Source organism: Bufo gargarizans, chromosome 4, assembly GCF_014858855.1.
Source record: "Bufo gargarizans isolate SCDJY-AF-19 chromosome 4, ASM1485885v1, whole genome shotgun sequence".
NCBI lineage: Eukaryota > Metazoa > Chordata > Amphibia > Anura > Bufonidae > Bufo > Bufo gargarizans.
In genome coordinates this window covers 27,074,592-27,362,949 of record NC_058083.1, presented here as the reverse complement: position 1 = coordinate 27,362,949, position 288,358 = coordinate 27,074,592, and the positions used below count along the sequence as shown (strand labels likewise).

At 44.5% G+C, this 288,358-nt stretch overlaps 1 protein-coding gene across 5 annotated transcripts; it reads left to right on the top strand.

Moving 5' to 3' along the window:
• The first annotated feature begins 80,763 nt into the window (after nucleotides 1-80,763).
• Nucleotides 80,764-271,473, top strand: LPIN1 (lipin 1). Of its 5 annotated transcripts, none has more exons than XM_044289257.1 (21): nucleotides 80,764-80,878; nucleotides 81,485-81,673; nucleotides 193,448-193,648; nucleotides 196,562-196,657; nucleotides 201,789-202,114; nucleotides 208,982-209,089; nucleotides 212,435-212,552; nucleotides 213,559-213,859; nucleotides 218,005-218,098; nucleotides 222,289-222,479; nucleotides 230,268-230,361; nucleotides 235,054-235,123; nucleotides 245,263-245,355; nucleotides 247,115-247,194; nucleotides 252,972-253,113; nucleotides 256,371-256,519; nucleotides 257,580-257,666; nucleotides 259,175-259,327; nucleotides 261,006-261,120; nucleotides 265,704-265,807; nucleotides 270,429-271,473. In XM_044289257.1, exons 2-21 carry the CDS (start codon nucleotides 81,533-81,535, stop codon nucleotides 270,586-270,588), a joined length of 2,823 nt encoding a protein of 940 aa, XP_044145192.1. In that variant the 5' UTR covers nucleotides 80,764-80,878; nucleotides 81,485-81,532; the 3' UTR covers nucleotides 270,589-271,473. The 5 variants fall into 5 exon arrangements, with proteins under 5 accessions (XP_044145192.1, XP_044145190.1, XP_044145191.1 ...); XM_044289255.1 differs by lacking the exon at nucleotides 80,764-80,878 and adding an exon at nucleotides 80,904-81,409; XM_044289256.1 differs by lacking the exon at nucleotides 80,764-80,878 and adding an exon at nucleotides 80,904-81,409 and having other exon boundaries at nucleotides 81,480-81,673.
• Nucleotides 271,474-288,358: the final 16,885 nt, after the last annotated feature.

Below are 288,358 nucleotides of genomic sequence, written 5' to 3'. Positions count from 1 at the left end.
TGCTGGGCGGCAGGTGCCAACGTTCCTCCAGAGGCGGAGGAAGAGGCCGAGGCGGCAGCAGCAGAATAGGCCGAGGCGGCAGCAGCAGAAGAGGTAGCAGGGGGAGCCTGAGTGACTTCCTTGGTTTTAAGGTGTTTACTCCACTGCAGTTCATGCTTTGCATGCAGGTGCCTGGTCATGCAGGTTGTGCTCAGGTTCAGAACGTTAATGCCTCGCTTCAGGCTCTGATGGCACAGCGTGCAAACCACTCGGGTCTTGTCGTCAGCACATTGTTTGAAGAAGTGCCATGCCGGGGAACTCCTTGAAGCTGCCTTTGGGGTGCTCGGTCCCAGATGGCGGCGGTCAGTAGCAGGCGGAGTCTCTTGGCGGCGGGTGTTCTGCTTTTGCCCACTGCTCCCTCTTTTGCTACGCTGTTGGCTCGGTCTCACCACTGCCTCTTCCTCCGAACTGTGAAAGTCAGTGGCACGACCTTCATTCCATGTGGGGTCTAGGACCTCATCGTCCCCTGCATCGTCTTCCACCCAGTCTTGATCCCTGACCTCCTGTTCAGTCTGCACACTGCAGAAAGACGCAGCAGTTGGCACCTGTGTTTCGTCATCATCAGAGACATGCTGAGGTGGTATTCCCATGTCCTCATCATCAGGAAACATAAGTGGTTGTGCGTCAGTGCATTCTATGTCTTTCACCGCTGGGGAAGGGCTAGGTGGATGCCCTTGGGAAACCCTGCCAGCGGAGTCTTCAAACAGCATAAGAGACTGCTGCATAACTTGAGGCTGAGGCAGTTTCCCTGGTATGCATGGGGGTGATGTGACAGACTGATAGGGTTGGTTTTCAGGCGCCATCTGTGCGCTTTCTGCAGAAGACTGGGTGGGAGATAATGTGAACGTGCTGGATCCACTGTCGGCCACCCAATTGACTAATGCCTGTACCTGCTCAGGCCTTACCATCCTTAGAACGGCATTGGGCCCCACCATATATCGCTGTAAATTCTGGCGGCTACTGGGACCTGAGGTAGTTGGTACACTAGGACGTGTGGATGTGGCAGAACGGCCACGTCCTCTCCCAGCACCAGAGGGTCCACTAACACCACCACGACCATGTCCACGTCCGCGTCCCTTACTAGATGTTTTTCTCATTGTTATGGTTCACCACAACAACAAATATATTATTTGGCCCAATGTATTGTATTCAAATTCAGCGGGATATAAATTTGAGGCCTAGTATTTAGGCGCTGGGTGACCGGTATGGATTTAGTGACAGAATTAGACTTGGAAATGCACAGAAGCGTGTGTGTGTGAAGTTATTCTGAATGACCCAATGTGCACCTTGAATATTATATACCCTTTTAGGGATAGATTTCAAATAGCTCTGATATAGCAGAAACCACTAAATTATGAAATTGCTAAATTGGGAATTGTATTTCAACCCAGAACAAGAAATGTGCTTGAACGGACACTAAATAACTCGCCCAGCTACAGCACTAACGAGAGATTTAGCAGGATATAAATTTGAGGCCTAGTATTTAGGCGCTGGGTGACAGGTATGGGTTTAGTGACAGAATTAGACTTGGAAATACACAGTAGCGGGTGTGTGTGAAGTTATTCTGAATGACCCAATGTGCACCTTGAATATTATATACCCTTTTAGGGATAGATTTCAAATAGCTCTGATATAGCAGAAACCACTAAATTATGAAATTGCTAAATTGGGAATTGTATTTCAACCCAGAACAAGAAATGTGCTTGAACGGACACTAAATAACTCGCCCAGCTACAGCACTAACGAGAGATTTAGCAGGATATAAATTTGAGGCCTAGTATTTAGGCGCTGGGTGACAGGTATGGGTTTAGTGACAGAATTAGACTTGGAAATACACAGTAGCGGGTGTGTGTGAAGTTATTCTGAATGACCCAATGTGCACCTTGAATATTATATACCCTTTTAGGGATAGATTTCAAATAGCTCTGATATAGCAGAAACCACTAAATTATGAAATTGCTAAATTGGGAATTGTATTTCAACCCAGAACAAGAAATGTGCTTGAACGGACACTAAATAACTCGCCCAGCTACAGCACTAACGAGAGATTTAGCAGGATATAAATTTGAGGCCTAGTATTTAGGCGCTGGGTGACAGGTATGGGTTTAGTGACAGAATTAGACTTGGAAATACACAGTAGCGGGTGTGTGTGAAGTTATTCTGAATGACCCAATGTGCACCTTGAATATTATATACCCTTTTAGGGATAGATTTCAAATAGCTCTGATATAGCAGAAACCACTAAATTATGAAATTGCTAAATTGGGAATTGTATTTCAACCCAGAACAAGAAATGTGCTTGAACGGACACTAAATAACTCGCCCAGCTACAGCACTAACGAGAGATTTAGCAGGATATAAATTTGAGGCCTAGTATTTAGGCGCTGGGTGACAGGTATGGGTTTAGTGACAGAATTAGACTTGGAAATACACAGTAGCGGGTGTGTGTGAAGTTATTCTGAATGACCCAATGTGCACCTTGAATATTATATACCCTTTTAGGGATAGATTTCAAATAGCTCTGATATAGCAGAAACCACTAAATTATGAAATTGCTAAATTGGGAATTGTATTTCAACCCAGAACAAGAAATGTGCTTGAACGGACACTAAATAACTCGCCCAGCTACAGCACTAACGAGAGATTTAGCAGGATATAAATTTGAGGCCTAGTATTTAGGCGCTGGGTGACAGGTATGGGTTTAGTGACAGAATTAGACTTGGAAATACACAGTAGCGGGTGTGTGTGAAGTTATTCTGAATGACCCAATGTGCACCTTGAATATTATATACCCTTTTAGGGATAGATTTCAAATAGCTCTGATATAGCAGAAACCACTAAATTATGAAATTGCTAAATTGGGAATTGTATTTCAACCCAGAACAAGAAATGTGCTTGAACGGACACTAAATAACTCGCCCAGCTACAGCACTAAGGACAGATTTAGCTGGATATAAATTTGAGGCCTAGTATTTAGGCGCTGGGTGACAGGTATGGGTTTAGTGACAGAATTAGACTTGGAAATGCACAGTAGCGGGTGTGTGAAGTTATTCTGAATGACCCTATGTGCACCTTGAATATTATATACCCTTTTAGGGATAGATTTCAAATAGCTCTGATACAGCAGAAACCACTAAATTTTTAAATTGCTAAATTGGGAATTGTATTTCAACCCAGAACAAAAAATGTGCTTTGACGGACACTAAATAACTTTCCCAGCCACAACAGGACAGCGGTAACGAGAGATTTAGCGGGATATAAATTTGAGGCCTAGTATTTAGGCGCTGGGTGACCGGTATGGATTTAGTGACAGAATTAGACTGGGATATGGCCAAAAAATAACCACACTATTGCTGGTTAAATGCACTTGGTGATGGGCGCAGCTTGCCCCTGATGTAGTATATGGCCAAAAAATGAACAGACTATTGCTGGTTAAATGCACTTGGTGTCACAGCTTGACCAACCACACTACTGAGGGTTAAATGCACTTGGTGACGGGCGCAGCTTGCCCCTGATTTAGTATATGGCCAAAAAATGAACAGACTATTGCTGGTTAAATGCACTTGGTGTGATAGCTTGACCAACCACACTACTGAGGGTTAAATGCACTTGGTGTGACAGCTTCACCCTGATGTAGGCTTTAGCCAAAAAACAACCACACCATTGAGGGTTAAATGCACTTGGTCGCAGCTTGTGCTGGCGCACCACAAGACACAAAATGGCCGCCGATCACCCCAGAAAAATGTGACTGACAAACGGTCTGGGCAGCCTAAAAACAGTGAGCAATTGAGGATCAGCAGCTCAATGATCCACAGCTGCAGATCGATCAGTTAATCAAGTCCTTTGGAGGAGTTAATCTGCCTAATCTCGCCCTACTGTCGCAGCCGCAACCTCTCCCTACGCTAATCAGAGCAGAGTGACGGGCGGCGCTATGTGACTCCAGCTTAAATAGAGGCTGGGTCACATGGTGCTCTGGCCAATCACAGCCATGCCAATAGTAGGCATGGCTGTGATGGCCTCTTGGGGCAAGTAGTATGACGCTTGTTGATTGGCTGCTTAGCAGCCTTTCAAAAAGCGCCAAGAAAGCGTCACAAAAGCGCGAAGAAAGCGACGAACACCGAACCCGAACCCGGACTTTTACGAAAATGTCCGGGTTCGGGTCCGTGTCACGGACACCCCAAAATTCGGTACGAACCCGAACTATACAGTTCGAGTTCGCTCATCCCTACTTATGAGGGCTTTTTCGGGACAAGTTGTACTTTCTAATGGCACTGTTTAATATTGCGTATGATGTAGTGGGCAGGTTTCAAAAAATTTCAAATGGGGTGGAATTGGAAGAAAAGCAGTTCTCCTACAGTTTTATAGATTTTCTTATGGGGCTGCCTATGTGGTAAAATTGACCTGTTACCTTCATTCTTCAGGTCAGTAACATTACAACGATACCACACTATAGTGTTTCTTGCATTTTAATACTGAAAAAAATTAAAATTAAAATAAAACCTAAAAAATATTTTTTTTCTTTTCATCGCCATATTCTGACCCTGATAACTTTTTTGCAGTTATGTGTACAGAGCTGTATAAGGGCTAATTTTTTGGGGGCCAATCTGTACTTTTCAGTGCTACCATTTTGAAGTGTGTTTGACTTTTTGATAGCTTTTTATTACATTTTTGGGGGAGGTGAAGTGCCAAAAAGGGTGAATTGACCATTTAGAATTTTTTTTCCATTACACCATTCACCGTATGGGATAAATATTGTTATATTTTAATAGTACGGGCGTTTTTAGATGCTGCGATGCCTATAATGTTTTTTTTTATTTTTTTATTTGGATTTTGGGGAAAGGGGGGCGATTTGAACTTTTATATATTTTTTATATTTTTAAAAACTTTTTACTTTTTAAATTCATCCTAGGTGCCAGTTGTGTTCTGTGATGGGTATATATTCATCTCAGAACACACCATTTACTATTCACCGATACAGTGCTGCCCCCTGCTGGTCTGTATTGGTACTTTCCCTGCCTGAGTTGTGGGAATTGTAGTGCTATACACGAAAGTGTGCCGGTCGTGCCTGTATTGCATTGTACTGTATCACAGATGCGGTCCCATTCCCTTGTGGTCCCCAATGCACGTAACGGCTGACCAACAGCTGTGTACATGAGCCCTTAGGAAGGAACAGAGAAGAGAAAGTAAGGTGGATACAGTGGAAGTGAAAAAACGAGGCGGAACTACTGTTGCCTGACATTTTTATGATCGGGGCCATCAGGTGTCAGATCTTAGCTTGCAGGTTCTGGAGGTAGTGAAAAGTGGAGACAATGAGGAGGATAACAGTAGGAGATTGCAACAAAGGGAGACCTTTTGGATAGTAAAACTGCAGTCTTTAATACCTAAAGGGTTAAATGAAATTTGTAGCTTTAGTGCATTTATATGATTGATCACTTTCATGTTTTAGGGTTATTTATGGCTATATATTTTGTATAAAGGATATGGTTTGTATATATGTATCAGCTGTTGGTGCGATAAATACCCCACCTCCCCCTCTATCTGCACGCAGGAGTAAGGGGGCGTGTTCTCCCGAAAAGTCGCGTGGAGGGGAGGAGGTGTGAACGATATCTGTCTCACGGTCCCTCATGATGTAATGTTTTATACTGGAATGAATTAGAGAAATAAAAATAAACAAAAGGTTTTGTACCAGCATCTTGTGAGTATGACTTCTATCGCTCACTCACATACAACATGGGCGCAATGAGGTAAAAAGAACACACAAGTCTGCAAGTTTGAAAGACTGTCAGTGCTGGGTTAAGACTCATGCGCAGGAACATATTTTCTTTCCGTGTCGTTTCCTTTTTTTTGCAGACCGTATGTGGAACCATTAATTTTAATGGGTCCATTAAAAAAATAAAAATTGTGGAAGTTACTCTGTGTGAATTCCGTTTCTATATGTTCACATGTCCGTTACGCAAAAAATAGAACATGTCCTATTATTATCTGTATAACGGACAAGGATAGGACTGTTCTATTAGGGGCCAGATGTTCCATGCCAAGTGGTTAAACATCATAAAACAATTCTACCTATTTGGAATCAACTTTTAGAGACATTAATGGAAAAGGTTTAAACTCACAAGTGATGTCCTCTCTAATTAGATTTTTTTTAAAATAGATTATTTTTATTTTTTTATTGATTTATCAATTTAATTAAAAGTTTGCAGCAATACATTAGGCTAGATTTTAAACATTTCAGTCTTGGGGTACTTTAACACTAGCGTTATTCTTTTCCGGCATAGAGTTCTGTCCTAGAACTGATCAGTTTTATCTCAATACGTGCTGAATGGAAAGTAATCCGTTCAGGATGCATCAGGATGTCTTCAGTTCAGTCTTTTTGACTGATCAGGCAAAAGATAAAACCGCAGCATGCTACGGTTTTATCTCCGGCCAAAAAACTGAAGACTTGCCTGAATGTATTAGTGCCGGATCAGGCATTCAAAATACCGGAATGCCGGATATGTCCTTCTGGTCTGCGCATGGGCAGACCGGTAAAAATGTGGGGAAAAAAAATGCATTTGTAAGACAGATCAGGATTCTGATCAGTCTTAAAATGCAATCAGTTGGCATATGTTTTGCCGGATCGGAACCGACGGAACTGCCTACCGAATTCCTCTGCCGCAAGTGTGAAACTAGCCTTACAATATTACAAAATCTGACAATAGAAAATATCTAACCAAGATTAAAGATAAGAAAAAAGAGATGTTAGTCAGGAATAAGTCACAAATTGTTTTGACACTTTATTAGGACAAAAAGAACACAAACTTTCGCTCTCAATCATCTATAAATCCCTGAGGGAAAGAGAAAACGATAAAACTCAGGCTCATCTATTCTCGGGGTGGAAATCACTACTGTAAACAACGGAGTGGAAGGATAAGTTGATGAATGGGTGGATGAGAGTTAGGAAGGCCGTCACATGTGAGGGATGGAGAGAGACGCAGTGTAGGCTCACACATAGAGCAATATTTGCATTTAATCTACCTGCCTCGGATGTGGCTCCCAAAAGGATAACAGCACGTCCAAAATGTAACCAAACAAGGGCAGATTTGGATCATTGTATATGGTCCTGCCCAATGGTACAAACCTACTGGAGTTGGATACTATCTTGGATCAAACGGACTTGGTAGATAGAACTCGTGGTTTTGTTTCATAGTTTTCCTGGAGGGAAAAAGATACCGAGACTGATAGATAGGGTTTTATTGGTAGCTTTGAGATGCCTTCTAAACAAATAGCTAACGCCACATACACCATCTGACAGGGAGTTCCAGGGACAAATGCGATACTTTTTATTAATGGACCATTTGGAAGCAGAAAGAAAACACATATTTCAACTATCTTCTTAAACAAATGGCAGACCTTTATTGGGAAACATCTGACGAATGTAGAAATACAAAATCTCATGCGTAATTTTCAACACGCAGAATGTGTGTTTAATAAAAAAATGTTTACAAAAAAAATATATATATAAGAAAAAAATTTGGTTTTGACGAACACCTGGAGTAAACAGCCGGCACGAAAAACAGCTGGCAAACTAATACACAATCAAAACCAGGAGTGGAGGCTGCACAGAGATAAGGTATAATGGGAAGATCTGCACCTGTTCTGTGTTTTTCACCTGCACCTGGTTTTGGCTCACAATAACTGATGGAAATCACTGATCAAATAACTGACGTGTGAACTAGGCCTAACATCCATACTTCATTCATATCGCAACACACTAGTTTAAAAGCAGACTCATCTGAGCTTGTATCCAAGAATCCCAAATCTGTAGAACATGGTCAGGGGTTCCCCTAGCAGGTGTCATTTTATACAGTGATAAGTCAGTATTAATCAACTGTATCCATTGGGATACTGTGGAACATTTAGGGGGTTTCCAATTAAAGGTGTTGGCCCATGTCATACTACAATGTGTGATAGGTCAGAGTCCCACCTCTGGGACCTGCACCTATCTTTAGAACAGAGCCTACAAAGTGAAGGAGGATGCACCGTGCATGTGCAGTCGCCCTCCATTAATTTCTATGGAAGTTCTGAAAATAGCTGAGCAGCGCTCCTTTACTAGATGCAGGTTCCAGAGGTGGGACCCACACCTATCAGACATTGGGGGCATATCGTAGCGATATGCCACCAATGTACTGTATGAGATGGGCTATAAGAAGAGCCTTTCTAGTAAGGTCTATGTAGCTTTCTACCATATTCCGCCAAACAATCTGATTGGAGTTGTTAACTCTCCAGCTCAGACCACCATGATGACTTCTTCCAGCCACGACTTGGCAATTTCTCTGAAAACAGTCATGCCAGCTAGTGACCCAAATAGTAGATAGTAGAAGTGGCCAAGACTGTAACTTGTAATCCGCCAGTAAAGAACAGAAAAATAAACAAAAAAAAGGATCCTTTATTTTAACCCCTTAACCCATAACTCCGTATATATATGGCATTATGGGCCTGCGGGTGTATGGAGCGGGCCTCTGCAGTGACCCTGCTCCATACGCGCCATGTGCCCGGCCGCACTGACAGGGAGCGGCGATCGCGCCAACCCCATCATTTAATCCCTCAGGTGTCGCGATCAACACTGATTGCGGCACCTGTGAGTGAAGGAAGAGGGATGCGGGTCCCTCTGCCTATCGATCGGAGCCCCCCGCAGTGAAATTGCGGGGCTCCGATCGGTTGCCATGGCAGCCTGGACGCTTCTGAAGGCATCCAGGCTTGCCAATGCATTGTCCATGTTGAGCTATGCACAAGGCATAGCTCAGAATGGAGGGAGTAAAAATCTTATTCACCCTAATAGATCTCTATTAGGGTAAATAAGAGAGGGGATCAAAAGATGCCATGTCCAAGGCCCCTATGGAGGCTAATAGTTATAATAAAAAAGTGAAAAAAAAATGTTAAAAAACACCAATATATTAAAAGTTTGAATCATCCCCTTTCCTAATTTTACATATAAAAATACATAAACAATAAAAAAGGTTTTTGTACGGCGCTGTAGCGATGTGTAAACATGGCGCCCGCTCGCACGTGCAGCGGGCGTCATGGCCGACAGATCTCTGCTGTTTCATACAGCAGAGACCTGCGACTACCGACCGTGACCGGCAATAATGCCGATCGCGGTAATTAAAGGCTTTAGATGCTGTGATCAAGCGAGATCTAAATGTGCAAAAACCCGGAAGCTCACACTTCCAGGCCTCATACCGAGGCCCCGTGTGGCCAATTCAGGCATCAGTAGTTCGGCTGAACACTGTCAACCTCGCTGATGAGGCTGAAAGTGTTCATGCTGCAATTCTTATTTTGGTCAAATGAGGGTTTAAATGTCAATTTAAAAATCTCTGATAAAACAAAATAAAAAACATTATTTATAGGCTCATATATGAGCTTCAAACTGATCACAAAAAAAAGTAAAAAAATATATAAAAAATATATAAAAAAATATATAAAAGTTTAAATCACCCCCCCTTTCCGTATAATTATAAAAAAAAAAACTAAATAACAATAAATATAAACATCATGGGTATCATCGCAACCAGAAATGCCCGTACTATTAAAATATTTAAAAAAAATTCCAATACAGCAAATGGCATAACGTAAAAAAGGGTAAAAATTGCCAATTTGCTAATTTTTTCATTGCTTCACTTACCCCCCCAAAATTTAATAACATGTGATCAAAAATTCATGCACACTCAAAAATGGTATTAATAAAAACTACTGATTATTCCGCAAAAAATTAGCCTCTAAACAGCTCAGTAAACATAAGTATAAAAAAAAGTTATGGGGGTCAGAATATGGTGATGTAAAAATAAATATTTTTTTATCAAAGTTTAAATTATTTTTTACACTATTTAGACATAAAAAACCTACACATATGGGGTATTGTTGTAATCGTACTGACCCAGAGAATGAAAAGCATGGGTCATTTTTGCCGTAAACCGGACCGGATTTTAACCTCCTCACGACCGCCGTACGCAGGATTGCGTCTTCGCGGCGGTCGTGCTGTTCTGGGTGGACGCGCCGGTGCGTCCTCTCGCGAGACGCAAGATTTCCGGGTATGCCGGCCCGCGCATGCGCATCGCGGGCCGGCAAAATTCAAAGAAGAACTTCGTCATCAACCTGCCGGCCACGATCATTGGCTGGCAGGTTGATGATTTTCAAAAAAACGAATCAGCAGCCAGATAACCCATCATATTAGTAAATATGATGGGGTTATATGGCTGCTGTGCTCCTCTGCTCCTTCTTTTGGTCGGTTGGTTCCAGGAGAGGAGCAGAGGAGCACATCATTACTGTGAGTACCCACTACACTACACTTAGCCCCCAGATCACCTCCCAGCACCCAATTAACCCTTTGATCACCCTGTCAATCACTAGTGAAAAGGAAAAAAAGTGATCAGTGCAAACTGTCACTTTTTTTTTTTTCACTGTTATTGACCGTTAGGTTTTAGGTATAGTTTAGGTCCCTTGGTTAGGTAGTTAGCGATCAGTTAGCGCCCAGCCCACCGCACCGCAGTCCGTTATTCGCTGATTAGCGTATCGCTAATCAGCATTTGTACTTTTATAGTATCTGAAAGTGATCAAAACTGATCACGGTCAGATCTATAATAGTACTAGTCTCACTTTAGTTCGCCCTCCACCCAAAACGCAGTGTTTGCCCGATCAGGCCTGATCGGTCGCCCACACGTGCGTTCACCCACGCCCGCCCCACCGCAGTGACAAAAAAATTTATTTTTTTTGATCACTGCACATTCACTTTACACGCACTGCGGCGATAAAAAAATCAGTTTTGATATTTTTTATCAACCGCAGCGGCCTCCGGTACTTCGCTAGGCTCCCCTTTGTAAGACAGGCTTGCTTTTTTTTTCTTGGGTAGTCTCAGGGAATACCCCGAAATTTAGTTGCCCACATGTCTAACAGGGGGTATTCTTCTGAAGAGGCCTACAGGCTTCTGACCCAGTCGGATGAGGAGTGGGAACCCTCATCTGATGAATCCAGCGGGTCAGAATACGAACCTGTAGAAAGCAGTGGCTCTCTGACCCAAAGTTCGGACGAGGAGGCTGAGGTCCCTGATAGCAGCAGGCGTACCCGGCCCCGTGTCGCTAGACCGCAGGTTGCGCAGGATCCGCTTCAAGAGCAGCAGAGTGGGGCTGGTGCTGTCGGATTACGTGGTGAGGCATACACCAGCAGCCCAGCCCTTCCTGGACCTAGTACCAGCACTGCCGTACAACCTGGTGAAGTAGCGAGCACCAGAAGGGCAGTTGAAGCTGGTACGGTGGCACGTGCAGTAGTGACCCCGTCGCAGCCACCGCAAAGACGTGCCCGTAGAGCCCATAGAATCCCAGAGGTGCTGGCAAACCCTGATTGGCAGTCCCCAACTTCCGCCGCACCCGTAGTTTTCCCTTTCACTGCCCAGTCTGGAGTTCGGGTTGAGACGGCTCAGATCGGTTCGGCCCTGGGATTTTTTGAGCTGTTCTTGACTGCGGAGCTTTTAGACTTCGTTGTGGCCGAAACAAACAGATATGCCACACAATTTATAACCGCTAACCCGGGAAGCTCTTATGCCCAGTCTTTCCGGTGGAAACCAGTCCAAGTTTCCGAAATTAAAACTTTTCTGGGCCTCCTCCTCAACATGGGCCTGACAAAAAAACATGAATTGCGGTCATATTGGTCCACGAACCCAATTCATCACATGCCCATGTTCTCTGCTGCTATGTCCAGGACACGATTTGAGACCATCCTGCGTTTCCTGCACTTTAGCGATAACAGCACCTCCCGTCCCAGGGGCCACCCTGCTTTTGACCGGCTCCACAAAATTCGGCCCTTCATAGACCATTTCAACCTGAAATTTGCAGATATTTATACCCCAGAGCAAAACATCTGCATAGACGAGTCCCTAATACATTTTACCGGGCGCCTTGGCTTCAAACAATACATCCCAAGCAAGCGCGCCCGGTATGGGGTCAAATTGTATAAGCTCTGTGAAAGGGCCACAGGCTATACCCACAAATTTCGGGTCTATGAGGGAAAAGATCAGACCCTGGAGCCGGTCGGTTGCCCTGACTACCTGGGGAGCAGTGGGAAGACAGTTTGGGACTTGGTGTCACCCTTATTCGGCAAGGGGTACCATCTTTATGTGGACAATTTTTACACAAGTGTGGCCCTCTTTAGGCATTTGTTTCTAGAACGGATTGGCGCCTGTGGTACCGCGCGAACTAGTCGCGCGGGCTTCCCCCAACGGCTCGTTACCACCCGTCTTGCAAGGGGGCAGAGGGCCGCACTGTGTAACGAAGAACTGCTCGCGGTGAAATGGAGAGACAAGCGTGACGTTTACATGCTCTCCTCCATTCACGCAGACACGACAATCCAAATTGAGCGAGCAACCCGTGTCATTGAAAAGCCCCTCTCAGTCCACGACTATAACCTCCACATGGGAGGGGTCGACTTCAATGACCAGATGTTGGCTCCGTATTTAGTTTCCCGACGCACCAGACGCTGGTATAAGAAGGTGTCTGTATATTTAATTCAATTGGCTCTGTACAATAGTTTTGTTCTCTACAGTAAGGCTGGGAGAACTGGATCCTTCCTCAAATTTCAGGAAGAGATCATCGCGAACCTCCTGTATCCAGGAGGTTCCGTGGCCCCATCCACCAGTGTAGTTAGCCGTCTACACGAGCGACACTTCCCCAGTGTCGTTGCTGGTACCTCAAACCGACCGCCACCCCGAAAAAAATGTTGTGTCTGTAGCAGGAGTGGAATAAGGCGTGACACCCGCTATTTCTGTCCTGACTGTCCCGACCACCCTGCCCTATGCTTTGGAGAGTGTTTCCGGAAGTACCACTCACAGGTACACTATTAGCATAGGGATCATCTCACCAGGATAGGCACACAGGGCTATTAGGGCCCATTCACTCACAGCTGCTGCAAACGTCTCCTTTCACATGGGACAAAGTGCATAACGCACTTCGCCACATCTTTGGGCGATTTGCGCTTTGCACATTGACCCATGGGGAAGGAGAGGTTTGTTCTATAAAGGTAAAAAAAAAAAAAAAAAAACAGGTAAGCAAACAGGTTAATGTTTAGTTCCAAAAGTTAAAGTTACATGTTCTGTTCCAAAGTTAATAAAATTATTGCGTTGTGGCCTGGTTTTTTCTTTCTTTTTTTTTTTTTTGTCTTTTTACCTTCCAGGTGGACCAACCGATCTACTAGCTGCAGCACCGATGTGCATTCTGACAGAAGCATTGCGCTGCTGTCAGATTACACGCAAGTCGGTGTATGCGGCGCTGCAAGACGGGATTTTCTCCTCTGCAGTGACAGATACGTTTGCCGAGGCATACGAGCTGAGGAGGAGGCGGCGTTCCTATGCTTTGGCAAGCACTTTGTATGTATATATATATATATATATATAAAAAAAAAAATCCCGGCAATGATTTATTCATCCACATCGATTGATGTGAATGGAGAAATCTGGTTTGCCAGGGCATACGAGCTAAGTGGGTATGGATGTAGGGCGGAGCTCCTATGTCCTGGCAGACGCCTTTCCCCTCCATTTTTTTTTTTGGGCAGAGATTTTTTCATCCACATTGATCGATGCGAATGAAGAAATCTGTGCCGTTCATTTTTTTCTTTCAGCCCAGAGGCTGAACGGAAAAAAAAATCTCATTACCTGTATGCTCAATATAAGGAGAATAGCAGAAACTCCTAATGCTGGCCATACATGTAATGATTGCGGAGACCCTCAAATGCCAGGGCAGTACAAACACCCCACAACTGACCCCATTTTGGAAAGAAGACACCCCAAGGTATTTGCTGAGGGGCATATTGAGTCCATGAAAGATTGAAATTTTTGTCCTAAGTTAGCGGAAAGTGAGACTTTGTGAGAAAAAACAAAAAAAAAATCAATTTCCGCTAACTTATGCGAAAAAAAAAATAATTTCTATCAACTTGCCAGGCCCCTCATTGGATACCTTGGGGTGTCTTCTTTCCAAAGTGGGGTCACATGTGGGGTATTTATACTGCCCTGGCTTTTTAGGGGCCCTAAAGCGTGAGAAGAAGTCTGGGATCCAAATGTCTAAAAATGCCCTCCTAAAAGGAATTTGGGCACCTTTGCGCATCTAGGCTGCAAAAAAGTGTGACACATCTGGTATCGCCGTACTCAGAAGAAGTTGGGGAATGTGTTTTGGGGTGTCATTTTACATATACCCATACTGGGTGAGATAAATATCTTGGTCAAATGCCAACTTTGTATAAAAAAATGGGAAAAGTTGTCTTTTGCCAACATATTTCTCTCACCCAGCATGGGTATATGTAAAATGGCACCCCAAAACACATTCCCCAACTTCTCCTGAGTACGGCGATACCAGATGTGTGACACTTTTTTGATGCCAAGGTGGGCAAAGGGGCACATATTCCAAAGTGCACCTTTCGGATTTTGCAGGCCATTTTTTACACATTTTGATTGCAAAGTACTTCTCACACATATGGGCCCCTAAATTGCCAGGGCAGTATAACTACGCCACAAGTGACCCCATTTTGGAAAGAAGACACCCCAAGGTATTCCGTGAGGGGCACTGCGAGTTCCTAGAATTTTTTTTTTTTGTCACAAGTTAGCGGAAAATGATGATGTTTTTTTTTTTTTTTTTTTTTTCTTACAAAGTCTCATATTCCACTAACTTGCGACAAAAAATAAAAAATTCTAGGAACTCACCATGCCCCTCACAGAATACCTTGGGGTGTCTTCTTTCCAAAATGGGGTCACTTGTGGGGTAGTTATACTGCCCTGGCAATTTAGGGGCCCATATGTGTGAGAAGAACTTTGCAATCAAAATGTGTAAAAAATGGCCTGCAAAATCCGAAAGGTGCACTTTGGAATATGTGCCCCTTTGCCCACCTTGGCAGCAAAAAAGTGTGACACATCTGGTATCGCCGTACTCAGGAGAAGTTGGGGAATGTGTTTTGGGGTGTCATTTTACATATACCCATGCTGGGTGAGAAAAATATCTTGGTCAAATGCCAACTTTGTATAAAAAAATGGGAAAAGTTGTCGTTTGCCAAGATATTTCTCTCACCCAGCATGGGTATATGTAAAATGACACCCCAAAACACATTCCCCAACTTCTCCTGAGTACGGCGATACCAGATGTGTGACACTTTTTTGATGCCAAGGTGGGCAAAGGGGCACATATTCCAAAGTGCACCTTTCGGATTTCACCGGTCATTTTTTACAGATTTTGATTGCAAAGTACTTCTCACACATATGGGCCCCTAAATTGCCAGGGCAGTATAACTACGCCACAAGTGACCCCATTTTGGAAAGAAGACACCCCAAGGTATTCCGTGAGGGGCATGGCGAGTTCCTAGAATTTTTTATTTTTTGTCGCAAGTTAGTGGAATATGAGACTTTGTAAGGAAAAAAGAGAAAAAAAAAATCATCATTTTCCGCTAACTTGTGACAAAAAATAAAAAATTCTAGGAACTCGCCATGCCCCTCACGGAATACCTTAGGGTGTCTTCTTTCCAAAATGGGGTCACTTGTGGCGTAGTTATACTGCCCTGGCAATTTAGGGGCCCAAATGTGTGAGAAGTACCTTGCAATCAAAATGTGTAAAAAATGCCCTGCAAAATCCGAAAGGTGCACTTTGGAATATGTGCCCCTTTGCCCACCTTGGCAGCAAAAAAGTGTGACACATCTGGTATCGCCGTACTCAGGAGAAGTTGGGGAATGTGTTTTGGGGTGTCATTTTACATATACCCATGCTGGGTGAGAAAAATATCTTGGTCAAATGCCAACTTTGTATAAAAAAATGGGAAAAGTTGTCTTTTGCCAAGATATTTCTCTCACCCAGCATGGGTATATGTAAAATGACACCCCAAAACACATTCCCCAACTTCTCCTGAGTACGGCGATACCACATGTGTGACACTTTTTTGCTGCCAAGGTGGGCAAAGGGGCGCATATTCCAAAGTGCACCTTTCGGATTTCACCGGTCATTTCTTACACATTTTGATTGCAAAGTTCTTCTCACACATTTGGGCCCCTAAATTGCCAGGGCAGTATAACTACCCCACAAGTGACCCCATTTTGGAAAGAAGACACCCCAAGGTATTCTGTGAGGGGCATGGTGAGTTCCTAGAATTTTTTATTTTTTGTCGCAAGTTAGTGGAATATGAGACTTTGTAAGAAAAAAATAAAAATAAAAATCATCATCATTTTCCGCTAACTTGTGACAAAAAATAAAAAGTTCTATGAACTCACTATGCCCATCAGCGAATACCTTAGGGTGTCTACTTTCCGAAATGGGGTCATTTGTGGGGTTTTTCTACTGTTTGGGCATTGTAGAACCTCAGGAAACATGACAGGTGCTCAGAAAATCAGAGCCGTTTCAAAAAGCGGAAATTCACATTTTTGTACCATAGTTTGTAAACGCTATAACTTTTACCCAAACCATTTTTTTTTTGCCCAAACATTTTTTTTTTATCAAAGACATGTAGAACTATAAATTTAGCGAAAAATTTATATATGGATGTCGTTTTTTTTGCAAAATTTCACAGCTGAAAGTGAAAAATGTCATTTTTTTGCAAAAAAATCGTTACATTTTGATTAATAACAAAAAAAGTAAAAATGTCAGCAGCAATAAAATACCACCAAATGAAAGCTCTATTAGTGAGAAGAAAAGGAGGTAAAATTCATTTGGGTGGTAAGTTGCATGACCGAGCGATAAACGGTGAAAGGAGTGTAGTGCCGAAGTGTAAAAAGTGGCCTGGTCATGAAGGGGGTTTCACCTAGCGGGGCTGAAGTGGTTAAAACCGGTACGGGTTTTGGCAGCACCTGGCTGTCCTTAAATAGGCAATTGGGCTCAGAAGCCAAGTCTGTGTGTTGGGATCTGGGAGCCTTGTGTCTGGATGAAGGCTTGCTACCTGTTTGGCGTGAAAACAGGTTGGTGCTGCTATCAGCAAGGACTCTTTGAGGCAGAATTGCCGCATGGTGTGAATTACCATCAACACCACAAGGTGACTTTTTGTTTGAATATGACTGCTTGTTTTGTCACTTGCCTAAAGTGTGAATAAAACACTGAACTGTTTGATGCAAAGAACTTGTTGTTGCCTCTATACTGCGTCAGCTAATCCTGTCTACCAGAGCGAGTCCCCACAATTGGTGGAGGATGCGGGCAAGAGCAGTGAGACTGGCCTGAACGCCGATATTTTTGGTTTCTGCATTTTTCAGGCATGGTTGTATGTCGTACATTAAACCAGTTGTATTACAACCAGTGCCCCACGACAAAATGGAGGCTGTTGTTAATGCCCTCATGAAGTCTAATCTGCAGCAGCGAGAGACAAACCTGCAGCAACATGAGGCTAATAAGCAGCAGCAGGAGACTAATCAGTTGCTGCTACAACACGTGATGGTTTTGCAGACCGTGCCGCGATTCCTAAAATGACCCCCGCAGACGACATCGAAACCTACCTGGCGATGTACAAGAAAGTGGCCATCAGGGAAAAGCTACCCCGTGACCAGTGGGCTGAGGTCGTCGCTCCATTCCTGTCATCCGATTCCCAGTGGGTGTATTTCGACTTGCCGGACGATCAAGCTGCTGACTACCAAAAAGTAAAGGGTGAGATTTTGGCAAGACTGGGAGTAAATGTGTTGGTCCTCAGGATCGTATTCTACAGCGGTTTTACTGGCACAGCATATTCAAAGAAGTGGAAGAGTTTTGTAAGTCTTGCACGACCTGCCAGAAAACTAGCCCTTGCCACTTCTCCGTAGTCCCCTAATACCTCTGCCGATTATAGAAGTACCGTTTGACCGAATAGCTATGGACCTCATAGGCCCAGTACCGAAGTCTTCCAGAGGGCATCAACACATCTTAGTCATTCTAGACTACGCCACTCGGTACCCGGAGGCGGTGCCACTGCGACATACCTCGGCCAAACTCATAGCTAAGGAGTGAATGGAGATGTTTTCCCGAGTAGGACTACCTAAAGAGGTTCTGACCGACCAAGGGACCCCTTTTATGTCCAAGGTAATGAGGGAACTCTGTAGGTTTTTGCACATAAAACAACTACGGTCGTCCATTTACCATCTACAAACGGACGGTCTGGTAGAACGGTTTAACCAAACATAAAAAAATATGTTGAAAAAGGTAGTGTCTAAAGATGGGAAGGACTGGGACCTACTTCTGCCCTATCTCATGTTCTCAGTGCGAGAGGTACCCTAGGCCTCTACTGGGTTCTTGCCCTTCAAACTGCTATATGGAAGACACCCTCGCGGTCTCTTGGACGTGGCCAAAGAGGTAGGGGAACAACAACCCACTCCACATAAAAGTGTCATTGAGTACGTTACCCAGATGCAAGATCGGATAGAGACAGTGTTGACTCTTGTTAGGGAGCATATGGAGACAGCTCAGCAAGCCCAGAGTCGGGTCTATAATCAGCCGGCTCGGGTCCGGATCTTTAACCCGGGTGATCAGGTTTTGGTTCTGGTGCCGATCGTGGACAGTAAGTTCCTGGCTAGGTGGCAGGGTCCTACGAGGTACTCTAGAAAATTGGAGATATAAACTACAAGGTACACCAGCCAGGGCGGTGAAAGCCAATGCAGGTTTACCATGTGAATTTACTCAAACCATGAAAAGATAGGGAAACCTGTACAGAAGACAGCCCACGGCCGGGTTTCCAAGGAGAAGAGGTACTGGCCCCTCTGTCTGATGCAAGAGAGGTGGCTGCCACAGTAAAAATTGCTGACAGCCTCTCCTGTAAACAGACTCAGGAGGCCAGGGAGTTAGTTAGTTGGAACATATCCATATTATGTCACCTTGCCACTCTGTGGTATCCTCCCGCTGCTGCTGCTGCTGCCATATCCACAATATGTCACCTTGCCACTCTGTGGTATCCTCCTGATGCTGATGCCGCCACCTCCACAATCTGTCATTGGGCCACTCTGTGGTCTCCTTATGCTGCTTCCAGCTTACGACTATGTCATAGGTCCACTCTCTCTGTGGACTTCTCATGTTGTTCCCAGCTTCCCCACTTCATGACTGGTCCACCCTTTTGGCTTTCGACCTGGCTGACATCATCATTTATTTGACCTTTCTTCTGATCTGTCAGAAGAAAGGAAAAATGAGACGCACAACGGATCCTGTCTGTGTAGCAGCTGTAAGGCCTGTATGGTCCCATCAGAATTGGCTTGGTAACCAAAAGCAGGAGTGGGTACAAAACACAGAAAACATGCAAATATTCCATCCACGTGTCATCTCTGTTTTAGATCCACTCCTGTTTTTTTGGGGCATTAGTAATACTGATGGATTATTGAGCAAATGCTGACTGAGTGAAGGCGTATGCTCCACAGACAGGATCCGTTTTTTGTGAGTTATTGTTCTGACGGATCAGAGGAAGGGCAAAATAATCAGTGACGTCGACACAAACTTACTGCTGACGCCCTCTCCGCTCTGTCGGGGGGCTCTACTTGTATACGCGTTTAATAGAACAGGTTCTGTAGACATCTATGTGGAATCAGCTGGTGACGGTGTAAAAGTAGTGCACTTCTTCTTGACGCTAACATCGACCTGTAAGGCTGAGTTGATACTTCAGTTATTTGGTCATTTTTGGCCCTGTAACTGCCCAAATAAGTGAAGTATGCAGTGATTCTAAGAGCGACGCCTGTCATCTGCATGTCATACTGACTCACAGTATTGTTTCACTACCAAAGCAGAATCCCTATGCCTGTTACTGCAAGGAACAGTGTTCTACACCACTAGAAAGGCTCTTTGCAGCCAGCAAATATCAGGTTTTTTTTTACATATTTTGCCGCAAATTTATTTGGATTAAAGCAAATTTTTCCCCAAAACTTCAGCGAACCGACAAATCGAATTTTTTAAAAATTCGCTCATCTCTAATACTGACCTAAAGAATGAAAGTTACTGGTCAGTTTTACTTTATAGGGAAAACTGTAAAAACAAAACCTACAAAACTGTTGCGGAATTATTTCTTTTTTCTCAATTTCACCACTTTTGGAATTTTTTTCCAGCTTCCCACTACATTGTAAGCAATATTAAATGGTGAAATTAGAAAGCACAACTTGCCCCTCAAAAAACAAGCCCTCATAAGGCTTTGTGAACGGAAAAATAAAAAATCCGTTATGGCTCTGTAGAGGCAAGGAGTGGAAAATGAAAATACAGAAATGAAAAAAAAAAAAAAAAAAAAAAAAAAACCCTGGGAGTGAAAGTGGCATTTATCATGTAGACAAAGTTAATACAAGGCACTTACTAATGTACTGTGATTGACCATATTGCCTGCTTAGCTGGCTGCATTCATTTTTCCATCACATTATACACGACCACTATACAATCCAGCAGCGATGGAAAAGAGCAGCGTGTAATGTGATGGAATATCCTGAGGATAGATCATCAATATTAAAAGCCTGGAAAGCCTCTAGAAGACACCCGTCACACTTGACCACGTCCTGGCCTGACGTGCCTCCAAAGACCTGTATCCCTCAGTGGACACTACAGCCATAATTGCTAGATTCTATTGCGAGAGACTTTACCAAGCTAGAGGGGGAGGAGGGCCATAACTTTCATCCTTGCTTACGCCCATACACTGCTATCTGGGAGAAAATAACACTGTGTACTGGAACTGTATTTTTCTATGGTTGGATGTACTACTACTCCTATTTTGCTCTACAGTAAAGAGACATTCATTCTTCTAACCCTAGCCTGGTTTTCTGACTCCTACACCACATGCTGGTTATTGAACTCTGCACACCTCGCCTTGCACCCATCCAGACACCTAACGTCAAGGGCACCCTATCTACCACCAGGCAGGAGCCCCAGAATCAGGGTGTACCCTGGAGGAAGAAAGGGGGCCCCTCTTCTTTCACTGCATGGCCCTAGCTGTGAGGATAGCTGTCATGATTGACTGGGACAGCCAGAGCCACTACCACTCCCATCCTCCACTCCGGCTCCTCATGGGCCACTGCACATAGTAATTTGTGAAATTGAACTGTGCACAGTGAAGATTAGAACGAGCTCGGTCCTGTGAAGGGATCCTTATGCTTGGTCAACATTGTGCCTGTGGTTGTACGGCTGCTGCTAGGGGACTTATGTTTGCATCTTGTCAGGGGTAAAAGGGAGCACCTTTGTTCTTTTTTTTTTTTCTCTTTACAAAATTTTATTGAAAGACTTTTCCAAACGTACAGAACAAAACTGACCAAAATAGTCCAATGCAAAAGAAAAGACAAAAGCGCGCAATGTCCAGATAAAGCATACCTGAACACAGAGCCAAATATTACAAAAATGTTAAATATAGGACAGTACTGTACATTGAGGACACCACACGTGGATCAAACAATCTCCTTTCAGACCTAAAAGCCAAACAGGTGAAAAATAGACAAAAAAGCAAAAAAACAAAGACAAATGGCAAAATATGGAGGAATGGAAGGAAAAGAAGAAAAACTGGGAGAAGCTGTGGAGATCACCAGGCGAAGTAAAGGTAAGACTCACGGTTCATCCTTATAGGACATAAACTGTAGCAGAACAAGAAAACACTCAACAAATTCTGCAGGACACCACATGAATTTTGATGCAGAATTGCTGAAAAGACTGGAGTTCAGAGAGAGAAGAGGCAAAGTCCATGTGCTCCCTACATTAAAGGGTTTCTACCACTTAGGTGTCACATATTTAGCTGTCAGACACTAGCGATCCGCTAGTGTCTGCTCTGCCCAACCATCCTAATATAATAGCTTTTGGGGCAGCCGTTTTGCTAAAAAAAGAACTTTTATTAATATGCTAATGAGCCTCTAGGTGCTATGGGGGCGTCATTAGCACCTAGAGGCTCCGTCTACCTTCAGAAACTGCCGCCGCCCAGCGCGTCCCTCCAGCCCGCCCATCTCCTCCTGAATGCGATCCTCCTTGTGAGCGCCTGTATTCGCCGCATGCGCAGTGAATGTCTGACAGCTTCCCTGCTCAGACATCTCCACTGCGCCTGTTCCTCGGAGCACTATGGCGTCATCGCGCAGGCGCAGTGGAGATGTCTGAGCAAGGAAGCGGTCAGACATTCACTGCGCACGCGCAGAATACATACGCTCACAAGGAGGATCGCATTCAGGAGGAGATGGGCGGGCTGGAGGGACGTGCTGGGCGGCGGCAGTTTCTGAAGGTAGACGGAGCCTCTAGGTGCTAATGACGCCCCCATAGCACCTAGAGGCTCATTAGCATATTAATAAAAGTTCTTTTTTTAGCAAAACGGCTGCCCCAAAAGCTATTATATTAGGATGGTTGGGCAGAGCAGACACTAGCGGATCGCTAGTGTCTGACAGCTAAATATGTGACACCGAAGTGGTAGAAACCCTTTAAGGTCTTAAGATTATGATCTACGGAAGGAGAAAGTCAAAGGAGAGAATTGGAGAGCAAATCAGTTTTGTCCCCCCCACTTACAATCAGACACTGATGAGCTATCGTGAGGATAGATCATCAATAACCGGAGCCCAGACAACCCCTTTGACCAATTCTATAAGGATGGTAGATGTGCAGATCAATCAAGCAATTTTGATCTTAGCTGCCAAAAAGATATATGATATGCGTCTTATAACGTTAGGTATACGAGTCCTTTATGCTCCAGCACATTACATTCCAGAAGCTGACATCAGGAAAAGAATGTGTTCTGGGATGCAATGCATGCAATCGCTGTGTTACATAACAGAAATACCTTCAGAGGAGCTGTGAAAGTAGGGTCGCTCTGCTATCACTTCATAAATTGTTCGCAGCTGTCACTGTGGTTATTACCAGCTCAAATTTACCAAATGTTTGTTGCATAAGTGACAATAGGATGTGGGTGACATGGATGACAAGGCTCAGCAGAGCAAACTGAACAAAATGGACTGCTCAGATACAAGATCTGACTATTTATCATGTTGTCACCAATGAATATAATTAGAGATGAGTGAAGTTTTGGAAAATTTGATTCGGCTGCTTTGTAAGTAGTGGGTGCAATGACAGCGATAGAGCCGATACCCTTCAGATGCCACATTCATACATGATCGCAGCATCAGAGAGTAATAAAACAGTTTAAAATACATATACATACTTAAACAAAAGATAGTCAACATCAGAGAAAGCTTCAGTGCACAGTCCCCACAGACCCTCTACACAACTGCTCGGTTCTCTTCTCCCAAAACCCATTTCTCCACTATTACAGAAGAAAAACGTTTCACTCTACTCTCCAGATCACATCTCACCACCTGTACACTTGACCCAATCCCATCCTACCTCATCCCTAACCTCACCACAGTGTTTATCCCAGCCCTAACTCATCTCTTCAACCTATCATTAACCTCTGGTTTAAACCACTTCAGCCCCGCTAGCTGAAACACCTTTAATGACCAGGCCACTTTTTACACTTCTGCACTACACTACTTTCACCGTTTATTGCTCGGTCATGCAACTTACCACCCAAATGAATTTTACCTCCTTTTCTTCTCACTATTAGAGCTTTCTTTTGGTGGTATTTCATTGCTGCTGACATTTTTTGTTATTAATCCAAATTTAATGATTTTTTTGCAAACAAATGACATTTTTCACTTTCAGTTGTAAAATTTTGCAAAAAAAAGACATCCACATATAAATTTTTCGCTAAATTTATTGTTCTACATGTCTTTGATTTAAAAAAAATGTTTGGGCAAAAAAAATAATAAAATGGTTTGGGTAAGAGTTATAGCGTTTACAAACTATGGTACGAAAATGTGAATTTTTGCTTTTTGAAGCAGCTCTGACTTTCTGAGCACCTGTCATGTTTCCTGAGGTTCTACAATGCCCAGACAGTAGAAAACCCCCACAAATGACCCCATTTTGGAAAGTAGACACCCTAAGGTATTCACTGATGGGCATAGTGAGTTCATAGAACTTTTTATTTTTTGTCACAAGTTAGAGGAAAATGATGATTTTTTATTTTTTTTCCTTACAAAGTCTCATATTCCACTAACTTGTGACAAAAAATAAAAACTTCCATGAACTCACTATGCCCATCATGAAATACCTTGGGGTGTCTTCTTTCCAAAATGGGGTCACTTGTGGGGTAGTTATACTGCCCTAGCATTTTAGGGGCCCATATGCGTGAGAAGTAGTTTGAAATCAAAATCTGTAAAAAATGGCCTGTGAAATCCAAAAGGTGCTCTTTGGAATGTGTGCCCCTTTGCCCACCTAGGCTGCAAAAAAGTGTCACACATGTGGTATCTCCGTACTCAGGAGAAGTTGGGGAATGTGTTTTGGCATGTCATTTTACATATACCCATGCTGGGTGAGAGAAATATCTCGGCAAAAGACAACTTTTCCCATTTGTTTATACAAAGTTGGCATTTGACCAAGATATTTATCTCACCCAGCATGGGTATATGTAAAATGACACCCCAAAACACATTGCCCAACTTCTCCTGACTACGTCGATACCACATGTGTGACACTTTTTTGCAGCCTCGATGCGCAAAGGTGCCCAAATTCCTTTTAGGGGGGCATTTTTAGACATTTGGATCCCAGACTTCTTCTCACGCTTTAGGGCCCCTAAAAAGCCAGGGCAGTATAAATACCCCATATGTGACCCCATTTTGGAAAGAAGACACCCCAAGGTATTCAAAAAGGGGCCTGGCGAGTTCATAGAAATATAGGATTACACTTACCGGTAATCATTTTTCCTTGAGCCTATGACAGCACCCATGGATAGCATCCGCCCCCTTCCTCAGGACAGGAAACAGGAAGCACAGCCTCTTCAAAAGGGAGGTACAACCCCCATCATGCCAGTCCTATTCCAAGAACTAAAGAGACAAAAACACTACACCACAAAACCACAACAGAACAAAAATGCTCCTCTCTGCGTGCAGACACACGCATATATCTCTCTATATATTCTAAAAATCTCTTTTTTTTTTTTTTTTATATTATTATATATATATATATTTTTTTTATTTTTTTTTGTAGGGGAGGGAATTAGGCGGGTGCTGTCATAGGCTCAAGGAAAAATGATTACCGGTAAGTGTAATCCTATATTTTCCCCCTCGCCTATGACAGCACCCATGGATATCTAGGCGAGATCAACCTAGGGTGGGACAACTGCTTGGAGAACTTTACGCCCAAATCCCAAACCCTCCTGTGAAGGAAGTTGCAGCCTATAGTGCTTAAAGAAGGTATGGGCAGAACTCCAAGTAGCTGCTCTGCAAATCTGGTCGATAGAAGCGGAAGCTCTTTCTGCCCAGGATGTAGACACTGCTCTTGTTGAGTGTGCTCCAAACCCGGCAGGAGCAGGAACCCCCTTAGAGGAATATGCCAGATAGATGGCTTGTTTTATATACCTGGCTATGGACTGAGAGGAAGCAGGGGAGCCCTTCTTCTGTCCCTGAAAGGAAACTACCAGCTTAGAGGACAACCTCCAGCCCTGAGTGGCCAAAAGGTACTGGATTAGACACCTTCTAACATCGAGGCAATGAAATTCCCTTTCCTTCTGATTCTTGGGTGAGGAACAGAAGGAAGGTAAAACTATATCCTGAGACCGATGAAAGGATGATGAGACCTTTGGAAGGAAGGCAGGGTCAGGAGATAAAATAACCCTATCTTCTAAGATATTGAGATATGGTTTTTCGATAGAGAGGGCCGAGATCTCACTCACTCTTCTAGCAGAAGTAATGGCTAGCAAGAAAACTAATTTAAAGGTTAAGATTTTAATAGAGATGTCCTCAATAGGCTCAAAGGGATCTCTGGTTAAAGCAGACAGGACTAGGTTCAAATCCCAGGGGGGAACTCTGGATTTCTGGACGGGAGCGAGTCTAGAAATTGCAACTACAAATCTCTTAATCCAGGGGTGGTCTGCTAACCTATATTCAAAGAGAGCACTTAAGGCAGAGATATGGACCTTTAAAGTACTGGGCCTCAGCTTTTTATTCCAGCCTTCCTGGAGGAAGCTCAGGACTAGAGGTAACTCCGGGGGATCCAAGACATTAACGGGCCTGTTTGCAAATCGAAGGAAGGCCCTCCAAACCTTCAAATAAATCTTTGAGGTAACAGGTTTTCTGCTGTCTAAAAGGGTGTCTATCACCTCCCCGGAAAGACCCTTCATCTCTAGGATCTGCCTCTCAACAGCCAGGCTGTCAAGTGCAGGCTCTCCAACTGTGGATGAAGTAATGGTCCCTGAACTAGTAGTCCCGGGAAGACAGGAAGTACCCAGGGGTCTGCTACCGACATCCTCCTTAGCCAGGAAAACCAGACCCTCCTGGGCCAAAAGGGGGCTATAGTAATTACTAGGGCCTTCTCCTCCCGAATCTTCTTCAGGACTCTCGGGAGTAGCTTTATAGGAGGGAAGGCGTACAGGAGGCCCACTCTCCATGACTGCGCCAAAGCATCCACCGCCGTGGGCCGTTCTAGTGGGGATAGAGAGTAGAACCTCTTCACTCTTCTGTTTCCCCTTGTGGCAAAGAGATCCACCACCGGGAGACCCCAGAGAGCCACGATGTCGTTGAAGACTTGTTGATCTAGGGACCATTCCCCCTGCCGAACACAATGCCTGCTCAGAAAGTCTGCCTTCACATTCTCCTTTCCTTTTAAGTGTACCGCCCTGATCGATGGAAGGAAATCCTCTGCTATCTCGAAAATCTCCCTGGTGAGGGACATTAGATCTAGCGATCTCGTCCCCCCCTGACGATTGATATAGGCTACTGCCGTCATGTTGTCGGAGTAGATTAAGACGTTTCTGCCTTTTAAAAGGTGGAGGCACTTCTTCAAGGCCATGAGGATCGCCAGGAGTTCCTTGAAGTTGTGAGATTTGGGAACTATCTCCTGATCCCACTGTCCCTGCAGAAGTAGAGATTCTGTGTGAGCTCCCCACCCCCAAGGACTTGCGTCTGTAGTCAGAGAGAGGGGATCCTGCCTTGACCAAGGGACTCCTCTCTGAAGGTTGGAAGGTTCTGTCCACCACTCTAAATCTTTTATTGTACGAGTTGACAGGTAGAAGAGGGAATCCAAGGATAGGGGATCTTTGTCCCAAGCTCCCAGGATCTGCAGCTGAAGAGACCTCGAGTGAAAGTGGGCCCATTCCACCCCCGGGATTGCGGCCGTCATTAGGCCCAGAACTGACATGGCGTCTCTTAGAGAGATAGAACGGCGAGCCACAATGTCCTGAACTCTGGAGACTAACAGAGAAACCTTCTGTGTCGGGAGAAAACACCTCTGCTTCTGGGAGTCCAGGAGCAGCCCCAGAACGGTGCATATCTGACTTGGTACGAGATTGGATTTCTGGAGATTCAACTCCCAACCCAACTTTCCCAGCACCTCCCTGACCCAGGCAATCCCCTCGGATAATTGTCCCGGTGTCTGAGAGAGAAGGAGGAAATCGTCTAGATAGGGGATGACAATCAGATCCTTCTCCCTCAGATGAGCCATCATCTCTGCTACAATCTTCGTAAAAAGCCTGGGTGCCTGAGACAACCCAAACGGCAGGGCCCGAAACTGAACGTGCAGGAGTCTGTCCGGGAACTGAACTGCTACTCTCAGGTACTTCTGGTGACTGGGATGGATTGGGACGTGGTAATAAGCGTCCCTGAGGTCCAGGGTCACCATGTAGCAGCCTAGGAATAAATTTGGAATTATGGAACTGATAGTCTCCATACGAAACCTCTCGTACACCAGGTATTTGTTGAGCAGCTTCAGATTTATTATGGTTCGGAAGGTGCCATTCGGCTTCTTTACCAGAAAAAGTGTCGAATAATAGCCCCTCTCCCTCTCTTGAGCTGGAACCTCCTGCAGGACCCTTTTCTCTAGTAAATCTGCCACTTCCAGACGCAATGCTTCTAGCTTCTCTGGGCTGGAGCGATAGTCCGTCAAAACGAACCTTTCTGGAGGAGTTCTCAGGAAGTTCAGGCAATAGCCCTGTGAAATGATTGAGAGGATCCAGGGGCTGTCTGAGATCTTCCGCCATTGATCCGCGAAGAGGGAGAGACGACCTCCAACCGGGCATCTGGCGTCATTGCGGAGGTTTCTTAGAGGCCTCTCCACCTGAAAAAAGAAACCCCTTGCTCCTTCTAGGCGCATTACCAGACTGCCTGGGAGTTTCTCTTCTCTTAAAGTTAAATCTGGCCGACTGAGAACGAAAGGGCTTCTTAGGAGGCTGCTGATGAATAGAAGGGAAACCTTTCTTTCTGTCAGAGGCCTTCTCCAGCAGATCATCCAACGTGGGTCCGAAGAGAAATTCACCCTGACAGGGGATAGCACACAATTTTGCCTTCGACCCCGCATCTCCCTTCCAGTCTTTTAGCCAAATCGCCCGACGGGCGGAATTTGAAAGAGCTGCGGCTCTTGCTGACAGCTTCAGGGAGTCCACTGAGGCATCCGCCAGGAAGTCAATTGCACTGTACAGAGTTGGAAATGACGAGAGGAGCTGTTCCGTGGGCGCCCCTTTCTTCATCTGCTCCTCCATCTCCTTCATCCAGACCTTTAAGGACCTGGCCACAGAAGTGGCGGCTATAGCGGGTCTAAAAGAACCAGCCGTCGCCTCCCAGTTCTTTTTTAAATAGACCTCTGCTCTTCTGTCCATAGCATCTTTAAGAGTTCCGGCATCTTCAAACGGGAGGGCTGCCCTCTTAGAGATCTTTGCTACCGGAGCATCCAACTTTGGGGCTCTATCCCAATCAGCAGAGGCTTTGTCCTCAAAGGGATACTTCCTCTTTAAGGCAGAAGGCACGAAAAATTTTCTGTCCGGCCTGCTCCATTCATTCTTAATAACCGAAGTTATATTCTCGTGCACATCAAAACATTTCAATCTTCTAGGACCTAGGCCTTCGAACATGGAATCCCTCATAGACTGGGGTTCTGCTTGATCATCAAGCCCCATAGTTGCCCTGACAATCCCGACTAGAGCATTAATGTTCTCTGGGAGGAACAAGGGTTTCCCCGCCAGCTGCTCGTCCTGTGAATGATCCGAGGATGGAAGTTCTCCCTCCTCCTCTAACCCGGATAACAGCTCCTGATCGCTTGAAGCGGGAATAGAGACCGCGGCGGAAGTACTAGGGCGATCTTCAAGCAGATTACTCAAGGATTCTTTAACTGTTTCTCTGACTTCATCCTTGATAATCCTCTTTAGGCTTGATAAGAGAGAGGGGGCCTCATCCTCCAATAATTTGCCAACGCAGGCCTGACATGCAGGTTTGCCCCAACCGGACGGTAGCTTCCTCTTGCAAATAGCACAGCCCCGCTCCTTGGATCTTGACCCCCTTCTCTCTTTAGAAGTCTAAACACATAAAGCAAAGACAACCATCAGGTACTGAGATAAATGGAAAATGCAGGGCATTCGCCCCTCTTACCCCCACCGGTACCGAGGATTCGTTGGTGGTTTCAGTGGGTTCTGCGCGCTGTGTGCAACAGACTGATAGGTCCTACAGGGGGTGGCCACGCTATTACAATATATAACCAAATTTTTCAAGGGTCGTACGACCTAAGCGTGGCTTGAACCACCCACTGACTAATTTTTTATTTATTTTAAGTGCATAAAACTTATATCTTTATTCTTTCTATTTAAAAGTTGAACTCTAAATGTGATTAAAAGTCCTCAGAATGAGCGGTGAGACTATTGTATATGTTTATATACCCCTCTTGGTATATGTCACTGGATGGGATAGCTCCTGATACAATTCTCAGGGCTTGCCCAAATCCCTATCTCTTTATAGCAACTTTATATTTAGTTGCACTATGTCTCTGCTATGAGGGCTCACTCCGCTCAGTCTGATTCTAAAATGTGTGCGCCCGCTTCCCTACATGTTTCGCCGAGCCTTCGGCGTCCTCAGGGGATATGCAGGTTTCATTATAGTTGCTATAAAGAGATAGGGATTTGGGCAAGCCCTGAGAATTGTATCAGGAGCTATCCCATCCAGTGACATATACCAAGAGGGGTATATAAACATATACAATAGTCTCACCGCTCATTCTGAGGACTTTTAATCACATTTAGAGTTCAACTTTTAAATAGAAAGAATAAAGATATAAGTTTTATGCACTTAAAATAATTAAAAAATTAGTCAGTGGGTGGTTCAAGCCACGCTTAGGTCGTACGACCCTTGAAAAATCTGCGCGCTGTGTGGGCTCCATTTTCTGCCACTGGCTCTCATCTATGGAGTTCACTGCAGGCCAAAACACCAGCCTGCAGTGAGAGCTGGCTGGTTTTTGAACTTGCCGGGCGCGCGCCAGCACCCTCCCCTTCCGGTCCAAGGCCCGCCTCCTCCCACTGCCAAAAGCCGGAAGCCCAGATCCGGCGCCCATCGATGACGTCAGCGCCGGCCCGACCTACCCGGAAATAATCGCGTCGCGCGCGCGAACGCCAGCGGCAGCCGAACATACGGCACGGCCGCAGAGGTTCGCCAGGCCGGGGACACCGAAGCAGCCCCGACGGGGGAGTGACCGGACGAGAGGGAGTCCAAAGAGGCCAGACTTCAGCAGCGGCTTCCGAGGAAGACTTACGCCGCTCGGGTAGGCCCTCCTCCTACGGGTATCAACCAAGGGGCTCCCGCAGCTCTGCTCTTTACAGCTGTGCATCCACCCTGTCCCTTAGGACAGGAAACAGAACTGGCATGATGGGGGTTGTACCTCCCTTTTGAAGAGGCTGTGCTTCCTGTTTCCTGTCCTGAGGAAGGGGGCGGATGCTATCCATGGGTGCTGTCATAGGCGAGGGGGGAAATTTTTTTTTTGGCATAAGTTAGCGGAAATTGATTTTTTTTTTGTTTTTTCTCACAAAGTCTCAATTTCCGCTAACTTGGGACAAAAATTTAAATCTTTCATGGACTCGATATGCCCCTCAGCGAATACCTTGGGGTGTCTTCTTTCCAAAATGGGGTAATTTGTGGGGTGTTTGTACTGCCCTGGCATTTGAGGGTCTCCTCAATCATTACATGTATGGCCAGCATTAGGAGTTTCTGCTATTCTCTTTATATTGAGCATACGGGTAATGAGATTTTTTTTTCCGTTTAGCCTCTGGGCTGAAAAAAAAAAATGAACGGCACAAATTTCTTCATTTGCATCGATCAATGTGGATGAAAAAATCTTTGCCCAAAAAAAGGAGGGGGAAAGGCGTCTGCCAGGACATAGGAGCTCCGCCCAACATCCATACCCTTAGCTCATATGCCCTGGCAAACTCGATTTCTTTATTCACATCAATCGATGTGGATGAATAAATCACTGCCGGGATTTTTTATTTTTTTTATATACAAAGTGTTTGCCAAAGCATAGGAACACCGCCCCCTCAGCTCATATGCCTCGGCAAACGTATCTTTTACTGCAGAGGAGAAATCTCGTCTTGCAGCGCCGCATACACTGACTTGTGTGTAATCTGACAGCAGCGCAATCAGTGCTGCAGCTAGTTGATTGGTTGGTCCACCTGGAAGGTAAAAAAAAATAAAAATGAAAAAAACAGGCCGCAACGCAATAAATTTTATTAACTTTATAATAACTTTAGAACAGAACATATAAACTTTATTTAACTTTTGAAACTGAACTTTAACTTTTTTGCTTACTGGTGTTTTTTTTTTTTTTTTTTTTACCTTTATAGGACAAACTTCTCCTTCCCCATGGGACAATGTGCAAAGCGCAAATCGCCCAAAGATGTGGCGAAGTGCGTTATGCACTTTGTCCCAGGTGAAAGGAGACGTTTGCAGCAGCAGTGAGTGAATGGGCCCTAATAGCCCTGTGTGCCTGTCCTGGTGAGATGATCCCTATGCTAATAGTGTACCTGTGTGTTGTACTTCCAGAAACACTCTCTAAAGCATAGGGCAGGGTGGTCAGGGCAGTCAGGACAGAAATAGCGGATGTCACGCCTTATTCCACTCCTGCTACAGACACGACATCTTTTTCGGGGTGACGGTTGGGTTGAGGTACCAGGAACGACACTGGGGAAATGTCGCTCGTGTAGACGGCTAACTACACTGGTGGATGGGGCCACGGAACCTCCTGGGTACAGGAGGTTCTCGATGATCTCTTCCTGAAATTTGAGGAAGGATCCTGTTCTCCCAGCCTTACTGTAGAGAACAAAACTATTATACAGAGCCAATTGAATTAAATATACAGACACCTTCTTATACCAGCGTCTGGTGCGTCGGGAAACTAAATACGGAGACAACATCTGGTCATTGAAGTCCACCCCTCCCATGTGAAGGTTATAGTCGTGGACTGAGAGGGGCTTTTCAATGACACGGGTTGCTCGCTCAATTTGTATTATTGTGTCTGCGTGAATGGAGGAGAGCATGTAAACGTCACGCTTGTCTCTCCATTTCACCGCGAGCAGTTCTTCGTTACACAAGGCAGCCCTCTCCCCCCTTGCAAGACGGGTGGTAACGAGCCATTGGGGGAAGCCCGCGCGACTAGTTCACGCGGTGCCACAGCAGCCAATCTGTTCTAGAAACAAATGCCTGAAGAGGGCCACACTTGTGTAGAAATTGTCCACATAAAGATGGTACCCCTTGCCAAATAAGGGTGACACCAAGTCCCAGACTGTCTTCCCACTGCTCCCCAGGTAGTCAGGGCAACCGACCGGCTCCAGGGTATGATCTTTTCCCTCATAGATCCGAAATTTGTGGGTATAGCCTGTGGCCCTTTCACAGAGCTTATACAATTTGACCCCATACCGGGCGCGCTTGCTTGGGTTGTATTGTTTGAAGCCAAGGCGCCCGGTAAAATGTATTAGGAACTCGTCTACGCAGATGTTTACGCTCAGAGGTATACAAATCTGCAAATTTCTGGTTGAAGTGGTCTATGAGGGGCCGAATTTTGTGGAGCCGGTCAAAAGCTGGGTGGCCTCTGGGACAGGAGGTGGTGTTGTCGCTAAAGTGCAGGAAACGCAGGATGGCCTCAAATCGTGCCCTGGACATAGCAGCAGAGAACATGGGCATGTGATGAATTGGGTTTGTGGACCAATATGACCGCAATTCATGCTTTTTGGTTAGACCCATGTTGAGGAGAAGGCCCAGAAAAATTTTAATTTCGGAAACTTGGACTAATTTCCACCGGAAAGGCTGGGCATAATAGCTTCCCGGGTTGGCGGATATAAATTGTGTGGCATACCGGTTTGTTTCTGCCACAACTAAGTCCAAGAGCTCCGCAGTCAAGAACAGCTCAAAAAATCCCAGGGCCGAACCGATCTGAGCTGTCTCAACCCGAACTCCAGACTGGGCGGTGAAAGGGGGAACTACTGGTGCGGCTGAAGTTGGGGACTGCCAATCAGGATTTGCCAGCGCCTCAGGGATTCTAGGGGGTCTACGGGCCCGTCTGTGCGGTGGCTGCGACGGGGTAACTAATGCACGTGCCACCTTACCAGCTTCAACTGCCCTTCTGGTGCACACCACTTCACCATGTTGTACAGCAGTGCTGGTACTAGGTCCAGGATGGGCTGCGCTGCTGGTGAATGCCTCACCACGTAATCCGACAGCGCCAGCCCCACTCTGCTGCCCTTGAAGCGGATTCTGCGCAACCTGTGGTCTAGCGACACGGGGCCGGGTACGCCTGGTGGTATCAGGGACCTCAACCTCCTTGTCCGAACTTTGGGTCAGACTGCCACTGCTTTCTACAGGTTCATATTCTGACCCGCTAGATTCATCAGATGAGGGTTCCCATTCCTCATCCGACTGGGTCAGAAGCCTGTAGGCCTCTTCAGAAGAATACCCCCTGTTTGACATTTGGGCATCTAAATTTAGGGGTATTCCCTGAGACTACCCAAGAAAAAAAGAAAGCCTGTCTTACAAATGGGAGGCTAGTGAAGTACCGGAGGCCGCTGCGGTTGATTAAAAATATCAAAACTGATTTTTTTTATCGCCGCAGCGCGTGTAAAGTGATTGTGCAGTGATAAAAATAAATAAATAAATTTTGTCACTGCGGTGGGGCGGGCGTGGGTGAACGCACGTGTGGGCGACCGATCAGGCCTGATCGGGCAAACACTGCGTTTTGGGTGGAGGGCGAGCTAAGGTGACACTAATACAATTATAGATCTGACTGTGATCAGTTTTAATCACTTCCAGATACTATAAAAGTACAAATGCTGATTAGCGATACGCTAATCAGCGAATCAGTGACTGTGGTGCGGTGGGCTGGGCGCTAAACGATCGCTAACTACCTAACCAAGGGGCCTAAACTATCCCTAAAACCTAACAGTCAATACCAGTGAAAAAAAAAAGTGACAGTTTACACTGATCACTTTTTTCACTTTCACTAGTGATTGACAGGGGCAAGAAGGGGTGATCAAGGGGTTAATTGGGGTGCAGGGGGGTGATCTGGGGCTATGTGTAGTGTTTGGTGCTACTCACTGTGAAGCCTGCTCCTCTGCTGGAACCAACCGATGAAAAGGACCAGCAGAGGAGCAGGGAAGCCATTTAACACATCATATTTACTAATATGATGTGTTAGATGGCTTGTGATTCATTTTTTTTTTTTAATTGCCAGCCTGCCAGCAACGATCATTGGCTGGCAGGCTGGGGACATGACCCCCCTCTAACTTTTGCCGGCCCCCGATGCGCATGCGCGGGCCGGCTAAGCGCGTCATCTCGCGTCTCGCGAGATGACGTGTATATGAGTGACTCTGCGCAGCGCTGCCGCCTCCGGACCGCGATCCTGCGTTAGGCGGTCCGGAGGCGGAGGCGGTTAAACATGATACCATTACACCCATCCTCTTAAAGTCTTCACTTGACCCATCTTCTTTGTCCAGTTATCACCCCATGATATCACTTCTTCGATATGCCTCAAAGCTACTTGTGCAACATGTTTATTCTGATTTGTTCTCATCTCTCCTCCTGCTCCCTCTTTGACTGACTACAATCTGACTTCTGACCCTACCACTCAACTGAGACTGCCCTCACCAAAATCACCAATGGCCTACTAACAGCCAAAACCAATAAACATTATTCTGTCCTCCTTCTCTTTGACCGGTCCTCTGCCTTTGACACTGTCGACCACTCCCTTCTATTACAAACTCTCTCATTTCTCGGCATCACTGACCTGACCCTCTCCTGGATCACACCATACCTCACAGGGCGGACATTTAGTGTCTCCCACTCTCACACCACCTCCTCATCTCATTCCTTCTCTGTTGGTGTCCCGCAAGGCTCTTTACTAGGACCCCTGCTCTTCTCTATCTACACTTTTGGCCTGGGACAGCTCATAGAGTCCCATGGCTTTCAGTATCACTTTTATGCTGATGACACACAAATCTGGTCCAGACATCACCACCTTACTATCCAGAATCCCACAATGCCTATCTTCCATATCCTCCTTCTTCTCCCCACGCTTTCTAAAACTTAACATGGATAAAACAGAATTCATCATCTTTCACCCATCTTGCTCAACCCCCCACCCAACAGACCTATCACGATCAATGGCTGCACACTCTCCCCGGTCAAACCAAGTCAGCTGCCTTGGAGTGACCTTGGATTCTGCCCTCTCCTTCCAACCGCAGATCCAAGCCCTTTCCACCACCTGCCGCCACCTGCCGCCTCCAACTCAAAAACATCTCCAGCATCTGCGCTTTCCTCAACTTTGAGTCTGCAAAAAGGTTTGTACATGCCCTCATCATCTCCCGCCTAGACTACTGCAACATCCTCCTCTGTGGCCTTCCATCTAGCACTCTTGCACCCCTCCAATCTATCTTCAACTCTGCTGCCCAACTAATCCACCTCTCACCCTGTTACTCCTCTGCCTTTCCCCTCTGTCAATCCCTACACTGGCTCCCCATTGTCCAGCGAATTCAGTTCAAAATACTTACCAGTACATACAAGGCTGTCCACAACCTGTCCCCTCCCTACATCTCTGAGCTACTTTCCTGATACATCCCCACACGCAATGTCACGGTGGGGAGTGGGGGAAACCCCCACCGTATAATGAAGGGTATAAATGGAGTAACCAGGCCTGTAAGCAAGTATAGGGAAGATGAAAACCTCCAATACAACGTAACTACTGGCATGTACAATAGTGGGTCCACCAGACCCCTTGTACATGAAACAACATCAGAAGGTAAACTACTCTTATTGTCATGTTCTATAGTGGGTCCACCTGACCCCTAGAACAATACCACAACAGTAAGAGAGACAAAACAGTGAGCCCTAAGCAGTTAAAAACACAGAGACCTGAATCCCACCTGGATAACAGGTCAGGGAAACAAGACACTTACCTGGCGCTGCAACAGGATGATGGTAGCTCACTGACTTGACTATTGGTTCACCCTTCCGGGAGAACGTCATAGTGAAACATCTAGCATACGTGCTTGGACAAACAACACTAACAGACCAGACATGTAACTACATACAACACACCCTTACACGCAAACCCACGCAAGTGAGGTAGGGTACAAGGAGGATACAAAAGGAAGACAATTTACGGTATGTCCAACAAGGTGGCCCTTTAAGGACGGGGCAGGTTCACCTAGGAAAGGAGCAGAGCTCCATCACCAAACAAGGCTGAAGTACAACTGACTCCAGCCTGTAAACCACAGGTAATATAAACCTCGTGGCCACACCCAGGACACACCTAAATCCCCACCAGCTAGATAATTAACCCCTCCAGCACCAGACAGGGAAGCCCCAGGGAGAAAGGAAGAGGCACCTACATGCTGTAACCACTGGCAAAAGCATGCGCGGCAACCATGTCACAGCCAGTGGGGTAACTACCAGGGAAGCAGCTGCTTCAGGCTCAGACGCCCCGGCAGCGTATGTGACAGTTTATTTTCAAGTTAGTTAAATATCAATTCTTGTCTTAATGTTCAGGGCCCCTTCACAGCAGCAGCGGCAGCAGACCAGGCCCGCTCGCTAATGTGATCTAATCTTACTGTCTCCTAATGTGTCTGGGATTTGAACCCACAACTTCTAATGTATCAGAGGCAAAGCATTTACCCACCAGCCATGAAGGCTGCATTGCAACTGATTGAAAAAGTATGAGACTTCTGCTGTTATAGCTGGCTAAGTGTACATCTATACACATGACAGCTGCCCCAACACACCCAGCACTGCTATATCTCTATATGACAGCTGTCCCAGCACACTCAGCTCTACTATATCTCTATATATGAGCAGCTGTCATTTGTATAGATGTACACTTAGCCAGCTATAACAGTAGAAGTCTCATATTTTTTCAGTCAGCAGCAAGGCAGCTCTTATGGCCTTGTGGTTAAGTGCTTTGCCTCTGATACAGAAGGTCATGGGTTCAAATCCCAGCAGAAACTTTTCTGAAATACAAGCACTGACTCCATATATGGACATACAGGGTGGGTGTCACAACCAGACAGCTGAGAAGCTCTGACAGAAGCCTTTCAGAACCTCCTCCTTGAGTTTTCCTTGTTGTGGTGTTCAGTTCCTCATCTCGTTAGCCTCTCTCAGCTGTCATGTAGTTGGACTGATTGCATCCCTTTAAATTCCGCCCCATAATGCATTACTGGGCGGCTTATACTACTTCCTGGAGTGTGTGTGCATGCTGATCCTGTTTCCCAGTCTGCTACAAAGTTAAGTGCTGTACATTTATCTTTTATTTTCTGTTTGCTGGATCCCAGGTGACCCTGACTCCCTCCGTGTCTGGTGTAGGGAGCCGGTGGTCGTGTCCCCTCACTATTGTAGGGTGTTCAGGGGTTATATAGTCGAGGTATGTGGATATGCAACCTTCCACCTTTGGGATCTTTGCATAGGCTGAGCAGCCAGGGAAAGTGCCAGGCTTTATGCAGGGGTCTCCCTTTTGGTTCCTTAGCTTTGGATCCAGTGAGTCATATATGCATGTTGCATTGTCTTGTTTCCTGTACACCGTCCGTGACAGTGGGACACAGGAAGAGGCTGCATCGCATCGCTGACATGGAGGTAAGTATAATTGTTTTTTTTGTTTTTTTAATACCCGACTGTTACTGCCATGGGGGGAGCGGCTCCACCGAGCCCCCCGGCCAAGTGTTTAAGTGGTGTCCGAGATTTCCAAGGGCCAAGTAACTGTAAGTTTTCATATGAAATATGTTTATGTTATACACATATAGCCTACACTGTGCCACACAATATATAGTATACCGCTACACTGTGCCTAAGGAGTGGGGTTTACACAGGAGGAGGGACGTACGAAGCGCAATGGAGGGGGCCTTTCAAATATTTGCTGTGGGGCCCAGTCACTTCTAGTTACACCCCTGGTCACAGCGCACACCAAAGGCCGTGACACGTAATCTCCTCTCCTCACAAGACCTCCTTCTCTCCTCTTCTCCTATCACCTCTTCCCACAATCGCCTCCAATATTTCACGGGCAGGACCCTCTCTCCTTCTGTACCAGTTTGTAACTCGTCTTGTCAATGCTTAGTGCAATTGTCTGTATTATGTATGTATACCCCATTTAATATGTACAGCGCTATGGAGTGAATAGCGCTTTAATAATAAATAATAATAACAGAAAAAAATGAAATCATACTTACCGCCTCCATTTGCTCGCAACGGACCGGCCGCCACCATCTTGTTTGAAGATCTTGTGCGAAATCTCATGCGGCCCTAGATGACGTCGTCAAGCCGGCTAATCAGCGTGGTGACATCATTTGTCACCATGCACAGGATTTCAGCCAAGATCTTCAATCAATATAGCGGCGGCTGGCCCATCGCGAGCAAATGGAGGCGATAAGTATGATTTTTTTGTAGCTTTTTTCACTATTTCAGGTTAAATCGATTCGCTACCAAGAAGAGCAAGGAAATTCGGCTCTGCAGTGAATCTAATCTATCCCGAAATTTGGATCGAATTCCACTTAGTTGGATTCGATTCGCTCATCTTTAACTATGATCATACAGGAAGAACCTCTATATGAAAGGAAGGATATTCAGATGCAGTAGGGGAAGTGGAACTGAGGCTAATCTGGTAAAAATATATCCGAAGTAGATGAAATACTATAAGTTCACATCTGTTTCATGTTGAATGGATACATGGAGTAGGGATTGGGGGAGGAATAGATAGAATTGACACAGATTTTACTGAACTGATAAACTGAGAACCTAAAAAATTTAGAATCCCTGAGCAGGGGGTATCTGCAAATGGTTTGCCATGCAATGTATTGTATTGCTGTATATTACTATGTAATGCATTGCACCCAGTATAGCTATGTATGGATGACACAGCCAGGGTTAAAAATCCTCGCTCAGTGTCACGGCCTTTGGAGTGCGCCGTTACACGGTTGCCATGCATGCTGTTGCCAGAAGCAACGTGTTGTGGTTGCAGCATGTAGGTGCCTCCTCCTTTCTCCTTGGGCCTTCCCTGCCTGGTGCCGGAGGGGTTAATTATCTAGCTGGTGAGGATTTAGGTGTGCCCTGGTTGTGGCCACGAGGTTTATTTTGCCTGTGGCCTGTTGGCTGGTTGCGGTGTTCCTCCAGCCTTGCTGTGTGCTGGACCTCTACCATCTGCCCAGTGCTTGAGGGCCACCTTGTGGAACATCAAGGTCTTTTCTATGTTTTCCCAGTGTCACCTTCCCTTTTCTACCCCTCTTATATATGTGGTGTTGTCCATATGGTGGGTGTTGTCTTGTCTAGTGTTATTACATGTCTGGTCTATTGCTGTCTGTAGTCCAGCATGTTGCTAGACATTTTCCCTGAGTGTTGTGCCTCCAGAAGGGGGTCTTAGGGTTCCCCGTAGGTGCAACCACTAGTCAGTGTGCAGCTCTGCTGGGGGGATGCCATGCATCCTGTCTGCATTGCGTTTCGGTCATCGTTTGTCGCGGCAAGTAAGTGTGAGTTGTTTCTGGGCTCTTACCTGCCGATGCAGTAGCTGTGCACTGTCTGTCCCTTCCATTGCTGCTAGGCCTGTGAAACTCCTGTTCATCCGGGTCATTGAAGAACAGGTCGTCTCTCCCCTGCTCCTATTCCAGGGATTATCAGGGCGACTTAGGGTCTGAGGTTCCTGGGTATGAGCGGTCCTACCATCTGGGTCCGCTCATACAGTTAGGAGTCAGGGCGAGGATTAGGGAGGTGCACGAAACAGGGATTGCCTCTTGGGTGGTCAGTTCCTGTGTTATGCTCCTCCCCCTAAGTACTAGGCAGTACAGTGAAAAGATTTTTTGTTTGATAACGGAAAAAAGCAAGCTGAATTATATTATCATGACCCTGCTTCCCTGTACACTCTCCATCTTGTTTTTCTTAAAAGAGTCCAATCATGCGTTGATATATGGCTGTCCTGCTGCAGCAATCGGCAGTAATATGTGAAGGAACCTTTGTTAACAAATGTTAAGTATCCCTGCACCGCCTCCGCAGGGGATATGAAGCATTATGCAAGTCTTACTGAAATCCATGGCCTGTTCCTTTTCGTGCAAGGATGTGCCGGTTCCTCCAGAGAGACAATCTATGTTGACGCTCTCCTCTCTAACAGATGATGGTCTAAAATGCTCTCCTATTGACTGTGAAGACCCTAATAATGTATTTAAAGGCTATGTACACCCTTGGGGGCAAATTTTTTTAATATTGCATTGTACTTATTTTGAGCTAAAAAAGTTTTTTTTTAATTGGTCTTTATTAAAAATATAGAATCCTTTTCTTTTTATAGAGCTGAGATTCTCTAGTAGCAGATTTTCTGTCTTTTCCATCAGACCAGGTGTTCTGTCCCCAGATGCAGATCCAGTTGTTTCTGTGTGTTTATCAGTTGACATTGCATTTAACTGTGTTGTAATTCATTTGCATTACATTGTATGGTAACAGCACCATCTATTGATGAGTTTATGTATTTCATCCAGCCTGTTTTTCCTTATGCATTATGGGAGTCCCAGGGCTTTGTGGGTAGTTCCTGGTCTTGTGCTGGTACAGAAAGCAGCCACCATCTTATGTCTCAGGAGCCACACACTCTCACTGGTTTTCACATAATCTGTTATTCATCCTGCTCATTACTATTGTATTACCTCATGTACTGCGTGTATAGCAGATTATTCTGTGTCTTATGCCATGTACCCTGGATATTTATATTCTAAAATACTACTGTTTTATTCTGTAGTTTCACCTTTCCTGTCAATCTACTAGCAATAAAGAGAACGTTAAAGCTGAACAGTCTCTTTTTCTCAGAAGACAGAAGGTTTAGCTACATGTCAGATTACATACCGTGCTAACCTGTATGAGGACAGTATACCAGGAGTTGACAGACTCTCTCAGCTCCTAAACACTTATTATAGCTCAGTTCTTATCTTACTGATAAGGAATGTGGCTTAAATAAGTGTTTATGACCTCTCAGTAGTTTAGAGATGACGTTTATTAGATGACTGACCCGAAAAACAACTAACCCTTTGTGACAGAAAGGCTCATTAAGGCCAATTGAAAAAAAATATTTTTAGCCCAAAAATTTAAAAAAATTGCCTCAGAAAGTGTACATAGCCTGCATCCTTTTCTTCGCCCCTAGTAAACAGACCACAAGTGTCTCTATTTTGGTCTATTCACACATCGCAGTTATATTTTTTCAAAATTGCAGCAAAACCACATTGCACCAATATTGTAAAAAAAAATTGCAGCCAAAAACCTGATCTGACCGCAGTGTGTAAATAGAGACGTAGATCTATAAGCCTGTCCGATAGATACGTATAAAGGATATATTGCCACCTCAATACCTGCTGGTACCATGAAGATGTCCACTGGTGATTTTATTTCAATAGACCCTGCTCTTTGAGGGTCTCGGCACTTAGAGGGAGCATGAAACAAATACAGGATGAGTGCAATTACTGCACAGTCTGGTACGTAAAAAATAAATAATTAGCCGTATGTTAATGCTATGCTTAAAGCTTTTAACTGTGCCGATAATAATTCTGGAGACGGCATATGTATTAGCGTTGGGTGACATTGTCGGAGGTTACAGATGTCAGTGGACAATGCTGCAAATAAGAGAGGTTAATGAGTGACAGAAGACGGTCGCGAATAAATGAACTATGAGCTTTTCCAATTCATCTTTACACAGTAATTTCACTCCATTATTGAATCATTTATGTCCATTAAATACTAAGTCAGTTTCAGACGGGCGAATTTGCAATTTACTCTGTCTTTTGTCCTGCTTAGCCTTTATCTGTCTTGCCAGTACAGCATACTGTCACAGGAAGTCATCAACAATGGGGCAGGACAATAAAGAGGTCAGATACCATCTATCAGCATATAAGGCGCAGTGCTACCTCTCCATTCGATATAGTCTTTCAAAGAAAAGTAATATACCCAGAAGAATATGGGGATGGTCAGTTTAGCTGTGGACATACACAATCCCTTAGTTCTACCCTTACAAAATAAATTGCGCCCAAAAAAAAAGGCATTCATAGAAAAGCATTATACATGGTCAAGTCACACGTTACTTCCAAAAGACAATAATCATCTCTTTGATAAATCGCTCCTTTGCCTATGACAGCAATGAGAAATATGTGTGCAGACATGTGTGCACTTTCTGCTTTCAATGTCTGCAGAGCGTAGTTTATGAAGGAAGTCACGTGTGATGAGCTGGCTTGGAGGCAGTGGCGTAGGGATCGCCATAGCAACCATAGCGGTGGCTATGGGGCCCTACGCCACTGGGGGCCCGCCCGGGCCTGTTGAGAAATTTCTTTTTTACATCCACTTGCCGGCCCGTTCGTGGGCGGCCCGGCTGGGGACGGGGAGAAGGAGTCAGGAGCAAGGCAGTGATTGCACGACGGGGCCGGGCAGCAGATGAGAGAGGCCGCGGTGGAGGGGGTCGGGCCGGGGTCAGGGGGGTGTGTACTATACCTGGTCCTGGAGTCTAGGAGGGAGTGGCCTTGATTCCCGCTGAAGCAGTGTCTGAGACTGACTGAGAGTGTCAGTCTCACTGCTGCCAGCCTGTGCCTCAGCTCAGCCTGCCTGCGCTGTGGTGGGACCAGTGACCGGTCCGAGTCTGACCCTTCTCCAGTCTGCTCCCTCCTCCTCAACTGGTCAGTGGTCTCCACTCCACTCCAGCGTCCACTTCACTGTCTCCAGTCCTGCCTCTGTGCCTGTGCGGCTGCCAAGTGCCTGCTGTAACAGCTGCCCTGCTTCTGTTCTGACTGTGCCAGTGTGCCTCAGTCTAAGTAAGTGATTAAGTGAAAATAATTGTGAGAACTTCAGAAGATTATGATGATCAGTACAGTATCGTGATGATGTTGAACTTGATAATGATCTGAATTCTGAAGTTAAAAAGAGATGCCTGCAGACCTGAAGTGAAGGAGAGTGTGGGGGCCCCTGCCCCATTCCTTCTCTTGGGGCCCGCAAGAGAAGCAGGGGGCTGGGGCCCCCGCGCCCTCCTTATCATTGCAGGTATGCAGGTAGCTCTTTTTAACTTCAGAATTCAGATCATCAGACTCTCACTAATTCCAAATTTACAGCACACACACCCCTCTAGTGTCCACCATCAGACGGGAGGGAAGAAACCCCAGAACTAGACTGTGCCCCCCAACTGGGGTTTCTTCCCTCCCCTGTCTGATGGTGGACACTACAGGAGTGTGTGCTGTAATTAGTAAGTGACAGTCTGATGATCTGAAGTTAAAAAGAGATGCCAGCTAGTTCTGGGGTTTCTCCCCCCCCCCCTTCTTATATGACAGAATAAGGGTAGTTTTACACTTGCGGCAGGACGGATCCGGCAGGCTGTTCAGCCTGTCGGATCCGTCCTGCCGCTATTTCGCTGGACCGCTTCTCCGTCCCCATTGATCATAATGGGGATGGGGGCGGAGCTCCGGCGCAGCTCATGGCGGTGGGAGATCTAGGATAGGTGTTTGGGTGGGAACTCTGGAAGGGGTGGTGGGAGGCCCGATAGATATGTAGGGGTGGGAGATGGGGGGGGGGCCCATGAAAATTTTTGCTATGGGGCCCATGCATTTCTAGCTACGCCCCTGCTCGGAGGGTATATAAGGTGGGTGATAGGCTGTCTGCACACATATTTCTCATTGCTGTCATAGGCAAAGGAGCGATTTATCAAAGAGATGATTATTGTCTTTTGGGTCAAGGGCGGCAGTATTTCTGTACCAGCCAAGTGTGATGTGGAAAGTGTGGAGCACCATGTGCCATTGATGTAAGAAGTGAACGTCAGCTAGGAAGGTGCATGAGGGTGGACTGAGATGCTACAGTGGAGCAGCTCACCCCCAAAATGACCCAAGGAGCTACCAGATGTGTGTCTAAAAAAACAGTTCAGTGAAGCCATCGGCAAATCAATTTTCGCGGCAGTATCGGACCTCCATTGATTGGCAAACAGTTACCTTCTCCAATAAGTCACATTTTCTGCTTCATCGAACAGATGGACTTTGGCGTGTCAGGCGAGAAACATCAGAGAACAAACTGCCTAAAGCCACTAATAGAAGAACACAAGCTGGTGGTGGCAGTGTTAGGCCTCTTTCACACGGGCGTCATATTTTTGGCCCGGATAAGAGGCGGGTGCGTTGCGGGAACACGTGCGATTTTTCCGCGCGAGTGCAAAACATTGTAATGCATTTTGCGCGCGCGTGAGAAAAATCAAGCATGTTTGGTATACAAACCTGAACTTCTTCTGAGAAGTTCGGGCTTGGGATTGATGTTCTGAAGATTGTATTATTTTCCCTTATAACATGGTTATAAGGGAAAATAATAGCATTCTGAATACAGAATGCTTAGTAGGTGATCAATTGAGGGTTAAAAGAAATAAAAAAAATTAACTCACCCTCTCCTCTTGATTGCGTAGTTCCCGGTCTCTTCTTTACTTCTTTAATGATGAACTACCGGCTAGGACCTTTGGTGACGTCAGATCACATGCTCCAATCACATGGTCCATCACCGTGGTCCTTTAGCCCACAGCTCATCATTAAAGAAGTAAAGAAGAGACCGGGAACTACGAGAAGAGCTACTATCACCTGTTGTTTGATAAAGGCACATATCTGTGCCGAAACGCGCGTCCATATGGGTGACGAATAAAGAAGTCTTCTTTTCTGCAAAGAAATTACGGAGTGCCGGTCTATTTATTATATACACTAATATTGTAATGCCATGACGTAAAAATATAATTATTTATAACCCGAAATATTCATCATCATAGGTTTTCTATATCATACTTATAGGCAATACATAAAGCTCTGCATGGAGTCAGCTTCATTGCGGGTACCAATAGCGTCTCAAAGAGGACTCAGCACATTCATGCTCTGCAGGGGAACTCTATAATGCTTCATTTCATTGGAGTAGAGATCAGCATGCTCCGGCACTCCAGCTGCTGTGAAACTACAACTCCCAGCATGCACACTTACTCGGCTGCTCTTGTAATTCCAATAGAAGTGAAAGGATGATTCTGGGAGTTGTAGTTTCAGAACAGCTGGAGTTCTGGTTGCTGATCCCTGCCCTAGGGTGATGCTGGCATTTTAATGGGCTTGTATGGCTAATTCTTATTTTTGTTTTAAGACTTTTGTTACAGATCAAGTGTATGGTCAATGGTTGTGGAACCACTGTGCCAAGTAAGCTTTTTGACATTGGGCCAAACCCTAAGGGAATTATTTCTGGCATCTCCATGGTATTCACCCTTTAACCGCTCTACAGTGGCTTTGCTGTGGGTTAGCGACCAGACTGAAAACCCCCTGGGATGGTTACGGTATGCTTGGCAGCTGACCCTGATGCAAGGAACTAGGAGCACAGGCATGGCATGATACAGAAACAGAACACAGGCAAATCCAAGGCAAACACCAGACAAGACATGGAGCACTGGTAGATGAACAGATCAGAGATCCAGACACACAGGGGCACATTTACTACCAAACTTGCGACTATTTTAGGCGTAAAATAGCCGTAAGTCCCCTTTTAAACCAGCCATGCGACAGTATTTAGTCGCACAGCTGGTTTTATGCCATGTCTGTCAGTTGGATGGGCCGGGGTGGTGTCGGGGGCTGTGGCGGGGCCGGAACTCCAGCCCTGGCAAATTTACTAACGCTTACACCTGGAAACAGGCGTAAATGTTAGCAGAAAACTACGCCAGCCAGGGCAAGACATGACTGCCAAAGATGTACCTAATTTATGACAAGGTGCACGCTTCATCGTAAATTAGACGATCTAACTAAGAACAATGTAAAAAGCCAGTCTTAGGTACCCCCCCCCCCAAAAAAAAAAATATGGTTACCTCCCCTCTGTACCCTTACTGCAGACTGCTAGCAATTCATTCATAACTTCTAGCACAAATAAAAAAGGAATAGCACATCATAGAGCCATAAGAATAGATGCTCCAGAATTGTGATTACATGGGGAATGCATAAAGCTATTAAAACAGGCCTGTCAGGAGAGGTGACAGGTCCTCTTTAATGGTTTGCAGCCAAAAATGGAGGTGAGGAGGAGGAAATTATGGCTTATGGCTTTCTACAGGATGATTGTTTTCTACATCCAATGATGAGAACAAGACATTCAGCTTGTGGGGGATTTGTCTGATAAACATGACCTTGTCACCACCAGCCATTGGCTTAGTGAAGTTACTCCGCTGGATACGTCTATCGACAGGCCCTGGAGAACAAAGCCGTTGCTGATGAGAAAGTGAAGATCTGTGTGCACACAGCATCCATAATCTGAGACGTACGTGCTTATTCTGAAAAATGAAAACCTGTAGACATCTAGAAGGGAAAAGGGAATGTGTTGTGGTTGATCATGTTTTACATTCCGGGCTCATGGACAACGATATATTCGGCTTCCTTTCTACATGGCAACTTTCCTCTGCTTCCGTATTCTTCTAATTTCATACTGCACCTTTCGATCTAAATCTGACAGAAACCCAAATTTTGGCATACCCCACAGGCGTGGGATAACAGATACCCCAGGACAGTCTCTCTACTAAAAGCTCCATGCATCCACAGGTTGAATTTATAGGCCTAGAATTTCTGTCTCAGCCTTCGACCTCTTTATTAATCTTATACTGGAAGTAATGATTATCTTCCTGCTAGAGAATTAGAAGAGTAAACAGAAAGGCAAGAAAACTATTATTCTCTATCCTATGCATAAATATCATTATAGCGTACGGCGGCTTATAATATCTTAAAAACCAGACAACTGTCACACTGCTCTAGGAAATCAAACCTTTCTTGACTGCCTTTATGGTCCCCATGGATGCTGCACAGCCGATGAAAATACTACAGGACAGCTATTAGCTATCAAGGGTTAGACCCATATTACACATGGGGATATAATTCTGAGATGTCTGACAGTCCTGAAAGCTGTGGTAGAGAGGGAGGGGAACTCTTACTAGGCGGCTGTCTCTTCTTTAGAAACACTATAATTGTGAAGATCATAACTTCCTGCAGTTTTTCTCTTGGGGAGACAGGGTAGTACAGCTCTGGCAGTCAGGCATGCAGATGTAGCAAACCTTAACGTTGCATATTGAATGAGCAGTTGCAGAAAACTTTAACTTAACTTTTTAAATGGCTTTTGTTGTATCAATTTTAAACTTGCTGCAACAGTGCATTTACCACAAACGTCAAGCTATCATTTGCTACATCTGTAACTACAAGGTGTGCAAAGGATCCTGGAGCCTACGGGCGCTCAAAAGGTCACTCTGCCCCATACAAGGAAACCATAACTATAAACAATCTCTAATGCTTTTTGGGGGGGCCTCAGATCTAGTTGACTGAATCAAAGTCCACCAAGTGGACTTCGATCCGAATTTGAGGACAAATTCGATTCACCGCAAAGCTGAATTTCCTCATGCTTCATGGTAGCGAATCGATTTAACCTGAAATAGTGCAAAAAAATATAACAAATTGACGCTCACTGTCATTGCTCCCACTACTTACAAAGAAATGCGCTTCATGATGAAGTAATTCATCACAAAGCAATTTTTTTATTCGGGGAATCAGACAAATCGAATTTTCAAATACTTCGCTCATCTCTACCCAGATCCAATAAGTTACAACTCTGCAGGCAGTAGTCTCAAGAATGGGAGTCAATGACTTCAGTACTGACAGATAAGAGTTTGTTGGGTTGTACTTCTAGCACATTTAATGATACCATATCAGTAATTTGGCCCAGAAACTACAGATTTGATTGTCAGTTTTGTATTCCGTATCGCTTCCTGTTTGCTTCTGCATTTGTTCCATATTCCGTAATTTGTACCGTTACATATCTGTTTGTCAACCATCTTTCAAGTGCTCAAAAGGAAGGTCACATACATAGTTGCTCTGGTGCCATTTTCTATTGCTTTCTCAGAATATAGAGCTCTGCTAGATTTGTCTGCTTGGCTAGCTTTATTATCTGGTGACTTTTAGCTTTTGAAGTTGTCCAACAAACTGTCACGCCCTGCCCTGTGGGTGTTTTGAGACGATCTGTTGCTGCACGTGATTCGGTCTGACAGTTTGTTTTGTTTTGGGTTTAAACAGAATCCCACCTCCTATCAGGTGTGGTTCGTTTGGTCATTGGGGAGGCTATTTATTCCTCCCTCTCCCTATAGCCTTTGCGGGTTATAGTTCTTCCTTGTTTGAGCGCTGGAAGTTTTGGTGGATCGTCTGCTCCAACTCATCTATAGATAAGTCCTTTTCCCTTTTTCCTTCTGTGTCTGTTTTTACTAGGCCCCTAGAGTGACGCTAGCTTCTTCGGTGGTTGAAGGAGCTGGTAGTCTCTTTCCCCTTTCCCTACTGTTGAGGGTTTGGTCCAGTGTGTTACAGCTTTAGGTATGTGGGCATGTGCATATCTACTATCGAGATATGCACATGGGCATAGCAGCATAGGGAAAGTCTTTTAGGGATTGCTAGGAGGTGACTCCTTTGTTCCCTAGCTTTTGGGGCCTAGTCAGTTGTTTTGTTTGCTTTGCCGTTTCCTGTTTCCTTCCCTTATCTTACCTACCGTGACACAAACCTTTTGATGTTGCCCTCCTGCACTGCCTCTCTCTCAGAAATTTCAACAGCATTTGCAGGTGCTGGAAGAAGAATTGAGGAAGAGGCATTGGGTTTACACTATTGTCTCACAACAGTCCAGGAAAGGTCACTCTCACACCCTCCACCATGAGCTATGGCAGCACCATGAAAAATTTCACAACTTCTGCCGATCCCGACCTTTGACTGCCTGCTGGAGGACCTGCATCCTGGCCTCACCTACGAGGACACGAGCATGTGATGCTGCATTTCTCCTGAAGAATGGCTGATCATCATTCTTAGGCAAGGACACATACTGCCTACTGTGATGCCATGTCAACTTGATAGAGCTCTCAGAAATTGAACTAACATAACATGTACCACAGTAGGGGTCATTTATTGGGCAATTTGCCCCTGTGACCGCATATATGTGGGTTTAACATCCAGAGAGCTTAGGCGGAGAGTCAGGGAGCATGTTCTTTCCATCGAGGCTGCCAAGGAGGAACAGGATACATTGCAACTCAAGACATTGGCTAGGCACTTCAAGGAATGTCATGACTGTGACGGCACCCTTCTCAGAGTTAGGGGGATTGACAGAGTCATCGTGTCCCCCAGGGGTGGCGATTGGAAGAAGGTATTAGGTCAAAAAGAAACCAGGTGGATCTACACCCTGAATACCAACGTCCCACTGGGTCTCAATGAGGGCAATAGTTTTGTCCCCTTTCTGTGAGGCACCCTGGGACTATCTGGTCTCTGCTTTGACTGTCTTGTTTTTGACTATTCTTCCTTGGCAATATCCCTCTCTCTTCCTCTCTCTCTCTCCCCAGCCTTGATACTTAGATGTGACAATTCCCTCATCAACTTTTTTGTAGCGTCTTCCTCTGACCCGGTATCCCTCGGTACCGACTGTTTTTAGCAGTTACTAATTTTTAACTCGATTATCATTAATTGTTGTTTTCATGTCTTTTTAACTGCTTTGTGTACTATCTGTGCTTGGTTCTCCTGGTTTCTTCTCATGTATGTGAGCCTTTGTCTCTTCAGATTTGCGTGGATCAGTTGACGTCTATTGGCCATGCTGGTAAAGCTCTGCATCGTTGGAATTGGACACATTGTCAGCTGAAAACTCGCCCACTTTGGACCTTAACTCCTCCTCTCACTACCTTCGGTCCAACTTGACCTTGTTGGACTCTTGACATATCCTCAATCCATTAGGCTGCTAGTGCTGATGGGGATTTTCTAACTGGAGGGTTACATATAGGGTTGTATGGTTTGCAGCCCACCCTCAATCTTTTAGAAAATATAGTGTTGTGTGCACTCTCTAGAAATGTTATCTCTGGGTCACATGTTGCGGACCTGGGCCATTATTGTCCATTCACATGTTATGCACATATACAATATTTATGTTATCTTATTCTCTTTCACTTCTTACCTGCATGCCACCCCTCTCACGCCTCACTCCCTCACCTGCACCCATTCCCTGCACTGTGCACGTTAATTTGTTTTAGCTTATTTAGCCTTATGTGATGCTATCAATTTTTATTCTTAACTTTCACAGTACTGTGTCGACTGTTGTGGTGCTATTGGATTTTTTATCCACTGCACCTCACACTTTCTAGGCAAAAAAAATAAAAAATTTTACAAATGGAGTATACGATGATTTTCATCTCGTATTAGGAACCCCTTTTTAGCTACATTATTTTGTGGATGGTTTCTATTGGCTCAATTGGATGTGTACACACAGAATCATTCAAACAATTATCATGGCATTATGATTGATGTATCATGACATCGTTGTTTCCATTGGACATATCACATGACTTGTGACTGACTATTACCTCGACCCACCTTGTAGGCTGTGATCTTCTGAGTCATGTGATCACTGTCACACGTGAGATCCACTATGGACCTTTTTGCTCTTTGCAGCGCATGCGCTAGGTTTGGGGATAGATAGCGCACTACGAGGGAAGTCCGACTCTGCGCTTGTATTCCCGCGAGATCTCCGAGACTTGGGGTGTGACGTCTTGTGGTCGCGTCCCTGCTCGGATGAATGCGCGCACGCGCAGAGGTTCTTTCCCCGGCAGCGGCGTTCTGCGCATGCTCCTCTCGCTATGTGTGGATCGCGAGACACTTCCGGGTTCGGCGTTCATTGTGAACACCTGCAAGATTGCCTGGGAGGTCTCCCGGTCTGCACTAGTCTCCATTGGCTATCTCGGTGGGAGGTTCCCGGATGGGAGTGGGACTGCTTAGACTCACACAGGTATTTATACCAGCTTATCACCAGGAGAAACCATACGCCCCCTGAAGAAGCAAGGCGAAACGCGCGTCGGGTAAGGAGCCATCACACTATCCTCTCTGGTCAGTATAGGTTACCACGGTCGGTTCCATTGAACTGTTGTCTGCAGGCGGATTAGCATTGGTTTATTGGTGTTCATTTTTTACTGCTCACCGCTCTGCACACTATAAGTGTGGACTTATTGTCTTTCCGCTTATACACCAGTGACCCTTGGTAGTGTAATAAGGACGTTGTGCTTTTTTGCAAGTACCATTGGGACTCATACCATTTATTGCATTTGCTCTTAATCGTCCTATTACCCCTTGTACCATCTTACCTATCAGATATATCAGTTTTTTGGATTGGTTGGGTGGCTCCATGCACTTGTCACTTTATACTCCTGCACTTTTTACCATTAATTGAAACCGCCATATATGTAACTATTATTGTGTTTTTCTACTAATAAAGCATTATCAAATATATATATGTGTGTGACTTTTTAGGTTCTCCATAGTAAGTAGACACTAGACTCAACATGCAATGCCTCAGACTAAGATCCAACCAATCAACGCCACTTCTTTGGTAAAATAGTTGTATTAGTTGCTAGTTAGCAACTGTTCCTGGCTGTTATATGTAAGGGCTTGTTTTATCAGACTTAGTTATCTGCTTATTTTTCTTAATACAATTTTCTTTTATCTTGGATGACATTTTGGGGGTTGTGGAATCAATTTCTTAAGTTGCAATGATTTCAACATACAGTGGTCATCCTAGAACCAATTAATATTGTAACTTGATAGACCACTGTACTTATTTTTTCCTTTCAGATTCCTGGCATATGGGATCTCATTTGCATCGCTCCATTTTGCGTTTCTGCTGGGGACCTCCACAATTTTAGGGATGATCCAAGTGACATGGAAAGTGATTTTGTAGCAACTCAAGAAGCAGAGTTTTTTCAACTCTGTGCAGTTTCCCAACTGCATCAAAGTGATGGATGGCAAGCACATCCCTGTTAAGTAGCTATCTTACTCAGGGTCCTGATGCTTCAATAACAAGCAGCATTCCTTGGTAGTGATATTGGTCTTGGCTGACAATTGTTACCGCTTTGTAACTTCGGATATTGGGACCTATAGGAGCTGATGTGTCACCACCAGACATCTGAGAAGCTCTGACAGATGTTCTTCAGAACCTCCTGCTTGAGGTTCCTTTTGTTTTGCTTTCGTTTTCTCATCTCGTTAGCCTCTCTCAGCTGTCATGTAGTTGCACTGATTGCATCCCTTTAAATCCCTTCCCATACTGCATCACTTTGCGGTTTATACAACTTCCTGGAGTGTGCTGATGCTAGAAGCTGTTACTACTGCATCCACAAGATAAGTCTGTTTTCTTTATTTCTGTTTGCCTGTGGGCTTGATCCTAGGTGACCCTGACTCCCTCCTTATTAAGTGTAGGGAGCCGGTGGTCGTGTCCCCTCACTATTATAGGGTGTTCAGGTGCATACAGTCGAGGAACGAGGATATGCAATTTTCTACCATTGAGATTTTTGCATAGGCTGAGCAGTAAGGGAGAGAGCTAGGGCTCTTACAGGGCTTACCCTCCTGTTCCTTAGTTTTGGATCAAGTCAGTCAGATCTTCATTTGTGTCTTCTAGTTTTCTGTACACCTTTTGTGACATTATAAACCGCCAAAACCGTCTCAAGCATGGATCCGGTTTCACTTTTGACTGAACACATGCAGGGTCTTTCATTGGAGGTAGCAGAACTCCGTAAAACTGTTTCTCAGCTTGCGTTCATGGAGTTTGTTCTGAGCCTAAGATCTCACTCCCGGATACGTTCTCCGGGGGTAGTGAAAATTTTGTTCGTTTTAGAGAGGCTTGCAAACTCCATTTCCGCCTACTTCCCCATTCCTCTGGTGATGAGGAGCAGAGGGTGGGGATCATCATCTCGCTGCTCAGGGATAACGCTCAGTCCTGGGCCTTTTCGCTGCCGGTTGGGGCACGGCCTCTCTGTTCAGTGGATGAATTTTTTTTAGCCCTGTGTCAGATATATGATGATCCGGATCGTATTGCTCTGGCTGAGTTTAGACTACGTCTTTTATGCCAGGGTCCGCAGAGATATACTGTTCAGAATTTCGGAGATGGGCAGCTGATACTGGTTGGAATGATGCTGCACTCCGAAGTCAATTTTGCCATGGTCTTTCAGAGGGATTGAAAGATGCATTTGCCTTTCATGAGAGACCTACCTCCTTGGACTCTGCCATAGCTCGGGCCGTTCGTATTGACAGGCGTCTTAGAGAGAGAGGAGAGATCACTCCTTCCTGTCATACTCAGTCCAAGGACAGTGCGGCGGTCTCATTCAGTGCACAGGGGTCTCAGTCGCTCTCAATCCCTTCTGAGCAGGATCCCATACAGCTGGGTTTGCTTGCCTCTGACAATAGAGGATTCAGCTCTCATAGGAAGGTTTGTTACTGTTGTGGAGGTATAAATCATTTGGCAAATGTTTGTCCCTCTAGGAGATTCAGGCAGTTTTTTGAGAGTAATAAAGAAACAAAAAGAAAAAAATCCTCTAAAAACATTCCATCTGTTACTATTGGCAAGTTTAATGCGTAAATTGAAGCTTTTCCTTTGCTTGTAGTTCCCGTTTTGTCCTACCTGCCAGGGTGGCGCTAGAGAGCAAGAACATTTTTTGTGAGATTTTTGTAGATAGTGGAGCAGCTGTCAATCTCATTGATAATCAATTTGCTATAACTCATGGTTTCCAGGTATGCACTTTGAGAAAGGATATACCTGTTTTTGCTATTGATTCCGTTCCACTTTCTCAGAAATCGTTAAAGGGCATAGTTCACAATATCCGTTTGATTGTGAGTGATACTCATGTTGAGGATGTGTCATGTTTCGTCCTAAGCGGGTTGCCTACTCCTCTAGTGTTGGGGCTACCCTGGCTCACTAAACATAACCCCACCATTGATTGGCAAGCGAGGCAAATAAATGGTTGGAGTGACTTTTGCAGAGAGAATTGCCTCACGACATCTGTTTCTGAGGTTTCTACTAAGACTGTACCATCTTTTCTCTCTGAATTTTCGGATGTGTCTTCTGAGAGTGGTGTTCAGGACTTGTCCCCTCACAGGGAGTATGATTGCCCTATTAATCTCACCCCAGGCGCCAAGCTGCCTAAATCTCGTTTATACAATCTCTCCCAACCTGAAAGGGTCGCTATGCGTGCTTATATCTCTGAGAGTCTGAGAAAGGGACACATACGACCCTCAAAGTCACCTGTCGCCGCTGGTTTTTTCTTTGTTAAGAAAAAAGATGGTTCTTTAAGACCATGTCTGGATTTCAGGGAGCTGAACAGTATCACAATTCGTGACCCTTATCCGCTTCCTCTGATCCCGGACCTGTTTAACCAGATTGTTGGGGCTAAAGTTTTTTCCAAGTTGGATCTAAGAGGGGCATACAACCTGGTCAGGGTCAGAGAAGGAGACGAATGTAAGACGGCCTTCAATACCCCTGAGGGCCATTTTGAGAATTTGGTTATGCCTTTTGGTTTGATGAATGCTCCAGCCGTCTTTCAGCATTTTGTGAACAGCATTTTTTATCATTTAATGGGGAAATTTGTATTAGTGTATCTAGATGACATTTTGATTTTTTTCTCCTGATTTCAAAACTCATAAGGACCACCTACGTCAGGTCTTGCTCATCCTGCGGGAAAATAAATTGTACGCTAAACTGGAAAAATGTGTGTTTGCGGTTCCAGAAATTCAATTTCTGGGGTTTCTTCTCTCCGCTTCTAGTTTTCGCATGGACCCCGAGAAGGTCCGCACTGTGCTTGAGTGGGAGCTTCCTGAGAATCAGAAGGCGCTGATGCGTTTTTTGGGTTTTGCCAATTATTACGGGAAGTTTATTTTGAATTATTCCCCTGTTGTTAAACCACTCACTGATATGACTAGAAAGGGGGTAGATTTTTCTTCCTGGTCGGTAGAGGCGCGTAAGGCCTTTTCTAGTATCAAGGAGAGTTTTGCTTCCGCTCCCATCTTGGTACAACCTGATATCTCTCTGCCCTTCATAGTTGAGGTGGACGCTTCTGAGGTGGGTGTGGGTGCGGTTTTGTCTCAGGGTCCCTTTCCTGCCAAATGGCGACCGTGTGCCTTTTTCTCGAAGAAACTCTCCTCCGCAGAGAGAAATTACGATGTGGGAGATAGGGAGTTGTTTGCCATCAAGTTAGCTTTTGAGGAATGGCGCCATTGGCTAGAGGGAGCCAGACACCCTATTACCGTGTTTACTGACCATAAGAATCTGGCCTACTTGGAGTCAGCCAAGTGTCTGAACCCGAGACAGGCCAGATGGTCTTTGTTCTTTTCAAGGTTTAATTTTGTTGTCACGTTCCGCCCTGGGGTTAAGAATGTGAAGGCGGATGCCCTGTCACGTTGTTTTCCGGGAGGTGGGAATTTTGAAGACCCGGGTCCCATTTTGGCTGAAGATGTGGTGGTCTCTGCTCTTTATCCTGAATTGGAGCAGAGGTTCAGGTAGCCCAGTCAGAGGCTCCTGATCTTTGTCCTCCTGGGAGGTTGTTTGTGCCTCTCGCTTTAAGACACAAGATTTTTAAGGAGCACCACGATACTGTCCTTGCTGGGCACCCGGGGACAAAAGCCACAGTGGATCTCATCGCTCGGAGATTCTGGTGGCCGGCGCTTCGTAAGTCGGTTGAGGGTTTTGTGGCAGCCTGCGAGACCTGCGCTCGTGCCAAAGTCCCTCATTCACTGCCATCAGGTCCTCTTCTTCCGTTACCCATTCCTTCCCGTCCTTGGACACATCTGTCCATGGACTTCATAACGGACCTGCCTCGTTCCTCGGGAGAGACTGTGATTCTGGTGGTGGTGGACCGTTTTAGCAAAATGGTGCATTTCATTTATATTTCCTGGCTTGCCCAATGCTAAGACGCTGGCGCAGGCATTTATTGATCACATTGTCAAATTGCATGGTATTCCTTCAGACATAGTTTCTGATAGGGGCACGCAGTTTGTTTCCAGATTCTGGAAGGCTTTCTGTTCTCAATTGGGGGTTCGGTTGTCATTCTCTTCTGCTTTCCACCCGCAGTCGAATGGCCAGACAGAGCGCGTCAATCAGAATCTGGAGACATATCTGCGCTGTTTTGTGGCGGAGAATCAGGAGGATTGGTGTTCTTTTTTGTCCCTTGCTGAGTTTGCTTTAAATAACCGTCGTCAGGAGTCCTCTGATAAGTCACCATTTTTTGGTGCATATGGGTTTCATCCGCAGTTTGGGACATTCTTTGGAGAGGGGTCTTCTGGTTTACCTGATGAGGACAGAGTCTCCTCGTCTTTGTCATCTATTTGGCAAAAGATTCACGATAATCTAAAGAGCATGAGTGAGAGATATAAGCGTGTGGCGGATAAGAGACGTGTGCCTGATCCGGACCTGAATGTTGGTGATCTGGTGTGGTTGTCTACTAAGAATATCAAATTGAAGGTTCCCTCCTGGAAGTTGGGTCCTAAGTTTATTGGGCCTTACAAAATCTTGTCTGTCATCAATCCTGTTGCCTACCGTCTTGATCTTCCTCAGACTTGGAAGATCCATAATGTTTTTCATAAGTCCTTATTAAAACCTTATGTCCAACCCATTGTACCCTCGTCTTTGCCTCCTCCTCCGATTGTGGTTGATGGTAATCTTGAATTTCAGGTCTCTAGGATTGTGGATTCTCGTGTTGTCCGCGGTTCTCTCCAGTACCTCGTTCATTGGGAGGGTTATGGTCCTGAGGAGAGGATGTGGGTCCCAGTGACGGACATTAAGGCCACTCGTCTCATCAGGGCTTTCCATAGGTCCCATCCTGAGAAGGTGGGCTCCGAGTGTCCGGAGTCCACTCGTAGAAGGAGGGGTACTGTCACCACCAGACATCTGAGAAGCTCTGACAGACGTTCTTCAGAACCTCCTGCTTGAGGTTCCTTTTGTTTTGCTTTCGTTTTCTCATCTCGTTAGCCTCTCTCAGCTGTCATGTAGTTGCACTGATTGCATCCCTTTAAATCCCTTCCCATACTGCATCACTTTGCGGTTTATACAACTTCCTGGAGTGTGCTGATGCTAGAAGCTGTTACTACTGCATCCACAAGATAAGTCTGTTTTCTTTATTTCTGTTTGCCTGTGGGCTTGATCCTAGGTGACCCTGACTCCCTCCTTATTAAGTGTAGGGAGACGGTGGTCGTGTCCCCTCACTATTATAGGGTGTTCAGGTGCATACAGTCGAGGAACGAGGATATGCAATTTTCTACCATTAAAATTTTTGCATAGGCTGAGCAGTAAGGGAGAGAGCTAGGGCTCTTACAGGGCTTACCCTCCTGTTCCTTAGTTTTTGATCAAGTCAGTCGGATCTTCATTTGTGTCTTCTAGTTTTCTGTACACCTTCCGTGACATGATGCTTGCATCTTCATTCCAAAATAGGTGAACGGCTTTAAGCCAACTAGCTTGTCCTTCCAGAGTAGACTACTGCCCGGATCTTCTGGACCACCAGTCTTGTTTTTGATCACAGCTGACAAAGGATTTGCCTTCTCACCACATGTGAAGCAGCCTTTCCCATGATGCAGTTTGGATGACAAGAAGCCTTACCTTTTTCTTAACTGTTCTAGAACACCAGTACAGAAAAATGGTCAACAATTGCAGGCAGATATAATAAAAAAAAAAAACAAGAGTGTGTGGTGGCTTACCTGTCGTGGCAAATGGATAAGGTGCTCTGTTGAAAAGGTTTCCCTGAAAAGCCTCACAGAATAAATATAATAATTATATATAACAGGCACTCTATCATTCAAAACTGCATCGAGTGTCTGTGTACACAATGATATATATTTTTCTGTGTGACCACCCTTCTAAGATCTGAATATCACAGATATAAGTGCAATATAATAAAGGGTGTCTGCCAGACCAATTAGTTGCATGCAATATTATATAAATTAAGGTATATGACTACAATTATTAAAAACGCATTTTATTAAGACGGTAGAATTGTTAATATATAGAAATATAAAAAAGGGATTATATTCAAGAAAGAAAAAAAGTTTAAAAAATGTAAATGTAAAAATTGTACTTATAAATATATAAAAAATTTATAAATTGATAAATATTGAGCACAGTTATGTATGTGGTCCAGAGCAGTCCATTAATATCCTTTTATGGTTCAGTTTAGTTCAATGTCTCCATATTTGATGAATCAAGTTGATCCAAAGAGGTAAAATTGTTCAGTGTCCAGTGACTGTGATGAAAAAAATAGTGAAATAGTGTATAAACTCACCTAAAGAATTATTAGGAACACCTGTTCTATTTCTCATTAATGTGATTATCTAGAAAACCAATCACATGGCAGTTGCTTCAATGCATGTAGGGTTGTGGTCCTGGTCAAGATAATCTCCTGAACTCCAAACTGAATGTCAGAATGGGAAAGAAAGGTGGGCTACAACAGCAGAAGACCCCACCGGGTACCACTCATCTCCACTACAAATAGGAAAAAGAGGCTACAATTTGCACGAGCTCACCAAAACTGGACTGTTGAAGACTGGAAAAATGTTGCCTGGTCTGATGAGTCTCGATTTCTGTTGAGACATTCAATCGAATTTGGCGTAAACAGAATGAGAACATGTATCCATCATGCCTTGTTACCACTGTGCAGGCTGGCGGTGGTGGTGTTATGGTGTGGGGATGTTTTCTGGGCACACTTTAGGCCCCTTAGTGCCAATTGGCCATCATTTAAATGCTACGGGCTACCTGAGCATTGTTTCTGACCATGTCCATCCCTTCATGACCACCATGTACCCATCCTCTGATGGCTACTTCCAGCAGGATAATGCACCATGTCACAAAGCTCGAATCATTTCAAATTGGTTTCTTGAACATGACAATGAGTTCACTGTACTAAAATGGCCGCCAAAGTCACCAGATCTCAACCAAATAGAGCATCTTTGGGATGTGGTGGAACGGGAGCTTTGTGCCCTGGATGTGCATTCCTCAAATCTCCATCAACTGCAAGATGCTATCCTATCAATATGGGCCAACATTTCTAAAGAATGCTATCTGCACCTTGTTGAATCAATGCCACGTAGAATTAAGGCAGTTCTGAAGGCAAAAGGGTGTCCAACACCACATTAGTATGGTGTTCCTAATAATTCTTTAGGTGAGTGTATATATATCAAAGAATGCAATGAAAAAATATAAAGAAAAAATAGAGAAAAAATAAAAATTGTAAAATATAAAAATAAAGTGTTGTATGGAAATGAGTATAAATAAATATGAGTATACAATAAATATAATAATATAGATAAATAATAGGGACAGACTGGTGATGTTGCCGTATTATCAATAATTTGTATATCCCTCTGGTTGTTACTTGAAACTTGATTAAGGTATGGAATTGACTCCTTCGTATTAGGATATATGTGGTACCAAGCTCAATGTTTCTATAAAATTGTATCAATAGCGCGCTATTTGCTACTATGTAGCTCAGTTACCGTATTGGCTTCTGTGCTGTACTCTCACCGACCGAGTCCTTTCATTTGTTCGGCGGCGTGTTGATACTGCTCCTGGCATAGCACGTGCCGTCCCACGTGTTGGCACGCTTTTCCCTCAAGGCTGTTTGAATTGCCGGGCTGTCTTAAATCCTCTTTGCGGTTGGGGATTGTAGGAATCTCACTCCGATTTAGTTCCTACCACACTGTGTTACCACGGCTTGCGATAGTATTATTTTCTTTTTAGTGGATTATCTTTGCTGCGTGTATGTCATGGTCTTACCTTCTCACTGTTTGTGTCCAGGTTCTGGCGCGCCTTTTGCTCCCAGTTGGGGATTCATCTCTCTTTCTCCTCGGCCTACCACCCTCAGTCCAATGGGGCCGCAGAACGATCCAATCAGGCCTTGGAGCAATTCCTTCGTTGCTATGTCTCCGATCACCAAGACAATTGGGTTGACCTCCTGCCTTGGGCTGAGTTTGCCAGGAACACGGCGGTGAACTCTTCCTCTGGGACGTCTCCCTTCATGGCCAATTATGGGTTCCAACCTGCCGTGTTACCGGAGGTATTCTCTCCCCAGGATACTCCGGCTGTGGAGGATCACCTTTCCGTCCTACGTACTTCTTGGGTACAGATCCAGAGGTCCCTTGAGGTCTCTGCGCAACGCCAGAGACTCCAGGCTAATCGCAGACGAGCGCCCGCTCCTTCCTACCAGGTCGGAGACCGTGTATGGTTGTCCACCCGCAACCTCAACCTTCGAGTGCCCACTCCCAAGCTGGCGCCTCGCTTTGTTGGTCCCTTCCGAGTGCTTCGCAGGGTAAATCCGGTAGCCTATGCCCTTGCGCTTCCTCCTGGCATGCGGATCTCCAACGTGTTTCATGTCTCCCTGTTGAAGCCATTGGTGTGTAATCGTTTCACTTCCTCGGTTCCTCGGCCCCGTCCGGTCCAAGTGGGCAATCGTGAGGAATATGAGGTGAGCAATATCCTGGACTCACGCCTGGTCCGCGGTCGGTTGCAGTTTTTGGTCCATTGGCGTGGTTATGGTCCAGAGGAGCGTTCCTGGGTTCCCTCCACAGATGTCCATGCTCCTGCGTTGCTCCGAGCCTTCCACGCACGCTTCCCTCTGAAACCGTTCCTTACTCCGCGGAGGAGGGGCCCTTGAGGGGGAGGTACTGTCATGGTCTTACCTTCTCACTGTTCTCCTTCGTTTGACATGTGCTGGCGGCCATCTTGGTTTCTGGGTTTCTTGTAGCCTCCCACCCTGCGGCTCCTCCTTCCCACTGGGAGGAGCTGGATGCCTAGCTCATATATATAGAAGGTCTGTGGCTTCAGTTCCTTGCTTGGTCCTCCTGTGTGCACATGCTTCAAAGACTGCTGCTGCTTCCGGTTCCTGATCCTGGCCTCGTCTGACTACCCCTTTGGTTCCCGATCCTGGCTTCGTCTGACTACCCCGTTGGTTCCTGATCCTGGCTACGTCTGACTACCCTCCTGGTTCCTGACCTCCGTCTACGCAAGACCCTGCTTCAGTTTAGCCATCCGTTTGGACTTTAGCTACGGCTTGATTTTCAATAAAGCCTTCTTATTCCACCTATCTCTGTTGTACGTCTGGTTCATGGTTCCATGACATTAGGACCAAGCCATGAATTCTGACGGTACAGGGCCATCCTCGCTACCTACGCTGGTTGCCAGACTTGATCAGCAGGATCACCTGTTGGGTCGGTTCGCTGTGGCGTTACAAACCCTGCTTGAACGCACGGCTCATTTAGCTTCCGTTGCCGATGGGTCGGTTGTCGCTCCTGGGCCCGCTCCTACTGCCGCTCCGGTTGTTGCGCCAGAGTCTACCCCGACACCTGTTGCTGCACCTGCGGTGTTTCGGGGTATGACCGGTTCTGCCCCCCTTCCACAGCGCTTTGGGGGAGAGCCAACTCAGTGCCGAGGTTTCCTTAACCAGGTGGCCATTTATTTCGAGTTGCTGCCACATGCCTTTCCTACTGAGAGATCAAAGGTGGGCTTCTTGATCTCGCTGCTCTCGGACAAGGCCTTGGCCTGGGCCAGCCCTTTATGGGAGAACAACAATCCGGTGGTTGCCGAGTTTTCCGGTTTTGTTGCTTCTCTTCGGAAGGTATTCGATGTGCCGACTCGTGCTGCCTCTGCTGCGAAGCTCCTTATGTCCATCAGACAGGGTTCACGATCCGTAGCTGAATACGCCATTGAGTTTCGTACCCTGGCAGCAGAGGTGGGCTGGAATAATGAGGCTCTGGTCGCTGCTTTCTCTCATGGTCTCTCGGATGCCTTGAAGGATGAGATTGCAGCCAAGGACCTACCAGTGGAGCTCGAGTCCCTTATTTCTTTCCTGATTTTGATTGACACCAGACTCAGGGAGAGACCTTCCTTTAAGGAGAGCCTGCGGAGGCCTTCTAACAGATTGGCGCCTACGTTTGCTGTCCCACCCGTGCCTCCCTCTCCTCCCACGCCTCCTGGGGATGACTGGTCTGGGGGTCAACCCATGCAGCTGGGGTTTGCTCGCCTGTCCGAGGGGGAGAGGGTACTCCGGAGACGCGAGGGCCGATGCATGTACTGTGGTCTCGGTGGGCATTTTCGGTTGGCATGCCCGAACCGTCCGGGAAACGCTCGCACCTGAGATCCTGTCGGGGGCAGATCTTGGGTGGAGTCTCCTCGTCCCCGGTTTCCCGTGTTGACAAACCACTGATTACTGTTGTCCTCTCCTGGGTCGGGGGCTCGGTGACGACCCAGGCGTTGGTGGACTCTGGTGCTGGTGGCTTGTTCATTGATAGTGTGTTCGCCGCCGCCAATTCCATTCCTCTGCAGCCTCGAGGTTCCCCACTGGCTCTTGAGGCGATAGACGGCAGACCCCTTCTGCCGCCACACGTGACTCAGGAGACCCTTCCAGTGGGGATGGCCATTGGTGCCGTTCACAGAGAGTCGGTCTGTCTCCAGGTTATTTCGTCTCCACACTACTCGGTGGTCTTGGGGTACCCCTGGCTCCAGAAGCATAATCCGACTTTCGATTGGAGATCGGCCGAGATCCTCTCGTGGTCACCGCAGTGTGGGGCTAGTTGCATCCATGGGCCTGTCAAGTTGCTGTGTACTTCCTCGGACTCTCTGTTGCCTCCTGAATACGAGGAGTACCGGGATGTATTCGATAAGGTGCGTGCGGTTGCCCTACCTCCGCACCGCCCATACGATTGTGCCATAGAGTTACAATCTGGTGCCGTTCCTCCTCGTGGCAAAGTCTATCCACTGTCGGTAGCGGAGAATGTGGCCATGGAGGAGTACGTGAGGGAGGCGCTTTCACGCGGACACATTCGCAAATCCTCGTCCCCGGCAGGGGCTGGATTTTTCTTTGTGAAAAAGAAGGGCGGTGAGTTGAGGCCTTGCATCGACTACAGGGGTCTCAATCGCATCACGATCAAGAACGCTTACCCGATACCCTTGATTTCCGAGCTGTTCGATCGCCTCAAAGGGGCCACGGTCTTTACCAAACTCGACCTGAGGGCGGCATATAACCTGGTAAGGATCAAGGCGGGCGATGAGTGGAAGACCGCGTTTAACACCAGGACCGGTCATTATGAATCCTTGGTTATGCCCTTTGGGTTGTGCAATGCGCCCGCAGTCTTCCAGGAATTCATCAACGATGTTTTCCGTGACCTGTTGCAGCAGTGTGTGGTGGTCTATTTGGATGACATCTTGGTATATTCTGCATCCATGGAGGCCCACATTCTGGATGTCAGACGAGTGTTGCAACGCTTACGAGAGAACAAGCTGTTCGGTAAGCTTGAGAAATGCGAATTTCACCGATCCCAGGTAACCTTCTTAGGTTACATCATTTCCGCTGAGGGGTTCTCCATGGATCCTGAGAAGGTTTCGGCTGTCTTACAGTGGCCCCAGCCCAGTGGGCTTCGTGCCCTGCAGCGCTTTTTGGGCTTCGCCAATTATTATCGGAAGTTCATCAGGGACTTTTCCATGCTAGCCAAGCCTCTCACGGATCTGACCAGGAAGGGCAGTAATCCTCAGGTCTGGCCGCTCGAGGCCATCCGAGCTTTTGAGGCTCTAAAGTCCGCCTTTGTGTCGGCTCCGATTCTGTCGCATCCCAACCCTGGGTTGCCTTTTGTCCTCGAGGTGGACGCGTCTGAGACGGGAGTAGGCGCCCTCCTGTCTCAGCGTAGAACACCAGAGGGTCCTCTGCTTCCTTGTGGGTTTTACTCCCGGAAACTGTCTTCCGCGGAGTGCAACTATCAGATTGGTGACAGGGAGTTATTGGCCATCGTGCAGGCCCTTAAAGAATGGAGGCACTTGCTCGAGGGCTCGGTGGTTCCGGTTCTCATCCTGACGGACCACAAGAATCTGACCTACCTCTCTGAGGCCAAGAGATTGACACCACGTCAGGCCAGATGGGCTCTGTTCTTGTCACGTTTTAATTACGTGGTCTCCTACCTACCCGGCTCCAAGAACTTCAGAGCGGATGCCTTATCACGGCAGTACTCCGAGCTGTCCGGGGAGGAGTCGATTCCGACTACGGTCATACCCCCGAATCAGATCCTGGCTGCTATTCGCACCAGCCTGACCTCTCCTCTGGGTGAGCAGATTTTGGCGGCTCAATCTGGTGCTCCCTCTGGGAGACCCAACGGCAGATGTTTTGTGCCTGAGGAGTTGCGCACTCGGTTGTTGCGAACCTACCATAACTCCAAGGCCGCGGGGCACCCTGGAAAGAATCAGCTGTCCTGGGCGGTTTCACGTCTGTTCTGGTGGCCTTCTCTACGTTCCGACATCGCCGCATATGTAGCGGCATGCTCCGTTTGTGCCCAGAGTAAGTCCCCTCGGCACCTTCCGTTGGGCCTTTTGCAACCCATAGCCACCGGGGAGCGTCCATGGTCACACCTGGGGATGGATTTCATTGTGGACCTTCCTGCATCCCGAGGCCATACGGTCATTCTCATGATTGTGGATCGGTTTTCCAAAATGTGCCACTGTGTTCCTCTCAAGAAGTTACCCTCTGCACAAGAGTTGGCCTCGATTTTTGCCAGGGAGGTCTTCCGGTTGCACGGTTTGCCCAAGGAGATTGTGTCGGATCGGGGGAGTCAGTTTGTGTCCAGGTTCTGGCGCGCCTTTTGCTCCCAGTTGGGGATTCATCTCTCTTTCTCCTCGGCCTACCACCCTCAGTCCAATGGGGCCGCAGAACGATCCAATCAGGCCTTGGAGCAATTCCTTCGTTGCTATGTCTCCGATCACCAAGACAATTGGGTTGACCTCCTGCCTTGGGCTGAGTTTGCCAGGAACACGGCGGTGAACTCTTCCTCTGGGACGTCTCCCTTCATGGCCAATTATGGGTTCCAACCTGCCGTGTTACCGGAGGTATTCTCTCCCCAGGATACTCCGGCTGTGGAGGATCACCTTTCCGTCCTACGTACTTCTTGGGTACAGATCCAGAGGTCCCTTGAGGTCTCTGCGCAACGCCAGAGACTCCAGGCTAATCGCAGACGAGCGCCCGCTCCTTCCTACCAGGTCGGAGACCGTGTATGGTTGTCCACCCGCAACCTCAACCTTCGAGTGCCCACTCCCAAGCTGGCGCCTCGCTTTGTTGGTCCCTTCCGAGTGCTTCGCAGGGTAAATCCGGTAGCCTATGCCCTTGCGCTTCCTCCTGGCATGCGGATCTCCAACGTGTTTCATGTCTCCCTGTTGAAGCCATTGGTGTGTAATCGTTTCACTTCCTCGGTTCCTCGGCCCCGTCCGGTCCAAGTGGGCAATCGTGAGGAATATGAGGTGAGCAATATCCTGGACTCACGCCTGGTCCGCGGTCGGTTGCAGTTTTTGGTCCATTGGCGTGGTTATGGTCCAGAGGAGCGTTCCTGGGTTCCCTCCACAGATGTCCATGCTCCTGCGTTGCTCCGAGCCTTCCACGCACGCTTCCCTCTGAAACCGTTCCTTACTCCGCGGAGGAGGGGCCCTTGAGGGGGAGGTACTGTCATGGTCTTACCTTCTCACTGTTCTCCTTCGTTTGACATGTGCTGGCGGCCATCTTGGTTTCTGGGTTTCTTGTAGCCTCCCACCCTGCGGCTCCTCCTTCCCACTGGGAGGAGCTGGATGCCTAGCTCATATATATAGAAGGTCTGTGGCTTCAGTTCCTTGCTTGGTCCTCCTGTGTGCACATGCTTCAAAGACTGCTGCTGCTTCCGGTTCCTGATCCTGGCCTCGTCTGACTACCCCGTTGGTTCCCGATCCTGGCTTCGTCTGACTACCCCGTTGGTTCCTGATCCTGGCTACGTCTGACTACCCTCCTGGTTCCTGACCTCCGTCTACGCAAGACCCTGCTTCAGTTTAGCCATCCGTTTGGACTTTAGCTACGGCTTGATTTTCAATAAAGCCTTCTTATTCCACCTATCTCTGTTGTACGTCTGGTTCATGGTTCCATGACAGTGTAGTGTGGATTTTATGTATATAAGACCCATATGGGGAATACATGAATGTAATTTCAAAGAAGCTTCTTATATACGTAAAGTCCACACTATCCTGGGGGTAGAGCACTGCAGATGTCAACCCTACAAGCGTCATATCCTTCCAGACATGTTGTAAAGTTTGGGATCTACCTGCACCAAGACATTCAGCCAATCGACTCTGAAGTCTGATTAGGCCTCTGATCCAGGATGCTTTGAGGGGAATCCCAGCTATAGTTTAACAATGTCCTTTTTCAGTCGCCATACAGTAGACTTGTATGGGCGAAACTGATCTGCGAGTACAGATAAGAATAGGACCTGCACCGAGATATCTACATCAGGCACACAATTCACTGCAAAAAATGCACCAAAATGATACGCAACTGACAATACTAGCTAATTCCTCAGGCTGATGTTGAAAGCTGAGAACTTTGCCAATATCTTCCAGTCAGGAACATATTGGAGCCCCTCATGCACACAGATGCTAGCCATCAAAAAAGTGGATAGCACACTGATAGCACAATGATACCTGTCTTGCAAAAATCGGTTGTGCCCAGGGGCGTACACAGTAATAATTGGGCCCCATAGCAAGAACCTGAATTGGGCCCCCCCAACTCCACCCACTACCCAACCCTGGACCATTCCACATCTAAACTCCTTGCTGCTGATGCTTAGGGCTCATTCACACGACCGTATGAATAGGTCCATATCCGTTCTTCAATTTTGCAGAATGGGTGCGAACTCATTTAATTCAATGGGGCCGCAAAAGATGGGGCCATGAGCTGTCCCCATCCATTCTTCTGTTCTGAGGTCCTGCAAAAAATATAGAGCATGTCCTATTTTTGTCCACAATTGTGGACAAGAATAGGCATTTTCTATATAGTGCCGGCCCTGTGCGTTCCACAAAATGCAGAACGAACATGGCCTGTATCCGTGTTTTGCGGATCTGCAATTTGCGGACTGTTAAACACGGCACGGTCGTGTGAATGCACCCTTAGTGTGCAAAAGCCCCCCCCACTTCATGGTGCCTAAGTTGGGATGGGCACACTCTATATGACCGATTCAACAGCAAGTAGAGTTCATGGAGGGGGGGCTGGAGCATACTGTGCTGAGTCCTCTATATAATAATGACCCCCCCTCCCCACACTGCCACGGGCCCCATAGCAGCTGCGTGGTCTGCCTATATTGGTGTCTATAAAACGAAAAACAAGACAGAACAATCTCCTGGGAAACCAGCAACGAAACATTGAAGGTAATTAATCTTTCTAATATTACTCTCACACAACCCCAACTGTCTGTTTTGCAGAGAGGTCTGACTTTCTCACCCACTGGGAGGTTTGATTACTTCCTGTTGGTGAGAGACTTGGAGCTCTTCGCAAGAAAACTGTGTTTCAAAAAATGTTTTAATAGGGGAGGTTATCATGAAGACTTCTCTCCGTTGGAACTTCAGACTATTAGGGACCTTCATAGACAAAAAATAATAATAATCACAGAAAAAACTAAGATAAAAACATCCTGCACGATATGATATACAAATGTGCGGATGTCACTGGCCATATTATTGAAGAAAATCATAGAAATAAGATAATAATGCACTTAGTAAAGTAGATGCAAGCATTATATATGGACAAAGTCCTCACTCTGATGTAATAAAATCTAAGACACTTAGCCAATATATTTTGATCAAAACACATCTGTGCCTGCCTACCAAGCGCTAAGGTGGTCTCAGGTCAGGCGGGTCCTACGCTAAACCTACCTAATCCGTTGGGCTTCTATGTTCAGGAGCGCAGACACCGCACATATGGTGTGCTGCTCCTAGTCGCCTCCATGTGCATCAAGCAACCAATGGGAGGAGGAGCAGGCACACCTATATGTACCACCTAATCAAGGTGGTCTATTGGATAGGAAGGGCAAAAGTGCAGAGGAATGCTACTCCCAAGATAAAATAGGAGCACATTCACACTTGAAGGTTCCAGGTGACTTTGTCCATATATAATGCTTGCATCTACTTTACTAAGTGCATTATTATTTTATTTCTGTGATTTTCTTCAATAATATGGCCAGTGACATCCGCAGATTTGTATATCATGCTGTGCAGGATGTTTTGTCCTTGTTTTTTCAGTGATTTTTTTATTTATTTTTTGACTATGTAGTATTTGCTTGAGGGAGTGGCACCTTCAAGTCTGAATGCACACCTATTTTATTTTGGGAGTAGCATTCCTTCGCACTTTTGCCCTTCCTATCCAATAGACCACCTTGATTAGGTGGTACATATAGGTGTGCTTGCTCATCCTCCCATCAGTTGCTTGATGCACATGGAGGTGACTAGGAGCAGCACACCATATGTGCGGCATCTGCGCTCCTGAACATAGAAGCCCAATGGCTTAGGTAGGTTTAGCGTAGGACCCGCCTGACCTGAGACCACCTTGGCGGGGGTAGGTGGGCACAGATGTGCTTTGATCAAAATATATTGGCTAAGTGTCTGAGATTTTATCACATTAGAGTGAGGACTTTGTCCATATATTATGCTTGCATCTACTTTACTAAGTGCATTATTATCTTATTTCTGTGTATTAGGGACCTTCAGTCATTATTAGATGAACAAGAACTGGAAGATACATCTAAGTTTCCCATACATCTGCACCGCCGATCGCAGCATTGGCCCCTGTTAAGGGAAATATGTCTTTCAGCCAGAACCTCATCCTGATGACCACACAAATATGCCTAATAATTGGACCCAGTGGTATTCACCCTTTCAGAATGGCCAGTAGCATTGAGTGCTTTGTTAGCTGGGTCTTCTCTTCCTGAACACCCGTGGATGAACAGTATTTCAGGAGTAAGCTAAGTTATATGTGTGCTTATGTGGGTATGTATACAAGTATAATATCCCAGTAGACTTTATATGTGAGTGTACATATAGATATTTGCAGTCTGCAATTGTATTACCAGTTAGTTATATACTGTATGCTGTTTATGCAGCAGTCTCTATATGTACATATACTAATGGTCAGGTACTGGATGTGAGTTGGTTAGAAGAGTAGATCCAGTAGACTGTATATGGTGGACTCTGGATATACTGTATATACATACACATTATTAGCCACATTTGTTTAGCATCTAGGGTGGACAGGAACTGAGGTGGCTGTGTGTGGTGGTGTCCTCTATGTATTGTGTTATCTGTATCTTTATGTATAATGTCCATTGCTTTGTCATCTCTATGTTATCAGTAAACTATTTTTATATATAAGTATCTGCGAGGGTTGTATGTTGCTCCTGGGGAATATGAAGGACTGGAAGAGGTGTAATTATACACAGAATAATCGGGTTGTATGGGGAACAAGGGCAACATGCTAAGAATAGAATAGAAGGGATGGAAAACATATACATAAATCTCCTATTTCCAAGAAGCAAAAATCCCCTCTTCAGCCCCCTACGACATCCTGTCCAGCGGTTGATATCTTTGTTAAGCTGGTTAAAACGGGATTTTGAAGAGATTTGTAACATTAGATTTCATGACAATTTAAGTAGGGAACAGAGGATTGCTCTGAAAGAATTGAAGAACATGAATAGTGTTGTGATCAAACCTGCCGATAAGTGGGGAAATGCTGTGATCTGGCCGGTGCAGATGTATGAAAAGGAGGCTTTTTGCCGACTAGGAGACAAGTCCTGCTATCGCAAACTTGATCAGAACCCCATAGTACAGTATAAGTTAGAACTGGACAGGATACTAAAAAGAACATATGAAACCGGCATCATTAGCGCTAAGATGTGGGAGGGTTTGGTGACGGATTTCCCAGTCCTTCCCACATTTTATCTACTTCCCAAAGTACACAAAGATCCGAGGTCACCACCGGGAAGACCTATAGTATCCGGAGTTGGGGGTTTGTGTGAGACCATCTGCGGCTTTGTAGATTTTTATCTACAGAGATGTATAGAAACTTTTCCTTCATTTGTTCGTGACAGTACAGATGTCCTCAGGAGACTGAATGGGGTGCATCTGGATAGGGATATGCTCCTGGTCACGTGCAACGTTGAGTCCCTGTATACGACCATCTACCATGGCCACGGGCTGCGAGCGTCAAGATTCTTTCTGGAAATGACCAGTCTTGATGGGGACCCTATTGATCTCATCATGTTGTTATTGGAGTTTGCACTGACACACAATGCATGCACATTTAAGGACTGTTTTTTCCTACAGCTCCAGGGGACGGCAAAGGGGGGCGACTTGTGCGCCCTCATATGCTAACCTCTTCCTGGGGCTGTGGGAAAGGGAGATTGTTATGAATGCAGGGAGTCATGACGCCGTGGTTTCGTGGTTGAGGTATATTGATGACGATTTGTTTATATGGCAGGGCTCGGCGTCGCACTTGGAGGAGTTCTTGCAGGACCTTAATAACAACGATCTGAACATTAAGCTTACTTGGCAGTATAGTGCGGATCGGGTTGAGTTTCTTGATCTTGTGATTATAGTTGAAGATGGAGGTTTCCTGGGTACAGATGTGTACTGGAAGCCTACTTCCACCATGTCCCTGCTGCATTCCTCCTCTTCTCACCATCCACAGGTCTCTAGAGCAATACCAGTTGGCCAGTTTTGTAGAGCCAGGAGGATCTGTTCGAGTGACACTCGGTTTGAACGACAGGCGGCTGACCTGTCATGGCGCTTCTTGGAGAGGGGATACAATAAAAAAGTAGTACAAAGGGGTTACACTAAAGTAAAAAATCTCTCCAGGGATAGCCTTTTGGGCTATGCCAGGCAAAAAAGAACAGGTACTGATTATCCCACATTTGTTACCAATTTTAATGCCCTTTGGAGACAACTACAAGCTATCCTACAGAAACATTGGCAGGTGCTCCTGACAGATAAAGATCTGAAGGGAGTTATCTCTGAGAGACCATTAATAACATGGAAGAGAGCCAAAAACCTAAGGGACATGGTGACAAGAAGCCACTATGTTGCCCCGGTGAGAGGAGGTCTGTTTGGTGATAAGGGCCCACAATGGGGATCCTTCCCGTGTGGTAACTGTACTGCTTGCCAGTATATGATTAGAACAGATAAGTTTGTTGATTCTGGTGGGGGTAGAGAATACAAAATTGTCCATCACATTTCCTGCAAAACAGAGGCGGTCATTTACTATGCGGAGTGCCCATGTGGTCTCATCTATAAAGGGATGACCACTATGGCATTCAAAATCTGAGTACTCAAACACATTCGAGACATTAGGGCAGCAGGTGAGATCACTGAACAAGAGAAACTCAAGAAACTGAAACCGATTGCAAAACATTTTCGGGAGAATCCTAACAGAAACCCTAGAGGGATATCTTTCAGGGGGATAGATCGGGTAAGACTGGAGAGGAGGAGACATTAAACGATGCCTCCTTCAGAAAGAAAGAAAATTGATGGTTCTGCTTAATACGGTGACCCCTCATGGACTCAATGAGGCCCTGAGTTTCAAATCCTTTCTATAATGTTTGTATGATACGGTATTTTATACCTATATTTTCTTTTCTGTCTTTTTTTGTAGCCTCATTTGCCCTTTGAACATTGGAACCATAATATCTCTTTTGTGACCATTAGGATGGGTTGAACGGAATGGGAAGTGGGAGAAGACCCCATCATTCGTTTTTCGGAGATACCACTGTATGAACTATCAAGACATATCAGCAAAGTGATATGATATTGTGATATATTTTATCTTTTTTTTTTTACATGAATTTTGGCACTTGTTATTTTATTGTATTTATTATATTTATTGTATATTTGCACTTTGCCACTTTTTATTATGGAATATTTTATGTGTAGACATTATTATTAATATTATCAATTTTTCCTATAGAATATGGTCCTACTATTATTTTCACAGTTATTATTATATATGCACTGGGACTATGTATCATGTGTATGTCACTAGTAGGGAGGTTTTTGCACTCACTTTATTGATTTTAGTATTCATTAATATGTCATTTTTTTAATATCATATAAAACTGGCGCAGTATTTATGTAAGCGCATGAGTATGTCCCTTATTACTATGATATAGCTGAATAGAGCTAATAATGGATCGGATCAGATTCCACTTTGTTATAGTGGTTCTGACCATTTCCTTTTAAGTCCTATTTCTTTTCGTACATATTCCTTATAGATACATTTTCTTTCATAATTATTGTTTTGCTTTTGGTGTTGGGATATGGACGCCTAGTATATAGTTTACAGGGTTGTTTGGTTACCCTGTCAGCTGTTGTAGCGCATCGCCGTGGTGCGCTGTGCGCCGGGTCACATGGGGCGCCGCTAAGTCCCCTTGGGAGGCGGGCTGGAACGCATGGCGTGCGTTCCACCCCTCCTCCTGATGGGAATGGCGTCTCCATGTTTTGACCGCAGTGCGCATCATCAGGTGGGGATGCATCCGATAGGACACAGCAGCTGAATTATGTGAGTTCATTATGTATACTCGGCGCCATTTTTGGATATAAATTTGGGCTGAGGGCTATATTTTATTACTTCCTGACGAAGCTGAGGTGAAACGTGCGTCGAGGTTTTTCTGGCTGACCAGTGTTGTTGTAGTGTCCCACTACGTAGGGGTGGGCACTACACAAGGGTCAATTGGGTCACGTGTTACTCCTACTCCTAAGGGACAGTGATATTATATTTATCCATGCATTTTAATGTATTTCTCTATGTGCTTTTACATATGTTGTTTTCCCCTGTGACATGCATAGCAGGCCTATTGGGGTGTAGTTAGACATCCTAGACACTAGAGGGAGATAGGGAGCCCTTAGTATAAATGTTCAGGCCCAGACAGGGAGGAGTTAGTCTGTAGTCAGGAGTCTGTGAAGACAGAAGTGAGAATGCACCAGCCAGAGATATGCTGAGGGCCTCCTCCTGACATGCAGCTAGATAGTCCAGGCTTCTAGTTGCCACCAGGAGGCTAGTCAAGAATTACATCCTGCCTGGTAAGTAACCCCAGTAGTAGGGATGGTCCTCCTGGGAGAAACCTGCAGCCACCTTCAAGCCAAGCAGTGCCAGGACAACCAGCTCAGATAAGTAAGCTGATGGGCAGAGGTACTATAAAGTAGAGCAAGGGTCAATACAGGAGGAAGATTAAATACCAAGGATTAAAGACAGCATTTAGGCATCCGGGCCTTGGGATCCAGCCAGCCAGAATAGCTGTGGGGATAGTGCAGCCTGGTCTGCGAAGCATTAATTGTTTTTACCCTCCAAGTATCTTGCAAGATTATACCTGCCATATTAAGAAATAAGCCTGCTTGTGGCATATATTATAAAAGGGACTGCATTACAATCTGTATGTACAAAGTTGGACTGTTGAAAGTAAAGCTACATTTGGTTCACCATACCATCTGTGCATCTCCATTATTGCTACTGGAAACCGGTGTGCCCCCGTTACAGGCACTGGCGTCACGATCCTTAAAGGGACCTTGCCCCAGGCACTCAAAACACCTGCAACATCCAGGGCACCTCATCCACCATCAGGCCTGGTCCCTATATACAGAGTGTGCCCCAGAGAAACTTTGTGTCAGCCTCTCCTTCACTGTCACATGCCTGCCCAGGGTTCTCCTCCAAACAGTGAGTAACCCTCGATTGCCCATAACTGTGACCTCACTTCGCAATACCCTGCAGGTCTGGCGTGCTGCATTGTTCCCTCTACCCCCAATCATGTCTTGCGGTATGTACTGCCTACTTGTGTTAGGCTCTCTGTGATATATTGCATTATATTATTTGTGGCCTCCTTGATTTGCCCTTGCTGTACCAATGCTTCAGGTTAGTAGTATCTATCAGTGTTGTTATACACTTCCTAGGTATGTAATCTGCATGGGAATATACCTATATTGTGGTATGTACCCAGGGGGCATACTGTATAAGGTCGGTCACTATGTTCTACAAGTGCACATATTTATATTTGCGACTACGCGAGGCATGTGTAACATCTATTTGAGGGTAACAGTAGCAGAGGTTAGGGTATTCTGGCATCTTTGTATGTCTGTTGTTTCCTCTTCATTTCTATTTCCATATTGTGATATGCTTTGTATATGGACTTTTTATGCAATAAAGTGGATCTATATTTTTTTTTACTATTTTGGGCATGTGTCGTTGTTTTTGAGTGAACAACATTGTAGGTATATTATGGTTACTGCATTTAAGGCCTGATCTAATGTTGGTGCGGACTGTAAAACACGGTACGGTCGTGTGAATGCACCCTTAGGCCTCTTTTACACGGGCATCATGTTTTTGGCCCGGATAAGATGCGGATGCATCGGGGGGAAATGCACGATTTTTCCGCGCGTGTGCAAAACATTGTAATGCGTTTTGCATGCGCGTGAGAAAAATCAGCATGTTTGGTACCCAGACCCGAACCCGAGCTTCGGAGTTCGGGTTTGGGATCGGTGTTGTGTAGATTGTATTATTTTCCCTTATAACATGGTTATAAGGGAAAATAATAGCATTCTTAGTACAGTACAGTACTTAGTACAATAGCGCTGTGCTGTGCACAGGAAAAGGACCTTTGATGACGTCACTGTGCTCATCACATGGTCCATCACATGTTCCATCACCATGGTAAAAAAGATCATGTGATGAGCGCAGTGACGTCGCCACAGGTCCTTTTTCTGTGCACAGCAAAGATGAAGACAGAAGAGAAGTCGGGCTGCACGAGCAAGTGGATTAAGGTGAGTTAAATTATTATTATTATTTTTTTAACCCCTCCAGCGCTATTGTACTATGCATTTTGTATTAAGAATGCAATTATTTTCCCTTATAACCATGTTATAAGGGAAAATAATAATGATCGGGTCCCAATCCCGATCATCTCCTAGCAACCGTGCGTGAAAATCGCACCGCATCCGCACTTGCTTGCGGATGCTTGCGATTTTCATGCAGTTCCATTCACTTCTATGGGGCCTGCGTCGTATGAAAATCGCACAATATAGAGCTTGCTGCGATTTTCACTCAACGCACAAGTAATGCAAGAAAATCACCGCTCATGTGCACAGCCCCATAGAAATGAATGGATCAGGATTCAGTGCGGGTGCAATGCGTTCACCTCACACATTGCACCTGGGCGGAAAACTTGCCTGTGTGAAAGGGGCCTTAGCGTGCAACAGGCCCCCCCCCCCCACACACACACTTTATGGTTTCTAAGTTGGGATGGGCACACTCTATATGACCAATAGTGATGAGGGGCAGGTGCCATATTCGATTTTGACGAAATTCGCAAATATTCGATAGAATATTCGTTTCATATTTGTCGAAATCGAATATTCGTCATTATTCTAGTTATTGCGATTCATATGCGATTTAAATAATCGCGTATTTTGATTTTAACTTAAGGCTACTTTCCTATTGGTTTGATATCTAGAATTAGCGAAGATGACGAATATGACGAATGTATTCGTCATATTCCTCAAAACGAAGATAACAAAGTATTCTCCGTCTTCGTTTTTAGCTAACTATTCATCAACTTCGCTAATTCTAGAAATCAAATAGGAAAGTTGACTATAGAGACAGCTAAGTTTAATTCGCTATGCGATTATATTACTTTCCTTTTTTTTAAAAAAAATTGAATAGTTAAATACTTGATTATTATAATGATTCTATTTTTAAAAAAAAAAAGCAAAGTAATATAATCGCATAACGAATTAAACACAGCTGTCTCTATAGTCAACCTTCCTATTTGATTTCTAGAATTAGCGAAGTTGACGAATAGGTAGCTAAAACGAAGATGGAGAATACTTCGTTATCATCGTTTTGAGGAATAATATTTGCTAATTCTACCAAGCCAACCATAGTAAACCAGCTCCAAGTTGAAATCGCAATTCGATTAATTCAAGTTATAATAATCGAATTGCGATTTCAACTTGGAGCTGGTTTACTATGGTTGGCTTGGTAGAATTAGCAAATATTATTCCTCAAAATGATGATAACGAAGTATTCTCCATCTTCGTTTTAGCTACCTATTCATCAACTTCGCTAATTCTAGCAATCATTTCAAATAGGAAAGTTGACTATAGAGACAGGTAAGTTTAATTCGATATGCGATTATATTACTTTGCTTTTTTTAATAAATAGAATAATTATAATACTTGATCATTATTATAATTATTCTATTTATTAAAAAAAAGAAAAAAGAATATAATCGCATAGCGAATTAAAAACAGTTGTCTCTATAGTCAACATTCCTATTTGATTGCTAGAATTAGCAAAGTTGACGAATATGGAGCTAAAACGAAGATGGAGAATACTTTGTTATCTTCATTTTGAGGAATATGACGAATATATTCGCCATATTCGCTAATTCTACCAAGCCAACCATAGTAAACCGGGTCCAAGTTGAAATCGCAATTCAATTATTATAACTTGAATTCATCGAATTGCGATTTCAACGTAATTTTCAAATCCGACAGTACATTCTAGTATGGAGACGTTCCCATGGTGATGGGGACGCTCCATGAGCACGGAAGTCGGCAGAAGCGGCAACGGGCACTGACTGGAGCAGCCAGGAAGCCAGGAATCCTAAGGACAGGTAAGAACAACTTTAGGGAAGTGGGAAAGAAATAAGTATAACAAAAAAAAACTAAAAAAAACGAATATTCGAAATATCGAATTTATAGCACTATATTCGAAATATTCGCGAATTAGCGAAGTGCCGATATTCCCTAAAAAAAAATTATATTCGAATATTCGCGCTCAACACTAATGACCAATTCAGCAGCAAGTAGAGTTCATGGAGGGCTGGAGCATACTGTCCTGAGTCCTCTATATAATAATGACCCTACAGAACAGTGTCCTCCCAACCACACAAGAACTCTGCTTGCTGCTGCTCTCTGTCTTCCCCCCCAAATGAACTTTTTTTATAAAGAGTTACTGGCACTCACTACTGTGCTGACTGTGGTCAGGTGGCATGGGCACACCACAGGGGCAAGTGTTTCTGCCTGCTGAGCCGGCGGCGGTGATGCTGGGGCAGGGCTGTTGGAGTCCATTCTCTTCTCCTGTCCGGTGCGGGGCTTAACGAGGCAGGCAGAGAGCGTGAGCGCGGTATACAACTGCCGCCTGCGCCCACCTGCACAGTTCTGTCAGCTGAGCCAGCAGTGCACTAGCCAATCAGTAGCAGGAGCTTTGCACTGCTAAATGCTGATTGGCCAGTGCAGTGCCCAGCAGACAGAAGAGCGAGCGCTGTGCTGAATGTCACTGGCTGGGTCACACAGGGAGGAACATCGGTGTGAGTTGTGTACATAATGGGGAGGGGGCCCTGAGCAGAGGGGAAGCAGGGCCCGGGAGTCTGCAGACTTAGGGGGCGGGGCCTTCCAAGCACTTCGGCCCCCCCCCCCACTGCAACGGGCGCCATAGCAGCTGCGTGGTCTGTCTATATTGGCGGTACGCCACTGGTTGTGGCATTCCTGAGGAAAGAAAGACTTAGGGCTCATTCACACGGAAGTAATTTTGGTCCGCATCCGATCCGCAAAAAGTTCATCTCAAATCGGGCCGCAAAAGATGTGGTTCTGTGGCCCCATAAAAAAATAGAACAATAGAACATAACCTATTCTTGTCTTTTGTGCCTGGTGACAGAACCTGGTATGGTTGATCCTGCTGATTACAATGATACTTGTCTTGTGAAAATCGGTCCTGAGAGAAAAAAGACTTATAGTGATTATGCAATTGAGGGTTTAAAGGCCGTGTACACCTTTTGGAGGCATTTTTTTTTGTTATTGCATTTTACTCAATTTGGGCTAAAAATCATTTTTTCAATGTCTTTTTTTCTGTCACAAAGGGTTAACTGTTTATCTAGCTGTGTGAATCCGACTTTTTACTTTCACTTTGTGCCGGTCATCTAATTACCCTTATCTCTAATTTACTAAGAGGTCATAAACACTTCACATCAGTAAGATAAGAACTGAGCTATAGTGAGTGTTTATAATGTCAGAGAGCAGAGATAAGGAGCCCGTCAGCTCCCTGCCTGACAGAAGAGAGAAAATTCGGATTCCACTGTACAGAAAAAAGAGCTCCATATTTTTAATAAAGACCAATTAAAAAAAGATTTTTAGCTCACAATGGGTACAATGCAATAATAAAAAATAAAAAAATTGCCCCCAAAGGTGAACATAGTCTTTAAGTGCACAGGGGGGCGTGGACAGCATTAGAAAGCTGAGGAGATGAGGTGCACTGCCAAACTAGGCTCTGCCCCTCTTTGCACTGAAGCCCTCATTTTCATTTTTCTCAGGAATGCCACAACTGATTTTCACAAGACAGGTACGATTTTATTCTGTAGGATTAACCGTACTAGGCAGTATGCCTGGTTTAATGGAATTTATCCTGATGACAGTCTTTAAAGGTATCACATTTCAGAGGGTGAGCAGTATACCAATGTTGTCGGTACTTGTAATAAGCACCACCAATGACAAGTACATCTGGCACTGTTTTGATCAGGCGGTGGAGGTCAGCACTATAATATCTGATTATACTGTGTACCCAGCCATGTGCCGGCAGAGTGACACCAGCAGATACAGTCATCTCTGATAGACTAGAAAACTCAAAGATCCCAAAACAAAAAGTCTGCATTGCACCCGGGGTCCACAGCCCTGTATGGTGGTATGTGACCATGCCTCGTGTGCACATTTCCTTTACTGCCTTGGTATTTATAATCCGAGCTGTGTTGACAAGGAACTGAGAGGACAAAACACATGGATGCCAAGTGTTCGGCTGGCGTGGTGCCTTGCTTCAGAATTTCAGCTGCTATGACTGCTTATCCAACACTGAAGCTATCATTAAAATCATAGGGCCCCAAAGTAAAACTTGTATGTTAACGATTGCCTATATAAATACAGCTCATACTAAAAAAACATAATTGTCGATGTATTTACAGCTGAACAATGGCCTAGATACATTGATAAATCTTCTCCATACATCTATATATCACTGCTTCACTTTAGCCACCACTAGGTGGTGCTCAGTGGATAGGAATTTATACAGTTACTATTGAACTCAGCGGAAGCAGTACAATATCAATGCACTGAGCTCCTCCTAGTGGTGGCTGCAGTAAAATGTGATGCATTCATGTAAAAACGCTGAAGAAGAAGTTTACCACCAGGCTTTCCCTCACCACAGGCCTCATAGCGTGGTGTGGTCTGCCTCTAAATATATGAAGACAGTGCACAGGGCATATTATAGTAGACACAACTCGATGTTAGACATTTTATTCCCACGCCATTTGACAATTTAAAAAACTGAAGTCAACAGAGGGTGTAAGAGAATCTTCTTTATTGAAAATGAATCAGCATAAAAAAAACAAGTGTTTCATGGATACTCAAATCCCCTTCATCAGATTACAGTAGCACTAGCAGCAACCGTAGCCTGATAAAGGGGACTTGAGTATCCCCGAAATGCATAGTTTTTTTTTTATGCTGATTTATTTGCAATAAAGAACATTCTCTTACACCATCCGTCTGTGCCAGTTTTTTTGCGCCAAGCAGCAAATACTGCAAAACTACATTGGTTCCTTTTGAGAGATTGGGCAACTCCAACAAAGGCATTTCATCTGGCATACCTGGCACCTCGGATTTCAGCCCACACAAGCCTACCATAGAATTGTGCCTGTCCTTAGCACAACTCAACAAGGTGAGCCTCCACATTGGAGATCTCCGTCTTCGGCCAACCACCCAGGACGTACTTACCCTCCTTCTGTTTTTTTTACACAATGATTCCGTGTCTTCTATTTGAAGACAATTCTTTCAATAGTCAAAATTTTACCCTGATAGGAAAAAACTGCGTCAGATATGAAGGTCTTTCACCAATTATTTTGACACAAACAGTAACTTAATTCGTTTTTTGTAGGGTTCAGTAGTATGTGCTATGCTCCACTTTGGGGATAGGATAGGGGATAACTAACTGGTCGCTGGGGGTCCAACTGCTGGGAACCCCATAAATCCAGAGAAAGAGAGTCCTATTCCCCCTTGAGGAGTGGCAGGTCAGAAATATGCTCTGCCTATCAATTAATTCTCCATGGGACCACCGAATATAGCTAAGCGCTGTACTTAGCTATCTCAGGCAGTCCCATAAAAATGAATAGAATGGCAGGGCGCATGCCCGAACTTCTGCTCCATCAGGATGGGGGGAACATGACCTCTGTTAGTGGAATCAGTGGGGGTCCCAGCAGTGTTCCTTCGGTCATCTTCTATATGTGGTGAGTGGCCTTAGAGCCATCGACACAAGGTAGCTCCCACCATGGCAGGGACAGAAATGTTACAGGTCCAAGTCCTGTAAAACCAAGGTGTCATCTAGGGATAGATGACATTTAGTAAATCTGTTCAGGGCTGTCAGGAGCATGCACAGAGGAAGGGGTGGGATTACATCATACTAGCACAGCTTGCATGTACTATCAGTCATACCCCCAACAGAGCCATATGTGACCTTAGCAAACAGCTGCAGTATTGAAAGGAGGAGGTGAAACCACACTTTTAAACTACAAAATTCTACTTTCCTGTAGTCACCACTAGAGGGAGCTTTCTGCATGCAGTCTATACACTGAACCCAATAATAAAGTGTACGCAGTAAACTCCTAACCTGTAGCAGAGTAGAGAACTCCAGATTACACACCACTGTAAGGAATCTTGGTCTGTCCTCAACTGGCAAAACTATTTTTACACTGTAACAAGTGACAGTATTTAGCATTATGTACCAACCCCAGGAACACAGTGTTCAAACCTGCTGAGAGGTATAGATGTCAACCCTCCAAAATACTGGCAAATTTGGCTTGTCCTGTTGTCCTGGCTGAAAAAATGGGTGGATATTATAAACTCTGCCCAGAAGTAGGAAAGAGGCAAGGCTTAAATGCCCCAAAAGTATGTGAGAGGACGTAGGTGAGTACAGTAGAGACAACTGGACACGACCACTTCAGAACGTGTAGCTTCATATTCTCAATTGGTGGTCACCCAGACAGGAAGTCAGGTGGTTGCTAAGAAACTGAAGCAGAGGGATAGCTAAGCTTTCTGTCACCTGAGGCCTGTATCTAGTACCCTGACTTTCCAGAATGGCTTGTTGGGGAACTCTTCTGGTATCCAACATAGGGGCATATGACCAGCCAGCCCACCATAGCTTAGCATGGAAAGTTTAAACAGTCTACCAGGTCAGCTTGGACTTAGTATGTGGGTCATATATACACGGCAGGGTGGCAGCTGTCTCAAACTATGATATATGTGGAGATACAGTACCTCCCTGAAAAAGCTAGATGAAAGAAGTCGCTGTGTTGTGAGCTCCTCAGCCCATGCTTTGTGTATGAACTCGAGCAGGTCAGTGAAGTGGAATACTTTGAGAGTCAGTTGTAAGGGAAGAGTGTTCTAGCTGTCTGTCTCAGATTTCTGGGTTAGCTGCCATTCCAAGAACTTGTGCAGGTAAAATTAGCAAGCAAACACGATCAGCGTAAGTACGTTTACCCTGAGTCTTCATTGTCAATTCCTTCAGTGCAGGATGCTGGATCACAGCAAAAATACTGGGGAGATTGCAGCCCACCCAGCATGAAGGTACACTCTGAAGAAGACTTGTCCAGAGAGCATCCAGAGAAGGGAAGCCAGGACAGTCTCCCAGAAGACCACTTAGAGGACAAAAGACTGACAGTAGCTGGCATACCGCTGGGCTTGGAGTACCACTGGTCCTGGGTAACGTAATCTTATTATCTGCTGTGCAGTCCCTGCTAGACATGTGGAAATGTAAGGTGGGCAAAGACCGGGGGATTACTTACCATGCACAACGAAAATAGCAATCCATAGAAAAACACAGGGACAACCCACTTGTAGTGGTATTGAAATGTAATGTAATCTATCTAATATCTATCTATCTATCTAATATCTATCTATCTATCTATCTATCTATCTATCTCATATCTATCTATCTAATATCTATCTATCTATCTATCTAATATCTATCTCTTTCGCATCTCTTTTATATGTAACATCAGTATATATTTGTGAACATTTAACAACAGGCCTGATTTATTTTTATTTGAGAAAACATTAAAATGTTTTTCATACTTGAACTGGAGTTCATGCAGCTCAGGAATGCCAATCACTAGAAAGTTATAATTAGGAGCTGTAAATAATAAGGACATCATGTACCGGAGACAACTCAATTTGCTTTTAATGGCAATTTCCATTTTTCCATTTAATTACAATGGTCATCATTTTTTTAAACATTTTTTATCATTTATAAACAGACTTTCCTGCATGACCCATTATCTGATGCGTTATATCTTTTAATTAATTAATGGAGTAAATAGGAACACTTCATCTTGAGTAACCCAGAGACCTCAATATTCTCAGGTTAGATATTCAATATTCTAGACATGCACTCTCTGTTTGGAATTACTTAAATAACATTATTCATATCTCAAATACATATATGTTTATTAAAAATATAAAATAGTATACACCATATCCAGACTAATCAGAGGGTGAGCCGCTATTTTATATATACTACAGTCTACATATCTTTTAATTAGATAGATAGTAGTGTTGATCGAGCATGTTTGGCCAAACACCAGTTCGGCCGAATACCACATGTGCTCGAGCGCAATGCTCGAGTCTCCTCCCCGCACGTTTGTTGGCTGCTACGTAGGTAAGTACTGCCCTTCACTGTAATGCCGTAGCCATGTTGGTTACTGGCATTACAGTGATTGGCTGGCCGGAACGTGTCATCGGGTGCTATAGAGCACCCAATGACACGTGTTCGGCTCAGTGTTAGTCAGAGAGAGCTGTGCTAAAGAAGGGAAAGATAGTGTAGGGAGTGAAATTTTTGTTTTTTGTAAGTTTAAAAACTTGTCAGAGACCCAAAAGTCCTTTTAAGTGTGGTCCTTGTTGTGTGTGGCAGCAGCAATATAATTTTTTTGCGCAACCTGGACTAAATTGCTAAATCTTTACAGACCCAAAAGTCTTTTTAAGGACGTGCATTCAACGTGCAATAGTTAGGCCGCTGCAGACAGCGACATTATCTGTGCTACATCTCTTGTGTAACGTGTGCGCATCCCAAAAATATCTGTGACATCCAGTGTACTTTTTCCGTAGACGGTGTCCGCTGAGGACAGTGACATTACCTGGGATAGATCTCTTGTGTAACGTTTCCACATCCCAAATACCTGTGACATTTCCTGTAATTTTTTTATTAGCCGCTGGTGACATCAGCGACATTATCTGCGGTATTTCTCCTGTGTAACGTTTCCACATCCCAAATACTTGTGACATTCCCTGGAATTTTATATTAGCCGCTGCTGACATCAGCGACATTATCTGCGATATTTCTCCTGTGTAACGTTTCCACATCCAAAATACCTGTAGCATTCCCTAAATACTTTTTTTAATTTTCTTGCGCATGCACTTACAAATCCTATGCTACTATACATGTGACATACTTTCAAGCATAAATAACATTTAATATGAAAAAGGCGAGCAGTAAGGGTCAGTGAAGTGGCCGTGATGCTGATGGTGCACACAGAGGCCGCATTGAAACTGTGCCTGCTGCGGGAGCACAAGAAAAACAATCATCCACGATACCTAGCTTCATGTCCACGTTTGCAGGGCGGCACAGGACAACGCTCTCGAAGTCAGACCAGTGCGACCAGGTAGTCGGTTGGATTTCAGCAGATAATGCTTTCAGTCGGTTAAGGCACCACCCTGTCTTCCACCAAGTCCAGTCTCGGTAGCCAAGAGTCTGGTCAACACAATCGCCACCCTGATCCTCCTTCCTCCCACCATGGAGAGTCTTGCCAAACAAGTGATCCCACCCTCGGATATTCCGAGGAGCTCTTTTTAGCGCCATTCCTTCATTTGGGCCTCTCGACAAGCCCACTTTAAGAGGGACATGAGATCTTGTGCCTTGATTACGAAACTCTTAAGCATCCACAGTCACAAGAAGATGACGGTGGGGAACAGCAATGAGTGTTTCACGAGTGTTTCTGATAATGAGACACCGTTGCCAATAAGTCAACGGCAATTAGTCTCTCAAGAGGTTGATGATGAGGATGAGACACAGTTGTCAACAAGTGAGGTTGTTGTTAGGTCAACAAGTAAGGAGGATGAGCAGAGTGAGGAAGTGGAAGAGGATGTGGTGGACGATGAAGTCACTGACCCAATCTGAGAAGGTGGCAAGCCAAGCAAGGACAGCAGTACAGAGGGGGAGGGATTCGCAGCACCGCAACAGGCTGGAAGAGGAAGTGGGGTGGCAAAAGGGAGAAGCCGGACCACACCAAACAGGCCCGCAACTGTTCCCCAGAGCACACCCTTGCGTAAATCTCCCTTGCCAAGGGGTAGGTGTTCAGCAGTCTGGAACTTTTTTGAGGACAGTGCGGACGACAAAAAAATTGTAATTTGCAACCTGTGCCATACAAAAATGAGCAGGGGTGTGAACACTAGCAACCTCACCACCACCAGCATGATCCGCCACATGGCAGCAAAGCACCGTAATAGGTAGGCCGAATGCCTGGGTCTACAATCTGTGTCTGGGGGTCACACCACTGCCTCCTCTTTCCCTTTGTTATGTGCTGGCCAATCCCCTGTCGAAGGCGCAGGCCCGGATGCATCCCGCCCTGCACCTGGACCTTTGCAAGAACCATCAGCAACCACATCCACTTTCGTGTCCCAGCGCAGCGTACAAATGTCCTTATCCCAGGCATTTGAACGCAAGCGCAAATACCCAGCCACCCACTCACAGGCCACTAAATGTGCAACTTTCCAAATTACTGGCCCTGGAAATGTTACCATTTAGGCTTGTGGACACTGAGGCCTTCCGCATCCTGATGTCAGTGGCCGTCCCTTGTTACGCAGTCCCCAGCTGCCACTATTTTTCACGGTGTGCCGTGCCCGCCTTACACCAACATGTGTCCCGTAACATCACCCTGTACCAACGCAGTTACTGGGAAGGTCCACTTAACCACTGACACATGGACAAGTGCTTTCGGCCAAGGACACTACATTTCCCTGACAGCACACTGGGTGAACGTTGTGGAGGACGGGAGCGAGTCTTACCCTGGAATAGCACAGGTGCTACCGACACCAAGGATTGTGGGCCCTAATTCCATCAGGGTTTACACCACCACCTACGTTAGTGGCTCCAACCTGCCACTTCTCCTCCTCTGCCTCCTCTCCACCACTTCCACCTCAGAATTATCCTCTTGCAGTACCAGTCAGCCATCAGTCAGTAGCTAAAAGCAGTGTAGCACTGCAGTGAGGAAGCGGCAACAGGCCTGCTTAAGCTGATCTGTTTAGGTGACAAACAGCACACTGCTGCAGAGCTGTGGCAGGGGATAAGGGACCAGACTGAGCTGTGGCTCTCGCCACTCAACCTAGAACCAGGCATGGTTGTGTCTGATAATGGACATAATTTGCTGGCAGCTTTGGAGCTCGGCAAGCTCACACACATCCCATGCCTAGCCCACGTCTTCAACTTAGTGATTCAGCGGTTTCTCAAAACCTACCCCAATTTGCCTGAGCTACTGGTGAAGGTGCGCCGCGTGTGTCCATTTCCACAAGTCATCGACAGCTTCCGCCAGTCTGTCAATGCTGCAGCAGAACTTGCAATTGCCAGCTCACCGACTGTTGTGTGACAAGAGCACGTGCTGGAACTCGACGTTCCACATGTTGGCCAGGCTTTGTAAGCAGCAGAGGGCAGTAGTGGAATACCAGCTGCAACATGGCCGTCGCCTTTCCAGTCAGCTTCTGCTCTTCACAAGCGAGGAGTGAGCATGGATTTCTGACGTCTGTGAGGTTTTAAGAAACTCTGAGGAATCAACACAGATGGTGAGTGGCGATAACGCTATTATCAGGATAACCATCCCACTTCTGTGTCTACTCACTGCTCACAATTAAGGCAGACGATTTGCATGTGGAAGAGGTGGGAATGGGTGAAGACATTACACAGGGTGATAGCCAGACCACCCTCAGTTCGTCTTCTCAGTGCAAATTGGATGATGATGAGGAGGAGGAGGAGCAGGAGGCGGTTGCTTCTGCTACAGAAGGTAGTACATGGATTGCAGGATAAAACTTACCAGGAAAGATTAAAGGACCTTAACATGTATAGCTTGGAAGAAATGGAAGAAAGACGAGACAGAGGGGATATGATAGAAACTTTTAAATACATAAAGGGAATCAACAGGGTAAAAGAGGAGAGAATATTTAAAAGAAGAAAAACTGCTTCAAGAGGACATAGTTTTAAATTAGAGGGGCAAAGGTTTAAAAGTAATATCAGGAAGTATTACTTTACTGAGAGAGTAGTGGATGCATGGAATAGTCTTCCTGCAGAAGTGGTAGCTGCAAATACAGTGAAGGAGTTTAAGCATGCATGGGATAGGCATAAGGCCATCCTTCATATAAGATAGGGCCAAGGGCTATTCATAGTATTCAGTATATTGGGCAGACTAGATGGGCCAAATGGTTCTTATCTGCCGACACATTCTATGTTTCTATGTTTCTACCCATGGAAGTTTAATTCCATCTGTTCAGCGTGGATGGGCAGAAGAGGAGGAAGAGGATGAGGAGATTGAGAGTCATCCTCCTGATGACGACAGCAAAGTTTTGCCTGTTGCTACTCTGGCACACATGGCTGACTTTATGTTAGGCTACCTTTCCCGTGACCCACACGTTTTACGCATTTTGGACAACACCGATTACTGGTTGTTCACCCTTCTCGATCCCCGCTACAAAGAGAACTTCTCATCTCTCATTCCTGTGGTGGACAGGACGATCAAAATGGTGCAATAACAGAAGGTCCTTGTGGAAAAATTGCTCCAAAAATTTCCAGCTGCCAACGCTGGCTACGAGTACGTAGTTCCTTGGGCAACCGAGGAGGGGAGATGAGGGGAACATACAGCAGTTCCAACAGAGGCAGGGCAACACTCTCCAAAGCCTGGGACAGTTTCATGACACCCTGACAGCACCCTCACCCTGATGCGCGGCCTAGTGTCACAAGGAGGGCACTCTACACCTTGGAGGTGCTGGCCTGTCCTGCCGCCAGTGTTTTGTCAGAGCGGGTATTTAGTGCTGCTGGGGGCATAATAACTGATAAGCGCATCCGTCTGTCAACTGAAAATACTGACCGGTTGACTCTTATCAAAATGAACAAGGCCTGGATTGCCCCTGACTTCTCTACTCCACCAGAGGAAAGCAGCTGAACATAAAGGCACTTTAAATGTGTTTATTATAATGTACTGAATACACTGTATTCCCATGCACCCCTTCCACCACAAAAAAGGGTATATGGTTCAATCTTCCTTTTCTCGTCCTCCTCCTCCTCCATCATATCAACATGCTTATTAGTCTGCCCTCGCTCCTAATGTTGCAGGCCCTCACGTATAATGTTTTAGAGGGTCAGCTCACCAGCAGGCCCTCACCTACAATCTTTTAGAGGGACAGCTCCCCAGCAGACCTTTGCATATAATGTTTTAGAGGGTCAGCTCACCAGCAGGCCCTCAACCTTAATGTTTTACAGGGTCAGCTTACCAGTAGGCCCTCACCTACAATCTTTTAGAGGGTCAGCTCACCAGCAGGCCCTCAACCATAATGTTTTACAGGGTCAGCTCACCAGCAGGTTCTCGCCCATAATTTTTTCAATGGTTAGCTAAGCATCAGGCACTCGCCCATAATTTTTTCCATGGTCCGCTCAGCAGCAGGCACTCACCCATAATTTTTTTCGATGCTCAGATCAGCAGCAGGCACTTGCCCCTAATGTTTTGGAGAGTCAGCTCTGCAGCAGACCCTCACCCATAATTGAAAAAAGAGGCTCCAGCACCAAGCGTGGACGTAGAAAATTCCCAATCTTTATTCAGCAATATTCCATATATACAGCAATCAGTGGCACAGGCTCCCCCTTATTTCCAGGCAATCAACGCGTTTCGGACAGAAGTGTCCTTAGACACTTCTGTCCGAAACGCGTTGATTGCCTGGGATTAAGCGGGAGCCTGTGCCACTGATTGCTGTATATATGGAATATTGCTGAATAAAGATTGGGAATTTTCTACGTCCACGCTTGGTGCTGGAGCCTCTTTTTTCAATTGAATCTACTACACGGACTGACTTGGGTCCGCCCCGTGCACAGCTACATTGGACATGTGAGGTGAGCTGGCTTTCTTTCCTTTGCCTCACCCATAATGTTTTAGATGGTCAGCTCAGCAGCAGGCCCTCGCCCGTGATGTTTTAGAGGGTCACCAGCAGGCCCTTGCTCCTAATGTTTTTGAGGGTCGCCAGCAGGCCATCAATCATAATTTTTCAAATGTGTATGATGCCCTTCTTTATGTGTAATAAAGGGTGTATTGGAGTGCCAGTTCCTTGTAATTTTTGGAAGCCCTTTGCACTTAGTGCATAGGCTTTATGAGTGTAGGAGTCCCACTACATGAACAATTGTACCACAATGTCAATGAGGCCCTCCTTTATGTGATATACAGGTTGTATCAGAGTGCCTCTTCACTGTAATTTTTGGCAGCACTTGCACTTTATATACAAGTAAATATACAGGAAAGAATGTTTCCTAACCATTTTTCCTCTAAAATTTATTTTATCTTCGGTTTTGTGCGTATTATTGTCAGTCTGTAAAAGTTGTGTACTACTCGGACAACATCGCTCCCAGCAGCAATCTGGGAGTCCAAGATGCATCCAGACATCCTCCCCATGCTGTTCCCAAACCATTTTGGTGGTGTTTCCATAAATTTCTGACCTTTTCCTATGAACCAGACACCCTCCCCTCTTCAGAGCAGGGGGTGCCTGGTTTAATGCTCGGGTTCTCCCATTGACTTTCATTGTGCTCGGGTGCTCGCTATGAGATAGCTAAATAATAGATATAGAACTAATAGATAAATAATATGGTCTAATATGTGTTGGTAATTATTGTGAACTTGGAGTAATATAGATAATAATTACCATCATTTTACCATTTCTAGTAAATGCTACTTATGCCTTCCTATCAGTATTCTGTGCTGTAGACTGAGATCACTTATACATAGGTTAATCATGAAGATTATGTGTTCATATAAAAATTGTTGACTGTCCCTGATATTTGGAAAAGTTGTCCAGAAATAATGAGGTTTGAAACCCCGGTCATCTGGCCTTGAGATATGAAATAGGTGAAATAGATCATCTACCATCAGTTCACCTAGTTCTTCTGAATGTCTACTAAACATTGTTGTCCTTGTTGTTTAGCACTGGTCACGACTGTCAGTCGGTAGCATAGCTAGATTTCTAGGCTCCTGTGGTGTCTACTATACTACTCTACTATACTACTGAGGAGCTGGTGGAACAAATAGTTGTGGAGAACTGGCAAGCAGGCACCATGTTGACAGATCTATCAACTGGCATTGTGATATGAAATACAGCACCTTGCACAGGAGCATTTATTTTGGAAAGGTTTAGGGCTCCAAGTATTGGACCATTCCCTACTGGTAATTGGACATGGGCAGATATTAGGGAATTACATCATAAGCAATTCTATAATATACATGCAGTGGTGGCCGAGTTTGAGGTGGCCCCCAATGCGATGCTGGGTCTCTCGGACACCTACCAAGTGTCACCACATGTGCTGCTCTCTGGAAGGGATGGTAAGATGTGGTGCACCCGAATGGGAAATAAGTCCTGAGAGTTAGGGTCTGCAGTAAACCAGTGTGCTTCTTTATTGGAGCAACTCAAGTGCATAATAATACAGACAAGGCTGTTAGCTCAGTCGTTCAGCTGGAGCCCTGGTCAATGGGATGGTAACCTGGGGTATTTAGCTCAGCATTCCTATCTCTGTGTCTTCTGGTCACTCATGCAGTCTGTTAGAGTCTGTCCTACTAAGCAGTGATCCTTATCTGCCGACAACTAGGGGCTCTGGGTGCTCTACTTGTATACGGTTTGTAGTTGAACTAGAACCTTTGAGTGGGAGGGGTGAAGTGGAGAAGCACAGCTTAAGCAGAAACATTGTAACAATTTAGAAATTTGCATAGAGCTTCAGTGCAAGTCTATGGGAATGAATAAGCAGTTTTTCCAGGCATTAACAAGTCTTTAGACATAAACATCAGAGCTAAACCAGACAATTAAAAGGTCAGTATGTCTGTTTTTTTCCCTCCAAATTTTTGCATAGTTAGAAAGTAATAAAGTTTCTGAGTATTATCCGGCTGTGCAACTAACCCTTTCCACAGTGCAGTTCAGCTATAGTGTAATAACAGTGTAAATGGACAGGATATATTACAATAAACATATAAATGCAGTTCAACAATATGAAACGGTACAAGTGCGTAGTAGCTGTAAGGACAAATGTCCACAAATGTCCACTACATATGGTACGTCTATTAATGGCACCTTGCCGTATAAAGCACCTGTTTTCATCAACTCCATACTAAAGGTTGCAACAGGTTGCAAGGATTCTTCTCCAGGAAGTTCTGAACTATGGCCACCTTATCACTACAGACAACTGGGCTGATCTGAGCAGAGTGTCCTGTGCATTTTGCCAAGAATTCCTAATCTTACACTTAAAAACAGAGTTTTTTTTATCTTGTCCTACAACATGGGGACAACTGAATGTCTTCTTGGAATTGGTCATGAAGACTATTTCATGTAGAATATTCAGTGAGGTTTCTATAAAATGTTCAGTAAACTAATTGAAAAGTTTGCCTTAAATATGACTGAAGACTAAATAGCGAGGAAAGGGGAGCAGGGGGATGATTCTGCAGTCTCTGCCAAGACTAACGGGAAACAGTAGAGGAGGAAGGGGATATTGCTGCAGTCTCTACCAAGACAAGGAGGAGGCAGAGGAGGAGGAGGGGGATGATACTGCAGTCTCTGCCTAGACTAAGAGAAGATGGAGGGAGAGAAATGGCATAATACTGGAGTCTCTGCCAAGACTAATAGGAGACAGTGGGTGAGGAGGGGGATGATTCTGCAGTCTCTACTAAGACTAATAGTAAATACGAAGGGGAGGGAGATGATTCTGCAGTCTCTACTAAGACTGATAGGAGAAACAAGGGGGGAGGGGAATGCTGCAGTCTCTGCCAACACTAAAAAAATACAGAAGGGAGGAGAGGGATTATGCAGCCTTCTCTGCCAAAACTAAGGAGGCAGAGGAGGAGAAGGGGGTGCTGCTAATAGGAGACAGAGGGTTTGGAGGACGGGAGGATGCTGCATTCTCTGCCAAGACTAAGAGGAGACAGAGAAGAGGGAGGATGCTGCAGTCTATGCTAAGACTAAGAGGAGACTGAGAGGGAGAAGGGGTGATGCTGCATTCTCTGCCAAGACTAAGAGGAGACAGACGGGAGAAGGGGGATGATGCTGCATTCTCTGACAAGACTAAGAGGAGTCAGAGGTGGAGGAGGGGGATGATGCTGGAGTCTCTGCCTCAATCTGTGTATAGGACTCAGGGTAGACATCTGATTGGTCAGAACACACAGCACAGCTCTCCAGCTCCACACACCAGGAAGGTCCAATCAGCACAGTTACGTTTGCATGGATCTAAAATGTAATGGCAGATTTTAATAGCTCAGTGGCGTACTAAGGGGGGAAGGGGGTTGTGGGGGTGGTCCGCCCCAGATGCTGGCTCTCAGGGGGGTGCCAGAAGCAATGAGGGCTTCCATCAATACAGATGGAAGAGCTCATTGCTGGAGCGCAGGGAACTGGGTCCTGTCACTCACTGCTCAGATCCCAGCGCTCCCCCCCCATCAGGCCGCCGGTACACAGGATGGTGAAGCAGGAATATTTCCCTCACTCCACCATTCTGCCTACAGACACAGATCACACTGCCAGCCTGTGTGGGTGGAACCTGCAGCCCAGGAGTCTGCATAAGCTCCTCCCACACAGTGCTGCAGAGCGATCTGGGCTTGCAGGGAAGAGAGGACTGTGAGCTTCAGGAACGGGACAAGGTGAGTAGTTACTGTGTTTGTTTGTTTTTTAATACAGAGAGGGCATCAAGGGCTTTATTACTATGGAGGGGGCACAGAAGACTTGATTACTATAGAGGGGGAACAGAGGGCATTACTAATGTGAAGGGGCACAATGGGCATTTCTACTATGGAGGGAGCATAGAGCCAGAGGGCATTACTACAATGAAGGGGGCACAATAGGGATTTCTACTATGGAGGGGGAATGAGGGCATTACTAGCACAGTGGGCACTACTATTAAGGGGGCACAATGGGCATTATTACTGTGAAGGGGCACAATGGGCATTATTACTATGAAGGGGCACAATGTGGATTTTTTATGTGAAGTCGGCACTATGGAGGGGGAATGAGGGCATTACTAGCACAGTGGGCACTACTATTAAGGGGGCACAATGGGCCTTATTACTGTGAAGGGGGAACAATGGGCATTATTACTGTGAAGGGGGCACAAAGAGGGCGTTACAACTGTGAAAGGAGCGCATAGAGGGCATAACAACTGGGAGAGGGAATAATGTGTAAATAACTACTGTGAGGGGGCACACACCTGTACAAAACTACTGTGAAGGTTGTACAATGAGGGCAATACTACTGTGAGGAGGTAAAAAAAATATATTTTTTTGGGGGTGCCAGAGAAAGGACCCGCCCAAGGTGCCAAACACCTTAGGCATGGCACTGCCATAACTACATTTTATTCAGCTCATCTGCCAGCCTAAGTTTTGTCCCAGTTATTGTTTAGCACTGGTCACCACTGTCAATGGGCGGCATGGCTAGATCTCTAGACTCTTGTGGAGTCTACTGTATCACTGAAGGCCTGGAAGAAACAACAGGTGTGGGGAATGGTGCAGGGGCCATGCTGACTTCCTGACAGATTATTTACTCTTGAAGGATTGTATGGCACATGCACTGCTCTACACGCCAGTGGCGGATTATAATAGGGACGTTCGGGTCGGCAGCCCCGGGCCCAGCGCCGCTGGGGGGCCCAGCGCTGACCCGAACGCCCACATACTGCGGCGGGGCACGGGAGCGCATAGCTCCCTGTCCCGTCGCCGGTCACCGCCATAGGCTTCAGGCCTTGTAGGCCTGAGTCCTATGCGGTAGTGAAATCCCGGCGCAGGCGTGCGTGATGACGTCATCGCGCGCCTGTGCCGGGACGCAGCACTGTGACGCGCCTGACTCATCCCGCCTTCCTCTGCGAGCAAGCGCCTGGCCCTGGACATAGGTGAGTATTTATCTTTTCATTTTTTGTTCATTTTTTTATTTCATGTGCCTACTCTGGGGGGGGGGGGGGGCAGTGGTGGGGGCAAATTATTATGAGAGGGACTACACTATGTGGGGGCAAATTGCTGTATGGGGGCAAATTATTATGAGAGGGACTACACTATGTGGGGGCAAATTGCTGTATTGGGCAAATTATTATGAGAGGGACTACACTATGTGGGGGCAAATTATTATGAGAGGGACTACACTATGTGGGGGCAAATTGCTGTATGGGGGCAAATTATTATGAGAGGGACTACACTATGTGGGGGCAAATTGCTGTATGGGGGCAAATTATTATGAGAGGGACTACACTATGTGGGGGCAAATTGCTGTATGGGGCAAATTATTAAGAGAGGGACTACACTATGTGGGGGCAAATTATTATGAGAGGGACTACACTATGTGGGGGCAAATTACTAGATGGGGCAGTGTGGGGGCAAATTGCTGTGTGGGGGCAAATTATTATGAGAGGGACTACACTATGTGGGGGCACATTGCTATGTGGGGGCAAATTATTATGTGAGGGACTACACTATGTGGGGGCAAATTGCTATGTGGGGGCAAATTATTATGAGGGACTACACTATTTGGGGGCAAATTGCTATGTGGGGGCAAATTATTATGAGAGGGACTACTATGTGGGGGCAAATTACTAGATGGGGCAGTGTGGGGGCAAATTGCTATGTGGGGGCAAATTATTATGAGAGGGACTACTATGTGGGGGCAAATTGCTATGTGGGGGCAGTGTGGGGGCAAATTATTATGGGAGGGACTACTATGTGGGGGCAAATTTCTATATGGGGCAGTGTGGGGGAAACTATTGTGTGGGGGTAATTTCTATGTGAGGACAGTGGGGAAATTGCTATGTGGAGGCAAACTACTATGTGGGGGCAGTGTGGGAGAAACTATTGTGTGGGGGAAATTGCCATGTGGGGACAGTGTGGGGTAATTTCTGTGTGGGGAAATTACTATGTGGGGGCAGCGTGGGGAAATTACTATGTGGGGACAGTGTGGGGAAAACTATTGTGTGAGGGAACAGTGTGGGGAAATTACTATGTGGGGGGAAATTACTATGTGGGGGCAGTGTGGGGCAAATTACTGTGTGGGGGCAAACTACTATATGGGTGCAGTTTGTGTGAAATTACTGTGTGGGGGCAAATTACTATGGGGGGGCAGTGTGGGGAAAACTATTGTGTGTAGGAACAGTGTGGGGAAATTGCTATGTGGGGGCAGTGTGGTGGAAATTACTATGTGGGGGCAGTGTGGGGCAAATTACTGTGTGGGGGCAAGCTACTATATGGGGGCAGTTTGGGGGAAATTACTGTGTGGGGGCAAATTACTATGGGGGGATTACTATGTGGGGGCAGTGTGGTGGAAATTACTATATGGGGGTGTTGCTATTGGGAAGGCACTGTAGGGGCAATTCTATTATTTCTGGAGACACTATACAGGGATTATTACCTGGCGCACAATAGAGGGTGGTATTATTACTGGGGGTCTCTAGGGGACATTATAGCTGCTGTGGACACTATAGGAACATTTGGGGTAATTTATCAAACTGGTGTAATGCAGAACTGGCTTAGTTGCCCATAGCAGCCAATCAGATTCCACCTTTCATATTTGACAGCTCTTTTGGAAATCCAGTTCTACTTTACACCAGTTTGATAAATTACCCCAATTATATCTATCAGGGTCACTATTTTTTCAGCAGTATAGTTCCTGGGGCATTGAGGAGCACAACGGGCACAGTATTGGGGGTGGCAGGATGACACTGTGGGGACACCAGGATGAGGAGGTTGATGGAAAAATTTAGAAATCTAACATGTCTGTGTTACAAACTGTAGAGACGAGATGCGGCTGAAAGAATTTGCCATAGTGGTCTGGGTCAAATGGAGGAGAAGAGGAAAGAGAAGGTCTACATGACAGGAGATGTCACTGGATGTAACAGGTATGTGGTGCTGTATTCTTCTCTATGTCTTTTTTATTACAATTATATGTATTTTAAATTTGGCGACCAAATTTTTCAGTTTAGGACCCAATTTGGGGTATTCTTTTTTAGTCTGAAGATGTCATATGGCCTAAGAAGAGACTGTGGCGCCCATGAAGCACCGCAGCCTCTTCATACAAAAAAAAACTAAACTAAAATGGAGGGGGGGGGGGCCCTAAGTTGGGTAGACAGCCCCGGGCCTATCATGCACTTAATCCGCCCCTGCTACACGCTTATATAATCTGTCCTGAAATTCCCAAGGACATAGGATAGCTCCATAGAAATCTAAGAACATATCTCCGTCGTATGGACAAGCCTACATACACAACCCTCCTAAAAAGATATTTGCTATATAACAGGTCATTAGCGCTGCATAGAGTAATCAATACAGCGGCCACAGAGAAGAAATCTTCCGATAGTTTGTAGTCACTTCTCCGCCAAGCAATGCTCCTCAGCAAAACAGCCCTCATTACAGGAGAAGAAACCTGTGCTGAAAGCTGGGAGATATAATATCTGCACAAAGACGCTCATCTGGAACACCCACGTATCTAAACACCCACGTATTTCTGTAGTATTGCTCCTGACGAGTGTCTCATTAGACTTTGCTGGGACATATGCATATATATATATATATTAATATATACAGGTCCTTCTCGAAAAATTAGCATATTGTGATAAAGTTCATTATTTTCTGTAATGTACTGATAAACATTAGACTTTCATATATTTTAGATTCATTACACACCAACTGAAGTAGTTCAAGCCTTTTATTGTTTTAATATTGATGATTTTGGCATACAGCTCATGAAAACCCACATTTCCTATCTCAAAAAATTAGCATATTTCATCCGACCAAAAAAATAAAAGTGTTTTTAATACAAAAAAAGTCAACCTTCAAATAATTATGTTCAGTTATGCACTCAATACTTGGTCGGGAATCCTTTTGCAGAAATGGCTGCTTCAATGCGGCGTGGCATGGAGGCAATCAGCCTGTGGCACTGCTGAGGCCCAGGATGCTTCGATAGCGGCCTTAAGCTCATCCAGAGTGTTGGGTCTTGCGTCTCTCAACTTTCTCTTCCCAATAGCCCACAGATTCTCTATGGGGTTCAGGTCAGGAGAGTTGGCAGGCCAATTGAGCACAGTAATACCATGGTCAGTAAACCATTTACCAGTGGTTTTGGCACTGTGAGCCGGTGCCAGGTTGTGCTGAAAAATGAAATCTTCATCTCCATAAAGCTTTTCAGCAGATGGAAGCATGAAGTGCTCCAAAATCTCCTGATAGCTAGCTGCATTGACCCTGCCCTTGATAAAACACAGTGGACCAACACCAGCAGCTGACATGGCACCCCAGACCATCACTGACTGTGGGTACTTGACACTGGACTTCAGGCATTTTGGCATTTCCCTCTCCTTAGTCTTCCTCCACACTCTGGCACCTTGATTTCCGAATGACATGCAACAGTCCAGTGCTGCTTCTCTGTAGCCCAGGTCAGGCGCTTCTGCCGCTATTTCTGGTTCAAAAGTGGCTTGACCTGGGGAATGCGGCACCTGTAGCCCATTTCCTGCACACGCCTGTACACGGTGGCTCTGGATGTTTCTACTCCAGACTCAGTCCACTGCTTCTGCAGGTCCCCCAAGGTCTGGAATCGGTCCTTCTCCACAATCTTCCTCAGAGTCCGGTCACCTCTTCTCGTTGTGCAGCGTTTTCTGCCACACTTTTTCCTTCCCACAGACTTCCCACTGAGGTGCCTTGATACAGCACTCTGGGAACAGCCTATTCGTTCAGAAATTTCTTTCTGTGTCTTACCCTCTTGCTTGAGGGTGTCAATGATGGCCTTCTGGACAACAGTCAGGTCGGCAGTCTTACCCATGATAGCGGTTTGGAGTAATGAACCAGGCTGGGAGTTTTTAAAAGCCTCAGGAATCTTTTGAAGGTGTTTAGAGTTAATTAGTTGATTCAGATGATTAGGTTAATAGCTCATTTAGAGAACCTTTTCATGATATGCTAATTTTTTGAGATAGGAATTTTGGGTTTTCATGAGCTGTATGCCAAAATCATCAATATTAAAACAATAAAAGGCTTGAACTACTTCAGTTGGTGTGTAATGAATCTAAAATATATGAAAGTCTAATGTTTATCAGTACATTACAGAAAATAATGAACTTTATCACAATATGCTAATTTTTTGAGAAGGACCTGTATATATATATATCAGTGGCGTAACTAGAACTTATAAGGTCCCACAGCTAATTTTTGAATGCCCCCCCCCCCAGCAACTTCATCCAACTCATTCTCCTTGCAACCCTTACTCTTGCAGATAGTCAAGATCGCTGTCTCAGACCAGTCACTCCGTCTGTTTCCTACACGTACATACTGTATGTCATGTCACTGTATATACTGTCACTGTATATAATGCCATTGTATAATACTGTTGCAGGGCCCCTGACAATAAAATTCTCTAACCTCCCTGCCCCTTAGCATCCACTTCCCCTGCTTCCATGATAGCTACGCCCCTGGTGTGTGTGATTAACAATTCTGGGGTATCTATTCTTATGACTCTATGCTGTGCTGTTCCTTTATTTTTCCCACTAGAAGTTATGAATGAATTGGTAGCAGTACCGGGTTTGGGGTGGCCCTAACTCTAAGTTGGGGCCCCCGGACACCGTCGAGGTGTCACCATTTGTTGCTGCTCTCCGGAAGGTATGGTAAGACGTGGTGCACCCCAATGGGAAATAATTTCAGAGAGTCAGGGTCTGTAGTAAACCAGTCTGCTTCTTTACTGGGGAAAAAACAATACAGGCGAGACATAGGGCTGGCTTCTCCAGTCTCCTTCCTGGCAGAAAAAGGGGTCATGCTGAGGAAAGGCCTGAGCTAGCTGTCCCTCTCTCTCTTAGAAGCCTGGTATCCTGACCAAAGGCTGGTGGCCCAGTCATCTGGCTGGCTCCTTGGTCATAGGGCTGATTATCCAGGATCTGTGGCAGAGTATCACCACCTCAGCCTCTTCTTCTGGTCACTCAATAGTCTGGCAGAGTCTTTCCTCCTAAGCACTGGTCCTTATAAACATACAATAAGAGGATTTTCTCCTTATATACAGTTTCTAACTGAACTAGAACCTTCTAGTGAGAGGGGTGGAGTGGATAAGCACAGCCTAAACAGAAACTGTTACAATTTCTGTCGATCATAGACTTGGATGGAGCTTCAATGCAAGTCTATGGGGATGAATAAGGAGGTTTTCAAGACATAAACAAGTCTTCAAACATAAACAACAGAGCTAAATCAGACAGTCAAAAAATCGTTGTGTCTGGTTTTTCCCTCCAAAACCTTGCATAGGTAGAAAGTGATAAAGTATCTCAGTGCAATAGCGGTGCAAATGAACAGAATATATTATAATAAAAATGCCGTTCAAATATGAAACAGCATATATAAGTTAACCCTTCAAAGTGCAATACAGTAGTTATTTGAAGGCTTTGCACAATAGCGCTATGAACAAATGTCTACAAACATCCATAGTTCAAAGTACTTAGAAATTGAAATGCTGATGTAGATAATGCAGTAGATAAGCAAAGATTTGTGACATCATGATGAGTTGGGTTTATATTCTCAGCTCTGCTACATATGACAAACTTAGATCTGTTGCTTCTGGCAGGCTGTCCTAAATCAGCTATTGTCTTCTATCATTTTAAGAAATGCATCCAAAGCTGTTAGGTGAGTTTTACATTTGGGTCCAGATTATCGCCACGACTCCTAGACCCTGACCCCTTGGATACTATTGAGGTGCACTTAGCACTCCATAGCACTGATTAGTTCTGCAAGCATTAGTTGCTTTATCAACTGTTTGTCCCCGATACAAAACATCACAAACCCCTCGACCCCGCTCATACCAGGAGGAGGGTGAACCTGCCCATGTGCATATGGCACAGATGACCTGGAGACCGGCCCTGGCCCTGCTTACCAAGCATGGCTTCAGATCTCCAACCTATTTTTACTTCAACATAATACAAAAGAGCATTCAAGACCCGCACAGCAGAGACTCAGAGACTGTCCGAGGCCAGTACTGGCTGAATTCTCACACTTTAACATATATACCTTATAAACAGTACAAAGTATTACCTTATACACAGTACAACCTACTACCTTATACACAGTACAACCTATTGTACTGCACGCTCACTCTGTACAGTATTCAAACGAAGTTTTATGCAAATCGACTTAGGATGTTTCATATGAGGGTCATTGAAATGGTGTATCTCACCCAGAGGAGCCTGGTGAGAAGAGGAAAGGCTGGGAAAATAGGTTTTTCCCACTGTCTGCAGCAGCTAAGATGGTAATTTAGATAATTAGCAGCCATCTGAGGAGTTCAGGTAAAGGTGGGCTGAGCTCCTTAATAGGGGCTGCCAGTCTGGGGAAAGAGCAGGCTGCCTCGAGGCCTGTGGGAGTTGGCACCCTGTGTGGGGTGAGCACCGTGCTGTGTTTTGGGAAGTTGGGTGGTAGACCCAGATCCCGATAGGGAGAAATACTGTGTAGTCAGTGGCCAGACGGCCTAGGATTTATGTTTAGGATTTATGTCTGATCTGCTGTAAAAGACACAATAAAGCTGGTCGTGGCCAGTTGGCACCCAAATCTGCAGTGTTGGAAGCTGGCTTTTTGAGGTGTGCCAACCGTCTAAGTGGAGAAGACGGGGATCCTGGGGAGCTAAGTGACCCCTAGTTGTCACAACACATTACAACTTACTACCTCATACACAGTACAACGTATTACCTTATACACAGTACAACTTATGACCTTATACATAGTCAATAAACAGATTACATTCCAGCTCACCATACGACCCCACTGCGCGGAACAGACCGGACAAGTCCTTGGTGCAAACACAGAAAAGAAGGTCCAGCATCCAGGGTTGTATATGTTGCCGTTATCTTTATTTGTCTCCAGTTAAAATACAGACATCAACTCCCTCCACCGCCCGGTTAACATTTATCAAACTTAGTAGTACTTAAGTAAGTACTGCTAAGTTCGATACATGTTAACCGGGCGGTGGAGGGAGTTGATGTTTGTATTTTAACTGGAGACAAATAAAGATAACGACAACATATACAACCCTGGATGCTGGACCTTATACATAGTACAATTTATTACCTTATGCACAGTACAACGTATTACCTTATACACAGTACAACTTACTATTTTATACACAGTACAACTTATGACCTTATACACAGTACAACTTATGACCTTATACACAGTACAACTTATGACCTTATACATAGTACAACCTCTGACCTTATACATAGTACAACTTACTACCATATGCACAGTACAATGTATTACCTTATACACAGAACAACTTTCTACCTTATGCTCAGTAGCTATCATGTTATGTAATGCTCTATATATAACAGATATATATTATGGATGGTTATATGATACTATATTTTAAGAAAAATAAATACACCCTGTTATACCCAGTACAAGGGCTGTGGGCGGAGCATGACACAAGGATTCAAAGAGGACCAAATAGACAATGTCATTAACAGCTTTATTTATTTATTTACTAGCAGAAGGACCCGGCTTCGCACAGATATATGTTATCTATTAAATTTAATGTTTATGTGTGTCGTTAAAAGATATCGACAGTATCCACAAAACAGTGACATCTACAGTACCCTGCCCCTTCAACAGTGACCTCCACAGCGGCCGCCCAGTTTATTAGTGACCTCCACAGTACCCCATTTCCTTAAAAGTGGTTTCCACAACATGCCATTCCCTTAACAGTGGCCTCTACAGCAATCTGCCCCTTAACAGTGACCTTCATAGCGGACCGTCTCCTTAACTGTGACCTCCACAGCAGCCTTCCCCTAGGATGGCCAGAGGTCTGGTTTTAGGCAGGACAGCCCAGCTTTTAGACTCCCTTTCCCCTGTCAGGCGCAGGGCCTGGATAGACACAGGGATGTTCTTTTGAACAGCTCACTCTCAGACAGCAGCACTGTGCTGTGTGAGCGTGAACTGCAGGGAGAAAGTAACCCTACCCACCCCTGCCGCTGAAAGAAGTTAATTTTTACCTTAATTTTTTCAATCTCCGTTTGCTGCGGAGTGGGAGGGGGCGTGGCTTAGTGGGGCCTGGGGGTGGGGTTTTTAGTCCATATTTTGAGGGTGGCCTCAATGGCCACCTTACCTGCCCCTGAACTGAGACCTCCACAGCACTCCACTCCCTTAACAGTGTCATCCACAGCACCCTGCCCCTTTAAAGCTGACCTGCAGTAGTGAGGAAAAATGTCTGGGTTGTTATGGAAACCTGGTGTAAAACTGTGTGTATGTGGAGACTAAGGGCCTGCGAGCTTCTACTGGCTAATAAGGGTCTTGTAACCAGGCTTCTACTGGCAATTTTTTGGGAATATCTAACGCAGGGATGTCCTTTTGAACAGCTCACTCTCAGACAGCAGCACTGTGCTGTCTGAGCGTGAGCTGCAGGGAGAAAGTCACCTTCCCTCCCACCACTGACAGAAGTTGATTTTTACCTTTATTTTTTCTACCCCTGTCGGCTGCGGAGTGGGGTGAGTATTCTAACCGGATCAGGGGTGTGGCTTATTTTGGACCTGGGGCAGAGTTTTTAAGTCCGTCTTTTAAGGGTGGCCTGAATGGCCACTCTATCTGCCCCTGAACTGTGACCTCCACAGCACTCCACTCCCTTAACAGTGTCATCCTTAGCGCCCTACCCCTTTAAAGCTGACCTGCAGCAGTGAAGAGAAATGGCTGGGTTGTTATGGAAACCTTGGGTAAAACTGTGTGTATGTGGAGATTAAGGACCTGCGAGCTTCTATTGGCTGAATCGAGACAGTGTGTATGGCATACCATGTGTATCTTCAAAAGATTTGAAGAGAAAGACTTGCAGGCTTGTATTGGCTAATGCAGGTCATTTTTTGGAAATATCTCAGGAACTCTTAGAGAGCTGAGACCCCCACAATATTTCTTTCCAGGTAGCAAGGGATGTGTATACCAAGTTTCGTTGAAATCGATGGTTGCGTTTTTGAGTGATCGCGGAACATACATACATACACACATACATACATACATACGTCCTTCTTTATATATAGAGATTTATTTTGTTACTTTTATTTTCATGTTTTGATTTCCATTCTGAACATATCCTGTAAAAGTGACATCTCCAGATCCCAGCTATGTATTGTCAGTAACAGTCAATGTACGGTATAAGTAACAATTTACCATATAGCATCAAAATGGGTAGTATTAATAGTAGTTATAAATAATGGTTGATTAAATTTACTTATTGTACTTACTTATACAAGGCTGACATTTTTCACAGCACCTGGCAGATATTATCATTACCTAATAGTAATAATACCTTATTAACCTTATTATAGAATTATGAGCAGTATTCAGTCCGTGCTGGCCATAAACCTACAGTATAGTCTATCAGCAATGAGACTTGTTATATAGATACATAGTTAAAGTGGATGTCCATCAAGTTCAATCAAGGGATGGGGAGGTGAATTTTAGAAAAAGGGGAGTGAGACCCAGATTTCACTTATAGTGGCTCTGCCAGGTCTTCTATCATCTGATGGCAGCATTGGGGAGGGAAGAACATGCTGAGCTCATGGATATACAGTGGTCCCTCAAGTTACAATATGAATTGGTTCCAGGACGACCATTGTATGTTGAAACCATTGTAAGTTGAGTAATCGGTTCCAAAGCCTCAAAATGTCATCCAACATAAGAGAAAATGAAGATTTAAGAAAAATAAGCAGATAACTAAGACAGATAAAACAAATCCTTACATATAACAGTCAGGAATAGCTGCTAACTAGCAACTAATCCAGCTATTTTACCAGTGAAGTGGCCTTGATTGGTTGGATCTGAGTCTGAGGCATTGCATGTTGAGTCTAGGTTTCAACTTATGATGGGTCAGAAAAGACCATTGTATGTTGAAAATATTGTATCTTGTGGCCATTGTATCTTGAGGGATCACTGTATTGTAATGTTCTTTATGATTTTTTTCATTGTTTTCAGCCTGGGATTCATAGAGCAAGCCTTGGAGTCCTGCTTCCCCACCCACATTCTCCGATTCAGATTCATACAGGAAAAGCTTGCCAATCACTGTGTATGGGCGGAGGAAGCAGGACTCTATGGTCCTGGCAGAATTCATACAGCTTTTCACATCATAATTCTGAATTATATAATAAAAACCATATTTCCCCCAAGCTCTGTGTCTCCTCCTCTATCCTATGCTGCCATTAGGCCTGTTTGACATTGTCAGCAGGCTGTTCTGGATCTGGCGGAAATCCGGCTGCTACCCGTCGTGCAGCAGTATTTGTCTGGCTGAATCCCAGTATATTTGCTGGGCAGTGGCCAGACCTCTGTCAGACCCCATTATAGGTAATGGGCCTGGGGCATTCCAGTAACCTCTAGCAATGCCTTATCCAGAGGGCTCTGGCAGACCGTTTTTTGCCAGAACAGCCTGCCGAAACTACTGTCGGCAGTGTGAAACAGCCCTTAAACAGGAGACCTGACAAATTCACTTTCAATTCATGTCTCAATCACCGGTCTTAGCCACTGCCATCTCCATACTTGGTCACAAGCTGCTTTGTATTTATAAATTTGGAGTCCTTTTTTTTAGCAGTTAAAGGGCTATTCTCATCTGGACTTAGGTGGGACCCTCATGATAGGTCTTGCATACCGTCGCCATATAGGACTGAGAATTTTATTTACGGTTTCCTGTGTTTACAGCATCAGTTTTACAGGCCTCGTGTGGCGGAGAATTTACTCATATCATTTCAGAACAAGCCTCTGATTTGGCGCAGATTGCTGCAGTCCATAGCAATTTGAGAGAAGTTTGTTTTATTGCAGTGGATTTCTAAGGAGATCACATTTTGCACCTCTCAGTATAAAATTATATATGATGCACTTGAGGTGCTCTTGAAATTCTTTGAGAATGTACTCCCACGCATCTGATCTGTTTACACATATGTGCAACCCATTACAGAACATGCAGATCCTGCTGCTGGAACCTCGGGGGAGGCCCTTGAAAGTGTTTAATGTTCCTGCAGCACCACCATAGGGGAAATGGAACATTATATGGTGCCTATTGAAATCAATGGGCCATGCAACCAATGTCCTGGACAAGAGAGATTTTGTAAGATATTTAAAGAGGACCTTTCACTAGAATAAAACTTCTAAACTAAGTATACAGACATGTAGAGCGGCGCCCAGGGATCCCCCTGCACTTACTGTTATACCTTAGCGCCGCTCTGTTCTCCCGGTATAGCCTCCGGTATCTTCACAGTTAGGCTCCACCCAGGGGAACCTGCCGGCGTCTCATTCTCCCATGCTGTAGCGCTGGCCAATCGCAGCACTCAGCTCATAGCCTGAGAGAGAAAAAAGCCTCTCAGGCTATGAGCTGAGCGCTGCGATTGGCCAGCGCTACAGCATGGGAGAATGAGACGCCGGCAGGTTCCCCAGGGTGGAGCCTAACTATGAAGATACCGGAGGCTATAACGGGAGAACGGAGCGGCGCGCAGGTATAACGGTAAGTGCAGGGAGATCCCTGGGCGCCGCTCTCCATGTCTGTATAGTTAGTTTAGAAGTTTTATTCTAGGGAAAGGTCCTCTTTAAATAAAGAAATAACTGTATTATTGTGTACTGGATTAGATATGGCTGGATTATACCGTCAAAAAAGGGGCAACTGCTCAGGGACCTCCTTTATGTAGAGGCCCCTAACATCCTGTATGTTGTCTAGTTGAAATCTAGACTTGGGAACATGGGTTGCTATTACGGTATATAGCACTATTACGGTACATTCTTTACTACTGCGTTTCCAATCTATTCCCTATTTCCTTTCATGAAAGCCTGCCTTCCGCAATATGTTACGTATCTTGATTTGACCCTGACCCTGTAATAAAAACTTGCTGGATATCACCATTAAGATCTGAAACTTACCGAGAAGGACTTGCATAACTATGAGGACAATCTGTCTTAATATTTGGTAACTCAGACTGTAATATAAAGGCACAGGAATGAATCCAAATAATGTGAAAAGAAATAACCAAAGTATAAAATTCCATTACGTAACATAATACATTGGCTTATACCTCATGTTCAGATTATACAACCATAGTGCAGTGCAGATATTAAGTGTACTAATCCTGTGCTATGCATAGCAATTCTGTACGGCACAAACCTCCATATCAAAGATGTATGTATATAGCAATTACACACTAATTACAGATTAAGTGAAAGAGAGACAATGTCAACATAAGACGCTTACACAACTTTGTGGTGTCCACTATTCACTTGGCCTGTGGATACAGTAGCTTTCATTCCATCTCTCCTAGCAGGAAGTCGCAGCAGCAATCAGCAGATTAAGTGCTCATTAAACGGGTTCTCCAGGACTTAAGAAAATGAAAATACTTAATTACTTTATTATAAGAATAAAATGGCCGCCGTCCTACTAGTGCACACAAAACCTGTCCTAATCACACAAGAGGACAAGTTATTTCACTGGACTGAGCGAAAGAGCTGCCTCATCCTCCTCTCCTCCTTGTCAGAGATTATGATCCTGAATACAGGCGATAAGATCTTCAGCTGGATCTCTGTAGGAATGGAGGTGACATGAAGTACAGAGGATGGACAGGACAGACTGTGCTAATGCGGGGCTGTGGTAATGGAGTCTGCATACAAGTGCTTCTGCTCATTATCCACATCCCCACCTCCTCTCTGTACTGCATGTCTCCTCATGAACTCCATTCCCACAGAAATTCAGCTGAAGATCTTATCTGTATCCAGAACCATAATCCCTGACAAGTAGAGCAAAGAGGAGAATGAGGCGGCTTTAACTCAGTGTTGTGAGTTAAAAATGTGATCTGATCTTCATCTAAGTCACAACAATAGACAATAACAGTCTGCTTAAACTAATAACACACAAAGAATTTAATGTTACCATGTTTTTATTGAACACACCATGTAAATATTCACAGTGCAGGTGGAAAAAGTATGTGAACCCCTAGACTAATGACATCTCCAAGAGCTAATTGGAGTGAGGTGTCAGCCAACTGGAGTCCAATCAATGAGATGAGATTGGAGGTGTTGGTTACAGCTGCCCTGCCCTATAAAAAACACACACTAGTTCTGGGTTTGCTTTTCACAAGAAGCATTGCCTGATATGAATGATGCCTCGCACAAAAGAGCTCTCAGAAGACCTACGATTAAGAATTGTTGAGTTGCATAAAGCTGGAAAGGGTTATAAAAGTATCTCCAAAAGCCTTGCTGTTCATCAGTCCACGGTAAGACAAATTGTCTATAAAGAGAAAGTTCAGCACTGCTGCTACTCTCCCTAGGAGTGGCCGTCCTGTAAAGATGACTGCAAGAGCACAGCGCAGACTGCTCAATGAGATGAAGAAGAATCCTAGAGTGTCAGCTAAAGACTTACAAAAGTATCTGGCATATGCTAACATCCCTGTTAGCAAATCTAAGATACGTAAAACACTAAACAAGAATACATTTCATGGGAGGATACCACAGAGGAAGCCACTGCTGTCCAAAAAAAACATTGCTGCGGGTTTACAGTTTGCACAAGAGCATCTGGATGTTCCACAGCAGTACTGGAAAAATATTCTGTGGACAGATGAAACCAAAGTTGAGTTGTTTGGAAGAAACACACAACACTATGTGTGGAGAAAAAAAGGCACAGCACACCAACATCAAAACCTCATCCCAACTGTGAAGTATGGTGGTGGGGGCATCATGGTTTGGGGCTACTTTGCTGCATCAGGGCCTGGACGGATTGCTATCATTGAAGGAAAAATTATTTAACAAGTTTATCAAGACATCTTGCAGGAGAACTTAAGGCCATCTGTCCACCAGCTGAAGCTCAACAGAAGATGGGTGTTGCAACAGGACAGCGACCCAAAGCATAGAAGTAAATCAACAACAGAATGGCTTAAACAGAAGAAAATACGCCTTCTGGAGTGGCCCAGTCAGAGTCCTGACCTCAACCCGATTGAGATGCTGTGGCATGACCTCAAGAAACCGATTCACACCAGACATCCCAAGAATATTGCTGAACTGAAACAGTTCTACAAAGAGGAATAGTCAAGAATTACTCCTGACCGTTGTGCACGTCTGATCTGCAACTACAGGAAACGTTTGGCTGAAGTTATTGCTGCCAAAGGAGGTTCAACCAGTTATTAAATCCAAGGGTTCACATACTTTTTCCACCTGCACTGTGAATGTTTACATAGTGTGTTCAATAAAAACATGGTCACATTTAATTCTTTGTGTGTTATTAATTTAAGCAGACTGTGATTGTCTATTGCTGTGACTTAGATGAAGATCAGATCACATTTTATGACCAATTTGTGCAGAAATCCATATCATTCCAAAGGGTTCACATACTTTTTCTTGCAACTGTATTTATAATAAAGTAACATAATATTTAAGTATTTTAAGTAATTGTATATTCTAAATTCCCGGAGAACCCGTTTAAATTGCATTTAACTAGATTTACTAGATTGTTTTTAGCTTTTTTTTAAAAAAGCTAATAAATCGACCTGAATTCAAGTCGTCACCTCCCACACTTTTATTTTTATATAACATGCAACTAGAGTAGGGGATGGGAGATAGTGAAGGAAGGGTGTTATTATTTGCACTCGTATGTCCAAAAAAGATTGTATTACACTGGGCATTGTCTATTAGTGCAGCTCTGCTTATGTCACTTGTTTTGTTTCATATTTGAAGTCAGGGACGATGAGGGGGTATGAGTGTCTTGGCTTTGTAGCATTATAAAGGGCTGGGGGGCCAGGAGTGAAATCCTCCCAATTTGTGGAGATGGAAAGGTGCAGCTAATGTTTTCCGTTCCCACAGCATCTTCATAACAAAGCTAGCCACATTGGCGCATTAGCCCCTAGAACAGAGAACGCTACAGTGCCCCCATAACAAACATAACCAGAGTAAGGGTCAGACTGAAGTCCCTTGGGCCCACCAGAGTAAATTGAGGGCTTACCCTCTGTTTATACAGGACCTTAAGGGCCTTGTCGTATTAGGATTCTCTAGTACTCTGGTGGGCCTGTCCGACCCTGACCAGAGTGTTCTTTTAATGGTGACACTTGCCAGCCACAGAGCCCATACGACAGGGATAGCCACAGTGTAGCCACAAGTATGTCATCCTCAGTGCTTCTATACCAGTGACAGCCATAGTGCCCCATAGCAGAGGCATGTACAGTGTCCCCATAACAGGGCCAGATACAGTCTCCCTATAATACAGTACAATATAGTACAGACACAATGAACTCATAAAGCCGGTCATATATGAAAACACATGGTGCACACCCAAACATTGCCTAAAGGGCATTGTCATTACATTGTCAACCTTTTCAAAAAGTGACAGTTCACATGTGTCTTTGTGTTACAGTAATCAAATGAACGTCATTTGTAGAGATGGCCTTGCAGTTCGCCCGGCGGTCGTTTCGCGGCAAATTTTGCTCGTTCGCTGTTTGACGAACAAGTGAACATATGGCGATGTCTGCCGGTGCCATATTCTTTGCATTGTGCAGAACTTTGACCCATGACACATCCATCAAGTAGTGCAGGACAGCCATTTGAGACATTTCAGCACATGCACATACCTATTACCTTATAAATAAACCCGATCTGGCCGCCATTTTACATTCAGTGTTTTGCCAGTGTAGGGAGAGGTTGCTGTGTGGAGCGGGGACAGACTGTTAGGGACACCAAACGCTAGCTAATAGGGCCACAAAAGTCCTTTTAAGGACTGGTATAGGTGGGAAATCGATAGGTGTGACATACTGAGGGGTGTAATATACTTATAATATACTTTCTAACATAAAAAGTATATTATAGTGCATTTGTATTGCACAGCAGTTGTGTGTGGTTCTGCTGAGATACCGCAGCTATACAGAGGAACAAACGCTATTGGAACAACTAATTGCAACTGTTGTGATATACCATTTGCCCCCAAAAAATCTGATTGAGGCAGGGATGTGGTAAACCTATTATATAATTTCTATATAGTGCATTTGTATTGTGCAGCAGTTGTGTGAGGTTCTGCTGCGATACCGCAGCTATACAGAGCAACAAACGCTATTGGAACAAATAATTGCAACTGGTGTGATATACCAGTTGCCCCCCCCCCCCCCCAAAAAAAAACTGATTGAGGCAGGGATGTGGAAAACCTATAATATAATTTCTATATAGTGCATTTGTATTGTGCAGCAGTTGTGTGAGATTCTGCTGCGATACCGCAGCTATACAGAGCAACAAACGCTATTGGAACAAATAATTGCAACTGGTGTGATATACCAGTTGCCCCCCCAAAAAAAATGATTGAGGCTGGGGTGTGATATACCTATAATATTATTTCTATATAGTGCATTTGTATTGTGCAGCATTTGTGTGCGGTCCTGCTGAGATACTACAGCTATACAGAGGGACAAACGCTATTGGAACAACTAATTGCAACTGGTGTGATATACGAGTTGCCCCCCCCCCAAAAAAAAACTGATTGAGGCTGGGGTGTGATATACCTATAATATAAGTTCTATGTAGTGCATTTGTATTGTACAGAATTTGTGTGCGTTTCTGCTAAGATACTGGCCTGAAGTAAAATTGTTATCTAATGACTGTCTAATATACCTCCAGCCACATAATCACTTGATGTTTTCTGTCTGGTGAATGCCTAATGTTTGGGGCCTGTACTCCACTGGCCTGCAGTAAAATTGATATCCAATGACTGTCTACTATACCTCCAGCCACATAATCACTTGATCTTTTCTGTACAGTGAATGCATAATTTTTGGGCCCTGTAATCTAACTGGCCAACAGTAAAATTCTTATACTGTGACCCCCTAATGTACCTCCAGCCACATTATCAATTGTTCTTTTCTGTACGGTGAATGAATAATTTGTGGAGCCTGTAGTCCACTGGCCTGCAGTAAAATTGATATCCATTGACCGTCTAATATACCTCCAGCCACATAATTACTTTTTCTTTTCTGTCCGTTGAACGCCTAATGTTTGGGGCCTGTACTCCAGTGGCCTACATTAAAATTTTTATCCATTGACCGCATAATGTACCTCGAGCAACATAATCACAATTTCTTTTATGTCAGGTAAATGCCTAATTTTTAAGGACAATACTCCTGTGGCCTAAAATAAAAAATTTCTAGGCTCCAGCAGGGCACATTTCTGAGAATTTCCTTTTAAGATGCATAAAAATGGCCCCTGATTAAAATACATATTTTTGGGGGGAATTTTTGTCATTGATCCCCCTCTGGTATGTCACTGTCCATTTGTCCATCTGACGATTTGTGCACTTCATGTAAGTATTTGGTGGCTGCAAATATGACCTGAAAGATTTTCAGGTTCGCCTGCCATTAAAGTGAATAGGGCTCGCCGCGGACTTGCGGTTCGTGAACATTTAATCGCGTTAGCGAATCTTCCCGGCCGATGGTCATCCATCACTAGTCATTTGTATGTTTTTTCTATTTTTTGAAATCTCAGACAGGACTATTTAGGGTGAGGTCGCTAAAATAAATGGGTTTATGGTGTTCTTCTAGCGTAGTGATTTAAGTAGATTATTGCTCCTAGTGAAATGACACCGTTATAACGAAGAGCCAGCCTCATAACAGTGCCAGCCAACCACATAACAGTGCTCTGAAGAGCAGCCAGCCTCATAACAGTGCTCCATAGAAAAGCCTGTCTCATTACAGTGCCAGCCAACCATAAACAGTGCTCTGTAGAAGAGCCAGCCTCATAACATTGCCAGTCGACCAAATAACAGTGTCCCCTAGAAAAGCCAACCACATAACAATGCTCCCTAGAAAAGCCAGCCTAATAAAAGTGCCAGACACCACATACCAGTGCCTCCTAGAAGAGCCAACCTAATAACAGTGCCAGCCAACCACATAACAGTGCTCCCTAGAACAGCCAGCCTCATAACACTGCCTGTCAACCACATACCAGTGCCCCCTAGAAGAGCCAACCACATAATAGTGCCCCCTAGAACAGCCAGCTCATAACAGTGCCAGTCAACCAGATAACAGTGCCCCCTAACAGAGCTATCCACAGTTCACAAAACAGAGATAGGCATTCTGCTACATAAATAGTGACAAACATAGTGGTGAAATAAGAGAGGCAGCCACAGTGCTACATAATAGTGCCAGTGTCCACTTAAAAGTGCAACTTAAAGGGATTCTGTCACCAGGATTTACCCTACAGAGATATTCATATGTGCCCATCAGTCTCCTTGTTTTGTATTAAATGATCCCACTCTTACTGCTCTGTGTGTGTCTTTTATTCGTCACAAAAAGCGATTTTATTGCTATATTAATTACCTTGATAAGGAGCCCAAGGGGTTGTCCCACGATTCGTTGGAGCCCGGCCGCGCCCATCGTTCCAGAGCCCAGCACCGCCTACCAGTTAATTTATTCACTGCACTTGCCCTGACATCATTCCCTCCAAGCGGCGTAATCTTGCGTGCGCAGGGAACCAGCACATGCGCAGTTGGATCGACGAAGCCTGTGCCAGTAGTCTGCACGGGCGCAGACTACTGTGTACACTGTGCCTGCGCGAGATTACGCCGCTTGGAAGGAATGACATCAGGGCAAGTGCAGTGAATAAATTAACTGGTAGGCAGTGCTGGGCTCTGGAACGATGGGCGCGGCTGGGCTCCAACGGATCGTGGGACAACCCCCTTGGGCCCCCTATCAAGGTACTTTACATAGCAATAAAATTGCTTTTTTGACGAATAAAAGACACACAGATCAGTAAGAGTGGGATCATTTAATACAAAACAAGGAGACTGATGGGCACATATAAATATCTCTGCAGGGTAAATCCTGGTGACAGAATCCCTTTAACAGCTCCATGTGAGCTTGTATATTTTTGTTACACCTCAGCAGACCTCATGAGACTGAGACTGTGGTAGTATTTAGTAGCATTTTACATAGGAAGGACACTAACAGCAGAGATGCTAGCTATAGACCATCTTCAGAATTCCTCACCAGCATGCCAGCCCACCAATAAATAAAAGACATGGATGGGAATGAATGTAACCCCTTCCAGTGTCAGGCTGGGGTACCTAGGGCCCAGCAGTAAAATTTATTTTGGGGGCCCACTGTACAGATACATTCAAATATAATAAATAATCTAACAAGTTTTTCGTATATGAACATAGGCTGGTTGAGGTGCTGTACATTAAATAGATGTATGTAGTGCAGTAAATCTAATGTGTTATATGTCACTTGTGCAGGGGGTGGGAGACTATGGGCCCACCTTCCTCAGGGGCCCACTGGGGGATTCCCCGGTGGGCCAGTCCAAGCCTGACACCTTCAGTGTAATCTAATAGACAATAGGAAGCACATTTCAGGTGGGGGGGGGGGGGGGGGGTCCCTTGACTGCAGGGCTATTGTGCAGTTTCACAGGTTGCAAATGTGGTTGGTCTTTCCCAGATGTTCCAAGCTTCATGTAGCAAAGAATCCACTATAAAAACAAATCATAAAAAGCAACCAAAATGGTGCATGCAAACAAACTATATATATGGTACAAGCTGCAAAATATTATCATAAATTAATTTTAAAAAATCTAAAAATTCCCTCTTCTTTTTGTGCTATCCAAGAATAAGGATTTGTGCACAATATTCTACGAGGCTCCTGTTGTAAGCCCCAGACTACACCCTGTTTGTGTTATAATTGGTGGCGTGGCTTGATTGTGTGTTCATGTATTTCCATTTCCAAAACTCATTGGACCACCCACCTCCAACTGCTGTGCTGCTGATTAACCTACCACCTACGACAGGTTACTGCTGTTGATTCGACTGGATATTTGCAAAAAAAAGATGGAAAAAATCTGCTTGTTTTCATTCAATTCACGATTACTGGACAGATAGATAGAGAGATGTAAATATATTCACATGGCATTGAGATTTAGAGGGTATGTTTTCCAAGAGCTGTAACAGGTTGCAAAATCTATCTTCCGCATATTAGACCTCACAGGCCATGTTTAATTATTTCCTATCCAAAAGATATATACGGCTAAATAATTATTTTTCTTGAATCTCCCAAACTCCATTGCATCGATAGTCTATTTGTGACCCCTGCTGGTCATTACAAGCCATAGTCACTATTAACATCTATTGATTTTATGACCTAGTATGATGATGGAGTGATAATCTCTAGGGAGAAGATAACGAGTGCTGGATATTGCAGGCAGGAGCTATTCGGATGAACATACGCAGAAAGAGATTTCATGACATGATGGACAACCTATAGACAATGAATAGGATTCTTACATTTTTCTCGTTGTACTCGAGTTATGTGTCACTAATGACATCTGTGGGATCTCACCAGGTGTCCATAGGGATCATTCATGAGCTTCACACCTTTTAATTTTTTTCTGGAGCTGGCTATAGATATTTCCGTCTGATCTGAGGATTGCAGAAGGAAATGGCAGAAGCTTATGGCTTCATATTTACACGTGCAGAGGATGGGAATGGTAGTGGCCTGTTGAAGCGTTGTTGTCACGGTGTCCTACATCAGGGTGTCTCTCCCTGGGGTTCGGTGCAATGAAAAAAAAGTGATAATGAAAGGAATCAGGAAGAGATTGTTGAACGAAGAACGAATCCAGTTTGTACAAAGGGGTATTGTGGTTGGCAATGTGGCAGAAGATGACAAAGTCTCTCTCTGGATTCCCTTGCTTATGGCCTTACTCTGGCACCCGTGGCTGCAGTTGCCCAGTGTATGTGCCATGTTCAAGGGGTCCAGGAAACCCTTAGACATATCGCAAGCACATACAGAACAGACAACAAGATCCAGAGAAAGCCAAAACCAATGTTTTATTAAACCAAAGTACCAGACCAGGAAGGAACCACAACTAAGAAGGACAGCAGTTTTAATAGCTGAGCAAGCTATATGGATTAGGTGGATCGGTTGCAGAAGTGTAACCACGGTGCCAAGTGACCAGTTTGACTTTAGGCCAAACCTTAAGGGAGTTATTCCGGTGCTCCCCTGGTTTTTATACAGGGATCTGGTCTTTGCCACACGGGGGTGACGAGAGCGCTACCTCCTGAGAAGGTCTGGGTACACTTGGCAGTCGACCTGCAAGGAAACAGACACTGGTGCAAGGCACCAGCAATCTAGGCATACAATATAGAGAACAGTTCAGACACAAGACCAGGATCACAGACAGAGCCACATAGCCAGGAACCCATGCAAATCAGGTTACACAGAACATAGTGAACACAGACAAATCAGAACATAATCAGACAAATACAAGCATGTCTGGTACCCATGCATAACGGGGATCATGGTGTTTCCAGACAGACATAATAACATACCTGGAACCCATGCAGAACCCGAAGCATGGCATTCACAACCAGGACATGAAGACATTACAACATAGAAACATGGTTACATAGCCTGGAGCCCATGCGGATTAGGGTACAGGGAGCATGGCATTTACAGACAGACATGCAAACATGCCTGGAACCCATGCGGAAGCAGAAGCATGGCATTCTTAGACAGACATACAAACATGCCTTGAACTCATGTGGAACAGGGAGCATGGTATTCACAGACAGACATACAAACATGCCAGAAACCCCATGCGGAACAGGAATACATGGAGCATGCAAGCCAAAAAGACATTAATCAAACACCAGGAGCACCACACAAGTCAGAGTAGAGTAACAAAGACTCTGGTCAGGAGAACAAGAACATTGCACTCAGCATTGCTGAAGACAGAGTGAACTACCAGGCATATCGCATGAAGGTCTAAATAGCACGGTGATTAAGGCACCTGACCATCTGATATTCAAACAAGCTCAGGGAAGCATTAACCCTAAATAGACAGAGGGAACACAAAATTCACAGAGCACAGTACAAACACCATAGAAGACCGCAGCCAGCACACACCACACAAGTAACCAGCACACATCACACAAGTAACCAGCACACATCACACAAGTAACCAGCACACACGGGAACATCAATTGCCGCCAGTATGCAAGAGCGCATGCAGCCAGCCTACACGCCAATGAGTGTCACAGTGAACCTCACTGTTATGATGCAGGCTTCTACGTAGGTCTGTCCTAAATTGCGGTGAAAGTGTCTTAACATGTTTAACAACACCTTGCAGTGGAGCCTTCATAGCTTGATTGTTTAATTACTCTGACTCAAATACAGATCCATGGCCTAGGGTCCTGCAGTCTCTCTGGGACAATGCTATCCTCCTAGATGAGACACCTCTGTGATCCATATGGCCTGGAGGATCAGGATATGGATCGCATGCTCCCTCACTTTCTTCTTTAAACTTCAACTGACTCTAAGTTGCTCAGCCCCTCCCTAGGCAGGAAGTCAGACCAGCCCACTACTACCAAGAGGGGAGGAATGGAAAGTTCCATGCAGGACTTTTTGTCCTTTCAAAAATAATGATCTCTGATGGAACTGACACAAATGGATACAAAATTAGCACAATGGATGCTCAATATAAAGGATCCATTTTATTTTTCTGTTCTTCTGATCGATTAAAAAAATGGAAAACAAAACGGTGATGTGAACGAAGCCTTAGGGTACTTTCACACTAGCGTTTTTCTTTTCCGGTATTGAGTTTCGTCCTAGGGGCTCTATACCGGAAAAAACTGATCAGTTTTATCCTAATGCATTCTGAATGGAGAGCAATCCATTCAGTATGCATCGGGATGTCTTCAGTTCAGTCACTGTATAGTTTTGGGATGGAGAAAATACTGCAGCATGTATTTTCTCCGTCCAATATTCTGAAACACTTGCCGGAATGTCGGATCCGGCATTATTTTACATTGAAATGCATTAATGTCCAATCCGGCCCTAAGTGTTCCGGAAAAACTGATCTGATCTTGCGGTCTGCGCATGCGCAGACCTTTAAAAATGTGAAATAGATAAATACTGGATCCGTTTTTCCGAATGACAACCGGAGAGACGCATCCGGTCTTGCAATACATTTGTGAGACGGATCTGCATCCGGATCCGTCTACAAATGGTATCAATTTGCATACAGATGGCCAGATCCGGCAGGCAGTTCCGGCGACCTGCCGAAATCCAGCGACGCTAGTGTGAAAGTACCCTAAGATAAATTTTGCTGTATCTGTGATGAGTTAGACCAGCTAGAAAACGGGAGAGATTTATCGGCTCCTGGCTGGTGTATATTTCAGTTTCTGGAGCAAGGACATCACAGACAGGAAAGATGGCCTTCATAGACAGACATACAAACATGCCTGGAACCCATGCGGAAAAAGGAGCATGGCATTTATAGATAAGTTTCTTAGTTTTTGGCAAATCACTACAGCTCATGTGGAGAACAGGGGAACTCACTATCACTTTTTACATGAACTCTCCAGTCTAATAAAGAGAAAAAAGGATAGAGGGCACAGATCACGTGTACCCATCCGGCTCCCCAACCCGCAGAGCACACACAGTATCGAAGGACCATCATATTAAATGGAACTGAGCAGACAAAGTAAGAGAGAGTTCACATCACAGTTTCATTTTGTCAGGGTCTTGGGCATCCAGATAATGGGAGAGACAGTAGCATAAAAAAAATAAAAAAAAAGGTTAAGGTTACATATCCAAATTACTACATTTGAGTCCAGAACAGCTGGGCCCTTCATATTTGTATATGGATCAAAGACAATTTCAATATTCATTCTAAAAGAAAAAAGAAGATAAGTATCATGTATGCCAAACAGACATGTGCCCCCCCCCCACACACACACACACACACACCTACAGTAGGACATCACAAAAAAAAAGGCAAGAAAGTATGTCCTCAAAATAACTACTGCCCAGCAGCCCAGTAACTTTAAACTCAACACTGAGGCCATATGGCTTCAATTGATGAATCCAAAAGAGTTCTCTCTACTTCAGTAGGGATACCCTATCTCCCCCCTCATGCGTGGGGAGAGGAAGGCAATTCCAAAGGAAAAAAGGAGAGTGTTAGTTAGAGAACTCCCTGGAAGAAAGCCAGGAAGGTCAGAGAATAACTGCAGGGCGCCAGAGGAAGGAGAGACAGTGTTGGGAAGGTGAGTGAGGAAAAAGAGTATTAGAAAAGAGGTAAAGGCTGCAGGTCATGGCTGTATAGGTGGAGTACACTCCTACATACGTTTTTGAAATTCAGGGAATAAAAAGAAAAAAATCACAATATAGGCGCCAACCAAATAGAGCAGGGGTGGCAAACCTTACATACACAAAGAGCCAAAAAAACAACAACTTATGACTACCAGGAGCCACAAGCTATACATTTACACACGAGTTATCGTATTTTTCGCCCTACGAGATGCACCTAGGTTTTAACTAAGAAAAATAAGATTTAAAAAATGTGAGGTCTGCAAAAAATATTTTTTTTCTTATTTTTCAGTGGCAGAGAAAAAAAGATTTTTTTTTTTTTTCATCAGACCTCAGATCAGACTCCTAAATCAGATCCCCAATTCTTATCTGACCTACAATAAGATCCCCAAATCTCATCAAACCTCCAAAACAGAACCCAATGCTCGGCTCAGACAACACAAATCATACTCCCAGTGTCAGACCCTCAGAACTCAGATCTACTCCCCATGCTTAGATCCCCGCCCCATGCTCAGATCTCCCCCTTCTCAGATCGGACCCCCATGATCAGACCTGACCAACCCATGCTCAAACAAGACCCCATGCTCAGATCTTCCCCCCCATGCTCAAATCTGCACCATCATGCTCAGATCTTCCCATTCATGCTCAGGACCCCCCCCCCCCACTCAGATCAGACACCCATTTCCCAGATCCGACCCCCATTGGCCAGATCAGGACCCCCCCCCCTCCCCCCCATGTTTAGATCAGACCCCCATACTCAGTTCTATCATTTAAAAAAAATCTCTTCCCTCTCCTGATCAGGCACTGGGCTCCTGCTCGGGCACCTGCTACTCTGCAGGTCTGACACGCTCTCCACTGTGACCTGATGAGCACAACGTCAGGTCATAGTGCGTGTCTCTACGTACTACGTTCTGACACTGTGTGCATCAGGACGTAGTGGAGAGTGAGCTGGAGCTGCAAAGTAGTCCGATCAGGAAAAGAGATCTGAGCATGGGGTGGAGAGTGAGCCAGCCTGACTGCTTCCCGACTCCACAGCTAGAGCCGCACTTGAAGAAGCAAAGAGCCTCATGTGGCTCAAGAGCCACAGGTTGGCCACCCCTGGTGTACAATGTTGATAATCTGTGAAGGAAAGGTGAGAACAGAAATAAACAAGGATATATATATATATATATATATATATATATTTGAACAGATGAGTTATCACCTAAAATCCAATGAAATATTGACAGTATTAAAATTACTGTAATAAAAACACTGTAATAAAAATTGTGAACCAAAGACTCACTTCACTAGGGAGGTGTTTTTTGGGATAAGCTCAAGACACCCACAAAAACAAACCTCCCTCGCCTGGATCGCTCGTAGTGTCTTAGGAAGAACGGCAGTTCCACATCTGGTACTTCTGGAATAATCCTTTATTGGTATCGCAGGCCCAACGCATTTCGGGGTATTACATCCCCCTTCATCAGGGGCGGTCACAATAGTTAAAAAATATAATAACAAACAAGAATAATACATTGAGAGATATTTATAATACCATGGATGCCCGCCAAAAATGACAGGAGTAGAGGTCAAAGACGTCACTTCCGGTTTGGGGGATGCTTCCAGAGTGGAACGCATGTCTATTTCTTTCTTGTATCCATTGACTATAATAATTGTAGGGGATGTGGAAGAGGGTAATGCTTATAATATTATTGGGGGGTGAGTGATAATGGACGTGGTGAGGGGGATATCCTCATAGCAGTGCGATCCTCGCTAGTTCGCGCCCATAGGACCGGAAGTAGGAGCACTCCCGGTATATTCGGGTGGAACTCAGGCGTGGGACGCACGGCTTCGGCCTCGGTGGAACGCATCCGTGCGCCTGCGTAACACCACCTCTCAGAGCGGGGAGGGCATCGGGTTGCCGGTGCGAAGAGGAAGAGAAAAGCAGTTTACATTATGGTCTGTTAATACTGTAGTGGGGTGTATTGCGATAGGGTAATTCCTGACTAAAGAAAATTGATCACCACTGAAACCCCTATAAAATTTGTAAATAAAAATATAAGCATATAAATGGATAAAAAAAATATGTGATTCTTGGTTGATGGAAATTAATTACCATTGGAGGACATTTTAAAATTTTTATAAAATATAGATATACAAATATAGATAACCTAGTCAAATCCAGTGTGTGATATAATACAGGTATAGATAAATAGACATATATGCATATACATATAAAATATATATATATATATATATATATATATGTAAAATATATGAAGAATATATATATACATAAGATATAAACTTCGTATATAGATGAAAAACACACATATATATATATATATATATATATATATATATATATATAATACATAGTAAAATACAATGTATTTTAAAGTGTGGGTATAAATATGAATAAATATATAAACAACATGCACATATGTATACCTAAACATGCAAATGTGTAAATAAATATGTAAATAAATAAATGTAAGTAAATGAATATAAGATGTCAACAATAAATAAGAGTCAAATTTACATTTCTAATAAAGAGATGTTTGTGGCTAGTAGTTAACATATTAACTATTGTCTCACCTACGTAGATCAATTGGCAAGAGCACTGTACTAAATATACTACAAATTTAGAATCATATGCTTAAAGGGATTCTGTCACCAGTTTTTACCCCCTCCAGATAAAAATATGGTTATGTTCATGGAGCTTTAGTGATTCCTAATGTGGTCTTATAACTGAAATCTGTATGCTCATTTTGCCTAAAAAACGCTATTACTAACCTGTCATTCATAAAAATAAGGTGCCCAAGGGGATGCGTATGTCTTCCAGATGCCGCCCACACCCGCCGCCGTTCGTGCCCTGCTCCTCCTTTCCTGACATCAGCGCCGCCTCAGAAACCTGTGTGACGCCTCCGACTATCCCTCACTCCCCCCTCCTTCTTCTCTAACATCTTGCGCGTGCGCACAGGCCTCTGCCTGATGCGCCCGTGCGGACTTCTCCGTTCGGCTTCATGGAGCGAAGTGCGCATGCGCCGGCACTTCGCTCAACCTCCCGATGACCTGCACATTCGCTCCATGAAGCCGAACGGAGAAGTGTGCATTAGGCAGAGGCCTGTGCGCACGCGCGAGATGTTAGAGCAGAAGGAGGGGGGAGGGAGGGAGAGCTGGAGGCGTCACACAGGATTCTGAGGCGGCACTGATGTCAGGAAAGGAGGAGCAGGGCACGAACGGCGGCGGGTGCGGGCGGCAGCTTGGAGCCATTTACATCGCCTTGGGCACCTATTTTTATGAATGACAGGTTAGTAATAGCGTATTTTAGGCAAAATGAGCCTACAGATTTCAGTTATAAGACCACATTAGGAATCACTAAAGCTCCATGAACATAACCATATTTTTATCTGGAGGGGGTAAAAACTGGTGACAGAATCCCTTTAATCTTATTCTATCTAATATCTATATTTTTCTCTATCTGCAGTGAGCCCCGGTGGAGCCAGCGCAGAGGGTGGGAGTGGTAGTGGTCCTGATGAGATGATGTGTCACAGTGGGGATCACATAGCTGCCAACTGTCCTGAATTTGCCAGGACTGTCCCTGATTTTCAGAGGCAATCCTGGCAAATTAGCGCTGTCCTGGGGCAGGAAAAATGGGAGAGGCTACTGCAAACCCCACCTACACGCGGTTGTTTCTGGCCGGGCCCAGTGTGTTTCCAAGGTGGGGCTTATATGCCCCGGTTTTACCAACTCAAATGTTGTAAAATAAAAGTATGGGATCAGTGCAGTGAAAAGGTGGCATAAGGAATCAGGCCAGAAGTAAAAGAATAAAATTCTCTCTCTAAATGCAAAGTAGGAGGTAGTACATCCAGCAGTAGTTGTATATACTGTAGTGCAATTTCTCTTCCCAGATGATGAGATATGGTGGCTGGCAAAGTAGCTGGTAATGGCACCTCTGATACGCTATCTTGCTGAGGAAAGCTGACACTTGTTGCTGTAGGTTTTCACTGTGTAATGCAGGCTTTTGAGTTGGCCTTGCCTGGATGCAATCTAAGTGATGGATGTCTGAGCCGTAGTCCCTCACCTGCAGCAGGCTCTATATAGCTATGGTTTCAGGTCAATCTGCTGACTGTAAACACTGCAGTTTTACAGATATCTGTATTTTTCACTGGAGTAGTGGTCTCACAGATTAGCTAATTGTCTGGTCCCTAAGGTCATTGGAGCAGGATCAATAGAATGTGCTTCCTCACTCCTCGCTGTCCTAGCTAAGACTCCCCCCTCCCTGGCAGGAAGGAGGATCAGCCCACTCCTACTAAGAGGTGAGGAATGGGGTGGTTAGTCCCATTCCTGATGCCAACCATACCTCATCTGCTGGTGTACAGTGCGAACAAGCATAACATTAGAAATCTATTGTTCAAAAACACTTGTCGTCAGCTCACCTGTCTTCTTAACTGTAGTCCTCTGGGTGCACGGAAAATAGCTCGAAAGCTTCAAACACGAAGACAGGAAGGACCAGCACTCCTGTGAGCGGTATAAAATCTTCTATACTTTATTTCCAAAAATCAACATCTTCACTGTCTTTACCTATGTGTTTCGATCATAAGATCATATCTATCTATCTATCTACAGATGTAGTAGAGTTAACACTCATGCTTTATGAGGCGTGTTATCTAAACTAAATGCGTTACGCAAACACCTTCGAATGCTTTTCAATGGCTTTTCTTTCAAAATAAAGCGATAAGTTAAGAAATTTGAGTTAAGAGTTTGTGTGTTAACCGTGCTACATCTGTATCTATCTATCTTTATAGTGTTTCATGTTGCTGTACACTACAAGCCATTCTAATACGACATTCAGGAACATTCGGTAATTGCAGAGAAAACAAGATTACTTAGTGAATAAAGGCCGCTGTGCATTAACATTTTCTGGGGGCCATTTCAGAGAACAGAAAGCAAATGGCTTAATCAAAGCATGTAAGCCGTCAGCACAGTACACGGCACAAGAGGAAATGTGCAGAAATAGAACCCGCGCTGAATGGAGGCACTTATTAGACACTTAGAAAAGCACCAGTATGCCAACTTCTAAGTTTCATACTGCACCATCTGACTCACAAGAAAGTTCAGGTCATAATGTATAAATGACGTCTGCACTGCAATTTTTATATTTTTATTTATTTTTACGAAACATCGCCTCCTTCCTTAGGTAATGGCTGGTCAGGGTAAATTACGGAGGAGCTGTCGCCTCCCCGACTTGTCAGTTTTAGTATTTACTTGCATTCTTCATGTAATAATAATTTTGGAGCATCTATTCTTATGACTCTAGGAGGTGGTCTCTGGCATATTAAAGTGTATAATTCTTAGTAGTCTATGGCATTGGGAAAAAGAGCATCTGTCACCAGGATCAATCCTATTAAATATAGTGTTGTGCGAATTCAATACGGGAAAATTCAATACTCCGCAAAGCTGAATTTCCTCCTGCTTCGTGGAAGCGAATCCATTTTCCCTGAAATAGTGTAAAAAACAAAGCAAAAAACAGACTTGCCTCTTCCATTTGCTCGTGACGAGCCATCTAGATTAAAGATCTCGCACAAAATCCTGTGCGCAGTGATGTATGTTGTCATGATGCCAGCCAACATGATGACATCATCCAGGGCCGTACAAAATTTCGCGCTAGATCTTCAATCAAGATGGAGGTGGTCAGCCGTCACGAGCAAATGAATGAGGTATAATTTAATTTTTAGTTAAATGATTTAATTTTTACACCCGATTATTGCTATCAGAAGCCAAGATCTTGTATGAACGTAGAATCTGAGGGGTACAATGACGGGCCGCGGCACAATTACCGCTCCCTGTCATTGCACGCACTAATTACAAAGAAATGCGCTTCGTGACCAAGTCATTCAGCACAAAGCAAATTTTTTATAAAATTCAGCAAAGCAGCCGAATCTAATTTTTGAATATCTCTACTATTAAACCTGGCATACTGCCTGGTGGGGTTGATCATGGTGACTAGTCCCTCCTCTCTTCAATCGGTACTACCATTGCAGAGAAATTCTTATTTTTAGTCACTCTATATGCAAATGAGGTGCTCGGAGCACCGAGGAGCTGGTCTAACTTTACCCACACCTCTCTCCATTACCTCTCCCCCTTCCAGTGGAATTGACAGGGCCAAGTATCCTCACTGCCCTTGTGCTTGAGCCAGCAGCAGTAGCATCGGTGCAGTGAACATCTCAGAGTGGAGACGGTGCATGCATGAGATTTCAGGACCAGGTATTGGAGCAGTACTTGGACCTGTCAATCTTACAGGGAGGGGGAGTGGCAATGGGGAGAGGCATAGATAAAACTCCAAGGGGATAGGCCAGCATTACCATACCTCCCAACTTTGTAAACGCACAAAGAGGGACACATTTTTTCTGTGCTAGGCCACGCCTCTAACTCCGCCCAAAACATAACTACTGTATACACCTAATCTCACCCAGTCCCCTTAATGCCCCACATAGTAATTATTCCTCCTTCATGACACCGCACAGTATGCCCACATTGTGCCTCCTTCACAGAATTATGCCCAGCTGTGCCCCCAGTAATATGCCCAGCTGTGCCCCCAGTAATATGCCCACATTGTGCCCCCCAGTAATATGCCCACATTGTACCCCCAGTAATATGCCCATATTGTGCCCCCCAGTAATATGCCCATATTGTGCCCCCCAGTAATATGCCCACATTGTGCCCCCCAGTAATATGCCTACATTGTGCCTCTCACAGAAATAAAAAAAAATAACACCACATACTTACCTTGTTCCTGGCAGCAGCAGCACATCGGCTGCTCTAGTCTGTGAAGGAGGCGGAGCCGAGACTAACTCCTGGGCGGCCCCGCCCCTCGCACAGACAAGAAGTGTGGAGAGCCGGCAGGAATGATGAAGCAGGGAGCCGATGCTGACTCTCTGCTTCATTATGGCAATTGTCTCTGCTTCCTATGGACGCAGATACAGCTGCCAGAAAGCAGGACATACCTCGCCCGTACCGGGACATTGGGACAGCCACTGAAATCCGGGACTGTCCCGCCGGTTCCGGGATGGTTAGGAGCTATGTATTACATATACTGGAGGCATTATATATTCTGTGGGCACTTAAGGGGGCCTTATTTATACTGTGGGCACTAAGAAGGGCTTTATATATACTGGGGGGCATTATTCATACTGGGGGACACTATGGAGGCCATTTGATATCCAGGGGGCACTATTGGGGGTATTATGTATACTGAAGGCACTGCAGGAGTTTGGATTTAGAAAAAAATTCATCTATTGAAATTCATCTATTTTTAATGGACATGAAAAGTGAATGCACATGGCCATTAAAAGCGGATAGACAGCGAGAAAAAGGATGCACACAGTGATGCAAAATGGCCATAAAAACTGACAGTGTATCTGTTTTTAACGGCAGTTTTTTCACTGTGGTGTGCATGTAACCTAATAGTCTTAAAAGTAGTAACTGCCATGACAATCGGGCCTTTCTCAGTAAAAGAAGGAAAACTGCTCCCCTCCAGGGGTTCACCAGGTCACCCTCTGCATAGATCTCCTCAGACGACATGTCTCCTAGCCTCTAGTTGACCATCATTCCTTTTGTCCCAGCCTTCTTTGGTTCCTACACCCCAATCCTCTTTGGTAGCAAGGCTCCAGGCCTATTTGTTGCTCAGAACAGCTTCTCCAGTGGGAGCTACATAAGGACCTCCCTCACTTCCTCCTACTGGCACCAAACTTCCCTTTTAATCGGTTCCCCACCACTTCTCTCTATCGGTTACCTGTCACAGCGTGGTGCCACCGCACATCAGCATCACCACACACGTCTCCCCATCAGGACCAGACCCTTCCTGTGTCTACCCAACTGTCCACTACTGTCCTCTGTAGCTAAAAGCTAGCCAGCTGCAGCAGCACCAAAGGGCATCACAACCTGCCATCCAGACAACCCGTGAAGTAAAGGCAACATATATACAGTCATGTTACTAGCCAGAGCATTTAAAGGGGTTTTCTGGGAGTAGAATATCTGATGATATTTAGGACATGTCATCAATAAATATCTGATCACCTCTTCCTAGTGACATCACATTCATTGGTCACATAGCCGATGTACTGCTCAGTCCTATTCAAGTGAATGGGACTGGGCTGCAGTACCAATCACAGCCACCATATGTTGTTTGGCGCTGTGCTTGGCAAGCTGTGAGGAGATCACAACAATCATCACCAGATCACTGCGGCCTCTTCAAACATCTGATCTGTATCGGACCCTCACTGATGAGATATTTATTACTTATTCTGAGGACAGGTCATAAATATTCTACTCCAGACGACCAATAATAATGGATATGACTGCAGTCCATGTGCAGTCTTCCTACAGGAGGGTTTTTGCCAACTTTCTTCTGATGTTTATGGGCACTTTATGGGATTATGACATTGTGAACTAAGAATACAGACATGGAGACCGGCACCCGGGGATCTCACTGCACTTACTATTATCCCTGGGCGCCATTCCGTTCTCCCGCTATGCCCTCCGGTATCTCCGGCCACTAAGTTATGGTAGGCGGAGTCTGCCCTTGTTCTTCTGTAGCGCTGGCCAATCGCATTGCAGAGCTCACAGCCTGGGAGAAAATAACCTCCCAGGCTGTGAGCTCTGCGCTGCGATTGGCCAGCGCTAGAGCAGAACAAGGGCAGACTCCGCCTACCATAACTTTATGACCGGAGATACCGGAGGGCATAGCGGGAGAACGGAGCGGCGCCCGGGGATAATAGTAAGTGCAGTGAGATCCCCGGGCGCCAGTCTCCTTGTCTGTATTCTTAGTTCACAATGTCATAATCGGTGAAAGGTCCTCTTTAAAGCCCATAGCAGTGGTGCTCATGTGAGATTAGGAGGAGCGGATATGGGCAATGATATTCTGTTGTAGAGAATTTACTGTATTTTCAGTATGTAATAAACAATAAAACACGAAAGACTTTGTAATTAATACAAGTTATTTTTTTTTATTTTCAATCTACTTACAGTGTTAGGCCTCATGCACACCAACGTATTTTCTTTCCGTGTCCATTTTTTTTGCGGACCGTATACGTAACCATTCATTTCAATGGGTCTGCAAAAAAAACAACGGAAGGTACTCCATGTGCCTTCCGTTTCCGTATTTCCGTTCCGCTAAAAAATAGAACATGTCCTATTATTGTCCGCATTACGGACAAGGATAGTATAGTTCTATTAGGGGCCAGCTGTTCCATTCTGCAAAATACGGAATGCACACGGACATCATCCATATTATTTGCGGATCAGTTTTTTTGCGGACCGCAAAATACGTATGGTTGTGTGCATGAGGCTTTATAGACTTTATTTTATAAGGAAACAGAGACACCATGTGGCAGAAGAAGGAAGTGTTCAGCTAAACCCTCTTGATAACCCTGCTAGATGAGTAAATCCAATGGCAGCATTACCATGATTCACCGTATATAATATATATTTATCCTGGGCCCCCTCTGGTTTCCTCTGAATAGGAATTTTAGAAATTGATGCACATGCTGCAGAAACGACTCCCTGTACATTTATGGAATGGATTTTCAGAAGAAATTTGCTACAAATCTGCCGAATGCACTTGTTACCTGTTACCTATAGCAATGTACTTACAAAGTTATTCCATAATTTGGCTGGAAAACTAAATAAACCTTGTATCCTTCGACTGCAAATTGCCTAGCCTGAATATGCCAGCATGATATTTATAGGAAATGGTGATTTAACCAGTTTTAGCCCCGAAGGTTTCGTGGGAAAAAACCCCTTTATTCTGCAACAGTTTTATGGGTTTTGTTTTTGCGGTGTTAACTGTACGGTAAAACTGACCTGTTACTTTCATTCTCCAGGTCAGTACGATTACGGTGACACCACATATGCATAGTTCTTCTTGCATTTTAATTATTGAATCAAAGTACACAAAGTGCAATTCGATCCGAATTTCAGGTAAAAATGCCCTGATTCCAAATTTCTTGGTGCTTGGTGGTAACAAATCAATTTTTCCTGAAATGGTGGTAAAAAAAAACAACAAATACATACCTCATCCATTTGATCATCCGTTTTCTTTAATCAAGATGGCCGCGACGGCATCTCCGCAATCAATTGGATGAGGTGAGTATGTATTTTTTTTAACCCCTGAAAGGACTCAATGTGACCCTCAGATGCCACATCAGCATTGAACGTGGACCATCTGAGGGGTTCAATGACGGGCGCAGCGCGATCACTGTTCCCCATCATTGCGTCTGCTACATACAATGGAATGTGATTCATGACGAAGTATTTCATAAGGAATCCAAATTTCTTGTTGAAGTTCGGCGAAGCAGCCAAATCAAATTTTTTAAAACTTCGCTCATTAGTTTTCATACTAAGGAAACAAAAAACTGAACTTTTTTTTTTTCTTTTCATCGCCATATTCTGACCCCTAACTTTTTCTCTAGTTATGTGTACAGAGCTGTGTGAAGGCTCATTTTTTGCAGGGAAATCTGTACTTTTCATTGATACCATTTTGGCCTGTGTATGACTTTTTGATAATTTTTATTTCATTTTTGTGGGAGGCGAAGTGACCAAAAAACATTGAATCAGCAGTTTTTTTCACACGCTGCGATGCCCATGATGTGTATTTTTTTCTTATTGTTTACGGATTTTGATTTACATTTTGGGAAAAGGAGGTGATTTGATTTATTCGATTTATTTATTTACTTATTTATTAGAATTATTTATTTACTTTTCATTTTCTGAGTACCGGTAGATGTGAAATATTTGTAATTATTTTTATCTTCCATTTTTTACTTTTAATTTTAATGTTTGGTCTATTTTATTGTTTGATACTAAATATTTGTTTATAAATACGCATTTGATCAATCTGTGCAACACCAGATAGCAGAGTGCCCTCCATTTATATACAGGTCTCCATATATCAATTAAAGAAATTTAGGAACAAATTGACTCGGATCTTGGATCTCAAGCTCGATTCGCTGACCCCTAATTACCACCATGGGCACCCCTGAACCATCATCAGGCAGGAGTCCACAGCTACAGGGAGCCCCTCATTCACTGCACCAATGCACACGACCGTTCTGTTTTTTGCGGATCCTCAAAACACGGAAGCCGCCCGTGTGCCTTCCCCAATTTGCGGAACGGGCAGCCCGTTGTAGAAATGCCTATTCTTGTCCGCAAAACGGACAAGAATAGGACATGTAGTATTTTTTTTTTGTCGGGCTACGGAACGGAGCAACAGACGCGGACAGCACACGGAGTGCTGTCCGCATCTTTTGCGGCCCCATTGAAGTGAATGGGTCTGCACCCGAGCCACAAAAACTGCAGCTCGTATGCGGACCAGAACAACGGTCGTGTGCATGAGGCCTAAGGGAGAGCACCGTCACACATCATCATCAGGGCCACTACCTCTCCCATTCTCTGCTCCGGCTCCTCAGGGGCTTGCTGCACAAGCGCTATCCTGATCATATCTGATGTATGTGCCCAGCTCATTACAGAAGAAAGCTCTGGTATATTGTGACAGGGCCCTGCATCTTTGTGACGTGTGATCAGAATGGGATTGCAGCCATTGGATGAAAACAAGAATATAGTCATTCACTAACAGCAAGCAGAGATCTTAAAAATGATGATGAATTGAAACACAGAGCATGTTAGAGATTTGTAGAGCTTTCCATTATACAATAATCTTTACTTTAGACCGGACACCTCTTGCAGATTATGAATCTAGTAGTATTGCAAGCAGAGTTTGAAAAAAACATGTTTACATCTTGTAGAACGAGAAGAGGCCTCCGGAAGGGACTGACTTCTGTGGAGAGTGAACCCTCCTATGTAAATTGCTGACAGAAAAAAATGTCTATAATTAGTTACAACATTTGGCAGCAATTCAGCAAAAACAAGCTAATGGTATGTCCTCCGGGCCACGTGCAGTGGGAGCTATGTACAGTGGATCCAACTGAATATACATCTACATTCCCATTAAAAAAGGATATAAGGTCGGCTGACTGTTTCCTCGGGTGATCGGAGCGTTTGTGTATTTTAATTCAATTTGTTTCCTGAGATTTTCCTCTGCTCAGGACTCCCTTTATGAAACACAATGTAGGTCAATACTAGTGGGCATGGTGCTTCCAGAACATAGTCCGCTATCCATTTGAATGGCTTCCATGTAAGGCTATATTTCCCATGCAGTGACTAAATGTATGGGTAGACATGACTTCCAGTTAAAAAGGGGGTGTCTTCACCTGCTAACCCCTATCATGTGGCATGAACGTGATTGTAAAATATTCTGGATTATAAAATGGACACTGAAAAGCATACCCAAGGCTATGGACACAGTATTTTTTCTTTAAAAGGGTTTGTTGCCAAAACCGCTCCCCCCATACCTCACCCCCCATTCTGCTGGACCTGCAAAGGGAAGATGACTTACCTGACGCCAACTCCCCACTCCTTCTCCAGGCCTGTGATGCTCCACTGGCCTCTATCGATGTCAACATCCGGTTTGACATTGCCACAGCCAATCACAGGCCATGGCGGCTTCTCTTGCATCATGACAAATGGTCGCAAGGGGAGCCGGACACTGCCTGTGATTGGCTGTGGCGATGTCAAACCGGATGTTGACATCACTGGAGCCCAGAGGAGCATCGCAGGCCTGGAGAAGGAGTGGGGCGCAGGTAAGCAGGTAAGTCATCTTCCTTTTGCAGGTAGAATGCAGGTTCTTGCACAACCCCTTTAAATTATTGCATTGTACTTATTTTGGACTTAACATTTTACCATCATATCTTGCAGTACGCCGACCTGCAGGGTATTGCGATGTGAGGGCACGGTTAATAAACATACGAGGGTTGCTCTGGGTTACTCACAGTTTGTAGGGGGGCCCTGGGCAGGCGTAGAGCAGTGATGGAGAGGCTGGCACAGAAGTCCTCTGGGGCACTCTCTGTATGGAGGGACCAGGCCTGATGGTGGATGAGGTGCCCTGGATGTTGCAGATGTTTAATGTGCCTAGGGCAAGGTCCCATAAAGATTTGTGACGCCAGTACCTGTAACGGCGGCACACCGATTGGTAGTAGTAATAAGTGAGGAACACAGTGTTGTTGTGAACCAAACTTTCTTTATTGGAAACAGTTCAACTTTATACAGTATGAGTTCAGTTCCACTCTGCAGCAGCAGTTATAAGCAGGCTTACACAAACAATGGCAGGTACAATGTTCCTTTGCAGACTGCACCTTTCCTCAGAAATCCTGTGCACTATTCCTCAGAACTCCTGGCTGTCTCAATCCCAAGGCCTGTATGCCCTAATGCTGACTTTTATCCTTGGTAACAATCTTCCTCCGGTATATATCCCTTGCTTTACATTAATAATCCTTCTGCCCTTCAGCTTACTTGACTAGCTGGAACTCTGGCTCTGCTTTGCTCGTGGGAACTGCAGGTTTCTCCCAGGAGGCAAACTCTTCTCTTGGGGTGAATCTTCTGAGCTAACTGAGGCTCACAGACTGCAGGCAGGCTAGGATCCTTCCACTAGCCTCCTGGTGGCAACTAGAAGCCTGGGCTGTCTAGCTGCATGTCAGGAGGAGGCCCTCAGCTTGTCTCTGGCTGGTGCCTTCTCACTTCTGTCTCCACAGACTCCTGACTACAGACTAACTCCTCCCTGTCTGGGCCTGAATATATATACTAGGGGCTCCCTATCTCCCTCTAGTGTCTAGGATGAATAACTGCACCCTAATAGGCCTGCTGCACAGCTAACGGGGAATACACATAAATACATATAAGAATACATTCAAATGGACCGTTAAATACACTGCCACTGTCCCTCAGGAGTAGGAGTACCACGTAACCCAATTGACCCTTGTGTAGTGCCCACATTTACCTAGTGGGACACTACAATCTTAATTGCATATTTACCATGATTTGCAGTGCAGTGTGTTAAGTTCTGCTGTCCATACATTCATGCAGACCTGCTAAAGTGTGAAGTTTCATGTATTGCGCCAAAATATTCGCATCATTAGTGCCGATTAGCGCAATCATGAATATATTGGAGCATTCTAACCGCATACAAAGCCATTTTTAATGTTCTGCCATGCCAACCATTTTCTCCAGCCTCAGAAAACTTCTAGCAGCTTGGAAAGTGTAGCAAAAGTGACCCACGCCTGTATTTTGCGAATATTACATTGGCGATTTTTTGCAATCAAGAAAATAATCTCAATATTGAGAATCTATGACGAATATTTGCCCAAATATTTGTGAAATATCACAAATTCGAATATAGCCCCTGTCGCTCATCACTAATGGTGAACAAGCCACTCTAACCTTTTGATGCTCCAGCCTCTAGCTCATCGATGTGTCAGATGAGAGCCTGAAATCGGGTAGTGTGTGCTCCGTGCCCCCCGGTCTGTGGGCCCCATCTGTGCCCCCTGAATCAACCTGTGCGCACCCCCCCCCATGCGCCCCACCTACAAACTTTTTGCCGGCCATGCGCTCTTGCGCACTTCTGTCCCGGCAGTGTCCCATCCATGCCCACTCCATGCTGGCCATACCCCCTCCCCTGTCCCCATTTTTGCCCCCTGCCCCGATGCGGTCTCCCTGCTGTATCAGAAGCAAGTGTCAGCTGTATGCCAACACACCTCTATAACCCCTTAGATGCCGCGGCAGCGGCATCCATGGGGTTAATAGAGGGAGGGGGCTCCCTCTCTCAACCATCGGGCTGCCGTGCTGCTTTGCAAAGGCGTCCGGTGTTGCCATCTATGAAGAAACCTGATGGTACTATACTTTCCAATGCAAGAGCATTGCAAAGTATAGTACAGCCATCAGCCCCACTGGATCTTCAAGATCCAAGTCGGACTTGATAAAAAAGTGTGAAAATAAAAAAAAGTAAAAAAATTAAAATGTAAATTAAAAATGAAATAAATTGCCTTTTCCTATATCCACTCATTTATAAGAGATTAAAATATGAAAAAAATAAAAATAAACTACACATATTAGGTATCACCGCGTCCGTAATGACTGGTTCTATAAATATATCACATGATCCACCCCGTCTGATAAACACCATAAAAAAATAAAAATAAAACCGGTGTAAAAAAAAAGTCATTTTTGTCACCTTGCATCACAAAATGTGCAACACCAAGCGATCAAAAAGGTGTATGTCCCACAAAATGTTACCAATAACACCATCACCTCATCCTGCAAAAAATGAGCCCCTACATAAGAAAATCACTTAAAAAATAAATAAAAAATAAAGCTCTTAGAACATGGAGACACTAAAACATCAGTTTTTGGTTCAAATATGCTATTATTGTGTTAAAGTGAAATACATTTTAAAAAGTATACATATTAGGTATCGCCGCATCCGTAAAAGCCAACTCTATAAAAATATCACATATCAACCCCTCAGCTGAATACCGTAAAAAAATAAAATAAAAACAGTGCCAAAAAATGCTATTTTTTGGCACCTTACATCACAAAAATTTCAACACCAAACGATCAAAAAGGCATATGCCCCCCAAAATAGTACGATCGGCAGAAAAATAAAAAAAGGCGTTCAGAAAATGGAGACATAAAAACATAATTTTGTTTTAAAAAATGCTTTATTATGTAAAACTGAAACAAACAAAGAAAGTAGACATATTTGATATCATCGCATTCGTAACAACCTGCTCTATAAAAATAGCACTTGATCTACCCTGTCAGATGAATCTTGTAAAAAATAAAAATCGTGCCAAAACAGCCATTTTTTGGTTACCTTGCCTGACAAAAAACGTAATCTAGAGCAATTAAAAATCATATGTACCCCAAAATAGTACCAATAAAACTGGCACTTTATCCCCTAGTTTCCAAAATAAGGTCACTTTTTGGGAGTTTCTCTCACGGTGGACGTGCACTCAGACTCGCAGGTAAACCACCAACCAGGCTCCAGGCGAGAGGCAGGGGAAGGGTCACCTCCTAGCTAATCCCTGACCTCTCTCCCTGCACTGCTCAGCCCACATGCAAACCTTGGTTGTAGGTATGATGTGTCCCCGTGCCAGGGCTGAAACACCCTAAATTCCCTGAGATGATGAAGAGGGGAAATAGGAGCAGCCTGCTCGCACAGAACCTGGATGGGAGAGATGACACAAAACAACCAAGACAGCAAACAACAAAACTTGAAACCACACTTATCTTTCTGAACAGACAACCTTTCTTCCTAGCTTCCAAGACCAAAGTGATTCCTATAATCCGCTCAGAGCACTGGGATGGAGTGCTATTTAAACTAATGACCCCACACAGTGCACCTGATGAGAGGCGGATCCAGCACGGCTCCAAAACAAAACACTAAACTCGTGCTGCTATTCTAGCTGACCTCCGCACATAGTCAGAGCGGGGCATGACAGTTTCTACTGTAAGGGTGCATCAGGGGGGCTTCAAATGGGACATGGCATCTAAAAACCAGTCCAGCAAAATCTGCCTTCCAAAAACCATATGGCGCTCTTTTTCTTCTACACCCGGCCGTGTGCCCTTACATCAGTTTACGACCACATATGGGGTGTTTCTGTAAACCGCAGAATCAGGGTAATAAATATTGAGGTTTTTTTGGGCTGTTAACCCTCGATGTGTTAAAGAGAAAAATTAATTAAAATGGAAAATCTGCCCAAAAAAGTGAAATTTAAAAATTTTATCTCCATTTTCCTTTAATTCTTGTGGAACACCTAAAAGGTTAACAAAGTTAGTAAAATCAGTTTTGAGTAACTTGAGGGGTGTAGTTTCTACAATGGGTTTCCACTATGTAAGCCCCCCACAAAGAGACTTCAGACCTGAACTGGTCCTTAAAAAGTGAGTTTTGGAAATTTTCTTAAAAATTTTAAGAATTGCTTTTAAAATTCTAAAGGCTGGGTTCACACGGGCGTCACGTTTTGGCTCCGGATGCGTCCTGGGTGCAAAGCGGCAAACCCGCGCGTGTAGGTACCCAATTGCAGTCAGTTTTGACTGCGATTGTGTTCCGTTGTTCAGTTTTCATCGTGCGGGTGCAATGCGTTTTGCACGTGCGTGATAAAAAACTGAATGTGGTACCCAGACCTGAACTTCTTCACTGAAGTTCAGGTTTGGGTTCAAGGTTGTGTAGATGTAATTATTTTCCCTTATAACATGGTTATAATGGAAAATAATAGCATTCATTAATACAGAATGCTTAGTAGAAGGTCAATTGAGGGTTAAAAAAAAAATTATGAACTCACCTCCTGAAATTGATCACGTAGCTGCCGGTCTTCTGTTCTTTCTTCAGGACCTGTCAAAGGACCTGTGGTGACGTCACTGAGCTCATCACATGGTCCATCACCACGGTGATGGACCATGTGATTGGACCATGTGATGTGATGTCACCACAGGTCCTTTAGCCGGCAGCTCATGATCAAAGTAGTAAGAAGAGATCGGCAACTACGCGATCAAGAGGAGCAGATGAGTTAATTATTATTTTTTAACCCACAATTGACCTTCTACTAAGCATTCTGTATTAAAGAATGCTATTATTTTCCCTTATAAGCATGTTATAAGGGAAAATAATACAGTGAATAGACTGTCATCTTAGCAACCATGCGTGAAAATCGCACCGCATCCGCACTTGAGAGCATGCTGCGATTTTCACGCAATGCTCAAGTGATACGTGAAAATCACTGCTCATGTGCACAGCCCCACAGAAGTGAATGAGTCCGGATTCAGTGCGGTTGCAATGCGTTAACCTCACGAATTGCACCCGCGCGGAAATCTCGCCCATGTGAACCCAGCCTAAGCCTTCTAACGTCCTTACAAAATGATGAACATAAAGTAGACATATGGGGAATGTTAAGTAATAAATATTTTATGAGGTATCACTTTCTGTTTTAAAAGCAGAAAAATTAAAATTTTGAAAATTGTGAATTTTTAAAAATTTTGGGTAAATTTGGGATTTTTTCATAAATGAAGGTGAAATATATTGACTTTATATATGGATTGGATAAGTGAAAGCGTTCCAAAGTTATTACTACATAAATGAAATGTCTGATTTGTAAAATTAGGCGTGGTCACGGGGGGCATCAATGACCCTTGGTCATTAAAGGGTTAAAGTGAAACATGCAGTTTTTGGGTTTTTTTTAGGTGATGTTTTTGCAAATGTCCACATACTTCTACTGTCAGATGAAGGTCTGAACAGAAAAACCATAAGAAGGGAGGACGCCTGTGGCCTGCAGTGCGCTGCGGCAATTTTTTTTACAATAGGTTACGCCTCTGATTCAGCTCAATCCCCTTTGTGCTCCCCACAAAGTAATGGTGCCCCCTTAGTGCCTTCCCACACAGTATGTACACTCCCTTAGTGCCCCAACATAGTAAAAGTGTCCCCCTAGTAAGAGTGCCACAATAGTGATTAGTGCCCCCCTAGATAGCAATGATGCCGCTTAGTGTCCCCACAGCTGTGATACCCTATTAAGTGCCCTTCATACAGAATGAGGCCCCCTTAAAGTGCTACCACAAACAAAGTGATACTTTCTAAGTGCCTCCCACATAGTATGATGTCCCAACAAGTTCTTCCTCGCAAATTGATGCCCTCTAAGTGCCCACTCACAAAGTGATGCCCTCTAAGTGCCCCCTCACAGAGCGATGACCTCTAAGTGCCCCCTCACAGAGTGATGCCCTCTAAGTGCTCCCTCACAGAGTGATGCCCTCTAAGTGCCCCCTCATAGAGTGATTCCCTCTAAGTGCCCCCTCATAGAGTGATTTCTCTAAGTGCCCCCTCACAGAGTGATGCCCTCTAAATTCCCCCTCACAGAGTGATGCCCTCTAAGTTCCCCCACACAGTCTGATGTCCCATTAAAGGGGTTGTCCAACCCCTTTAATGCCCGGGCCCCTCCCCGCACAGCGCCACTGCATCTCCCCATTGCACGGATCAAAACATCCGGCGACGGGGGGGTGGGGAGACAGGGGGTTCGGCAATAGCAGGCCGCAACAGGGAAGAGCCTACCTAGCGTCACCCTCGTCAGCCATGCCAGTATCAGGAGCGACGTGGGTGTCGGGGAGCAGGGTAAGTATAACCTATATGAGAGGCCCGGGCATTAAGGGGGTCATTAAAGGGGTTGGATAACCCCTTTGAGTGGACTCCCCACATATAGTTATACTTCCTTCAGTGCCCCCCCCCCCACAGGGTGATGCCCTTTATTACCTCCAGTTTGAATGCCCAGCGCAACAGGTATGATGACATCACTGCGTCCTGCCTGCCAGCGCTGAACCACCACTGGCAGGGGAATTGTATTCAACTTTATGGGTGTCCTCAGGACGCAGATACAGTTGAAATCAGGACATGCAGGGGTCCGGACACTGGAATCTGCGGTCCGTCAGTTGAGTGTCCCAATGGGTCTGGATTGAGAGGGGCCCTAGTGTACCTTTCATTTATACTTTTTACAAGCGTGGCGCAATCACTACAGTACAGAGCAACCTGATAGCAGCTTATCATGCAGGGTAATGAATCACACACGTCTCCCTCGTGACTATCTGAACGCACTGTTCCCTGACATACAGGACGTCACTTTATGAATTTGTTTGCGTTCTTTTTAACTGGATTAAGGTTGTCCCTGCAGAGGATGGGCTGATCTCCAGCACATACGCTTTGTCTTGAGAGAGATTCTTTATTTGCGACCTGGCTGTGATAGAAAGGCGTTCCCGTAGATAGGTATTTACTATGAAATGTCACCTTCTGTTCTTAAAGGGAATGTGTTACCTATCAATTATTTTAGTTCTTTTTTTCTGATTGTAGATTTTTTTTAATTGTTTCCTGAACATGAATATGGGGACGACCATATTGTCTGAGAGGTTTGTTCGCATTACGGACAAGGATAGGACTGTTCTATTCAGCTGTGCCGTTCCGCAAAATACGGAATGCACACGGACATCATCCGTATTTTTTGCGGATCAGTTTTTTTTGCGTACCGCAGAATGCATATGGTCGTGTGCATGAGCCCTAATGGACAAGGATAGGACTGTTCTATTAGGGGCCAGCTGTTCCGTTCCGCAAAATGCAGAATGCACACAGACATCATTCGTATTTTTTGTGGATCGCAAAATACATACGGTTGTGTGCATGAGGCCTAGTATGTATATAGCGGCAGGGTATATAACTGCACCTGACCTTCTAAATAATAAATATATATTAATACGGCTGTGGTAATAAGGTATATCTTATAATGACCCCCACAATTCACCCTGTGTCTATAGCAGTGACACAGGGCGCCTACTGTCTGCACTGTTGCTGGATACCCGATTCTCGCAACGCTCTTTTCGCGTTTGCTTCGTCAGGAGGTGACTTAGGACGGGAATGGAGAATAGATAAAGGGACTGTCTACCAATGAGGGAAGCACATTATGGTCACGTGGGCCCTAATTGGAGTAAAGTCGTATTTATTTTTTATGTTTTAATATTAATTAATAACTGTTATTTTATGGGAAGATAATGACTGTGGCGAAACCAACCTCGCCACTGGGTTTTGGAGGGGCCTGTTTACCAGCCTCTTGCCCCTCTCATCAGCCAGGCCTCCTTTGTTCTCAAAGGACTTGGACTAACTTGAACCCCTGGTCTAATTCGTGCCATTGTGGGATGTTAAATGTCTATGTGTATTGAAAAGGGTGGGACATTGTATACGTTGAGTAGTGAGGTCTGTTCCATTGTCTCTCTGTGTGTATTGGCGATGTCCTTTGACCTGAGAGATAATTGAATTACTTCTCGGTTGTCTCCAGGACAGAGGATATTGTGTATTCGCCTGCCTGTGATTATTGCATCAACCCAGTGTGAGGTATTTCTATCACGGGCAGAGGGGAGGATTTTGTGTGGGAGTGTCTGAGTGTACTGTACGTGGTTATTGGCTGTTTTTACAAAACCCTGTGGGTGGTAACCTTGTTGGAAGATGTGTATAAAATAAAGAGGCTGCTTTATACCTTCATGAAGTTTTGGCTCCTGTTTGGGGAATGGGATAACTACACTCTTGGGGATTGCTATATCACAATACTCCCCTGAGTATAAGCTCTTGTAAGAGCTTGTTCCTGGTTCCTTTCTCTGCATTTAGGAGAGGTTCACCCACTGGAAGCTGAAGCCCGGTCTTAGGTCCAGCATGGGTGGAGGATGGTGAGAACTCAACCAACCAATTCAATGACTATGAATTTTTCCCTGGTTTAGCAATTTATTTCAAGCTTTCAGTTTAGGGGCATGTCCTTTCTCAGGGGGGGTCCTTTCTCAGGGGTGTGTCCTTTCTCGGGGGTGTGTCCTTTCGGCTGCATCCAGTGGCCGTCGATGGATGGAATTGAGTGTGTGCTTCCATCTCAGTGAGCAGGACAGGAAAGTTAGAAAAAAAGCAAACACCAGGTGGCGAAATATGGATACAGTTCACTGAATAACTTATAGAATATTATTCGTGGGACAACCCCTTTAAAGAATAACTATACCTGTCCTAACAGGTCGATGTTTAAGGGCATGTCTAATTCAGACCTCCCTGTTCAAGGTTCCTCAACTTTTGGATGCGCCTTTCCACTTGGGGGAAGGGGTTCTTTAGAGAAGTTCTCTCCAGCCTGCCTCTTTTTGAAAGTGACATTAAGCCCCAGGGGCGTACTTAGACTTCAAGCTCATAGAGTGACATAGATTTCCTACACAGATGCCAGCTGGCAGTAGATGAAGTGCCAGTTATCACAAGCCTGGGCTGCAGGGTGTTATATGTCCACAGTAATGTATTATTCCGCACAGCTAGCGCGTACGTCAATAGCACTTTACATACACGTTTCAGAACATATTTGGGCATCGCGCTGCATCAGAGGATCATTACGGCATATCCTCCTCATGACACCATCCAAGATTTCTCTGGTGCAAATTCACAATCAGTGCGTCATTTCTTATATAATCCGTAATCGTAATAGTATTACATTACAAGAGGGCTATTCTAGCAATGTACGGTCCTCACATCCCACTGATCAGCCATAGGTGCTGAAGGCCGGGGGCACCAACAAGTCATTCCGCCTTCACCAGGGTATTTAAATACAGGGCAAGGGCAGAAAATGAATGTTTGCCCCTGTTACGTTACGACTCCGACAATCTGTTTTTAGTTTCTGATTGCATAATTATGGGGCGGGGGTCGCATCCTAAATTTTAAAAAATTTTCCAGGCAATTTATCAAAAAATCACAGGCAGTCAAATCTTTTTAAGGACAATTTGGAAAACTATAATGAATTATAAAGATTATAAGAAATACATGTCTATAGATCAGATACTAATACTGAACACATTACCAGAGTTTACTGTGAAGTCTAAAATGCTGAGAATTACAATCAAAGTGACCCGCTCAAGAACCACCAACATCCCAAAAAATTACGGACACTGCAAAAAAGTCCCCTATTTTTACGGACTCTCCAGGAATTTCTGGACAGTCGGCAACCCTGTTATGGGGGCGGCCATCTTGCCTGAACTGTTCTTAACAGCATTTACACAGCATTAAAAAAATAGCTTTACGGCAGCCCCATGGTCCATAGATACAATGGTCAGGAGGGGACCTCATTGACTTCTGGGTATGCTCTGTGACCTGTGCAGAGGTGATTGTACAAGGGACGAATAGATAAGCTCTGACAATCACCTATTGTGAATCGAGGATCCTGTCTTATCTCTACACACAGGTGATATCACTACAGGCAGGATTAGAATGACAGATAAGCAGGTAACTGCAGTAAAGTGATCGGTACAGACCAAGAAGTGAAGCCTATTATTAGGCTTAGTGGCCTGTGCGAAAATTGCAGGATTTTTAGTTTTTTGTTTAAACATAGATATTGACATGAAAAAATAAAAATAACATCAAATGAAAAATTCTTAAAAAATATGTTAAACATAAAAACATGATTTAAACAACTGGTCATTTTCTGATGGCACGTTTCCATTAAAATCAGGCACAAAAAAAAAAGAGGGGGGCCATATAGCAAAAGTTAAAATGGAGCCCCTTTCTAGTGCTAGTTGATACCTCCGCTATACTCTATTGTATTTTAACCTAGAGGGTCAATTTTCCTTTTCTTTCTTCCCTGAATCCTTGCTTGTTAAAAGCTATCCCTTCTCTCCCCCATGCACACATGCCTGCTCAGCCAAGCATGCATGTATTTTTAATGGAGAGAGGGAATAAAGCTGCTGCCAAACCTCCTAGTATTTATCTCCAGATTGTGTGAAGTCCTGTTATCTGAACATGTGGTTATCTACTCTCTAACCTTCCCTGGCACATCACATGTCTCTTACAATGTGTGCACAGATTCCTTCTTCTCTGTTTCTGGAAGAATGGTGTTTCACATGCTGGGCAGAAATTGTGCTGTAAGCAACAGAACAACAGAACTGTGTCTGGTAGGAGAGGGTGCTGTGTGTAAAGACAGTGAGTAATTACAGTGCTACCTTACACTTTGTAATGGAAGGGCTTGCAGGCAGCTGTAAATACAGGCAATGTCTGTGAGAGAGAAAGAGGAATCATGAAAACTGTAATTATTTACATAGGTAATCTGCCTGCAGCAAGCTCTGGCAGCATTTAAACAAAGGTGCAGTACAGAGCTGGGCAAGATAATGAAAATAAAAAAAATATTACTTTTGTGTATAATCATCTACTGTGGTAGTACCTTGTGACCACTGACATGCATATACAGTATATAATTTTCTATAATTGTATTAAAGCCACTTTAAAATCATAGTATGGGTCCAACATTATTCTTTTGCACTTTTGGACTGCAGTCATCAATTAATATAAATGGACTCTGATTGATTTTAATGGGATCTATATATTTTAATAATTTAAGAACCTGATGATTAATGTGTACGGGGCTTCCCATACAAATTAAAAATTTTGAGGGAGAGAAGGGTTGGGCATGTTGGATTCAACATGCTGAATTCTCTTATTATACAGGAAATAAGCTACCTACCACATGTGCAACAATGGCGTGTTCTGCAAGGGTCCCCTTTAAGATGAGATAAGTGTTTTGTGACACCAGTTGCAATGAAGCAACAACTGGACAGAGTCCCTTTAAGGAATGGTGTTGGTACCCAGGTGTAGGAATGGCCGAGTGGTATAGGGTGGCCTATTATGTCCTTTAATGTTTTGTGCATGTGTCATGGTGCTCCTACCTGGATACGCTGGAACCCCAGGAGTTGGCTCTGAAGCAGACAAATAGGGTGAAGGGAGGATTTGAAGAAATATTTGATTCCAGACCTTGTGATGAAGTTCAATGGCAGCTTTACTTTGCATAAACGTTTCTCCAAACGGTTTACAGACTTTATCTTGGTTCCAGCAGGCTTTAGCATTAACTCTGGCAGGCAAACAATCTCAACTCTGCTACATCGGTTTCTCTTTGGCTCTGTTGTACTAACAGACTTAAATGTAATCTCTACTTCTGCAGGATGCTGCAACTTCTCTCTGTAGTCTGACTCTGGATTATGCCAGGGAATAGTTTAGAATCCTGGCAGCTCCAACATATAGTCTCAACCAGAACACACCAGAACTCTCTACCTCCTTCTGGTAGCAAACAGGACTGGCCCACTTCTGACCAAGAAAGGAGGGGAGAATGTAATGGTGAGTTCCATTCTCTCTAAGTGTAGCTCTGTCATAGTTGCTGCCACCTGCTGGTGAACCAGGCACATTACATGAACAATTACATAACAAAATAAAAAATGGGATCTAGAAATAACTGCATGAGATAGCATTATATTAGCATTTACAGATGGAAGCAGGGCATAGGAGTGGTAATGCCACTCGGGGGTGTTACACATGTGTCTAGCAATGGCTTTCTTCCCTCTCCCATTCACAACACATGCATGCTTGAACAAGCATTAGAAGAACATTGCTTTATTGACAAAACAGAGCCACATCTGTCCATGAATTGTGTGTGGTATTGCAGCTCAGCCCCATTAACTTCCTGTGGACAGATGTGGTACCTTTTTAGGAAGAAAATAGCCATGCATTACTAATCATGAACAACCCATTATATTCCTAGAGGTAAAGGTGTCACATGTAAGCTCTAAATTTAAAGGGAGTCTGTCAGCAGTTTTGACCATGGTAAACTGCTTATACCACTAATTAGGGGCTGGGGTGAGCAGTACAAGCCTACCTTTTGTGGAGCTTTTATTACCAGGACTAGTGTGAGTATGAAGTTTTATTCTGCCAGGTTCTGTTCCCGCAAGTTACATGGGGGCGGAACAAGGAGTCCATTACTGTCTTAGGGTGCATTCATACGACCGCATGTATTTTGTCGCCTGCAAAACATAGATCCGCAAAAAATACGGTTGACGTCCGTGTGTCATCCATGTTGCATCCATTATTTTTTTGTGGATCCATTATAACAATGCCTATTCTTGTCCGCAAAATAGACAAGAATAGGACATGTTTTACCTTTTTTACGGGACTGCGGAACGGACATGCGGATGCGGACAGCATACAGTGTCTCTTCAGCAGCAGGGAGAGAGGACTATGTATTTATTAATTGGTGGGGGTCTCCACTCTCCACACTTGGACCCCCACTGATATGTATCAATAGTGTTGAGCGAATCGAACTCCACAAAGTGGACTTTGATGCCTATTTAAGGGAAAATTCGATTCGCCGTGAAGCTAAATTTCCTCGTGCCTTATGGTAGCAAATCGATTTCCCTTAATGGTTGTTAAAAAATAAAAAAATCATCCTTATCTCATCTGTTTGAGCACGAAGAGCCGGCCCCCGCCATCTTGATTGAAGATCTCGCTGTAAATCCTGTGCGCTGTGACATATGACGTCATCATGCCGGACAATGTTATCACGGGACACGTAAGATTTCGCGCTAGATCTTCAATTGGTGGTGGCCTGCTCTTCGCAATTAAATGGATTAAATAAGTATGATTTTATTCATTTTGGCTTTTTATTTTACGCTATATTATTGCTGTCAGATGCCGCAATTAGCTATGAGTGCGGCATCTGAGGGGTACAATGACGGGGGGCGGTGCAATCGCCACTCCCTGTCATTGCACCCGCTACTTACAAATAAATGTGCTTCGTGACGAAGTAATTAGTCACAAAGCAAACTTTTTTGTAAAATTTGGCGAAGCAGTCGAATCAAATTTTTGAATACTTCGCTCATCACCATGTATCAAGAGTTTTTTTAAAATACAGTAACGCTTTAATGCAGATGATGGGAGTCCTTGCCACTGATATTAGGAGTAGATGTCCGCTTGGCATGCAGCACAGCATAGTACTACACATTCACAGACATACAATAGGAACGCACAATACTGTTACACACGAGCTCCGCATACTTGCTGGCAGAACATGCTATTTCCACTTATTGAAGTGATTAGTGACTCTGTGGCAGAGCATCGGCCGGTAACATGATGCTAAGACTTGTACAGTGGCCGCTGATTGGACTATAAGGACCACCGCCTCCTTCCTAGTAAAAGATCTGGAGAACAATCAGCGCTTTCCAGGAAAATCTTGTTTTCATGCTCATGTTTGCATTCCTTCATTGACCTCCCCCTTACACATACCGTCATTTGTGTTTTCAATGAAAGCAACTATGCAAGTAGAGAGTAAGAAGAGTTTGTGGATTTATGTCATCTTATGTGCACAGGCTTCTAACATGCAGATGTAGCAAAGCAAAATTAGTTTTGTATTCACTTATGCAGTACCATCAACCAGGTTTACTTAGTTTTGTGCATATAGGTAATAGTGGAGTTAAAGGTTAAAGGGGTATTCCAGGAACAACAAGTGATTCCTTAACCTCTGGACCACCAGTCTTTTGAGGTTCAAGCAGTCAAACCCCACTGATCAGGACAAGAATCCTGTGCCCCCAATTTGAATGGAACAGCAGTTGAGCATGCACTCTACTGCTCCATTCATCTCTATGGGACTGCTGGCAATGCCATGCACAACTCCTCCTCTATTCGAACAAGAGGATCCCTAACCTCTGGGATTCCCACTGATCCTGAGAAAATTTCCCTGCCCATTGGCTCTGTTGTCCACCTCCTCATTCAGGTATACTTTTGGGGAACACTCACTCATGCCTCCCAAATGTGCTTCTTTTGGAGGGACAGTCCCTCATTTTGACCCAAGTCCCTCTGTCCCTCTTTGATCCCTAAATGTCCCTCTTTTTGACCTGGGGAATTTGTGCATGGAAGATCCATCACCCCATCCAGTCCCAGACATTCTTGATGGGGGGGAAGATTGGGCTGACCAGGGGAAGTGCTGGTCACCCTAAAGAGCACCTTGTGTAGTGCAGGTAGTGTGTGGATGGGTGTTATCTTGTTTGACTATCACATCTCCTAACTGAGTCAAAGACTGGTTCCAAGATATCCTGGACATACTGAAGGCTGGTCACTGTTCCCTCCATGAATACCAGACCAGAACAGCCAAGTTTTCTAATGGTGCACCACAACACCTGGTGTTGGTCCTGTGTGTTTCCACATTATGCATGATGGCAGTAGGCGCTCTTCAGCCCTTCTGCAAACTCCACTGAGTTTAGTACCAAGGCAGATCCTGCTTTCAACACTATTGTTGGCCATTCATGCCTCCAATGGGCTCTCTCACGGGACCAGTGCAGGTGCTTTTGGCGATGATGAGAGGTCAACGGCAAATGAGCTAGTGGAGTGTGTGAATGTAGTCCTACTCCAAGTAGTCAACATTAAGAAACCTCTAGTGCATTGTAGCAATGAGACACTACTTGGAGCGCTCCCAGGGGATATTATGGATCGTATCGAGCAACCATGACGCTCGGGATGACACGTTCCTGAGACAGGTCTGGCAATACGTCGTCCCAATAAATTGGTTCATGAGAACCTATCTAGAGTGATCCAGTAACGCGATCCAACTGCACTAGCTCACTTTGCTCATATTGTAAAACAGGCTTTTTATCTTAAAGGGAACCTGTCACCGGGATTTTGTGTATAGAGCTGAGGATATGGGTTGCTAGATGGCCGCTAGCACATCTGCAATACCCAGTCCCCATAGCTCTCGGTGCTTTTATTGTGTAAAAAAAACGATTTGATACATATGCAAATTAACCTGAGATGAGTCCTGTACGTGAGATGAGTCAGGGACAGGACTCATCTCAGGGTAATTTGCAGATGTATCAAATCGGTTTTTTTACACAATAAAAGCACACAGAGCTATGGGGACTGTGTATTGCGGGTGTGCTAACGGCCATCTAGCAACCCATGTCCTCAGCTCTATACACAAAATCCCGGTGACAGGTTCCCTTTAACTCCTTTTATTTTTTTTTGTTTTTTTTCATTTTCCTGTAGTGTAATATACTAAGATATAGATATATGACTATAAATTATAATACAAAAAAATAGCATAATTTAATCCCCCCCAGATAAAAAAAAACCCTTCAAATAATATAGACATATATGTGTCCAGGATCACCACATTTACAAAAACTGGTCCAGTATTTTTTCAGTATTTTCCCCATCCATAGTAGTCGCTGTGTTTGAACACTGGGATAATTTCTGTGTCTTGTTTTGAGGAGCAAAGCTGCCAAAAGCAGAGCATGCAAAACCTTTACATGAGCATTGTTGTGGCCCTTGCTGAAGCTGCGGCATTATCTGTGATGGATAATAGGCAGGTTTAGACCTACAGTATGGCTGACTGATGAATTAGCTATTCTATCTGTGCAGAGCTTTTTCTGGAATTACAAGAGGTCAGATTTGCTTTTCCCTTCAAATCTCCAAAAAATGATGACATCATAGCTTTACACAAATAATATCACTGTACTCTAAATGGCCTTATGTACTGTAGTTGTACCTGTGACTAATACAAAGGGTTGGATGGACTGAAGTAACCTATGACTTCTCTGAGAATTATGACACTTTGTTGTTCATCAGTGAGTTCCCTCACAAGCTCCTATAAAGAAAATGGCAGATTGTTAGGGGCTGATCCCCCTTATGCAAAAGATTACAGAAATATCAAGGTGATTGCATATACAGTACATTCAAAAAGTCTTCAGAGGCTTCCACTTTTTTCACAATTTGTTATGTTACAGTTGCAGCCGGCTGTCCCCCAAGGGTGATCGGGTCCCAGTGTTTAGGAATGCCAAGTGGTATGTTGTGGCCCTAATAGTTTTGTGTCACGGTGCTCCTACCTTGATACTGTCGCTCCCCGGGGTTAGGCTCCATAGCAACAAAGGAGTTGTAGTTGGTGGGAACTTGGTAAAGTTGAAAGGTTTTACTTGAATAAACTTGCGATAAACTTGTGTCAAACAATACTTGATTTTTCTCTTGGCTCCAGCAGGCTAAGGGTAAACTGGAAGGTGAACTTGGATACTTTGCTTTCTCTCTCTCTGCTGTGCTTATCTCTGGCTTCAATCTGATTACTTGACTTTCTAAAGGTTCTGGTTCCGTTGAGGGGGGTGCCTTTGGCTGTTGACCCCCTCATAATACTCAGTCTATGAATTGCAAGGAGTCGAGGTGCTTTACAAGCTGCTTCCCCGGGAATACTCTTGCTGCAGGGGAGGAATACATGTCCTCACTGCGCCATATTGTCTGGCGTCGGGGGCTCTATGCCGGAAGAATCCTGATCAGTTTTATCCTAATGCATTCTGAATGGAGAGAAATCCGTTCAGGATGCATCAGGATGTCTTCAGTTCCGGACCGGAACGTTTTTTGGCCGGAGAAAATACTGCAGCATGCTGCACTTTTTGCTCCGGCCAAAAATCCAGAACACTTGCCGCAAGGCCGGATCCGGAATTAATGCCCATTGAAAGGCATTAATCCGGATCCGGCCTTAAGCTGAACGTTGTTTCGGCGCATTACCAGACCCGACGTTTAGCTTTTTCTGAATTGTTACCATGGCTGCCAGGACGCTAAAGTCCTGTTTGCCATGGTAAAGTGTAGTGGGGAGCGGGGGAGCAGTATACTTACCGTCCGTGCGGTTCCCGGGGAGCTTCAGAGTGACGTCAGGGCGCACCACGCGCATGGATGACGTGATCGCATGGACACGTCATCCATGCGCATGGGGCGCTCTGACGTCATTCTGGAGCGCCCCGGGAGCCGCACGGACGGTAAGTAAACTGCTCCCCCGCTCCCCACTACTACTATGGCAACCAGGACTTTAATAGCGTCCTGGCTGCCATAGTAACACTGAACGTATTTTGAAGACTGATCCGTCTTCAAATGCTTTCAGTTCACTTGCGTTTTTTTGGATCCGGCGTGTAATTCCGGCAAATGGAGTACACGCCGGATCCGGACAACGCAAGTGTGAAAGAGGCCTTAACACACTAAGGTAAAGGAGACACAACAGAAGAAGTTCTGTTGAAGAACTTGTCAGATAGGGCTCTTTCCTAGCCAGAGACAGATGTCCTGGCTAAAGGGTTGAACTTTGGGAATGCTCCCACTACCATCCCTGTGATGGATATTATCTCAGCTACAGAAACCTCAATCTATAACAACAAAATGTCACAAAGTGTCTGCAGCCTTAGCCAGCACTAAACCACCACCATCCAACTGGACTACCCAAGAAAGAAAGGCCGTTACATGTCTTAAGAAAGATACTGACTGCTGATGAAGGAAGATACACGTTGTACTTAATATGTCTGACTACCATTCTAAGTTGACCACACTCCTAAGTGATAACAACACATATGAAGCCGTAAAGCTACTTTCACATCTGATCTTTGGTTTCCAGTTTTGAGATCCAGCAGAGGATCTTAAAACCGGACTAAAACGGTTCTGTCATCTTATCAGGATCCATACGCTCCTTTAGGATGCGGTTGTGTTAAATCAAAATGGAACAAACCGGATCCATCACTCAAAATAATGTAAGTCAATGAGTGACGGATCATTTTTTTTTAGGATGAAAAAGAAAAAAACGGATCCGACACCATTGACTTACATTACTTTTAGTGACGGATCCAGCTTGTTGCATTTCAATGACCAGCCTGCAGACCATGAGAGGACACTGTTCCAAATGAACCAAATGAAGAGAATTAGCAGAATTCACCTACTGTATAAAATATGTATTTTACTGCAGCCAATCTACATTCGGTAGACTACCAAGAAGTAGGATACAGATGAAAGCAAATATGACTGCATTGATTGTTGTCTGTTACCATTGAGACACAACTCTGCATTAGACCTATAGACGCCAAACAGAATTTTTCATTGAGACTATTGGTAAAGTTGCTTTTTTCATTTTAGATTCATTGAGACACAAAAAAACTGAAAGGCATACATGGCCCATACAATGACTAAATTTGGGTTGCGTATGAAGTGATACTGAAATGTTTTAGGCTATAGTATCATACAATATTATACACTGATTCCCTTCTCATCCTAGGATATTCCATCTTCTACAGATCATGGTGGTTCCAGCAGTCACAACCCAGCCATCAGTGATGGCATATACTAACATGAAGAAAGAGCAATGCCAGATAGCATAATGACACTACTTACCTCCTACTGTCCATATAAATACAATGCACCCTTCAAATAAATGGAGCTGCATTGCAATTTCTGGCATATCAAGTTGTTAGGAATGCAGCTGTGCAGTAGAAAAGCTAAGCAATCTCAGGTTCCTTATGCTCCAGATCAGCAGAAGTCCCAAATGCCCCCACTGATCGTAATACCCCTTTTAGGATGCCACTTCTTCTCAATGGCCATAGTAAAAAAACACAAGTGAATCTTCTCCTCACAACTACTACCAAATGTGAACAGATCCTAAAACTGTCATAGATAAATTTAGTGGGGTACCACTATGCTGCTAAAGAGAAGCAGCTAGGAGAAGTTAGGGTATGTTCACACAGCTAAAATCTGTCACTAATCTGCCACCGATTCAGCAGCAGAAAGCCGGCGAATTCAACAGCTAAATCCACAACCAAAACTCACCCACAGTTTTCCCATTGACTTTAATGTTAAAAACCGCACCTTGTGCACACAGCATAAAATGGTAGAGGGTTTTTTAGTAGCTGATTTGAAAAACGCTTGCACTTAGAAGAGCCTTAGAAGAGTATTTGGCTGAGGTTTCTCTGCTTTCTCAATTATTTGTTTGAAAAGGGAGAGGTTTGGAGCCAATAGGGAGAATGTGGATGTCTTTTGTGCAGTGCCTAGAAGCCTGTTTACCTCGAAGCTGGTGAAGGTTAGGTCAAGAGGAGAGGTGGTGGCGAACTGGGAGCTGTAGCTGCTTGTCCACGGCAGAGTTGGCGGTGGACTAGCGGATGAAAGACACGATGTAGTGAAGATGTAAAGCTAAAAAGTAGGGCCTGGAAAGTTATTACAGGACTAGATGCAATATGCCTCTCCCAGGGCACGATCGGGGTCCCAGTGTGTAGGAAATGCCAAGTGGTGATCCAGCCTTACTAGTTCTGTGTGTCACGGTGCTCCTACCTGGATACCAGGTTCTGCAGCATTCAAACTGAGTTGTACTTGGTGGAGGAATAAGCAGAGTCCAGAGTTGATAAAGTTCAACAGTTGTACTTGAATAAACTTGCATCCAGATAATATTTGATTTTTCTCTAGCTCCAGTAGGTTTTGGGGTGCACTGGCAGGTCAGCTTGGACACTTTGCTTTGCCTTTCTCTGCTTTACTAATCTCTGGATTCACTCTGGTTACTGGACTTTCTAGAGGTTCTGGTAAGTGGGGTGCCTTTGGCTGTTGACCTCTCGTAATACTCCATGAACTGCAAGGAGTCATGGTGCTCTACAAGCTGCTTCCCAAAGCTCCTGCTGCAGGGGGAGACACTCCCCTCACTGTGCCATGTTTTCTCCTCTCCTTCCAACTATCAACCCTCCATAGCTTCCTGCAACTCATCCCTTTGTAGGAAGCAGAACTAGCCGACTTCTGTCAAAAAGGGGAGAGAATGGAATGGTAAGTTCCATTCTATCTAAAGGTCTCTCTCTACCAGACACACTGCCACCTGCTGGATAACCAGGCACAGTGCATGCAATACAATACATAAGTTACATAGCAATGTTATTAAGGCACAATATCAAAGGATCTCGAATCAGATATACAGATGACATTATTTGTTAACAATTAGAGAAAGTAGCAGGGTGTAGGAATGACAGTGCCAGCTCTAGGGTACTACATAGACAGTGACAACTTGATACTTGGGGGATTGAGGAGCCAGTGCAATAGGCCTAGCTCTGGGAAAGCTTTTTAAGGCTGTGTAAGGAATGTCATTCTGGTGGAAGCTAGGAAGGGATGATTGGTGCTGAGCTCATAACAAAGGGAGGCTGTAGAGGAGTCCAGTTGGAAGCTTTGATAGAAACCAAATCGGTAAGGACAAGCAAGAAGCTGTAGCGGAGACCTGGGTACTTGGAGACCTAAGCTGTAGCCTTATCAGTTCACTCTTGAGGTGCAGGAGACTGAACATTGTTGAAAGTCATTATTGGAATCAATTGTGTGGTAAGGATTCTTGAGACCAGGGCCTGGGTTAATGGAGACCATCCACCAGTTATAAGGTGGGATATACACATCAAAATGGGATTCAGTCTGATGGCCTGGGAATACTGCTCCAATGTGTGCACATGTGTCCACAGACCGGATGTTTAGCTTAGTCAGAGCCAGAGCCCAGGTATGAGAACACACTGAGTGGAGAACCTTTGAGGAGAAGATATATACCATACTTGTGGTCCCATTATTGTGGTCCTGTGACACCTGTTCTTGGTTCTGTGTGTCTCCAGACTATGTATGATGGCAGTAGGCACTCTCCAGCCTTTTTGCGAACTCTGATGGCAGAACCTGCTTTTATCACTGAGCACTATTGTTGGCCATTTCTGACTCAAATGGTCTCCCTCGCGGCACCAGTGCATGCGATCTAGACGATGATAAGAGGGAGGTGGCAGATGAGCTAGTGGAGTGTGTGAATGCAGTTTTGTATCAAGTAGACAGGTTCTTATGGACCAGAAGGTCACTGCAGGGGCTGCTGCAGAAACAATTTGAGATGCACCCGTCTCCCTTGACTATCCAAAACTCTGTCTACATGTGTGAGTGCCCTCCTTTGACCACTGTCCTGTCCACTGATGCGCAACAAAAACTTATTTTCCCACTCCAAGATTTGACAGATGGACCATCCAGCTTCTCGAAATCCCACTATTCGGCCCTTTTCAAAGTCTGTTCATAGCAAAAATGGTGCACACCTTCATCTAGTAGGCATAGTGAACATAATCTTCAGTAAAAAAAAGAGTTAATCCCAATGCAGTCTGAATTGGTTTGTCCTCTGTTCACCTGCACCGTGCAATTATAAAATCTCTATTCAGTATAGCACACAACCTCTGGCACAGTTGCCTTTCACATCAATCCTTATGTAAGGCAGTGGGAAGGTTTCCTTCTTTTCACACTCATTGTAGCTCCAGACCTTTTGTTTACTTCAATTATAGGCATTTTGCCCGGGCGGACATGTGACTGCATTGGCAATTACATTAGCTGGAAATTACAAAAGAGCATTGCTAAACTGTGACATACGGCTTACAATATACATCTAATTTTCAATCTTTTATTCTCCCTGGTTCTTCAGATTGCAGATCCAGTTTTTGGGCAAATCATTATCTAGTTCCCACACTGCCGATCACCGACAGCAGTATGGGGAATTTGGAGGGTTCAAGGCTGACAGCAGGGGCGGACTGGGAACTTAAAGTGACCCTGGAAAAAAATACTAAAAGTGGCCCCGTTTTGAAGTCGGGTCCAAATTGATGGAAGGCAGGGCCAGCAATATTATATTGTGGCACATAATACCACCCCAATAGAGCCAAATACCACAGTCCATCACAAAATACTGCCGCCAGCAGCACAAAATACATCTCCAAAAATTTCTACTGGCAGGCTGCGAGGAGGGCCCAGGTGGCCCCCTGGGCATCGGCTCACCGGGAAATTTCCCTGTAAGGTCTATGGCCATTTCGCCCCTGGCTGACAGGAATTAAACTTCTACTGTATGTATCCATGTGAGCATAGATGCCTTTGAGACGGTACACCTTCAAGATGGTACTCTTGTCTATGGCTCATTCCAAAAAAGGGCTCATCCTCACCTTTTAGTGCTGCTATCCCACACCACCTGCACAATTTCTTATTTATTAAAAGGACCGGTCCTACTTAATAGTCAACTGGGGGCCAATTTTGCTTTCAACTTAAATTCTGCAAACCCCAAATAGCCAGTGTTTCCTCCTTCCCAGTGACCCACCAAATATCTGGTATAGACCCTTCGAAGTGAAAGATACATAGGGTACCGCGAAGGGGGTATTTATATGCTTGGAATGGATTATATTAGCACCTCAGATCCAAGACCTGAATATAAAGTTACCAAAGGTGAAGTCACACCGTAATTATATAGTAGAAGCAGACTCATCGCCTGATACATCCTTCACTTCCTTTATTCTATGCATTATGTCTATAGTCTGATGGTGTTGCTTCAGAAAACCCGTTTTTCGTGGAATGTCCCATCCATTAGCACTGTGTCATAGGGTCACCTGAGTAATTGCGTTAATGTCATCAAGGACATGTTTATTAGCATTGTGTATTGTCCTCCGTATTATATTGCTCATCTTGCAATTTGTTCAGAAAAATACACATGAAATCATCATTGTCATTCTGCCATAACTGCTCATCTCCACCCAAAATATTACGTAAGACCTGCTACTAATGAGATGCCGACATGACAGGACGCTCGTCCCGATCAGCCGCCACAGACTTGATGAGGCAAATTCCACCACGAAAAAGGATAAATAAAAAAGCGTATATGGACCGTGTGATTTTTATGGAAAGTTTGCAAATGTAAATGTAAACAGTGGTGAACCCTTTAGAATGTTCTCTATTTCTGCAGACATTTGAGCTAAAGATACTGTACAACAGATTTGATCATTGTTCTCAATAAATAAATGATTAAGTGTCAGGTTTGACTTATTTGTTTGATTTGGTTATCTTTACTTTTAGGGCTTGTGTGAAAATCTGATCTGAGTTTTAGGTCAAATTTATGCAGAAATAGGAAAAATTCTGAAAGATTTGTCAACTTTCAAGCACGGCTGTAGGGAACTAGTAGCTTCAAGGGACTGGGGGGTCCTAGTGAGCCTTTGGTTCCCACCATCCAAGGCGTAGACCCTGCCAGTACAATGAGGTTAATGTCTGAGTTAAAACTAAATTGGAAAAAGGCATAGAAGGTATTAAAACAATATAACACCATAAACTCATTATTTCAAACCTCTTCAACCCCAGGCTCGTTACTCCGATCCTCCTGTCCAAGCTTTGTTTCCATGACTGACGTGGTATCGTCCTGTAGAGGTCGTGTGGTGTCACCACTGCCGCCAAGAACGTGACATCATGGTTAGTGGGAAGAACTGGAATGAAGTCATTGGAGCAGAGGGGGGTTTAAATCAATAAGTATAACTTTTATTGTTTGAATACCTGCCCGACTTGATTCCACAGTTTTTTCCACGTGCTTCGTGGTAACAAATTGATTTCCCCTGAAATGAGTTAAGCGTGTTTGAGAGCAAAGAGCCGTTCGCCAACATCTTGATTGAAGATCCCACACTGGATCTTCAAATCGAGATGGCGGAGGCCGGCTCTTTGCAAATCAAATGGATGAGGTAAGGGCTCATGCACACGAACGTATTTTCTTCCCGTGTCCGTTTTTTTTGCGGACCATATGCGGAACAATTCACTTCAATGGGACGGCAAAACAAAAGGAAGTTACTCCATGTGCATTCCGTTTCCGTATGTCCACATTTCCGTTCCGCAAAAAAAATCTAACGTGTCCTATTAGGCATCTTTCACACGACCGTATGGCTTTTTCAGTGTTTTGTGGTCTGGTTTTCATGGATCCGTTGTTCCGTTTTTTGTTTCTATTGTGTTTCCCTTTCTGTTCCATTCTACTTTTCCGTTTTTCCATATGGCATATACAGTAATTACATAGAAAAAATTGGGCTGGGCATAACATTTTTAATAGATGGTTCCACAAAAACGGAACGGATACGGAAGACATACGGATGTATTTCCGTATGTATTCTGTTTTTTTTTGCGAACCAATTGACTTGAATTGAGCCACAGAACATGATTTGCAGGCAACGGAACGGAAAAAATGGAAATACAGAAACATTCCATTTTTTTTTGCGGAACCATTGAAGTGAATGGTTTCGTATACGGACCGTATACGGAACGCAAAAAATGGCCCGTAAACGGAAAAAAATAAACAGTTGTGTGAAAGAGGCCTCATTGTCCGCATTACGGACAAGGATAGTAATGTTCTATTAGGGGCCAGCTGTTTTATTCCTCAAAATATGGAATGCACACGGATGTCACCAATATTTTTTGCAGGTCCGTTTTTTTGGCAGACCGCAAAATATGTACGGTCGTGTTTGATTTTATTGTTTTTTTTTTATACACTTTAATACTAAAGTCAGATGCTGCAATCAGTGATGAACGTGGCATCTGAGGGGTACAATGACGGGGGGCGGAGCAATTACCGATCCCTGTCATCTCACCCACTATTCACAAAGAAATGCGCTTCATGACGAAGTAATTTATCACAAAGGGAATTTTTTTGTACAATTCAGCGTAGCAGCCGAATCGAATTTTACCAAACTTCGCTCATTACTGAGATTTACATATTTGTGTACTATTAATTATTTGCGATCCATGGTGGATTACGTATTGAGTTGCTGGCCTTTTGGGGCTGCCCCAACCTAATTAGGAGTCAGGGGTCAAGTTACCTCGCATTTAATGTGATTTATGAATAATGTGTAATGTCATTTGCTGTAAAGTCTGTGATGGGCTGCCCGGGAATTCTCAGAATAGGTCATCAGTATTAGATCGGTCGGGGAACTGACTCCCACTAATAAGCTGTCTGAAGAGCCATGGCCTCCTCACAGCTCACCAAGTACAGCGCCGTACATTGCATAGTGGCTGTGCTTGGCATTGCAGCTCAGGCCCATTCACTTAAAGGGGTTGTCCAGGATCATATATATATATATTTTTTTAAGTGTACTCAGTATTAACAGCTGATTAAAGTTCCCCTCATATGTTTTTAGGTATTTTCCCCACTTCTACAGGGCTCCCACGGTCCCCCACACATTGTTTACATCTATTTTATCTTTGCCTAACTTCCTGCCGCACTGCCCTGTGGGTCCCAGCGCAGTGCGGCATCACGTGGTTACAGCTGCCTATCATCCCTGCCATAACTCCGCCCCCTCATTAATATTCCACCTCCTTCATTCATTAGCAAGTGCCATGCCCAGTGACATCACCAAACCGGAGGGGCGTGGCTTAGCGCAATGTCTTCCAGCCTAGTCACCGCCCCTCCCTGCGATCTCCATAATTACTGAGGCTGATGGTGACGTCACCGGGATGGAGGGGCCAGGCTTAGCGCAATGTCTTCCAGCCTATTTACCGCCTCTTCCTGCGATCTGCATAATTACTGAGGCTGATGGTGACGTCACCGGCTCCCTGCGAAGCAGAAGAAGAGGCTTCGCTCTGCAGCATGGGACCCGGTACGTCACTGACTATGAGAAAATAGGCACTTCCAGGTGAGAATTTGCGATATGAAAACGGGGCATCAGACATGTGTGGCAAAGGTAGGACAGGCATGTGTGTAATATTTATGTCACTGTTGTACACTTAGAACAATGTCCCCAATCCCGGACAACCCATTTAAATGGGGCTGAGCTGCTCCTAGGCCTCGTGACTGATGAACATGGCATCACTGCCCTGAGAAGAGGCCTAAGTGCTCACCAGAACTCTGTAGCCTCTTTAAACAGCTGGTCCACATGAGTGTTGGACCCCCACCGATCAGTGATGAGCGGCAGGGGCAATATTTGAATTTGCGATATTTCGCGAGATATTTGGGCGAATATTCATCATATATTTGCGAATTCGAGATCTCCAGTCATTATTTTCTTGATTGCGAGAATCGGCAATCAGAAAATTGGTGATCAACATTACTCCTAAAGTCAAAGATTTTGCAGCCTTCTCATTGGCCCACAAGCAAGAAGCAGTGAGGGATCATGGGCACTGATGAAAAAAAATCTAGAATATTCGCCATTACAAAGATATAGCACTATATTCTAGATATTCACGAATTCTCAAAGTGCCAATATTCACGATAAAAATTCACGATTAGAATATTTGCGATCAACACTACACGTAATGCCCCTTTGTATCTTCATTATTCAGGGTGTAATTGTACAAGACGAGAGCATATTGGGGAGAACTTATCAAAAGTGGTGCAGAGGAAGTGGTCGATTGCAACAAATCAGATTTGCCATTTTTAGGCCCCCTGCACACGATCAGGATTGCGTGCGGATTTTGCACGCGGATTTGCGTGCGGAAAATCCGCACCGTAGATCATGTACATTGTATTCTATGAGAATTTGAAATTCTCAATGCACACGATGCAGATTTTTTCAGCGCGGATTTTGACCTGCGGTGCGGATTTTAAAATCCGCGACATGTCAATTATTTATTTTTTTCCTGACCGGATTTTCTTCATTCACTTTGTGAAATCCGCATGCAGAAAATCTGCACCGAATCCGCACCAAATCCGCACGCAAATCCGCATGCAAATCCGCACCAATTAATGCGGATTGACCGGACAGATTTACTTGCGAACACCTGCGGATTTCAGTGCGGATTCTCCGCACATGAATCCTGAACGTGTGCATGTACCCTTAAAGGAAATGTGTCCTAAATTTTTTATTTGCCAGTTAAAATCAGATAGTAACACTTACCCTTTTTTCTAAACTGTTTTTATTTTCTGATTACAGATTTTATTCTGTTTCCTAAACCTGATTGTGGGGGCGGCCATCTTGCTAAGCTGTTCTTAACAGCATTTACACAGCATTAATACAATTGCTTTGTGGCAGCCCCATGCTCCATAGACACTATGGACTTCTATGGGACAGTTTTCTAGGCCTGCTCTGTGCCCTGTGCAGAGGTCATTGTACAAGGAAAGAATAAATTATCTTTGACAATAACTTATGTTGAATGGCAGATCCTGTCTTATCTATACATCTAGGTGATATCATTACAGGCAGGATTAGAATGACAGATAGGCAGGTAACTGCAGATAAGTGATCTGTCCAGACCAAGAAGCGGCACCAATTATTAGGCTTAGTGGCCAGTGCAAAAACTGCAAGATTTTATGTTTTTTGTTTAAATATAGATATGGAGATGGGAAATTCAAAATAACATAAGCAAAAAAATTATTTAAAAATATATGTAGCAAAAAAACACGATTTAAACAATAGGTCGTTTTCTGATGAAACATTCCCGTTTAAATGAACGATCCACACTACTTTGTCACTGTGGGCAACTGCTCCGTGTTTCCATTGCAAAAGTTTTGAAGAGTTTTTGCCTGTGTGCATTCAGGAGCAGGACCAAGTCCTGAAAACATAGCAGAGCCGTGTGCACAGAGCTGGAACAGTGCTGCATGTCTCCTCAGCCTCTGCGCTACCATACAGGCTCACTGCTGAGCCACTCTCACCTCGGAGCGTTTCTTCTAGAGGGGAATACCTCCAGAAGGACGGCTTCCGATACCCATGTCACCATTTATTTCCTTTTGGATTCATACAGCAGAAGCCCCTAGCACCTCTATGGTGGCTATAAAACTACATCTACAGATAACTAAAATGATTTACACTAAAAGTAACAGAGTTTGTAACGCTGACAAAAGACATCTGTAAAAATTGGTACTGACTCCCGGTCATCTCCTGGTGTTTCTCTGTGTCCGGTAAATGGGTTGCTACATTTTTATAACCCCCATCCGTACGCTGTAGTAGGCATTTGGATGCCATAGCGGGGCCTTCTGCTGACAAGTAATACAGTTTTTTGCTCCAGAGCGGCCACTCGAAGGGAGATGTATGAGCAGGGTGCTCGTTTTTGGAGACATAGTTGTCTTCTTGAAAATACCCCTTAAAAGGGTTTTTTTTTTTTATAAAAAAAAAAAAAGAAAAAGAAAATCTGTTCTTTGTTTACAAAGTGACAATGACACATTACCAGTACAATCAGTAGCCTAGGAGGTCACATGCTGTACTACTGCCATCGTAGCGCCCATCAATAAGTGGTGCTGCCAGTGGTACAGGACTGAGGCCACTGATGGGATATACTGGTAATGTGGCGGTCCCATGTAAACAAAGACCGTGAGTGCGTCTACTGTATAATGAATGAGATGAGAGGTTTTTCTTATTTTATAGCATTGTGGCTTATTATGTATATATTTATTAATTAAAATTATTTGGACAACCCCTTTAAAGTGATGTTATTGATCCAATTGCTCTGCTACATTTTCTTCAGCCTGACAGCTCAGGGGGTGTGTCCTTTCTGCTGCAGCTCAGGGGGTGTGTCCTTTCTACTGCAGCTCAGGGTGTGTGTCCTTTCTACTGCAGCTCAGGGGGTGTGTCCTTTCTACTGCAGCTCAGGGGTGTGTCCTTTCTACTGCAGCTCAGGGGTGTGTCCTTTCTACTGCAGCTCAGGGGGTGTGTCCTTACTGCTGCAGTCTTCTCCCTATCGCAGCACGGGGGGTCCTTTCTTGAGGGTGTATGCTTTCTACTGCAGCGCTCTCCCTCTCTCTGTAAGGGCTCATGTTAGCCTGTTTTGTGGTCTGCAAATTGTGGACCCACAAAACACGGGCCGTGTGCATTCCGCATTTTGTGGAACAGAACGTCCCGCCCTCTATAGAACTGTCCTATCTTTGTCCAGTAAAACGGACAAGAATAGAGCATGTTCTATTTTTTTGTGGTGCTGTGGAATGGACATACGGATGTGGACAATGTAGGTCATCAATATCTGGAGCCCGGACAACTTCTTTAAGGGCTCGTGCACATTTCGCAGAACGGAACGTCCTGCCATCTACAGCACAATCCTAAGCTTGTCTGTAAAATGGACAAGAATAGGACATGTTCTATATTTATTAAAATTTTGTGGGTGCCAAGGAACGGACATACGTGTGCTGTCCGCATCTTTTGCGGCCCCACTGAAGTGAAAGAGTCCGCATCCGACCCGCAAAAAAATGCGAATCGGATGTGGACAAGGAAACACGATCGCGTGCATGAGCCCTAACTGACACAGCTTCTAAGAGTAGATATGGCTGGTGGAAATTGAAGGATGGAACTGAGCATGTGCGACCACCTCAGTAGGTGGGCATGCACATTAATATACAGCATTGAACACCAAGGGGGCGCCATTATAATGAAATAAAGAGAATATCTCACAACTGGAGCATTTTTGTAACAGAAAGAAAATGACAAAAGTGGCTAGTTTTTCATGCTGAATTATATTAAAAAACCATTTAATGGCAGGCACAACCCCTTATGAGATTTCTCTTGGATCTTTCATGTTTTTTGTTGGCTGCTCTTTTCCCCTTTTTACCCCTCTTTCCTAATGTAGCTGTCTTTTTCTGGGTCTGGTGCATCATGGTTCTTTTGGTCAGCGATCCAAGACCCTTAGATTCTTTAGAATAAATGTGGTATTTATAAGGTATGAGGAGCAGCCAACTCTTACCCATTGCACCGTGTTACTGAGTGCACTGGACGCCCAGCCCTGTGGTCAGAGAATGAGCTTCCAGCATTATTAGCAGGCTGCACACATCTACTGGAAAGTGCTGTCCCACCGCCGAACAAAGAATGCTGTATTTTCTGGCTGGGCAGCCATCTGCTCCAGTGCCATAGACTGTAGTACATCGAGATACCGTGAAACTTCTGAAGACCAGGGATAGGTTGGCAGGTTGGCATTTCTGGAGCCCTCTATGAATCCGATGAAAGCTTCAGACTGGTGGCCACCACAATATGGGAAGAGTCAAACAAATCCTCCACTCCCTGAAGTACAACAGCTTCTTGTCTGAATCTGAAGTGAAAAGGACGACGGTTTGTAAGATTTTCTAGTAAATAATAAGCTGATCGGAGACAATAGATTCTTCTGATGACCGTTTAGACACGTTGTTCTTCTTATTATAGGATTGTTACTTTGATTTTATTGTCTTTTTATGCGTTTAGCATATTGTGATTTTAGAAATGTGGCTAAGGGCAGAGAGGAAGTTAGGCTTCGTTCACATCAGCGTTCAGCCTTTCCGTTCTCCCTGCTCCGTTTAGGCCTCTTTCACACGGGCGAGTATTCCGCGCGGATGCGATGCGTGAGTTGAACGCATTGCACCCGCACTGAATACCGACCCATTCATTTCTATAGGGCTGTTCACATGAGCGGTGATTTTCACGCATCACTTGTGCGTTGCGTGAAAATCGCAGCATGCTCTATATTCTGCGTTTTTCACGTAACGCAGGCCCCATAGAAATGAATGGGGTTGCGTGAAAATCGCAAGCATCCGCAAACAAGTGCGGATGCGGTGCGATTTTCACGCACGGTTGATAGGAGACGATCGGGATGGAGACCAGATAATTATTATTTTCCCTTATAACATGGTTATAAGGGAAAATAATAGCATTCTGAATACAGAATGCATTAGTACAATAGGGCTGGAGGGGTTACATTTTTTTTTTAACTCACCTTAATCCACTTGCTCGCGTAGCCCGGCATATCCTTCTGTCTTCATCTTAGCTCTCTGTAGCAACAAGGACCTTTGGTGACGTCACTCCGGTCATCACATGATCCATCACATGATCTTTTACCATGGTGATGGATCATGTGATGACTGTGATGTCACCAAAGGTCCTTCTTGCTACACAGAGCTAAGATGAAGACAGAAGGAGATGCCGGGCTACGCGATCAAGAGGAGAAGGTGACTTAAATTATTATTATTTTTTTTTAACTCCTCCAGCCCCATTGTACTAAGCATTCTGTATTCAGAATGCTATTATTTTCCCTTATAACCATGTTATAAGGGAAAATAATACAATCTACAGAACACTGATCCCAAGCCCGAACTTCTGTGAAGAAGTTCAGGTTTGGGTACCAAACATGCGCGTTTTTTCTCACGCGAGTGCAAAACGCATTACAATGTTTTGCACTCGCGCAGAAAAATCGCGCGTGTTCCCGCAACGCACGCGCCTCTTATCCGGGCCAAAAATATGACGCCTGTGTGAAAGAGGCCTTAGGACGAAGAAGGCACATAACTAAGCCGCTCAGAAGATGATTTTAAAGCGGAGATTAAAGTTGTGCATGCAGGACTTCGGGTCTCCGCTTCAAAAATCATCTTCTGAGCGGAAACATAACGAACCCCATTATAGTCTAAGCCGCTGCCAGGAGTCCGCACGGGCGCATCAGGTTGAGCCTAGTGCGCACGCGCAGGATCTGGCAGAGGGACGGGAGGATTGCGGAGGCGGCGGTGAGGTGAGGAAGGCGGCACTGTAGATAGGGAGGGTGTCGATTAAGACTGGGAAGGCGGCGCTGGGCACCAGACGGGGATGGGTGTGGCTGGGCACCCTGTATTAACGGACGTCCCTTTGGGCACCTCAGGTAGGTGATTGACAGGTTATAAAAACCTGTTTTTTGGGCTAATAGAGCCACAGGCAGGTTTAATAAGGCCAGTTTAGAATTCATGTTATTAGTACAGACCTGGTAATATGTTTAGGTTATAGGGCTAAAATCTCATGACAGAATCCCTTTAAGTCTTCTGAAATAATGACTTAGTCAAGGAGAGCTGCAGCAGAAGGGACAGATAATGTAGGGACAGGATTTTTTTTTTTAGGCAGGGTTTACGGGTGAAAGGTGTTAGAGACCCAAAAGTCCTTTTAAGGACTATTGTTTTATCTGGCTGCAATATATATTATTAGCGCAACCTGCGCTAAATTGCGTGCAACTGTTTGGCCGCTGCTGACAGTAACACAACCTCTGCTACATCTGTTGTGTTACATTTGAGCATCCTAAATATCTGTGACATTCAGCGCAATTGTTTGGCCGCTGCTGACACCGACATTACTTGTGCTACATCTTCTGTATAACGTTTGCGCATCCTAAATATCAGTGACATTCTGTGTATTTTATTTGCGCATACACTTACAAAACCTGTGCTACTGTACGTGTGACATACTTGCAAGCATATATACCATTTAATATGCTCAAGGCGAGTAGTAAGTGACGGGGAAGTGGCCGTGCTGCTGATGGTGCACGCAGAGGCCGTGGCCCTGGGCGCGGTGAAACTGTGCCTGCTGCCAGAGCACAAGAAACACAATCCACAATACCAAGCTTCATGTCCCAGTTTGCAGGGCGGCGCAGGACACCGTTCTCGAAGTCAGACCAGTGCGACCAGGTGGTCGGTTGGATTGCAGCAGATAATGCTTCCATTTGGTTAAGCAGCACCCTGTCTTCCACAAAGTCCAGAATCAGTAGCGAAGAGTCTGGTCAACAGAAACCTCCCCCTGATACTCCTTCCTTCCACCATGGAGAGTCTTGGCAAACAAGTGATCCCACACTCGGATCTTCCGAGGAGCTCTTTTCATCGCCATTCCTTGATTTGGGCCTCTCGCCAAGCCTGCTTAAAGAGGGACATGAGGAGATCTTGTGCACTGATTCCAAAACTCTGGAGCATCCACAGTCAGAAGAAGATGACGGTGGGGAACGGCAATTAGTGTTTCACGAGGTGGATGATGATGATGAGACACAGTTGTCAATAAGTCAACGGAAATTAGTGTCTCAGGAGGTTGATGATGAGGATGAGACACAGTTGTCAATAAGTGAGGTTCTTGTTAGGTCAACAAGTCAGGAGGATGACCAGAGTGAGGAAGTGGAAGAGGAAGTGGTGGACGATGAAATCACTGACCTAACCTGGGAAGGTGGCAAGTCAAGCGAGGACAGCAGTACAGAGGGGGAGGGACAAGCTGAAAGAGTCAGTGGGGTGGCAAAACGGAAAATGCGGGCCACACCAAACAGGCCCACAACTGTTTCCTGGAGCACCCCTTGCAGCAATCTCCATTGCCAAGGGGTAGGTGTTTCGCAGTCTGGCGCTTTTTGGGGGAAAATGCGGACAATAAAAGAATTGTCATTTGCAACCTGTGCTGTACCAAAGTAAGCAGGGTGTGAACACTAGCAACCTAACCACCACCAGCATGATCCACCACATGGCATCAGAGCACCCTAATAGAACGCTTGGGTCCACAACCAGTGTCTGCGGGTCACACCACTGCCTTCTCTTCCCCTGTCTTAAGTGCTGGCCAATCCCATGTCCAAGATGCAGGCCCGGAACAGGATGAGAGTCATCCTCCTGATGAGGACAGCGAAGTCTTGTCTGTTGGGACTCTGGCACACCTGGCTGACTTTATGTTATGCTGCCTTTCCTGTGACCCTCGCATTATACACAATTTGGCCAACAACGATTACTGGTTGTTCACCCTTCCGTTACAAAGAGAACTTCTCATCTCTCATTCCTGAGGTGAAGAGGACTTACTCCAAAACTTTCTAGCTGACAACGCTGGGAGTACGTAGTTCCTTGGGCAACCGAGGAAGGGAGACGAGGGGAACACTCAGCAGTTCCAACAGAGGCAGGGCAACACTCTCCAAGGCCTGGGACAGTTTCATGACAACCCACCAGCACCCTCACCCTGATGTGCGGCCTAGTGTCACAAGGAGGGAAAAGTTTTGGAAGATGGTGAAGGAGTACGTAGCAGACCATGTCAGCGTCAGTGATCCCTCTGTGCCTTACAACTACTGGGTGTCCAAGCTGGACACGTGGCACGAACTGGCGCTCTACGCCTTGGAGGTGCTGGTCTGCCCTGCCGCCAGCGTTTTGTCAGAGTGGGCATTTAGTGCTGCTGGGGGCATAACTGATAAGTGCATTCGCCTGTGAACTGAAAATGCTGACAGGTTGACTCTTATAAAAATGAACAAGGCCTGGATTGCCCCTGACTTTTGTACTCCACCAGAGTCACACATCCGTATGTTTTGCAAATGCAGATGTGGACAGCACATTCCGGCCTCATTTAAAATAAATGGGTCTGCATTTGTTCCGCAAAATTGCAGGACCGGATGCGGACTCATTTTGCGGATGTGTGAGTGGACCCTTAGGCGGCCCTCGCTCCTAATGTTTTAGAGGGTCAGATCAGCAGCAGCAACACTAGTACTGATGGCATAGCCAAGCATTGTGAAAGCTATGTAATGTGCAGTATACAGCCAAGGAAACAAAGCCAGACCAGGAATGGTGCAGTGCTGGAGCACAGGGTGTATAAACTGGTATTTTTCAATTATAATTTTAACCCTTTCCCTGCCATTTAGTGATTATTATTTTTTTTATTTAACTTGGACAACCCAATAAAAGGGGTTTCCTATTTTTCTATACCCTTGGGATAGATCACCAGTATCTGATTGGTGGGAGTCCGACACCCGGCACCCCCACTGATCAGCTCTTTGAAGTGGAAGCAAGGCTAGTCCGAGCGCTACTTCCTTTTCAAGATTACATTGCACCTCGCCTCGAAAAGTCTCGGCGGTGCAGTGCAATTACAAGTGCTTAATCCATTCACTTGAACAGTTGAGCACGTGTAAATTACACCGCAAGCGTAACGGATCCGTCTGCCGACAGGACTGTGTTTTCCGTCCTGCATAACGGAAACCAGAGGGATCCGTTTTACGGCCCATAGACTTCTATTATGCCTTTTTTAAAGGCTTCCGTTTTGCATTCCATCTGGGAATTCCGTTATAAACGGAACCTATAACAGAATGCCATAACGCAAGTGCGAACCCACGCTAAACAGTGCGGTCTCATTCGTTTAACAAGAGCCAGCTGCGGCCCGTATGGCAGTGTGGTCATACCCAGTCCTGGGTTGCCAACCGTCCAGAAATTTCTGGACAGTCTATAAGAGTAGGCGGCTTTTGTCCTGTGTTCGTGATTGTTTTGAGGTACTTGACTAGATGATTTTGGTGGTAATTCTCATCATTTTACAGTTCTTATCAGTATACTGAGCTATAGTCATATATTACTTCTAATCTTCATCATTCATGATGGTTTTCCAATTTTTCCGTAAAAAATGTTGGCTTGTCTGTGATTTTGGGATAAGTCGCCCAGAAAAAAGAAAAATTCTGGTTGGCAACCCTGACCCTCGTCAGTGAGGCTGGATACTTTCATCAGATCACATTCCCGCCACCCGGCATTCACTGACTCCAGATGCTGCTCACTCTCTAGGAAAATACTGATGTCATCAAAAGACCGGATTCGCCCTTGTGCAGAAAGGTCTCCTTTATTCCCAGCTTCTGCGCTGGCAGCAAAGTACAGGGCGGTGCAGAACTCAGCCAGCGCTGCAGGCCGTCCCAGCCACATGTACCTGCTCTCTACAGAGCATTCAGACACAATGATATAATCTTATATGGTCATCGACATTGGTGGATGCCCTGCGTATTTCTGTGCGGACATGCTTTGGATTTTCCAGCAGAATTCACCTTCTGCTCTGCCGAAGGCGAAATCTGCAGCAGATATCAGCAATGCAAATGGATATAATGCGGATTTAAAATGTAAAAAGTTCTGTGTGGACACTGCAGCGTGAGGGTCAGGTTTGTTTAAAAAAAAAAAAGAACTCATCCTCTTCGCTGCCACTGTAAATGCTGTGCACACAATTAGGGATTGTTCACACGACCGTAGGGCTTTTTCAGTGTTTTGCGGTCCGTTTTTAACAGATCAGTTTTTCCGTTTTTTGTTTCAGTAGCGTTTCCGGCTCTATTCCATTTTTCTGTTCAGTTTTTCTGTATGGCATATACAGTATACAGTAATTACATAGAAAAAAATTGGGCTGGGCATAACATTTTCAATAGATGGTTCCGCAAAAACGGAACGGATACCGAAGACATACGGAGTATATTCCATATGTGTTCAGTTTTTTTTATGCGGACCCATTGACTTGAATGGAGCCACGCAGCGTGATTTGCGGGAAATAATAGGACATGTTCTATCTTTGAACGGAACGGAAAAACGGAAATACGGAAACAGATTGCATACGGAGTACATTCAGTTTTTTTTCGCGGAACCATTGAAATGAAAACGGCACGTATACGGAATGCATAAACGTTCGTGTGAACGAGCCCTTACATTGTGGAAAATCTGTAGTATTTACGCTAGGGGTGGCCAAAGCCTTAAAGGGGTTGTCCAAGTTATATTTATTGATGACCTATCCTCAGGATAGGTCATCAATATCAGATCAGCGGGGGTCCGACACCCGGCACCCCCTCCGATCAGCTGTTTGAAGAGGAGACGCGCACGGTGTCAGCGCTGCCTCCTCTTCACTGTCCCATTCACTTCAATAGGAAGGCTTGGGTGTAATTCCACCTGCTCACCACTGCAGATGCAACGGCTAGAAGGTAAACAGTGAAGAGGAGGCAGCGCTGACACCGCGCACGCCTTCTCTTCAAACAGCTGATCGGAAGGGGTGCCGGGTGTCGGACCCCCGCCGATCTGATGTTGATGACCTATCCTGAGGATAGGTCATCAATAAATATCACTTGGACAACCCCTTTAAGGCTCATGCACACAAACATATTTTTTATTTCTGCATCCCATTCACTTCAATGGGTCCGTAAATAACGGAAATGACTCCGTGTGCATTCCATTTCTGTATGTCTGTTCCATAAAAAATATAGAACGTGTCCTATTCTTGTCCGTTTTGCAGACAAAGATAGGCATTGTTACAATGGATCCGCAAAAATAACGGTTGCCATACGGATGTCACACGGACGTCATCCTTTTTTTTTGCAGATCTGTGTTTTTTGGACCCTTAGATACATATGGTTGTGTGCATGAGCCCTTATACCATGAACAAATGCTTGTGACATTTAGATCTCTTTCACACGAGCGACACGGATTGTGTCAGGATCTGTGCAGGGAAAAACAGAAGTTTTTTCTGCGATTGCGTTATGTTTCTGTTTTTTTCCCGTTTGGATTGTATAAGTTTCTCGCGCGCATGAAGAAAAACTGAAGAATAACTATATCTCCTATCAACCATCAGTGAAAAATGCATTGCATCCGGATGCCTTCCGTTTTTCACGCAAGCCCCATTCACTTCTATGGACCCAGAGCTGTGTGGAAAAAGCAGAACACAGAACACGCTGCGATTCTTCCTGAACGCAGGGAAGACGCGTGAAAAAATAATTCAGTCCGAATGTTATGCATTCACTACACGCATTGCATCCGGATGCAAAACTCGTATGTGTAAAAGAGGCTCTAAAGGTGTTATCCTATGACTAATGTAAAAAACTTAAATCGGCCATCACATAGTACATGAAAATCTCTTTATAATAAATCTAGAACCAGCCCTGCACCTCACATGGATCCAGAGATCTCCCCATTCATTGCTCTGCTAGATTTATATCAAGCTGACAGCTCAGGGGAGTGTCTTTGACTCTTTTCTGCTGCAGCTCAGGGGGCGTGTCTCAGCTCTCCCTATCACAGCTCAGGGGGCGTGTCTCAGCTCTCCCTATCACAGCTCAGGGGGCAATTGAAGGATGAAACTGAGCATGTGCGGCCATCTCAGTGAGCAGGTCAAAGAAATAAGAAAAAGAAACAGGTGGCGCTATACAGATACATTTTATTGAATAACTCAGAGGCTATCCTAAATTTTTAATTCCATGCAATTAGAAAAGTATTCAGATCCAGGTGCTGGTTTGAAAACTGTAGAATGTTTTTTTGTGGGACAACTCCTTTAAAGTCAGAGTGCACCCAGTGGCTGAATATCTTTACTGTACCAGTACTAACAGCTAAGGGTACTTTCACACTTGCGGCATAGGATTCCGGCAGGCAGTTCCGTCGCCGGAACTGCCTGCCGGATCCGGCAATCCGGACGCAAAAGGGTGCATTTGTGAGACGGATCCAGATGCGGATCTGTCTCACAAATGCATTGCAATACCGGATCCGTCTTTCCAGTTGTCGTCTGGAAAAACGGATCCAGTATTTATTTTTTTCTCATTTTTAAAAGCCTGGGCATGCGCAGACCGCAAAACCGGTTCTGTTTTGCCGGAACACTTGGGGCCGGATCCGGCATTAATACACTTCAATGGAAACACTTCCGGCAAGTGGTCAGGATTTTTGGCCGGAGAGAAAACTGTAGCATGCTGCTGTATTTTCTCCGGCCAAAAAAACGTAAGAGGGACTGAACTGATGCATCCTGAACGGATTGCTCTCCATTCCGAATGCATTAGGATAAAACTGATCTTTTGTTTTCCGGAATTGAGCCCCAAGGACGGAACTCAATACGGGAAAACTTTAACGCTAGTGTGAAAGTACCCTTAGACACTGCCTCTATGAACACGAATAAAGATATGAATCAGTAGGAGAGTTCTCATAGTCGCTCTTTGTATACCCATTACTCGCTGTTATATGGTATTCATATTCGCTATTCAAAACGCCCATGAATTGTGGTAAAATTAAGTTTAAATTTAGTTACTTTGGAGCAACCTCAATTTTTGATGATCTTGCTCTGCAACCTTTTCCACCCATATGGAAACATAGGGGTCACTGCAACTCATGGATGACTTCATCTTGCCAAGGAATCCTCACTGACATCATGGAGAAGCTTTGGCTGGGCTTGTGCTTAAAGGAGTTTTCCAGGGATTATAATAAGAAGATGGGTCCCAAGGGGTTAAAAATGAAAAGAATCATTACTCTAACCTAGGGGTGTAGCTGTAGCAGTTGCTAGGAGCCTGAGGGGCCCAAAGACCCTGGTGCTACATAAGTAGACACTGGTATTATAGAAAGTGCATGCAGGTCAAGTTACACCTCTGACTGGAGGGAAGGGGGTCTCAATTTTTGCCTCAGGCAGCACGACGGCTAGGTGCTTCCTTGCCCCTGGCCACAAAGCACTGAGGGAAGGGGCCCTAAGCTGAACTCTTACACCAGGGCCCATGAGTCTTTAGCTGCGCCCCTCCATTGCTCCAGCCGTTTCCAGCATGTTAATCTGGGACCAGTACGTGAAGAGCAGTGAGGACTGGAGCAGTGTTGAGACAGCAGGGCTAGGGGGATTGGTGGTGGTCGATTATGTTTTTTTTTTTTTAACTCCTTCAGGCCCATATTCTTAAAAAAAATCTCACTGCAAAGCCCCTTTAAGGGGACCTGTCTCCTGGTTTGCAGCCACTAGACCACTAACATGCCGTCCTGCAGCTGCGGTTTAATGTCCTGATCCTGCCCCTGACGAACCCATCTATCCCCACAAAGGATAGCAAATTAAATTCAAAATTACCTCAGGAAGAGTCCTGGACTCTTATCCAGCAGCATTGGGCGCATGCGCACTGCACCCAGGACAATACACCTCATTGCACCGAACATCAGGCACATGTACAGTCCTCGGCTTCATCACTGCAGTGAGCATGTACCCGATACCGCAAGGGCTCATTCAGACGGCCGTATACTATCCGCAAAAATGCAGATACTTTTTTTGCGGTCTAGATGCTGACCCATTCACTTCTATGGGGCCTTTTTCTATTCCACGGTTCCGCAAAACAAATGAAACATGTCCTATACTTAACCGTGAAAAATCAGGACATGGCCCCATTGAAGTCTATGGGTCCTCAAAAATACTGAATGCTATCAATTTTTTTGCGGATCTGCAAAAAAACGGATAGCATTCAGTATTTTTGGGGACAGCATACGACCGTCTGAATGAGCCTCAAGAGAGGAGTCCGAGACTCTTCACTAGCTTTTGCAGGGATGGACGGGTTTGTTATGGGCATGCTGGTAGTGGCCCCAAACCAGATGACAGGTTCCGTTTAAACACATCATGAAAAGTTGCACAGAGCGTTTATATCCATGGATTGGCGCAATTCCCATCAGTGCCCCATTTTGTCCAGCATGCTGCAGTTTTCTCTCCGGCCAAAAATACTGAACACTTGCCGGAATGCCGGATCTGGCATTAATTAAGTGTTACGGCAAAACTGATCCGTTCTTCCGGTCCGCGCATGGGCAGACCTTTAAATCTGTGAAAATAAATAAATACCGGATCAGTTTTTCCGGATGACACCAGAGAGACGGATCCGGTATTTCAATGCCTTTGTCGGACGGATCCGCATCTGGATCCGTCTGACAAATGCCATCCGTTTGCGTCCGGATTGCCGGATCAGGCAAAAAACACGGATGACGTCCATGTGCATTCCGTATTTTGCAGAACGGAACAGCTGGCCCCTAATAGAACAGTCCTATCCTTGTCTGTAATATGGACAATAATAGGACATGTTCTATTTTTTTACGGAATGGAAATATGGAAATGAGATGCACACAGAATAACTTCCTTTTTTTTGTGGACCCACTGAAATGAATGGTTCCGCATACGGTCCGTATAAAAACCGTAACGGACACGGAAAGAAAATACGTTTGTGTGCATGAGCCCTTAGCCTGTCATCCTGCAAGTTGATCCAGAGGAAGGCAAAAAAAAAACCTGTGAGGTAGAAGCCATTTTTTCCCACGACCGTTGTTGTGTCCCCTGTCCGCTGTTCCGTTTTCCGTAATTTTCTGCGAACCCATTGACTTTCAATGGGTCCGTGGAAAACTCGGCTAATGCACCGTTTGTCATCCATGTCCGTGATCCGTGTTTCCAGTCTGTGAAAAAAATTAGACCTGTCCTATATTTTTCACGGACAACGGTTAGCGGACCCATTCAAGTCAATGGGTCTGTGAAAAAACACGGAGGCACACAAGATTGTCGTCCGCGTATGTTTTTTTCCTATCATTTGCATGGATATCCGGAAACAAAAACGGACACAGATCACGGAACCCCTTTTTGCGGACCGCAAAAAAATACTGTTGTGTGCATGAGGCCTAAGGGGAATAAAAAATTCCTTCCCGACTCCAATCAGGCAATCAGAATAACTCCCTGGATCAATGACCCCTCTCTAGTAGCTATAGCCTGTAATATTATTACACTCCAGAAATACATCCAGGCCCCTCTTGGACTATTTTAGTGAACTCACCATCACCACCTCCTCAGGCAGAGAGTTCCATAGTCTCACTGCTCTTACCGTAAAGAATCCTCTTCTATGTTTGTGTACAAACCTTCTTTCCTCCAGACACAGAGGATGTCCCCTCGTCACAGTCACAGTCCTGGGGATAAATAGATGATGGGATAGATCTCTGTACTGACCCCTGATATATTTATACATAGTAATTAGTTCTCCCCTCAGTCGTCTTTTTTATAAAGTGAATAACCCTAATTTTGATAATCTTTCAGGGTACTGTAGTCCGCCCATTCCAGTTATTACTTTAGTTGCCCTCCTCTGGACCCTCTCCATTAGGTCATCTATATCAGATCTGTGGGGGTCTGACCGGTATCCCCACCAATTAGCTGTTCACAGAGCTCCGGCTTCTTCTTAGCCCATGTGATGTCACCTCCACCGGTCACATTGCCTAGTTGTAGCTCAGCCCCATTAAAGTCAATAGGGCTGAGCTGCAGTACCAAACAAAACCACTATACGATGTACGGCGCCGTCCTTGGAAAGCCGCCAGGGCCCTTCATCGGGCTATTCTCGGAACTGCCTGCTCCCGGTGACTGCATTTGATTTCAGACCGGCTCCCGGCACAGGTAAAGGCTTACCTGTGCATCGCCGGACGGGTGAGTCTACCTTACTAAAGATGGCAGCCCGCATGTGTTCGCTGGCCGGAGACCGACAGCGGTCTCAGCGGTCCCCTGTAACAGCTAATCAGGGTGGGGGTGCCAGGACGTGGACCCCCACCAATGTGATAATTTGTAGTTTTTCCCCCCTTGAGGTGCAGTTTTGGGTCAGCACTCTCAGAATATCCATGCATGCTCTGGGTCTGGCGTTTTTTCCAATACTTTTTTTTTTTTTTTACCCTGCTTGAAAAAATGTGGTGTGTTTTTAATGGCATTTTTTGTACCAATGTGTTGTCCCCAAACTGCTCTCAACGAATTCCATTACAATGCCAGGTGGCTGGGGTCACATCAGAAAAAAAAAAAAACGGATCCTGTTTTGTTTTCCGTTCTTCTGATCCGTCAGAATAACAAAAAAACAATCCTGTATTTTCAGCTTCCGTTGCTCTCATTTTGCATCTGTTTTATCTCAAATGACAAAAACGGATGCAAAATGAGCGAAACGGAAGCTGAAAATACAGGATTGTTTTTTCTTTTTTTCTTTCTGCTCTTCTGACCGATCAGAAGAACGGAAAACAAAGCGGTGATGTGAGCCCGGCCTAAACGGCAACGTGTTTTAAGACATGAAGATTGTGCGCCGTCCCATCTGATGATCGGCGTCTCAGTGCGACGCGACAATCGCGAAAAATTGCTGGATTTTTGGTCGCAGGGCGAAAGACACGCGAGACTTTGCTATGGTTGGCCACAATGCAAGGACTGTGACTTACCTGTGACCTACCTGTGACTTTGGTTGTGTTTTTACAGCCAAACCACAGCTCTAAAATAGCCCTGCCACTGCCGGGTGCTTTCTGTGGCCCCAGCTTTTCTAGACTCCTGAATGGCAGCTGTGGTGGACAATAGTGGCACTGGGCAGGGGTGCAGTTTAACCATTCAGTGACCAGTCTCCAGGACCCGGGGCTGAGGATGACAGCTCTGGAGGAGCACCTGATGTATGCGGCCGCTGATAGGCCGCCCGGATCACCCCAGCCTCCTCCCCACTACTGCTCAGTCACTTCCAGCATGGGTGCAGGCACACAGCCTCCCGCCCACAGCATGCCCCGCCGCCCAGCACCCACGTCTCACAGCCCCGCAGCGCGCTCACTGTGACACCGCGGACTGGAGGAGCCTCCATTACAATGCAGGCCAGAGACGTGTAGTCGGCGCTGTGCCCGCCGGCCGGCCGGATCCCCCCTAGTGCCCCCCCCACTGCTGCTGCTGCCGGCCGCCGAGTACCCGGTGTGGGGCCCCACTGCAGGGATAGGGGGGCTGCCGGGGGGCGTCCTAACTGGATCACTTCACTGGACACTGCTCATCAGCCGTAAGTAATGGCTGCTCTGCATTCACTTCATGTGCAGTATATAGAGGTGACATGTTTACAGGCTAGGCTCGTTGTGGATGTGATACGTTGTGAGCTGTATAGTATCTATCTATCCTCATATCTATCTATCTATCTATCTATCTATCTATCTATCTATCTATCCTCATATCTATGTACAGTATCTATCCTCATATCTATGTATTATCTAATATATATCTATTCATCCTTATATCTATCATCTATCTATCTATGTGCAGTATATAGAGGTGACATGTTTACAGGCTAGGCTCGTTGTGGATGTGATACATTGTGAGTTGTATAGTATCTATCTATCCTCATATCTATTCATCATCATCTTTCTATGTACAATATCTATCTATCCTCATCTATCATCTATCTATGTACAGTATCTATCCTCATATCTATGTATTATCTAATATCTATCTATTCATCCTCATATCTATGTGCAGTATATAGAGGTGACATGTTTACAGGCTAGGCTTGTTGATGTGATACATTGTGAGTTGTATAGTATCTATATAATATCTATCTATCCTCATATCTATGTACAGTATCTAATATCCATTCATCCTCATATCTATCTGTCTGTTTATCTATCTATCTATCTATCTATCTATCTATCTATCTATCTACAAGTAGAGATGAGCGAACTTCTGTTTTAAGTTCGGCGTCTAAAGTTCGGGGGCGGGTTAGCGGAGAATCCCGATCTGGAACCGGATATGGATTCCGACTTCCGTTGTGGTCCGTGGTAGCGGAATCAATAATGGCCGATTATTGATTCCGCTACCACGGACCACAACGGAAGTCGGAATCCATATCCGGTTCCAGATCGGGATTCTCCGCTAACCCGCCCCCGAACTTTAGACGCCGAACTTAAAACAGAAGTTCGCTCATCTCTATCTACAAGTGCAAGGCTACTTTCACACTGGCGTTTTGGCTTTCCCTTTGTGGGATCCGTTCAGGGCTCTCACACGCGGTCCAAAACGGATCAGTTTTGCCCTAATGCATTCTGAATGGATAAGGATCCGCTCAGAATGCGTCAGTTTGCCTCTGATCGGTCGCCATTCCGCCTGACGGAGCGGAGCCAAACGGATCCGTCCTGGCACACAAAGTCAATGGGGACGGATCCGTTTTCTCTGGCACAATAGAAAACGGATCCGTCCTCCATTGACTTTCAATGGTGTTCAAGACGGATCCGCACCAAACGCGAGTGTGAAGGTATGAGGAGCCAGCGGCAGCTGCTGATCGGGGTATGGGGGACGTGGTTGCTGCAAAGTATCGGTTGTGCAGCACAGTCTGCATTGTGACCTGGATCCGCTTATCAGAATGGTTACCGGTGTTGGGATCTCTCGGATCTCGCTGTCTTTACCTCCCGAGGGTGGGGAGGATCCGGAGGAGGTCTCTTCTGAGTCCTGTCATGTGTATATTTTCCTTCAAAGTGAGAGTTGTTTTCTAGGCCTGGGCCGCCATTGGCTGTGCGGGGAGAGGTGGCGCCCTCTCGCTGGTGGGAAGGGCTCCCCTGGTGTATTTTGGGTGCTCTGACAACTGATGATCTGGAGCTGTACATGATACTGAGATCTTATCCTCCTCCAAGACTATGTAAGTTATAGCAAACCTACATTTTACTACTTTCTCCCAGCAGCGCCGATTAGCAGGGACGGGCCCATGTTTAACCCTTCACCGTGAACGTCCCTGGTCCTCGGTGTTATTTGTATCTATTGCCCTGGGGATATCCAGCTCCTAAGCTCATGTGTATAGAATTTGTAGATTTCTGTGCTGCTTGTAACATTGCATTTTTTTTCCTTTTTTTTGTAATGAAATGCACAATATAGCGGCTCATGAATGGGTCATTAAGACACCAGGTCTGGGTGTGGGGAACCCTTTGGATCCCTAAGGACCCTGGGGCTTGGATAAAAGCCGGTGGCTCTAGTTGGCTTAGATCAGGGATCAGCAACCTTCGGCACTCCAGCTGTTGTGAAACTACAATTCCCAGCATGCTCCATTCATTTCTATGTGAGTTCTTAGATGAGCAGAGTAAGTATGCATGCTGGGAGTTGTAGTTTCACAACAGCTGGAGTGCCGGAGGTTGCCTACCCCTGGCTTAGATCATGCATGCTTAACCTGCAGCCCTCCAGCTGTTGCAATACTACAACTCCCATCATTCCCGGACAGCAAAGCTATTAGCTAGTGTTGAGCGAACTTGTGTTTTAAGTTCGGAGTCTAAAGTTCGGGTTATCGAAGAATCGCGTTATGGATTCTAAATTCCGTTATGGTCCGTGGTAGCGGAATCCATTACGGGATTCTTCGATAACCCGAACTTTAGACTCCGAACTTAAAACACAAGTTCGCTCAACACTACTATCAGCCTACAGAAGGGCATGGTGGGAGTTGTAGTTTTACAACAACTGGAGGGCCGCAGGCTTAGATGATAAATGGCCTTCAAATCTGCATCGAAATCTACACAAGGTCACTCTGCTACTGGCAGTGAATCCACATCAAAGCACCTAGAGGACCCCTTTATACTGGGGCTCTATGGTGGAATAATGAATACAAAGTTTGCGGAAAGATCAAAATTCCACAGCAAATTTGATATATATTTTTTTGGGGGGTATGTGTGCATGCATGTCACGTGTCCGCAATTGCAAAAAATAAAAAAATAAAAATCTAATTTGCAATGGAATTTGATCAGCAAGCATTGTTAGCGATGTTACGTGATGTGAACGCCTCCATTTCTCGTAGGAAACCTTTACCCTAAGTTCACACCTGAGCGTTTTACAGCGCGTTCAAACGCACTGTAAAACGCTCAAGACATGAAAACCAATGCTTCCCTATGGGAATGGTTCACACCTGGGCGTTTTACAGCGCGTACGAACGCGCTGTAAAACGCCCGACGCTCAAACAAGTACTTGAGCTTCTTTGGGGCGTTTTGACGCGCGTTTGTGGCCATAGGACACTGCAGTCAATCACACAAACGCGCGTCAAACGCGCGTTTACTATTACAAAAAACGTGCATAAAAACACGCAACAAAAACGCGCGTAAAACGCGCGTTTGAGAAACGCTCAGGTGTGAAAGCAGGGTTACTGTTCCTTTACTTTCTGAACCTCTGATGTTGGATGCGCCATGTTTGATTCTCTTGTAACTAGGGCTGAAGTGATTACTCGAATCAATGGAGTAACACGACATAAAAAAAAATCCTCAATGAAAATGTTTTGCATTGAGGATTCGTTTGTACCATGTGACCACAGATGGAAGCGCTTTCTATTACTCACCGCTCCGTGGTCTCCCGCTGGCCAGCGATGTGCTGCGCTGCCCTCCTGACGTTCACACGTGGTCAGGATGTAGTGCGCGTAAGCGCGTACGTCGGGAGGACAGTGCAGCGCGTGAAGAAGACGATGCAACTGCCGAGTGTCGATGGCGCCCCTACAGGAAAGGTAAGTATTTCATTTCACTGGCGCTGGGGAATGAGAGTATGGGGGAGCTGATGGCACGGGGGGGGGGGGGGGGGGGGGGGGGGGGGGCTGAAAACTGATGGCAGGAGGGTCTGATCATGGCATGGGGGGCTGATGAGTTTTTTATAAAGGAAAACATTCTTTTAATTATTTTTTTCTGATTAGAGTACTCTATTAATCATTGGATTAAATGGTAAAGTACTTGATTACTGAAATAATCGATAGCTGCAACCACCTCTGAGACTCCCACCTATTTAGAAAATGGGGGTCCCTTAAACATACTGTTTCCATAACTCCCGTCAACTTGAATGGAGAAAGCCGCAGTGGGTCGTCCACTGTCTGTTCAGTCTGTTCCTGGTCAGGGGACCGCAGTTCTCCTCATACGTGGCGGTCCCAGGGGTGGTTATGCCATAAATGTCTGATGTATTAAAAAAACTAAAAAACTTTTTTTAGTCTACATCCACATGTGCCGTATATACTCCATTATGGAATTGTGTCCAAAAAATCTGCCGATAAGATTGTAACCGACATCCTCCACTCACTGTGGAAAGTTTCAGCAACTAAATCCATACTTAATGTGTCCTGCGGTGCAGATCCTAAATCCTTAGCACATCAATCTGCACTGAAGATTTCTGCCAAGGATTTCACGGTTTGCAAAGTAGAGGATGAACCAGCAGCTGTTCCGCAGTGAATTCCGCCGCAAAATCCTTCTGCTGCTGCAAGATTGCGTCAGGAACGCTGCAGAAAATCCACGGTTGACCATAACCTTTAGGCCTCATGCACACGACCGTATCTGCTTTGCAGTCTGCAAAACACGGATCTACAAAACCAGATCCATACATTGTGTAGTTCTGGCACCGGCATACTACAATTCAGTTCCCTTTCACTTGAATAGGAGCTGAGCTGCAGTACCCAGATATGGCCACTGCACAGTGTATGGCGCTGTCTGCCTTCAGCTCCATATACTGTAGAGTTTCAGGCGCTGCTGATCGGTGGGGGTGTTAGGTGTTGGATAGGGCTTCAACGATTACTCGATACAAAAAAATCTGCGATGCAAAACATTAGTTTGATTAGTTTGTGTCATGTGACCATGGAGCGTGAGTGAAGCGCTTGCTATTACTTGCGCTGCGTGGTCACCGGCCGGCCGGCACCGCGCTGCACTGGATCCTGAGACCTCTTCAGGACTAGAGATGAGTGAATTTCCACTTAGGAAATTCGTTCACACTTCGTTTGTTAGTAAAAGGCGAATTGTGTTATGGCTTTTGTTACCACAAACTATAACGCAATTGTATAACGGAATGCCCTTAGAGGCATTCTGTCATAATAGAAGTGTATAGGCTAAAAAAACGGATCCGTCCCGTTTCCGTTATGCAGGGGAGTCAAAATATGAAATTCGCTCATCACTAGTCAGGACGTATGGCTGCGCTATAACCTGATGCTGTGTGAACGCAGGGCAACAGTGCAGCGCGTGGAGAAGAGGACGGACGAGCTGTGAAGTGTCTGCGGCGCCCCTACAGGAGAGGTAAGTAATAAACTGGTGCTGGGGACTGATGGCATTGGGTGAGGGGGGGGATTGATGTCATAGGGGTGATGGCGCAGACTACGTATGGCACTGGGGGGAAGCTGATGGCACTGGGGGAAGCTGAAGGCGCAGAGGACTGATGGCGCAGAGGACTGATGGCACTGGGGGGGAGCTGATGGCGCAGAGGACTGATGGCACTGGGGGGGAGCTGATGGCGCAGAGGACTGATGGCACTGGGGGGGAGTTGATGGCGCAGAGGACTGATGGCACTGGGGGGGAGTTGATGGCGCAGAGGACTGATGGCACTGGGGGGGAGTTGATGGCGCAGAGGACTGATGGCACTGGGGGGAGGTGATGGCGCAGAGGACTGATGGCACTGGGGGGGAGTTGATGGCGCAGAGGACTGATGGCACTGGGGGGGAGCTGATGGCGCAGAGGACTGATGGCACTGGGGGGAGCTGATGGCGCAGAGGACTGATGGCCCTGGGGGGGGAGCTGATGGCGCAGAGGACTGATGGCACTGGGGGGGGAGCTGATGGCGCAGAGGACTGATGGCACTGGGGGGGAGCTGATGGCGCAGAGGACTGATGGCACTGGGGGGGGAGCTGATGGCGCAGAGGACTGATGGCACTGGGGGGGGAGCTGATGGCGCAGAGGACTGATGGCACTGGGGGGAGCTGATGGCGCAGAGGACTGATGGCACTGGGGGGAGCTGATGGCGCAGAGGACTGATGGCACTGGGGGGGAGTTGATGGCGCAGAGGACTGATGGCACTGGGGGGGAGCTGATGGTGCAGAGGACTGATGGCACTGGGGGGGAGCTGATTGCGCAGAGGACTGATGGCACTGGGGGGGAGCTGATTGCGCAGAGGACTGATGGCACTGGGGGGGAGCTGATTGCGCAGAGGACTGATGGCACTGGGGGGGAGCTGATTGCGCAGAGGACTGATGGCACTGGGGGGGAGCTGATTGCGCAGAGGACTGATGGCACTGGGGGGGAGCTGATGGCGCAGAGGACTGATGGCACTGGGGGGGAGCTGATGGCGCAGAGGACTGATGGCACTGGGGGGGAGCTGATGGTGCAGAGGACTGATGGCACTGGGGGGAGCTGATTGCGCAGAGGACTGATGGCACTGGGGGGGAGCTGATTGCGCAGAGGACTGATGGCACTGGGGGGGAGCTGATTGCGCAGAGGACTGATGGCACTGGGGGGGAGCTGATTGCGCAGAGGACTGATGGCACTGGGGGGGAGCTGATTGCGCAGAGGACTGATGGCACTGGGGGGGAGCTGATGGCGCAGAGGACTGATGGCACTGGGGGGGAGCTGATGGCGCAGAGGACTGATGGCACTGGGGGGGAGCTGATGGCGCAGAGGACTGATGGCACTGGGGGGGAGCTGATGGTGCAGAGGACTGATGGCACTGGGGGGGAGCTGATGGTGCAGAGGACTGATGGCACTGGGGGGGAGCTGATGGTGCAGAGGACTGATGGCACTGGGGGGGAGCTGATTGCGCAGAGGACTGATGGCACTGGGGGGGAGCTGATGGCGCAGAGGACTGATGGCACTGGGGGGGGGGCTGATGGCGCAGAGGACTGATGGCAGGGGGGTCTGATGAGTTTTTATAAATGAAAATGTTCTTTTAATTAGTTTTTTTTCTTATTAGAGTACTTTATTAATCATTGGATTAATCGATAGAATACTTGATTACTAAAATAATCGATAGCTGTAGCCCAAGTGTCGGATCCCCACAGATCAGAGATCGGGGAGCTATACTGAGAGAACCCTCTTTATGTGTGAACAGGGACGTAAATGAATTTTGTAAAGTAATTTGAGTTTCTCATGGGGTAGATGCGCTGCAGATTTTCCACCATTGGAGATGTGGTTTTCCCCACAGACTTCGATGGAGTTGTTACCTTAAGCAGAAAATCTGCACGAAAATCTGCAACAAAAACGGCATAAAAAACATTTTAAAACATCAAAACCACGATAAATAGTGCAGATTTATATGCGTTTTTATGCGTTTTCCCTGCATAGAAATCTTCTCCATATGCGGGTACCCTTAAAGGGGTCCTCTCACTTCAGCAAATGGCATTTATCATGTAGAGAAAGTTACTACAAGGCACTTACTAATGTATTGTGATTGTCCATATTGCCTCCTTTGCCGGCTGGATTTATTTTTCCATCACGTTATACACTGCTCGTTTCCATGGTTACGACCACCCTGCAATCCATCAGTGGTGGTCGTGCTTGCACAATATAGGAAAAAGTGTCGGCCTCTCTGGTAGCCAGGACTGTGGGAGCGCGCATAGGCTGGTGCTTTTTCCTATAGTGTGCAAGCACGACCGCGACTGCTGGATTGCAGGGTGGTCATAACTATGGAAACGAGAAGTGCATAATGTGAGGGGAAAATTAATCCAGCCAGCAAAGGAGGCAATATGGACAATCACAGTACATTAGTAAGTGCCTTGTATTCACTTCCTCTACATGATAAATGCCATTTGATGTAGTGACACAACAGTGAGTGTGTTTCAACAGCTGTTTTGGGGGTTCTTGCCCCTCATAGGATCAGAGCAGGGTACTGGTTAGCTGGATGAGATGTGATCTAAAACCTGTACCTCTCCAGTCAGTGCAAAACTACAACTCCTGTCATGCTCTGATAACCTTAGGACTGTCAGGAAATGATGGGATTTGTAGTTTGACAACCACTGGAGAGCCACAGGTTCACGAATATTGCCTTAGCTCAGGGATCAGCAACCTTCGGCACTACAGCTGTTGTGAAACTACGACTCCCAGTATGCACAATTGCTTGGCTGTTCTCAGACCTGTCATCGAAGGGAATAGAGCATGCTGGGAGTTGTAATTCCACCACAGCTGGCGTGCTAGAGGTTGCTGATCTCTGCTTTAGGGCTCATGCACACAAAAGTTTTTTGCGTTCCGTATATGGACCATATTTTGGTTCCGTATACGGAACCATTCATTTCAATGGGCCCGCAAAAGATGTCCCGTTTTGTGGACAAGAATAGGCATCTCTATAATGGGACTCCTGTGCGAAAGGCACACTGGTGGCATCCGTTTTTTGCGGATTCGCAATTTGCGGACCGCAAAAAAACGGCACGGTCGTCAGCATGAGCCCTTAGAGCCAGCAATGTGCAAGTCTTCTACTCACTGGTTGGCAGGTTATCGCCCCTAGGGAAATGTGCTGCCAACATAATGCAACAGAATGGGGGATGAATGATCACCCCGATGCACTTTCCATTGGGTTGTGAAACAGGACTTTTACACAAGCGCCGATTTAGCTTGTTTTATCGCCAGTTGCCGATCGTAGCTCAGAATCTGGCCATATCTTTCAGGCCATGGGAAGATGTATGCAGATTGGATCTCCTGATGAGCTGCGGCTTAAGATATTAGTGACTCCTGATGGCACCAGACCAGCAGGGGAAGTAGCATAAGGCCGCACGTTCAGACGCTGGGTTTTCAGAGTGTTCTGATACGTTGCATCTTAAAAAGCAGATATTTTGGGAATGAGAAGTGGGTATTGTTACCCCAGAGGGGTGGGAGCCTGGAGGAAACGATGCCAAGATCCTGTTTACTAGGAATGGCTGTTGTGCCTCCCTGTGTTTGTCTCTAGCTTTATCCAGACTTCAGGCCATCAACATTTAAGGCACGTGAGTAAAATCCTGCGGGGGACATGAGGTGAGGTAGTTGGCATGGGAATGCCGGTGGAATTTGTGCTAATGACATCAGTCTGCCATTCACGCCTCTTAGATGGCAAGCCTTTTGTCTCCATTATTGCACTTTACATGCTCGGCACTTGCCCATGATGTATTGCGGTTTTATCGGGGATCTTGGCAGGTGTTAATCCTGTATTACACAGCCCGATGTGGCAGACGATTATCGGGAAGGAAGCGTTCCCTCCCGGCAATCACCTGCTCGCTACATGCAGCGATCTCCTCCACAGTATGGGGAGGAACAATCGCTATGCTATCGCTCGTCCCCATGCTGTATAGTGGTTTGCCACCTGCAGACGAAATTTTCCTTACATTTGGGTTGCCCGATGCTCGTTAATCGGGCAATCGGCGGCAGTATTTCACCGCCAGGTGATCATTAAAGAGCATTCATGTGAACGCTCATTAGTGATTATCTGCCGCAAAATCGGGCAGTGTATTACAGGCTTTAGTCGGGGCTGGGGCAAGGGATAGACCTACATACATAGACTCCATGTCTGATTGCATTTTACTAAAACCAACCTTCAGATATAGACTGCAAGTACATCCATGCATAGTGCTGGCGTTTTTTCGGTTGGTATAATGACAAAATAACTGCATGTGTTATTTTAGGGTACTTTTGCAATTTTTATTTGCTGTGCTTTTTTTATTTTTTAAAAATTTTTTTTGAGGGGGGGGGGGGAGGGGAGGTGGGTTCCCATTGTAAAGAAGTTTATGTAAAAACACCATTCTGCTATTCCAAGTGGTGTATATGAAGAAAAGGGTTAATTTGTAGGGCCCTGATTCAGTTGCTAGGTGTGGGCTGGTCCCACCCTTCTGATCTGGGAGCAGTGGGGAGTCTGTGAAATGTAGCTGAATGGTAAGGAGCTGTTTTCGGTGTGTAGAGTTGCAAGGAGAAGCAGCAGGCAGGAGTATACCAGCCCTGTGAACTGAGAGCAGCTATAAAAGTGGCTCTAAGACGAGCCTGCCTCTGAGGGAAACGAGCATTGAACTTTACAGGAGGTTGAGGGCCGTTTCAAGGGACAGTGCATAGACAAAACGTTAGTGAAGAAAACGCATGTATATGGGTTGTGGACTTCACTACATCTTAAGGGCTTATTGTTAGAGTGGATTTGCAACTGTAAAGACACTCAGAGAGGTAATCATTGTAGGCCTAAATCCCCATATACAGCTTTGGGAAAACTGTGCATGTAAGGCTACTTTCACACTAGCGTTCGGGGCTCCGCTTGTGAGCTCCGTTTGAAGGGGCTCACAAGCGGACCCGAACGCATCCGTCCAGCCCTAATGCATTCTGAGTGGACGCGGATCCACTCAGAATGCATCAGTCTGGCGGCGTTCAGCCTCCGCTCAGCAGGCGGACACCTGAACGCTGCTTGCAGCGTCCGGGTGTCCGCCTGGCCGTGCGGAGGTGTGCGGATCCGTCCAGACTTACAATGTAAGTCAATGGGGACGGATCCGTTTGAAGATGACACAATATGGCTCAATCTTCAAACGGATCCGTCCCCCATTGACTTTCAATGTAAAGTCTGGACGGATCCGTCTGAGGCTACTTTCACACTTAGAAATTTTTTAACAATATAATGCAGACGGATCCGCTCTGAACGCAAGTGTGAAAGTAGCCTTAACTGGAAAAACTTAACTTACTTGTGCCATCTGACCAAATTGTACAGTGGACTTATTACCCCAAAACCAACCTTTTATTGCCCCTTCCCAGCCTTGTACCCCTAAAACTCACTGACACCAAGGACACCCCACCTGCCACCAGGCAGAAGTCTCCCAACGTAAGGACTGCACAGCTGAGGGAGTACCAGATCGAGGGCTGCTACAGTGACCATGACTACTACTTCCATCATTGCCATTTCCCACTCTTGTCCTCTCGCTCTCATTGTATTATTTGCACCTGCCTTCCTAAAGCACAAACTGTGTTATTTTGGATGCATGCCCTGGGTACTCGGGCTATTGGACCAGTGCCAGCTGTTGTACCTTGTGACTGCACTAGTTGCACGCCTCTTTAGGCCAAAACAACACGCAAAACTGTGGATCTCTTGCAGACTTACTTTACATAAATCCACAGCCTATCCGTCCGTCTGGATGTACCCTTACTGGGATTGTATTTGTACTTTTATCAAGAAGGATCCTGGTAATAAATGAAGCAATTACTCTATAGAACGCGTTGGATGGTGGCTAGATGAGCCATCGTATATGTTTTCGATTGGAGTGCTACCTTGTGTACCACCCTATTTTTAGTTGGACAAACACAGATCATTGCCCACCATGGAGATGTCTGCAAAACCATGCTCCAAATATCCACCGTGTCATCTGTCCTGGCAGCGGTGGAGTAGACCGGGCAATAGACCCTCCGTGTATCAAGCCACCCTGCATGTCTGCACTAACTTAGCGTCAATAAGCTGGAAATTTTATGTTGAATTATTTTTTTTCTGTAGACATATGAAGCAGATGTGGAATTTATTTTAAACTGGCCCTTTCTAAATTTAGGACCTCAATGTGGCTCCGTCCTCTGAGGTAAAGTCACATCTTTCACCTTACACAAGGAGCATCTGAAGAGCATCTACTGTTCATGCAGATGACTGTAGGATACTGAGTCATTTCTCTCAAGACACAGTCTCAATTTGGCTTTGTACGGTTTGCGGCTGTCAGAAAGATTTGGGTAATTTAGCATTTGTGGTCACTTTACTTGTGGCAGGATAATTGCAGATATGGAAGCTCTTACGCAGTTCCTCATTCTCTGGAATTCTTCCCCATCTTGAAGCCTTAAAGTGGGTGTCCACCTTTTTATCATCCTGTCAATTTTAGTTCCTGAAGCCCCCTATGAAAATGAAATGGTGGTGCACATACAGTTGCAAGAAAAAGTATGTGAATCCTTGGAATGATATGGATTTCTGCACAAATTGGTCATAAAATGTGATCTGATCTTCATCTAAGTCACAACAATAGACAATCACAGTCTGCTTAAAGTAATAACACACAAAGAATTAAATGTTACCATGTTTTTATTGAACACACCATGTAAACATTCACAGTGCAGGTGGAAAAAGTATGTGAACCCTTGGATTTAATAACTGGTTGAACCTCCTTTGGCAGCAATAACTTCAGCCAAACGTTTCCTGTAGTTGCAGATCAGACGTGCACAACGGTGAGGAGTAATTCTTGACCATTCCTCTTTACAGAACTGTTTCAGTTCAGCAATATTCTTGGGATGTCTGGTGTGAATCGCTTTCTTGAGGTCATGCCACAGCATCTCAATCGGGTTGAGGTCAGGACTCTGACTGGGCCACTCCAGAAGGTGTATTTTCTTCTGTTTAAGCCATTCTGTTGTTGATTTACTTCTATGCTTTGGGTCGTTGTCCTGTTGCAACACCCATCTTCTGTTGAGCTTCAGCTGGTGGACAGATGGCCTTAAGTTCTCCTGCAAAATGTCTTGATAAACTTGGGAATTCATTTTTCCTTCGATGATAGCAATCCGTCCAGGCCCTGCCGCAGCAAAGCAGCCCCAAACCATGATGCCCCCACCACCATACTTCACAGTTGGGATGAGGTTTTGATGTTGGTGTGCTGTGCCTCTTTTTCTCCACACATAGTGTTGTGTGTTTCTTCCAAACAACTCAACTTTGGTTTCATCTGTCCACAGAATATTTTGCCAGTACTGCTGTAGAACCTTCAGGTGCTCTTGTGCAAACTGTAAACTTGTAGCAATGTTTTTTCTTTTGGACAGCAGTGGCTTCCTCTGTGGTATCTGCAACACGCCAGACCTGCAGGGTATGCCGAAGTGAGGTCACAGTTATGGGCAATCGAGGGTACTCACTATATTTGAAGAACCCTGGGCAGGCGCGTGGCAGTGAAGGAGAGGTAGACACAGTTCCTCTGGGGCACGCTCTGTAGATAGGGACCAGGCCTGATGGTGGTTGAGGTGCCCTGGATGTAACAGGTATTTTATGTGCCTGGGGCAAGGTCCCTGTGGTATTCGTGACGCCAGTGCCTTTGGACGGTGGCATGCCGGTTGGTGGTTGGAAAGATGAAGGTACACAAGTATGCAGTGAACCAAACGGAAACTTTACTGGACAATCCAACTTTGTACAGCAGGGAGTAGTATAGTCTCTGTATTACAGTTCCACAAAAGGGGCTTATTCACAAATATGGCAGGCAATAGTCATGCAAGTTACACTGAGGGTAAATTCCACAAGCACTCAGCAGCAGGTTGTACTTTTCCCAGAATCACTGTACCGTGTCCTCTATAGAACTCCTGCTCTGGCTTTACATCTCCCAAGGCCCGGATGCCTAAAAGGGTGGCTTATATCCTTGGTTACTTCCTTCCTCAGGTATTAAACTGCTTGCTATGGTTCCTAAGTTCCTCTGCCTATCAGGGGCACTTGGCTTACCCTGGGTCGCCTCCTCCTATCAGGTGGGTAACTGTTGGTTTCTCCCAGGAGGTTGAATCCTGCAACTGGGGTATCTCTTCAGAGCTAACTTAGGCTCTCTTGTTCTCAGACAGGCTGGAGTTTCTCAACAGCCTCCTGGACATAACTAGCAGCCAGGGCTATCCAGCTGCATGTCAGGAGCAGGCTTCTTAACCTCTGTCTTCTCAGACTCCTGACTCTACACACCCTCTCCCTGTCTGGGCCTGGACATTTATACTAGGGGCTCCCTATCTCCCTCTAGTGTCTGGGATGTCTAACTACACCCAACTAGGCCTGCTGCTGCATTAGACAGGGGTACATTGCATATAACAACACATTAAAACATACATTAAATGCAGAATTAAATATGACATTTCTGTTCCTTGTGAGTAGGAGTAACGCGCACACCAATTGACCCTTGTGTAGTGCCCACCCATACCTAGTGGGACACTACATATCCTCCCATGAAATCCATTCTTGTTTAGTGTTTTATGTATCGTAAATTCGCTAACAGGGATGTTAGCATATGCCAGAGACTTTTGTAAGTCTTTAGCTGACACTCTAGGATTCTACTTCACCTCATTGAGCAGTCTGCGCTGTGCTCTTTCAGTCATCTTTACAGGACGGCCACTCCTAGGGAGAGTAGCAGCAGTGCTGAACTTTCTCCATTTATAGACAATTTTGTCTTACCGTGGACTGATGAACAGCAAGGCTGCCAAGAGTTGTAGTTCCGCAACAGCTGGAGAGTCACAGTTTGCCTATCACTGGTCTAAGGCCCCTTTCACACGGGCGAGTTTTCCGTGCGGGTGCGATCCGTGCGGCGAACGTATGGCACCCGCACTAAATCCTGACCCATTCATTTCTATGGGGCTGTGCACATGAGCGTTGTTTTTAACGCATCACTTGTGCGTTCAGTTGAAATCGCAGCATGCTCTATATTGTCCGATTTCGACGTGACGCAGGCCCCATAGAAATGAATGGGGTGTGTGAAAATCGGATGGCATCCGCAAGCAAGTACGGATGCCATGCGATTTGCACGCACGGTTGCTAGGAGACGATCGGGATGGAGACCCGATCATTATTATTTTCCCTTATAACATGGTTATAAGGGAAAATAATAGCATTCTGAATACAGAATGCATAGCAAACCAGCGCTAGAGGGGTTAAAAAAAATAATAATAATAATTTAACTCACCTTAGTCCACTTGATCGCGAAGCCCGGCATCTCCTTGTGTCTCCTCTGCGCTGAGCGGCTGAACAGGACCTGGGCTGAGCTGCTCCATTAAATATCGCTTAAGGACCTTCGATGACGTCACTCCGGTCATCACATGGTCTTTTACCATGGTGAATCACCATGGTAAAAGATCATGTGACGTACCATGTGATGACCGGAGTGACGTCATCGAAGGTCCTTAACCTGTATTTAATGGAGCAGCTCACCCCAGGTCCTGTTCAGCCGCTCAGCGCAGAGGAGACACAAGGAGATGCCAGCTTCGCGATCAAGTGGACTAAGGTGAGTTAATTTTTATTTATTTTTTTTAACCCCTCTAGCGCTGGTTTACTATGCATTCTGTATTCAGAATGCTATTATTTTCCCTTATAACCATGTTATAAGGGAAAATAATACAATCTTCAGAACATCAATCCCAAGCCCGAACTTCTATGAAGAAGTTCGGGTTTGGGTACCAAACATGCGCGATTTTTCTCACGCGAGTGCAACGCATGACAATGTTTTGCACTCGCGCGGGAAAATCGCGCATTTTCCCGCAACGCACCCGGCTCTTATCCGGGCAAAAAAACTGACGCCCGTGTGAAAGAGGCCTAAGGGTTCACATACTTTTTCCACCTGCACTGTGAATGTTTACATGGTGTGTTCAATACAAACATGGTAACATTTCATTCTTTGTGTGTTATTAGTTTAAGCAGACTGTGATTGTCTATTGTGACTTAGATGAAGATCAGATCACATTTTATGACCAATTTGTGCAGAAATCCATATCATTCCAAAGAGTTCACATACTTTTTCTTGCAACTGTACATGATGATCCATCATTCTGGAGATCCTGAAGCCTCCTATGAAAATGAAATAGTGGTGTAATACATGATGATCACCACCCTTCTCTCTTCTGTGGCACTGCTATAGTTCTGAGCTCTGTACTTTACTAACTATAGTAGTAAATGGAACCGTAGTCACACCTGCATCCCACCACTCTATTTTTATAAGGGTCTCCAGGACCTTTTGTTTTCCAAGCAGTCAATCACCCCCAGTGATCAGATCTTTTGCACCTACTCTGTGAAAAACCCTTTACATGCTAAGTAATACGCTTGGCTGCCACCACTTGAGAGGGCTTCCTAGTCCTGGCAACATTGGGCTGAAAATGGGTGAAACATATATAGACCCAACCTATAGGTAGGTGTTCCTGGCTCGGATATTGGGGAAAGGGTTAACGGGCTGGGGCTTAAGTGCCCTAAATTTGCCAAGAAGCATGTTGGCCAGTTTGCAGATTCTGCAGTGGCGAGGTTGCCGTCTGTTGGTTTGGGTTGTCCAGGCTGCAGCTCTGATACCATAATCAGTGGTCTGCTTCATAAAAGCACCACTTATTTGTGGATGGGTGCATCTCAATGTTTAATCCAAATGCAGGAATGTCTTCTGGGGTCCTCAGGAGATCACTTCCTCCAGAGTGGGTTCTGCCAAACCATGTGCCTCCACAGCTGAAGTTCATGTGAATATTATACTTGTCGGATGTGTCTTGGCATTCATTCGGCTTGCCTGCTTTATGTGTTTCTCCATGTTTGTGTGCACGGGTGTATTTCAGTCCACGTGCTGGGACACGTAAATGCTAGCGCCGCCTACACTGAGTTGTAGGGCTTTCTAGGACAAGCAGGTCATTTTGTATTCTGTAGTAGGATCTTGGGATGTAGGGCTGAAGGTAGCAGCAGGAGCTTCTCTTACCAGAGTACATCTATTTAGTTGGTAATGTCAGAGGCTGAGATGGCGTTCCCTGAAGGTATGTCATTAATGATTAACTTTTCCCTGGAGCGCTAGGAATCTTGAATGGGATTCATAAAATGTGCCCGCTATTTATGTGAAATGTGAAGAAAACGCTAAGCACAAACAAAGTCCATGTGAAGAACAACTGTTCCCTCTTTTCTGAACCAAAATCCTAATGTTGTTCCGGAACCTGTCTTCAAAATAATGACCTATTGTTCAAATCTATTTTGGCGGCATCATCCTGCAGTTTTCATACTAAGCCTACTAATAGGCTGACCCTTCCTTTTCTGAAGCCATCTCATTGTCATCACAGGCAGGATTACAATGACAGATAACGCAGGAGCCACCATTCACAATAGATTTTGAAAGCTTATCTGCATCCTCCTGAGCTCTGCAGAGGTCACAAAACTCCTGAGTCCCCCCTCCCCCCAAGTGTTGGTGTATCAAGTCCTTGAGGCTCCTTCCAGTTGTCAGTACATATTCCTGACAACCTCGTGTATTCCTGACAACCTTTAGGCCTCGTTCACACGTCAGTGATTTCCATCAGTGATTTGTGAGCCAAAACCAGAAGTGGAGCCTCCACAGACATGAGGTAGAAGGGAAAGATCTGCTCCTGTTCTGTGTTTAGAGTTGCACCTGGTTTTGGCTCACAAATCACTGATGGAAATCACTGACCAAACACTGAAGTGTGAATGAGGCCTTAGAATAGTTGTTTGGATTATTCTCCCTTCTGTATATCGCCATTTAATGTGCAGAGCCCTAGTAAGTCAATAACAAGAAATCTGACATTGCTCCTCTGCCTCTATGCGCCGCCTGCTGAGGGTTATACTCCTGTCTTCTGTCAGAGCTGAACAAGCTGTTTATTTGCTCGGTCTGTGGAGCGCGTGAGCCGGGTTTTTCAATGATTGCTTTTCATGCGATTCACTAACAAAGACAAGCCCTGAAGTATGGATGGTGAATGTAAACAAGGGCGGCTCACGCAAGAGGGTATTAGTGCACACATAGCTCTGCTCTGCCTCATCCACCTGTAGCTCATGGCCAACTTCTGAGAAGTGTTTCTGAAGGGGCGCAAGATTTTTGACTGCATGCATCCCCCATTTATATAGAAAACAACCCAAACCTATGACATTTACGTTAAAATGGTGCCCTCACAACCCAAAATGAATAGACACTAGACCCCCTAAAGTATTACAGACTCGCCCAGAGGGCCCCTAAACAAATACATATCCCAGACCTCCTAAATAAATACAGACCCCCCCCCCCCCCCCCCGAGCCCTGAACTAATAAAGGCCCAAATTTTAGTTTCCACCTTTAATGCAGGGCCCAGATCAGGCGCCGCCTTAATGCAGAGCCCAGATCAGGCGCCGCCTTAATGCAGGGGCCAGATCAGGCGCCGCCTTAATGCAGGGGCCAGATCAGGCGCCGCCTTAATGCAGGGGCCAGATCAGGCGCCGCCTTAATGCAGGGGCCAGATCAGGCGCCGCCTTAATGCAGGGGCCAGATCAGGCGCCGCCTTAATGCAGGGGCCAGATCAGGCGCCGCCTTAATGCAGGGGCCAGATCAGGCGCCGCCTTAATGCAGGGGCCAGATCAGGCGCCGCCTTATCATCAGTTGTGCATTGTAGTGCCACATTGAGAGTGAGGGCTACTGGCCAATGGTCGCAGGTGCCCTCCAAAACTCAACTGTATCACTGTCCTCAGGACAGTGATACTGTTGAATAATGCGGCAAAGGTGGAAATAGTTTGTGCCACGCTGTGATATTTGGTCGTGCATTTTTTTTTTTTTTGTGTTGCACTAGGGTTTTGCAGGCTTGCCCACTAGTGTTTCCCCATTTCTGTCAGTTTGGACCCACCTACAACATAGGGGCCACTTTTAGTTTAAGTTCCCAAGTCCACCCTTTAATACAGAACCTGAGGGGAAGATCAGATTGTCAGGAAATGTTATTACGTGAAAGAGTAGTTGAGGCTTGGAACAAACTCCCATCCGGAAATCTCCAGTAAGTGGATGTAAAACTACCTGGGATAAACACACATCTATCCTGAGAATAAATAAGAAATAATATATGTTCAGACTAGAGGGACCATGGAGACTTTTTCTGCCGCCAATCTTCTATGTTTCTAGACCGGACTTCACACTAATATATATACAGACCCCAGACCAGACTCCCCCATCGTTCCTATAGAAGTAAATGAAGCAGTTTACTGACATGAGCTTCCTTCGGAGAATGGATTCACGGAGCCCTTATTCTCTGGATTGAGTGGTCCCAGGGATCCAGCCCACCCCGATACCCCTCATCTGATATTATCATCTATGCAGTGGCTAGGCCAAAAATACTTTCTATAGGAGAACCCCTTTAAGGGAACCTGAGTTGTGTTCTTTATATAACACCAGGAAAAAAAATCTCTTTTTATGGGTCCTGAAAATGATGTCATTGCTTGGCTCGTTCATTATCTTTTCAGTTTGGTTTGAAGTGAGGTACTTCTGTGTCAACGGAGCTGCTCCTCTTCCTGTGTGTTTATGACCGTGTGACTAAAGCAGAAGTGGTAGTGTGCCACAAGAAGCAGCTTCCCCGATCATCTTTGAGATTGTGTCTTTTCCTCGAAAACAAAAGAGTTGCAATCTTTGTGTAGAGTTTTTAATTTTTTATCTAAATAGTGTTTCCTGATTAATTTCTAAATGCACTGTATATATTTATAGCAGTCAGATCACCAGTTTTCTGATGCACAGTACCAAATCTTCTTCCCTCTAGCTGCCACTAGGGGGCATGTAGGAGCTTGCTGCTATACATTGAACTCTGTATACAGCATGTCCTCTTTTGAATCTATGTCTATGCAGGGTGTTCGGACCTTTATATCGATCTATTAAGAAATGAGTGCAGAACTTTGAAACCTAAAAAGTTTTTTCAATTTGCTAAAGGTCCTGTTCAGCTCTTCTGTGTCATGTTTGTTAGTGGAAAATCTGGGTTGCAACCAAGTTTGTCAGCTGGCTTTCCTTGACCGATCCCGAATCGCTGCACAACTGCCCTGTATAAGCTTCTCTTGGCGTTATATAGTTCTTGGTATAATAAAGGTCTGTTCACACTAAGTATGCAGTGTTCATGCGGTATATGTGTCAGGAAAGTCCCAGATGCTGAATGTATCCATAGTGCCCCATTGACCGGGTAGGGATTGAGCTGATCTAGGAAGGTTCAACTGCTTAGAATAAGGAAGTTGTCACATAATGTAAAAATCTAAAAGTACTTCTACTCGCCTAACTGTCATTACAATGGTGTCCGGGTCCCCACTTCCGACACGGCAGGAAATGGCGATGACCCACCTCTGCCAGTGACTGGTGGAATTCCTAACCGATCCCTGCCATGTCAGGACGTCAGCAGTAAGTAGAGAGCAGTGGGGATCCGGGCACCATTAGAACAGCAACAACGGAGGATCAGTAAGGTGAGCATGATTTTATTTTATTTATTTTTTTGACACAATTTGTATCCCACTGCAGACCCTTGTTTGTCCGGGATTTTGATATTGATGGCCTCTCCTCAGGGTAGGCCATCAATGGCTCATTGGTGGGGTCCGACTCCTGACACCAGTTTGAAGAGGTTGCTGTGTTCTGGTGAGCACCTCGGCCTCCTCACAGACTACCAAGCACAGTGCCGGACATTGTATAGTGGCGGTGCTTGGTATTACAGCTCAGGCCCATGCCCTTAAATGACACGGAGCTGCTCCTAGGCCATGTGACCAATGAATGTGACATCACCAACTGAGGAAGAGGCCTGGAGTGCTGTGACGTCTTCAAATAGCTGATCGGCAGATGTGCCGGTACTTGGACTCCACCGTTCGGATATTGATGACCTGTCCTGTGGATAAGGTCATCAGTATCGAACGCCTGGAAAGCAGAAACGGATGACTGACGTAAGGACTTCTAGACCTGCAGTCTGAGAAGCGGTAAGATACTAAAATAATGTAGAACATGGAGATCTTCAGATACGAGGAACAGCCGGGAAGATTGAGGATGTTTATGTTCAGTGTGAGGAGAAAGGCCTCCTGGGAAATAGAATTTGCCATTTTTATCAACAACACATGGATGATCTCTCTGAGGATGCTTTTCATCCAAGAAAAGGCTTTGGTTGCACAAAGAAGTCATTGTGGGAACTGTGTCTGAAGGCTGTACATAATCCGTATCTGTTTAATAGTGAGGCTACTTCAGCCCCCATCGCGTCTAGACATGTAGGAATTTGTAATTGCGTTGCTATGCTTGAAAAACTGATGTATTTTTTATTTTTTTCCTGATTTACCTATTTTTGCTATTTTTTTATCCTCAGGCTCAAACAATGAATTACGTGGGGCAGCTAGCTGGACAAGTCTTTGTTACGGTGAAGGAGCTGTACAGAGGACTGAATCCCGCCACTCTGTCCGGCTGCATAGACATTATTGTGGTTCGTCAGCCCAATGGTAATCTACAATGTTCACCGTTCCATGTGCGCTTTGGGAAGATGGGAGTTCTGCGCTCCAGGGAGAAGGTGGTGAGTACAGTGATCATCCAAAATTCATGGGTCTATAGAATATTTTCAGTGAGGCCAGCACAAGCCTAAAGATGGAGCGGGCCTTATGGTTGTGTGACCACCTCCTTGCTGAAGGAGGACGATCGACCCATTTGGCGTTTACATTCCCTGATCCCAAACAATGCTGGAATATATGGAAAGGAAGCTCACGTAGGATGCTGCCACTTCACCTATTTTTTGATGGGGCAGTCTTATGTTGGCTATGTAGGGTTGGGTGTCCATACAAGGTACTTGCATGAGATGCCAACCAACTTCTTGAAATGGTCAAATATAAACTCATCTGGTCAGAATTATGAGGTGAGTTCTGAGTTCAACTGGGTAAGGCCGTGGATCCTGGAACTAGAGGAACATGTGTGTAGTTGGGCTAATAACTGGCTATCGACAAATCTTTTTATTCAGGGTCCTAATTCACGTAGTGTCAGGCATAGACTTATACGGGACAAAAAATATGTAATGTTTGGGCATCTCTAGGCAGATAATAAAAAAATTCATTATGAACCCAGAAAACCTCATAAACACAGAGTAGGATAATATTATACTAACATAGTTTATAAGGCTGAAAAAAGACATCTGTCCATCCAGTTCAGCCTCTTATCCTGCAAGTTGATCCAGAGGAAGGCAAAAAAGAAAAATTTTGAGGTAGAAGCCAATTTTCCTCATTTAAGGGGAAAAATTCCTTCCCGTCTCCAATCGGGCAATCTGAATAACTCCCTGGATCAACGACCCCTCTCTAGTAGCTATAGCCTGTAATATTATTACACTCCAGAAATACATCCAGGCCCCTCTTGAATTCCTTTATTGTACTCACCATCACCACCTCCTCCTCAGGCAGAGAGTTCCATAGTCTCACTGCTCTTACCGTAAAGAATCCTCTTCTATGTTTGTGTACAAACCTTCTTTCCTCCAGACGCAGAGGATGTCCCCTCGTCACAGTCACAGTCCTGGGGATAAATAGATGATGGGAGATCTCTGTACTGACCCCTGATATATTTATACATACCGTAGTAATTAGATCTCCCCTCGGGCGTCTTTTTTCTAAAGTGAATAACCCTAATGTTGATAATCTTTCAGGGTACTGTAGTTGCCCCATTCCAGTTATTACTTTAGTTGCCCTCCTCTGGACCCTCTCCAGCTCTTTGTCTGCCTTGTTCACTGGAGCCCAGAACTGTACACAGTACCCCATGTGTGGTCTGACTAGTGATGTGTAAAGTGGCAGGACTATGTCCTCATCACAGGCATCTATGCCCCTTTTGATGCAACCCATTATCTTACTCTTGCTGAGATGGACTTAGAAATATTGGAATTTTGAACAGAGAAGTTGTGGGGATAAAACACTTGGGAGGAAGAAATAAATGTCAGCATTGCACATGATCTGGTAAAAGACTGGATAAATTGGTGGCATATAAATGATGCTCTCCTCTTCACCCACCTTATCTGACTTGTCAGAAAAAGTGGATTGGGTGCTTCATAAATATGATATGTATTCTGAATATCGTAATTCTTTGTGCATTTATCACACAACTGGCATATATACATTAATAAATCTTCCCATACAGCCCTGTGGCTTCCCTAAGAGAATGTATTAGAAAACTGTCTGGCAAAAGCCACCACTAGAGGGAGCACAGTGCATAGGATTTCCCATTGTCTACATTGAATGCTGTAAATATCTCTGTGCAGTGTGCTCCCCCTAGTGGAAAATACGTGAAAATTCAGTGAAGGAGATCAGCTCTGCCCTCCCCCATCCTTCCCAGGCCTCATAGCAGTGGTCTGCCTTCATAGAAGGTACGCCTCAGGCCTCGGCCAGCCAGATGGGCACTTCAGGGGAAGTTTAATATTACCCGGTGGCTTAATTTCACCACAGTGAGGACTACTGCGGGTTATCCTGTATCTGTTGTGGCTCATAAAATGGGGTTCTGAACGAGGGACCCCCTCCCATATGACATTCATGTGCCCTGAATATTTCAATAGCTTTCTTCTTTGGGGGGAAAAAAAATAAAAAGGTTAAACCTTCAAATCAAGAACCTGCTTAAAGGGGTTGTCTCTTTATGGACAATTGGGGCATATCGCTAGGATATGCCCCCATTGTCTTATAGGTGCAGGTCCCACCGCTGGGACCCGCACCTATATCGAGAATGGAGCCCCGCAAGTGAAGGAGGGCGCACTGCGCATGCGCTTCCGCCCTCTATTCATTTTCTATGGGACCGTCGCTCCCATTCACTTATACGGGGATCCAGCTTGATGGTATAGTAGCAGTATGCAGTCAGGTGTCACAGGGTATACAAGCAACCAGTGTGCCTCCACAGTCCTTAAGTGTAAGGACAATCAGAAACCTAGAAGGTCTTACCATAAATGCTCTGCCACACCTGGTACTTGGTTGAGAAACTGCTGCGTCCTCTCCTCCACCACCAGCTACAGTGGCCACCCAACAACAGTAAGACTGTTCTGTGTTTGTGATTGTCCATGGTACTATGGAAGTTTGTGATACCTTTGCCTGCATGCTGGGATTATGGTATATGCCTGGTTTATCTCTGAGCTATGAACAGATTTGGAGTATTTTTCATCCATCTAATTAATGTTACTTATCGTTACACGATTAGTCAGGCGGGGTGATAGGTAGGGCACATACTGTAGTCGGGGACTGTAAGCTTCTGTATCTTCAGCTCTCAGTAGGACTGAAGACAGACTCTCCTTAGTAATGCTCAGTTAGAACTTTACCAAGAAGACTCCGTGTACACAGTTTTCTAGTACAAAGAAACATCTGTCACTAATAAAGTGTATTACAAAAATGTTTTTATATCCCTGTCCTTACACTATATAAAAATAAACCAAAACAGTGACATTTTAAGTTAATAAAAACATGCTTTACTATTGTAGGTTGATATTGAAATCAATGGAGAATGTGTGGACCTGCACATGAAACTTGGAGACAATGGAGAAGCTTTCTTCGTGGAGGAGACTGAGAATAATGAGGTAAATAAGAACGGTATTTTTGTACTTCTACATAAAGGATTGGTCCTCAGCTGCTGCCAAAATTGTCAAAAGCTCATTGACCATTGGGCATGAGTGGCTGTAGAGTGATCTACTGCATGGTCCAAGAGCTATAGTTTTACAACAGCTGGAGATCCAGAGTTGCGTATAGGGAGGAACCTGTCAGCCAAGCAAAACTGAGTGAGTTTTTGACTGATTTTATTTTTTTTTTTTTTTTTACAACCTTACAATTATTTTTTCTGAAATGCAACATTAAGCAGTTTTCTAAATAGTCTACATTAAAAATGTCCCACCATGTTGCTGCTGTAGAGTCTGTGCAACTCCTGTGTGTGACGGACTCTGCTGCTTCTCAGATGGATCCAGCAGCACATGGCTCCCGGCTGCGGTTTTGTTCAGGGCTGATATCATCTGTTCTTTCTGCTCCATTCCTCCTTTCTCTCAGTGTTAGTTACCAACAGAAAGGGGAAGTGAGGAGGTTGTATACGGGGAAAGGGGGAGAGATCACACAGACAGCATCAGTGTGGAGAGAGTAGAGAACCCATGTCTGTATCTGCAAGGGGAAGGGGTGAAGGATTACTCACACAGGCAGCATCAGTGTACAGAGAGAAGATAAACCAAATTAGAATCGGCAGGGGAAGAGGTTAAGGATTACACAAGGCAGGCAGCATGAGTGTACAGAGAGAAGAGCTTCACTTATGCATTATTCCTGTAAAAATAACTAAAAGAAAAAGCAAATGAACCGAAAAAGTAACAATTATATAAGAAATAAATGAAATCTGACCTTCTTTAATTAAATCACGGAGCAGTGGCGAAAAATTAAACAATGTAACCACCAACAACTTGAATTTATTAGCAAAAAAGTAAATTACCTCCCAATGGATCCGGAACTGTAAATAGATTTATAATACAAATAAATAATAAAAAAACTAAAAATTATTGTTCTATAAAACATCAAAATTATAAAAACAGCCTGTAAACCAAAATTATTACAATTCAAAAAAATAGAGAACAAAGGGCATAAACATTCTAGGGAAAAAACAACAACAAAAAAACAAAACATACATATCACAGCATTAAATAACAAAGATCATCACTATAGTAAAAATTATTAAAAAGAAAAGATAAATCAAAAGAAATAGTATATTAATAAATAATGCATCTTTATTCATCAATATAAAAATAAATATATATATATATATATATATATATATATATAAATAGATGAATTTAGTTAAGCACAGAATATAATTATCAAAGCGGAGCATCTGAGCCAGCGCAAGATCAACAAATAAGAAATAAATAATAAACAATAAATAAGAAATAAAAGGTATTCTATGTATAAACTGGCAAAATCTATAAGTTTAATAGACATATGCAGAACCTATAATTATGCTAAATAAATAAATAAATATATATATATATATATATATATATATATATAAATAATAATAACCAAACAGAATAATGAAATCAGCGCAAGAATCAGATGAACTCCCTAGTTAGTAAATACACCACTTGTAGAGCGATAGTTCAATATAAACCTATAATGTAATCGCAATAAGATCGCAAACGCCTTAGAATTGTAATGAGTCAGGTCACAAGCTGAAAGCAGGATCCTAGATCTAAGTCCAAAGACATGCACGTGATTAGAAGCAACATCGCGTGAAGACACACGTCAGGACAAGCTGGACCAAATGGCAACTCAGAGCGAGGGTATCAGGAACCCATCATATAACGAGCTCAGTGGTTGGTCAGCACACCAATACATCACCAAACAGGAGGTTATAAATAATACAGCCACGTCCGAACTCCGTGCAGACTGCCCGATCCCCTGAAGACGCCATCTATATGGCGAAACATGTCGGGGGGCAGCAATTAGATTTTTAGACTTCAGGGCACCCAGTCAAAAGTGTGCAAGTCTCTGGCTAGTTAATAGGCAGCTAAGGAAGCCAATGTGCCGCCATAATAAATGACACAAGTCAATAGAATTAGCAGATAGCTGACCGAACACAGGCAGCAAGCGCAGGAGATGAACCGCTGCCGATAACAGTCAGAGGAAACGGCAACATTGTCACAGTACTAGTGATAGTTAATAAATCACCAGCAGGTAGCAGACAAAGAAATAGCAGAGCCACAAGAAGAGTAGCAGCATATATAATCATATGTAACTAGATAGTCATGAGGAATTGAGTATTACAACTATATGGCCACAGTTATAAAAGCCAGATAAACCGTAGTAAGCAGGCAGCTGTATAAGTAACCAAACTGCTTTAGAATTCCAACACTAGCCTTAAAATGACTAACAGTTCATAGTAAAAGGTCACAAATGCAGCACCTATAGAGCCATCAAAAATGGTTATCAACGGCCAGCTACAAGAGAGCCACTGCAATCAATATACTGCTACTGTAATAATGGTGTGAAAAGGGAACAAACCAATATAAGAATTGCACACCCTGGTGCTCTGGAGATAGTTTTAATTTAGTAGGTTAGACATGATAAAAACGTTCACAATTTATTATTAAAAAAGTAAATAATAAAAGTTACATTTTAAATTATTATAAAAAACATAATATGCACCTGTCAAGAGCAGGCAATCAGTAGTCTATGACTAAATGTAAATACAATACAGAGAGAAGAGAACCCATGTCCATATCTGCCGGGGTAGGGGTGAAGGATTACACCCGCAGGTTAGATCAGTGCAGAAAGAGGGGAGAACCCATGTCAGAATTTGCGGCAGTAAAGATTACACTTGGGCAGCATTGTTGTCTATGTTGGTACAGGCAGAAGAGGATAGACAGAATTGTGTTAGAAGAAATCGGACCAGGAATGAAGCTGTGCTGATACATGAGAGCTAGTGAAGATACCAGTATCCTGGATACACAAATCCTACATCCAGTATGTATTACTTGGAGGAACACATCCACATGAGAGAAGTCTGAAGAGCAGGTTCTAAACTGAATATCAGCAGTCTGAAAATGAATAAAAATTGACAATAGCAGACTGAAACTTAGTGCAACTTTTTTTAATGCACGTTAATCACTAAAATATGTACAGATCATGTTAAGTAAATAAGTCTAAGCCAACTTGTCGTCCTCACCAAGTAGGTAGGACTTTCTGTAATATCAACAGATTCATCACTGCAGAATAAAGTCCTTCTTCATTTCTTCTCATGTGGCAGGAGAGCCCGGTTCTAGATCAGAGAAAGTACTGGAGGTTATGTTTTGTGAGACGGTGACATAACAGAAGCTCGTCAGACTCTATTTGTATAATGTCAGAGAGCAGGGACATTAGACAGGACACAAGTGGCATACCACAGTGACAGAGCCAGCTATGGACAGACATGGTTTTCTTGGGCACTTCCATGATTAAATCTTGTAGCGGCCAGACCAGAGCTCTGACATGCTGTCCTGTAAGCGCCTTGTGCTTGTTCTCATGTATTGACCCTGTAGATGACAGTACTCAGATAAATTAATGCTTTGTTACCCTCTACTGACTCCTCCTGATCATAGTGAGAAGGTCTGTTAAAGGCATTTCTGAAAATGATCTGAGTGACCTTGTACCGACCTTAAAGTTCTTCTTTATATAACTCGAGCGTCTTATTCTGGGACAAAGAGAGGCTCCTGTGTAATACGAGGGAGAACCTAGAAAATTTATATTGCCTTTAGACAGAATTGCTACCTGACGCTCCTGGGCCCCAGTGTGCCGTCTGTTGCAGGACCCCCACATCTTCCGTGTGCTGTTTATGGCATTGGTGGCGTCTGATGTTGAGTGATTTGCAGCTTCTGCAGCCCCCTTTAGACGCATCCCTTGTACTGCTTTATTCCAATGTAGCAGTGAGATTCTTGGCCCCCCCACTATTTCCAAAACCTTACTGTCAGTGAATGGAAACACTCTTGCTTACAAGTAAAAGATGAACTTCTGTTGAGACCTAAGGGTACTTTCACACTTGCGTTTTTCTTTTCCGGCATAGAGTTCCGTCACAGGGGCTCTATACCAGAAAAGAACTGATCAGGCATATCCCCATGCATTCTGAATGGAGAGCAATCCGTTCAGGATGCATCAGGATGTCTTCAGTTCAGTCGTTTTGACTGATCAGGCAAAAGAGAAAACCGTAGCATGCTACGGTTTTATCTCCGGCGAAAAAAAACTGAAGACTTGCCTGAATGCCGGATCCGGCATTTTTTTCCATAGGAATGTATTAGTGCCGGATCCGGCATTCAAAATACCGGAATGCCGGATCCGTCCTTCTGGTCTGCGCATGCGCAGACCTTTAAAAATGAAAAATAAAAATAAACGGATCCGTTTTGCCTGATGACACCGGAAAAACGGATCCGGTATTGCAATGCATTTTTCTGACTGATCAGGCGTTTTTCTGACTTGATTCCGGAACTGCCTGCCGGAATCAAGCAACGCAAGTGTGAAAGTACCCTTAGAGCTTTTCTACGTAACTTCAGTTTGTTACAGTGCATCAGTGTAGCTAAGGCTCTGAGGCCTCCCATAGTAAAGTGGTGAATCTCCCGTACACTGCCATAGTAAATCATTGCAGTCTATGGGAGAAGTGAGCAGACAATTGCATGTTCAACTATGGACTAAAATATGTATAAAAATAAGAAATGTAACAAAAAAATCCAAACAATTTAATAATAAATAATTATAAAATAAAGATTATTAGTATCCCCATGTCTCAAATGCTCAAAAGTATTAAAATATATTTCAAAAAAATAATCCTGTATGGTAAATGGCGTCACATAAATAAAATCAGGAGGAATAACAGAGGGGCAAAGGAATGCAGAATTATAGTATTTTCCGAAATAGACTTGTCGGGATTGCAGACAGGTGGTTTTCAAATTTAAAGGAACATGAAGATTTACTCACCATGCATTTCCCTAGATTTAGATTGCAGTGTGAACACTTCTCCACTCACAGCCAGAGCTGCATTCAAGCTTTAACTACCAGCACAGCAGGGCGGTGGTCGTCCTAGAGTCACTGAGGTGTATGACAATATAACCATTTCAGAGAGGAGAGCCTGAGGTTCTCTGTACTTTTTCGTGTTGGAATTAGGACTATTACCTAATTAAATCAAATGCCTAATTATTGAAATGTCCTCCCCAGGAATACGTCCCATCCCACCTGGCAACGTCTCCCATCTTGCTGGATGGAGCTTCTCTTATGGAGGTGCAATTGAAGAGGAATTCAATGGAATGGACGAGAAATTTGGATCCGTCCGCCTCGACCCATGCCCTTGGCAACATTCACCTGGCTCAGGGCGGCACAGAGGGCGCCACTAGTGGCTCTGTGAAGAAGAGACGGAAACGGAGGAGGAAGTCAAAGCTCGATAACTTAAAGAGAGACGACAAAGGGGACACGACGGAGGATGAAGATATGTTTACCATAGAGATGACTTCTGAGGAGGAGGTCGAGCCTCTCGAAACAGCCAGGTTTGGTTCTGAGCTTGTTTTTTTGTCATCGTTTTTAGTCTGTTTATTGATTAGCGTGTTATTAGTATGTAAGCAGACATTAAACAAAAAAACAACTTTATAATCGGCCAAATCCTCAATTCCTTTCAACGGAACCATTTCCAGAATACAATTAAAGCATTGCGTCACTTTATTTTTATTTTTTAGATCAGATCGTTTTTATTGTAATTTTCAGCTCAATAAAGTACAGTTGGTACCTCCAGTACAAGTAGTGTGTCCATGTGTCCACTGTACACACAGAATAGAACCTCTATTACAAGCAATATGAGCAATTACAAATGTAATGAAGACAATTAATCCTACCCCCCCTTCCCAAAACTCCCTCCCCTACTATAAGTATAACCCCCCCCCCCCCCCCACGCCAGCATTGGCAGACCCGTTAGTAATGATCTAGGAAGACCAACGTTTCCTATCCAAAGACTCCATAGCCTATCGAACCTATGAGGGCAACCACGCTTCAAGAATACTGCTTTCCCATACATCAGCATAGTATTAACCTTACTTAGAAATTCCTCCACCCTTGGGGGACACGATTGAATCCAATGAAAAGCAATTAGCTTCCTGGCTACATATATAATAGCCTTCCTATTGCGATCCTACCCACCTCGTCTGCACCAGCCTCAGCCATATATCCCAAAACGCATACTTTAGGCTCACGAGGAACCCGTATTGAGAAGACTCCTTGAATTATTTCCAATATACTCGTCCAAAACTCATCCAACCTTGGGCATTGCCGCAGCATATGTAGTAAGTCAGCTGGATCCATATGACATCTTGGACATTTAGCATCTGCTCGGACACCGACACGATGTAAAAACACTGGGGCTTTGTAGACCCTGTGTATGATAAACAGCTGTGATGGTCTCCTGCTTTCCTTTAAGAACGATTTCGGTACTGCCTCTAAAATGTCCTCCCATTGTTCCTTCGTCATCTCTCCCAGGCTCTCATTCTGGATAGTGGGTGTGATTCCAGAAATGTATCCAGAAGCATTTGGTATATTGTGGATATTATTCCTTTGTTGTCCCCTCCCGAGATCATTACATTACCAGTATTGGACATAGAGATATATGCGTGCCTTATTTGCAAGTATTGCTAGAGATTCCCTCTTGGTATGTTGTAGACCTCCTGTATGTTAGTATTTGTTATAAGTACCCCCTTGTCTAATAAGTTGCCTTTTCTAGTCACTCCTTTCTTTTGCCAAAGTTGGAACCCCTTTTAGGCTCCATTCACACGTCCGCAACGTGTTTTGCGGATCCACAGAGCCGCGGATCCGCAAAAAGCGGAAAGTGGCAATATGCGTTCCGCATTTTGCGGACCGCACATTGCCGGCACTAATAGAATATGCCTGTTCTTGTCCGCAATTGCGGACAAGAATAGGACATGTTTTCTATTTTTTTGCGGAACAGAAGTGCGGACCCGGAAGTGCGGATCTGCAATTCCGTGTCCGGGCAGCACATTGTGCTGCCCCATAGGAATGAATGGGTCCGCAAATCCATTCCGCAAAATGCGGAACGAAATTGCGGACATGTGAATGGAGCCTTAAAGGTACAAATTCAGGAAGCATGCGATTTATGCCATAGGGGAGTATACGCAGTAATACCTGTAACGCCTCTCAATTGTTTGGCCTTTTCCCATACATTGCTCATGAGCCGTGTAAGCGGGTTCCGTTCATCCACTAATGGCACTCCCGCCCCGTCTAGTACCCACATCAGTTTTTGTCGCAGAATCTGACAAGTCATGTCACTTGTGTCTGGGTCTATCCAACCCCTGAAATGCTGGCATTGTGCCGCCAGGTAATAAATCCACGGGTTAGGCAGAGCCAGGCCCCCTGCCGATTTTGCATATTGTAGAGTTTCCAGCTTAATTTTGGGGTGACCCTTCTGCCATACCATAGTATTTATCTTCTGGAACTTGTCTAATATCCATACCGGGGCATTATTTTCTATAGCAATCACTGAGGAAGTCTGTCCGTTCAAAAATGTATGCCAATTCATAGTCAGACCGGACATTTTCCCAAAGCGGCCAATCAGAGACATGGCTTCCGACAGACGCTGACGTGTCCCCTAGAAACGGCAGGGTGTCATCTGCATACAAGGCCACTTTGTTGTGTATCTGGCCATACTGGAAGGCTTTTATTATTGAGGAGCTACGCGCTGCTGCTGCTAGCGGTTCAATCGCTATTGCGAAAAGCAAAGGGGACAGTGGGCATCCCTGCCGGGTCCCCCTAGCTAACCTAAAAATCGAGGATACCCCTCCATTAGCTCTAATACCCGCTCTTGGGTCTGAGTATAGTACTTGAACCCATTTGATAAAATGTTGGCCAAAGCCCATTGTGCGTAGTGTACACCACAAATACTTCCACTCCACACTATCGAAGGCCTTTGCTCTATCGCCCCTATTATCCGCCTCAATCTGCAGACTGGTAAAAACTCTGCGTATGTTAATGGAGGTGGATTTTTGGGGCATAAAGCCAGCCTGGTCTGGATGTATTATGGTTGAAATCACCTTAGACAATCTCATCGCTAGGGCCTTGGCCAGTATTTTAACGTCAACCGTGAGCAGCGAAATAGGCCTATATGAGTCCGGCAGTGTGGGGTCTTTACCAGGCTTCGGTATTACCACTATAAGCGCTTCCTGCATCGATTCAGGGGGAGTGCCCGTCTCTAATGAGTATTGGAAAACCTTCAGCAGCTCACGTAGTAACACCACTTGGAACCTTTTGTAGATCTCCACAGGGAGACCACCCGCACCTGGAGCTTTGTCATTGGCCATGGTTTTTAATGCTGCCTCAAGTTCTTCTAAACTCAACGGGGCTTCTAGTGAGGCCTTCGCTTCCGGTGTTAATTTGGGCAAAGTAATCCCTTCCAGGAAGTTCACTATCTCGAACTCTGAGCATGAGATCTTAGATGTATATAAAGACTCCTAGAACTCCTCCAGGATATCCATAGTACCTGTCCTTGAGAGTCTACTAGCTCTGTAATGCAAGTTGACCCCTGAAATGACCGATAATAAATGCCCCACCCTTTCTCTTTCTACAAATAGGCGCTGCTTAATAAATTATCTTTTATATCTGCCACTTGAAGCAGGTGGCATCTCAAATTTTCTTGGGCATCTTCTAACTGTGTCCTTGACCGCAAAGGGGGAGCTAAAACATATGCTGACTCTGCTTCCTTAACCTTCTCGTGCACACGAGTGTCCGCCTTCTTCGATTTTGGATTTTAGCCTACACAATGGATTTGAATTAATATCCCCCTTAAAAATCTTTTCATGGCATCCCATGTCGTGTGCACAGAGGACGCCCCTTCATTAAAAAGAAAATATCCCCTCAATGCTGCCTCAACGTCTTTCATATCTCCCAAGACCTGCAACCAAAAAGCGTTACATCTTCACATCATCATAGGTCCCGGCCTAGTACTTACAGACAGGGAAAGTTCCACCTCCTAGGGGAGAATGATCCGATAAAGATCTGGGTAAGTATTCCCACGATTGTATTAATGGATACATACTGTTAATAGCTAGGGCCAGATCAATTCTCCATAGGGAAGAGCTACGTGACCGCTCTGCCGGATGCTGTAACCTCCAGACATCCAACAGCCCTACTTCTGTCATTAGATTGTTTACAGAGGAAGGCCCTGCATGCGCTCTATAAATGAATAAATTATTACTAATTATAATGATAATCAGTCACATGACCGTAATTTATACTTCTGGAAGATTCTCGTAATTGACGCCGTCATATGTTTTTGGATCCTGAGTAAACCTCTTGGGGAAAAGCATGAGAGAGGTTTATTTCACTAGTGAAATATGGCGCAGCTCTGAATTATAAATGCAGTCATAACAGTTTAGCGCCTCGGTGCTGTATTCCGTGACCTGAAGAGTGTCATAGTCCGCCTTTGACTGACCCACGAGAAATATGGAGAAGGGTGTTGGGAAATAAGAAAGGTCATGTCATACAGAATCCAAGGGTATAGGCGTTTTGCAATGTTGTTTAGTGGTGGGGAATAATATAAGTGTTTGGCGACATCTAGTGGAGAAATGGTGGTAATGCACATGTGGTTGTGGATTTATAAATGTTAAATTACGATCATATGCTATAATCTGCAGTACTAGGAAAATAATGCAGCATGCTGCGCTATTCTGGCAGCCAAAGATCAATGGAAACCTGATGCAAAATGCCCAATGCAAGTGTGAACAGACTCTAACATCATCTCCTTCCTTAACCCTATTGAAAGTTTTCTATATGTGTATATTATGGACATTTACTTTATTTTCCCCGTCTTCTCCCTGATCCTGATGGGGTTGTCTAGGACTTGTCTAGGTAAAATGTCCTCTCCCCAGCAGAACCTGTGAAGAGAACTATACTAACCAGCTCCCTGCTCCGTTTTCACTGTCTTTACCGGACTTCCAGTCCCTGCATGTAAATTGCCTTCATAGAGTGGGCCACGTGTGCTGCTGCAGCCAGTGACTGGCCTCAGCGGTGAAGAGTCCCCAAGTGGCATGTGACGCAGCAGTGACACATACCTCTACTTCACATATCCCTGCTGAGGCCAGTCATGACCCTGTCCATGAAGGAAGTTTACATTGGGGAAGTGGAAAACCAGTAAAGACAGCCCAGGAGCCCGAATGGAGTGACTGCGAGCAGGTACAGTAAGTATAGCTCTCTTCGCAGGTCCTGCTGGGAGGTTTGGACAATGTCTAATCATTAAGTGTCTCTTGACAATAAGCACAACACAGTGTCCTCTGCTGGAACCTCCACAATCAGCTATAATCTTTGTGGAAATCTGGCAGAAAGTGTTTGATTTTCCTGCAGTGCCACCACAGGGCGAAATTAAGCATTACACAGTGACCACTTAGAGGGGTTGTCTCACTTTAGCAAATGGCATTTATCATGTTGAGGAAGTTACTACAAGGCACTTACTAATGTATTGTGATTGTCCATATTGCTTCCTTTGCTGTCTGGATTCATTTTTCCTTCACATTTATACACTGCTCGTGTCCATGGTTATGACCAGCCTACAATACAGCAGCGGTGGTCCTGCTTGCTCACTATAGGAAAAAGCGCCAGCCTCTCTGGTGGCCGGGACCGTGGGAGCTCACATAGGCTGGTGCTTTTTTTTTTTTTTTTTATAGAATGCAAGCACGACCTTCGCTGCTGGATTGCAGGGTGGCCGTAACCATGGAAACAAGCAGCATATAATGTGATTGAAAAATGAATCCAGCCAGCAAAGGAGGCAATATGGACAATCCCAATACATTAGTAAGTGCCTTGTATTAACTTTGTCTACATGATAAATGCCATTTGCTGAAGTGAGACAACTGCTTTAAGGCTACTTTCACACTAGCGGCAGGACGGATCCGACAGGCTGTTCACCCTGTCTGATCCATCCTGCCACTCTTTCGCCCTGCCGCCGGACAGCTGCTCTGTCCCCATTGGCTATAATGGGGATGGGGGAGCTGAGCTCTGGCGCAGCACAGAGAAAGGCTGCCGGACTAAAAGTACTGCATGACCGACTTTTTAGTCCGGCGGCCTCTCACCGCGCACTGCCGTGCTGCGCCAGAGCTCCGCCCCCGTCCCCATTATGGTCAATGAGGATGGCGCGGCAGGACGGATCCGACAGGGTGAACAGCCTGTTAGATTCGTCATGCCGCTAGTGTGAAAAGTACCCTAAGTCAATGGATGTCTGTGTATTGCAGGATAGGATGGGTCCTCTGAAACAAAAGATGCTCTCTGCAACCGATCTCACCCTAGCCAAGAGATGAAAGCTTTGAGGACAGCATCTGTACTAGTCTTGCTACTTGTTTTTGCCTTATGTTATATACTTAAAGGGAACCTGTCATCAACTTTATGCTGACCTCACTGTGCATGTGCGGCGCGCTCTCGTTCACTTTGGGAGCTCCATTCTAGCGAGAGGTCCGGGTTCCACCTCTGTGTGAGACAACCCCTTTAAACCAGGTACTATCTCTGTAGCACACCCTCAGTAGTAGCAGCAGTAATGGAGGACCTTATACAGCAGTACAGAGCAGTTTAGAAGGAAATTCAGTGGTGAATTAGAAAGCAAATCACTTCCAATCCAGCAGCAGTCTCTTTGTCAGTCTCTTTCTCTGCCTGTCTACAGCAGCCCCTCCCATCTCCATAGATTTCTATGTAGTGTGATCCTTCATTTCCTTGAGCAGGCAACCCGTCTTAAGATGGATCTGAGCAGTGAATTAAGAGATAGTGAACAGGAGGGGGAGCAGGAAAGGATCTCGTGAAGAGGGGAAGGAAACCTCTTTCTCTGATAAGATATATTACAAAGTTTCTTTTATCCCCCGGAATACTAGGTCAATCCACAATTTCTCCACCTTCAAACATTCCTTAAAAACACATCTTTTCAGGCAGGCTTATCAAGCTACCTAAAATGACTTTTCCCAGACTAAACCGCTCCCCCCACCAACTCCTCTGGCCTAAACTCGATCCTCTAGTAGTCCCAATCCCGAAGCAGATCAGCCGGCACCACTCCTGTCAGTTCAATAATGGCTCAAATCCTACAATCAACTACCTTATATGTCACCCCCAATTCCTCATAGTTTGTAAGCTCTTGCGAGCAGGGCCCTGACTCCTAGTGTTTCAGTTGCATATTAGCCAGTTACTTTTGTTTTATATATATATGAACCATCTGAATTTGTAAAGCGCTGCGGAATATAGTGGCGCTAAATAAATACTTATTATTATTATTATTATTATTATTATTATTATTATCCGCTTGTACCATTAATTGGGGGGGGGGGGGGAAGAAATGACAGTTCCTTTTAATAATCGATCATTATGTCTCGTATCATTATTTACAGACCTTCAGTTCAGAGCAGCTTCAGTGATAGAGTCCAGCTGCAGAGTGGAGTCTTCTCTAAATCTGACACTTACCCCCACTCTGATGGAGAGTGGACCTCGGGACAAAGGTATGTACCTTAGGCTCGTCCTATTGTGATTATGACGCCATTTATTTGGTAGTAGAGGATGGAAGGATCAGAATACAGAGAGTTTCTTTAAGGTCTGTAACCATGGAGACGCATAGCTCCGCAAAGGAGCTGGAAACATGACATGGAAGACTATTTTCAAAGCCTGACATTTAATTCTTAGATGCACTGGAGCAGTTGAAGAGCAGACTGGAAAAGTGTACATGCCCTTTGGGTATTGTTCTTGTATGTGTGTATATTAGATGTGCTGTCCTGCCATTATAACCTTGTCTGCAGAGCTCGTGTACACATTCTGTGCTATGCCCTGAGTAATTGTAAGATAGAGGAATGGCTTTATCTCTATTTTATTTACTTTACTCCGTTTTCTCCATAGGGCGATCTATCTTCAGGATACGTAATCAATATTAGATAAGCGGGGTCTGACACCCAGCACCATGACCTCCTCACAGCGCCGTACATTGTATAGTGGCGGTGCTTGGTATTGCAGCTCAGCCCCATTCACTTGAATGATACTGAGCTGCTCCTAGGCCAGGTGACCTATGAACGTGATGTCGCATTGGGCTAGGAAGGTGCTGCAGTCCCCATCAAACAGCCGATCGGCAGGAGCCCTGGGTGGCAGACCCCTGCCAATCTGATATCGATGACCTATCCTGAGTATTGCTCATCAGTATCAGAATCATGGAAAACCCCTTTAACATCCAGAGCTGCATTCACAACTCGGTAGACATTTTTTACAGCAGAACTCCACGGCAGATGTATGCAACTGTATATGTCTGGTCTATACATGCAGAGATATTATAGATGGAGTCGGATCTCCTCTATAAACAGGGGTGCACCACCAATGAGGCCAGGTGAGGCGGTCGCCTCAGGCGGCAAGAGGAGGGCAGCGGAAGGGCCATGGGCAATGAGTGCTTTCATTGTGGCAAAAGGGTTAGGTTAAGAAATTAGCATGGGGGGGGCACCGTTTCAGTTTTCGCCTCAGGCAGCAGAAAGGCTAGGTGCCACCCCTGCATTTAAATATTCGGGCCCAAAGCGTCAAAGGAAATGGAAGGTCCATTGCACAAGGGGGAAAAAAAAACCCGGGTAACAATGTAAGGGCGGGTTCGCATTGGCGTTTTTGAATTCCGTTATAGGTTCCGTTATAACAGGACTTTTTTTCTGTCATGTGTAACGGAACCGTTATGTGTCCCCATAGACACGTATTGGGACGAAGCATTCCGTCCTAGAATTCCGTCATATTCCATTATAACTCTGTTATAACAGAACCTATAACGGAATTCAGTAACACCAATGCTAAGCCCGCCCTAAGAATGAAATAGAGTCCCAGAACCGGCAAAAAATACAAATCTAATTTTCTTCATAGGTGTGCTTTGACAAACAGATGACATGGCTTACGCGTTTCGAGCCCTATATGCTTTTAATGGGCTCTTAGTCATCACATAGTATTCTAGCTATTTATAGACCTGCACAGACCAGGCGGTACCATGTTGTGAATGGTACAGACCATACAGAGTTAAATCTGTGTACAGATTGCGTCCCACCCAACACGTGCATGGTATTTTACCAGAAGAGCATGGTATGGTCTACAAACTGTCAAGGCAGGAGAGCTGCTTCTTGATGTGATGTGTGTCCTGCACACAGACGCCAGTGTGCGCCATGCATTATCTAGGCATCTTACATAGTTGGGCCTGACTGGTTCCCCCATTCTTTAGGTGACGGGTATTCTCTCTAGTTCAGCAGATCTGTGGCTCTCCGGGTGTAATGTACAAGATGAAAACACTTATTGCACAGAGTGTATGAAACCCATTAATGAATGAGGATCTGTCCTCCTCCTGGAAAAATAACGTTGCTTCCTTCTCCAACTCCATTGTGCGAGAAACTTGATTCATAGAGAATTCCGAGCACATTCCGGGAGATAAATCAGCCTGGGATTGGATTAGTGAGGGTCACTACATCCATAAAACCTCTGTGAGCGGCTCCCATGGAGATTTACTCTACACTTCTATAGAGAGAAACATCACATACACAACAGATATATTGCCGGCCGCGGCCCGTCCAGTCACCGAGGCCGGGATTAATGGAGACGCTTCTCGGGAGGGAAACTGCACTTCACACAATACTTACACTGGAACTGTCAAGTCTGTCTGTGTGTCTGTCGGTCTACCTATCTGTCTGTCTGTCTGTCTGGTCTACCTATCTATCGGTCTGTCTGGTCTACCTATCTATCGGGCTGTCTGGTCTACCTATCTATCGGCTGTCTGGTCTACCTATCTATCGGGCTGTCTGGTCTACCTATCTATCGGGCTGTCTGGTCTACCTATCTATCGGGCTGTCTGGTCTACCTATCTATCGGGCTGTCTGGTCTACCTATCTCCTATCGGGCTATCTATCGGGCGTCTGGTCTACCTATCTATCGGGCTGTCTGGTCTACCTATCTATCGGGCGTCTGGTCTACCTATCTATCGGGCTGTTGGTCTACCTATCGGGCTGTCTGGTCTACCTATCTATCGGGCTGTCTGGTCTACCTATCTATCGGGCTGTCTGGTCTACCTATCTATCGGGCTGTCTGGTCTACCTATCTATCGGGCTGTCTGGTCTACCTATCTATCGGGCTGTCTGGTCTACTATCTATCGGGCTGTCTGGTCTACCTATCTATCGGGCTGTCTGGTCTACCTATCATCGGGCTGTCTGGTCTACCTATCTATCGGGCTGTCTGGTCTACCATCTATCGGGCTGTGGTCTACCTATCTATCGGGCTGTCTGGTCTACCTATCTATCGGGCTGTCTGGTCTACCTATCTATCGGGCTGTCTGGTCTACCTATCTATCGGGCTGTCTGGTCTACCTATCTATCGGGCTGTCTGGTCTCCTATCTATCGGGCGGGGCTGTCTGGTCTACCTATCTATCGGGCTGTCTGGTCTACCTATCTATCGGGCTGTCTGGTCTACCTATCTATCGGCTGTCTGGTCTAACCTATCTATCGGGCTGTCTGGTCTACCTATCTATCGGGCTGTCTGGTCTACCTATCTATCGGGCTGTCTGGTCTACCTATCTATCGGGCTGTCTGGTCTACCTATCTATCGGGCTGTCTGGTCTACCTATCTATCGGGCTGTCTGGTCTACCTATCTATCGGGCTGTCTGGTCTACCTATCTATCGGGCTGTCTGGTCTACCTATCCAATCTCTCTCATATCTAATCTAGTATCTATCTCAAATCTATGTATTGATCCATCCATCATAGACAGACTTGAGCGACATTAAATACGCACATGGTCTCAATCTGCTGCAGTCATTTATATTTTTTTTACTTTGTTTTTTTTTCTCAGTCGTCTAAGTTCACGTCCTGCAACTCCTAAAAGTGACTCTGAATTGGTCAGCAAACCATTGGCCCCTAGTGAGCTTCCTATGCACTGGGCCTGGGGAGAATTACCTCAGGCTACCAAGGTAAATCCAAGTCATATACACACAGCATTTCATAGTGTTTCTTGTAAGCACCATCAGGGGGCGCCAAACCCCAGGGCCTGATTGAGACTATCCGTAACCTGAACAAACAAGTCTGATCTTTTTTTTGTTGCAGTAAATAAATTGCTATGGTCACTGATTCTTTTGGGATTTTCCGAGCCGCCAGGTGGGGAAGGGGAATCCACCTGTAAAGTAAGGGACAGTAGCGGACACTGGATTGGTATACTGCTCCTGTTCAAATATTAAACCGAACAAGGCATAATTTTATGTTAAAATTCCCTTAATATGGCAACCAAACTACCCAGCTTGTGCCGGATGATGAGACTTCCTTGATTACTGGACAGAAAATATCAGACTTTTGCTTCTGACCCCGTGAGAATGCATATTATCTTGCAGTTCACCTCTGGAAATAGACCAACAGAATTTCAGACCCTGGGTTAAAGGAACACTCCATCTAGAGCATATACACTGTGTTATGTCCAGTGCATGACTCAAGTGTTCAAAGAGAGATTCCCTGTGTCATGCTCCGCCCCTTCAAGTGACCGCTTTGCCTGGACTGTTCCTTTAAAGAGGACCTATCCCCTCTCCTTTTTTTTTGCCCCTGAAATAACAATTCTGGATTATCTTTTCTTAAAATTCAGTCTTGTGCCATTCCTCTGTAATCTCTCCTGGAAATGGGGGGAAACTGGGAGTTACCATTATTCTTGGTAGCCCATTCTTCACAATGCCAGCCCTGATTGGACAGTGTCAGCACGTGCGGACAAACCCGCAACTGGTAACACCCAGTTGGCAATTTATCCCTACATTTGTAGGAGGAATAACAGAGGAACTGCACAATGTAGACTTCTAAGAAAAGACTCTCCAGGATACAAGTGTTTTACTAAAACGGACATGACAAGGGCTTTTGCTGTATATGGCGGTGTATATATATAGTGTGTATATGTGTGCCTGTTCTTACCCATGATGCCATGTCTCTTTTCTGCCTCAGTCTTCTCCGCATAAAGTGAAAGAACAAACTGTTGTGACCATCAGTCCTTCAGAAAGCACTCACTTCAGGATCATCCTGAACCCAAATGAGGAAGAGATTTCCCCGTCGGAGATGATGGGGGAACAGTCGACGTCACTGACTGTAGAAGATGTCGGTCCTGAAAGTAGCGCCCCAAGGACATGTGAGCCTGATATGGAATCCTTGGGATCTGCAGCCCCCGCTTTTCCCATTTATGAAGAGGCGACCCCTACATTATCACCTCCACCGCCGAGTAAGACTGACTCCCCTTCCAAGAAGAAAGGTACGTGCATTCGGGGTCGCAAAAAGGACATATAAGGCATGGCTTAGAGGCCTTCATGGGCAGAGTCGAGTGTTATTTAAAGGGTTTCTCCGCTTTAGAAGACTATCCTCCTACCCAAAGTCTCTAGTGATCAGCTGTCTTGCAGTAAATGCTTAGTTTGGCTGCAGCGCCACCACAGGAAAAGCTAAGCATTACATAGTGTCCATTCAAATCTATGGTTTGTTTGTGTTATTCAGGACAGGACAGGTCCTCCAGAGTGAGAGACGCTCTTTGTAGCCAAGAGAGGAGGATCCTGAACAGAGGATGACCTCAGAAATAATTATAGGTGAAATTGCGTTTTCTAACCCAGAGAACCCCTTTAACTGTAATCATCGGGGCTTTCTGATATCTCTCCAAGTTGAGGTAATGCAGATTCACGTGCAGTCCCATGTAAAACTAAAGATTACCATTGTACTGCCGTGGGACCATTATGAGTTCAATCATATAACAAACATGGCACTGCCACATCTCTTCAGATGTAGCAGAGATAAACCTGTTGATGATTTGGGGATGCATGTGTGTGTCATGATATGTAGGTTTATCTACATTCCTATGGAAACTGTCAGTTAACCTGTTGTCCTATTGCAATGCTCAGTGCCAAATGACAAACCCGTTCCTGCTACATCAATAGATGACTCCCCCCCCCCCCCCTCCAGTTACATGTGAACTGCATCATGTAACGTTTAAGTGGTACGTCCAGCACTACAACGTCTCCAGCTTTATATTAGTGGAGGTAAAATACAATGCTGACACGTTTCGGGCTAGCCTTTTTTGTCAAAGCATGCTACAAGATGGGGTTAGTGTAGCCTGAAACGCGTCAGCCTTACTTGTATTTTTTCCCCTGCTATAATAAAGTTCTTGTTTTATGGAGACATCGCAGTGCTGGAGGTATCATTTGGAACTCCAACTTGTTCTGACCCACGCTGCCCTCTAATCTGAACGAGCCGAACTGCAGTGTAAAGCATGAGGAGACAGACCAGCAGCAAGAACCACAGTTCGGAGGTGCAGTGACTGCCCATAGCTGTGTCCTAATGGAAGAGCACGACTTAAGGATCATACTCTGACCTTCAGTGTGAAACTGCAGTGTAAAGCTTTAAACTCATGCTTTACACTGCAGTTTCTGTTCATTGTTGAATGTCTGGTCTCGGGAAACCCGCAGCATCAGAGCTATGCAAATGTCGGCTCCCGAAACCATCTCATTGTATTCCAAAGGCAGCAATGCAAATGACAGGAGAAGTAAACCTTCAGCGAGCGCCAGATGAGGGGACGTGCTCATGCATGGCTAAGGCCAGAGGCTGGATCCTCCCCCGCCCCTCGGTACCGCACACCACCGCGCTTTGCACCCAGACCATTTCAGCTGCACGCGTCGTAGTTGCTTCGAGCTCTATCTGCACACTTCAGTGTCCGGCACTCGGAGCTGATCCCAGTTGATAGATGGAAAACCTTATACAAAGTCTAGAGATTTTCTAGTCCCCCGGTAAATATAGGTACAAGCTTTCCTCCAATCCGGATTTGAGAAAGCAAATGTTACCAAACTAGTGGAGAAATCCCCAAATACCTCCTGCATTAAAGGGGTTGTGTCCCTTCAGCAAGTAGCATTTATCATGTAGAGAAAGTTAATACCAGGCACTGACTAATGTATTGTGATTGTCCATATTGCCTCCTTTGCTGACTTTTTCCATCATGTTATACACTGTTAGTTTCCATGGTTATGACCACCCTGCAGCGGTGGTCGTGCTAGCACACTATGCGAGCTCCCGCGGTCCCGAACACCAAAGAGGCCGGCACTTTTTCCTATAGTGTGCAAGCACGGCTACCACTAATGGACCTCGCCAATACTAATGATCAGCTCTCGACCGGGCACCAGGGGCAGACTGGCCATAGACCCCACAGAAAAATTTCCCGGGCCCAAGCCCTCCTCATGGCCACCAGCCAGGGACATAAAGTTCTGATGCTCTCTGCGTTCCTTAATGTAGGAACATCAGATACTTATGCACCTGGCCTATGGCTGCCCTCCTGAATTCAACCGTATTGCAGTCCTCAGGACAATGATACAGTTCCGTACTGTGGCACGGGTGGCAGTATTATGTATTTGGTTCTACTGGAGCGGTATTTTGTTCTGCAATACAATATTGCTGGGCCAGCCTACTTCTGTTGGCCCCGCCTTCTGTCAATTTGGACCCACCTACAACATGGGGCTACTTTTAGGTTTTCCTCAGGGCAACTTTGAATTCGCAGTCCACCCATGCCGGGCTCCATCTTCCGCTATACGTGTACGGCAGATGTTGGGAAGAGGTTAAAGACGTTTTCCGGTTTGGATCTGCTTCATTTAAAATAACCCTTTTATGAAGTTCGCTGTAATTCTGTAATTGTGTGTGTGTGTGTATGTATGTATGTGTATATATATATATATATATATATATATATATATATATATATATATATATATATATATTACCTTTTTATTGCTCCTATCTCTCGTTCTGGGCTGTGGTCACATGACCATGTCCATGCAGCTCTTTCTTATTTCCTTTGATGTCATGTCCATGGGCGGGGCAGTGATAGGGGAGTGTCTGTATAAATAGCTGAGTGGGAGGAGCTATAAACTAGCTGGGTGTTGTTGGGGGCAGTGATAGGAGAGTGTCTGTGTAAATAGCTGGGTGGGAGGAGCTATAAACTAGCTGGGTGGTGTTGGGGGCAGTGATAGGGAAGTGTCTATGTAACTAGCTGGTGGGAGGAGCTATAAACTAGCTGGGTGATAGGGGAGTGTCTGTGTAAATAGCTGGTGGGAGGAGCTATAAACTAGCTGGGTGTTGTTGGGGGCAGTGATAGGAGAGTGTCTGTGTAAATAGCTGGGTGGGAGGAGCTATAAACTAGCTGGGTGGTGTTGGGGGCAGTGATAGGGAAGTGTCTATGTAACTAGCTGGTGGGAGGAGCTATAAACTAGCTGGGTGATAGGGGAGTGTCTGTGTAAATAGCTGGTGGGAGGAGCTATAAACTAGCTGAGTGTTAGGGGCGTTGCTGGAGGTGTGGCAGAGGAAGGAGAAGTGCATCATGGGTTTGGTTGGAGACAGCAACAGGACGTGCTACATACAGGATGGAAACAAACCAGAGGGATTGGTTTACATGGTGAAAACTGGTCAGGAGATTTCAGACTAAAAACAAAGCATAAGGAAGGTGTTTATGAGATAAACAACTACATGAGCAGATCTGTTAAATGCCATCGTAATACCGGAAAGCTCCTTTAAGACATAAATTATAAGTGTGTGTAGTTGAAGCTCCCCACAAAAGGTTCAGCAGTAGCCAATCTCTTTTGGAGTTAAATGGGTTATCCAATTTCAAGAAACCCCCCACATGTCGGGCCCCTCAACGGTAATACACTTACCCCGCTCCTGGCGCCGCTCCTGGTCCCCGCACTGCTGCTTCTCCCTGCACACGGATGAAAACATTTGGTGTCGGAGGGGGCGGGGGGGTGCGAGCCTTCCTAGCATTGCGGGTGACACTAGGGAGGCTTGTCCCCGCCTGCCATTGGCGGCTCCCCCCGACACCGGATGTTTTCATCCGGGTCCAGGGAGAAGCAGCAACGGCAGTGCGGGGACCAGGAGCAGTGCCGGGAGCGGGGTAAGTATATGTGTTGGGGTTTTCTTGAAATTGGATAACACCTTTAACTTTGAAGTCAGTGGTGGTCATTTATCAAAATTGGTGTTAAAGAAAACTGACTTAGTTGTCGATAGCAACCAACCAGATTCCAGCTTTCATTTTCCAAAAGAGCTCTGAAAAATGATAGGTGGAATCTGATTGGTTGTGTTGGGCAGGTAAGCCAGTTTTCCTTTCCACCAGTTTTGACCATATAGTATTGGTCCTCTCAATCGTTTGCAACCCTGGAGGGCATACTGGAGAAACTCTATGCAAATGAAATGAAAATGGCCAAAAGGGAGCAGTCCAGACACCCCAATTACTTTAGATATTTCGCTAGTATTATTTTATTTCTTAGATTTTTCAGGGCGTCTATAGAATTGGGGCCACAATGTGAACCTGTAACATCAAGCGAGCACAATACCAGGTAACTGAAGTGTTGATCTTTCTTCTCCCCCTTGTGCTTACAGATAAAAGAAGCAGACATCTTGGGACAGATGGTGTCTATTTAGATGATATCAACTGCATGGATCCTGATATTGCTGCCTTATACTTTCCCAAAAGGTTGGTAAATGTCACTATTATGATGTTACATTCCTTTATCTGTCCTGTCTTGTAGCCAAGAGAACATTTGAGCATCAAACCCAATTAATACTAAAGGGGTTCTCTGCTCCCCTAAAAAAGACATGTCATCCATGTGCTGTACACATTTGTGTCTATTCTGGAAAAAGTAGAACATGTCCTATTCTTGGTCATAAATTTGGACCACAGACCCATTGAAGTCAATGGGTCCTCCCAAAAAACAAACAAAAAAAAACAGATGCAACCCAGATGTCATACGTATTTTGCAGATCCGCAGTTTACGGATCACAATATACATACGGTCATGTGAATATGTGAATGCACCCTAGCAGTGGGTACACATGGGGTGGGAAAGGGAGGGATACTGCCAGATGTGCTTGAAGAAACAACTGTTCAGCTTGTCCCCTCTGAGGGTCGGGGCCTACATGGAGAGTCATACATATGATTGAGGTGGAGTGTCATGGCGTCGCAGGAAGTGCTAGACACTGGTCATGTGATCGGGAGAATGTGGTGTTCGGAAACAATGGGGCAGAACTACTATTTCTCGCTCGCATCATTGGAGGACACAGGAGACCGTGGGTATAGCTGCTGCTCACTCCTCGGGTGGAGTAATTACCACTGGATGCCTCACACTCTGTAGCATTGCCCCCCTCTCTTAGGTGGTGTAAATGCACTACCGCTGCATACTGTACAGCCTGTCGCATTACCCCGCTCCATAGGCGGCGTAATTGCATGACCACTGGATACGGCTCAGCCGGTCACATTACCCCCTTCCTTAGGCGGAGTAATTGCTCTATCACTGGATAGTATATCCTGCGTTACCTACTCCCACAAGTTATCACATGAACGGGTGAAGTAATTGCATCACCATTGGATACTATGTCTACTACGCCACAGCACCAGATACTATATTTTCTATCATAGTCTTCCTCTTCCACTGGGGGTGTATACCAAGAGAGGGTACCTACTATTACTAGGTCCTCCCCCACAAGCGGGATACACAGCTTCTACCGCAATATCCTCTTCATTTTTGGTTGTTGGTTTTGAGCGCCGACATGGCAGTCTCTGTCCTCCCAGGGTGTATTGCCACAACACCGCACCGGTGGGACGCCACACTACATGATTGGTCATGATACTCAACACTTTCAATAGGTGGTGTATTTGCCCTAGAAGAGAATACAGTGGTTACTACCAAGCTAATGGAGTATTACACTGCCTCTGGATACTGTATCCACGTCTCCTTTTCAGGTGGCGTATTTAGGCTAGCGCTCCATTCCATGGCTACCACTGTATGTCCTCTTCCGCTGGTAAAGTATTCATGCTAGCACTAGAGATCGTAGCTACCACTGTAGGGCCTCCTTCCCAGGCGGTGCGTCTACCCTGACTTTGGCTTCTCGGTGTTCCAAGCAAAAAACCTGAAAAATTTAGGAGCCAAATAAAAAAAATTGTCGCCAAATTTAAAATACATTATAATATGGCTGGCATGCTTAGGAGCATGGGGTTTTCTAAGCTACAGCCCATGCAGTTAAAGGGGCTGTGCACTCATTTCCATGACCTGTCAGACTCACCAGATTTGCGTTGGTAATCCCTAGGTGCTGGGTCCTGGCTCATTCGCTTCCAGGCCTCCGCTGCTTGTCTGCTTTTTCGAGAATCTCATCCCAAAAAAAACCTTTCCTTGACAGAGTAAGGGCTCATGCACACGAGCATATTTTCTTTCGGTGTCCTTTCAGTTTTTTTGTGTGGACCGTATGAGGAACCATTCACTTCAATGGGTCCGCAAAAAAAAGGAAGTTACTCCGTGTGCATTCGGTTTCATATGTCCGTATTTCTGTTCCGTAAAAAAATAGAACATGTCCTATTATTGTCCGCATTACGGGCAGTACTGTTCTATTAGGGGCCAGCTGTTACGTTCCGCAAAATACAGAATGCACACGAATGTCAGCCTTATTTTTTGCGGACTGCAAAATGCATACGGTCCTGTGCATGAGCCCTAAAGCGCATAACCCTCAACCAGGAGTACAGCACCAAGCTACACTGACGCATTGTAACACACCCACAGCTCTGTCACCAGGATGGGTTTTCAGCCTCTGTACATATGCGTTTAGTCACTGTGTGTTCTGCCTGCAGCGTTTTGCTGTCCGCTTGACGAAACTGACGAAACTGAGCCAAACGGATCCGTCCTGGCACACAATGTAAGTCAACAGGGACGGATCAGTTTGGCTCAGTTTCGTCAAGCGGACAGCAAAACGCTGCAGGCAGAGCGGATCCTTTTCCATTCAGAATGCATCACGGCAAAACTGATCTGTTTTGGACCGCGTGTGAGATCCCTGATCGGATCTCAAAAACGGAAAGCCAAAACGCGAGTGTAAAAAGTAGCCTAAGCTATGGCAGGTCACATTCCTTTCCAGCTAAACCATGCTCCCTTGCACACAAGTCAAAAACAGTATCTAAAATCCTTAATAAAAGTGTTACAAAGCACGTTCTACAGCTTTTTTTTCTTCTTCAAAATTTGCACTAGAATTCTGCCACATTTTGATTAGTAAATCTCCCCCATTAAAACTTTTTTTTTTTTTGGTAAGCAGACTTACTTAAAGGGTTTGCCCCATTACAACACCTTAAGGGTCCATTCACACGTCCGTTGTTTCCTTCCTGATCTGTTCCGTTTTTTGCTGAACAGATCTGGACCAGATCTGGACCCATTCATTTTCAATGGGTCCTGAAAAAAAATCTGACATTTTGCTGTCCGTTTTTTTTCAGGACCCATTGAAAATGAATGGGTCCAGATCTGGTCCAGATCTGTTCCGCAAAAAACTGAACAGATCAGGAAAGAAACAACGGACGTGTGAATGGAGCCTTACCCCTATTCGTGGAATATAATTAGTGTCTCACCAGCAGGGGTCTCTTGAATTGAGAGGAGAACATGCATGGAACATCATCACACCAGTACTTACCCCTCCGTCACCCCACCGATTCTGAGATCTGGGTGGTCCTAACTTGACCCCTGACTCTGGCTGTGGCCTTTTACAAAGACGTGTCAACTGGATCTCAGTGCTCCTGTTCAGCTGTGTGTACAAAAATATACATGTATTTGTTCTCCAGAGTTCTAGTCTTGGCTTCACCTGCTAGGACAGGAAGTAGCTGGCTGACCTCTATAGCTTCCCTAGGACCACCAAAGAAAAACTCTCCCGCTTTGTCAATTTGTGACTAATAAAGGAACATAGAAATTCAGTATCTCAGACCTGGGGATATCATCTGCAGTTACTGTATATAGTTTTGTATTGTTATGTATTTTATATTGTATTGTTCATGTTTTGGCCATATCTACCAGTAAGGTAATGGCTAAGGTTGGCAAGGAACTGGGCTAACCACCCTGTTCCTCCTCTCATGGTAGGAGTGGGCTGCCAGGAGGGGGAGCTCCTGTCCAGAGAGTGGAGACGAAGCACACTCTGCAGAGCTCCTGCCAAAGATTCTCCACAGAGAACAACTAAAATGAAGTGCTCAAGTAAATCCTTGAAGTCAGACAGCTGCACCTTTCCCCAGGGAGCAACGAGCCTGAGAGAGTACATTGTGACACAAAACTTCATCAGGGCCACCACCACTCCTATCCTCTGCATCGGCTCCTCAGGGACTCCCTTCAGACAAGTTTCGATTCTTATGTTGCCGGAGCAGTGTAGCAGACTACGCTATCCTGTGTGTCCAAAATGACATCAATCTGGTGGATTGGAAAGTAATTTAAGACATTAACAGAATACTTCAATGTGAGCAGAGCCTTACTGCCGTGCTTATTGTCACTCCCTGTCCCATGTACGTTAAAGGGGCAGTAGTTTAAAGGAAACATGGCTGCCTTCTACCAAGAGCTTCTCCACCCTTGTCCATAGGCTGTGTGTGGTATTGTAGCATGGCCCTGTTCACTTGAATATCGACCCATAGATAAATGAGGTGCCGTTACTGGAGGCAAACAAACTACCCCTTGTAGGAGTGTTGTAGTTGACTTTTGTGCTCTGGGCACCCTTGGGTGCTCCTTTTAAGTAACCTTGCATGTAGGTTTTATCATCCTTCAGCCTTCTCCTTGTGTAGCAGTTCTCCTCCACAGATATAGGGTATATGCAGTATATATTGAAAGTTGAGGTCTGCTCTTCTGCAGTCTTAACTTGTATAATGTTTGTTTCTAGTGGAGATGCAGCCACCGCATCGAAGAGCACAGGAGAAAATGGGGCCCGTTCTGCTAACCAGTCACCGCAGTCGGTAGGAAGCTCTGGAGTCGACAGTGGAGTAGAGAGTATCTCTGATGGTTTACGGGATCTACCATCCATTGCTATATCGTTGTGTGGAGGCCTCAATGACAATAAGGAACTGACAAAAGGTATAATACTCAATGTATTCACCAGAGAGCTTCCAAACATAATGGTGGACTGTTCTGAAAAATCTATGGGTCCTGATTTGCTAGTTAAAGGCTATGGACACCTTTGAGCTTGTTTTTTTTTTTTTATGATCTGCATTTTACTCATTTTGGGCTAAAAATGTTTTTTCAATTTGTCTTTTAGAAATGTTCAGCCATTTGTAAGATACAGGGGTTAAAACGTGCAAACTTTCTTTGAATCCCGTCATCTGAGGGCTCATGTGTAGCTCTTATCTCTGATCTCCTGACCTCATAAACAATCATTGTAGCTCAATTCTTATCAAACTGATAAGAACATGGCTAACAGGCCCTTTGCAAGGGCCGAGAATTGCATAGCTCATCGCCAACGAGTGTTCATAGTAACGCTGGTTAGTGATGATCTGGCAGTGTAAATGTACCGCCGATTACCCAATGAACGAGCAAAATGCTGGTTCATCAGGTAATTGGATAGTCTGTGCGAACACAAAAATCCTTGTTTCCCGACAGCAGATCCTGCTGGCGGAGATTGCTGCATGTAAATACAACAGTCTCCTCCACTAGCGAGCAGCAGATTGTCTGGAATCTGCTGTAATATCGGCCCATGTAAAGGGACCTTTAAATAAGTGTTTATGAGGTCAAGATCATATATAAGAGCTGCACATGAGCTGTCAGATGATGGTATTCAAAGAGAACAGCAAGTGACAGCTTGCAAAAATACACATTTTTAACCCCTGTATCTCAGAAACGGCTGAGCATTTTCAATAAAGACCTATAGAATTTTTTTTTTTTTTAGCTGAAAATGAGTAAAATGCAATCATAAGAAACGATGCCCCCGAAGATGTACATAGCCTTTAAAGGGTGTTTTTTCTCAGGACTGTCCCTTCGACAATCAGACATTGATGACCTATCCTAAGGATCGGCCATGAATAGAAAAGTTCAGGAAAACCTATTTAAGACCGTGCAGTGTTGCTCATTAATATGACCACAGATGCTGTGCACTGGAGATCGCAATTTTTGGCCATGTTGCTGCCGAGATACACCCCCGATGTGCCCAAAACTGCGTTGATCTGTACTTTTCAAGCTGACGGCAGCTAAAATCTGTGTGATTGTTAATGAGCATAGTTTTTTTTTCCAGATCTATGGTTACAATGCCTGTCCAAAACGGACAAGAATAGGACATGTTCTATTTTGTTGCGGAATGGACTTGCGGACATACGGTTACTGAATACACACAGTGTAATTTCCGTTTTTTTTGCGGCCCCATTGAAATGAATGGTTTCGCATACAAGCTGCAAAAAAACCCGGAAAGGACACGGACAAAAAATAAGTTTGTGTGCGTGAGCCCTAAGTCTGCTATACTGTTTGGAAGTTGAAGTTTCATGTATTCTGCTGTATCTGTCACCCCTGTGCTGTCCACATTTTTTTGCAGACAGCAAGCCTACCCCTTCATTTTTACAGGGTCATGCACACATCTGCATTTTTTTGTGGACCTGTGTGGCTGTTCCTCAATTTATAGAGCAGGTTCTATTCTGATCTGTGGCTTAGAATAGTTCTTTCTATTGAAGGGAGTGAGAAAAATATGTAATGCATGCAGAAGTTATCTGTATCTTGTAGATCCGTTTTTCGCTGACTGAAATACAGGCGCAACCAGGTGCATGAGGCTTGATTAATGCTAAAATTCCTAAGCACTGAGCTCCCCCTAGTGGTGGCTGCAGGCAGCCAGTTTTATAACTGTGTGAAGGGAAGTAGGAGATTTAAAATGCATTTATGCCAGCTGTGTGACGTGATACATTGAGAAATAAGCAATTCAGAGTGAGCGCCATATTTTTATACCATCCGTTCCACTTTTTCCAACATAGAAGTCAACTTAAGTGAGCGAGGCCAGCGGCAACTTTTTTTATATAAAAATGTTTTAATTAAAATTTCTTCCTATTAATAAAAAATCATAAATTTGTTCAGAAATTTGGGGCATTTTGCTTCACCTTCTGCATTGTTGGGGAATGAGAGACGCACATGTACTGTGAAATTGTGTGGGTCAGGGGGGCCCATACTAAGTTTTGTTATAGGACCCTATGAGATCTATACCATGATTTACTTCCTATATAGCAGCATCATGTGTGGGGTGTAGCCCAGCAGTAATGGGGTGCTGCCAGTCACCCTGAATTTTCCTTACTCAGTCTGACCATTTTCCCCGTTCTGCCGCTGACAGGTTCACCCCCAGCTGTCGTTATTTGTTTGCCCCTGGAATAGTTGCACATAAAACCATGTTCGTCCCTGGCAGACCGCCAGCTGCATTTTTATGTTGTTTTAGATTGCACAAACATAAAACGGTCCCTTGTATATATGCGATTTGTCATCTTGACCTCGAGGAAAAGCGGCTTCCAGAGAACAAAGGGAATAAAATGCCAGAGAAATGAACAACCTGTTCTGCTGGAAAAACAAAACTCTGCATTCATTTAAAAATTCAAGTTGATCGGCAATTTAGAGGATGCTGCCAATTCTGAAACGCTGAGCAATTATTCCGGAAAGTTAGACAGCTTTCACATTCGCACTAACGATTTTCATGGTCCGGTTTTATTATAGGAGCAGAACAGTGAAAGTAATGGAATGCTACATAACTGAACCTAGTCAAGCCAGACAGACCCAGGGTCTAATTGGCCATAAACCATACAGGGAAACTTCTCAGTGGGCCGGTGGCTGACTAAGCCCTCTTCACTGCCGCTGGCGGACATCTGATGGCTCCTTGCCCTATTGTTCACCCAATAAGCCATAGGCCACTATGTAAGCCAGTGTACGAATGGCGCAGGAAGAGGCCTGTGACCTGCTAATGGAGTTGGCACCTTGGAATGGGATTTTTTTTTGTTTTTTGTTCTTTCCTTGGCCTTTCGAGGAGAATACTACTGGGGGTACTATAGGGGTCATTACTATGGGAAGTCCAGGTAGCATGCTGAAGGTAGGGCTGGCATCTCCTTAGAGAAAATTGGAGGAGGAGGGAACAACATGGCAGCTATTGATGGCAGCTCCAGAGGGGCAGATTCTGGGATGGTGTTTTATGCCTAATGGTTGTATTTGGTTCTGCTCGGATGGTATTTAGAGCTGCAACGTGGTATTCCTGACCAAGCCTACTTGTATTGACCCATCTACTTTTGCTGGCCTTGCCTACTTATGTCAATTTGGTCCCGCCTACAACATGGGGCCACTTTTAGTTTTTATCCAGTGCCACTTTAAGTTCCCAGTCCGCTGCTGGACTGACCCTGTTGACGATGATGGAGTTCCTGTTTGGGAGTCCTTCATTTTAACATGCATGCAGAACTTATTTGTCTGATATTTCTGGCAGAATCTGCGCCAAACTCCCCGGACAAAGCCTCCGATGTGAACTGAGCCTAATTCTGGCATAAATAGAACTACATTTTATCTTGTGCTTCTAAATACCAAATATATCTGTCTCATATATGTCTAATCTATATACACACCCAGGGACAGTTTTAGTTGTGTGTGATCGGTATGGCAGCACAGGGGGCGCCTCAGTCACCCTGATGGGTGCACAGCAGTTGACCTGGTACCTGAGGAGGCTTGTGACCACCATAATATCATTGTACAGTGCGTTTATTAGATTAGTTTATGTATGGGGTTGTTATTTGAGCACTGTGCAGTGTCCCACTCCGTGTTGGAAGTGGGCCCCTCAAATCTCATGTATGTCATTTTATGCCATTGTATTTTCTATGTATTAGGCTGCAAATTCCCTACAACAGGCTGCTAGTTGCATTACATCCATTCACCCCTTGTTGGTGCTGGCTCTTAGGGTGTGTCAGTTCTGGGTAGAAGGAAGTTAGCTGAGGAGTAAGGACTCAGGAGAGAGGTAGTGAAGTGTGAGGAGCAGGAGAAGCAAAGTCCAATATGTAGCTGCTATCTTAGCCCCTTGGCCCTGGCTAAGCTGAGGGAGTATGGAGAACATCCTTACAGCTACCTAACATAGACCAGAGTAAACTGTGGAGATAGGAGCAGCATTAGCTTTTGGATCCACAGCACCAGTGACCGGGAGAAGCCTAAAAGCACCTGGACACAGCCGGACGACTAGGCGCAAGGTTGTCCATTACCACATACCTCCTATGGATATTGTGGACCAGAGTTTTTGAAAGCAACCAGTGCAAACAATGAAGCGGAGGATTCATGCCTTCCATTAGGGAGACCAGCCTGTGGGTTGCCAAACACAAGTAAGAGTCATTATTATATCCAGTATCTGGCGGCTAGAGTGAGGACATAGTGAGGACAGTTAGAAAGGAACTCCATCATACCAGCCAAAGGAAAATCTCAATGCACCTATTGTCAAGCCTGTTACTAGGATTGCAGATAAGCCAATCGTGTATGCGTCATATGGGTTGTCATCCTTGCCATGTAATTGTACTGAACTACCTCAAGGCAATTGATTAAGTAAAAAGTTCTGTTGTTTACAACCATTGACTCCTCATCCTTTCGACCACCTTCCTTTGCACCTAATGGTGCTGGTGTCACGAACACCAGGGACCCTGCCTCCACGGCACCTTAAACCATTCCACCAAGGGCACCTCAACCACCATCTGGCGGGGGTCCCTGGACAGCAGAGTGTGCCCCGAAGGAACTGGTGCTGTCCTTCCATTCACTGCACACCGGCCCAGGGAGCTCTAAAGAACAGGGAGTAAACAACTACTACCCCCATCGGCCTACCGACACTCACATATTGCCCCTGTGGGCCGGTCACTGCAACTGTATTGTAGCATTGTTTGGCATTGGTACTTAAAGAGTTGCCTAAGTTATCCTAAAATCCACCCATCGCCCCTAAATGCCTTGAAATAAAAAGAAAATAAGAAAATTGTCCTCGTCCTGCTTTTTGTATATAAGGCTGTATCGGGGGCATAGAGGTATATGGCATGTGACTGCTGCAGCCAATCGCTTTCCTCAGGGCTTGGTCCATCCTGGCCCTGTTGTCTGCCAGTGAAGAATATTTACTGCACCACTGAAAGCATTAAAGTATGTGATGTCAGCACCAAGATACGGTGATGTCACCAGTTCCAGCCTGGAGGAGCCCAGGGCCCTGTCAGTCCTCCTAGTCCACGAGTAGACATTGCTGTAGAAACCACTGATCCTCATTTTTTTTCCCCACAAATGTATGACTTCAATATTTATGCTGATCTGTTCCAGCATGCTCGACAAATTTCATTAAAACATCCTCTGCAGGAATAAAGCAAACAGCTCCGCAGCCAGAGGCTTGCGTGCCATCTGCTTGGATTCGAGATGTCTGTTTTAACACCACAGACTTGATGCTGTAATAAAGAGATGCTGAATCCATGGACATTTTGCTCTGGGTGACACCTGCAGTAGTCCAGAGCTCATTTCTTCAGGAACCGTGCTACACATCTCCTGCTTAGCCATAAAGACAGATGATAAAGATCTGTCTGCTTTCAGTCACCACTAGGGGGAGCATAGGAGCTTACTGTATGCAGATAATAAAGATCTGTCTGCTTATAGTCACCACTAGGGGGAGCATAGGAGCTTACTGCATGCAGATAATAAAGATCTGTCTGCTTTCAGTCACCACTAGGGGGAGCATAGGAGCTTACTGTATGCAGATAATAAAGATCTGTCTGCTTTCAGTTACTGCATGCAGATTTAGTTTTTAAAGGGCTGTCCCAGAATGAAAATTATTGATTGATTGTGGGGGAACAACCGCTGGAAAACCTACTGATCTCGAGAAGTGGGGTCCAGTGTCCTACATTTGACTGGAACGGCAGTTGGATATTTGCACTGTTACTTCATTCCAAGTCTGTGGGACAAGTTGACCGCTATTAGACGGTACTTTATATTCTGATGTATATGAGGTCTATTAGACATACGGTGGAGTTACAATATGTTCAACATTACTATACATCACAATACAATGTCCACCATATACTGTCAATCTGTCGCATGTGTAAATGTCTGAAGGATCCCACCATGCTTGTGCAACCGTCTCTTTCGAAGCCTAAGTGAGTCAGCGACATATCTATCGGCACATGTACACGAACATTATTATTTTTATTTTTTTCTGTGTCCGTTCTGTTTTTTTGCGGCCTGTATGCGGAACCATTCACTTCAGTGGGGCAGAAAATAAAAACAAAACGGAAATGACTGTGTGCATTCCGTTTGCGTACATCCGCATGGCCATTTCGCAAAAAAAATAGTACTATTATTACTATGTCCTATTATTGTCCGCATTACGGACAAGGATAGGCTGTTTAGTTCCACAAAATACGGAATGCACACGGCCGGTATCCTATCTCTATTATTACTATAGAAGTCGGTGGAGACCAGGTGCATGTTCAGAGACCTCTCCTACAAATATGTGACTGCTATAAACGGAACATTTGGGATTGGGGCCCAACCAACCGTAATCCAGCCCTGACCTGCATACCCTTTACAGCCTCGCCTATTACCACGTGACATACTTTTGGATGGGATGGGGTGAAAGAGCGCGTCGAAAATATTTTTTTCTAGCCTCACCTAGAAAAGGGGGGCTTCATTTAAGGAGAAAGCTAGAAAGCTGCCCCCCATGCTGTTCCTGAGAGACTTGCTAGGACTTCTGTGGAGTACAGGGCCCCTGCTCTCTTGATTGGTGGGGGGTCGAACCACTAACCGATTTTAATAGTTATCCGCTGTGGATAGGGGATAACTTATTACAACTGGAATACCCCTTTATGTCATAAGGTCAGTCAACAGCAGATACCTTTTTTTTTTCAACAAGCAAGCCAATATGTTTTTATCTCTAGAAATAAACGGAGGTTGATGAAATCCTCTTGTTTTTTTCCACTGTGCTGATCGGTGGCTTTAATCTTAGCTCATGTGGATAGTTTGGTAATAATGAAGACGAGAGGGCAGCTACAGGCGCAAAATGAACTCACTGGGCATTTATACAGCACAAAGGTTAAAATTACAAAACTTTTGTATTAAACAATAAAATTTTAAAAGTTTTCTGAAACGGCGCCATGTTTCTCTGTGATCTTTGTATGATATTGCAGCCCAGGTCCATTTAATTACATGGGGCTGAGCTGCAGTACCAGACATAGCCTGTGGAAAAGTGTGGTGCTGTTTCTGTAAAACAAAACAAAAAACACTATTTAATTTCTAATCCGAAGTGAACACTTTGGGGGCACATTTATTAAGACCGGTGTTTTAGACGGCAGTATTAATAAAGCCCCTGTGCTGGCAAGGGATCCGCCGGGTTTATGAAGAGGCTCTGGCCTCTACATACCTTCAGTGCATCCAGAGCTACTTCTAAATGTAAGACCGCTTCTGAGCTGTCTTGTAATTTAGACCCATTTCTACAGGCGTAGAAAATGTAGAATGAGACGGGCCTACCGGCCTGTCCACGCCCACAATTTTAGACCTGGCGTGAGTGGGGTGAAGTCGCAGGTTGCAACTAACAGTTGCGCCGCCATCTGTGCCTGAATTATAGACGTATTTCAGTATAATAAATGACCACCTTCATATCTGGAATATTTGTATTTGGTTGTTGGCCTGAAATCTAAAATGCAGGAACAGTGTCCATTGGAAGCTCAGTGCTCCAGAGTTCCTCTGCCTTTGTTACAGGAAGTAGCTATCTGCCGTTGTCAGCCATATTGGAATCACTTGGTCACCCAGATACAACCCTGCCATTATGCCAAAAGAGGCTATGTTCAGTCTACACCCTGAAACGGTGACCATATTTTCTGCTTCTACCTCTATGAGCATGCTATTAATGTTCATATTTTGTCTCTACAGAGCAGTTTTTAGAACAAGTAGTGACGTACCAGCAGTTTGTGGACAATCCGGCCATCATTGATGATCCAAACCTGGTTGTAAAAATTGGAAATAAGTAAGTATTGATCCATTTAGGACGTTAGTTAAATGGTTGTCCAGTCATCAAAAAAATTGCATAAAATAATAAAAATACTTACTACCTTACCGATCCCGTGCCACTTCCTTTTCTGCACTTTCTGGTTCCTCTGTGGTCTTTTGGAGGAGGTGGAACAGGAGTGGTTGGGTTTTCTTTTATTACGGTATGTTACATCATTCCAAGTTGTTTTTGCATATTTTTTGGTAGCAGGACAATCCCTTTATTATAGTAGACTGTATATTATTTGAGTGGTTGTTTCAGATCCTGGTCCCCTGTGTGATATGAGCAGAAGAAGGCAACTTCCATTAGCTCATCACTTGGGGTGATCAGAAAATGGTCACAGTGGCTCTCATATTGAAGGGATGTGATGACATAAGCTCTTCATAAAGGTTTATTTGTGTACAAAGCTACAAAAGGAAGAAATTCAGCTGTAGATACATTCACGACACGGCAGTAGTCCCTCCGCCCGGTCATCCATGACCGGCTTTGCTTGGTTGTTAGCAGAAATTATTTGAGGGCAAAAATATATAATCCGCTAAAGGGCAAACTGCTCTGTATTCTATAGCCAAGCCATCCATATACCCATGAACCGTGACCGGTATAATCCATTCTCATATTTCTAGCATAGATGAAGAGACGTCCTGTGGTTGCTATGGAAACAGTATCGTTATGTGGGAGTTTAAAGGGGTTTTCCACTGCCAAAAAATTTCAGCAACATGAATTGTACTCTTGGGACAACTTACATGGAGATGGTCACTTCTGTGATTAGATGCCTCGTTCTACCGTTTTCACTGCTGGTCATGTGACTATAGCACTCGGTTCCTCACTGTAAGGGCTCATGCACATGACCATATCGGTTTTTCACATTTTGTTTTCACTTCAATAGAAATGTCCTATCCTTGTCCACAAAACCTTTTTTGCAGGGCAGCGTAATGGAAAACGCGGCTGTGTACTGATAAAGAGATGGATCTGATCATTCCTGGTATGTCACTTTTTTTCCCCTTAGTGCAGCCCAAACCCCTCTTTTCCCTCCATCCAGGCTGCTCAAACCCCTCCATTGTTTTTTTTACCTCTGAGGTGTGGCATCACCTATCCAGTTATTTCAGTGTCCAGCCATGGTCAGTGTTTTCTACTCTCGCCAGTCCACTTTTACTTATGAGGTCTCATGTGGTGTCTGTTATATGGTCTGATCTGGGGTCTGATTTCCCACTTCTACTGAGTAGGCTGATTGGGGCATGCGCTGTATGCACCTGAACTGCATATGCATAGCACAAGTGTTGGAGATAGGACAGAGAAGCCAGGAGGGGTAGGTATTTTGGTCACATGATACTGCGACGTGCCATCTATTGGAGTCATTGCAACTGACAACAAATGAACACGCGGCGCAGATGGTGATGTGACAGGCAGGGAAACTGCAGAATGCAGATAATTAATTAGTGGATCAACCAATAGCTTCTAGCTGTTAGAAAAAATTTAAATTTCCTGGAAAACCAATTTAAAAGATGTCTATTAATTTTCTGTGCCCTGATCTATGTCCTTGCCATACAGTATATACAGCTCTAAATTGCTGATGCGTGTTAGCACTGTCTTCTGCTGACAGAAGTATATGTGTAGAAGTGGGATAAATCCCCTCAGTGGGAGAGTGCTGCCTACATTCATACCCTGAACTCAATAAGAACATATCGGCCAACATATACTAATGTGAGTACACCTAAATTTAGGCGTAATTTACACCAAAAATTGACAGTTTGGCACGCCATGGTTTAGAGGATCATGTCCCAGGTTTTAGGAATGCTGAGTGGTGGTGTGGTCTCAATAGTTTTTTTTGTCACGGTGCTCGTACCTGGATACCGTCGTTCCATGGGGTTAGGCTCCATAGCATTCAAAGGAGCTATAGTTGGAGGAATAAGTCGAGTCCAGACTTGGTAAAGTTCAACCGTTTTATTTGCACCCAGACTATAGTTGATCTTTCTTTTGGCTCCAGTAGGTTTTAGGATGCATTGGCTGGTAAACTTGAATACCTTGCTTTATCTTTCTCTGCTGTGCTAATCTCTGGCTTCAATCTGGTTAGTGGACTTTCTGGCAGTCCTGGTACCTTTTGACTTGGGTGCCTTTGGCCGTTGACCCCTCATAATACTGTGTCTGTGAACTGCCTGGAGATGGAGTGCTCTACGAGCTGCTTCCCCCTGTTGTCTCGTCTCCTTCCAACTCTCGACTCCACTTCTCAACGTCTCCACTCATGACTCAACTATACCTTCCTACAACCACTCCCTTGGTAGGAAACCGGACTAGCCAGTCTATTCTGGTGATCTGGAATATTGTATCAGAAAAAAAAGATGGCTGCTATAAAGATGCACTAAGAAATTAATCGGCGCTGCATTTTAAACCGATTTAAATAGAAAAAAGAACCCACAAAATTATATTTACGATCTGTATTAGATCCCAGGCATGGTTTTAAAGGGGGTTGTCCAAGTTATATAAAAAGTCAGGCAACCCCCATAAATATCCTAAAATAACAAATTAATAGATGGATACTACCCTGTCCTCTCCTCTGCTTCTTTCTGCACTGAGCTCCAGGCATCACCCTGCTCTTTGTTTTCCTGGCTGCAGCAGTGAGGTTCTATGCACACAGGTCACCACTACAGCCAATCACTGGCCTCAGAAGAGACGTCCCATACACTACTGAGGCCAGTGATTGGCTACCTGTGTCCATGGAACATCACCACCACAGCCAGCAAGATGACGGCAGCAGGAGGACTGGAACTCAGTGCTGGAAAAAGCAGGGTTGAAAACGGGTGAGTATCCATTTATTCATGTGATATTTTAGGCTATTTATGGGGGTTGCCTGAGTTTTTATATAACGCTGATAATCCCTGTAAAAGAAGTTTCCCATAATGGCTCATGTACACAAATGTATTTTCTATCCGTGTCCGTTCTATATATTATTTTTTTATTTATTTATTTTTTTACAGCCTGTATGTAGAACCATTCATTTCAATGGTGTCCGTATTTCCGTTCCTATCTATAGAGGTTTGACTGCTGGTGGACCTAGAGTCCCCATGGGAATGGAGTGTCGGTGCGTTTGCAAGACCACAGCTCCATTCACGTCTGTGCGACTGATGGAGATAGAACGGGACTGTTTTCATGACAGTCCCATAGAAGTGAATGGAGCGATGGTCACACTTGGACACCGTCGTTCCATTCACTCAGGGGACTCCCCAATCTCATGGACGGTGAGAGTCCCAAAATTCGGATCCCTAGCAGTTATACATTTCTCATCTATCCTGTAGCTATGTGAAAAGTTTTTTCTATGAGACCCCCCGTGGTTTCAATAGGGCCATTTATACCACCTCAGTGAAATATGGCAGTATATGGAAATTTTGGTATGCAAAGTCCACAAAAAATGCATTTGTTTTTGCTCTGTGATACAGAATCTTGTGTCTATTCTATATATTGCCTAGCATATTGTAAGGGCATACACACATACTATACAAGTGAAGAGCCACAGTGCTCTGTTTCCACCACTAGGGGGCCGATCTGTATTCTGCTGTATGTCTTCTATTGACCTGCATAGGAGCTGCGTACAGACTGGCTCCCTAGCTGTTCTTTTCATGGGTTGGGACTGAAATCCAGTGCTCTGTACCACAGTAGAACCCCTTAGTCCTATCCACAAGGTTATGCTGCTGGTTTCTCCAAAAGAGTTGTAAATGTTAGGTACGCTATAGGCCATATTTATGCAAAGTATTCTGCCACAGATGTACGTTAGAGGAGTCTCTCACTGGCTGTGAGTGGTAATCTATGTACAAGCAATGGTAGACAGCTGAACTCGCTAAAATTCCTAGGTCGTGGTACCAGTTGTATGTGAAGCTCCAGTGAGGAGGATGCAATGGAAATGCTATGGTAATTTATTAAGTTTACCTTGAGCAAAGACATATAGACAACATTAGAGGTCAAAACGAAATGCTCTCACCAGCTCTGAGTCTGCTGCAAAAAAGCACACAGGAACAGCACAAACAGGATATGATGTCACCGAAAGGGAGGAGTAGACAGAGAGCAAAGGCAATGGGATTTACATAATACATTCAGAAACCTATGACAAGAATGACCACAGGGTGGCAGCATTACACAACATGGTAATGATATGATAACACGAGTACAGCAATTAATCTTAAATGGAAGAAATAAATGCTGGGACAGCACACAGTCATGGACTCTGTTACGTACGACTATACAGCAAGTATTTTGAGAGTTGCAGAAGCTATTTCTTACTTATTCTTATAATTTATTCGTCACTTGATTATAGATATTAGTAGTTTCCATAGCAACCGTATAAAAATGCTGAATTAGAGCTGTCGATGTCTGTTAAAAAAAATAGGATGCTAAAAAGTCTGTCTTGCCTGCCTTGTTTGCATATATGTAAACTAGCATTGAATAATTCATAGGACAGAGCATTTATCCTGCTGAGGATTGACTTGACGTGACCCCTGCCACTTTTTTTGGGGGGTAGTCTTTCTATATTAAGTGGTGTCTTTTTTATTTTTTTTTATAATTTCCCTTGCAAATGTTTCCATTTAAATAATGTACAAGTAATAATTGCCTCCTGACAGATTGCAGATCTTGATTTTTCCTTTTACTGTATGAGTGGTTTAACCCCCGTGGTTTCTTTCTCAGATACTACAATTGGCCAACAGCTGCCCCCGTTCTCCTGGCCATGCAGGCCTTCCAAAAACCATTGCCTAAGGTAGGTATAAGTGAAACAGCAGCTCAGAACGCTGTATTATATGTGGTTGATATGTATAACATTGGTTACTCTTACTTTGTGGTGGTCTTGAGGTTGGATGGGGTGATGGCCCACTGCCAAATCACCATAACTAACATATTTCCATACTAACATACTTTTTAGGAAATGCCATTAAATTATTTTTTGCCTAATGTGTGTGTGTGTCTATATGTATATATATGTGTGTGTGTGTGTGTATATAATATGCTTTTGTATATGCCTTGTGTACACCTGTTTTATATGATCTGCCATTTTGTTTCCTTCTTCTCCTTTGATATGTTTTACTACTAAAGCCTACATTTCGTGTCATGCCTGGCTTTGCAAAGACAGAGGGGCAGAGTCTCACCACACTGCTCTGTGTAAGAGCAGCCTTGAGTGACACAGCTGCTGTCCCCTCACACTGAAGGGTCTCGATGTTTTCCTATGCAGCTTGAGCCTGTTTCCCCTCTCTAGTCTGTTGTCATTCTCTCCCCTGCCACCTCTTACATGAAGGAGATCTTTGTGAAGCTATGACTCATAGATCTACTGTACATTGGAGAGTCAGAACACACAGATAGTACAGGCAGGAGGGTTATATAACTGCAGCTATATGTTTGCAAGTAGGGAGGAAAATGAAGGGTGGGGAAGGAAGGGGCCTGAGAGCTGCCAGAAGGGATTTTATTGGTAATGATGTCATCCTATAGTTCACAGAAAGTCAGCCACATGGGAGAGACCAAGTTCCTGTTTACACATTAGAGCAAGCTCTGGGCTGCTGGTCAGACCTGAGGTCACATGACCTGGTTCCCATAATGAAAAGGTTCAAAATGTATGTCTGCAACTGAGTTAGGGTGTAATAAACGACACTGTTGGAATACTAGTAGTGATTTAATAATATATGCAAAAAAATAAAATAAAAATGGAGTGCCTTTTTAAGTTTAACCCCTTAAAGCCCAGCGCCGTACATGTACAGCGCGCTGATCGGGCGGATGCGGGAGCTGTACCCGCAGGCATCCGGCAGTCACTGATAGTCGGACCCCTGCTGTATGCGCTGCTGTGATGGGGACCCGATGGCAGGGAAGGCAGCCCGATGCCTTCCTTAGGCATCATGGCTGCCTTCCAGGAGAGCCTGTGAGATCTAGCCCCCTGGATCTCACAGGCAAACAGGCTGTAAGTGTATTGCAGACTGGTAATACACTTACAGCCAATGCATCACAATACAGAAGTATTGTAATGCATTGTAAAGGGGATCAGACCCCCAAAAGTTGAAGTCCCAAAGTTTTAAGAAAAAAAAAAAGCGTCCTTTTCCCAAAATAAAGTAAAATAAATAAATTGTATAAATAGTGAAAAAAAAAAAAGTAGACATATAAGGTATCGACCGGCTCTATAAAAATATCACATGACCTAACCCCTCAGGTAAACACTGTCAAAAAAATAAAATAAAAACTGTGCTAAACTTTTTTTGTCACCTTACATCACTAAAAGTGCAACACCAAGCGATCAAAATGGCGTATGCCCCCCAAAGTAGTACCAATCTAACCGCCACCTCATCCCGCAAAAAATGAGCCCCTACCTAAGACAATCTCCCAAAAAATAAAAAAAATATGGCTCTAAGACTATGGAGACACTAAAACATGATTTTGTTTTTTTTTGTTTTAAAAAAAAAATGCATTTATTGTGTTAAATGTAAAAAAATAATTCAAACAGTAGACATATTAGTTATCGCTGCATTCAAAACAACCTGCTCTATAAAAATACCACATGACCTAATCCCTCGGGTGAACATCGTAAATAAAATAAAATAAAAATGGTGTAAAAAAAATTTTTTTTGTCACCTTATATCACAAAAAGTGTAATACCAAGCGATCAAAAAGTCATATGCACCTCAAAATAGTACCAATCAAACCGTCATCTCATCCCGCAAAAATGATACCCTACCTAAGACAATCGCCCCAAAACTGGAAAAACTATGGCTCTCAGACTATGGAGACACTAATACACGATTTTTTTAAATACAAAAATGCTGTTATTGTGTAAAACATAAGTAAATTTAAAAAAGTATACATATTGGGTATTGTTGCGTCCGTAACAATCTGCTCCATAAAAATATCACATGATCTAACCTGTCAGATGAACACTGTAAATAACAAAAAATAAAAACTGTGCCAAAACAGCTATGTTTTGTTAACTTGCCTCACAAAAAGTGTAATATAGAGCAACCAAAAATCATATGTACCCCAAAATAGTACCAACAAAACTGCCACCTTATCCCGTAGTTTCCAAAATGTATTTTTTTATTTTTTTGGAGTTTCTACTCTAGGGGGGCATCAGGGGGGCTTCAAATGTGACATGGCAGCTTAAAATAATCCCAGTGAAATCTGCCTTCCAAAAACCATATGGCGTTCCTTTCCTTCTGTGCCCTGCCGTGTTCCCATACAACAGTTGATGACTACACATGGGGTGTTTCTGTAAACTACAGAATCAGGGTAAGGCCTCTTTCACACGAGCGTTGCGGGAAAATGTGCGGGTGCGTTGCGGGAACACGAATTTTTCCGCGCGAGTGCAAAACATTGTAATGAGTTTTGCACTCGCGTGTGAAAAATCCCGCATGCTTGGTACCCAAACCCGAACTTCTTCACGGAAGTTCGGGCTTGGGATCGGTGTTCTGTAGATTGTATTATTTTCCCTTATAACATGGTTATAAGGGAAAATAATAGCATTCTGAATACAGAATGCATAGTAAAATAGCGCTGGAGGGGTTAAAAAAAAAAAAGTTTAAAAAAATGTAACTCTCCTTAATCCACTTGCTCGCGCAGCAGGCATCTCCTTCTGTCTTCATCTTAGCTGTGTGGAGGAACAGGACCTGTAGTGACGTCACTCCGGTCATCACATGATCCATCACCATGGTAAAAGATCATGTGATGGATCATGTGATGACCGGAGTGATGTCACCACAGGTCCTGTTCCTCCACACAGCTAAGATGAAGACAGAAGGAGATGCCGGCTGCGCGAACAAGTGGATTAAGGTGAGTTAAATTGTTTTATATATTTTTTTAACCCCTCCAGCGATATTTTACTATGCATTCTGTCTCCATCCCGATCGTCTCCTAGCAACCGTGCGTAAAAATCGCACCACATCCGCACTTGCTTACAGTGTAAGACACTAACAGTTCAATACAGCACAATACAGATGTATTGAAACAAGGATCAGACCCTGTAATGTTAAAGTCCCATAGTGGGACAAAAAATTAAGTGAAAAAAATGTTAATAAAATTAAAGTTTTACAAAAAAAAAGCTTAATTTTCCAAAAATAAAGTAAAAAAAAAAATAGGGAAAAGACTATAGACATATTGCGTCCGCATCGACCAGCTCTATCAACATGACCTAACCCCTCAGATGAACATCGTAAAAAATAAAAACTGTGCTAAATAAACCATTTTTTTGTCACCTTACATCACAAAAAGTACAACAGCAAGCCATCAAAAAGGCGTACGCCCATCAAAATAGTACCAATCTAACTGTCACCTCATCCCGCAAAACATTAGCCCCTACTTAAGACAATTGCCCAGAAAATAAAAAAAACGATGTCTCAGAATATGGAGACACTAAAACATCATTTTTTTTTTTTTAAAAAAAGCTGTTATTGTGTAAAACTTACATTAAATAAAAAAGTATACATATTAGGTATCAACGCGTCCGTATCGACCGGCTCTATAAAAATATAACATGACCTAACCCCTCAGGTGAACACCGTAAAAAATAAAAACTGTGCTATATAAACCAGCAAGCGATCAAAAAGTCAACTCATCCCGCAAAAAATGAGACCCTACCTTAGCTAATTGCCCAAAAACTGAAAAAACTATGGCTCTCAGACTATGGAGACACTAAAACATGATTTATTTGTTTCAAAAATGAAATCATTGTGTAAAACTTACATAAATAAAAAAAATTGTATACGTATTAGGTATCGCCGCATCCGTGACAACCTGCTCTATAAAAATACCACATGATCTAACCCGTCAGATGAATGTTGTAAATAACAACAAAAAAACGGTGCCAAAAAAGCTATTTCTTGTTACCTTTCCTCACAAAAAGTGTAATATAGAGCAACCAAAAATCATATGTACCATAAACTAGTACCAACAAAACTTCCACCCTATCCCGTAGTTTCTAAAATGGGGTCACTTTTTTGGCGTTTCTACTCTAGGGGTGCATCAGGGGGGCTTCAAATGGGACATGATGTAAAAAAAAAAAACAGTCTAGCAAAATCTGCCTTCCAAAAACCGTATGGCATTCCTTTCCTTCTGCGCCCTGCCGTGTGCCAGTACAGCAGTTTACGACCACATATGGGGTGTTTCTGTAAACTACAGAATCAGGGCATAAATATTTAGTTTTGTTTGGCTGTTAACCCTTGCTTTTTTACTGGTAAAAATGGATTAAAATGGAAAATTTTCCAAAAAATTGAAATTCAGAAATGTCATCTCTATTTTTCCATTAATTCTTGTGGAACACCTAAAGGGTTAATGACGTTTTTAAAATCAGTTTTGAATACCTTGAGGGGTGTAGTTTCTAGAATGGGGTCGCTTTTGGGTGGTTTCTATCATGTAAGCTTCACAAAGTGACTTCAGACCTGAACTGGTCCTTAAAAAGTTGGTTTTTGAAAATTTCTGAGAAATTTCAAGATTTACTTCTAAAATTCTAAGCCTTGTAACATCCGCAAAAAATAAAATATCATTCCCAAAATGACCCAAACATGAAGTAGACATATGGGGAATGTAAAGTAAGAACTATTTTTGTAGGTATTACTATGTATTATAGAAGTAGAGAAATTGAAACTTAAAAATTTGCAAATTTTTCAACATTTTTGGTAAATTTGGTATTTTTTTTATAAATAAAAATGATTTTTTTTTTACTCCATTTACCAGTGTCATGAAGTACATTATGTGACGAAAAAACAATCTCAGAATCGCCTGGATAAGTCAAAGCGTTTTAAAGTTATCACCACATAAAGTGACACTGGTCAGATTTGCAAAAAATGGCTTGGTCCTTAAGGTGAAAATTAGCCCGTTCCTTAAGGAGTTAAAGTTATTACCACATAAAGTGACACATGTCAGATTTGCTAAAAATGGCCTGGGCAGAAAGGTGAAAAATGGATTAATCCTAAAAGGGTTAAAGGCTGTGGACACCTTGAAAAAATTATTTTTACATACAGTCCAGTATGTTGGTGGTCTCTGTAAACACAAAAGTTTCATTCTACAATCTGCATTCCTTCATTCAATTTCAGACCCTTTATTTTCAGGTTGCTACCTGCCTCTAGTTTCAGACGTTTCTCAGACGTGTCCCTCCCAGTAAACATGCTGGATCTGTGTGTCCAAGATGCTGATGTCTTCCGCCTGCAGGGCTTGTGTGTGCTTTCTACAGCCTGTTTGACTTGCCCTCTCCGGATAATTTTTCCCTCTCCACTCTCTGATCTGCTCAGTAAAACTTGCACCTCCTCACTTCTGCTATCTCTATGGCCTCGTGCACACGACCGTATGTATTTTGCGGTCTGTAAAAAACAGATCGGCAAAAAATACGGATGATGTCCGTGTGCATTCTGTATTTTGCGTAACGGAACAGCTGTCCCCTAATAGAACAGTCCTGTCCTTGTCTGTAATGTGGACAATAATAGGGCATGTTTTTTTTTTGTGGAACGGAAATACTGACATACGCAAACGGAATGCACATGGAGTACCTTCCATTTTTTTTGTGGACCTCATTGAAATGAATGGTTCCTTATACGGTCCGCAAAAAAATGGAACCGACGCGGAAAGAAAATGCGTTAGTGTGCATGAGCCCCAACACTGAGAGAAGGGAGGGAGAGATCAGAAAGACGGGCAGAGCTCTGATAGTGTTAAGGTCTAGGTGAATGACTGAAGGAAAAATGCTAAGACATTGTAGTGAAGTGCAATGGCGTCTATAGCTTTTATTGTGAAAGTGGAGCTCCTCTACTCAGCAACCCATATGATGTTTATTATATATGCGATCAGCAACCATATATAAATATTCTATTAGGCCAGAAACAACCCTAAATGCACTTTTCATTATCTTGAACTTCGAGACCATGATGCTTTGCAGTAAGATGTGGTCTCGTAGCTAAGTGCATAGTTGAAAGCTGTTAGGACCCACTGCAGAATTTGTATGAAGGTGATCAGATGTCGACTGGGTCTCCGTATGACCACAGCTTTCCTTACTGCTATACCGCTGCTTGTATCCTTGGTACTCATTTTAAGATATAAGTTCTTAATACTATATTACTTCACTTTGTATAAGTAGAACTGCTGTAGCTCATAGCTAATGTCCCGGTGTATGGTACAGAGGCAGGAATAATCCGGTCTAAAGGATAGACCTTAGTGATGTGCTATACAAAGAATACTGGTTCAGAGGATGGAAAAGCTCCTCCGTGTGAGACTTTAGTACACGTATGCGCCTTTGTTTTTTGGGAGGGGCTTTACCAAAGGGGTGTGGCTGAGTGACCTGTACCAGACAAAGCAGTGGGGAGGAGCTTCTGCTGCTGTTAGTTGCCTTACAGACAGAGAGAGCTTTTTATCTTAGTTTAACAAGAAAAAAAAATGGCAACCAGAATTTCTGTAATTCTTTCTTCATTTAGTGTTCCTAAAAAGGGTATTGCCATCTCCCCAGGTCTGGGACCCGCACAGAGAACAAAGCAGGGAAGTTGGTGGCCACCTCTCCCATGCATTTCTATGGGGCCGACAGATATAGCTGAGCCAGAGCTCTGCTATTTTTAGCGGCCCCATAGAAATGAATGGAGGGCAGCTGCGCATGTGCAGTGTGCCCTCCACAGCTTTTAGGGATACGTTCTCGATGTAGGTGCGGGTCCCACACCTATCTGACAATGAGGGCATATCCTAGTGATATGCTTCCATTGTGTGAGATGGGAGTACCCCTTTTAAAGGGGTTTTCAAGTACCCTAGATACTGATGACCAATCCTGAGGACACACCGCCGGTGCCAGAAACTATACAGCAGAGGCTCCATCAACAGTGTAGTTTCCGGCACCGGAGTACTGCAGCTCAGTTCCCATTCTTCTCATGAACAGAAACTGAGCTGTAGTACCCCAGCACAGCCACTACACAGTGGACGACACTTCTGACTCCATCAACTATATAGTTTACTGTATAGTTACAGATCAGACCCCCACCAATTAGATATTGATGATGACCCATCCTGAGGCTAGACCATCAGTGGCCAAGTCCTGGAAAACCCCTTTAAAAGTTTTCAAAAACTTTTGCATATGACTGTTGTGTACATTTGCAGTTGTAGCATATTTTCACATTCAGAATTTAATATCCTTCCTTTTAAACCACCCATCCGGCCACCCCACCTCCAGTCCTGCAATGGATGTTCACTTTCTCGATCATAATGGGAATGGTACCCTCTCATTCGGACTTGCATTAAATTCCTGGCTGCTTTAATGTCCCCGAGCTTTACTACTCAGGGCCGGGGAGCTTGGCTGATACGAGGCTAGAGACAAAATATTATTGCCGGAATGAAAAGCTTTTTGCTGCGGTCTATGTTCGGTTGCCATGGGCAACTCATTATTCATATTTAAACATAATTGAGGTGTCCTATTGTCAGACGATTTTTCATAGGAACAGGTTGGTCGTGCAGCAACATTTTCCATTAGAACTTGTTTTGTTTATCCGGAGAATAATAAGACATGAATCATGTAATTACCCATTATGGCTGAGCGCTATTCTATCAGGGTGGTTAGAAATAGAATGATTTGTTTGCGAATGCTCCATTTTTCCCCGGCACAATGGTTGATTATCTAATCTTCGGGCTACGGCTATTCAAACAAGTTTAGTATTTATTCAGAGGCTGTTTACCGAAGCTGGATGTATCCTATCGAGTAAGTTCTCTCTCCCAGGGTGTAGTTGGGATCACAAATTATAAGCTGAACTATTAGAATATTGCAGGAGGTTGGGCAAAATGAGATGTTTAATAGTAAAAAGCGCCAAACAGATGGGTGTTTTAAAGGAGCACTCCATAAAAGTGTTATGTTGAGGGCAGGGCCTTGCAGTGCATGACACGGGATTCAGACGAGCGATGTAAAAGTTGTCCGTGTTTCAGCCACTAGAAAGGAAGAATTTTTTTAATTCATACCATTTTGAGATGTAGGGGAACCTGTTTTAGACATAGGTGCTGGTCACAGAAAGGGGGCCCATGACTAGCAGACATATATGGCATTTTTTTGGGCATATCTCTGTGATGAGAATAGCCCTTTAATATGGGCGAGGCAACCTTGGCAGGGGTAGGTTCATGTGTGGATTGGAACCAGAAAATAAGCTATTGCTGGACAGTCGCCCATAGATGCCAATTGCCAAATTCCACATTTATTTATAAGGTTTGTTGGAATTTTGATCCACGGTGGTTGGCCACTTATGGTTAGATCGGCTGAGCAGTGGTTTTTAGCATATGTTTTTGTATGTGATTGTATTTAACGATGTATGCTTGTAAATTGTGATGCAGTATCAGCCAAAAGTGCAGGGAGAGGACCTACCCATCTGCCGGCCACTAGACCTCTCTTGTCTATGGTTAGCTGTTGCAGGAAAACTGTGCGTCCACCTTGACCTTTACTTGGTGTTGGTTATGGACTCCAATTTCTCACAAAACAAAAGCAACACAGTATTTCAAAATGCTAGCAAAACCGTTGACAGGCTGCAATTCATATGAGAAACCACTGGATGGACATACAGACACATACTTCACTAAGAGATGCTGTATCGTGACATAATGTTTTTTTTTAAACATTTCAGGATCTGTTCAGCCAAGACCAAACATGTAGAGTAAAAGTGTTGGGGTAAAATGCAATTTTGGGTTTTTAGGGAAATTCTAGGACATATTTTCAGTTATTCCTTTTTGAAAAGGCACTTGAAGCTTTTTTTTTTTTTTTTTGTAGCTGGGGGCCGGGCATGGTACAAAAGTAAAAAAAAAAATACAGACTCCAGCACAGAGCTTTGTCTCTGCTGCGTCTGGTCCTCACTGGACTGTAAGTGTGATGTGCCATCTACGCCTTAGCGGTAACCTGTGCAAGCACAACACATGACTGCTAAGGCCGTTAATTGGATGGCACACCCCACCCTTCCGATCCAGAGGGGACCATAAGCGACAGAGATGGGAGGCTTCTTTTTTATATATATATATATATATTTATATATATATATATATATATATATATATATATAAACCTTTACATCATTTCTGGCTCCTGACCTGGTCTTGAAGAACCCCTGGAAGGCAACTAGAGCTGACTTTGGGAATGAGACCATTCTCAACTGACATGAACTAAACCAGCAGTATAGTATGTCATCCCTTCATTCCAGATGTCTACATAATATGGCTTATTTTTTATATATAGACCTTTATACCATCATTGCATCCCGTTCAACCCATATTATCCCACCAATATATGTCATAGAAGAAAAAGATGGTAGACATGCTTAGGTTCCACTATGAAGCTCTGCCTGCAGCTTTCATCCATTTTTCATCTTGAATCAAAAACATAAAAGAAACACAAATTTTGATGAAATGTAAAAGCGTTATGGCGTTAGAAACTGTTTCCATGTGTTGTTACCTAACCAAATGTTGAAAGGTATTTTTGGAGGAAATAATAAAAATATGGTGCTAACATGACTATTTCAAATTCTGGAGTCATGTAATTGCCCCGTGCCTATCAAAGTCCACATCCCCTTGACTTTGTCACCAGAACTCCCATGTGTATATCCTGAGGCCACCTTGTAAGGTCATAACTATTCTGTGTATGTGTCCACATGTACTAACTCCAAATACTAACAGACTTTTATATTTTCTTTTTCTCATTTTCTTTCAAGTACTCTTGCTTTGGTTACGTCTGTGCAGTGATAGATTCCATTAGATTTTGTTTTTCTAGTCTCTGTGGCCAGCAGACAGTATGTATGTTTCTCATACGCTTGCTTGCTTGCTAGTGCTTCACTGCTTTCTACGTTTTATTTTTTTATTTTTTTCACATTATCATTTTATTCATTTAGATGTTTCTGTTTTGCTTTCTTTTACGTTACTCTGGTCACCGTGCATTTATCGCAGGTTACTGTGGATACTCTGATGAGAGAAAAGATGCCCAAAAAGGGGGGAAGATGGTGGTTCTCTTGGCGTGGAAGGAACAATAATATAAAAGTGGTAAGCAACTGTCAACTGTAAAACATACTACTGGTGTAAATTGTGGTTTCTGCTATTCAGAGATAATGCATCTCCTACAATAAGCAGATTTTTGCTCTCAGTGACCTATAGTTTCTGTACTCTATATGGTTCTTGACCATATTTAGAAAAGTTAAAGGTTTTTTACAATATTGATAACCTATCCTCAGGATAGGTGGGATTCCAACTCCTGGCAGCACCACCCATCTCCAGTGAGCGCTGTGGCCTCTTCACAGCATGCCAAGAACATCACTGTCCAATGTATAGTGTGTAGTGCTTGGTATTGTAGACCAGAATAAGCTGATTCTAGCCCATGTGACCAACATGACACCTCTGGCCTAGGAAGAGGACATGGCCTCTTCAAACATCTTATCGCCAGGCGTGCCGGGAGTTGGACCCTCACCTATGAGATGTTGATTACCACTCTGAGGATAGGCCATCAATATTGAACTCTTGGAAAATCTCTTTAAATGGGAAGGAGGGGCAGGTCCTTCATCTTTTGGCCAGAGTAGAGACTGGCTACATAGACTGTCTTTTGGTCTAGAGAACCCAGCATGCACGTGCATTACAAGACCGTCATATTGAATTTAAATAAGAACTGTAATGCTTAATTTCTCCATGGGTGGTGCTGTAGGGAAACTGAGTACATATTGCTTTACAGATTACAGATGATCGCTGGTAGTCATAGCATCGAGAGACCCTGTGATCAGTTTATTGTTGAAGGACTCTTCTAACAGCAGGATTTTACAAAGTGTGCAACCCCCTTAAAGGGAAAGCCTTAAAAGTCACCTTTTAGATTTCTTCTTGAAGTACCCAGGAGATTTTTCATGTACAGAGTTACTGGAAGAATGGCAGAGATCCCAGAAGAGAGATTCTGAAGCTATCAGGGCTGGGTTCAAATGCTCCCATATTGTATTATTATGCAGAAATTCTATTTTTCATGAGATATGTTTTTCTGCCAGGGAACTTGGTATGTAGCTTTCCAGGTCACTTCTCAGTAAAGAATTTTATGAACAGCAAAGATTAAAAAATTTAAAACGGAGACAGCACGTCCAAACTTGTGGAATTTTAATCCAGATGCAACGTTTCGGCTTAGAAAGCCTTTGTCAAGCTTGACAAAGTCTTTCTAAGCTGAAACGTTGCATATGGATTAAAATTCCACAAGTTTGGACGTGCTGTCTCCGTTTTTTTTATTTTTTCATCTTTGCTGTTCATACTATATTTTTTGGGGGGAATTTACCACCCCACTGGGAGACAAGCACCCACTGCATTCATACCAAGCTTGACAAAGGCTTTCTAAGCCGAAACGTTGCATCTGGATTAAAATTCCACAAGTTTGGACATGCTGTCTCCGTTTTTAATTTTTTAATCTTTGCTGTTCATAAAATTCTTTACTGAGAAGGGACCTGGAAAGCTACATACCAAGTTCCCTGGCAGAAAAACATATCTCATGAAAAATAGAATTTCTGCATAATAATACAATATGGGAGCATTTGAACTGTGCTGTTCAGCCTTGATTATTGTAAAGGGAATTTTAGTCTGGACCGACTCTCCAGATTTTTATATATTTTTTTTATTTTTTTCCCATTGTATGTATCCACTGTGTAATTTACAGATCTGTTACAAGTGGTAAAATCTTAGAGATCTGGATTTTTCATAATGTAAGAAATATCTTAAAAATGGGTGACTTGCATTTTTTGCCTGCTTTACAATAAGTGGCTTAACACATTACTTTCATTAGGAGTCAAAGGCAGAGCAAGGCTTAAGTGGAAATAGACCTTATCCTGGTGAACAAACCATGGGCAATGGCATTGAACAGAGGTAGGTACTGTAAGCTTGCATCATACTGATTATGCATTCAGCTTATGCTTTGGGACAGGTTTACTAATTCAAATTAGTGCCAAAATCGGGCACAGATCGGTAATCGGGCACAAATCGGGTCAGGCAGCAGAGAATCTACACAGACAAAAGATTAAACCGCACATCTTTGCAGGAATGAGCAAGCTAGAATTACTTATTGCTCAGACACCCTCCCACAAGGGAAGGTGCCTAAAGTACCCTACAATGACCAGCCATTGGCTGGAAAAAATAAGGGAGTGCGCACATCCTATGGGCAAACTGGAGGAGCCTAGCTGGCAAGCATAGGCCATGACCTGCAGAAGATCCCAATGGCTGGACCCGCTGCAAGGAAGCTGTGGGAGGTAAGTAGGTCCAAGTCACTTGGAGACCATGTTGAGTAGAGCCGATGCCCACCTAGGAGATCAGGGAAGTGGGGAGCATGGGCCTCTGACATATTATAGTATGCTGTAACCTCCTAAGCTCCCTATAGTGGCAGCTGCAGGAGTAGAATATTATCCTGTACGCGGGATGTTTATTGTAAGGGGAAGTCAGTTTTGCTCGAGAGAAATGTATCAAACATTGCATGTTTCATTAATTTGGCACATCTTTAAAAACTGCTCGTTTGTCTAGAGATGTTACTTTAGTTTTTTTACACCATCTTTGCACTAGAGTAAGACTGCAGTTTTTTTTCCCTGGAAATGTTTACAAATTGGCAATTGAAAAATCTGGTGCACGCTTCTTGGTGGTGTACAATCATAAAATCAAAAGTAGCTTTGCGCAGAATTTTTGCATCTTTTGGTGGCACATTTTTAGTGCAGTAGATTGATTATTTTCCGGGGAATTTGGAATGGTGCTTTAATTTTAAAAAATAAAAATTAAGCTCCAAGCATTATAAAGATATTTAAGGAAATTAATCATCACAAAAATCTGAACATAAAAGTAACGTGTTAAATAGTGTGAAAAGGTGGCGATTTTGCTTTAAGACCTCAACTAGATTCATCCTTAAAGAGGTTGTCCTATGAAAAATACCGTACATTTTTCAAATCAGCACCTGGATCTGAATAAATCCTATAAAATGTATCTATATAGCGCCACCTTCTGTTTGTTTTTTCCCTTACTTATCCGTCCACCTTAGTAACATCAATGACACGGTCACACACACTCAGTTCCATCCTTCAACTGCTACCAGCGATATCTACTCTTAGAAGCTGTGACAGTTACAGGGAGAGAGCTGCAGCAGAAAGGACACCAAACACCCCCTCCTCCCCTCCGGCATTGACTGGGAGAGGTACAGGTTTGGTTCAGGGCTGTAAAAGATTATCATGTATTATATGATGCCTGATTTTTCATTTTATACATTACTCATGGTTAGAGGTCGCAATAAAACCTGTACAAGCACCATAGACGCCTGTACAAGCACTTTTGCGATTTGAAAAAAAGTCTCATACATATCAATATGCATGATGTTTTCATAGGGCAGCTTCTTCCCTGTTTTTCTCTCGGATGCCCTGCCTCCAACTGACTGGCTTCGAATTAGGGCTTGGAGCCTTGGGTTGTTCACTGTGTTCTGTCGGCACTGTGCCCTGTGTTATCCTGTGAGGGTCTCGGTCAGCTCAGGGGCAGCACACCCTATCGGCTCTGGCGCCCTGTCAGACATGGGAGACACTGGCAGTGAATGCAGCCACCCCCCACACTGACCCTGAATATTCTGGTGGTAAGAGTCCTGGGCACAGTGCCCTGATACTGTACTGGGAGCAAGGGGGCACACCTAACCCTACAGAGGCCTTTAAACCTACATACTGTGCCATCCTGACCCTACAGAGTGCTCTGTTTCTTTTTAGACCCAAATGATATAAACCTATATATTGTGCCGTCCCAAATCTACATGACATCATACTGTGTCACCCGGAACCTGCAGAGCCCTCAGTGCTACTGTGAACCTACATAGCTTCATACTCTGCCACCCTAAACCTGTATAGTGTCCTTTCTGACACTGCTGTGGAGGGGGAAGCTTACAGGCCCACGGCGCTGGTGCTCAGAATTTTGTACAGAGTTGCAAAATGGATCGGCCCCTGACCTCCTTTGACACAGAGTGTGACGTTGTTTCTAGATTTAGGCGACGGAGGAATGACTTTAATAGCGAGTCTACTGCTCGCATCTATACAGACAAGAACTAATCGCACTGTTATAGAAGCCACACCTATGGCTGTTATTGGGTATTGCTATGGGAGCAATGTGTATGGCTTCACTATGGTGGCACTGTTATGGAAGCACTGTGTATGGCTCTGCTATAGGGGCACTGTTATGGTGGCACTGTTTGGTTTTGTTATGGTCTTATGTTTAGCTTATGATATTGGATAAATAAAATGTTTTCTAAATGAGTGATTTACGCTTATAAAGTAAACTAGTAATAGTTTCCCTGCATAAATAGCCACCTCTTAACGTTATCTGCCTGCATATTATCTACCATATTTCTCTCCCTATAAGATGCACTTTTTTCCCCCTCGAAGTGAGAGGAAATGTCAGTGCATCTTATGGAGCGAATACTAAGGAGCTCTTCCATTATGGTAGCTCTCATTAGTACAGGAGGACCGGGGAGCGGTGATTGCAGCACTCTCTGGGCTCTGCACTCACCGCTTCCTGGTCCTCGGCCACTTGCTGTGCTATCTGTGCACTGTGACTTCACGCCGTAGTCAGGTCACAGTACAGCGTGCAGAAGGAAGTGATGGCAGAGCAGGAGTTTGATACTCAAAGCGGCGGCAGCAGCGTCCAGAGCAGAATAGGAAAGTTGATTTATTGTTTTTGTCTGATCTGAGGTCTGAATTGGGTATTAATATTGGGGGTCTGATCTGAGGTCTGAATGGGGTCCTAACATTAGGAGCCTGATCTGAGGTCTGATTGGGGGTCTTATTAACATTGGGGGTCAGATTGGGGCTCTGAGTTGAGGTCTGATAAAATATATTTTTTTCTTATTTTCCTCCTCTAAAACCTAGATGCGTCTTATAGGGCGGAAAAATATTTGAATTACTGCAATTTTTGTACTTCTTCTCAGTTAAAACTGCTCCTCATGAATGCTCAGAGGAGTATTTTTACTCTTCCGAAAAAAATGTAGTATGACCTCTGCCCATGGGATATCCCCTTTAACCCTTTCACGCATTATCACGTACATGTATGTGGGGGAATGTGGTGCATTACCGCATTCCCATGTGCATGTACGTGATGGGATTGGGCGGGTGCAGGAGCTGCAACCGCCCAATACGCAGCATTGACCAGGCTATTACTGATAGCCGGGCCCCTGCTGCATCAGCTGGCATCGCTGTATGAGATGATGCTGGCGGATGAACCTTTTCACATGCCGTGGTCAGCGCTGACTGTGGCACGTGCGGGTTTTACAGAGGAAGGGGGCTCCCTCTGACTCCATCGCCCCCCCGCGCTGCGCTGGAAGTGGGCTGATGGTTGCCATGGCAGCCCCGAAGCCTTACACAGGCTTCGGAGCCTGCCAGCTACGGAAGCCCAGGAGATCCCGGAGTCTCCTAGGCAACTGTCAGCGTCTTACTGTGTAACACGCTGACAGTTCAATTCAGTACAATACTGAATTGAAAAATATCACATGACCTAACCCTTCAGGTGAACACCGTAAAAATAAAAAGTGTGTCAAAAAAGATATTTTTGTCACCTTACATCACAAAAAGTGTAATACCAAGTGATCAAAAAGTCATATGCACCCTAAAATAGTACCTATCAAACCGTCATCTCATACCGAAAAAAATTAGCCGCTACACAGTTGCCAGAAAAAAAAATATATATGGCTTTCAGAATATGGAGACACTAAAAATATTTTTTTTTTCAAAAATGCTTTATTATGTAAAACTGAAACAAACAACCAAAAAAAGTCATATTTTGTATTGTCGTGTCCGTAACAACTTGCTTTATAAAAATACCACATGATCTAACATGTCTGAACATTGTAAATAACAAAAAATAAAAACGGCGCCAAAACTGCTATTTTTTGTTACCTTGCCTCACAAAAAGTGTAATATAGAGCAACCAAAAATCATATGTACCCTAAAATAGTACCAACAAAACTGCAACCTTATCCCGTAATTTCCAAAATGGGGTAATTTTTTGGGGGGTTTCTATTTTAGGGGTGCATCAGGGGGTCTTCAAATGTGACATGGCAACTTAAAATTATCCCTGTGAAATCTGCCTTCCAAAAGCGATATGGCGTTCCTTTCCTTCTGCGCCCTGCCGTGTGCAGTTGACCCTTTGTTACTGGAAAAAAATTATTAAAATGGAAAATCTGCCCAAAAAGTGAAATTCTGAAATTTCATCTACATTTTCCTTTAATTCTTGTGCAACACCTAAAGGGTTAACAAAGTTTGTAAAATCAGTTTTGAATACCTTGAGGGGTGTAGTTTCTAAAATGGGGTGATTTATGGGTGGTTTCTAATATATAAGGCCCACAAAGTGACTTCAGATCTGAACTGGTCCTGAAAAAATTGGGTTTTGGAAATTTTCTTAAAGATTTGCTTCTAAACTTCTACGCCTTCTAACGTCCCAAAAAAATAAAATGTAATTTTCAAAATGATCCAGACATGAAGTAGACATACGGGGAATGTAAAGTAATAACTCTTTTTGGAGGTATTACTATCTATTATAAAAGTAGAGAAATTGACATTTTTTCATTTGGTATCTTTAAAAACTAAGATTTCGACTCAATTTTGCCACTGTCATGAAGTACAATATGTGACGCGAAAACAATCTCAGAATGGCCTGGATAAGTAAAAGCGTTTTAGGGCTACTTTCACACTAGCGTTTTTCTTTTCCGGCATAGAGTTCCGTCATAGGGGCTCTATACCGGAAAATAACTGATCAGTTTTATCCCTATGCATTCTGAATGGAGAGCAATCCGTTCAGGATGCATCACGATGTCTTCAGTTCAGTCTTTTTGACTTTTCAGGACGGAGATAATACCGCAGCATGCTACGGTTTCATCTCCGGCCCAAAAAACTGAACACTTGCCTGAATGCCGGATCCAGCATTTTTTTCCATAGGAATGTATTAGTGCCGGATCTGGCATTAAAAATACTGGAATGCCGGATCCATCCTTCTGGTCTGCGCATGTGCAGACCGGTAAAAATGTGAAAAAAAATATAGAAACTGATCTGTCTACAAATGCTGTCCGTTTGCACGCAGATTGCTGGATCCGGCAGGCAGTTCCGGTGACGGAACTGCCTGCCGGATCACTCTGCCGCAAGTTTGAAAGTACCCTTAAAGTTATTACCACATAAAGCGACACATGTCAGATTTGCAAAATTAGGCTGCGTCCTGAAGGCGAAAAATTGTTGTGTCCTGAATGGGTTTAGGGGTTATTTTAAATGCAATAAACGGATTTCTTATCACTTTGCAGTAGCCTCCTGTTAGGCCTGGCAGAATCATTAAACTATAATGCTATGTAATCTGATTACCATAAAGACAGAGTTATTTTTACTTTATATGATTCATAACCTATCACATCTGAGTGCTAGGTATTATAGGAAACCTTATTCTCAATGGAAGGAGTCTGCTGTGAATGAAGGATCAAGTACGGCTAGCTCATTGACAGTTTAACATGCAGGTTTTTGGTATCTTCCCCGGAGACGTCGCTTGCAATAGACAATCAATTAATGCACTCAATGAGTCAGAGCAAATGTATTTTTTGAGCGCACAGCCAAATGCATTTTCCGGTTCATCACGTCATCTTTCTGTATTTGTTCCAGAATAAAAGATGAGTCGTCTTCCAGCGACGAGGACCCCAGAGTAGCCAAGCAGAATATAGGCTCTCTGCAATCGAACCAAAGCCACCTCACATCATCTGGTATTACATATAAGAAGACGCTACGGCTGACCTCTGACCAGCTTGTGAGTGCCACGTACATGTCTGCTCCCATGTAACTGAGAATAGATAGTAGTGGAAGGTATTATTGCAGGCTGTGTACTGGAAACGGTCATTATGTGTCTGGGCATTCTCACGGATCAATTTTCTCATATTATGTGTAACATTGGGTTGATTAAAGTATGCAATCTGCTCCATATATTTATAGCTTGGCTCGATGACCCCTTAATGGGACAATCTGACATAGTCTGACACAATATTCTGCAAACGAACATGTCGGGGTAAGAGGATATGAGAATCAGAGGGTGTCTAGAATAGAAAGCAATACAGTTAATAAATACATTCATTTTTAGATAGGTGTGGGCTGAATGCTCGCTGCAGAAAAATGCCTCTTTCTGCACGTCAGCTCCTGTCCATCTCCCTGCCGCTACCACTGATCACTCATCCTCAGTTCATTGTTAAAATTCGCGCAGGAGGGAGAGAGGGGACAGATTTTCAGCCTCAGTGATCAGGTTACAGTTGCTGCCCCATAGAAATACGGGTACATATGTTAGGATAGGGGGAGGAGGAAGAGGGAGCAGCTGCAGAATGATAGAGGCGCAGACCCACAGAGAGAGTGCTTCTAGTACATGTTCTATGTCACACAAGTGCAGGGCTGGCCAACCTGCGGCTCTCCAGCTGTTGCAAAACTACAACTCCCAGCATGCCCAGTCTGCCTACAGCTATTAGCCTACAGCAGGGGATTGTGGGAGTTGTAGTTTTACAACAGCTGGAGAGCCGCAGGTTGGCCAGCCCTGCACTAGTGCTATAGTAGCCCACACACCACTCAGTACCTCTGTGTAATGTCCTCCATGCTGCTTCTGCATGTGAGAGACGAGGGGAGCAGGATCTCCAGTTTTCTGTGTGTTGTGTATGGGAGACATTATAGCAGCTAGACTCCATCCATTACACCTTATATGTAGCTGTAAAAGAAATTTAAACAATTTTATGTGCTGTCTCTACTTTACAAATGATTTCTATGTAAATCCAAGGCAGGAGGATTAAAGGGAAATGTGCAGAACCTACAGAAATGCTGCCATCCACCCTTTGGTGTTTGTGCCCCTCCATAGGCAGCTTATATTCTGCAACCGGGCAACTGCTTTCCAGAAAACGGACCAAAAAATAAATGTAATATTTCTGATATTGCAAACTTAACATTGGCTCTACAGTAGAATAAAAAATGGTGACTATGCTTCGGGAAGTTTTGCTTTATCCTCTCAGTAAAAACCAGCTGTATTACAAACCGCAAGACGGGAACATAGAAATGGAGCCATTATCCTAGAAGCAGTGCGCTCTTGTTAGTGGAGGCTCACACTTTGTGACTAGCGTGCAGAGTCTACATATAATTGGTCTGATGTCAGATGGGAGTGCATTAGGGATGTCCATTAGATATAACAGTGTAAAGTACAGGAAGTAAATTGGTATGTCTGGTGAATGGGGCCGCAGCCAGTAATGAGTCACAATCGAATAATATGTATCCTCGGAGAAAGGAGATTTACAAGAAATGTTTGATGTGTGAGAGAATGAAAGATTTATGAAGAGTTAGTCTTCACGCACTGTGCACATAACAAGCGCCCTTGGTTTGGCTTCACATAATTATGTTAGGTTTTGACTGATGAATATTGCTTCTTGTATTGAAAATGGCCACCGTAAACAGAATAATTTCATAGGTACTGTCGAAAGCCTTCAGGATTTTCCCCTACTTTCGCAAAATTTAAAGGGTTTGTCACCTTAAAAAATGGGTATTAAGCTGGCTGACATTAGCGATGTGCTAATATCAGCTGAACAGAACTATATTAGCGCCATCTCACTGCCTAAAGCTAATAGGAGCGTTCAACCTGCTCCTAGAGGCTCTGTTTGCCCACCTCTTTTCTCGCCGCCCTTTTCTTGATTGACAGGGCCAGGCAGCGCTGCTCTCCTCCCGCCAGCCGTGTCTGCAGTGTAAATCTCGTGCTGCTCAGTATATGGCGTAGGCGCAGTGAGGGAAGGACGCTCGGCGGCTGCTGGCTTCCTCACTGCGCCTGTGCCGAATACTGAACGGCGCGAGATTTACACTGCAGGCTAATTAGCATATTTAAAAAGTTTTTTTTTTTTCTCAATAAAGGCTTTAGGCAGTGGGATGGCTCTAATATAGTTCGCTAACATCGTTAATGTCAGCCAGCTTAATACCCATTTTCAGGTGACAGAAACCCTTTAAAGGGGTTGTGCAGTGCAAAGATATTGAGGACCTATCCTCATGATTAGGTCCTGAATATCAGATCGGCAGGGGTTCCGATTTCCGGCACCCCTGCCGATCAGCCGTTTGAAGGGGTAGCGGTGCAACATTCACTTGAATGGGACAAGCCATTGTAATGACACTGCACCCCCTCTACAAGTAAGACGACGTACAGGTAATTTAGTAGTAGTAACAGCACTAGCACCAACGACCATTGCTGCCTCTTCAAACCGCTGATCGCCAAGACCCCTATGCCGATCGGAAACTGATGACCTATACTTAGGATAGGTCATCAGTATCTTTGCATGGCACAACCCATTGGACAGCGTAGGCCATGTCCGGATAAAGCTGCCTACAATATGGTAGCTAACATCTTCCTCGTGCTTTCTTGTTGCAATTCTCCTCTAGGCAGTGGGGTATATCCTAGTATCTCCACTTTGACAGGACCAGGCAGTGTAAACGTCATCACACCTGGCCCTGTCAATCAGAGAGCAGAGGGTGCAGCAAAGACGGCAGAGCCTCTATGTGTAATGGCAACGCCCCCATTGCTCCTAGAGGTTCATTTGCATATATTAAAACATCATGTTTCTTAGCAATATGGACACATATGAACATGGTCCCAACACTTATGCCTTAGGCTGCCAAGCGAATGTGCAACAGGTCGGCCAGTGTCATAGATCCAAATCTGCTGACAGATGCCCTTTAAATCTGTGCACTGCTTACAGTGTGGGTATCCTATTTTGCCCAGAGTAATCTATTGGATGGAAAGTAATTGCTGTTTAGATATGATGTTCACTGCATGTATTAAAGCTTTAAATATGGCGTTTGTGGGATCCTGATAATGTGCTTTCTATCAGCCTGATTTCCATTGTTATTTTCTAAAACCGTGGCTGTATATACTCAATACAAAAAGAAAATGTGTCAAAACCATACATGATATCTATCCAACCAGTTTGCTATTTTCTGATGGGATGGATCATGGAATGTGTTCTGTACACCTCCGCTGACTGCAATTATGTTCTGTTTCAGAAAAGTCTGAAGCTGAAAAATGGCCCAAATGACGTTGTTTTCAGCGTTACCACTCAATACCAGGGAACGTGCCGCTGCGAGGGCACCATTTACTTGTGGAACTGGGATGATAAAATCGTCATTTCTGATATTGATGGAACAATTACCAGGTAAGTTCTTTGTGAAGTGTGGAGTTACTTGCAGAATGTGCTGCTTCTGTTACTGTTCTTCCTTTAATTGCCTTTTCAGAAAGTGTCTTGTGCCAGCTTCTGTTCATTTCTAGAATTGATTATTTTTCTTACAGTTCCTTGTCTGCGGTGCCTAAACACATATCTAAATGGCCATAACAAAAAACATTCACAATACGTGATCGGTTTAAGGTCTCTCCACTGGAGATGAGGTCATTCTGTATCGGAGGATTTTTCAGAATTTGTTATTGTACTTGTTATGATACTATAAAGTATGCTACCATAAGTATACAGTAATAACCCCAGATTGTTTATGGGAAAAAGGAGCAATTGCCTCTGGACCTCCGTCACTCTGCCCCTGATCTAAAAGTACTGTCCCAGTCGTGGTATTATTTAGGAGCGGTATGATAGTGTTATTTGGATGCTACATAACCCTCTTTTTTTACTCTATATGGTGCTCTTCTGTGTTAAGCTGGAATTATATGGTGCTCTAGTTTTGGTACTAAATTACATTGTTATTAGACTTCTATTATAGAAGTATTATGCCTCCTATGTCTCTGGTCAGAGACCTCCACGGACCTTCCTCTGGCCCTGTATGTACTATTGCATTGCAGCAACATGATAAATGACGGATCACAGGATCACGAGGCGGTCCCCAAGTCCCTTCTCTGATTGGACTGGTAGTGCACATGTGGGTTCACCTGTCCTTTCACTCCTTTGGGACTGAATTGACGGTGCTGGAGTGGTGGACCAACATGTGCATTGCCACTTCATTTAGAGAGAGGTCTCATAGACCCCTTGTTCTCAGAATCGTAGGAGTCCCAGTAGTTGCATACCCCATGATCCCTTATTTATCACCTATCCTGTGGATCTTTGGGACCCTCTTGATAGGGGATAAGTTTTATAGTAGAAAAACTCCTTTAAGGTAGCGCAGCACATGAACCAGCCCAGTCCAGCGTTGTGTGTATATTTCTGTTTAATGAACGCACTTTTACACATTTCCTACGAGTATGTTAATGTGTTGTATGTTATTCACTTTCAGATCAGATACATTAGGTCATATTTTACCAACCTTAGGAAAAGACTGGACTCATCAGGGTATTGCAAAACTATATCACAAAGTTAGCCAGTGAGTATTCCAGCAGTATTCTTCTGTCTTTCTATAGTTCGCGAGAGCTTAAATTCACATGTATTTGTAGAAATGTAGAGCCGCCATATTTATGACGTCCCATGTTGGGACATTGGGGTCTATAAGACATGTTGTTACACTTCTGGGGCTTGTCCACAACACTGTAATGGCAAATCAAATGTGTCTCTCATCAACCATTCCTGATTCTTACCAGATCATGGAGTCATATATGGTCCTTTTTTAAGTCTGTTTTCGACATGTATATTACCGTGAATTCTGAGATACAAGAATAAATAGGCTTAAAGGGAACCTGTCACCGGGATTCTGGGTATAGAGCTGAGGACATGGGTTGCTAGATGGCCGCTAGCACATCCGCAATACCCAGTCCCCATAGCTCTGTGTGCTTTTATTGTGTAAAAAAACGATTTGATACATATGCAATATTAACCTGAAATGAGTCACATCTTGAAAATATGACTCTTCTCTGGTCACACAAGTAAGATATGACTCTTTTATGTTAATTAGATTATGTATCAAATCGTTTTTTTACACAATAAAAGCACACAGAGCTATGGGGACTGGGTATAGCGGATGTGCTAGCAACCATCTAGCAGCCCATGTCCTCAGCTCTATGCACAAAATCCCGGTGACAGGTTCCCTTTAACACTGCTTAAGCGCATAAGTAGTAAAGTAAGTAACAGTCACCAAAGCCATGGACAAATAAGTGAGCTCCCCATCAACCAGTTCTCAACATGGCACCTGGCTGACACCCATATGATACAAAGAGACACATCTTAGACCCGTCTTACCCTTTGTTACATAGCTCAATGTTTTCTACCTGGCCCCTCCTAAAGGTCTTTCGTGTGCAGTAAGCATGTACAGTTACTTAAAGGGAACCTGTCACCAGTTTTATGGGGTCCTAACTAAGGGCAACATAAATAAGTGACTGATTCTCTTAGCAAAATGCTGGGTCACTTTCTTTAATTTACCCAGTCAATCTGCCAACATCTTGTATTGAAAAGCTCCAGCTGATAATGATGAGCCCTGAATATTCATGAGCTACTGACTCTCCCCGCCCACCTGCTGCTGATTGACAGTTATTTTCCATATGAATCAGCAGCAGGTGGGCAGGGGAGGGGCTATAGCTCTGAATTAAATATACGCTGGACTCAATGACATCACGCTGGACTCAAATCAGCTCATTAGCATGCGGCATATTTGTGTGTATATTATGAGGTAACCATCTGTCACACCAGTAAGTGAATACATCTGAGGCACTTTTTAGTAGTTAATGATTGTATATAATTAGTTAGATTATAAGCAAATATCCACATGACAGGTTCCCTTTAAGACCTGTTATGTGGTACGGCTAATGAACTACATTACAAAGAATTAAAGGGAAAGAATCACTGAATACCTTGCCACACAACATGTCAGAAGATCTTTTAGATTCTAAATTTGCTACTTAAAATTGACCTTCCATTGTAACTTTTATTCTCCTGAAACAGAAACGGTTATAAATTCCTCTACTGCTCCGCGCGGGCTATTGGAATGGCAGACATGACCCGAGGATACCTGCACTGGGTTAATGAACGTGGCACAGTGTTACCGCAAGGACCTGTCCTACTGAGCCCCAGTAGCTTGTTCTCTGCACTGCACAGGTGATGGCGCCAGATGTCAACTTTATAATGACTTGAAAAAAAACTATTTTTTCTTGCGTTTTATTTTCTATATTAGCCTGATGCTTCTAATATAAGAACTCATGAACATGGCAAAATGACGGATCTGTATGACCTCTGAGCTGTAGAAAGCTATTATACGTAACGTGTGTAACCAGGGAATCCAGCTCACCTGTTGTTGCTGTCCTGGAATTTTACGCCTTGGTGCACGGAAAGTGTTGGTAAGGCCTCAAAGCTTGTAATAAAGAAAGTGGATCCAGCACCTTAAAAAGTTCTTGAGTGAAGATTTCTTTATTTCCAGCAGTGAATATTACAGTGGCAATAAAACACGTCCTCCTCAAATCCCACTTTAGTCTACGCGTTTCAAACAAACCATGACGATTGAACCTACTCCATAATCAACATATATAAAGATTTATTCCTCCCTCCCACATGAACAGGGGGAGGAGCAAAAAAATGATTATTATTCAGGTGTATATACCGATTTAGTTCATTAAGGGTCGGTCGCTTGACTAACTTTTTCAGAGAACAGATGCATAGAACTTTATAAAATTGTATATACATGACATATAGCCTGAACGTGTATGGGGGGTAACAGACACTGGCATAATAAACATAACGTGGCTGAACTCTGAGTGCCAAAATCTTCAAAATTAAAAAGAGACAGCCAACAGTTATTCATTGTCTGAACCTCCACCAATACTGCCAGGTTGCCTTGGGTATGACAAAATTAATTTAAAAACAAGAATAGAACAGTTCTATCTTTGTTTTTACATTTATTTTTTACATGTCATACCCAGCCACATTATATTTATTATGCCCTCCCCCCCCCCTCCCATACACGTTCAGGCTATATGTCATGTATATACAATTCTATAAAGTTCTATGCATCTGTTCTCTGATAACAAAGTTAGTCAAGCGACCCACCCTTAATGAACTAAATCGGTATATACACCTGAATTATTTTTTTGCTCCTCCCCCTGTTCATGTGGGAGGGAGGAATAAATCTTTATATATGTTGATTATGGAGTAGGTTCGATCGTCATGGTTTGTTCCAAAACGCGTAGACTAAAGCGGGATTTGAGGAGGACGTGTTTTATTGCCAATTGCCTGTAATATTCACTGCTGGAAATAAAGAAATCTTCACTCAAGAACTTTTTAAGGTGCTGGATCCACTTTCTTTGTTACAAGCTTTGAGATATTATACGTAACCATTTAAAGTGTATGGAACCTCCAGTATGCTCCGATTCATATGCAATGTCTGCAATAATGAAGTGCATTACAGAGGCATCCTATGGCGGCATGCAGTGTCCACCAAACAGGCTTCATTACATAACTAAACCAAAAACAAATACATGGTGGTCCGTAGAAGATGGAGCCACATTTGATGGTTGCAGTCTACGGTTATGATAGAGCAGGCATCCTCAAATTGCAGCACTCCAGCTGTTGCAAAACTACAACTCCCAGCATGCCCAAACAGCCTACAGGTATCAGCCTACAGCAGGGCATGGTGGGAGTTGTAGTTTTACAACAGCTGGAGGGCCGCCATTTGAGGATGCCTGTGATAGAGCTTTGGAAAAGTTCTGTATTTATACCTCTGTTGTCCAAATTTATTTCATTGTCTTTTTTTTTTTTTTTTTCCTTTTTTTTTTTATTACAGGGAAGTAATAGAAAAGAAGCCAGAGAAATTCAAGATTGAGTGCTTGACAGATATTAAAAATCTCTTTCTCCCAAACACCGAGCCCTTCTATGCTGCTTTTGGAAATCGACCTACTGTAAGTGCCTAGTCATTGGTCGATATGGTCATACAGTAATGTGACATCCCCCGTATGGACGTCATGTCATCTTCAGATAAGACATTATGAGAAGTCTGCATTAATGCCATTTTACAGGATTTAAAAATAGGGTAAGGGTGGGTTCACATCTGCGTTCTGGATTCTGTTATGGCTTTCCGTTATAAAATGGTTATTACGGAAAATAACGGAATCCATAAGATGCAAGTCAAAATGGAAGCCTTTAGAGAGGCATTCCGTTTTGATCCGTCTTAATAGAAGTCTACAGGGAATCATAACGGATCCGTCTGATTCCTGTTATGCAAGACGGAAAACAAAGTCCTGTCAACGGGACTTTTGTCTCCGTTCTGCAAAATGGAAACCAGACGGATCCGTTATGATTCCCATAGACTTCTATTAAGACGGAAAGCAAAACGGAATGCCTCTAAAGGCTTCCGTTTTGCATTCCTTCATAATACAAGTCTATGGACAGCATAATGGATCCGTCCTTCCGTCTTATGGATTCTGTTATTTTTCGTTATAACCATTTTATAACGGAAAGCCATAACGGAATCCAGAACGCAGATGTGAACCCACCCCAAGAGGGTTTTTTTTTAAGTTCCTGAACCAACGCTGCTCTTCTCCATGGGCTGTGCTTGCAGCCACATTCACCAGGAACTTGCTGATATATTGGGTGCTTGAATTTGGACGCCTACTCCCTGCTGCTCCTGAGACTCGGTATACAATATGGTCATGGTGATGATCACATCATACAGCACTGGAGTTATAGGAAGATGGGGACATTAACATGATATCATAAAGATGTCATGCCACTGGGGTGGTTTGTTGTTGATACCACTTCATGGATTTGGGGAGTTGGACATACAATATATTAGTAAGTTACTTAAGTTTTGTTAAAGGGGTTGTCTGGGATTTTGATATTGATGGCCTAGCTTTGGGATAGGTCATCAATACCACATCAGCGGGGGTACATCTCCTGGCAACACCGCCTGTCAGCTATTTGAAGAGGAAAATCTCAGGGGTTGGCAGCACCACTATCCCACAAAATAGGGTACAAACCAGTATATAGGCTTCGAGCCGGATGGTGCACGCAGATAGGGATCCTGACTGGGGGGTCCCAATTCTTCCAGACACTCCAATAATCCACAGCACTCACCAGTAGTTGGTGAAAGAATGTTGATTTATTCACTCAGACAGCCAGGTTACAGCAACGTTTCGACCGGTTGGTCTTGATAACCGGTCGAAACGTCGCTGTAACCTGGCTGTCTGAGTGAATAAATCAACATTCTTTCACCAACTACTGGCGAGTGCTGCGGATTATTGGAGTGTCCAGCTATTTGAAGAGGCCACTGAGCTTACCAGAACTCACTTGAATGGGACTGACATTTGACAGCTAATCGGTGAGGGTGCCCGGACTCAGACCCCTGCCTATCCTGCCTATTCTTTTCTCAAGGCAAACCCTTTTAAAATAGAATCGGGCCTGGCGATCAGCTGATCATCTCTGATTTGGTTTTAGAAACCCCCATCGATCACCAGGAAAGTCACAGCTGTCAATGCATTTCCCTGTGTAGTGGCCAGTCACATGAATAGCCAACCGAGTAGTAACTGTTCTGTCTGGGAAGGGAGTTCTCCTTAACTAGTGTGAATGGGAGGAGGTTGCTTTCACAAAACACAATTTTCATTGATGAAATAAAAAATTTTGATGCAGTGACCCTAAAGGCTCAAATCATATCTTTTATTTTGTATTTATTTTTTGCATACTGTGGGTGTATAGGTTGAAATGTAGACCTGAAAAATTGGCCAAAACTTGACCATAAGCGTATTTTTCTGACATATACAGTACAGACCAAAAGTTTGGAGACACCTTCTCATTCAAAGAGTTTTCTTTATTTTCATGACTATGAAAATTGTAGATTCACACTGAAGGAATCAAAACTATGAATTAACACATGTGGAATTTTATATACATAACAAAACAGTGTGAAACAACTGAAAATATGTCATATTCTAGGTTCTTCAAAGTAGCCACCTTTTGCTTTGATTACTGCTTTGCACACTCTTGGCATTCTCTTTATGAGCTTCAAGAGGTAGTCACCTGAAATGGTTTTCAAACAGCCGATCAGTGGGGAGCAGAGGAGTGTGTGGTTCAGAGAAGTAGAGCTAGTATGTGGGTTGCATCACCCCCAGATCAGTGGGGTCACTAAAACCAGACCAGAGAGCCACAGACTGCAGGGAGCAGCCAGTCTGTGGGAGATGCAACAAAACAACTGGTGACCTATGTCTGCAGAGGTCTTCGGCAAAAAGCAGGAGGCACCTGATGAACCAACAGTATGGCTAACTAAGACCTCAGAGATGGTGGTGCTATAATGGAGTGCAGAGAATGTGTTGTGTTAACTCCAGAGACTGTTATAGGAGTCAAGCACCTGTGCATCCTGGTACATACCTAAGAAAGTGCTTCTAGCCCCTCATTTTAGTTTGGTGGGGGTCTGAGAACTCCGGAACACACACTGCTTGGTACCTTTGATATGTCACTATGAGATATCTATGAAGTTGCAGGTGTTCTGGGATGGGATTTTTCAGAGGAAGACATGGTCAGCCAGACATTTTCCTTGCTGCAGTGGAAATGTAGCGGCCATTCTTACAGAGCTTATCTCCGTTTTGACTCACAGATGGGGTTCCACGCAGCAAAAGTTTTCTCTATGATATCCATATGGCCTAACAGAGCATGTAGACAGGAGGGTTTTCTCCATTAGACAACATCACGAAGAGCCAAGACCTAAAAACACTGATGAATGACCTGCATTCACCCCTTTCACCTAACAAATAATAACTAGGATATATCTCAACACCTGCCATGGGGAGAATAGCAACAAGGAAGCATCAGGAAGATGTTAGATACCATATTGTAGACATTGTCATCTGGACATGACCTACTCCGTCCAATCGGCTGCTCTGTGCAAAGATATTGATCAATTTCAGATCGGCGTGGGGTCTTGGCGATCAGCTGTCTGACAGGGCAGCGGCGCTCATTCGTGCTGGAGCCGTTTCTGCTTCAGAATTACCTGTGTTCTCTTGTATTGGCAGCTTGTCCCATTCAAGTGAATGTGGCACCACTACCCCTTCAAATCAGCAGGGGTCCATGGAGTCAGACCCTCACCGATTTAGATATTGATGGCCTATCCTGAGGGTAGGTCTTCTGCCTGCACAACCCGTTTAAGGTGGCCATACACAGCAGACAGCAGTTGGTGGATGGTGGAACAGCAGTTGAACAATCATCTGGGGAACAATGGTTTTGCAGACACGGCTATACCTATTTTTGTCCATATTGGCTATTGTTCAAACTAGCCCTACATGTTTTTGGAAACCCACTACTCTCTCTTGACCTCTGCACAGGTCACAGACTATGCCTAGAAAAGTCTCCCATAGAAGTCCATGGGTTTATCTCCTGTCCATTGTGTCTATGGCCCAAGTCGCTGCTCTCAAAAGACAGGATGTCTTAAAGGGGTTATCCAACCCTTATAATGCTCAGGCCCCTCATACAGGTTATACTTACCCGGCACCCGCGTCGCACCTGATGCCCACATGACCACCGCTGCATCTCCAAGTCGTGTGGATCAAAATATCAGATGATAGGGGGGTGGGGTAGAAGGGTAGCCAATAGCAGGCCACAACAGGAATGATTCTCCCTAACATCACAGGTGACGCTAGGGAGGCTCATCCCTGCTGCTGACTGCTATAGCCTCCCCCCATCAGGTTCTGGGGAGCGGGGTAAGTATAGCCTGTATGAGAGGGGACGTTGGATAACCCCTTTAATGTATTTTAGGCCTAGTAGCCAGTGTGAAAATTGCTTTTAATATAGAATGGAAACAAATATTTAAAATAAAAATGTGATTTAAAATATAGGGCATATTCTGATGTCATATTACCTTTAAAATTTCACCCGTGAACAATCATTTTGGTTTAAATTGATTTTTTTTTTTTATCAACTTTAATGTGTATGGCCATTTTTAGTTTCCTTTTTTAAGTCGAATCCAGTATAATTCAGGTTTCTTACTGCACGTACTGTGGTTAATCTCTGCGCAGCACAGCGGGGTCGTCCTCGGTAGGAAAATGAAGCAGTATTTCTTATGTGAAGCCACGAGCCCATGTGCATGTTAATATTTTATGCATCCACCTCCTATAAAACTCAGTTACATCCACACAGCTTATCGCTCCCCGCGGTAACGAGATCGGGGGCTCTTGGCAGGATTAGATCTCGCTGAATAGGACAGAGATTAAAACACTTGTATTAATCCAATAAGACCCGTCTGTGAATTTACGACACTGTCCAAATAAAATCCAAGCACTTGCGCAGACTTAGAGAATATTTATCGAGTAATCCACGGAACCTTTTTATTGGACTTTTTCTCATTCTGTGTTTTTATCTGCTTACACAGAGGACTTCTCTTTATGACGTGATAAATCAGTAGAAATGCTCTGAACTTGCTGGAGTTGACGCCATTATTGCTCCGTAAAACTGTCAGCTCCGTAAACTAATATGCGTTTATCTTTTATGATTTACACAGGATGTTTATTCATATAAGCAAGTGGGAGTTTCTTTAAACAGAATCTTTACCGTCAATCCCAAAGGAGAACTCATTCAGGAGCACGCAAAGACCAACATCTCCTCGTGAGTATCTGTTCCATGAGAACATGGAAAGTATGGTGATGGTGAATGCCATATTTATGAAGCCTCTAAACCCCTCTTTCCCAAATATAAAAATCTGTTGGGAAAAGTGGGTGGAGCTTTAGTGCGCCGCCTAGCCCGATTTATCTCGCCAACTTTTCAAAGACTTTTCCTCTTGGCACATTAATAAATGTCTTCCGTGAGGAAGTGAAGTGTCTCTAAATTATGTCACAAAAATATGGCATTTACCAGATTTGCAGGTATGTCCACCACTTACCTTAGCTTGAAATTAAAGGGGTTTTCTGGATTGCATTAATAACCATTAACATAATCCTTTATGAAGGTCCATGGGCGGGGCAGTGATAGGGGAGTGTCTATGTAACTAGCTGGGTGGGAGGAGCTATAAACTAGCTGGGCGTTGTTGGGAGCAGTGATAGGGGAGTGTCCATGTAAGTAGCTGGGTGGGAGGAGCTATAAACTAGCTGGGCGTTGTTTGGGGCAGTGTCATAAAAAACATGAGAAAGATGTACATGAGGTAAGAAACTACATGAGAATATCTGTTATAAACCATAGTAATCCCAGAAAACCCTTTTGAAGGCAATTGACACCTTCTATGATTTTTTATGATTGCATTTGGCTAATTTTGGGTTAATCATTTTTTTACTCGTCTTTATTAAAAAAATTCTGCAGTTTTTGGTGATACAAAAATTGTTCTATTTGCACACTGTCCTTCCTGAGTTCTGTCAGCTGACAGCTCATGTGAAGCCTCATCTCTGACCCCTTGACTTCACAAACACTCATTATAGCCAGGCTACTTTCACTCGCATTTGGTGCGGATCCGTCATGGATCTGCACAAACTCATCTGTTCAGATAATACAACCGCATGCATTCATTCAAAGAGCATCCGTTTGTATTATCTTTAACATTGCCAAAACGGATTCGTCTTGAACACCACTTAAAGTCAATGGCGGACGGATCCTTTTTCTATTGTGCCAGATTGTGTCAGTGAAAACAAATCCGTCCCCATTGACTTACGTTGTGCGCCAGGGCGGATCAGTTTGGCTCAGTTTCGTCAGATGGACACCAAAGCGCTGCAAGCAGCGTTTTGGTGTCCACCTCCAAAGTGTAATGGAGGTGTAATGGAGCCAAACTTATGTATTCTGAGCGGATCCTTATCCATTCAGAATGCATTAAGGGCAAAACTGATCCGTTTTGGATCCCTGAACGGATCTCGCAAACGGAAACCAAAATGCCAGGTGAAAGTAGCCTGAACTCTAAACTGATAAGAATATGGCTAAAGTGAGTGTTTATGACGTCAGGAGATCAGAGATAAGGCTTCACATGAGCTGACAGAACTCGGAAGAGACAGTGTGCTAAAAGACAGATTTTTCACCACATGTATAAAAAAGACTGCTGAAAATTTAAAAGGCAAATAATAAAAAAATGATTTTTTATCCCAAAATGAGCAAAATGCAATCATAAAAAATGATTGCTTCGAAGGTGTTCATAGTCTTTAAAAGGGTTTTCCAGGCTTTTAATTGATGAACCTATCCTCAGGATAGGTCATCAATGTCAGATCAGCAGGGGGGGGCGACTCCCGGCACCCCAGCCAATGAGCTGTATGAAGAGAAGGCATGTGCTGTGCACGCATGCCGCCTCTTGTCTCTCTTCCTGCTCGCTGTCGATATAACATCGGTGAGCAGGAATGGAGACAGCAGACTGCACGGGAAAACCCCCTTAAGGACTCCAATTTCTTATGAAACAAACTTGATTGGCTGCACTGCACAGCACACCCAGTATACAGTGTCACATAGGATAGATATCTTGTGACAGAATATCACCAAGTTGGTTGAGTAGGGGGGGATTTAAGACTAAACGCACAAAGAAATAAATGCAATCAGCTCACTGCCTTTGTTAGTCCTCTGTGCACGGATCCTCAGGAGAAGCAAATCCACTGTAGAAACAACGTACCGGGTCCAGCACTCTGGTCTGGAATAAAACCATGAATTTTTAATTTTAAAAAGTCAAAAAATGGCACACAGCAGGACATCTCCCCAAGCCAGTCAGACTGGACCCACTACTTTGTTTCTACAGTGAAAAGACTAAACACGTAGACCTCATTTTCTGCCCTCTCCGCAGCCTAAAGAGGCATCAAATTTAATAAACGGCACGCGCATCTTAATACATTTTGTGCAGTTTACTCCATTAGATTTCTAAGACTGCCATGAAAAATGCCAGTCTTAATAAATCTGCCCCATTATGTCTCTTCTACACACTCCAGTTACTGAAATGTGAAATAATCTACATGATACATTCCCTTTTTAATAGATTTTTTTTAGATTTGTATTTGGTTTTTTCCTGAACACATATGATTTTGTTTTTAGCCATTTATGGAAAAAAAAATTGAACAGTCTTCCACAGACAAAATTCTATAAAAAAAATAAAAAAGTTTTTGGACCAATATTTAATCAACTCTCATAAAACCTTGATTTGGTCAATTGTCAAAGTAAAGCAAAAATAGTAGGAATCTAATTAGCACATAACTTGATTAATCACTTTTAGATTTTCCAGAGTATCTTTCTTCAGTAATTATCTTCCCTATGTTATTAGACTATGCTAATCCTGCTGATAATAACGCTCAGTGCTCCCAGTAATTATGTGATGATATATTCCTCTGAAAAATATGTTTAATATAATGCGCTAATCTCCTGTAACGTATACTTAACATTACTTCATTGTGTTTAACCTTTTTAAGGGGTTTTGACTTTTGACATTTCATCGGCTGTAGATTTAAAGTGACAGTGATGGAATTGAATATGGTACATAGCCTCGTATGTCGCCTTAAGGCTACTTTTACACTGGCGTTTTGGCTCTGTTTGTGAGATCCGTCATGGGCTCTCACACGCGGTCCAAAACGGATCAGTTTTGCCCTAATGCATTCTGAATGGAAAAGGATCCGCTCAGAATGCGTCAGTTTGCCTCCGATCAGTCTCCATTCCGCTCTGGAGGCGGACACCAAAACGTTGCCTGCAGCGTTTTACTCTCTGCTTGACGAAACTGAGCCAAACGGATCCGTCCTGGCACACAATGTTTTCTTTGACACAATCTGGCACAATAGAAAACGGATCCGTCCTCCACTGACTTTCAATGGTGTTCAAGAATGATCCGTCTTGGCTATGTTAAAGATAATATAAACGGATCCGTTCATGACGCATGCATGCGGTTGTATTATTGTAACGGATCCGTTTTTGCAGATCCATCACGGATCCGCCCAAACCGCAAGTGTGAAAATAGCCTAAGTTTGCATAAGGCTACTACCTGCACACGATGCAGATTACATACTTTTTTCAGCACAGATTCTCATGCGGGGAAAAAAAAGCAGTATAATACAGTACCAGCAGCATTAATGAGATCTGACGGCTCTCGTGTACACTTGACTTATATTTTCCGTGTAACCTTCACCACCTCATCTTCCCCCGTCTCCACCCCCCCTCCCCCAAGCATTGATTGACAGGGCCAGGTATCCTTTCTGTTCGGACGCCTGGCCCTGAAATCTCACACGTGTGCGAACGAGAGTATAGTAGGCACATGTGCAGGTCATGTAATACATTGCTCTGGAGCTGAATTTCGCATGCACTGATTTTACTTTAGCCGGAGCAAACGCGAGAATTCAGTGCCAGGCATCTGTCCAGGCTCCGTACACATTTTACTTTTGGGACTGACAAATGCCACTAACGGCTAATTGGTGCGGGTGCCACGAGTTGGACCTCCACCGATCTCCTATTCATGACCTATCCTACAATCTCAGTGCCAGAACCTAATCCCTTAAAGCTGGGATGCTTAACCTGCAGCCCTCCAGCTATTACAAAACTACACCTGCCAGCATACCTTGACAGCCTACAGCTATCAGCCTTCAGCAGGGCATGATGGGAGTTGTAGTTTTACAACAGCTGGAGGACCGCAGGTTGGGCATCCCTGCCTTTTATAGGATTTGTCTGGTGAGGTATTTAAAAAAAAAATATAAGGAACAGACTGGGTTAATAAAATATAGGCATTACTCACCTCACCGATGCCCTGCTTCTGCCATTCCAAAGCTTAGTGGGTTCCTGCTGGTCTTGACAGGCAGGATATGTCAGAAGATGCCTGCTCAGCCAATCGCTGGCTGAGACAGGTCTCCACTGCAGCCAGTGATTGGCTGAGCAGGCATCTCCTGCCACATATCTGTGTATTGACTCAGGATGAGGAAGCGAAGACGAGCAGACCCTGTAACTATTGGAACAGTGGTGGTGGGGGATCAGTGAGGTGAGTAATGCTTCTGTTTAACACATTTTTCCCTTTGTACGATAAAAACAAATCCCACTGACAATCACCTTTAAATAATTCAGGTTGCATGCAGCCACCATTAGAGGGAGTGCATGAAGCACGTGGACCGCATCTGTATTTTTTGTGTGAATGTCCCCTTGGTATAACAATCTTCTGATGTAGCAATCTGGGGTATAATATCAGAGGTCTACAATATTTACTATATTCTCTGGTCTCCGGATACGCTGCTGTTGGGGATGCTCGTCCTTGGGACTACTGTGTATATATAGCTCTCACCTCTATGGTTTCTTGTCTTTTCAGCTATGTTCGGCTCTGTGAGGTGGTGGATCACGTCTTCCCGCTCTTAAAACGAAGCCATTCCTCGGATTTTCCTTGCTCAGACACTTACAGTGATTTCACATATTGGAGAGAACCTTTACTCCCATTTGAAAACCAAGATATGCACCCTACAGCTTCTTAAGGGAAAAAAAAAAATCTTTACTACATCTGCTACATTTCACCATCCTGAACTTCATCGGCTGCACAAGTCGGGTGGGAAAATAATTATTTTTAATTCCAGCTGGGATTGCTGCTTCTTCTACGGTTTTCCGGGAGGTTTCTTATAGAATTGCGTTCTTCAGAGAAATCTATTGATTGACATGAGTAATATGCGCTTTCTCTGTACATGACTGGAGGGCTGTGTGCTGTACAGTAATACAAGACTGAACCCCCCCCCCCCCACCACCCCTCCTCCTAACACACAAGACTTCTGTGGCATCAGCTCCCAACTGAGATGGGAATCTAGGCAATGAAATCCTGCAATGTGAAGAAAGATGCTATTGAGATTATCCAGCCATTGTTATCGCTGTATTTCATTAGGTGGAAGGACAGGCTTATTTGTCCAGGCCACCATCAGCCTGACGTCCTTGGGTGGAAAGCTAAACCGTATTTCTGAAGAGCTTTGTTAACCCCTTCCATATCTGTAGGGCTGGTTTTCCGTAAAGATTTGCGGTTGATAGACCGCCCAGTTGAAGCCGGTGCCAGCAGAGATGTGGCCTAGGACAACCAATCAGAATCAAGATTCAATTAGTCATCTTGGCAGCAATCCCATCTGTTTACATATCTGAAGCCAAAAGGACCTACCTTTAGGCAGTTCTTTTTTATGAACAGATTAAAAAGTTCACCTTCTCGACCACTGTTCAGTCAAACTCCTCGCCGAGGCTGGGGAAAAAGGAAACTGAGGTGCACCGTTTTAGATTGGGTTCCTACCTGTTGGATCCACACCGATCAGACATTTTTTTACCTTTCTAGTGGACCTTCTGTGTAAATCCAATTCAGCAATAATGAATATTGCTTGTTATAATGATATTTTCATGGCCCACACTTATTTCACCTACTGGTCCACCTTGCACTTAATGGGTTCTCCGAGAATGTTTTAAAATGGCCGACAGCAACCTGTCCTAGAATGTGAGTAGGACTGGTTGCAGAAAGGACATGACCTGTAAGCTAAACAGCTTGAAATAAGTCTAGTAGAACAATTGGCGCAAAGAATGTGGATCCATGTGAGGTACAGTGCTGGTTCTAGCTTTGTTAGAAAGAGGTTGTTATGCACTATATGATTTCTATTTTTAATTTTTTACATTATTAATGGGATAGCCCCTTTAATGGGTGTTTTCCAGGAGCCAATGGGTCCCGCAAACCCACCTTAATTGCACATAACACGCCTGTAGAAGAAAGTTTGTAATATTTTGACCGTTCCAAAGTTATGTGGATCGGCTGCTCGTAAATCGGGTCATGTGACTCTTCTGAATATCCTGCTTCCGCCGACATCACGTCTTTTACTAGGTTTCCAGCATGGACGGGGCTTCACTTCCATTGTGCATGGGGCCAGAACTATTCCCCCTCTCTGGTACATGCTTAAACTCCTGGATTCATCTCATCTGCGCATTCGCCAGGGAGAGGAATAGGTCCGGCCCCATCCATAGCCCAGGCAGGAAACCTGGTTAAGGGCGTGACATCAGCCGAAGCAGGATTTTTGGAAGGGAAGCATCACATGACCAGGTTTCCGAGTGGTCAATCCACACAACTTCGGGACAGTAACTATATTTCAAAGGCAATGAAGATGAGTTTACAGGACTGGCAGGGTCCCGGAACCCCCCTTTAATGCTGAGGGCTGTTTTGTCAGACAGTTTTGATAAATGAGGCCCAATTTAATCTATTGTTACTGTAATGGGAAGAAAACTATGACTATAAGGTGTGTTATAGCTACACTATACACTATAATTTATAATCTAGATGCCTTAGGTGGGCTTGGATTGCAAATGCACATAGCCTAGAGGTGTGGGTTCACATCACGTTTTATGCCTGTATCCTGCACAGTCCGGTAAAAAAAAAAAGTATACGTTTTTTACAATGGTAAAAAAAAATTTTTACCAAAAAGTATGGTTCGTGGTAGCGGAATCCATAACTGAATTCTTAGATAACCTGAGCCTTGTATGCCAAACTTGAAAACACAAGTTCGCTCATTCCTAGTCGTCAGTCTGAGGCATCCGTTTAACGTAAAAAAAAATTGCATATGTTAGAAGGATGGGAAAAATGTGACGTGAACCCAGCCTAAGACACAATTTGCCCATGGAAAAACTCTCCACTGATTTTATTACAAACCAATAGATATTTACGGTATATGGTTTGAGCGAAGGGTTATGGCCTCAGGATAAAAAAAAAGGTTGTTCATAAAGACCCCTTCAGACTTCATATTAGACAACATTAGACTACATTAGATGTAGCAGAGCTGAACCTGTCACTTATCAGAGTATATATAATACCATGCTGGGGGAGATTTATAAAATTGTCTAGTTGTGTCGCCCACATCAACCAATCACAGCTCAGCTATCATTTCGTATTCTGCTTTTGGATAATGAAAGCTGCACTGTGATTGGTTACTATGGGCAGCAAAGACAGTTTTCATAATTCACGTACATGGCACGGTATAAAGGATACCTGGCGTCCCTTTGGCTCTGTACTGTGGAGCTGTAAGCACTTTGGGAGAGAATTAGGAATAGTTGATGCCACAGTAGTGGCGTCAGAAAGTTACAGATTATGGCACACACCATATTTGCACCATAAGTGTAAAACTTTTTGAGGTTGCCACTTTTTCAAAGTGGCAATAAAAGGGGTGTAGCTTGGGGGAGGGGCGGGGCTGTAATTTAGGATTGTAGCTGAAATTTACACCATCTCTTAGCTAGCGTACATTTCCATTTCCAGCACCCGAAAAGCCAGAAGATGCGCCAAATTTAGTAAGAAGCCTGTGCCTTTTAATAAGTTTAGCGCATCTTACTCCAGCACACTCTGTATGAAATTGGAGGTACAGGAGGATCCCTTAGATTTCTATGAGCACCATGTTATGGCTCAGTAGGTTGACCTGCAGTCCTATGTAAAAATACAGAGGGGGGGGGAATATATTTTGCAGTGTTTTTGTGTCAGTTTTAGGTCTGACTTCTATAATATTTATGAAATGGCGCACAGTAATTATGAATCTGGCGCAAGTGCAATGTGGTTTACGCCTTTATCGTTTTAAGTACACCTGGGGCTTGCCTGGCGTAGAGTTGTCGACATTTTTGCTAATGTTTTGTGATTGTCGCAGAGGATAAATGAGATTAAAAACTGATCTAATCTGCAAATTTGGCCTTAATTTAACCCACTATTGAAAGTGGTGCGGGGAGGTGAAGGAGGCCAAAAGTAGCAAAATTTTTCACAAAAAGTTGCGTGCGCCATCACATGCAACATTTTAACACTAGAAAACTGGCGTATCAGATTTCATAAATGCCCCCCACAGATATATCCAATGATACTATGAGTTATGCCAAGTGGCACACTAAGCTCTGCTATATCTGTGTAAATATATATATATATGTATGTATATTTACAGATTTAAATATTCTTAATATACTGTATTTGTTGCTCCATAAGACACATCAGACCATAAGATGCAACTTGGATATGGAGGATATAAATAAGAAAAAATATTTTTCATCAGACCTCCATTCCTCCTCCGAGCCGACCCCTATTAAACCTCCAAGCTCCATCAGACTTCAGATCAGACCCCCATTCCTCCTCAGATCCAAACCCCTGTCAGACCCCCATTCCTCCTCCGATCTCAGATCACACCTCCATTCCTGCTCCATCATACCTTAGATCAGACCCCCATGCTTCATCAGACCTCTGCATCAGACCGCCATTTCTCCTAACATCTTAGATCAGACCCCTATTTCTCAGACCTCAGATCACACGCCTATTCCACCTCAAATCAGAACCCCATCATGCTCCCATTTCTCGTCTGACCTCTGTATTAGACCCCCATTCTTCCTCAGATCAGACCCTCCATTCCTCCTCAGACCCCCCCAAGCTCCATCAGACAAGATAAAAATGCTTACCTCTCCTGTGCACGTGCACTGCGGAGCCTGGAAGAAAACCAGGGAACGGTGAGTACAGCCAGCGCAGCGATACACTCACCACTCCTCTTGCCTCCTGCATATTTATGGAAGTCATTAGTATTCGCTCCATAAGGTAATACAAGTGCGTCTCATGGTGCAAAAAATATGGTAGTTATTATTTTCACCAGTTCAGTATAGCCAAGTGTTTTTCTATGCTGAGCTTGGTTGGAGTTCTTAACTTTTTGTAATGTAGGTAAATAGTATTGCTCTAATGTTTAGTTAGTTACGTACTTTCATTCACTTAGTCAGTTTAGCCTTTCAGTAGCTCTAAGCTGCTGTAGAGATTTTGACTGTTAGGGCTCATGCACACGACCGTATGCCCTCTGAGACATGCGGGCCATATGTCCCGGAGGAGAATACATAGTGCGCACGAGAGCGCACAGCATCATAGGTTACTATGATGCTGTTACGCATCGGGCCGCCCGCGGACGGCTATTGTACCGCACTCATAATATCATATGAGTACAGGACAATAGTCCCGCGGGTGGCCCGATGCGCACAGCATCATTGTAATCTATGATGCTGTGTGCTCCCGTGCGCACGATGTATTCCACTCCGGGACATATGGCCCGCTCACGGACTGTATGTCTCGGAGGGCATACGGTCGTGTACATGAGCCCTAATCAGTCTGCTGTTCTGAGGAATGCTTTTACATTACCTTAAAACCAGCCATACACCTCATGATGTTGGCAACACTACTAGAAATCTAAAATAGGACGGAAATTCCTACATGAGGTGGAAATCTAGATTACATCAGCGACGGGAGGGATCATGTCTGACGTGTTTCAATAAAATTCATATTTGCTTAGTGGAAATTTTTGAAATTTTAGCAAAAACACAGCAAATTTGCTATGTGGGGAAGCATGAAGTGGAAGTAATAGGGACTAAGAATAATGTCCAGAAAGTATCCTCCACCGTTGACCATCTCTTACTTGGTTGTGGTGCAAAATTTAAGGAGCAAATGGTTATTTTTGGACTCTGGTGGTACCTATTTGACTCATTTAGGGTACTTTCACACTAGCGTTTTTCTTTTCCGCCATATAGTTTCGTCCTAGGGGCTCTATACCGGAAAAGAACTGATCAGTTTTACCCCCATGCATTCTGAATGGAGAGAAATCCGTTGAGGATGCCTTCAGTTCAGTCATTTTGACTGATCAGGCAAAAGATAAAACCGCAGCGTGCTACGGTTTTATCTCTGGCGAAAAAAACTGAATACTTGCCTGAATAGGAATGTATTAGTGCCGGATACGGCATGCAAAATACCGGAATACCGGGTCCGTCCTTCCGGCTTGCACATGCGCAGACCGGTAAAAATGTGAATAAAAAATGCAAGACGGATCTGTCTGTCCACATGACAAGCAGAGAGACGGATCTGTTCTTGCAATGCATTTGTGGGACCAATCCGCATCCGGATCAGTCTCACAAATGCTTTCAGTCACATCCAAATCGGCGGGTCCGGCAGGCAGTTCTGACGACGGAACGGCCCACCGGATCACACTGCCGCAAGTGTGAAAGTAGCCTAAAGGGGTTTTCTGGGAGTAGAATATTAATGACCTGTCCTTAGGATAGGTCACCAGTATTGGAACGGTGGGGTTCCAACACCCAAGACTGTCACTGATCAGCACAATGGCCTCCTCACAGCCTACCAAGCACAGCGCCATACACTGTATAGTGGCCATGTTCAGTATTGCAGCCCAGGTCCTTTTCCTTGAGTTGGACTGAGCTGCACCTAGGCCATGTGACCTATGGACGTTGCTTTGCTGGCCTAGGACGATGCCGTGGTGCTCACCGGAGAGAGACGGTCTCTTTACACAGCTGATTGATGGGGGTGCCAGAAGTCTGACCCCCACTGATCTATCTTGAGGATAGGTCATCAATATTTTACTCCCGGAAAACCCCTTTAATGAGTATTATTCTGATGACTGTAGATAGTGAGTACTTGTGGCTTATCTGTAGAAACATACTCCAGGTCCCTTTGAAATAGAATATTGTGATTGTGTATACAGCTCCTGTGCAGATCTGTGTGTCTTTGGTCACGGACTGGAAAATAAAGGTTGGATCCTGCAGTCTTCTGTTACTCCATTCCATCATTCTCTTCATCACCTGTATGTTGGACCGATGAAAGGGAGTTGCATACCATAAAATGGGTGTTTTTATTCAAAACTATTTGCAAAGCTTTTTTTTTTGATGATTTTGAAGTAATAAAATGGTTGCTAAAGTATACATACCCTTAATGATATATATAAAAAAATCTGTAAATTGAATTTAAGATCATTTTATTTATTGAGATTATTTTTCCAAAGACCATAAAATCTTAGATGCAACATCAAGTTTAAAAACTTTACATGGGCAAAGTCAATTTCGTTTGTCCCTTTGTCGCCCATGTGATTTATCTTGGATAATGAGTCTCTGACTTTATAAAGTCACTTTCTGCCACCTGTTCATAGTGATCAGTGGGGATCATGTTGGAAGAAGAAGAATATACTGTAATAAATGACAGTTGGTTGAAAGATTCCGTCTTGTGTCTTATTCCTTCAGTCTTGTGCAAGTTACCGGAGAATTTATGTATAACATTAGGAAAATATCCACAAACGGCGCCGCTCTTCTCCTTTGTTAGTGTCGCAGCCCAGCCCCATTCATTTGAATGTGTGATACTGTACCCTACACAACCCTCGGGCAAGAATGCCATGGAAATTGGGGCCCCACCCTGAGAATTTCCTAAACTATATGGAACCTTCCACTTGTGGGCAGGGCTTACATACCCTGTACCCAATGTTCTAAATTATATGGGACCACCCACTTATGGGCAGGGCTTACATAAGCCACACCCAAAATCCTAACCCACATGGGACCACCCACTTACGTAAAGCCTTACATAAACCACACCCATTTCAGCCCGGTGACCGCGCAAATTTTATGGGACTGTCTCTGAAAAATAGGGACAGTTCCTGCAAGTTTGGGACATTTGGCAATTATGTAATTACTGATGCAAATCTAGACCCAACCGCAAGTGTTATAGCCCAAATTTACAGCATCAGATTTGAGCTTGTGATACCAAAATTGCTCCCATATTATGCTTGCCGGCAACTGACCTCTTCTCACTGTGCAACCTTATAAAGGGGCTTTTGTCACCTGTGACAATGGGGACATATTCCTAGGATATGCCCCCATTGTCTGATAGGTGCAGATGCCACCGCTGGGATCCGCACCTTTCTCCTAAACTGAGCTCTGAAAGTGGTGGCGGATGCACTGCGCATGCGCAGCCACCCTCCATTCATTTCTATGGGGCTGCCGAAAATAGCCGAGCACTGGCTCGGCTATTTCAGTCTGGTCCATATAAGTGAAAAGGAACGGTGGCCGGTCATGCGCGGTGCGCTCCCATTCACTTCTACGCGGAGAGCACTTGGTGGCGGCCGAACCAGAGTCCTCCAGCCACCAATTTGCCTGCTCCGTTCTCGATATAGCTGGGACCTGCACCTATAAGATAATGGGGGCATATCCTAGCGATATGCCCCCATTGTCTCAGATGAGACAACCCCTGACAAGTTTCCATAATGGCATACCAGAACCTTCCCTCGAATTCACAACCTGAAAGTCGTCACCACTTATACCCTGACACTTTATTATATTCTGACATATTGATATCCCGCAGCCCGTGTACTTGGTTATCACCCGCCATTGTGGTGTTATGCCTTCATCCTCCGCACCCCTGTCGAGTAAACAATGTGCATTCACGGTATGGAATTTAATATCCTCAACGCTTCACTGACAAATGGCTTCATATACTGTGGTTGAAAAGGGCCATACATAATTTACCAAGCAAAATGAAAGTCTCTACCCCTGCGTCCTGTGATATGAATATTGCAGGATGGCATATTTGTGCTGCTCCTCCATACCAGCGGCACACGGGCAAGACGATGAAAAATAGATTGTAGAGGAGATGAATGAGGAATAAACAGCGTGCTGAAAGCTGTAAATAGGAATAATTATGAGATGACGCCAGTAATAATTCAAGATTGTGTGTGGGTATGGCTATAAATACAGTATATCGCAGTGTGCCATGAGACATGCCGTACTCGGCTCTGCTCTATCTATTGTATCTATCCATCTACTGATCTATCATATCTATCTACTGATCTATCTACTTATCTATCATATCTATCTGTCTACTGTATCGATCTATCCATCCTGAGCTTTCCATTTTAAATCTCCAATGCTCAACTGTGCATCATACTAAAGGGGTTTTCTGGCAGTAAAATATTGGTGGCTTATCCTCAGTACAGGTCGTCAATATCGGATTTGGTGGAGCCCTACTCCCGACACCCCTACCAAACAGCTGTTTGAAAAGGCCCTGGCTCTCCAGTGAGTGCTGTGGTCTCTGAACAGCGCCATACATTGTATAGTGGCTGTGCTTGGTATTGCAGAACAGGCCTTTCACTGGAACGGAACTGAGTTGCACTAAGGCCATGTGGCCAATGAATATGATGTCACTGGCCTGTCACCGGCCAGATGACCAGCACCAATCAGATATTGATCACCTATCCTGAGGATAGGACATCAATATCCCAGTCCCACGACAGGATCTGACCACTGCTGGAGACAGTTGTCTCCAAGTGAGGTCTATGTTCCCTGAGAGACAGGGAGCAAAGTATTGCATACCTCGAATTTCTCCGCATGGACCCTGAGGTTAAGCATGGTCTTCTGTGGGTCAGTGTGCAGTCCGGCGCACACACATACGACAAATACAGCCGTCTGAAACCGGCCTTATACAGTAGTTTTCCCTGCAGTCCTATGTAAAGCCTTAGATAACACACGCCAGTATTACAAACGCTTGAAGCTCTGCTAGATTTGTGTCCACATATAGTATGTGTGTAGCAGAGCTGAGCCACTTTTCATGTTTTCATTAAAGCCTGGTGAATGAACCTATATTGGGTTGTTTTGAGATGCCGGAGGAGGGTCCTTTGTTCAGCTAGATAGGAGACCTGCTACAAACGGCACCTCTCAATGTGGAGGACCTAACATGTCTACATTACAAAAACAGCCCATTGATGTTAATGATATTGTTCAATGCTTCATTTTTCCTGTGGTGGCGCTGCAGGGGAATTGAACACCTGCTGCCATATTCCCCTGCAGATGCAAGTGCAGTACCTCAGTACAGGGGGTATCTTCAATTGCTTGTTATATTTTACATTAACGTCATGTGTATCTTCTGTGTCCTTTAGCAATGATAATTTGGGTTGCCATTAGGAATGGAACTTTCCATTCTATTCCTCCCCATTTAGTGGGAGTGGACTGGGGGGGGGGGGGGGGGGGTGAGCGAGCTCTAGAGAGTTTCTCACTTATTCTTTAGTCTAAGAATGAGTGAGGAAGCCCGAACATCTGCTCCCTCACCAAGGGTCTTTAGGGCCTCAGGATCAGCTCAACTGTGAGGAATACTGCTGCAGGAAAACTGAAGATCCAAGACCATAAATATTCTTCGCAGCTACTGTGCTGCATTCAGCTTGGTGACCAGCAACTAAAGCTTTAAAAACCCTGCTGCAGGTGAGGGAAAACACATTAAGACACCCATCACCATAGCCTATATTTGTCAAGTGGACACGTACAGCCACAAGTGGCAGTTCATAGCCAAAGAGAAATCAGGAGAGTACTACTCTAGAGTACTATTGTCTGCCAACATACCTCTTCAGCTGGGGAAAGAGACATTGCACCTTGTACAGCTGGATATACTGTAACTCATCCTTTGCAGTCAGTAAAGAGAAACTTTTGATGTTATTCTACGTCTGCCTGATCCATGCACACCACCTTTTCACTGCACTGAACCCCAGGGAGCGACAGCTTGAGGTTGTACACCATGACTCAACATCTCATCAAGGTGGGGGGCCACTACCATTTTCATCCTCTGCATCGACTCCTCAGGGGCTCGCTGTAAAAGCTGATTGTTAAAGGGGTTGTGCAGCCAGTAATACTGATGACCTAACCTCATCTGATCGGTGGGGATCCAACTCCCAACACCCCTGCTGATCAGCTGTTTGAAGAGGAGGCACCGTGTAATTACAAGTGCTTGTTCTATTCAAGTGAATGGAACAAACACTTGTAATTACACTGTTCCGCCAAGATTTCCCAGATGATGCGCAATGTAATTTGGAAGAGGGAGCAGCACTTGCACAATTTACATAATGCAGTATCTTTATGTGTCCTATGTAAAACCAGAGATGACATAACAGGGGTCCTCCAGAAATGTATGAAGATGGCCTCCAGCAACCTGTCCTAGAGTGTGACTACGACTGGTTCCAGTGATCATCCCCCTCCATTTCTTGAGGACCTCCTTAACGCTGCACATATTGATTGAATAATACAGTGTAGCTCACCAATACTTTGTCTAGAAAATTGACCGGAATTATTTGCACCTACTGGCACACTAAGCTGGTACAAATTAAAAACCCACATTATGTTGTTTCCAAAAGACAAACTCGGTTCTGCTACATCTGTAGCTATATTAATCAAATGCAAGAAGCACAAGGCAATCCATGGAATGCCAGAATCTATTTATCGACATAGGAAATCCAATGTGCCTTGCATTGCCTTTAATGAGTTTTACAAGCGAGCGGCCTCTTCCTGTGACTCATTCTGTTTTCTGAACCGGAGATTGTGGTTTTATGTTTCACATTGGAAATCAACCACCACGTCTGTATTATTTTTCTTCTCTCTCTCTCTGCGCGGTAATCAGGCACAGAGAGCCGAAAATAAAAATCCATCTCCTCGTCAGGGAGATTTCAGATAAACACATGATTATGTCTGCTGTGCATATCCCATGCTCCAGTCTCCGAAGATTCAAGGTCAAACTTCCATCCTCTCCATTCACAAGGGCAGACAATGCGGCGGGTCGCAGCTTCCTCTTGTGTCAGTTCTTACAGGAAAACAAGATTATAACACGAAAAAAAAAAAATCCCTGAAAGTAAAAAAATGTTCCCGAGTGTATAGAAGAAAGCAAGACAAAATACAGATGTAGCAATTGTTTACCTGGCACTTGATGAGTTAAATACACTGGGTATTCGAAATGTTCTAAGATGGGAAAGTATCCCCTATCCATAGCATTGGGATAAGTATCTGATCGTAGGGGGTCCAACCGCTGGGACTTAGGCTGGGTTCACACCTGAGCGTATTCGATAAGCTCTGTTTACCGGCGTTTTTATCGGGCATATTTTTGGGTGTTTTTGTATTTTGGAAACGCGCATCGTTCGTGCGTTCTTGCTATTGAACACAGAAGAGTACAATGAAAAACAGGTGTGACGCGCGACAATACGCCCCAAAGAAGCTCCTGTACTTCTTGGGGCGTAGGGTGTTTTACAGTGCGTTCGTACGCGCTGTAAAACGCTCAGGTGAGAACCATGCCCATAGGGAAACATTGGTTTTTGCCTGTTAAGCGTTTTACAGCGCGTAGGAACGCGCTGTAAAACGCTCAGGTGTGGACCTAGCACTAGAGATGAGTGGATTGATTCGTATACAGGTCCTTCTAAAAAAATTAGCATATTGTGATAAAGTTCATTATTTTCTGTAATGTACTGATAAACATTAGACTTTCATATATTTTAGATTCATTACATACCAACTGAAGTAGTTCAAGCCTTTTATTGTTTTAATATTGATGATTTTGGCATACAGCTCATGAAAACCCAAATTTCCCATCTAAAAAAATTAGCATATCATGAAAAGGTTCTCTAAACAAGCTATTAACCTAATCATCTGAATCAATAATTCAGACACAGAAAGAAATTTCTGAACGAATAGGCTGTTCCCAGAGTGCTGTATCAAGGCACCTCAGTGGGAAGTCTGTGGGAAGGAAAAAGTGTGGCAGAAAACGCTGCACAACGAGAAGAGGTGACTGGAACCTGAGGAAGATTGTGGAGAAGGACCGATTCCAGACCTTGGGGGACCTGCGGAAGCAGTGGACTGAGTCTGGAGTAGAAACATCCAGAGCCACCGTGTACAGGCGTGTGCAGGAAATGGGCTACAGGTGCCGCATTCCCCAGGTCAAGCCACTTTTGAACCAGAAACAGCGGCAGAAGCGCCTGACCTGGGCTACAGAGAAGCAGCACTGGACTGTTGCTCAGTGGTCCAAAGTACTTTTTTCGGATGAAAGCAAATTTTGCATGTCATTCGGAAATCAAGGTGCCAGAGTCTGGAGGAAGACTGGGGAGAGGGAAATGCCAAAATGCCTGAAGTCCAGTGTCAAGTACCCACAGTCACTGATGGTCTGGGGTGCCATGCCAGCTGCTGGTGTTGGTCCACTGTGTTTTATCAAGGGCAGGGTCAATGCAGCTAGCTATCAGGAGATTTTGGAGCACTTCATGCCTCCATCTGCTGAAAAGCTTTATGGAGATGAAGATTTCATTTTTCAGCACGACCTGGCACCTGCTCACAGTGCCAAAACCACTGGTAAATGGTTTACTGACCATGGTATTACTGTGCTCAATTGGCCTGCCAACTCTCCTGACCTGAACCCCATAGAGAATCTGTGGGATATTGGGAAGAGAAAGTTGAGAGACGCAAGACCCAACACTCTGGATGAGCTTAAGGCCGCTATCGAAGCATCCTGGGCCTCCATAACACCTCAGCAGTGCCACAGGCTGATTGCCTCCATGCCATGCCGCATTGAAGCAGTCATTTCTGCAAAAGGATTCCCGACCAAGTATTGAGTGCATAACTGAACATAATTATTTGAAGGTTAACTTTTTTTGTATTAAAAACACTTTTCTTTTATTGGTCGGATGAAATATGCTAATTTTTTGAGATAGGAAATTTGGTTTTTCATGAGCTGTATGCCAAAATCATCAATATTAAAACAATAAAAGGCTTGAACTACTTCAGTTGTGTGTAATGAATCTAAAATATATGAAAGTCTAATGTTTATCAGTACATTACAGAAAATAATGAACTTTATCACAATATGTTAATTTTTTTAGAAGGACCTGTATATCAGAATGAGTCCTAGAGCTGCGAGGGGCTGTCCACGATGCTTGACGGGTTCTGACATCGCGCCCGGCTTTGACAATCTTGCGTCTGCGCTGCTGCTCAGAGTAGTGGCAGAGGACGAAGCGGCGTCGGTGCATGAGTCACTGCCTAGAATTGGCGACAGTGGCGCAAGATTGCCAGGGCTAGCCGATATGTCCAATCTTGTCGGTCAAGCAGCAGGGGGGAGCTTCGTCAGTAGCGTGGACAGCTCCTCGCAGGTGTAGAACTCGTAATGATGAATCGATTTGTACAAATCGATTCGCTAATCTCCACTGGGACTCCTATCATTATGAAAACAGGGGTCCGGTGTTCTCCTATGAATGGAGCAGCAGACTGCACGTGTTCACTGCCGCTCCATTCATCCTCTATAGGACTGCTGGAAATAGCTGAGCGCTGCATTCAGATACAGTCTCTCTGTCAGTCCTACAGAGAATAAATGGAGGAGCAGCAGCAGACATGTGTGACCTGCAGCTTTTTGCATACTGGTGCATGGGGCCCCAGTGGTCGAATCTGCAATGTGCCGTGGAGAATAGGAGTGGTAGTGGTTCTGGCTGTCTCAGACAATCACAGCAGCTTTCCTTACACCACTGCTCCCTAGCGCTGTGCATTGAAAGGAAAGCGCACCCAAGGACAGATTAGGAACTTAAAGTGGCCCTGTAAAAAAAAAAACTGAAAGTGGCCACCAATTGTTGAATTCAGGAGGCCACCTGAGGTTGCTGGCCAGGAGCATAAGTACCTGATGCTCCCAGGATTTATTAATGCTGGGAGCATCATATCGTTCTGTACCTGGCCAGGGGCCACGAGAAGGGCTCGGGGCGGCCCCCTGAGCACCAGCCCACTGGGTAATTTCCCTGCAGGGTCTATGGCCAGTCTGCCCTTGGGCACACTCTTTCTTCTCTCAGGGCCCTCCCTGATTCTGGGGCTCCTGTCTGATGGTATTTGGGGTGCCCATGATATTGAGATGATATTCGCTGTTTGTATGGGTGCTAGGGAGGGCGTGTAGGGTGCAATGGCTGGTGTATGGTGCAGGAGTCAGTAACCAAACCAAATGTAGCACAATAAACATCTCTCTTTACTGTAGTGCAAACTGGGAGTTGTAGTACATCCAACAATAGCAAAACATAGATCCTGCAAATCTCCCCAGATGGTTTTGCATAGATTTGAGCAAGGATGGAAATGATCATATTCTATCTTCTTTATCTTTCTCAAGGCTCTTCCTTTAGAATCTAGAGCTGTAATTGTGCCTGTAATTCACAACTGAGATGTACAGGTTTTAGAAACATGACTGGCCAAGTTGTGTCCAAGTGCGAATCGTGTCTTAACAAGATTCCCCTCACTGCCGTAAAGTCCAGATGGCTTAGGTGGCAGAATGCCTTTCTGACTCTTATGCTCAGCCATGCAGATTTCATAACCCTTTTGTCTCTTTCATCTTTTCTGTAGATTACGGTATCTAGAGATTGTTGAGTCTCTGTAGCTTTAGTCCAGTCCTGGAAGGAAATAGCTGGAACTCACTAAACTCAGCAAGGGGCAGATCCAGGATCCACACCCAAACTTCCTCCAGGGGCTATGTCGGAGTAATTATGTCACTTCCATCCATAGCCATACTAGGTATACAGCATAAAATTACAGTAAATGACATGCATTAAACCGCAAACAATTTGCAAGTACCTCCCGATCTGGGATACTAAAGACCCACCCACCGTTCAGACACTTTTCCCACTTCCCAAGTATTAAGTTAAAGGGGACCCAAACCTTTGCTGAAATTACACATGTGCAGTGGCACTTTTCAGGTGGCTCTGCACCTTCGGGTTTAATTGATTCTGCTTGGCTTTCCCAGCATACAAAGTACGAGTCTCATATACTTTCTGTGCATCCATACTCTCCATATTTGAGAAGCCGAGCAGAGCCAATGAGACCCGAAGGTGCAGAGTCTTCTGAAAAGTGCCACTGCATTTGTGGTTTCAGCAAAGGTTTATAATTTGCTGCATCTGTAACTAGAGAGGGTCAAGTCGATTTCCAGTTTTGCTACTCAGCTTACTGTGGATGAAGAGGTTCACATAGCAGAATGCTAACTGCTTGAAATACATTTTGAAGATCTGTAATAGTAAATGACATCCTACATCCTCAGGACTCAAGAAGGGCCACGCTATCATAAAGTCTGGACTGTTGGGCTTTTTCAACATACACAAAATTACAGAAACCCCTCCCTCCCGTATTTACGACTTTTCACGAGCTGCACCTACTCTCTGAAATGCACTTCCTCGGACAATCAGGTTTAATTCCCAACTTCCTTATCTGCAAACATGCCTTAGAAACACAGGTGTTATGTTCCCTAAACTGACCCCTTCCACCTTATTCTGCTGACAGTAATCCCCTCACCCAAAGCACTAGCTCACGCAGTTCACCCTGCACCACTCCTTTTAGTACAAAGAAGGCCGGATCACTTCATATAACAATCAACCCTACCTTTTGTGTCACCCCCACTTCCTCATGAATTGTAAGCTCTTGCGAGCAAGGACCCCACTCCCAGTGTATCAGTTGTACATTAGCCTGTCATTGTGTACATGAACCCTCTGCATTGGGGACACGGTGGGACTATATAAATAAAGATTATTATTAATATAAAAATAAGCAACACAACCATACACTTAGACACAGATACTGTACATGTGTTTGCTGGTCCGAGGTGCCCCTGCAGCGATCAGGTTCTCTTCCGTAGGTCAATTCTCCACTTTGTTGACTCCTTGGAGGTTACTGGGGCTAATAACTCTTTTTTGAGCCTCTTGGCCCAGCAGGAAATCCTAAATGTTAAGCTATAAATAATTCTATGCTAAGGTCATTTCACTAAAACGAAAGGAACTTTTCAGCACTGGAAAAGGTCACTATCAAAGACCTAACGTAACAAGCTCATATCCGTAAAGAGTAAAAAAAACATACATTAAAATAAAATATAAAATAGTCACCAGTCTATCCGCATCTGTTGTTTAGTTCTGCGGCCCCGCAAAAAATATAGAGCATGTCCTATTCTTGTCCGCAAACGCAGAGAAGAATAAGCATTTCTATAATGTGGAACATTGCGGATGGCACACTGCGGTATACATGTTTTGCGGTGTCGCACTTTGCGGACCGAAAAAAAACCCGCTGCGGTCGTCTGAATGCGCCCTAATAGTGAAAAAAATCAGGGTCTCCTGCTCAGGACCCTAATCTATTAGCTAGAGCAGAGCAGCTACAAAGGGTGTATCTTGCTTTGTAGGACCTCAGTGCATGACATACAGGGGTACTCCCATTCCCGCTTTGATGGCATTGAATAGCACCCTCGGTTCACTGCTGAAGGAGTTCCGAAAATAGCTGGGCGCTAGCTCGGCTATTTCCAACCTCTGGGACCAGCTCCAATCTCCTGAACAGGGCCCCTGAAGTTAAGGAGGGCACAGTGCACATGCGTGGCATCCTCTCCATTCAATTACTATAGGAGTTCCAAAAAAAGAACGAGAGAGCATGCTTGTCCCATAGCGGTGGCCGTGCAGGCACATTGTGTTCTCCATTCGCTGCTGTGGAGCTCCCAAAAATAATGTAGCCCCCAGCTCTCTCATCTATTTTTGGAACTCCCATAGCAATGAATAAAGAGGATGCTGTACATGCGTAGTGTGCTCTCCTTCACTTCTGGGACCCCATTCTCGAGATAGGTACATTGATGGCATACCCTAGTGATATACTGTCAGTGTCTGAGATAGGAATACCCTGAAACTGTATCCCCTACCCAAAAAATGCTCCACCCTTGCTCCATTCAAATGGAGGGCATAGAACCTCCATTCTCAAGATCGTCAGGGGTCAGACCTACAGAAATCAGAAACCCCTTCAAAGGGGTATTCCGGTTGGTTAAAGTTATATATAAATATTAGATAGTGGGGGTCCTACCGCTGTGCTGTACTCTGCTATCTCTGGAACTCCCATAGAAATTAATAGAGTGGCCACACGCATGTTCAACTAGCTGCTCCGGTCATTTCGGGGGAGCTGCAGGGGGTACAGGGCCCCCATTGTTGTGATCAGTGGGGGTGCCAGCAGTAGGACCCCCACCAATTTAATAGTTATCCGCTATCCACAGGATAACTTTAACCAACCAGACTTGATTCCAGTAGGCATGGTGTAATGCGTCGCTTGACCTGTGGTGGCGCTGCAGGGAAATAGAATTTCTCAGAAGATTGTAGCCGATCACTGGGGATCTCTGCACTGGGATAAATTGTGATCATTGCATTATCTGTGGACCCTTCTAACACAATGAGAACGCACCCCTAATATTCCCCTAAATACCTGACAGCATGTTCCTGGATTTCACCCTGTCATATAAGGTCTTTTTATCTAGAAAAAAAGGAGATTATTTAAGTCCATCCATCTTCTGGTGCTCTATGAAATATTCACAAGTGCACGTATGAATTTGTCGGCGTTGGCTCGGGATGGCGGCTCACGCTGCACCAAATGATTCTTCTGATACATTTCATTAAACATTTCTTGAATTTATGACTCACAAAAGTGAGAGACGCAGTGTTTGCGGGCAGCACCTGGGGCAGATCTGCATGCGTTTGGTTAGGAAGAGATGGTTTTTTATTTTTTTTAATACTTTTTTGCTGACCTTGATTCTCTTTTTTAGTCATTTAATTAACTCTGCAATTCATGATATGAGTGGATTATGTTGATTCAACATTTCTTAAGTCATTTTTAGGCAATTTTCTCATTTTATATGCAGGAACT

Coding starts and splice junctions, on each gene's coding strand:
- LPIN1 (XM_044289257.1), top strand. CDS start 81,533: ATGAAGGTACACTCTGAAGAAGACTTGTCCAGAGAGCATCCAGAGAAG. Junction 222,480..230,267: donor CAATAAGGAACTGACAAAAG/GTATAATACTCA, acceptor TTGTCTCTACAG/AGCAGTTTTTAGAACAAGTA. Junction 259,328..261,005: donor TTGTTCTCTGCACTGCACAG/GTGATGGCGCCA, acceptor TTTTTATTACAG/GGAAGTAATAGAAAAGAAGC.